This window comes from Bombyx mandarina, chromosome 13, assembly GCF_030267445.1.
Source record: "Bombyx mandarina strain Sakado chromosome 13, ASM3026744v2".
NCBI classification, from domain to species: Eukaryota; Metazoa; Arthropoda; class Insecta; order Lepidoptera; family Bombycidae; genus Bombyx; species Bombyx mandarina.
In genome coordinates, this window is record NC_143220.1 from 13,504,914 (window position 1) to 13,755,311 (window position 250,398).

General features: G+C 36.1%; 9 protein-coding genes across 23 annotated transcripts; 1 reads left to right on the plus strand and 8 right to left on the minus strand.

The window, feature by feature from the left end:
* Nucleotides 1–9,370: 9,370 nt before the first annotated feature.
* LOC149501664 (uncharacterized) lies at nucleotides 9,371–10,522 on the minus strand. The gene has a single exon (XM_089732543.1). It carries the CDS (start codon nucleotides 10,016–10,018, stop codon nucleotides 9,371–9,373), a length of 648 nt encoding a protein of 215 aa, XP_089588669.1. The 5' UTR covers nucleotides 10,019–10,522.
* Nucleotides 10,523–10,640: 118 nt separating this feature from the next.
* On the minus strand, nucleotides 10,641–50,705 carry LOC114241745 (proton channel OtopLc). Of its 10 annotated transcripts, none has more exons than XM_089732215.1 (16): nucleotides 50,410–50,705; nucleotides 28,246–28,416; nucleotides 27,512–27,675; nucleotides 18,424–18,608; nucleotides 18,017–18,249; nucleotides 17,627–17,710; nucleotides 17,130–17,247; nucleotides 16,895–17,055; nucleotides 16,657–16,822; nucleotides 16,390–16,560; nucleotides 15,925–16,281; nucleotides 15,423–15,639; nucleotides 14,542–14,772; nucleotides 14,038–14,275; nucleotides 13,081–13,248; nucleotides 10,641–12,852 (listed from the first exon to the last, which is right to left on the minus strand). In XM_089732215.1, the coding sequence occupies exons 1-16, from the start codon at nucleotides 50,632–50,634 to the stop codon at nucleotides 12,712–12,714; spliced, it is 3,030 nt and encodes a 1,009-aa protein (XP_089588341.1). In that variant the 5' UTR covers nucleotides 50,635–50,705; the 3' UTR covers nucleotides 10,641–12,711. The 10 variants fall into 10 exon arrangements, with proteins under 10 accessions (XP_089588341.1, XP_089588340.1, XP_089588339.1 ...); XM_089732214.1 differs by having other exon boundaries at nucleotides 14,542–14,826; nucleotides 28,264–28,416; nucleotides 50,410–50,697; XM_089732213.1 differs by having other exon boundaries at nucleotides 14,542–14,826; nucleotides 50,410–50,694.
* A 42,690-nt stretch (nucleotides 50,706–93,395) lies between these two features.
* Nucleotides 93,396–158,416, minus strand: LOC114241782 (proton channel OtopLc). Of its 2 annotated transcripts, XM_089732411.1 has the most exons (10): nucleotides 158,296–158,416; nucleotides 156,727–157,053; nucleotides 125,970–126,224; nucleotides 122,489–122,647; nucleotides 107,395–107,512; nucleotides 104,745–104,853; nucleotides 103,035–103,211; nucleotides 100,678–100,838; nucleotides 100,334–100,496; nucleotides 93,396–98,151 (listed from the first exon to the last, which is right to left on the minus strand). In XM_089732411.1, the coding sequence occupies exons 2-10, from the start codon at nucleotides 156,948–156,950 to the stop codon at nucleotides 97,145–97,147; spliced, it is 2,373 nt and encodes a 790-aa protein (XP_089588537.1). In that variant the 5' UTR covers nucleotides 156,951–157,053; nucleotides 158,296–158,416; the 3' UTR covers nucleotides 93,396–97,144. The 2 variants fall into 2 exon arrangements, with proteins under 2 accessions (XP_089588537.1, XP_028028547.2); XM_028172746.2 differs by lacking the exons at nucleotides 156,727–157,053; nucleotides 158,296–158,416 and adding an exon at nucleotides 136,179–136,516.
* A 404-nt stretch (nucleotides 158,417–158,820) lies between these two features.
* Vamp7 (Vesicle-associated membrane protein 7) lies at nucleotides 158,821–164,257 on the minus strand. The gene is made up of 4 exons (XM_089732412.1): nucleotides 163,759–164,257; nucleotides 163,459–163,687; nucleotides 162,207–162,274; nucleotides 158,821–161,108 (listed from the first exon to the last, which is right to left on the minus strand). The coding sequence occupies exons 1-4, from the start codon at nucleotides 163,960–163,962 to the stop codon at nucleotides 160,950–160,952; spliced, it is 660 nt and encodes a 219-aa protein (XP_089588538.1). The 5' UTR covers nucleotides 163,963–164,257; the 3' UTR covers nucleotides 158,821–160,949.
* A 1,754-nt stretch (nucleotides 164,258–166,011) lies between these two features.
* Pyroxd1 (pyridine nucleotide-disulfide oxidoreductase domain 1) lies at nucleotides 166,012–168,188 on the minus strand. The gene has a single exon (XM_028172788.2). The coding sequence runs from the start codon at nucleotides 168,039–168,041 to the stop codon at nucleotides 166,623–166,625; it is 1,419 nt and encodes a 472-aa protein (XP_028028589.2). The 5' UTR covers nucleotides 168,042–168,188; the 3' UTR covers nucleotides 166,012–166,622.
* Nucleotides 168,189–169,146: 958 nt separating this feature from the next.
* snz (sorting nexin snazarus) lies at nucleotides 169,147–197,849 on the plus strand. The gene is made up of 17 exons (XM_028172751.2): nucleotides 169,147–169,565; nucleotides 169,824–170,131; nucleotides 170,293–170,465; nucleotides 170,779–170,965; nucleotides 171,169–171,415; nucleotides 171,565–171,774; nucleotides 172,607–172,781; nucleotides 173,763–173,923; nucleotides 175,321–175,494; nucleotides 176,615–176,749; nucleotides 177,929–178,069; nucleotides 178,147–178,277; nucleotides 178,468–178,610; nucleotides 183,407–183,557; nucleotides 184,135–184,268; nucleotides 185,470–185,618; nucleotides 193,873–197,849. Exons 1-17 carry the CDS (start codon nucleotides 169,338–169,340, stop codon nucleotides 193,930–193,932), a joined length of 2,907 nt encoding a protein of 968 aa, XP_028028552.2. The 5' UTR covers nucleotides 169,147–169,337; the 3' UTR covers nucleotides 193,933–197,849.
* LOC114241786 (vesicle-associated membrane protein 7) lies at nucleotides 188,264–191,560 on the minus strand. The gene is made up of 4 exons (XM_028172752.2): nucleotides 190,929–191,560; nucleotides 189,888–190,071; nucleotides 189,268–189,326; nucleotides 188,264–188,573 (listed from the first exon to the last, which is right to left on the minus strand). The coding sequence occupies exons 1-4, from the start codon at nucleotides 191,130–191,132 to the stop codon at nucleotides 188,358–188,360; spliced, it is 663 nt and encodes a 220-aa protein (XP_028028553.2). The 5' UTR covers nucleotides 191,133–191,560; the 3' UTR covers nucleotides 188,264–188,357.
* A 71-nt stretch (nucleotides 197,850–197,920) lies between the features above and the next one.
* Nucleotides 197,921–224,483, minus strand: LOC114241788 (low-density lipoprotein receptor-related protein 4). 4 transcript variants are annotated; one of them, XM_028172754.2, is made up of 35 exons: nucleotides 224,202–224,483; nucleotides 220,374–220,549; nucleotides 220,097–220,294; nucleotides 219,902–220,029; nucleotides 219,633–219,837; nucleotides 219,340–219,469; nucleotides 215,046–215,152; nucleotides 213,723–213,882; nucleotides 213,489–213,639; nucleotides 213,097–213,416; nucleotides 212,840–213,026; nucleotides 212,614–212,767; nucleotides 212,328–212,537; nucleotides 212,067–212,248; nucleotides 211,499–211,662; nucleotides 211,281–211,418; nucleotides 211,067–211,172; nucleotides 210,813–210,963; nucleotides 210,573–210,734; nucleotides 210,279–210,494; nucleotides 210,004–210,190; nucleotides 209,837–209,927; nucleotides 209,371–209,533; nucleotides 209,170–209,303; nucleotides 209,006–209,093; nucleotides 208,820–208,925; nucleotides 208,445–208,748; nucleotides 207,703–208,034; nucleotides 207,489–207,612; nucleotides 207,292–207,386; nucleotides 206,970–207,213; nucleotides 206,522–206,780; nucleotides 205,769–205,960; nucleotides 205,494–205,681; nucleotides 197,921–205,408 (listed from the first exon to the last, which is right to left on the minus strand). In XM_028172754.2, the coding sequence occupies exons 2-35, from the start codon at nucleotides 220,474–220,476 to the stop codon at nucleotides 205,259–205,261; spliced, it is 5,829 nt and encodes a 1,942-aa protein (XP_028028555.2). In that variant the 5' UTR covers nucleotides 220,477–220,549; nucleotides 224,202–224,483; the 3' UTR covers nucleotides 197,921–205,258. The 4 variants fall into 4 exon arrangements, with proteins under 4 accessions (XP_028028555.2, XP_028028557.2, XP_028028558.2 ...); XM_028172756.2 differs by lacking the exon at nucleotides 224,202–224,483 and adding an exon at nucleotides 223,510–223,669; XM_028172757.2 differs by lacking the exon at nucleotides 224,202–224,483 and adding an exon at nucleotides 221,639–221,748.
* Nucleotides 224,484–230,504: 6,021 nt separating this feature from the next.
* Nucleotides 230,505–244,015, minus strand: Lcch3 (Ligand-gated chloride channel homolog 3). 2 transcript variants are annotated; one of them, XM_089732224.1, is made up of 10 exons: nucleotides 243,534–244,015; nucleotides 238,423–238,520; nucleotides 237,199–237,266; nucleotides 235,700–235,845; nucleotides 235,024–235,178; nucleotides 234,457–234,572; nucleotides 233,986–234,154; nucleotides 232,833–233,081; nucleotides 232,043–232,228; nucleotides 230,505–230,971 (listed from the first exon to the last, which is right to left on the minus strand). In XM_089732224.1, the coding sequence occupies exons 1-10, from the start codon at nucleotides 243,626–243,628 to the stop codon at nucleotides 230,793–230,795; spliced, it is 1,461 nt and encodes a 486-aa protein (XP_089588350.1). In that variant the 5' UTR covers nucleotides 243,629–244,015; the 3' UTR covers nucleotides 230,505–230,792. The 2 variants fall into 2 exon arrangements, with proteins under 2 accessions (XP_089588350.1, XP_028028566.2); XM_028172765.2 differs by having other exon boundaries at nucleotides 230,507–230,971; nucleotides 235,021–235,178; nucleotides 243,534–244,012.
* Between the last annotated feature and the right edge of the window lie 6,383 nt (nucleotides 244,016–250,398).

The window sequence follows — 250,398 nt, forward strand, 5'->3', positions numbered from 1 at the left end:
TTGTTTTGGAAGCCCAAACATGAGTCATCGTCGAGAACTTAATGACCGTGACGTCAGCAATGGTGACGTCACACTTTTTAAAAACATTCCTTCGGCGTTTCTCCTCCGACATCAGAAGCGGGATCACACGCCGCCTCCGCTCAGCAACAACCTGGTGACCAGATAACCGTATCGGCGGAAGAAGACTACCCCCCAGCAACAGCCGATGAGCCTATACATCTACTTCACAAATCAGCATGGTCGAGCAACAAAATCAACACTCAAAGATAAGTTTTTATTTTTGATTACTAAAGTTCCACCACATAAGTACCACAGTGTACGCCTCGGCAAAAGTACCACAGTGTACGCCCACTACATAAGTACCACAGTGTACGCCCACTACATAAGTACCACAGTGTACGCCCACTACATAAGTACCACAGTGTACGCCCACTACATAAGTACCACAGTGTACGCCCACTACATAAGTACCACAGTGTACGCCACAACATCACACTACACAACATCACACTACACAACATCCTTATCCGAACACCTTAAATAAATCTACGAGAACCGCCGAGAACTCTACGAGAACCGCCGCACAGTGGGTCGATTCTATGATTTTAGTGACTTAGGGACCAACTTTGTTTTTTTATAATTTTTTTATGTAGATAGATAGAGCTCGTTAATCTCAATAATAATTGTTTTGGGCAAAAATTACAAAAACTTTATAGTTTGATCAGAAAAATGTGTTTTGTGATTTTTTTGTATGGAGCGGGTCACATTAAATTAAATTTCTGCTAAGTACCGCGAGGTCCCGCTTTGAAACTTTATTTTCCTTATACCTTGTCTAGTCTACTATCATTTGATGCTATGAACATATGCATAAAGTTGCAACTCTGCCAAATAAATGGATCGAAAAAATTTAATAAATACATAGAATAAAAACCTTTATATTTTTTTTCGTAAGTGCTTTTAAGTTAAAGGACAAACCCGAAATCCATACAAACTTGGGCCTGGCGTTACAGTGCTAGAATTTGGGCATAAGTTACAATACCTAAGAAGGTTTCATGAGCCCAATTTTCAGGTCTCCCAGCAATGGCCAAATTGGTAAAATCAGACAATGTTTACATTTTAGGTTATGTTTATTGTTCGAGATATTTTAATAAAAACGATATTTTTGAGGCTATTTCCTACTAAAGATGAGTAATTTTTTACGAAACCTGTTGCAGCAACAGGTTGCTTTAAAATAAAAATGGAACCTGTTACGAGAAATCGCGCGTTAGGTTGTTTACGAAAACGAACGAAAGCCAAAAATTAAAAACAACGTAATGCGAAACGCGCTGCGCACGAAATGATTTTTTTAAGGGATTTTATGACCTGGTAACTAAGACCTTTAGGTCAGTCTTATTTTAATTTTAATGAAAACTTTTTTAAATGAAAAACTATATTTATATGATAGCTTTTTTATATAAAATATAAATCATTACGTGCTCCCATATTATCTCATCACATTTCATTTCATTTTAGTTCATGCCTTTTTTATTTTTATTTTTTATTGCTTAGATACCCATCGACGAGCTCACAGCCCACCTGATGTTAAGTGGTTAGTGGAGCTCATAGACATCTACGACGTAAATGCGCCACCCACCTTGAGATATAAGTTCTAAGGTCTCAGTATAGTTACAACGGCTGCCCCGCCCTTCAAACTGAAACGCATTACTGCTTTACGGCAAAATCCAAAATATCTTCAGTTGGCAACATTAAAGATAACTTAACACGATTTGATACATTTGTGTTTTTCTATGGCATAGTCACATTAATATAAAAATGCAAAACTACCTTTTCATGCTATATTTAATGTTGTCAGTTGTAGATATTTTGAATTGCCGCCATTGTAAGTAGTTGTGTCACGATTCGATGGCCATACTCTATTTACATTGATTAAAATACCTATAAAAACAGTCATTTATCCTAAAGCAAAAGAGTATTAATTATTTTTTACACTTGATTTCCACTAAATCGATCCTATTTTATGGATGTTCTAATTCTAATCCGCACGTTTGTGGAGCTAGTTACGTATAATGAAATAAGTGTTGCGGATGTTTACAAAGATTGTTTAAAACAAAAAATTGAATTCAACTTATTTTCTACACTTGGCCATTGTCAATGAAGCTAAGATTTTAATAGGTTAATCAAGCAAAATAGACGAATTTTTTGGTACGTATCCCATTCGTGTAACGCTTAGGCCCAAAATGGGGTTTCTCCTTTGATATGGATTAGTAAGTAAAAGCACGTAATGATACCCATAATTAAATAATACGTACCAACAATACATTTAGTAGGTCTCTAATTATGCAATCTCTCTAAATATTATATATTTTGTTTCACCTTTCGATCTTTGGGTCAGAAGACGAAAGAAGATTGTGTAAAATATCCTCATTAGTCGACGTTCTACTTCTCATTCTTGAATAACATCTCTCTGTATATTTCCGAAAATCTTTATTGCGAGCTTCCGCTGCCTCTTCCGAGAGTTTACCTATACGAATGGCACCAAAGTTCTTCATTATTATATATCACTGCCATGTGCCAACAATTTATGGATACTGGAAGGCATATATAATACCAGGGATATAAATTAACATACAATTCTGCAGTATATCTAAAAAATTCCGAAAAATTGGAAACGCGCTCTCCAGATGCAACAGAGTGAAGAATCACGTGAAACCTTTACGTATTCCTGTTATGCGGGCTGTTTCTTTTGCATCCCTGAAAAATCTTCTGGCAGTATTGCCATCATTGGTTGTTCCTACTCCTTGCTTGACAACATCTATAAGTAAACCGCATTCCTTTTTAAACGCTTGCTGTATAGCACTTTTTCTGGTTGTTATTTTTTCTTTGTCATCGCCCCTTGCAACTCCATTTCTTGAAGTCCAAACGATAAGACGTAAACAAAAAAAGTGTCATTTAAAAATTTTTCTCACAGGAAACTACATACGATGAAAAAATTGTGAAGTAATAAAATTATATTTACCGATATGAAGTAAGCACTCCATGCATTTTATCCAGGCATGTAAAGATGGCATTCCATACTGGAATATTTCTTCATTATTTTCTCTTTGATAAGCAAGTCACTCCAAAAAACTCTGACGGTTTTGCTTTGCAAATATCACAGACAGCAGAAAATGTTTCTGAAAAATATGAGGTTATTTTGCCGTCTATCATCATCATGTGCAATTGATGCTTAACTTCAACTTGTTTGATTTTTGATGGCTGAAGTCTTTCTATTTCTTCTGTTATGCTAGCTTTTATAATTGTCACTGTTGGCTGCGATTCTTTTGTAAATTTAAACATTATTGGACGGCAATAAAAAGTTGATGAGGGTAGGTCGTTTTCCCAAACAATTGTTCCATCAAATTTCTGAAGCCTTATAGGAACTAGACTTTGACCTGGGGCTCTATCAAAGCCTATTTGCTTATAAGCAGTAGCTCTCTTGCAGAGTCCAAATCCGAAGTAATCACATCTAAAAGCCTATATAGCGCCAAGTTTAGTAATGCTTGCATTTTAATAGCAGCTCCTTCTTCAGTAATAATTGCCTCGTCTTACCCTGGATAACATTTGGTCTTTTCTTGCTTAATTTTATATTAAGAAGGGTATAAATCAGACCCATTTTCACTTGCTGCTTCTCTTAGGTTTATATACTGCCACTTAATTTAAGTGAAACTAATATTGCCTTATCGGGAGAATATGTACTACTTTTCACTTTACTTGTAATTAAATACTTATTAACTTTTTCTAGATCTTCGGGGTGATTTTGACAAGTGGTTCATTATTTCTCCTACATCTTCATTTCTAGTGTTTCTCAAACTAGCAATTGTAGTAGCTTTCATTTCATCCGGGGATAACGAAAGCGATTGGTAAATTTGTTCAATGCGTCTTCGTTTTTGCCTGGATCCCAATTCTTAAAAAGGTTTTCGAGGTGCAAAAATAGATGTCGAGGCTTCTGTAGTACATTTGAGGGTGGTACATTTTCAAAATCTTGAGTATTAGAAATCTCGAGCCTTTCATGTGCAGTGTTGATAGCTTCAGGTATCATTCCTTCGGGCCAGTTTATTGCACATTCTAACCAATCACATTTTTTTCTTATAAACTGTGCTAACATGCGACTACTTCGTTTCCATATTGCACTTATATTTGAACAAAATTGCGTACAGAATTTTTGGAGCTCAACATTTTTCTCTTCGGTCACGTTTATTTGATTTTGTAGGAATTGAAAGAGTTTTTTATTATCAGACAGCGACTGTAGTTGCTCTTTTAAAATCATAAATAATCCTAAATTGTTAACAAAATTACCAATTATAACGGAAACAGCAAGATCACAACGACAATCACGAGATGTTAGTAGTAGTACGAATAAGCGAACACTAGTTAGTATATAATAAACATGGTCACTTTATACTTCCAGAGACAAACAAATGTTTACTATATTTTCTACTACCCAGTAATGGCTACTTAACTAATTATCCTCATTAAATAATGTTAACTATCTTAATAATTAGAGAGATTGCTTAATTAGAGACCAACTAAATGTATTGTTGTTAGGTATTATTTAATTATGGGTATCATTACGTGCTTTTACTTACTAATCCATATCAAATTTAACTTAAAAGCACTTACGAAAAAAAATATAAAGGTTTTTATTCTATGTATTTATTAATTTTTTTCGATCCATTTATTTGGCAGAGTTGCAACTTTATGCACATGTTCATAGCATCAAATGATAGTAGACTAGACAAGGTGTAAGGAAAATAAAGTTTCAAAGCGGGACCTCGCGGTACATAGCAGGAATTTAATTTAATGTGACCCGCTCCATACAAAAAAATCACAAAACACATTTTTCTGACCAAACTATAAAGTTTTTGTAATTTTTGCCCAAAACAATTATTATTGAGATTAACGAGCTCTATCTATCTACATAAAAAAATTTATAAAAAAACAAAGTTGGTCCCTAAGTCACTAAAATCACAGTATCGACCCACTGTGCGCCGAGAACTCTACGAGAACCCTCCTATACCCTCCGAGAACCCTACGATACCCTCCGAGAACCCTACGATACCCTCCGAGAACCCTACGATACCCTCCGAGAACCCTACGATACCCTCCGAGAACCCTACGATACCCTCCGAGAACCCTACGATACCCTCCGAGAACCCTACGATACCCTCCGAGAACCCTACAATCAAATCTCATTAATAAGTCTCAAACCTACATAGTTACAAGTAACGCAAGTATAACAGATGCGCTACTCAGAGAAACTTTTTATTCCTGCAGGTCAATGAGAATCAAAGAAAAAACCTACGAGAATCAACGAGGCCGGTGCAGAGCGCGCACCGCCTGTCAGTATGGCCGTGTCGGCGCAAATATGACTATTTACCTACTGATCATCAACTAATTACTCTGTGATAAGAAATTGATGTTAAACAGTCCCTTTTATTGTAATTTCAATACTTTAAAATCTTGTAAACACGCTCACGTGTTTAATACTTGTCAACACGCTGACGTGTAAAGTCCTATAAATACGGCCGTGCTGTCTAGCGTTGATTCATTCGTGTCCGAGCCGTAGTACAGTACGGATCTCTCTGAACGTTGTCACGCTTCTCGTGAAATATACGCAGTTATTGTGAAGTTCTGGTGAAGTTTTGTTTTGGAAGCCCAAACATGAGTCATCGTCGAGAACTTAATGACCGTGACGTCAGCAATGGTGACGTCACACTTTTTAAAAACATTCCTTCGGCGTTTCTCCGCCGTCATATATATAATGGTAATTACGGTGTTTAAATAAGAAAAGACGAAATTGCGTTTCTTCTAAACAACAAGAAACAACATTTAATGCCCTTTCTTCAATAATTCTTTAACACACATTTCACAACGTCCATTAACCGAAAAATTATTTAAACAACTATCAATTGTCATATGACAGATTGACATTCAATCATTCATTACATCTCCCCCGCTGAAAAGACAATTGTAAGAGGCAGTGAATGGTTTTACAATTGTTCAACACATCGGATAGACACTGGAGACAACTTTGTTATATGGTAGAGGTTTGATTCTGCTTTTTTGTGTCCGGTGTCAACTTCATAGATCGATTCTGAAATCTTCTTTAGTATTTTGTATGGCCCTGTTCTCAATTCATCCATTTTCTTCCTGTTTAGTTTATTTCCATTCTCCACATAAACACTATCTTCTTCTTCCAATTTATACCCTTCTCTGTACTGGTCAAATATATTTTTATTATAATTGTGAGATTTTATTGTGTTTTCTAAGGCTAATTTTCGATCTCTTCTCAAATCTTCTGTTGTACAACTTGTTTTCAAATGTAGTGGTAGAATACTCACATTTTCACCCTCTAGAAGGTACCTGGGAGCAAACTTTGTAACTGTGTGTTCTGTTTCATTATATTTTTCTACGCATTCTTGTGCAATTGTTGTCCAAGATGTCTTCTTATCGCTTTCGTTTATTTTACATCTTATCTTATTTGTTAGTGTTTGATTTAATCTTTCGTTAAGCCCATTCGAAAAAGGCGCATCAAAAGCTGTGAAAACTATTTTGATATTATTATTCTTTAGAAATTCTTTAAATTCTTTTGAATTTATGCCAGGGTATTGGTCTGATAATACCATATTAACGTCATAATTTTTTGTTACCTTTTGCATTAGCTTAATGAAATCATTGGAGCCTTGAGTTTTTGATGTACAAATATAGGCATACCGTGTGAAATGATCCACTAGAAGATGCAAATACCTTTTGGTTGATCGGGATCCTCCAAAGCCCCCAATAGTATCGATGGATACAATTTCAAACGGGTGTGTGGCTGGTCCCAAATGTGACATTAAACCATATTTCGACTTCCTCCTGGACTTGTTTTTAATGCAGGTTTCACACGCATCACACATTTTATTAATGTTTGCTGTAATATTTTTGGCTGAAAAGAATGGTGTTATTTTATTTGTCATCTGGGTTCTTCCAATGTGGCAGTATGTGTCATGGACTTTTTTTATTAGAGCTTTGCTAAGTTTTTCTGACAGTATAATCTTATTTCTTCTTTTATTTTTCTTGTAATAAACTTCATTCTCTAATATGTGCTTATTCTTTTCTTTTTGTACGTCTGGATTTGTTAGCTGGTCATTCTTTATTTCTTGTAGGTCGATTAAATTTACGACCTTTAAAAAATCGTCGTTATTATCATTTGCTTCTAAGACTGGATTTCGGCTTAAGCAGTCCGCTTCTTGATTTGATTTTCCTGGGTTGTATTTAATTTCAAAATTATATTGTGATAGATAATATGTTAAATCACCTAGTTCCTCATCAGTTCGAGCTTTAATGTTCATATTTTCCAGGGGTTTATGATCTGTGTATACCATAAATTCTTTTCCCATAAGCCAATGTTGCCAGTATTTGACTGCTTCTTTTATCGCCAGACATTCTAAGTATATTGCCTTCTTCTTTTTCTGTGCTTCTGTTAATTTCTTCGAAAAATAAGCAACCGGTTTACTCACGCCGTTTTCATCGTCTTGTTTCAACACTGCTCCAACTCCTTTGATACTAGCATCTGTGTAAATTCTTATCGGTGAATCTGGGTCAAATATTTTTAGGATTGGTTCTGAGCAAAGCAATGCTCTAATTTTATCAAATGCTTCCTGGCATTCTGCCGTCCATACAAATTTCACATCTTTCCTTAATAAGTTATGTAATGGATCGAGGATAATTGCACTATGTGGTACAAACTTATGATGAAAATTTACTTTTCCCAAAAACTGCCGTATATTTTTCCTTGTTTCTGGAATTGGGAAGCTTTTGACAGCAGTTAAATAATCTTTCAGAGGTCTAACTGAATTGTCTTCTATTATATGACCCAAGTATTTAGCATGGTGACTTGCAAATGTACATTTTGAAAACTTCAGTCTAAACCCTTCCTTTTGTATTGCTTCCAGTAGTCTCGATATGTGTTGTATATGTTCCTCAAAAGTTTTAGAAAAAATTAAGATGTCGTCAATAAAGTTTACTGCAAAGTTAGATAGTCTGTGTTTTCTTATAATATTGCTCAATATTCTTTGGAAAATCGCTGGTGCAGTCTTTAACCCAAATGGGAGACAAGTCCATTGAAAATGTCCTTCTTGTGTCACAAAAGCAGTCTTATGTCTATCTTGAATTTTCAATGGGATCGACCAAAATGCTGAGTTTATGTCTAATGTAGAATAATACTTACAGTTTACTGTTTTGGTCATTAAGTCCTCTATAAGTGGGAAAGGTTGTGATTGTGGAACTACTATTTTGTTTAAATCTCTGAAATCTATGCATAATCTTGTTTTTTTATCATCTTCTTTCTTATATGCTAGAGTTACAGGAGCAGCAAACGGGCTGTAAGATTCCTCTATCAAATTTTTCTGTAGTAGCTTCGATATTTGACTTTCAATTTCTGTTCTGTCTTCAATTGTGCATCTGTACGGACGCTTATAGCAGTATTTATCTACCATCAAGTCTATATGGGCTTCATAATCCTGCACAGAGCCAACATCATATTTGTCCTTAGCAAAAACAGATTTGTATTTATCTACTAACTTCTCAATTTTTGATTGCTGATATAAATCTAGATGATTTACAGACATTTGAAATTCATCAATGTTTACATGTTCATTGAAATTAATTTCACACGATTTGTTGGTATTTATAGTAGTACCCTTTTTTACTATCTCAGAGTATAGTTCCATCTCTATCTTCTCTTTCTCTTCTATTCTCTCTTTAAATGTTTGTTCTTTATTTTTGTCACCTAGTACATCAGGAATCCCGACATTTGTAACATTATTCTCATTAGAACAATGTTCATTTGAGATTATTCTTTTCTTTTCGGGATATTGTATGATGTTAAGTTCTTCATTTTGTATTAATTTGAATTTTTTTATACAATCCAAACCAATTAAGAAGTCATAGTTAAAATTTTCATTATCCACCACAAAAATATCCATATTTCTTTCAATATTGTAGATTTTTATTTTTAGCGTTACCATACCTTTCGTTTTTTTCTCACCATTAATAGTTTTTAAGTTTACAACTTGCATATCATTTGTCTTCTGTTTCTCTTGTATTTTCAATAATCTTGCATTAATTAAAGAAACATTAGATCCAGAGTCATAGATTCCAGAAACCTTCAAAGTGTCATTTATTTGTAAACTTATTTTTATTAATGGTGGTATTTCTAGTTTTTTGGGTTTTTCTCATTCAGTTCTATTTCCAATTCTGAATTGTTTACTGTTTTTACCACAGCTTTTTTTTTTTTTTTTGAACCAACATCTGTCCTCTGGGTGGAACCGTTACCCTTTTTTCTCATTTAAACAGATTGGGCATGGTTTCTTTTCGTCAATATTTTGCCTTTATTATCTAAATTATATGAGCTGTTCCTTTTTTCATATTTATTTTTCATCACCAGATGTTCCAATTTTCTTATCTCATTGTAAAGTTCTTCCGTTCTTTGTAATGTTTCTTTGTCAATCTTGTCCGCCACATAATTGGGTAAACCAAATGCTATGAGATCAATAATTGTTCCGGTATCCACTGTCTTCCTGACTTCCAACAATAATTTCTCCTTCTTTAAAGCATACTCAAGTAAGGATCCCGATTGATATTTAAAGGCAAGAGCATATCTAGTGGAGGACCATCCTTTGTTCGCAAATGTCTCACAAAAATTTTTCTCCCATTTGCTCCATTCTGATTGTACTGTAAGCTTCATCAGCATACAACTGTACCAATCTACACTAGCATTTTCTAAGAAGTTCTTCAAAATTTCAATTTTTTGTTTATCCTCGTTTATTTGAAAACGTTCACATTCTTTATTAAAATCTTTGATCCACTGTAATGCATTTGAATTACGGCCGTTGAATTTTTCTATAATAAAATCCTTTGCAATTTTCCCTAAATTTTGTTTTTCTGGTTTCTGCTGTTTTTGTTCTTGTAGTTTTTCTAACAGTTTTTCAAGCATGTGATTAGAATCATTAGATGTCGATTCATAACTAACAGGTTGTTCTGAAATCTCTTCCAAATAACAATCATTGAATTGCAAATTTTGTTCTTCATCCAAATATGTTTTTGAAATTTCCTCCGTCACAGTTATCCATATTTTCCTCGTTTGATGCCTTTTTACTAAAGAGTTTTTTACTCTGGTGTAGTTAGGAGTAGTTGTGATCACCTTATGAAGATTTACGGGTTGATATTCGACTGGAATTCCAAAAACTTATCCACTTGGTGTAGCAATGGAAGTTATGCATATGACGTTTGTTTTTCCATCCGCCATTGATTTCATTGTAAAATCAAATCTTAATTTCTCCATTTTCTCAATATATTAGCAAAAATGTTGTTTTATAATGGTAATTACGGTGTTTAAATAAGAAAAGACGAAATTGCGTTTCTTCTAAACAACAAGAAACAACATTTAATGCCCTTTCTTCAATAATTCTTTAACACACATTTCACAACGTCCATTAACCGAAAAATTATTTAAACAACTATCAATTGTCATATGACAGATTGACATTCAATCATTCATTACATATATATATATATATAACGAAAGACATGTATCTGAATTTTAATAAAACCACCGATTACGTACATAGATATTTATTTTATTCAAATAGATACTTAAATACTTAATTAGTATTTTAATTAATGTTTAATCTATGTATAATGTAGAATTCCCAAGTTTTTGGTATCTCTATGTTGCAACATCGGTTTGAATATCCACACAGACTTACCTACTACTACTAAACAGACATCCATATATTTTCTCTAAACATCAAGATAGGTACATAATACACTATTACCTTCTACAAAATTGAACATTTAAAAAATTGGGTATAATAGATTATTTTATCAAAGTCCCTACTAAATTTCGCTGTTGTAAAATATCGGCAGTGATTATTCAGCTTGGCGTCCAACTGACATAGTACACTATATTATATCTGTTTGAACGACAGATAAACTGATGTCCCTAATCATTTGAAATCAGCTAGTAGGTAGCACTCAAACGCATCAGTATAGTTCTGTATTACATCAATGGATTTTTTTTTCTTTGTGTATATTTAATTAAACGTCTCGATCTTTCCTTTATGCATAAATCACCCCCTAACACCTAGAAAAGTTAAAATTGAAAGAAAACCACGTTCACTCGAATCTCAGATATTAAGAAAACTCTTTGTTAAGTAATACCCTAGATATCTAGAACAATAAGTTAATTTAATCTCTTATATTAAATTTACAAAATTAATAAATATATATAAATAATTGATTGATTATCAGCTATTTTATACAAAATCCATAAAGTAGGTAGTAAATGATATCACGTGTCCAAGACGCATCTAAGTTGACACATTAGTTCATTTTTTTATTTTTTTTATAAAGTAAGTAAATTTATAAAAATAGATTGCACCTAAATCAATACGAAAATACTCATCAAATAGATAATGTAACCGAATTTCAAAAAGATTCTAAATTTTCAAATGTTGTTTTCTCAAAACACGCGAGTAAATTTACAGCGTAATCTTTATTTCTATAAATATCGAAATCTACATTCTAATTTATCAATGCTATAGTTAGTGCTTTTTAATAATCAAAACTTCATTTATTTATGGCCCCTTGCAATGAAACATTGTAAACTGAATCACCCGTTCATTTTGTATCAAGCATTTATGTAGCCGAAGCAATACTAGTTCCACTAAAGTTAAGTACATCGATTAAAACGAATTCTCAATACAACAACTACCCTCTTACGAATAGATTTAATTTTCATAATATGTTACTTTCATAATCCTACATGTCTATACCAAATGTTGGCTAATAAATATTTTTAAAATTTCAATATAGCAATTTTAACGCTAACTTCGAAACAAAGTTTATTTAGTTTAAGATAAAATTATATTTGAACGTTTTCAACAATTTAAATTAAAGGCATACGTTAATAATAATTGAATTAATGTTTCCTTTTTGCACACATTAGGTATATTTTTAATTTGAAAATACCAAATTGTTCAGATTAAGTTATTTTAGAAAAAAATATTGTCAAATTTCAATCAAGCCTTAATTCTAAAATCATGGCACACAAATTACTTCTAACAAAGGAGGGAGTGGTTCACAAATTTACTCGGACTTTGTTATTACAAATATTTTTAAACGAATCTCAAAGAGGTACCTCGCAAGTATAGATATCCGAAAAATGAGCAAAGATCTTTACGTATCAAAAAAATGAGCTGAAAATATGTTTGATTGGTCACATTTAAGTCTCCTTAGTCAGTCTTACAAGAAAACTAATTTGTAATGAATCCGATCAAGTATGGAATGTGTTTGAAATATGCGATAAATTTACGAAATTAATAACCAACATAACGCAACAGTAGGATTACATGTAAACGCTGCTTAAGCTACGATAAAATATCCGGGATAAAAGTTATTCAATCTACATTATAAGATGTAGTAATTACATATCTAAATTCGTCACACGTTCTTACTTTAACACCGAAAATTTTAAGATGAATTTTTCAAACTAGCCGAAATATTATAAGTTGAAAAACTGATGTCCCGCAATAGGACGTCACTGGTAGTTTAATAGCCTTATTTTATTCTAAGACTCTTCAAAATGCGTGGAACAGGACATTCTACATCCCTTCTGTCCAGGGATGCTCACTCAAGACGAGCTTTGTAGCTTGTCTTCCAGATTTCAGCGAGGGTAACGGCTGAGTGGAAACGGTGGAAGATACAAAGCGGTAGAGTGAAACGTTGGACCAGAGACCAGGCCACAAATCCGTAGAAATCAAGCTGGACCTGAAAACAATAATCTATTTAGTATTACAATCTCTATATAATAAGATAAAAATGAATTGCTGTTCGTTTGTCTCGCTAAAACTCGAGAACGGCTGGATCGATTTGGCAAATTTTGGTCTTGAATTATTTGTGGAAGTCCAGAGCAGGTTTAAAAGGTAGATAAATACTGATAATAATACTGATTTCTTACATTCTGCTTACATTTCTAATACAAAATAGATAACTCACCGGATTAGCAAGCACTTTCTGTGCTTCGAAAGTATAGATTAACCACATTGTGACGTTACAAATGAGCAAGAAAGTGACCGCCTGTCGTGCAGGCTTACTGCGCTCTTGTTCTGGGAGGTGTACACGGCGCCGAGAAACGTCAGCAATGAAGAGCAATTGGAGAACCACCTAGAAGTTGAATAGTTAATAATATAAATATCTTTTTGATCAATGCAATTGTGCATTAATAATCGCATTGAATTAAAAGTTCCAGTTTCAGTAATCTTCAGCGATAATTCGTGGAGTATACCATCTGGTACCAAAATACCTTTTACTGGCGGTAGAACCTCTTGTGAGTCCGCGCGGGTGGGTACCACCGCCCTGCCTATTTCTGCCGTGAAGCAGTAATGCGTTTCGGCTTGAAGGGTGGTACAGCCGTTGTAACTATACTGAGATCTTAGAACTTATATCTCAAGGTGGGTGGCGCATTTACGCTGTAGATGTCCATGGGCTCCAGTAACCACTTAACACCAGGTGGGCTGTGAGCTCGTCCACCCATATATGCAATGAAAAAAAAATTTTTTTTTTTCGCTTATCGGGTACATGAACTTAGGACCGACCTCATCTTGAGTGGTTCCCGCACAGCACCGTGACTTTAATACCGCCACCACCTTATGACTTGAAGGCTAAGTCTGAATTCTAGTATATAAATGCTGCATAGCGGCCGAAATGGACATACTACCTGGCTAAACAATACGCGAGACAACAATGAGGTATGTAGAATTCCATTTCGGGTTTTATACCCATTAGACGATATTCGTTTCTACACCGGCAAAGTCGTTCGTCGATTTGAGCTCCGGCATAGTCTCATCTTTCGATTTACGTACACCGGTCGTTTAATATTATAGGTTAAGGCGATGCCTTAAAATGAAATAAGTTAATATTAAAATGATTAATTCAAAGTTAAAATATACTCACCTGAAGTACGCTTAAGCATCCCGTTATCATAACCAAAAGGTTAGGTTCGTCTGTGAAAGCCCCCATTCCACCGGCTATGATACTAAACACGGCGTACACGAAGAGACCAAAAGCCGAGACGCGGAGTAAGATGTCATTCAGATCAGACTGTTCTTCGGAGCGGAACTTCAAAGATTGAACCCTGCGAAGAGGCTCTGTATAGGGGGAAGGACTATAGCTCCATTGCATTACACGGCCACTAATAGGATCGAACCAAAAAAGGTAAACAAATATAGGAAATAAAACCGGGTCATTGTTTTTACAAGAAAAGAGAGCACAATAAACGTGCAAAAATAATTAGGAAAGGATAATACGGGAAACAAGATAAAGGAGAAAGGAAAAAAAAAACAAAACGAATAAATAAAAATAAACCAGAAATAAACGGGGAAAGCTACGAAGCCATTGTTTCTTTATCATTACAAATATTTTATAGCTCAAGCTGTACCAAAACGCTTAATCACTTACCGAATAAATCCAATTAAAATTGCCAGAATAGATAAGACCATCAGAGCACAATGAGATACATCAGCCAGATAAATCGAAACGCGCTTTAAGTCGTGATGGCGGATGAGGACGAAGAATAGAATCAAACAGATCAATGACGCGACGAGTAGCAGTAGTCCACAGAAAAGTCCTTTAGATGCTCCAGCGCAATCGACTCTGTTTCCTCGCTGCGCAGCCGCCAACGCCGCCGCCCTGCGGGAGAGAACAGCCTCCAGACGTCTTTCCAGATCTTCATCGTTGGCCACGCTGGAACCAAACGCGTGTGCTCAATTCAATCACGCGTCAAATTCAAACAGCCCGTTGGCATCTTTGTTAATTGTTCGAAGATAATCCAAACTGTATTCTTCTTTAATAATTACGTAAAATGTAAAATAAATTTTAGCTCTCCATCAGGGAATATGAGTATGCGAACTCCTATCACTTCTAGCTACAGCTGTTAACTATATTCCTTTAACTAATTCATAGTAGCAACAATTCATTATTTAGCTTCTACCTCTCAAATACTTCCTGAACCTCACCACTTGTTCTTGTTTTACTGGTGATGGAGATACCTACAGGCTGTTATCACCGTCCTATTTGTATTCTGAATATTTCAGTAGCCGTATTGCAACACTACTGAGAATACAAGCTCATGTCTTATGGCAAGCGTCGGTATACATTTGGTGATGTCTTTGAGCTAGGATAACCACTCGCCACGAGGAAGACCGTGAGCTCATCTAATGCATTTTAAAAGTATTTATCCAAGTATAATTATTATATAATATGTTTAAAAAATTAACATAACTATGTCAGTATAATTATTGAAGACTGGCTTGAGTTTATAACTTTCGAATATAACTTACCTAGGATAGCGACCAATATGCTTCCACATGACGTATATGACAGCAGCTCCAATCAAGGAATATTCGATGATAAACGGATACAGATAAGGAGCCGAGTCAGACACAATTGTTCCCATAATTGGATTTCTTCCGCAAACAGTTGTATTGTCGATATTTGCGATCAAAGCTGCAGGATTTAAGTTATCGAATGATTCAAAAATTACAGTGGTCTTGTTATCTGAAAATTACATTATTTGTTTTTATAAACTTTTATTTGGTGTTTACTTAGGAAACAAAATAAAGAATCATTAAAATTAACAATTAACAAACCAAAGGGGGCATGCTTGAATGGAGATGTAAATAAAAGAAAAGTGAATGTGGTCAACCCGTTCAGCAAACAAATAAATTCTACGTGAAACTGAAGTGATCCCTACTGGAAACGAAAACACAACCCACAATCAACGTTAGGCAACATAAAACAACAGCGGCATAGAAACATACGAACGGCACATCTGCGACAAACCTGGGTAATGAGGTGGATCGTCTACACGATATGTCTCAACGTTATCGGCCCACACGTCTTTATCAGTAACAAACGATTTCGGTGTTGAGCTCGGCATTAACGTAGTCACAGCATTAACGATTGATTTGACAGTAGAAGTAAACGGAAAATGGAAAATTTCCAACATAGCTGTCTGAGTTTGAGTAACTTTATCGGCTTCCGTTGCTACTGATGTGAAAGGATTATCGTTAGGCCACTCTTTATATTCACGACCATATCCCATCCCGTTGCCATAGCCTATTGTACTCTTTATAGTATCGATTAGTTTAGATTTAGGAAGAATACTACCCATGTTATAATATGGCAAAGGGGTTGTTGCTGAAAATTAGTACAACATACTGTTTAATTCACGAACATGCAAAATTAAAAAGACACACATAACTGAAACACTTAGTAGATTTATAGTTGAAGATTATGATTACTAACTTGTAGTGGATGTGGTTGTGGGTGCTGTGGCAGTAGTCGTGATTACGTTTAGTAATTGCTCGCCAGTGGCTTTAGCAGTAGTCATAGCTGTGGAAGCAATACCGGTAACGGCAGTTGTTGCAGCACCGAACACTTTACCGGAATGCCTTAGGGTGTGCTTACGGATGACTTCTGAATGTGAGGAGTTTTAACATTTTAGTAAAGATGGAAAACATACAGCCATTTAAATTTATCGAAGCTGAATGGGATTTAAGGAAAATCACTTACTTCCAAGAATACCCTCGCCGGGAACTCCCAAAGGATTCTTCACGTGGTAATCGGTAATCTCTTTTAGAGACTCTAACACCAATGTTCTTATCCAAACGCATATATTGGTAGCCACTACGTGCATTAAACCAAACCGAGCGATAACTTTAAAACGATGAATGTTCAGCTAAAAAAACATTTAAGGTAATTACTTTTAAGTATTTATCGGATATTATTTAATGAAGGAAGTTAAAATTACCCGAGAATTCATGAAGATGAAATACATCTGCATAAAAGTGAAAACCATTTGAAGCACCGGATTAACTCCTTTCAAAATGAGATAGCAAGGAGATTCTAAAGGTAGCTCGAAGAAAGTTCCGAATTCTAAACCGTTGTAAATCATTGTACCGAGACCAAATGCTGTAAAGCAAAAAAAATATCAATTATTTGCAAATTTAGGTATAAAAGCTTTTTCAAAATTGCCGATTACTTACCAATTGCTCCAATTCTTAGAAAGAAGCTGCCGTGGCTGTGATCGTTCTGAGAAGTTTTGCGTCTGCGCATTGGTCTAGACACTGGTCCAGCTTCCAACTCAACGATGTCTTGCTGTTGCTATACGTATTAAAAATATATATGAAAAATACTATTTTATTTTGAAAATTGGTATCATGTAAAACTTAAATTATTTGTTGAATGCATTTCCGATCATTGTTCAACTGTGAATCGTGAATATTTATTTGTCACCCATATGCAAAGTTCAATGCAAATTAGTATTACATAAATGTTATGAATTTCGTGAGGAAAAATCTCATGTACACATGTTCCACATTCAAAGCTTTATTACGAAAAAAAATATTCTAAAAACAAGCTAAATACAACAGCGGTCCAAACAAGCACTATGACGATCAAGTTACTACAACAGCACATCCAAAGCTATCTGAAATGATGTACAAAATATTTTCAAGCAGGGTGTGTCAAATATACACCTCACCTGTTCGGACGCATACAACTGTGCCATTTGCAATTGTAATTGCTGTTGACGAACTTTATCGCGCATCTTACGTGGATACACCTCCTGCCCAAATAATATGTAAAAAAAAACAGAAAAGTAGGCAGCTTAAATAAAAAGGGTTTCATGCTGGTTGTTGCATTCTTAATAAAGCTTAAATTATACAAATGTGTTTGGATGATAGGCAGAGCAAAAATTGTGGGAGTGCGCGATTCATTCACATAATCACATAAAAATTATATAACAATAATTAAACTTGGTTAACTAACACGGGACGACACGCGTAAGCAAAAATAATAATTGATTGAATAAAATGTTAGGGACAAAAGTAATGTGGATGTGCTGTGTATTTTTATTGAAATTTTCACTGACCTGAAATTGGCTTTGCTTCTTTAATTCCTTTCCACTTTTGTCCTTTCCCTCTTTGTCTTTGTCCTTATCTTTTTTATCTTTCTTCCCGTCTTTCTTTCCATCTTTTCCGTCTTTAACCTCTTTGTCCTCTTTAGGTTCTTTATCTTTGGTTTTCTTTGCCTTTTCCTTCTTCGGCTTCTTTTCTTTTGGTGGAGGTTTCTGTTTAGGTGGACTTCCACTGCAGCATGCACTCTCTATGGAATAAATCCCTTATAAATATATATTATGAGTATTATTGTTTTGTTATCGATCCGACACTATCAATTCCAAACTCCAATGTTAATTAAAATGAAACACTCTATTGATATATCTAATTTCGTTACTAATTTCTTTAGAAAATACTTAAATTCAATTATAATAATACAAACCTTGAAGTAGGAAGCAGAACACGTAGAGCAAGAACAGAATACTCATGCCATAAAGGTAGGTGAAGAATCCTTCATAGTAGTAGAGGGGCAGGTTGTGTGTGATGACATCGCTGATGACGTAAGCGACGCAAACTACCACCAGCAGCTTGGCGTAGATGAAACTAGAAATGATGAACAGGGATGTCCTGAAATGAGAGCAAATAAGAGATAATATAATATTATACAAACAATCAACCATAAATTAAATATCAAATACAATGATCATAAAATACAATTTAGAAGATACTATTTTATTCAAAAACTTAACATTACCTTAATTCTATCCACAGACTAGTCTTTTATTTTTTTTTGGTCAGGGGAAAATCGCCGGACTTCCGCCCTTCTCTGGGGATGGCGGGGGGGGTCTGTCAGAGTCGAACTGACTAAAACCTCCTGTCGCTCAACAACCAACATCCAAACCTTGCATGAGATAGAAACTCATGAAAAGGCAAAGGGGGAAGTGAAGCGCTTAGTGCGGAGCACATCTCTCCCATCACCCTCCCCCTCGGGACAACGGACTGGCGGTCATTGGCACCACGACCACCAGCCCTCTCGGTCGGCAGACTGTCCGAAGCCCGCCTAGATGGCGCTGGTTAGAGTGGGTTACCCTACGGAATACCCCGCTGGACCAGAACCAGCGTCGGTCGAAGATAGCCGGCCTTCCATCACCCGGATGCTCTTGCGTAAAACACGTGCAGAGCAGCTTGCACGTCGTCTTCTTAGGCCCCATTCGCCAGTCCCCAGACCGACATGTGAGGGGGGCCCGAAACACTTAAGAGGGCCAGGGCTTGGGCGAGATCCGCCTCCCTGGCCCCCGCTCGACTGTGGCGGGATTGTGCGTCTCTCACGCGCCCCGCCGCCTCCTTCTGCGAGATGGTGCACTCGCAGAAGTTGAGCATCGCCTTCCACGACTCGTCGTCGCCGAGCATCGATGCCACAACACTTGGCAACGATAAGTCGGTTCCTATTTTTGCGACGAGGACACGGCGCCACCCCTCCCATGCGAGGCAGGCGACGAGCGTATACTCTGCCGTGTCCAAGTCGCAACCACAATGGTGGCACTTTGCCGTCGGCTTGGCTGTGATCCGGTGCAGGAACTCACCGAAACAATCATGCCCAGTGAGCACCTGCGTGAGCCGGAAAGTGAGGCGTCCTCTGTCACGATTCACCCAATCCACAAGGACCGGGGGAATCGCCTCGAAGGTCCTACGACCAGCCGAAGGATCAGCCAGCCGTCTGGACCATGATTCCAGCACGGACCGCCGAGATTGGGCCCTCCGCGCTCTGACCACACTGGGGCTGGGACGCGCCACGCCCCAGGCACAAAGGTCAGCCCGCCTCTTATAGTCAGCGGCGAGCGCCTTCGCTTCCAGAATCCAAGGTGGCGTCCCAGCCAGCACACACGCCGCCTCAAAGGAGATGGTGCGATAACCGCGGATGACCCTGACCCCGATGGTACGTTGCGGCCGATGCAGCGACCTCGCCACCCCCACGACAAGGGACTGGCCCCACACAGGCGCCCCGTATAGGGCCCTTGATCGCACCACCCCCATATAGAGACGGCGCGTCACCTGGTCCATAGACTAGTCTAGGTACATTTACATGTAATTGGATTTAAGTTAGTTTTCAGTGCATATTGTAATGCTTCTAATATTATTAGACCTACCTATTAAAAGATAATTTTAAAACCGTTTTATTACAATAATCTGGTTTCATTATCACGATCATCATTAACGGCTTATTTTAGTCCACTGTTGGCCTCTCCAAAAATCTGGTTGAAGCAGCCAAAATTTCACAGGTTCCTCCATGGCTATTCAGGTAAAAAGACCGGAACGCTAATATCATTTTTTATTATTTATATTGCTTTTATGGTTGGACGAGCTCAGAGCCCACCTGGTGTTAAGTAGTTACTGGAGCCCATAGACATCCACAACGTAAATGCGCCACCCACCTTGAGATATAAGTTCTAAGGTCTCTGTATAGTTACAACGGCTGCCCTACCCTTCAAACCGAAACGCATTACTGCTTTACGGCAGAAATAGGCAGGGTGGTGGTACCCACCCGCGCGGACTCACAAGAGGTCCTACCACCAGTAATTACACAAATTATAATTTTGCGGGTTTGATCTTTATTACACAATGTTATTCCTTCACCGTGGAAGTCAATCGTGAACATTTGTTGAGTACGTATTTCATTAGAAAAATTGGTACCCGCCTGAGATTTGACAACCGGTGCATCGCTCAATACGAATGCACCGGGCGTCTTATCCTCTAGGCCACGACGACTTCAAATATTAAATAACGCGACTATGTCGGGATTGAAATGCTTTTGTGGACTGCTTCTGAATAAAAAATATGTAAGTCCCAGTTGATAAATTACAGAGCTTGTCTTCATGAACATATTCCATGATGAAAAACCCATTTAATCAAAAACTCATAAAATTTACGAATTTCGCAAAATTTCTGGTCCCTTACTCTGATCTGATGATCTTATGTATATGAATTTTTAGACCTCATTCTTCTCGCTCTAAAACTACTACTTTCACTTATTCTATTAGGAGTAGTAGTAACAAACTGATATTATTTGATGCTATTGTGATTTTAATATCTTCTAATTCTAGCTGATGGAAAATAGTCACCATAGTTCAATGTTAAAGCCGCTTCGTACCGCTGAGATCTCCACAAAACTCGTTTTAACAAATACACGTCGCAGTACACCTTAGTTTTTAATATTATACTATATGTTTAGATCAAAGTAAACTTCAATAATTATTTCTATCGCACTATTTTGGTTAACGAGTACCAAGTCAAATATTGGTGTTTTTTTTAATTGCTTAGATAATTGGGTGGAATAACCACAGTCCTCATAGTATTAACTGTTATATGGTTATCAGAGCCCATGACATCAACAACGTAAACCCTTGAACCATGAAGTCTAAGTCAGTTTTATAGTACAACGGCTGCCCCACCCTTCAAAGTGAAACGTTTTATAACTTTACGAAAAAATAGATAGGGTGGTGGTACATACTCATACGGGTTCACAAAACGCCCTACTACCAGTAATTATAAATTTAGTAGTAATTATAAACGCGAATTATAATTTTTGAGGTTTCCGTTGATAGAAAATTGTATTGTTTTGGTTTCGGTAGCCGTTCTCATAAGACGCTTTCTTTATGAATACGGTGTAGCACCGTGCTTTGTCTCATAGGCATAGTGATGTGTAACAATTATTTGGTTGTAGCATGTTTTTTAATAAAGCGGTTTGAAGAACATACACACAAAATATTGTGTCTTAAACGGACAGATTGAAAAAATTAGTCTTCAGAAATAGCCAGTAATATTATTTTAAATTACATTGATAGACATAAGATGACAGTTTCGGTAATGTAGGTTTCTTGGTTTTTTTAGAAACCATACACGTTTAATCGACTACAACGATACAGAAATCTCATGGGATCCAGTGGATCAATGTAGACGACGAACAAAGTTAAACACATTGTGTTATCTAAGAAATCCAGTAAGCGTTTGACTTAGCCACTGTAACAAAAATGTAAGTAAAACAATTGAAAATTATTCATTAGCAAAAAAACTGTTGTGTTTCAATAACAAAAAAATAAATTCTGAACAGTTCAATGCTACTTAAATGTTACCGCGCAAATTGACCGGCCCCACCCTTTGAAGTATGACTACAAAACGTACTTTTTGGATGGCTTCGGTTGCACGCATTTGAGTTCCATTTCTTTGTTCGCAGTGTTATGTTTCTCCGCGATAGCAATGTCACTACCCTGCTGCCGATGCTGGCCGACCGGCAGAGTCGCCATGTTGTCCACAGCTTCGAGCTCGACCGTCGCCACTTTTACTTCAGCCTCGGGAAGCGGGTGCCTTTCCTTCCCCATTTTTCCACTTCAATCAAGGACGCGGGGACGAAGAGTTTTTCAGTTACAAGTCGCCCATATCGGAGGGTTAAGGACAGGTACGGGCCTTGGTAAGGAGCTCTTTGAAGGCAAAAGGCTCCGGAAGTGAGGCGGTGCGGCGTCGGGACTGTGCCTTCGACTCGAGTGTGCCCGGACTTGCGCAGTAACGGATGCTGCGCGCACTCGCGATCTCGTTTAAGGACGCCACCCTCCTGATAGCTCCCTATTTCGAATAAATTGTAATTTTCTACGAATCAGACTCATTACATGAGGGGGAATGATACTTGAATAAGAATCCACTGCCTTTGTTTTATATTACAATGGTTCGCCATTAAAAATATTGACCTATGTGCAGTGTTAATTGGTAAGGTTTTATTCAGTTTTCCATTATATAACAGCTATTGATTTTTTATCGTCTAAGCTAAGTAACTTATTGCAATTATTATTCTACAACAAACTCCAAAGCTGAAGGTAGTACAAATATTACGAACGTCTTTAATATAAACAAATTTATATAAACAAAAATCTAACACACAAAAGTAAATGTCTTTCGATGTATTAAAAAGTTGTGACAGCCCTACAAAATCTGGCGGCACGCGGTCGATAGAGGCGCGTTTCTCCCGGAACGCTTTGGGAGGGTGCGCGAGCGACCCACTGACCCGGCCCTTGTCCCCACGACACACCCCGGCTCTACCGAAACTACGCACTTACCACGAGACAACCCTAATATTGCACATGCACGTCCCTCTCAACGACATAAAGACGCAATATGAAAAGAAATCTTGGCAATGAATGCCTGGAAGTATGAAAGGGACGGATCCTTTGGTTCAACTTAGGTTCGATGACCTGGCCTTATTGTACTGCGAGAGTGCTGTTTAGTATTTGTTTATAAACGAATTTAGTTTAGGCTGAAGGTTAAAATTAATTTTTAAAACTAATTCGGACTATTTTACTGTTGGTAGGACCTCTTGTAAGTCCGCACGGGTAGGTACCACCACCCTGCCTATTTCTGCCGTGAAGCAGTAATGCGTTTCGGCTTGAAGGATGGGCCGTTGTAACTATACTTGAGACCTTAGAACTTATATCTCAAGGTGGGTGACCCATTTACGTCGTAGGTGTCTATGGGTATATGTCTCCAGTAACCATTTAACACCAGGTGGGCAGTGAGCTCGTTAACCCATCTAAGCAATAAACAAACAAAAAAAAAATGTTTTATTGGGTTTTACTACAGTTTATCAATATATTGTGAATTGACTATTGGAAATTCGAGTTTAGACTTTAGACAGTCACAGAGTCTATAGGTTCAGCTAAGACGTCACAGCAGAAATCCCATCATGAGATTAGAGATTTTCTTGTTTTTTTTTCCTTTCTAAAGTAAATGGGCGATAATTTAATCCGGACATAGAACAAAAGGTAGCACTCCCTACTAATTACTGGGCCTTACACAATCAGAGAACTCACTTAAGACGAGCGTGACGAATCTGACGAGTCTTTTTGCGCCATCTGTCTAATTATCTCAGCTCTAACTTTCAGAGGGTCAGCAATACGCGACGGCGCAACAATTAGAATCATTCACGAGAATTTTGCAACGATACCTTAAATTATACAATAGTTACTAATGTATTTGTATGCAGTGTCTTTAGTTGCTGACCAGCACTTGGAATGGGCTGTGAGACCATTTTCTCGATGGTAATAATTAAATATAACAACACCCATTTCAGTGAATGCATGCAGTCTATTTCACAATTTTACTCTGTTGCTGGCTTGACAGCTGATTAGCTGAATTATTGTGACTTTTTATTAAAATTATTTTTGCTAACGCTACATTACGCTTCGATACGATGGAATTTAGTCATTAAAAATGTTAGGTGTTAGTGAAGTCACGCCGTTGCCAAATCGTATGCGAAACTAAATCGAACACGTATCCAAAAAAAGAATAGAAATGGTATTCCTGAAGCTTGTTTTTATTGTATAGGTGGGTAGGTGGTTACCGGAGCCCATTACCTAATATAATTACGTGAATGCTATCACCCACCTTTAGACATGAGGTTGAAGTCAAACCGCAATATATCTTTGCTTTCTGGTAGAAATAGGCAGGGCGATGATATAGACTCGGGCAGGCTCATATTACACCTTGTTACAAGTATTATACTCGTAATGACGCAAACTTGTAAATTTTTCTAGTTCGTGTAGATAGATTATAGGATGGTATTTCCTTATAACGGAAGTCGTTCGTGAGCATACTTTAGGAACGTATTTTATTGGAAAAGTTTGTATTCGTGTGTGGAATTTAAACCCAAGCATATTAGCATTGCTTAGTAAGAGAACATTGGGCATCTTATCCTTTAGGCCCCGACGATTTGTCCAATGAAAATGTTCGCGACAATAATAAATACAAAAGACCTCAACTCTCGTTGACACTGCGTAATTAATTAAAATTGTAATAAGATCCAGTTGTACAATTCATCGTCTCAATAAACACTTCATTAATTAATCCTACAACAACGCCAGTGCGTGTATAATATTATTTATATCGTCAATGACATAAGACGCCTCGGAAAGACCTTGCATTCTACATACAATACGCAATTAACTAATGTTGTGGCGGTCTTACACGTATCCATTATTTGACGGAAAATACAGTCCGTAATTTCCATCACGTCCAAGATTTTTGGCACTTGAGGTCCGTATGTATTTTGTGATGTATTGTGCATTCCCGTGCTGATCACTTACCGCATCGTTATTCTTTTAATTATGTATACGGGTGAGTTATATCATACCACCGTGATTTTAGGTGATTATCGAAGCCCATTACGACATAAATACATCCACCCGCCTTGAGAACTGCGGTCAAAGTCGCAATTGTGCAACGGATGTCCCACCATTCAAAACGGAACGCATGACTTAGCGGTAGAAATGGGAGAATGCTAATGCCTACGCATGCGGGCTTATGATACGGCCTATCGCTAGTTAATTCGGTGATTACAATACGCTGAACGAAACAGATATACGGCTTAAGCACGATTTAAAAAAAACGTTCCGGTCTTAAGCAAAAGTTTTCTGCGTTGTGTATGCTGGCCAGGGGTATACATAAGTATGCATACAAGACAAGACAAAAACAAGTACAGACTCTGAGTAATTAATCGGCTGTGTTGTGGCCTACAATAGTGTAGAAATTAAGAGACGTGGGTGTCGCCGAACTCCGTGCAAGTCGTAAAGTATCACCGTAGAACATGAGCAGTTGTGTTATTATATTATTGGTTATTTTTTCACAATAAAATCATGAGTCCCTGTTTAGGTAATACAATGAAATTCGGGACTTCATGTCTGGGTATGGCTTAAGGGTTGGATAGCTGTCATCCAAAACAATTGACGTCGATTTCAAATCTCAAAGTGGGTGACGCGGAATTACGTCTATCGGCTCCGGTAACCTTGTTACGTCAAGTGTCAATTTAACCATCTAACCAAAAAAAACTAATTGTTTACTTTTTTACTGGTGGTAGGACCTCTTGTGAGTCCGTACGAGTAAGTACCACCACCCCGCCTATTTCTTCCGTGAAGCAGTAATGCGTTTCGGTTTGAAGGGTGGGGCAGCCGTTATAACTATACTTGAGACCTTAGAACTTGTATCTCAAGGTGGGTGGCGCATTTTACGTCGTAGATGTCTATGGGCTCCAGTAACCACCTAACACCAGGTGGGCTGTGAGCTCGTCCATCGATCTAAGCAATAAAAAAAAACTTTATTTAGTACGTATAAAAGTTTACTTTATTCCCAAAAGTGAGCGTTTCCGATGCCTTTATTTAGGGTCTTAGGTATGTCCCCTATTTAATGGATTGTCCATCGCGCCCCATGGAAGTGCTTTTATTAAAGCTTCCTCCCATTATATGTATTTATTTTTAAATTGTTCGTTGATTCTGCTTTGTTCGGACAAGTGTCCTTTATTGGTTAAATAGAACGTAATGTGATTATGTCTGTTATGTACTGTACTATTTTTTGAATTAAATCTAAAGGTATAAGTTCATTTAAATTTAAAGCACTCAAAATAATATTGTACGAAAAACAAATGCTAGAGTTTGTATAGTTAAGATCAGCGTTTTTTCCAGGAATCATTTCAACAACAAGCAATATGCGAAATATTTCGAATTCTTATGTCTTATTAATGCAATCAATATTTCGAGGAAATCGCTTTAACATTTTCTTTAAGTTTTTTTTTTAGTAGAGCAATTTTATCAACGTGGTCACAATGGGATCTTCGCCATCTTTCTGATTTCCCCATGTCACAACTCTAGCGATACGTCCCTATTTCTAGATACTAGTTACTACTACTAGTAGTTACTAGATAGTGTGCCCTCAAGGGTAGGTAGGTACCACCGACCTACCTATTTTTGCCCTGATGCAGAAATGCGTTTTGGTTTGAAGGATGGAGCAGCCGTTGTACTGTAAAAACGAGGACTTAGAACTCGTGTCTCAAGGTGGATAGCGTCATTTACGCGATTAATGTCTAAGGGCTCCGGTAATTACTTAACACAACGTGAGCCGTGAATTCGTCCAACTATGTAAGACATAAAAAAACTTAAAATTTTTTTTAGATAGTCCAGCCAGTTCATCAGCTTCGAGCTCTTTTTACTTTTTGTTATTCCGATGCACAATAAAGTATAATATATATTCTATCTAATATATCCATTCATATTCTTAAAAATATACAAAGCTATCTATGGGTGAAACTATGGATATGCCGGTTTTGCATCAAAATTTATTATATTTTAAATAAATTACAATATACGTTTAATATAAGCTTCAATATAAAAAATTGTGGGTTAGGCCACTTTTGCGGTGAAGGCCTCATTTATAAATATATATATATGTATAGTATTTGTATATGTACGTGTATGTGTATATATATATATTTCAATTGATTGGTACACCGCGTGTAATTCTTTTCCAAATGATTCTTGTCCACCTGATGGTTGTCTGTAAGAGATCGCTCTTAGCGATAATACCACCAAATGTACTTTTTTGTATTTAATGTTTCATATTGTTTATTTTTTGGTGTACAATAAATAATACTCTCTCCCTCTCTCTCTCTTAATATTTTTATACATAACAAAACTTGAACACAAGAGCCTATAACATACTTGGCATTTTTAGGGGTAGTGTCAGGTTGACAGCAAGCTCGGTACTGGAGTACTGCATCTGTCGGTGTCAGGGCTTCGGTCTCCTCCGCCGGCGCCTCGCACTCGTCAGTGACGAGGGGAGCGCGAGCCGGCGAGGTATGGGATCCGTACCCGTCTGAATTCAGCTGAAAATGACGTCATTACTAAATTATTTATACCAAATATCTCAAAATAATTATCTAAAAAATAAATCAATTCAAGCAAACTGAATATTAAAAATTAAGGTTTGCTAATTTTATCTAAAACGCGTGTAAACCGCTAAGAGAGTAAAGATACTTTATAATTAATAAACTGATTATTTCAAGATTGGATTCTACGTTCTACACTATTAGATACTATTTACCGAAATTCTAAAATGTTATGAAAACTACCTTGAACTCCATTTTGCGATGCTAACTATACACACAATGAAGGTTTTTTTATTAATGTTGTTATTAATTTATTTATCTATACTAGTAAACATTATCAACATAAAAAACTTATAATGGTATGTTGTGCAGTAAGATAAAAAATATTATTTTTGTATTTTTTTTTAATTCAATTGATCTTTGATTCTCTTATTAAATATTGAATATATTTGAAACTCGATGAAAAAAAAAACTATGCACTTCTAAAAGGTATTATTCAAAGATTGAACAACATATATTGTCACAGTTCAAGGCAGTCACGGTGATAAGATGGTAGATGAGGCTCACTTTGACGATGGTGCCGACCTGGGTGTCCTGATGGTCGGTGGCGCGGTCCCTGGGAACCTCACGTATTTCTTTCTGATCGGGGACTTCGACTGGTGCGCCTAGCAGTCGCTCCTTCATCTCGTGGATGTAAGGACAACGCTGCATCGCGATGTAAAACTCGCGGACGCGCACCTGTGTGAAGAGAAAAAGTTTATTAAAAAGGCGGTAAAAAAAAACTACGTTTTTTAATATACTAGTGGTCACCCGGTAGTCGAAATTCGACTATAATTAATTGAAATTATATGTTTGTAAACTATTAAGACTCTATTTTCAAAGACTATTATACTTCTATAATCACAAATTTCGCCAAGACTACACTATAGACAAATATTAATAAAGACAAACAATATTTGATCTATTCTCAATTTGACAGCAGACGTCAAGAACAAAAGTTTGACAATAAATAAATAGTATGCATGCGTGTGTGCGTCAAATACATGGTAGTGTGTGTAATGTTTTCTTTATTAATTTATTGTATCTTTTATGCATTATTTAAAAAAATATTAGCATTGTGCACTTCTTCTCTATATTCTCTATAAGTGTGGAAATTTTCATACTCCTCCGTCCGCGCAATTTTCGTAAAAAGGATACAAAGTTTTTGCTTCACGTATTAATATATAGATTATCCATTTATATCGGCGTACTCATGTAGTGCCGTATTGTAGTGGCAATAACTCCTCCGTTACCTTCTCCTTATCAAATTCGCCTCCAACTTTCTTCCTTCCTTCCAATATCTAACTCTTAATTTTATTGGTGGGTAGATCAGTTCGCAAATTATGGAAAACAGATGTCAAGGCTATAATAAACCAAGATTCCTCATGACCACGACTACTTTGCCAACAGTAATTGACTATGATGATGATGATGAGATCTTAAACCACCATCCTACAAACATCCACAAAGTAAATGATCCGCTAAGTGTTCGTACCGAAGAATAGGACAGTTGTAATAAATTACAATACTCTTAAGACTTCACCTTAGTTTTATAGATGGGCAAAGGCTATTTCGTGAAGGTAACTTTATGATATCTACAGCATTAACCATTAAACATTATTGTTGCCCTATTTTAGAAAAGGTCCACAGGGCAGGGTAGCTGTACTCTCCTGGATTGAAATTATTTTTAGTGACAGTGTGCTTAGTCCGAGTTTTGTAACGTTCTCGATAGCGTAAAAGTTAACCCAATTTTGTATGCAGTTGGAACAGCGTCCCTAGCGGCAAACGTAGGCAAACGATCCCGTACCATACAAATATGGGCTAACTTTTACGTTAACTTAACTGTCGTTTCGGTTTTTACTGTTTTTTATTCATTCTGAGGTCAATGTGCTTACTGCCAATTTTTTAACGTTCTCGATAGCGTAAAAGTTAACTCAACTTTGGATAGAGTTGGAACGTTTGCCTACGATTGCCGCTAGAGATGCTGTTCCAACTGCAGTTAACTATTACGCTATCGAAAACATAAAAAAATCGTACTAAAGACACAGAGGAAAAAGCATTCGCCTCAAGTCGACCTTCTTCGTTGTCTTACTGTAGTCGCCACTGCGGATCGCCCAATACACAAGAGTCATTACAGAGTGAGAGTGGTGGGCAAAAATCCGTAAAAAACTGCTGAACCAGACGGACTGCTGAAAAACGCACTGACTATTGAAATACTCTGACTTTCTAATTGGTCCTTGTAATCCAAAGCCGAATATAAAATATTGTTTGTTTAATTAACTTCAGAACAGATAAAATGTTTCACGTGGGAACATGAACTGCCAAACAAAAACCGTGAGAGAATCCAATAATTAAAACTGCCACGCGTACATTTTTTTTGTAATATAATAGCATTGCAAAATTCATCAATCGAATTTCAAAACAAAAGTACTGTTACAAATGTTTGGCAATGTTTTCGTTTGAATGAGATTATATGAAACTTTAAAAATATTACCTTTTCGGCATTTGACTACTGATTCCTAAATAAGCGATGTGAAAATCATTAAATCATCGCATTAATGTTCAATAGATGGTGCTGTATCTCAATTTGCCTTTGTCAGTATCAGTTACACGAAAATGTGTTGCAATCATTTTGAATACACAAAACAAATTCTCCGCTAATATCTACTTTTTGCTTTTGGTAAATTTAAGGTGCAAAAGAGCTCGCAACCATTATGAAATAATGTTATATTATAAGCTTTAGACATAATATAACGTAATATAATAGGCAATAATATAATAGTATTTCGAGCTATTTTTTTAGAATAATCTAAAAAACTGTTTGAAATAATTTACAGTGATGAAGTTTGGTTGAATTTTTGCATGAAGTAACGCTGAGGCCACAGCTTGTCCCTACGGCGCTTATGTTTTTCTATCCATATTAAAGTGCAAATACCGACGTCAAATGAATAACTGCAATATTTATAAGGCGTTAGAAACGCGTCAAGACTATTAAGCACCACTATGAATGACCGTGCAACGGAAATTTTCGGTCGAAGCGTTTTAGAATTTGTAATTTCATACCGTTGATTCAAAATGAATCAATGTTGTTGTTTTATTAGATACTAGATGATGACCGAGCTTTGCTCGGTATTTTCTTTTTGAGAAATTGTGTTTCTTAGAAATTATAATAAATACGAATTATATTGATAAAATGATGAAATAGGCATTTTTAAGTGAACACCTGAGTTAAAAAGACATAAATAATATAAATAAACAATTTATTTTTTTGGTCTAACCTTAAACCAAACACTCATTGGCTTCGGGTTGCTTAACAAAGCCATCTGCTGAAGTAGCTTTAGTGTTATTGTGTCTTTAAAACAGTTAGTTGCTCTCAATTAAGAAAAATAGTATTATTATTCGCCAATAGATGTCGGGAAGAGTCATAAGTTGATTATCGATAAAGATAATTATTGAAAACGCGAATAAAACAACAAACATAAAAAAAATCGTAGCTAGATGTATGCTAAATTTTATGAAAATCGTTGGCACCGTTTCCGAGATATATATACGAGAAGTGCTCGTTTAAAGATATAAGATAAGTATAACGATATAAATGATATATAATTCAACAAAAATTGTGTTTATTGGTATCGGAGGCAAGCGAGCGTACAATCCATCTGACCGTATCCGTTGTTATGAGAACACCAGTAATCCAAGCATAGCCAAGCCCTGCCGAAGCTCATCGATTAAATTAACTGAGATAATGGATTTTTTTTTAATCACCACAATGACAGAACTTAATAAAGATAAAAAGTGGTCATTGCGGCCCAAGGACATCGGCTATTCACAACCATGTCGACCATGTTTCCCTGGGAAAGGAACCGTTCTTGAAAACGAAAACCTGTAATAAAATAATGTGACGCCGGTGTGTTTTGTTTGACATAGAAATATTATGTTATGATTATATATTTTGTTTCATATTTTCTTAATTATCATATTTTATTCTCTGCCATGTTGAAATATATTTTATTACCCGAACTAAGTTGTTACTTTGTAAACTGACATAATATATTTTATAAGAAATCAACACGATACCTTCTATTATTTTAATGTTTTTCTTTTTATTTCATTTAAACTCACAAAAACACAAAACACTAAATTTCTTCTAAGATTCTAGAATATTCTAAACGCAGGTAATCTACCTAAAACTGAATCAAGAAATGCACGGAAAATGTTACAGATATAATTAAAAAACTGTTGCAGTCGACCTGACCCAGTTCGAGCATGTATCGTATACATAAATTCATTTATTTACACAAAGCACTATGCAAATGAGTTCGTTTCGAGAACAAAGCCGCGCCCAGCCACATAAAGCTTCGTTAAATGTAATATTGTTGTAGTCACCAATAATATTACAGATGTCAATGCAACTTGTACGTCAGCTTGTATTAGCATGAAATTGGATAATTTTTATTGGCGTATTTATGTGAAGACAAACTTTTAAGGTGGGCGGCGAAGGTAACCACCTAATACCATTTGCCTATTTCTGCCGTGAAGCAGTAATGCGTTTCGGTTTGAAGGGCGGGGCAGCCGTTCTAACTATACTTGAGACCTTAGAACTTATATCTCAAGGTGGGTGGCGCATTTACGTTGTAGATGTCTATGGGCTCCAGTAACCACTTAACACCAGGTGGGCTGTGAGCTCGTCCACCCATCTAAGCAATAAAAAAAATACCAGCTCACCAGCTGTCGATCTTGCGTCTGCTTACATTACCTAAGAATAATGTAAAAGTATAAATTTCAGACATCAATGGACTATGGCTTCCCACTCAATCTACTCACTACGGCAAGACCACCAGCATAATGAAGCGGTTGTTCCGGTATTTCCACGTACATAAGTACAAGTAAAACTATGAAGTTCAACACCTCGTACTTTGGTTGACGAATAGTACATGGTGGAAAAGATTTTTGTTTAAGCTAGTTGTCCCGCAGTAGTCGAAATTCGACTTTAATTAATTGAAATTATAAGTTTGTAGACTACTATGATTCTATTGTCAAACAGTCGAAGGCTATTTATTATACTCGTATTTCTATAATCACAGATTAATACACTTAAACAAATATTACATAATAAAGACAAACATTATTTAATCTATTCTCAATTTGACCACAGACTATAAGCAATAAGAAAAGTTTGATACTATACAAATAGTATGCATGCGTGTGTGTGTCAAATACATGATACTGTGTGTAATGTTTTCTTTAATTGATTTAATTGATTTTTTATGCCTAATTTAAAAAAAAAAATAACAATCTGCACACCATCTCTACATTCTCTATAAGTGTGGGAAATGTCATACTCCTCCGTCCGCGTAATTTTCGTAAAAAGAATTACAAAGTTTTTGCTTCACGTATTAATATATAGATAAAACTTACTTGTGGGGGGTAAGTCATCATACAATACAAGATATTTGACAGATGCCTGAATCTCGCTTACGACATTATCTAGATAATCTTGCATATATACAAGTTCCGAACGATCACATTTGGACCGTCGGTCTACCGAGCAATATCATCCGCTCGGTGGAAGATCTTTTTCATTCGTCGTCTAAGCCTTCACATACTGTTTCTCATTGTTCAGTAGTACCGACTCGCTACGCTCTAACATTTGAATGCGAATGTTAAAATTAATTTAGAATTTATAACGCGAGTATTATAGTAATTAAGATGTACATCCAATATAAAAGAAATTTCTTCTAAGGACAAGATCTATTAAGTCTAATCAAGTTATCAAGTCTGCAGGACAAAAACATTTTCGTGTTAAAAAAGTTCCAATTGAACTTCGATATAACACTCTTTATAACAAAAACTCTTTTTGAACTAAGCCTATAATAGATACCTTTTAAAATTGTATTTAATCATACCATTAAACAACATAATTCTTTGTAACGAATTCACGAAGGACATCCGTGCAATCGATCGAGTCTAATCAGGCCAACAGGTCAGTGGACCGAAGCATGAAACCACGCACGTGCGGGACTCGCGTTATGATCCATACAACTCAAAGGACCATAATTTGATCTAATAACTTTTTTTAAGGTGTCAATGTCAAATTCTACGTCCGCGGATCTTCGCATGAAATTGGATAACTTTTATTGGCGTATTTATGCGAAGACGAACTTTTTAGGTGGGTGTCAACATTTACGTTGTAGATGTCTATGGGATCCGGTAACCACTTAACACCAGGTGTGCCGTGAGCTCGTCCAACCTCTAAGTAATAAAAAAAGAACTCACGAGGACCTTGTATGGAGTTGCAGAACCGACCTTTGATTGTGAAATAAAAATCTCTATTGCATTATAATAATGTTTAAATTTAAATACCCTTGAATTGAAACGGCTGAGTACTTCACGAGAGAAATAAGGTTTCTTTTAATTTCACAACTTAGTTCCAGGCCACGACCTCTACGCATGATTACAATAATATATTTCAATAGAAATGCGCTTTTCAATGAGCTCGTAAAGAGATTTCGCTTATCGTCCAATGATTCCACACGTGCCCTCAATGCCACAGGCGAAACATGGTCATAAGTGAACACGGAAATTTGTCTACGATCGAATGAGCGAATAAAATAATATAAAAAAAAACGTGTCTACTAGTTTATTAACCGCCCTAAAGTAGAGCATACTCCAATTACGTGCCGTGCCTTTCTAATGACAAGGTTTGAAGCTGACACACTGGCTCACACTAGAACTGTTTCTTTTTACGATGATGATTGCTACATAGTAACACAAAACTGATCAGGCAATTTCCGAGCCCGCGCGGATACGTACTACCACCCTGCCAATTTCTGCTGCGTTTGGGCTTTGGGACAGCCGTTAAGCTATAGAATTCAGACTTAGCCCTCGTGGCTGGAGGTGAGTGGTTGTGATGTCTATAGGCGTCAGTCACAAACTTAATACCAGGTGGGCTCACTCCGCCGTATAGTTAATAAATAAAAATATAAACCCAGTTACTTTATAATGCGCTAAAGATTTCATTTAAAATCAACAAATTTAAAGAAGCTTAGTACAAAAAAGAAGAAATTTAGTACAAAAAAATTCCTCGACTACGTCAAAGGAAAACATAACTTGAACAACAATTTCGTTTATTTTCCTTTTTGAGCGTTCGAAAAAGATTCCGAAAAACAAACCCAAAGTAACGATCTTTATTCCGCTTATATATAAAAATGGGATAATGGAGTGCTAAATACAATAAAAACATATTCGCGTCTAAGCTGTGTTTTAAATAAAATAAGTCTTGTGACGCTTGCAACAAAAATACTAATTTTTTTTCTTTATTAATGAGCAAATTACTTCGCTGCCCAAACTTTTTTTTCAGTGGTCCTCAAAGACACTAACAGCTGTATACATCAGCAACAGCAAAAACGCAACCAAGTCGCTTTACCGTTAACGACGTCTCATCGCGCTTGGGAAACACCGTGGCGGCAAATTCTTAAAGAGCTTGACAGTAAAATGATGCTTCGCAACTGATTGTGACCACACGCAGCGGATATGGCAGTCCGTTAATATCACAAAGTGAAAAACGCCGTCCTCCTTGCGAAATAAGGTTAATGTTCAATTGCTTTGAACTTTTAGTTCATCGGCTATCCTACCTCTTAGTACGCATGAATGCTTCTTGGACCAAATATGCAGGACCGCTGTAACTTTGAGAACCATAAAAATATGTGATTAAGAATTTAACTACCCATTGTCACATGTTATATATTTGTATATACTATTTCTGTACCGTGTAATTAAAGCATGCACCTACTTAGTACCTGATCCATGATCGAATCGAGATATGGCTTTCGATCGGCAGATAACGACGCAACTTGAGTAAAGAAGTTTGCGGGGCCCATGGAAATCACAACGTGAATACCGGTGCACACTTCAAGGCCTGTGTGCTTAGTGCGAGTTTTTTAACGTTCTCGATGGCGTAAAAGTTAACTCAAAATTGTATGCAGTTCGGGTAGTGGCACCGACACGTGCAGGTATACATATAGTAAAACCCTTCAATCAATAAAACTTTTTCATGTTTCCAAATTGAACTTATAAATTAGATTTTTTTCCGCCTACCTACGCTGGTAGCTTCTCGTGGCTTCTCGCGGCTAGGAGCTCATGGGCTCAACCTGAGAGATTTTGATAACATTAGCCATAACAAGAACAGTGCTTCGCAGAATCTACCACCGGATCAGAATCGCGACCCACTGAGAAGATTCGCCGAGAAATTAGGTTAGTTAGTTGCGTTGATCGAAAAAAACAAATTCAATGCACATTATTTAATATATAAATGCATCACATAAGAAGACTAAAATTGTTACTGGTCTGAATTGATTGTATAGGGGCACACACTATCTTGATAATTTATTAAACTTAATAATCTTTTTTTTTATTGCTTAGATGGGTGGACGATCTCACAGCCCACCTGTTGTTAAGTGGTTACTGGAGCCCATGGACATCTACAACGTAAATGCGCTACCCACCTTGAGATATAAGTTCTAAGATCTCAGTATGGTTACAACGGCTGCTCCACCCTTCAAACCGAAACGCATTACTGCTTCACGGCAGAAATAGACAGGGCGGTGGTACCTACCCGCGCGGACTCACCAGAGGTCCTACCACCAGTAAAAAAACGTATAACTAGTTTTTCAAATACTAACAATACCTGGTAGATAGAAGTAATGGTAGATAACCAATTAATGTACATATTTACTTTTACGAAATCTTTTAAAAGTGAACAAACAATGGATTCCGGGTATACTTATTGAAATTAGTGTTTATCCAATAATCTAAATCCGACCTTAATCTCTGACACCTCAAGCTTTAGATTAATTTCATATTTAACATGTTCTCTTTTATAAAATCTTAATAAGATTTTAAAATTAAAAAATATCTCTTAAAAAAATCTTTTAAATGTATAGTACAAAAGACTATCAAATAGTTGTTGAACAAAAAATTGGCTGATAGACAAAGCAGAAAACGTTACTCAGCCGTTTTGTCTGGCTAATTATAAATATCTTTCTTATAATATTCTTATCTTCTTATATTCTTCTTATATTATTCTTATAATAATCTTTCAATTTACGACTTTTCTCGAGTACTCATTAAAACTGATACTGTTAAATCCGTATATAAAAAAGAAACTAGGACGGCCGTGTGGTATATTGTTTAAGCAGTCTATTGGAACTGACTGCACCGTTAACATAAACATGGCTGTCGATGAAACAGCCAAATATGATTGAAATATCGAAAGTAATGGGACGTAAAATTTTTTAACAGCTATACCCAGAATGCGTCATTGTTTAGTTTGGAGAATTATTACACTTCACGGAACATTGGACTGTATAGCACATTAATGATACAAAAGCTTAACAAAAAATTAAAGCCACTTCAACAAAATAACATGAGAATACCATGAATTTAGACGAAGTCAATGAAATATTACACATTATTAAGAATACATGTACTGGTCCGATCTTGATAAAATTTAAATGCATCTACATGAACATTTTCAAATAAAAAAAACATCTAAATCCGTTCACGTAGAAAAAATTCTTAGGTACATACATACAATACAGTCGAATATAGAGTATCCTCTTTTATTGAAGTCGTTTAAAATAAATAAAAATGCTTGCCGCACAATCTTTGTTTTTGAATTGATACTCGATATTATTCGCAATATGGGCTATTTTAGAGGTAGATTTCAATGATTAACTTGTATAAGCCTTGAGCAATGCTATTTTTTAATAATCATTAAAATCCGTGTTCATCTGGATTAATCATCTATAATCGTTATCGATACATCTGGAACGCATATGTCGAATCAAATGTCAAGTTGAATTTAATATTAATACGCTTTTATTGGCTTCAGACGTATGTATGTTTGTAAAGGAATCTGAACGTGATTTTGACCCCCTTCAAAACATCGGATTAACTCGAAATTTGGTAGGTATACTTATTAAGGACCGATGACAATTCAATATTAAAAACAAAAAAATTGAAAAAATAATTGAATAAATTGAAATTGAACTAAAAAATGAAAATAAATAATAGTTTAAAAAACTAACAAAATAAGCTTTTGTAGAAAATCGAACTAAAAAATATAATTCAAATTTATTAAAATTTATTTTCTATTATTTATTTCATTGCTAGTTCGAACAGCTGTCAAAAGCCGGACATGGATGCAATTCTTTTCCTCGTGCACCAAAGTTACTTGAGCTTTTAAATCCCAAAGCCAGCAGAGAATAAATTTCGTTCCGCAGCTCCAAGTTCGGATTCCCGGTAATAAATGGATGACTTTATAATCATCGTTCCTAATGGACGTTTGGGCAGTGCTCTTCCCCGGTCTTTTTTTTTTTGGCCAGGCAGCCTGTGTCATTGAAAAACCATGTCACCCTGTTGCGGATTCTGTAGGAAATCCAACTTTTTCCATCAATTGACCTCCATGAGGAGCCCCAATACAGAATGATACTGTAAAAATAGTCGGGAACGCTTAAATAGCTCGACCAACTGTTGCTTGTGACACAATTAATCTTCAGTGCTAAATCTAATTATAATGAAATCTTTTAATAGCATCGCGGTTCGTAGTCAGCTGCTTTTATTGACATAGTTCTTCGAGAGATACTACGAATTTAAATTCTGCGAAATGGTTTTGCGAACATTTCTGTACGTAGGTAATTTAGTAATGAGAAATCGTTTGCATTTAGCATCGCACTTAACATGTTCTGGCTTTGTGTTTAGAAATCAAGTTAACCCATTTTCTGAGCCGTAATTTCCTTATTGCGTTTTTTCTCCCAGTTTCAACACAAATAGACCAGGCACTGAAACGGAAACTGAACTAGGTTGGATTGGAAGTGTTGCAAGACTAGCAACGACCGCGTTTCCTTTTTAGACGCAAATTACATATGTTCTGATGACGTCATCTACTACAAAATTACAATAATCGTGAGATATATATTATTATATTCAAATTACGATGACACACGATTTCGGGCATTTAAGTAATGCCGTACCTATCTCCTATTCATAATCGAGCTGGTCGTTCACATACTTATTTCGAGGATAATAGGTCCAGACTTCAGAATTATGATATGTGTTGGACGGTTAAATTTGAGGGGATTGGGTTCTGTAGATATTGAGGGGCTATTTAAAAACACACTTCTTCATTATAATTATATTGCAGATAGTTTGAACACTGTTACACCATTAAAAAATTATTATCTTTATATTTTTATAAAACTCTAACATGTTTCTTTGACCGTGTCTAGATGAGAAGTCCTTTCTTTCTCTTACGAGAAGACAATCGTCTGTTTTTTTAAACATTTAAAATAATTCTAATATTCGAATTCTGTAATCATGTGTCAAGTGTTGCCTGCCATTACATTTATATTCAAACTCCAACAATATGTACTCAATTGAAATGAAACAAAATTGATTTTGGGCTTTTTTGATCAGGCTTAGGTCCGAGAGACATTGACGCGGTAGCAGCAGCTTTCAACCGGCGTTTTGATAGAAAAGTTTAAGGTGGCATAGATGAGTAGGGAGTTCGAACACTAAACAACACGTTCTAAATTGAAAAGTACATTAAAAACAAATGCAACACACTTTCCCGTTCTATGACACAATAAAATCTTATTGTTTAAATTAAAAATTCGATTCACATAATTACATTTTGATAAAATGTACTTATATAAAAACGAAAATTCAAAATTCAACCTCACCTGCAAATTAAAATTTAAATATCATCGAATCACTATGCATAAAAATCGAAGAAGAATGTATTATCACCTTGAGCGCAGCATAAGGCAGGTGTACAAAAGACATTGCGCAAGTTACATTTGGCGAAACAACAACTGATCCGTTCAACGGCCAGTGTGCTTAGTGCGAGCTTTTAACGTTCTCGATAACGTAAAAGTTAACTCAAATTCGTATGGAGTTGGAACGTTTGCCTACATTTACCGCTAGGGGCGCTGTTCCAACAGCATACAATTTTGAGTTAACTTTTACGCTATCGTTAAAAAACTAACACTAAGCACACAGGTTAATAACGATCTCAGGAAATGTAGAAAAGCCTTATGCTAATCATTATATACTACTGATAATATTTTTAACGGGGAGTCGTTTTTTCAAAAACCTGTCTGGGATTTATATAACAATACATATTCGGTTTACTATTTTGCGATCACATTATCGTGCTACTTAAGCTTGATTGATTTAAAAACTGTGTGTCATAAGCTTTACGTCGATTTAATGTTTTTGTGGCAAAGTTTTTATTTTTTCTGTTCTTTTTCGACAAACGCGTTTAATACTCAAGAAGTTTAACTTAAGTTATCGGTATTGTTACTTGTCTCCAGAAACTCCGTATCTTAGAAAACTTTAATAAAGATACGATGATATTCTATATATCATACGATTATACGATAGCATATACGTTGACTATTTCTATTAAAGAAAGGGAATTGAACGCGCATGATTTTTTTATGAAGTATTACTGGTGGCCCGGAGGCCTTTCCAGTTTCACCAGGACAGGAGACCGCCGACATCATTAACCACATTAACCACTCAGCCAGCATAGCTATCCGAAAGATAATCTCTGATACGGCCCTGTCACTTAACGAAACAAGAAATTTCAAGAATTTTATGAGTATAAAATAACTGGCAAATATCCTCACCCATTTACACACAACAACACATAACTCTAGTACTGAAAAAGATAGTGTATTTACACTTGGTTAGTAAAATTGCAATGTTACTGGGAAGATATCGTTTTAACGATTAAGACAATCGATCTTAACACTATTCATCGTGGTAAAGCTTTCCTTTTTGGAAGTGACGTCCAATAAATAATTTTCCAAATTTCAATTCTAAAATTACAAACAATCATAAATTAAGTAATTTCGCTTGGACACTCAACTAACTATATAACTTCCCAAGAAAATGTAATAAAATATTTACATGCAAATTTTATCTCACACTTTATTTAACGCGTCTACTACGTCTACTAACTAATTTTATGAATTGCTACAAACTGCATATAAATACAAAAACATTTCTTATACCATCCAAAACAAAGCCACTTTTTAAATGACCGTATTTCTGATTCTTGAAAGAGATCAAGGTATTAATATTGAGCTCAATTCAATTCCGAAGCAATACAGACAAAACGGAAAGCAACAAATGCGAAATCCATTGCCCTCGACAACGAAATTACAGACCCGCATTCGTTCGAAATGAATCAATAATGTAATCTACATAGAGTCCTATTTAGTTATGCTTATGAAAATGTTTGCGATGAATATTATTTGTTCAATAACGTCACGGGCATAGTCAAGTCACCTCTAAGGGCTTCGTTACGTAAGATATGATGTCATAATACTCGACCTTCGAAGCACGACGGAGGGGAGCTTGTGGGGAGATAGACGACAAAGGGAAGATCTTCCACCAAGCGGGTGATATTACTCGGTAGACCGATGGTCCGAATGTTGTTGTTCAGAACTTGTATATATGCACGCTTGTGTTGAAAATGTCGTAAGTGAGATTCAGGAATCTGTCAATTATCTTGTATTGTATATGACGACTACCCGCCACAAGCCCATACCAAAAACTGCAAAAGCAGAAATGGTATTTAAAATTTTCCAGAAAATCATACATAGCGTGAGGTGTCTACACGAGTGCTCACGGCGAATTAAGCTGTTGGCAATTCCAATTGATGACGGCTGTTTTACAGCTATTTGATCATCATTTTGAGCAGCTTATGATGAAAGTAATAGTATTTTATGTATACTATGTTTACATATCTATACATATAAATAAAATTGGAGTGTCTGTAATTTTGAAATAACCGCTTTTTACTACATGCATATGAATATATATACGGTACATACACCAAAATAGCATTTTTTACACTTTTTGTCTGTCTGTCTGTTTGTTCCGGCTAATCTCTGGAACGGCTGGACCGATTTTGACGAGACTCACTGATAGATAGCTGATGATATAAGGAGTAACTTAGGCTACTTTTTTTAGACTAGCTTCGCCCCGCGGCATCACCCGCGGTACGACTATAATCGCGGGTAACGTCGCGAGACTCAGCTACCTATCTATATCTATACTAATATTATAAAGAGGAAAGATTTGTTTGTTTGTTTGTTTCGAATAGGCTCCGAAACTACTGGACCGATTTGAAAAATTCTTTTTCCATTAGAAGCCGACATTGTCCCTGATGAACATAGGCCATTTTTTTTTAATTTTTTTTTTTTTTTGTGTCATGTTTGTTTTAATGTTTCCGAAGCGAAGCGAGGGCGGGTCGCTATTAATAATTAAATTTAATGTTTGCGAAGCGAAGCGAGGGCAGATCGCTAGTAAACTTCGGCTATTACACAATGAACCTAAAAATAGCATACGTTTTATTTGATAAATTATTATACTTCATCAAACATATTTACTTACATAGACGAAGAAAAATAAAGTATCTAATAAAAAATTCAAAATAAATATGAAATAAAAGATACCAAAGAGTTCCTTTGTTTTGAAAATAGTTAAAATTTGGATCTATAAATCATATATACTGGGATTCAAATATTAAAATTCCAATAAATTATTCAACTGTAACACCGTTCCAGTAGTACCCCGGTACGGACTATTCTGTATGCACTTTGGCTTTATGAGTTTTTATTTATTTATTGCTTAGATGTGTGGACGAGCTCACAGCCCACCCGGTGTTAAGTGGTTAATGGAGCCCATAAACATCTATAACGTAAATGCGCCAATAGTTCTAAGGTCTCAGTATAGTCACACCGGCTGCCCCACCCTTCAAACCGAAACGCATTACTGCTTCACGGCAGAAATAGGCGGGGCGGTGGTACCTACCCATGCGGACTCACAAGAGGTCCTACCACCAGTAATTACGCAAATTATAAATTTTTTATTGCACGATGTTATTCCTTCACCGTGGAAGTCAATCGTTTGTTGAGTACGTATTTCATTAGGAAAATCGGTACCCGCCAGCGAGATTCGAACACCGGTGCATCGCTCGATATGAATGCACCGGACGTCTTATCCTTTAGGCCACGACGACTTCAATAGAATCAAGTCTAGAATAACACCATCCCACCTCTTTGTGTAAGTGTCGTAAAAGAAGAATAAAGTATACACAAAAATGAGAGCCCTTCGTCGCAAGCGACGTGTTCGACGAGAACGATGGCAGGTGCTTGAGGTACCTAAAAGCACCGTTAGTGGATCGGGAGGAGCTTACCATTAATAAATGTTCATTTTATCACAATCTAATAAACGGCTTATCAACGCATAAAGGACAAAAATGCATAAAAATGTAGATAAACTGTACAGTATATGCAATCGTCAGCGATCTACATTTAAAATGTAATGTTTTATTTGTAATCATAGTACAGCTGTGCTTTGCATCCATCAGATGAGGTTTGTTTATGATCAAAACGGTTCCCGCCTTCATGACTATAAATAGTGTTAGAAACACCGCTTTAGTCGACTCTATTATTTTTTCCCAAGTTATTTGTGATGTGTAACGATGGAAAACTTTTAGAATTATCGTAGTGCTTTCACAATAGTTAGCTTTGTAACCTATTTCTACGTCAAAGAGACCGATGGTACAACAACAAATATTATGTGCATAATTATCTTGCATAATATTATTAGTTGTTGTCTTTCTTCTTCTCTTCAAATGTATCTTTGTCAAAGCTTCAAACTATTTTTCTGATAATGTTCAGATATGAAAACTTCAAAATAAATGTGTGGCGGGTAGCCATCATACAACGCAAGATAATTGACAGATGCCTGAATCTCGCTTACGACATTTTCAAGATAAAGCGCATATATACAAGTTCCGAACAACAACGTTCGGACCGTCGGTCTACCGAGCAATATCACCCGCTCGGTGGAAGATCTTCCCTTTGTCGTTTAAGCCCCGCAAACTGGTGACCCTGACGTCACTTTCCTGTGCCTGATGCCTTTCACTTTAAAAAAGGCGTGCCGTTTGAAAACATTGTTTTAATTAAACAATGACTTTTTATTGATGGTAGCACGTCTTGTGAGTCTGCGCGGGTAAATACCATTACTCTGCCTATTTCTGCCATAAAGCGGACTGTTGTACTGTAAAACTGTAAACTACTCTCTTAGTTAGTCTTAGTCTTAGTTACTCTCTAAGTTACTCTCGTAAAAACTGAGATCTTAAAACTCATATCTCAAGATAGGTGGCGGCAGTTACGTTGTAGATGTCTCTGGGCCCCGGTAATCACTTAACCGTGAGCTCATTCACCCATATAAGCAACAAATAAATAAAAAGACGATGTCTTTAAGGAAGGTTTTCAAAATTAGAAATTAGGATTTTTATCTCACTCTAAAACAGATTAAAGAAATTCAGTTTAATTACAGCTTTATTTAGCTTGTCTGCAACATAAACGAAAGACATCAAAGGATTTTCATTCGAGGCTGTGCACAGAGGCCTGGACGCTGTCCACTTTTGAACCCTTTGTGCATATAAATAGACCACATAATAATTTACAGTGACTACCAATAATACAGGTTATTTACTGGGTTATTTTGAAATACCTACATATTATTTATATCCAAAGAAAAAGTTACAAAAGCATACTTTATTTCGCAACTATAAAATTTACGTTGTGGAAATCAATCACTCACAACTTACTGTAATATAATTTCTTGTTAAACTTTATTTATCACATATTCATATTTTGTGTTAGAAAATTTATAGTATTTTCGTCATTTTTTGCATTGAATTCTAATTTCAAATTCATTTTCTTAAGTTTATCATATACTAGCGACCCGCCCTCGCTTCGCTTCGGAAACATTAAAACACACATGAAACCAAAAAAATATTATTTTTTTTTTTTTTTAAAAGTAGCCTATGTTCATCAGGGACAATGTCGGCTTCTAATGGAAAAATAATTTTTCAAATCGGTCCAGTAGTTTCGGAGCCTATTCGAAACAAACAAACAAACAAACAAATCTTTCCTCTTTATAATATTAGTATAGATTGACGTTTCGAGTAGGCACTTTACAGTTTTCGTGGAGAAAAACGTCTAAAGCGTTCTCTTCGACGATTTTTATAGAAAATTAAAGAGTAGTTACGGCTATACTTTTGGGGAAGCTTAACGACAGAGGGAAGATCTTCCACCGAGTGGGTGATATTGCTCGGTAGACCGACGGTCCGAATGTTTTTGTTCGGAACTTGTATATATGCGCTTTATCTTGAAAATGTCGTAAGCGAGATTCAGGCATCTGTCAATTATCTTGCGTTGTATGATGGCTACCCGCCACATACTGTTTATGATATACGAAACCATTTAAGGCCTTGCAAGTAATTTTAATTATTTGATATTTTTTATTATTATTTTTTATTGCTTAGATGGGTGGACGAGTTCGCGGCCCACCTAGTGTTAAGCGGTTACCGTAGCCCATAGACATCTACAACGTAAATGCGCCACCAACCTTGAAAAATGAGTCCTAAGGTCTCAGTATAGTTACAAGGGCTGCCCCACGCTTCAAACCGAAACGCATTACTGCTTTACGGCAGAAATAGACAGGATGGTGGTACCTACCCGGGTGGACTGACAAGAGGTCCTACCAGCAGTTCGCATTCATCATCTCCACGTTTCTTACCTCACACAAATACAATGTTATAAACGAATAAGACCGATTGAACCAACACCATGTAATCGTGTTTGAACGAAGCCCAAAAAAAAAAATACGTCAGAAATCAAACCTTAATGGAGCGAAGGTTTACAAATATTAGATTCGCTGTTTTATTCAAGGTATTCTACGTGGGATGTTCTATTTAAATACCCATTGATATTGCAACACAAAACCATTCCTTACTATAACGTTGGCGTTGATGAAGGTACAACAGATAATATTAATAGAACATGCTTCGTAATGGGCGGTCGTAATATTCACTACATGAAACGAAATCAATGTATAAAAATGTATTCGCAAAACTTACATTTATTTGCAGTTTTTGTGTTTAATTTCCGAGAGGTCAATTATTAATTAATGGTACGTTTTGAAGCTTACGAAGTACAAAATGACAAATCACACTCGTTTATGGTTAGTTCACAAGATAGGTTGTTGTCCATGTATTACTTATGCGAACCAAAACGCAGTAATGCGTTTCGGTTTGAAGGGTGGGGCAGCCGTTCTAACTACATATAGTGAGATCTTAGAACTTATATCTCTAGGTGGATGGCGCATTTACGTTGTAGATGTCTATGGGTTTCCAGTAACCACTTAACAACCAGGCGGGATGCGAGCTCGTCCACCCATCTAAGCAATAAAAATAAATACTATTTCGACTTTATACAGTCTCTGTACACCTTACAAAGGTCTTACCATTAACATGTAGTGCGCCAGATTTTTACTCTTTAATTTTTATCGCATAGGTGGGTGATTGAGTGAGAAGCCAGCCAGTGTTAAGAGGTTACGGATTCTATAGACTTCACAATGCAAATGCCATCCCGGTCAGCGTATTTATGTGATGATCAAACGGACAATTTACAAACAGATTCAACAAAGAAATGGGTCAAGGATGTGAAAACTCTTGAACAATGTGTTTTATTTAAAACAAACAATATTATACAATGTATTATTACAATAACCGGGAAAAGCAATTTATTCGAAATACACATAAATTGATTATATTTACTATTAAATTTCATACAACATTTGAAACCGGTTTTGCCATTATGAATAAACCTTTTCTTCCATTCCATAACAGACTATTGCTCATTTTAAGATCATTCTATATAAACCCTAAAATGAATCAAATAAGATTCAATGTCGTATTTTCTGTTCACCCCTATCGGTATCTAAGCTTCACATTTATGAATAATAAAGTGAGAAGTCCCCTCTTTAGGATAAGGTACCTTAGAGAACGTTTTTTTTTATCTAAAACATTTTCCTCCTGGAGTCTATTTATATGCACGTGTCGGAATTCATTATTTTTTTAAGGATTTCTCGGCTCTAGCACATTCTTCTGAATGCACGGTAATGAGATATGAGAGATTGTGATATTCAGGGCGGATAGGCGAGCTCGAAACTCAAATTCCCTCAGGGTAAAGTGTGAAAAAATCTACAGATCCCACAACGTGAATGTAGCCACTATACTTAAAATGTAAATTACCGACGTCTCAGCTACCAAATTAAATAATGGTTTAAAAAAAGTCCCAGCTACCAAAATAAATAATAGTTTAAAAAAATACGGTTTTATAGAAAATCCAACTAAAAATAGAAAATAAATTTTAATATATTTGAATTAAAAATAGTGTAAGAAAAAATTATTTTATTGTAAAAAAGCGTGGGGCGCTTTTCAGGATATTATCAAAATAACCTTTCTACTCTATATATCTGTTTATAAAATATTTGTAACTACTGATACCATGCACCCTACGCTTTTTTTTACAACAAAATCATTTTTTGTTACACTATTTTTAATTCAAATTTAGTTCCTATATTTTAGTTGGATTTTCTATAAAAGCGTAGTTTGTTAGTTTTTTTAAACTATTATTTATTTTTCGATTTTTAGTTGAATTTCAATATATTTTTTTAATAACGAATTGTCATCGGTCCATAATAAGTATACAAAATTTCGAGTTAATCCGACGTTTTGAAGGGGGTCAAAATCATGTTCAAAGATTCCGTTACATGCTAACATACATACGTCTGAAGCTAATAAAAGCGTATTAAAAATGGACATTACTCGGAATACACGATTGTTTCAGAGATTCATAAGAATTCCAATGACAATGGTCTATAAAGCATTTTTTTTCCTACCTATTCTAGTGACCTCGAGGGGTCATACTAGATTCACCGAACAGGTAGGTGAGCTCACGGGGCTTTAGCCTGGTGACGTTGGTAACACTAGCCCTAGCAAGCCCAGCGCTTCGCAGAATCTACCACCGGATCGGAAACGCGACCCACTGAGAAAATCCGGCGAGAAACTCAGTGGACTGTGTCTGAGGGTTAAAATTTGGTCGCCGAACCCTACGTCGCAAGCGACGGGTTCTATCAGAACGGTGACCGGTGCTTGAGGTACCTAAAACCATCGTTAGTGGATTGGGGATAAAGTATAAGGTTCGCGTCAAAAACACAGTCATTTTAATCTATCCCATTACAGGCACAGAAACGGGTTTCGAGGTGAAACTATAATAAACAAATCCTTATTAGAGTCAGATCAGACATTAGCTTGGAGACCTTTAGCATTGAAGAACCTTGTCAAAATGAACTTGGATGATGACGCAATCTCCGTACTATAAAATATAGAAGTAGAAATTATGCATCATATACTTTGTAAGTGCAATGGATTAGCCAGGAAAAGAATGTATCGATCCGTATGGTTCAATTCAATAAACACATTCTCAATGACCATAAAAAATTGACCTGATTGCGGTGCGCTTGCTTCTGCTCATTATAGCTTCATAATCGGTTTACCTCGAAGCGCTAATTTTCCGCCAGCTAATAGCATTCTGCACAGGCGACGATGGAAACTACTTAATAACGTTTTCAATGGAGAACGCTCCGCTGAATTTCGCAATTTAACACTTTTGGAAACTTGCACGGTATATTTTTAATAATGAGGCAAAGCTTACGGTTTTTATTTCTGTTTTTTTTTTGCATTTTTGCGTAGGTCATTATGATCGTGGACCGTATTATGAGCCCAATTGAGTTTGTACCACTGCATATTTCAACCGCGAAGAAGTCACGCGTTCCGATTTGAAAGGTCGGACATCAGTCATCCAAATAAATCATAATTAGGCTCCGGTAACTACCTGATGTTGGGTGGCCAGTTACTTTGCTCACCCATTTAGCGCCTTATAAAATTATTTTGATCCTCAATAATCATCACTCACACAAAATACACGGTCTATTGTAGATGAGTGAAATTGTGAAAAGCGCGTTTAATTATTTACCTATTATTGACTTTTAATATTACAACCTATACCTAGACATCATACTGAAATTATTAAGACCCGTGTCACTAAGAAGACCGGCAACGAATTTAATGATCTTAATGAAAAAAAAAAAGTTGAGCAAGCTAAAAATTTCACAAAACAAACAAAAGATTGAGCAGTACCTTAACTAATGATAACAAATGTACAAGAAACGTTCATGATCTCATCGACTCCTAGACTTGTCCGTGGCATTATTATTTTCGGGAGATGACATATCCCTGGGCATATTTTGGTTGTAGCTCTGTTTATATTTCAACGGTACATTATTACAGTCTAACCGTGCTATCTGGGTCACAATCTCTCGTTCGATTTAAATGAAAATTTCAGTATTATGCATTTAGAATTATAGGTAACGTTTGATGCCAATATCGATCGTCATTCGCATTCATTGTGGTCGATCATTTTAATAAAATATACTATCGAAAAGGGCGCACTTTCCGAATTTTCATTTAATGACCTTCATAAAAAAAAAAAACTTAAATTTTTATACAATGTTTTATTATTTGACTTCGAAACGTGTCAAAATTCTAGATGACAATTTTTGAGACGATAACCATTTTCATACTATTATTCATTGGCTTATTTAGTCAATTAAAGACGTAACAAGCAAAATACTAACGGTAACTAGAATAACCAGGTAACTTTACTGATGGTAGGACCTCGTGTGCACGGGTAGGTACCACCGCCCTGCCTATTTCTGCCGTGAAGCAGTAATGCCTTTCGGTTTGTAGGGTGGAGCAGCCGTTGTAACTATATTGAGATCTTAGAACTTATATCTCAAGGTGGGTGGCGCATTTATGTTGTAGATGTCTATAGCCTCCAGTAACCACTTAACACCAGATGGGCTGTGAGCTCGTCCACCCATCTAAGCAATAAAATTAAAAAAACCAACGATTAAAGAAAAAAATCTAAACAATCTCTCTAATTAGACTGTCATAGCTTAAAGTTCTGTTTAATACGCTCATAATAATGAAAAGTTTTGTATAAAGTACTTAAAAACATAAGCGCTACACGCCACAATATCAGTGATTATTAACAGACCAATCATTAATTATTATTTTTATTATTTATAGATTTTTTTATTATTAGATTATTAATAGTCAATTTTGTGTACTCCTGAACACACTTCTTAACGCGTGCATATACAACATCGAAATAACGGAAAATATAATGCTACACGCAAATTGTCGGATCTGCAACGTCTTGAATAAGATGTATTAGATTTTTCAAAAAAAAAAACATTATCTTTTAAATATTTCACAATCCAAGGCACGTCATAGTGGTCTTAGCAGAACTTAATACCTAATGCAAAATTACCTTAACTATTATGGAACAACAAGTATGTGACATAAAAAAAATTGTATTGGATTTTCAAATATCCATTGTATATCGTAAATGAAAAACTGAATGCGAGTAAAACAGTATGAACGAAATGTTTATCAAACACACATCCGACTTAGTAATTAAAATTAACGTTTCTACAGACGACTATTTCCAAACCCGGAATTGTCAATAAATCATCGAAATTGTATCGAACATTTGACATTTGGAGCGCACGAGAAACACTACTGTTGCACACGATATTATTACAAACATCAGTTTAACGGGATAAAGCAAACGGTGCTTTAATGCTTTCATTTAAGGTGCACATTGAAATAGCTTAAGTGGGTTCACCAACCTTTTGACACTGAAATTCAGTCACGGTGGCAGAGTCGCCTTCCGCGGTCGATTCGGAAAACGTAACGCCGCGGCGGACGCGGCGCTCGTCGAGCGCCAGGGCGCAAGCGTCGCTTGGCGTGCTTCGGCGCGCGGCCGGTCGCGGTCGCGGCCCAAGACTGCCAACCAAACGGTTCGCGCGTTTTCCCTCCGCGCTTTCCCGGCACCGATAGCGGCGTGCGCACATCAAGCCTGCATTGTTCTGCAAATAGCTAGGGCTGGGCCGCTATTCAAGTGAGATGAGCGCGCCTTTAGCGTACACCGGACTGTTGCCGTTGTCTATACGGGGCCACACTACACATGAGTGCAGACAACTTCGCTTCACTCGCTCTCAAAAACGTTTTACCTCTTTCCTTCCACAACAGCGAGCGCTGGTCACTTTTCAGATTCCGCAATATATAGTAGCGGTTTTTTCTATTGACATTGACAATTTAAATTCCATTCAAATATTCAGTCAAAATACATCGAAATGGTTAAACAAAAAAAAAAAAACAATTACTATTTGCACGAGTTACACTTTATTTGCTGCTTATACTAATACCGTTGAAACAATACAACTCCTGCCAAACGAATTACTTAAGGAATCCGCGTTTCAATAGAGGTTATTGTTTGCAAAATAAATAATATGCTTACAGAAACAAGAATTCGCGGCTCAACAAATAACGAAATTCACTGTTCTTAAACCGGAAATTTTAAATAAACATACTCAACAAATGCTCTCAGAACACTGGTATGTTAGGTATTTGTAGTATACGTGAAAGGGACGCGGTCACACTAACAACGAGTTAACAATAAGACGCATCTCAGGTGACGTCACAAGCAATCAATCGACAAACAGCCGGTTTCCCAGTATAATGTGTGGTGTGCTCATTACACGCTAATGCGTTTTCGCGACACAGCGAGAACAACGCTTAAGTAGCAGAATAGGCTAATTCAAACGACACTTAGCTTCACAGCAGCTCACAAAACTTTAAGCTCCAGAATGGATCGGTGGCGATGAATAGAAAAGGTTTTTTTTGCATTGTTGTGGATCTTTATATTATTAAATCAATAAGCATAAATACCATTTGTTTTTCTGTGCATTTGTGGCCGCCATTTTAAATAACGCATTAGATAGGTTATGCGATAGATTCAGGGTTGGCGTATATAATTCTTTGTTTTTTTTATTATTTCTAAAAAGTATAGCTTTTTTTAATTGCATCACAAGCAGAAAAGTCTGAGAGCCGTTTCGCTGTAATTGATCAGTTCTAGGTCATTAATGAGCAATACTGTACAGTCAATCAGTTACCTAATGCTAAGAATTCATTTAAAACTTAGTTGGAACAGCGACACAGGGAAATATAAATTTTGACCCGTATGAGGTCGCAGCCATGTCTATATACATATAAAAATGAATTGCTGTTCGTTAGTCTCGCTAAAACTCGAGAACGGCTGGACCGATTTGACTAATTTTGGCCTTGAATTATTTGTGGAAGTCCAGAGAAAGTTTATAAGGTAGACAACTATGATAATCCTCTGAATTAAATAAAAATAACATTTTTTCCTTTGATGTGTCGCACGGATTCCTTTTGTGTGTTTTAAGTTTATTTTGTACAAAAGCTTAGATCTTTTATGTATCGATTGAGGCACTACGAAGTCGGGCGGGTCAGCTAGTGCTAAATATAAATTATAGGGAGTTAATAATGGTATATTCTCGATTTCAAACTGACCACTCCGTACTCACGATGATACCGCTAAAATGCATATTTTATGATAACAGGATATTATTTTATTCACATACACAGATATACGATATATGAAGCATTAAGAGGTACTCAGAGTCCCCAGACATAATAGCGTGAATCGCGCGCCCGTTTAGACATTATGAAAAAATTCGATAGCGTTGACACAATATGAATAATTATATAACTGGGAACAAATCACGCAGTGTCATCCGGTCCCAAACTAGGATTCCCTGTGTTGTGGGTACCAGAGACTGACATACATACTTATATACGTTTAAATATATAGATAATAAATACCCAGATAAAGAGCAAACAAACCTGATATGGGAATCGAATCCACGACTCTCGGCACTAACCACTGGACTGCTTAGTCTGTCAATACATTTAAAGAAACTAAGTTGCCTGATCCAATCGAGTTTCAAGCGACTACCAAAGTCTACTAAATAGACATCACAACGTGATCACTACTATTGTCCACCCTGAAGCATAAATTAGTGCAGCTGAAAAAATAGGCTACTTAGTTATAGCAACCTAGGCTCACATATGACCTCCAAATTTACTTCAGCATTGAATCACGCGTCCTAGCCTAAACAGCGACATAGTTGCCCAACACAGTTAAATTTTTTACCTACAACCCCGACTTCGAATGGGTAGTGGACGTTTTGACAACAAATAACCAAAACTACCTTTTTTTTTTATTGCTAAAATGGGTAGACCTGGTGTTAAGTGGTTACTGGAGCCCATAGACATCTACAACGTAAATGCGCCACCCACCTTGAGATATAAGTTCTAAGATCTCGGTATAGTTACAACGGCTGCCCCACCCTTCAAACCGAAACGCATTACTGCTTCACGGCAGAAACAGGCAGGGCGGTGGTACCCACCCGCGCGGACTCATAAGAGGTCCTACCACCAGTAAAAAATTTTACATTTTTATTAGTTACATTTACTCATTCTCTTCCAACACCACACAAACTCACGTCACTAGTACCGTTTAAATACAGTACTAGTGCAGTTACAACTCTAACGTGGAACAGTTCGTGACTTCACCATCTAATTGCCTGTTACCACGAGATCCGTAATCATTATCACACGAACTTTCTTTCGGATTCGACTTAACAAAATAAAAAGTATTTGAACTCTATATAAAAGCAGTTCATGCCGTGCAAAATGAGAATAACTAGAACTTTGTGATGGTTTAATTATATAGAACAATTACTAAATTAGTCAATTGTTATCTTTAACCTAGATCAATATTATAAAGATGTTCATTTATATCATTGGCTTAATTTATGGAGCTACTGGACTGATTTTAAATACTGTTCCAAAGTATCATGTCTTTTATTTAATAAAGAATTGTTTTAGTTACTAATAATGAAAATGTATAAAAAAAAAAAATTCAATTCACAAGTAACGATATCCAATTAAAGCCAGGTGGGTAGTAGTCAATAATAGCCGCCACGGAAATTGAAACGTAAAGGCGAAACGTGATTGGAATGGCCACGCTGAGATTTTAAAGCATAACAGCACTATGGAACTTGGAACCTATCTTTAGTACCGCAACTAAAGATAGATTCCGAGTTCCATTCGCAGCTCACTGCTAAAATTACTATCAAATACTCATTGAAACAATGGATACCTCGTCCTTTAAATCAAGCCATCGATCGCTTATCAATAAAAATGGGAAGCCCGGCTGTACCATTACAGAACCGACACACTTCCCCAATTTTCGACTCCGATGAAGAGTTTACAGTGGCTATTTCTGATGTGGCAAATGAGGATATTTAAACAATAGATCAATATCAATTAAGTGGCTGAGTCACCTTTTTGTGAAAATTTTGAAACAGGAAACAAAAATACGAGCAAAATACGACACATCCTCTGGGAAGACCATCTCGGGCATACAAAACAGATTAATATTTTTAATTATTTAAGCGTCGAATTTTATATCAATTATTATATAGGTGTTGTACAACTGGCGTGCATTCAGACTCTTTCTGGAAACATCACTAATCATTAAAATTGTCATAATTGAAAAAAATACAACTCATTAATCGGGTCTCATTCTATGTTTATAAATATCCCTACTGTAGTTCCTGACTGTCCATGAATTACAGACGTGAATGAATACCTTGAAAGGGTCGTATCACCAATCCTAATTTCCATTACAATTACCTACTATAATGCTCTCAATGCTTCGAAATGTTTCTTGGCCTCCGACTTGCATTCTTAAAATCATTTATTACTTTAAGAATCTAAACAGTCTTCTTTCCAAAGATAATAATTCAAGTTACAGTAACTAGTACAGATTAAACGAATTTACATAGAAAACGTATACAGTCATTATGTGATTTGAATTCTTGCCAAATAGTCCTTATACAGTTGGCTGATGGCAAAATTACGCTAGTTACGAGTCTAGGGAAAACGCTTGATATTTGTACGGGATATACAGAGATTATGGAAATGACACTCTTATATTTGTATTTCATTACCATGGTTAGGTAAATTAACAAACATAAACCATATACTAATAAACCATATTTTATACCATAAACTAATTGGGCTTCGAATTAGGGAGGACACTGACCGATTTTTACTTTAATTCAGTGTTTAGCTGATCGAAAATTTTATCTATACTAATATTATAAAGAGGAAAGATTTGTTTGTTTGTTTGTTTGTTTCGAATAGGCTCCGAAACTACTGGACCGATTTGAAAAAATCTTTTTCCATTAGAAGCCGTCATTGTCCCTGATGAACATAGGCTACTTTTATTAAAAAAAATTTTTTTTTTTTTTTTTGGTTTCATGTGTGTTTTAATGTTTCCGAAGCGAAGCGAGGGCGGGTCGCTAGTTCGAAAATAAAGACGGTTTTGTTAGCGATACCGGCTGTGGATATTTGTAACTGAAGTCACGTTTCACTTGATTAAGCTCTGAACCGAAAAGCATAGTCCCTTAGTTATGAAGACCTTTTCAATTGCATTGTACAGCCCGTTTGGAGAACGATTCCACTACACCCCATTGCACCTTCATAATGAATAGGAAATAATAAATCTTATTCAATCAAATTATATCATGATTTCTAAAGGTTTTGTGAGACGTGATTTCAAACACTTCTAACCAATTGGTCTAATTAATTGTCGTATACCTTTCGAATATTTAACAATTACGGGCATGGATAATGTTATTTGCATTCAAAATGGCGAAATTAAGCCACTATTGCTGTATTGTAGCTTGCATTGTTGTAATCAAACTTAGTATAATTATTATTGTTTGAATTCCAGAGAAGATATCTGTTTTAATACCATCACCATACAATAGGTGGTGCGGGCGTAATTTAAATAAATCGATATTTTTCATACATTTGTAAGAGTTTGTAGCGCGTGATCGATTTCATCAGTTTTAAATAGAATGCAAAGTTAATTTACCAAGTATCAAGATGTATGAAGTGAGCTATAGTGCAACTGTCGCGCCATTCAACCATTTGGTTCCGCATCATCTAAAACCTAATTCTATTATGTTAGCTTTGTATGTTCAGAATACAGGACGTATACGCTTCAATCGATGATTAAATTTTAAGTAAATACATCATTACAAATAACAATAGCTTATGAAATATTCATACTGTTTTTCGCTAACCGCAATTTCAAACATCTAACATTAAATCTATGAAATTATGCCATTTTGTTTGCAGCATTATGCAGTTTTGTTATTTTTTACCTGCTTATACATATTAATTATTTAATAAACATCTTCATCTTCTATTCTTATTCGATGTTTCGTTTAAGAAAAATTTAACTAGCACATAACCATTTAAATAAATGAAAAATATAGAATTTAATTATTTCCCCCTAACAATAAGAGTGATAAATTTTGTATAGCAATATTAAAATACTTAATACCCAAAACGATATGTATAACAAACAACATTTATTATCTTAACACTTAATGTTATTATCTATTCTTTAACATACTCTCTGAAAACTTTTAATTTTAATACAACTTAAGAAAACTTAATAAAAATCCATTAGACGAGTGATGTTTTGACATTTTTTTTAAAATACGGATATGACACTATCGCATGTCAGACGTTAAATAAATTATTAGTCTAACTGCGTAAACAGTGGAAAAAAGAGAGTATATCGGTTCGTAATTTTCTACTAAGACTGAATGATGAAAGCGCTCACTAAATATCAAATCAGTACAAAAACATTCAAATGCAATAACTATAAAAAATAAATAATCGACTCCCAAATATCCATATTACTGTTATGAAAAACATCCCATTATTTATTTTGAGAAGCGTTAACATGTACTCACATCTTGTTCAACGCACAACTGGCTTATTTCACGACACGAAAATAACAAAACAATAATTTGTGTAACACCTACTTACTTCATCGTTCAAACAGTAATGCAACACAACTACTTTTCAGAACAAAATCTATTGTAGATATTACGCGTTCCGATACTCGCTACTTGCAAGCGTTGTTTGAATCAGCTTTTGATGGCTTGTTTTTGTTTAAACGCAAGAGCGGGACAGTAGAAAAAAACGACACGAACTTTCGGCTGGCGTCGGCCGGTTCCGTGTAGTTTACTCGACGTCAGTCCAAATGTGGATAGCCTTTTTATATTTACTATTTTATAAATAAATGACTCGATAGATTGTGACTTACGTAATTGAACAGTTAACAGCTAAGTCTAATAAAAGATCGAACCAAATCCTCGACTACACATAAATCCAAATGAAAAAAGTCAATAAGGTGCTTTATTTTTATATTTAAATCTTATTTCATTATATTGCATTGTACACGTGAATTATAAATAAATGAAACGTTATTGCTGCAATGAAATAATAGTTGAATATTTTATTACACAAATCGTTATCATTCCAGGAACCATTGTTGCCGGCAAACCTGTGCATTTTCAACACAATCGAATAAACGACGCGTGGAAGCATTTAACAGCAACAAACGTACAAACAAAACCGCGAATTGTTAGATTATTTGTTATTCTAATTCCGTGGTATTCAGAGTAATTAGTGCGATTATCACAGACTACTCGATCATAATTGCACACTGTAAATTGGGACTGTCGTCACTTGGTTTTTTGTCAACGCAGCACTTCTGAATACTCAAGAAATCAAAAAATCGTCGCGTAGCAACTTGATTACACAGCCCTCGTCACCTAATAGCCCCTTGTGTGCGCAGGATCAAGATAATAACGGGACCACAAGAGGTGCAATTCTCTCCAAATATCATTGAAAATGTACTTAAATTTTAAAGCTTCACTTAGAAAACAGATATTCTAAAGAGATAATTTTCGGGTAAGAGTATCTCGAATTGGCTCGGTATGATAGCGGTAAATATCGATGATGCGTTACGTTCATAAATTTGTGAATAAGCTCTACATACACACAGATACTATTTACACACAAATTGTATACATAAATGCGTGTTAGAATTCATGCCGGTCACAAGAGATCAAATGTATACTGATAGTGCTAATGTGTAATAAATAAATAAAATGGTTGCGAAGGAAAGTTTTAATGTACTAATGGACAGCACGTAATGTAGTTTACTTGAAATCAACTGGTGCGCGGTGTCAATAGTCTTTAACAACACAGTCCCAATCACCTAACTTTGCTTTAGATTGCGGATAAATAAGTATTATGTATTGGGGATAGTAATGAACAATGGCATTCTGTACAACACATTATTGTAGATTATTGCCATTTTCAGTTCTGGAATACGTTTTAAAAGCTGTACTTGAGAACGGCCTAACCTTTCTGATGGGTTTACTTAAATAAAACAACACTTATATATTTTTATTATTTAAATTCAATTTTTTTTTTCAATACGAAACTAGAAATTTATCAATTGAATTTTATTACTATCTGCAAACAATCTCGTTAATCAATCGTCATCACATACTATAAACTAATTAAAGTTTATTGTATGTCGATATATCCACGCTGTTCTCACGGTGCGTTGAATGGCCCCATAGAAATATGGGGGTGGAGCATGTGGGATCCGAATTGTCCCTTATAACAGTTTTATTTCACACCAACCAGTATCTATAGTGGTTTTATTTATTTCCGGAGTCAAAGACACACCATAAACTAGTTCAATTGTGAGTCATATTCAACAGATGTGATGTTAAACATAACATGAGTCCTCGGGATGAATAGTATTTAGATAGAAATGCAATCTCATATTAAAGGGAAGCTGACAATCACAGGAGCACAGTCAAATCCACAGACACGAAGAGGAACTTCTTTTAAGCCTCTTTTAAAGAAGGGCATACAATAGCGCTCAGGAAAACAGTTGTATGGAACCGATTCCTTCCCTCTACTTCGCATCTTTTTCTATCTATTCTATCAACTTAGCATCGCAACGAAATTTACGCTAAACATTCTTACGTTCTAAAACTTAGTACTTAAAGCAATCCATTTAATATACTTGACTGAGCACCAAACAAGTTCAAATTCAAATTCAAATTCAAATTCAAATTCAAATTCAAAATCATTTATTTCAACTTAGATGTCAGTATGACACACTTGTTGAATGTCAAAATACAAATAACAATGTTAACTCTACCACCGGTTCCAAAAAAAGCCACAGTCCTGAGAAGAACCGGCGAAACAAACTCAGCGGGCTTTTTTTTCTTTTTGTTTTTTCTCAAATATATTCTTTTTTTTAAATAAATAGAAATATTCACAATAAAAGAAAAAACAAGTCTAAAAAAATAATAATAATAATGAAAAATGAAAAGGCCAGGAGCGAGCGCCTCATTCCCACGTAGTGCCATCTAGTAAATAATCCTTAACTTTATAATATGCCTTGTTGCACAAACGTTCCTTAACAGTTTTCTTAAATCTATGAACAGGTAGTAGTTGAACGTTTAGTGGGATCTTGTTGAAAAGCTGTACACCCAGCCCCCTAAAAGAATTGCTTATTTTCTTAATTCGAGCCGCCGGCAACGCAAGCCTATGTTTGTTCCTAGTGTTCACATTGTGCAAATCGCAGACTCTGGGGAATTCTTCAATGTTTTTACGCACGTACAATAAATTTTCAAAAATGTATTGGGACGCTAAAGTTAGAATTTTGATTTCCTTAAACTTGTCCCTCAAGGATTCCCTCGGGTGCATATTATAAATAGCACGAATAGCCCTCTTCTGCAGGATGAAAATCGTTTCGACATCGGCAGCATTGCCCCATAGCAAAATGCCATAGGACATAACACTATGAAAATAACTAAAATAAACCAAGCGTGCCGTATCTTCATTAATATACATTCGTATTTTTTTTACCGCAAACGCTGCAGAACTAAGCCTACTCGCTAACTTGCATAAGTGAGGACCCCACTGTAGCTTAGAATCAACTGTTATACCAAGAAAAACTGTCGAATCCACAAGCTCCAGTGTCTCTCCACTTACAGTATAGGTAGGTATATACAAGGTATCTTTTTATGCTTTTAGAATACAAACTTTACCACTGTCGTGACTTTTACCATCCAGACCACCCAACCTCGACGATCCGTGAGCGGTATTAAAATCTTCTCGGTAATGTACGTTGACGGTAATTTAAATAAAAATCGTGCCCTTTCGGATATATATATTTTTTTAAATTATTCAGTATATATTTTTTATTGGATTAAGTGAAAGAGGTTAGTCCGCTTGGGTTACGACGTAACTGGATCCGCAGACATCAGACATCAAAATGAATTTGAGGAGAAGGTAGCACCTTCTCCTCAAATTCATTTTTCACTTTCTTTTCGTAGTAGTAGTAGTAGTAGAGTTCATCCATACTACCTGGAGCCACTGCGGTCATCCACAGTGCGTTTCCAAAGGTATTTTTGCCATGTACCATCCGGCTATAGAATGAGCTCCCCTCCACGGTGTTTCCCAAGCGCTATGACATGTCCTTCTTCAAACGAGGCTTGTGGAGAGTATTAAGCGGTAGGCAGCGGCTTGGCTCTGCCCCTGGCATTGTTAAAGTCCATGGGCGACGGTAACCACTCACCATCAGGTGGGCCGTATGCTCGTCTGCCTACAAGGGCAATAAAAAAAAGAAGGTAATCGAGGGAATGATTCTGTTGCTACTATCATTAACGGATATTAGTAGTGATCGTTAGAGTTCGCCGGAAATTCTTAATCATACAAACCGGGGGGATTGACTTTCGGTAGGAAGAAAAACATACACATGTTCGTACGATTAATCTCTAAACTTCGGTGCTTAATGCTTATTATTTTAACAAGTTGGTGTAGCGTGTGCACGTATGCTTACACGCCCGGTAGCTTTCATAACACATCAAATGGCCACTTGCGTGACGGGAACGCCAAACATTCCTTAACTTCATTGCGAGATGGAGTCGAAAGATATGTTTCGGGTAAAGTGTTTTTGTAAATTAAAGACAGCGAACGTTGCTTCTAAACTCAAACTAAAACTCAGTTAAGAACGTATCCAGAAAATCGGGTAGTTGATAGTGAAAGTTCATCATGATGTATGAGTGAGTGATTCACTCAGCATGGTGATGAACAGATCAGACCATTCCAAAGACATAGATAACTTATGTTATTAAAGAGGCATGTAAAATAGACTGTCAAAATGGTGGACCCATTTTTTTAATCAATTGTCGTTTTATGCACACGAGGCTACAGCCCTCCTAATGGTAAGTAGTCACCGTCGCTCATAAATCAGCAATGCCAAAGTCACAGCCCAGCCTTTGCCCACCGCTGAAGACTTTCCTCAAGCCTCGTTTGAAGAAGGCTCGTTTGAATTTACCATAGTATTGGGAAATACCGTAAATAGGTTCATTCCAAAACTTTTTATTTTTTATTGCTTAGATGGGTGGGTGAGCTCACAGCCCACCTGGTGTTAAGTGGTTACGTAAATGCGCCACCCACCTTGAGATATAAGTTCTAAGATCTCAAGTATAGTTACAACGGCTGCCCCACCCTTCAAACCGAAATGCGTTACTGCTTCAGGGCAGAAATAGGCAGGGTAGTGGTACCTACCCGCGCGGACTCACAAGAGGTCCTACCACCAGTAAAACTGGATCCTAGGTAGCAAAAGATATATCTGAAACGCACTACCAATGAATTATGGACGAAATATGGATGAAGTCTGCTCCGGTGTTTACTGTCACTGACGTTTGGTTAGTTTAGTATGACCCTCAACCATCGCATGTAATAGAAAAATTTAAATGTTAGAACATAATATTTTTTGGTTGAGATTTTTGTATTTAAATGAGAACTAATAAATATTTTGAAGTGCGAAAAACCAAATAGCAAAAATTTTTAAAATATATTATGCATATATTAAACTGTATGTATTCTATTTATAGATTTTTCAAACCATTGTATAAAATGGGTACCGGAAAAGAGGTCGACGGTCGAGTAATGTAATCATGACGCATCACAGATAATTGATTACATTTCTTTTATCATACAAATTAAAGTTATTATTCTTCTTAATTAACTCATCTGGCTGTCCACAATCAAAAAATTTAAGTAAAATCATATTTTTTAGAACGAAGCGCCATTGATGATAGTTAAAAGTAATTGGTTTTTGCTTAATATCTTTTCATGGAAAAGGAATTGAAGATTTTTTTTTAATTTATGATGTAATTTTGATTAGAAACTAGATTAGAGAGTAGAGTAATAAATATCCACGAAATAATGATAATATCATTATTAAACGTGCATGAAAAATCAATAAACAATGAATAGGTGTTAATGCCTACTTTAATGAATAATGCATAAATCTGAGATATCATTTCAATGGGTGAAAAGCTATTAACGCTTAAACGACATTTTTGCCACTTTAGAAGAAATAATTTAGAAAAAATGTCATAACAAAAAAAAACGGATTTCAGCTATTTGAATGGAGTAAACTTAATTTAGCGGTCCATGAGCGACGGTAACCGCTTGCCATCGGGTGGGCCGTATACTCGTCTGCCTGATCGGGCAATAAAAAAAAAATTTAGGTTCAATTAAAAACATCGAACGCAAAAGGCACCTTTAATTGCAAAGATAAATGTCATGTATTAAGTGAAAAGTCGCTTAAACAAAATCAAAGCCTTTCAGCCCTCGATTTAGGAACAGGGCAAGCAAGTTATTTTAACTTAGTTTTATTTCGGTAGGCAGCGGCTTGGCTCTGCCCCTGGCATTGCTGAAGTCCATGGGCGACGGTAACCACTCACCATCAGGTGGGCCGTATGCTCGTCTGCCTACAAGGGCAATAAAAAAAAAAAAAATTACATCTAAACTGTTCATAACTGACACGGGCTATGAATTGTCCAACCATTGGGTCTACGATGTCAAATACGCCCACTTACCAAAGAGAGGTCGAATTATTATAGTCACAACTAAAACAGTTCTACAGACAAGACAAACGAAAAAAAAAACTATTTAACATTCACAAGCCACTATACGCAACACTGATGTACTTGGAAATAAATTGACAGCGGCAAGAGCTTGCAGCATGTTAAAAATTATTTATAACATAATATTGTTATTATTATTACATTGTAAGATTTAAATTTTAATAATTAATTGTATGTTGAACGGACAAACGATCCGAATTTTTATATAGTGACTGCGAGTGAACAAAGTTGTTTTCAATGTAGAAATATAAAATAAATGCACATCTAGACACTCTTTGTATCGGTCCTCGCCAAGTCAGTCAGCTGGTCGATTGAATGCGAGACACTTGCGCTTTCCTAATAACTTTGGCTTACGATAGTAATTATAAAATCTATATATTAATACGTGAAGCAAAAACTTTGTATCCCTTTTTACGAAAATTGCGCGGACGGAGGAGTATGAAATTTTCCAAACTTATAGAGAATATAGAGAAGAAGTGCACGATGCTAATATTTTTTTTAAATAATGCATAAAAGATACATCAAATCAATAAAGAAAACATTACACACACTACATACCATGTATTTGACGCACACACGCATGCATACTATTTATTGTCAAACTTTTGTTCTTGACGTCTGTTGTCAAATTGAGAATAGATTAAATATTGTTTGTCTTTGTTAATATTTTTTATAGTTTAGTCTTGGCGAAATTTGTTAGAAGTATAAAATACAATCATAATAGAGTACAAACTTACAATTCCAATTAATTATAGTCGAATTTCGACTACTGCGGGACCTATAGTAGTTTGTAATTGTATGTTCTGTCGCTTTATGTTATTGTTTTACATATCTCCACTCTCTTCTCCTTCTTTGTGTTTGTGCTTTCCGTTCTTTGAAAATAAACTGATAGTAAATAAATAATAAATAATAAATAAATATTTACTAACAATCACGCCACGTTAACTGGTCCCGTGATAAGTTCGTAAAGAACTTGTGTTACAGGTACCAGATAACGGAAATAAATGTAAGATTTTTATTATACACATACATATACTTAATATACATCCATAACCCTGGAAAAGACATTTATATTTATCATACAAATATCTTCCCTTGGCGGGATTCGAACCCGCGACCCCCTTGTGTAGTGACCATGTCACTTACCACTACACCAGACGGCCGTTTTTAAACTGTGCGGGCGGTTTACAACACTTCAAGCTTACCTAACTGATGATAGTATTAACCATGATGTACTAATGCAATATCCATCTGCGTAACTCAGTGCAACATGGTATTTTATTGAGCAACGAGAATAACTCGGTGGCTCGAAGCCGGATGTAACAGTAAAACGGCATCTTATCAATGATCTTGTTTGTAGTCAAAGAGCTCAACTCAATTATACTATAAAATAAGGTATAAACTTGTGAGATAATCAAACTATTTGATATTTATTGGGCAAGACGCTGTCTACCGAAGAGGTTTTAAACATTTTTTAAAACTCGTTTTAAACCTAATTTGAATTCATCGAAGAAGAACGTGCTATAGGCGACCAGGGTTGACGTGGGAGTGTGAAAGCAGCGGTTCTTGGTAGTGGGAACAAATTGTAATGCGATGGCGGGTGGTGGTCATCTTGGACAATTACGAAGCAAAACCGCAAAGCTGTCGTACATGCCATATTGAAACGCATTTCTGCTTCGAGTCAAAAGTAGGCAGAGCGGTGGTACCTACCGATGTGGGCTCATAAGACGCCCTGCCACCAACAAATCTGGGTTTAAGGCATTCTATAACCGATTAGCATCAAGTAAGCCGTGAGCTCTTTCCAAATAATCCTAAGAAACAAAAAATCGAGACTTATATCAAAGCGACTATTTTGTGTAAATTTCGATTAAAAAGATACAAGAGATACTGATAGTCATATTATTATATCCTATATTGAGTATTATATAATAATTACTACGATCCAATTGAATCTAGACAATTTAAAAATCTAGTTTAGTTACATATTATCTGCACTTAAGTAACCTTAGCTACAAACAAAAGTTACATTGCAAGTGCTCAAAGCATACTTTATCGAATTGCAAACCCTATCTCCTTCTGACAAGAACTATTTTTGTATAGCACGTTATCGGATCTGTTTCTAGCAATGGAAGTGAACGTAGTTGTAGGGTTAAGGCCACGTCCCTGGCAATAGTCTAAAATAAAATAAAAATTCATGCAAAGTTCACGTTGTGCAACTGCTTATTTTATTTGTGTGTCAGTGAAACTGGCTCTCTCTGACAATAGTTATGAATTGAAGTTAATAAGAATATTGTTAATAATAAGAATTGAATAAATACGTTTGAAGAATAAGTATTGTTATCGTTAGTTGACGGTACGTACTAAGCCAGAACGCTCAACTGCCAACAACAATTATTTAAAGTTTGGAATTAGATAAACGTCACACGAATCAATATTATAACTCAAACAAAAAAGGAAAAAGCTCCCTCTCTCTCTCTAGTTTTCTTATTTATAAACAGGGTGGATTTTTAATGGTATTTAACTTGAAATATTTTTGAAGTCTATATAATATGACGAAAAATTACTTAAACTTGATATATTTTGTTTCACTATTTTTTTACCTTCCTGAAAGGCGATTGCATGCAGCAGAGATGCGAATGTTGCGATGGATATGTGGAGTAACGAGAATGGATAGAATACGGAGTGAATATGTTAGATGAAGTCTGAAAGTGGCACCTGTGACAGAGAAGCTGAGGAGTGCGCGTTTGGAATGGTATGGACATGTCATGAGACGAAATGAAAATAAAGTTGGTAAGAGAGTGTTAACTATGAATGTGCAAGGATATAGAGCAAGAGGTAGACCTAAGAAGAAATGGATAGATTGTGTGAAAGACGATATGGGTAAGAAGGGAGTGAGCGAAGAAATGGAATATGATAGAAGAGTATGGAAGCAGAAAACATGTTGCGCCGACCCCAGGTGACTGGGAGAAGGGCAGGATAATGATGATATTTTTTTACCTTCCTATTTACTGGTTAGCCTCGAGGGGCTATTTTAGCTAGACGCGGTTTGATAGGCGAGCTCACGGGACTTAGCATAAAAGAAATTGCTCACACTAGCAAGAGCAAAGCCTTGGTTGAATCTATCACCGGATCGCAATCGCAACCCACTGAGAAGATTCAGCGAGAAACTATTGGGAAACTGAGTGGGTTTTGTCTGTGGGTGTTACATATTGATAATGCACTTACGAAAACATTGCAGTCAAGTCGAGCTTAAGTAAGGAGACCATGGTTGGTCACAACTAGAACCCAACATTATTTTCTTGCATTAGTAATTATGTAGCTTATTAACTCTCATTAGTACTAGTGTTCATAGTTATCTTATAACTGAACTTTATTTGAAAACGAGGTTTCGACTCACTGCTAAAACTTCACTCTGTAAATAATAAAATGTATATATAACTCACAGATTTGGTTTCCTCTTTATCCCCTGAAAAATACTAGATTTTAATAAAAAAAGATTCGGCTTACTACTTTAAGTTCGTTTTTTGACGCATTAATATAACAAGAGACGACCTAATATAACTCATTTGAATATATGTATTTGAAGGAATACAAAAATATTGATATATTTAATAACAAAAACACATGTCGAATCATATAGAATTTGATCGTGACGTCATCAGTAGTGTTGGTATACCGATGGACCCTTTGCTTTGGGTTCGTTGACCTCGGCCACCCTTGAGGGGCGACAGGCCGTCTAACACCCCCTCACAAATGCTTAAGTGCATACGGGCATGCGCCAAAAACGCATCAACATTTTATAATAGGCTTTCTTAAACAAAACCCTCCGTTTGAAGATAAAATTTTAATTTTGAATATAGTTATAGTTGCCTTCTCGAGGAATACTTAGATATAATTAATACCGATTTTGAATTTGACAAAAAATATCACAGAAATTATAAACGCCGTAAAGTAACAATTGTTTTTTTTTAATTTCTATTCATAACACCAATCAAAATGACCGAAAATCCTCGTCAATGCCATGAAAAAAACGATGCGTGCGATGCTTAGGGTATTCTAAGGTTACTTGTAAGTTGTAAGTAACAAGAGATTTGCCCGCCAACCTTCCTTAAAAGATGGCAATCGAAGACAAAGAAGATTGCAGTAGGGAAATACTTCTGTATAAATATATTACGTAATTACGTAATAATTAAAACCTAAACTTTTTTTTTTTATTGTTATAAAACTTTATTAAACAGGTTATAAAAGCTATCCGCTATATATTAACATTCGAATTCGAAATTATAACTTTCAATTAAGATTAAGAACAGAAAGGTAAAATTTAAAAACAACTCCAAACACGCTACAAGCATGTAGAAAATTAATTCACGCGCGAGCATACCAAAATAAACGTGTGCAATGTTCTCTTGAGATTAAAGACATGACGCAACCCCTTCTCAATACAAGCCCGCCTAATTAGGTGTCTCCCGCTACTCATGCATTGGTAGTGCAAGGGGAGAATTCTCTAGATTGATTATGTAATATTAAGTATATAAATAATTTAAATACTAATGCTCAATTTGCAAAGAAAAATATTTTTGACTTGAACGAACTTTTAAAGTTATACTTATTTTAATTTTACTGTAGACATTGCACACTATTTGTCAATAACGTTAAAATCTTTGAAATATATTCAACATATTCTTAAAATAAGAATTTTGATAATAAACACAACTCTAGCACGGGAACCAGCAGTCAAATAATTTAGAAAAGTTATCTTACGGAATATAATTTAGAAGAAAAATACTAATATGCGTATTCCATTGTACATAAGTTATTACGAAATGTTTATTTACATTTTGTTTGACCTCGTAGATAGACACGAATTGAATGAAGATAGATCATATCTAAATGAACAAGAGTGCAAAGTTATCGGAAACTGTTCTTGGCATTAATTATGTCATTTACAATAACTATCATAATTATTTTATATTCTGTAAGTTTTATTTTAATATAAATCTTGAGTTCACGGCTCAAATGGTGTTAATTGGTTAACAGTGCCAAGAGACATCACAACATAAGTGTCGCCACCCATCTTGGGACATGAGTTTCAATTGAAATCTTTCCGTAGAAAAATTGGTACCTATCTTCGAGATTAGAATATTAGCTTATTTTATCTTTTAGACAACGACGATCACATATGTTCACGTACGTTAATAAATATAAAAAAAATTATCGATATCGATTTTTTTTTTATTGCTTAGACGTGCTCACAGCCCACCTGGTGTTAAGTGGTTACTGGAGCCCATAGACATCCACGGCGTAAATGCGCCACCCACCTTGAGATATAAGTTCTAAGATCTCCGTATAGTTACAACGGCTGCCCCACCCTTCAAACCGAAACGCATTACTGCTTCACGGCAGAAATAGGCAGGGCGGTGGTACCCACCCGCGCGGACTCACAAGAGGTCCTACCACCAATAAAATTCTCGAAATATTGATCGTAATTTCACACATTGATTCCTTTTAAACGTTTTTTCTAGATATTTTTTTGTAAGCAGGTTGACTCGTACCGTTATTTGATAAAAGACGTGTCGTAAAAGAGAATAAGATAGTAAGATAGTAATCAATTATTGATTATATTAATACGTGAAGCAAAAACTTTGTATCCCTTTTTACGAAAATTGCGCGGACGGAGGTGTATGAAATTTTCCACGCTTATAGAGAATATAGAGAAGAAGTGCACAATGCTAATTTTTTTTTTTAAATAATTTATAAAAGATACATTAAATCAATAAAGAAAACATTACACACACTACCATGTATTTGACACAGACGAATGCATACTATTTATTTATTGTCAAACCTTTGTTCTTGACGTCTGCGGTCAAATTGAGAATAGATTAAATATTGTTTGTCTTTATTAATATTTTTTTATAGTGTAGCCTTGGTGAAATTTGTGATTATAGAAGTATAAAATACAATCATAGTAGTGTACAAACTTATTATACCATTACAATTAATTATAGTCGAATTTCGACTACTGCGGGACCTCTAGTTGATTATATTAATACGTGAAGCAAAAACTTTGTATCTCTTTTTACGAAAATCGCGCGGACGGAGGAGTATGAAATTTTCCACATTTATAGAGAATATAGAGAAGAAGTGCACAATGCTAATGTTTTTTTAAAATACTGCATAAAAGATACATTAAATCAATAAAGAAAACATTACACACACTACCATGTATTTGACACACACGAATGCATACTATTTATTTATTGTTAAACTTTTGTTCTTGACGTCTGCGGTCAAATTGAGAATAGATTAAATATTGTTTGTCTTTATTAATATTTTTCTATAGTGTAGTCTTGGCGTTGAAAATACAATCATAATAGTGTACAAATTTACGATTCCAATTAAGTATAGTCGAATTTCGACTACTGCGGGACCTCTAGTTGATTAGAATTATTAAATACTATGCTAGTGATTATCAGGTCCGACGGGTCATAATATTATAATTCCAGTTTGTGCAGCACAAAATCAAACTCCTCACTTAGGGATGTTAAATCGGACAAATTTGGTAACTAAACAAAACGACCATGTGCCTTGAACTCTGACCATTAGACGAAGAACCTTTATAATTAACACAAAAAACTGCCAAACGATCATTAGCGCTTTGATGCAAAAAAAAAAGGTTATATCTTGAACTGGTTTCATTAAAATATGTGACCGATTGAAGTTTTGAACGTCCATGTTTTTTTACTTACTTTATTTATTTCTAATCCATTCACATGCTGTTCACCCGAGATAGAATTACGAATAGATTATTTATACATGAAATCGTCGTGGCCTACAGAATAAGACATCCAGTGCACGGTGTGCTCGTATCGATCGATGCGACTATGTTGGCGTTTGAATTGAAACTCATGTTTACAAAATATATTTCTTACATATTATTATCGCGATAGGTAGTTTTTCCCCATCTATTGCTAGTAAGCTTGAGGGGTATGGCTTCACCGATGCTCACGGGGCTCAGCCTGAAAGATTTTGCTAACATCTGTTCTAGCACTACTGCGCTGAATCTACCAACAATGTGTATGCAATAAATGTACACAACCTGCAAATTTCGGGCGTGAAATAATCACCTCAAATCATGTTCGGATTTCACGAACCTGAAATCATCTGGTTTTGATGATATTTTATCATAAATACTTTAAATTACATAAGAACAATAGACATAATTTTATTAAAGCAATCTCAACACCAAAACTGAACGAGAGAGTTACGGACAGCCCTCGTTTGAGGTCAAATAAACTAGACAACAACAAGTTGAGTTGAAGTGTGTCAATAACTGTTACGCATCACGTAAGATAAAACAAGTAACTATGTTTTTGCTTTTTTTTTTTTTCTTTGATGGGTGGATGACGTGACCCCACCTGGTGTTAGGTGGTTACCGGAGCCCATAGACATCTACAACGTAAATGCCGCCAGCCACGTGGAGACATCAGTTGTAAGGTCTCACTTTTTAAACAGTACAACGACTGCCCCGCCTGTCAAACCGATTTACTGAATTACTGCTTCACGTCAGAAATAGGCAGGGTGGTGGTACCTACACATGCGCACTCACAAGAAGTCCTACCACAGCTTAATTAAAAAAATCAACAGATACATCAAAACAACTGAATGCTTCTAAAATATGACTATGAGTTGTACATTTAGCTATAATATAAATATAACCTTAACAAATTTCAAAATTTTCCTTCAAGTCTACTATTGTTTCCGAAAAAGTCCACACCATTGGCCGTCTATGTAAATAGCTTGCATGTTGAAATAAAAATGAAGACGGCTCTAAATCTTGACATCTACCGTTATGTATTAACAAGATTTACGAATCGTAAAAGCCTCCAAAGATAATAAGCCGAATAAATTCACGTGACGTCACAAACGTTACATAAATTCTGCATGTATCGTATCGGAGCGCGGGAAATACAATTAACGGTATCACAGACTGTGGGAACGGAGGTGACACGCCAAAGTCTCAGAATTGTATGGAGGCCTATGTGATTTACTGTCTTGGAAAAGAGACTGCACTCAACAATGTAAGCGGTTCGCATAAAAACCGTTGGAACGTGCTATGGTCAATATAAATCACTGTCTCTTTAGGAAAAACACTATGCTAAGCTACAACTATAGTTAAGGTTGGTAAAATGTTATAGTCAGACAAAATATAATCAAATTTTTACTTTGTTTCACAACTATCTAAAAGCATAAAAACAAATTAATTGTCACATAATGCTAAAAGTACAAATACCAAAGGTTTCATAAAAAAGTATCGAACTGGAGATAATAAATTTTCTTCTCTCCGGGAATACCAGCAAGAGAGCGTGGGCAGTCTGTCGCGCCAAACCACGCGAACCAATAATCGTTTTTGTCGACGATTCCGTTGGTTGTTCGTTCTTCAGGTGGTCATTTCGCCTCTTCTACCTCTGCCGGTTCGATCCCAGGTGGGGTTCGACCTTCAGACGAGAGGGCACGGTAGTGTATCGCCGCATTCAACTGCCCGACGTACAAAGCGCGTTTCCAGGGCGCGGGAATCTCGTAAAAGGTTAGGGCCCGGCCACAGATAACCCCGGCCCAAAACCAAATTCCAAAATTGAAAAAAAAATTAAGATTTAAAAACAAAAAAAATACGCTTTTATAGAAAATCCCACTAAAAAATTGAAAATAAATTCTAGTAAATCTGAATTAAAAATAGTGTAAGAAAATATGATTTTATTGTAAAAAAATGTTTTTTTTTTGTTTTTTTAAGCTATTATTTATTTTTTAGTTGAATTTCAATTTTTTAATTTTTTTTTTTAATATTTAGCTGTAATCGGTCACTAATAAGTATCTATACCAAATTTCGAGTGAATCCGACGTTTTGAAGGGAGTCAAAATCATGTTCAAAAATTCCGTTACAAACATACATACATACTTCTGAAGCTAATAAAAGCGTATTAAAAATACACAATCAATCTAAATCATTATACAATTGATTCACACACACAATAACACAATAATAACATCTATCTCGTGGGACTTCGTAATTGAAATAGAGTATAAAGGCAATTTTTCCTTTCATAAAGTGCAAGGAATGTTATATTTTTTTTATTTTTTATTTATTGCTTAGATGGATGGACGAGCTCACAGCCCACCTGGTGTTAAGTGGTTACTGGAGCCCATAGACATCTACAACGTAAATGCGCCACCCACCTCGAGATATAAGTTCTAAGATCTCAGTATAGTTACAACGGCTACCCCACCCTTCGAACCGAAACGCATTACTGCTTCACGGCGGAAATAGGCGGGGTGGTGGTACCTACCCGTGCGGACTCCCAAGAGGTCCTACCACCAGTGATTACGCAAATTATAATTTGAGACAAGAGGTAGAATTTTAAAATATCATTTACATTTCAACTGAATTTTACTCCATAATGCCTATTCTACTTTTCAAACTTGACGCATGAAGGTTTCGCGGTATAAGTAATCAAGATGGTCGATCCTACCCGCGAATTCTCACAATATGCACAAACCATCATCAACATCAACCTTTATTATTAATTACTTACATTTGGAAACTGTGTGTCAGTAACTATTAATGAACTTGCCTGCTTCCGCCGTGAAGCAGTAATGCGTTTCGGTTCGAAGGGTGGGGTAGCCGTTGTAACTATACTGAGACCTTAGAACTTAGATCTCGAGGTGGGTGGCGCATTTACGTTGTAGATGTCTATGGGCTCCAGTAACCACTTAACATCAAGTGGGCTGTGAGCTCGTCCATCCATCTAAGCAATAATAAAAAAAACTTGATGCTTAAAATTATTTTATTAATGGGAAGAACGAAATACATACTATACAAAGTATTCTGAAAATTTTAGAGCATCCTTTTATTGTTAGCTTTTATTTTAATATACGAGTAAAATGCAAAAACGGAACAATTGTATTTTCAAAACAAATCTTCGATTTAACTAAGTAATTCTACAAAACAAGCACGAAACTTTAAATTTTTCTCATAATAGTCCAAAACTAACAAAACTAGTTTATGGTAGGCAGCGGCTTGTCTCTGCCCCTGGTATTGCTGAAGTCCATAGGCGACAGTAACCACTCACCATCAGGTGTACCGTATGCTCGTCGACCTACAAGGTCAATAAAAAAACGTTATTCAAAGCGAAACTAATTTGAATTGATTTACATACATTGCTGCTTTATCACTACTAATGATGATCGGCGATTCAGAGCCCATTCTGATATTTCTGGCATCGTTTCACCGCTGCAAACTAGTTCATGCATGCACAAATATACCTAGTTATCATAACAAGATTACTCGTATTGCTTCGGTATTAACTAGAACAAACTTCACAAGAAAAACCGCGAAACACGAGCCTTGAACGGCTCCATTCAACATTCAAACAGACAAACAAAACAATTTGACGGCGTACTAATTAATGCTTTGCATGCGAGTATTGTCTTATGATAAATGGACAGTTGGATATAATGAGATTGCTCCTTAAGTCTTAAATATAAGGTACAATAGTCCGATGACACAGAAATGGTTAAATAGTATCACTGCCAAAAAAAGGTGGAACCATTTTTCGTAATTCATTTCTTAAAACAACATTTTGTTGTTACCCTGCTCAATTATCAAATAATTGGGCGTAATTAATACAATATACATACGTGGAAAATTTTATTGATATCAAAACAAACGTACTCACTATGTTAAATTATCGAATTAAAGAATCCCCGAAAAACTTTACGACAGCAAAAACTTTTCGTAATTTCTCGGATTTGTATAATGTAATAAACGTGGGATTAAGCCGTGAAAACGACTCATGCATAACATTATTTAATAATATGATTTCAAGCGTAACATTCTCACAACGCTCAGCATATAATAAAAGTTTAGTTAAAAATCTACTATTTTTGATCAAACCACATTTATGACCGTAATTACGTACATATTATTATGTAGTTGCGCCGACACATTGCAAACTGGTCTTCGGCAAACGATTAAAGGCTAGTTCGTATAATAAAATACACGGATCATTACGTGAATTTAAACAGAACAAACTCGTGAATATCAACTTGTGACTGTGAACAATAACAACTAAATACATAATGCTTACGCTTTCATTTTCTCGACGAAAATTACTAGCAGACAACTTCCATTGTGTCCATATTCGTTCACTTATATTATGCTTTCGTGGAGTCGAGCACTCTATTCACTTAACTAAACGTCAAAAACCTCTTTTAAAACCTGACACGACACGAACACGCTTTTAATCTGTCATAAAATAGTCGAAAGTCAAATGAATCTAGTTTATTTTTTTATTCTTTAATGGAATAAAAACAAACTACGCGCGCTCGAAATTTTAATGATGCAAACGCGCGATCGACTCCGACGCTCGACGCTAACTCGCGGTCGGCGTGCGCTCAGAAACAGCCATACCTATTAAGATTCACGGGGTCTGTTCAAGTCTATTGTGCATCGGTACCACGGCCAGACACGCAAACCCTCTTGCACCGTAGATGAAAACATAGGCGACGCTATATAGTTCGCCACCCCCGTTTTGGTCGACTCGCCGACATGTCTCAAAATGAAATCGATTCGAAGCGCACGCCAAGCTTTGACTTTGACGTTTTATTATAACACCATTATTTATATACACTAATGCGTTGGACTACTTTTGTTCGTTAGATAATGCATTCATAAATCAAAAATCGGTTGTAGGCGTGACGTGGGAAGCGATGTTTTTTATGCAACTTGACTGAATGTATAAGACAGATAAGAAGTAACAAATTCCAATAATTTTTAATTAATAAACACACATCGTAAGAATGAAATGCTGCAAAACAATAATAACACATTTATCTCAGCGTATAATCTGAAATAAACCGTTATGAATTAGGTACGTTACTATCCAATAGTTCTACTTTCATTGTAAGTATACGAGTTAAAAATATTCTGGCAGCGCGCCTTACTGCAGCGAACGCGTCAGATGTCAATGACTGAGAATTATTGATAGAACCATCTACATCACCTCGTAATTATAAATTTAATGGCTCTTCACGAAATTTTTTTGATAACCGACAATGGACTTTAATAATTTTAATTGTGTTTAAAAGCATTATGGCTATAGATACTGCGAAAAGAAACTTTCTCAAGTAGCAGCGAGTGAAATATAATACGATCATTTAATGTATGTGACATGTTGCTCAAAAATCGCATCAACCTGGGGGTAAACGTTGGAAATTATACAAAACTTACCTTTCTATTGAGAAAACGTTGAACACACCTTTGTTAAAAATAGGCAATACCTATAGCAGTAAAGTAGTGATAGTTATAGTTCTTTCAGGAACAATCTTGACAATGACTCGATTTCGTCTTTGAATATTTTACAAATAATATTAAGTGATGACTTGTCAACAGATTTGCTGCTCCGCGTTATTTAAGGCAAACTTTCGTAATATTTGCAAAAAAAAATTCCTACCTATGCTGATAGCCTTGAGAAGCTATTTCAGCTTCTCCTTGACGTGTAGGTGAGCTCACGGGGCTCTAACCGGGAGTGTGGCTAACACTTGCCCTAGCAAAAACTGTGCTTCGCAGAATATACCACCAGATCGGAAACGCGACCAACTAAGAAGATCCGGCGAGAAACTCAGTGTGCTGTGTCTATAGGTTAACTCACTCGTCGAGCCCTTCGTCGCAAGTGACGGGTTCGATGAGGTCGGTGACCGGTGCTTGTGGTACCTAAAAGCACCGATAATGGATCGGGAAGATCCGTAATTACGTGCTTAGGGCGACGTCGACTGTTTACCATTCGGTCCGCAGGATCGATTATGTAATTTCCGGCGGCCATGACAAGAGGGTTTTCATGTCGTGCGCCTTCTCAAAGTGGCGCAATGATGCCGACTGTGTAGATACTTACTGACTGAGTCAAACCCCAGGTCATCATGGAGATAAATTTGCAATGCAGAGAGTAGCTATACTACATTTATCGATCGCTCCTTCAACTCCACATACGAAAGATATTAACAACATGTTTGCTACATTTTATACACGACTTCAATTATAGTTTTATTTTTACATGTGCAAATGGATGGTAGGACTAATTCATAATTCGCCTGTTAAATAAAACAAAAAATACATTTATATACGAATTCATACAAGGAACTGAATACAGAAAGCAGATTTTCTATAAAACAAAATGTCACACACTATATGCGTAATCTATAATCAATAGAACTCAATAGAAGCATTTAATTAAAACTTTTGTTAAAGTTAAATCTCGATTTCATTCGCGTGTAATCAATGTGAGAATAAAGAACAAAAGTAATTACATCTAGTAATTATGTCTATGTCCCGCAAAAACCTCAGAATATACAATAGAAGCCTGGTAATTTTGCTAATGATGAGACATGTCCAGACAAATCCAGACAAATCTATTATCCGTTTCTGCGGCTAAGTAGTAAAAAGCGTTCCGGTTTGATAGTAGGGCCGCTCATACTAGGCTGCACTAAAAGTATCGGGAATGGAATATTTCCACTGTTCCTGTCATATTAAAATCTTTTTAATTGAAAACTTCTTGGTTTTAAAAATCGAATACCATTTATTTATTTAAAAAAAGATTCTCGGTCTTGTCACGAGGTTTTGTCAAACTTGTTTAGTCGTTGAGAAAATGGAATTGACTCGAGAAAATTCAAGAGCGATGCTTTATTATGACTTTCGAAGTGGTTTAACACAAAAACAGTGTGTTGACCGGATGATTTTTGCATTTGGTGATGAAGCCCCATCCAAAACCACAATTTATCGCTGGTTTGCTGAGTTTCAACGTGGACGTGTCAAGCTCAGTGATGATCCCCGTCAAGGTCGTCCAAAAACTGTAGTCACCCAAGAAAACGTTGATGCTGTGCGTAAGCTGATTGAGGAAGATCGACATGTTACATACCGCGAAATTCAGGAAACTTTAGACATTGGCATGAGTCAAATACAAATAATCTTGCATGAACAATTAGGTGTAAAAAAGTTGTTTTCCCGATGGATACCGCATTCGCTCTGTGAAGAGCAAAAAGCAGCTCGCGTTACTTGGTGCGTCAAAACTCTCGAAAGATTCCACGCAGGATCCTCAAATGCTGTATACAACATTGTATCAGGTGACGAATCCTGGATATACGCGTACGACCCCGAAACAAAAAACCAGTCACGAGTTTGGGTGTTCGAAAATGAGTTAAAGCCAACAAAAATTGTTCGTTCACAGAGTGTTGCAAAAAAAATGGTAGCCACGTTTGTCTCCAAAACCGGCCATGTTACGACTATTCCTCTTGAGGGACAAAGAACGGTTAATGCAGAATGGTATGCTAGCATTTGTTTGCTACAGGTCGTTTCTGAACTCCGTAAAGAGAACTGCAACCGCCGCATCATCCTCCATCACGACAATGCGAGTTCTCACACCACGCACAGAACAAAAGAGTTTTTAGAGCAAGAAAACATAGAATTATTAGACCATCCGCCGTACAGCCCCGACCTAAGCCCTAATGATTTCTATACTTTCCCTAAAATAAAGAATAAATTGCGTGGACAGAGATTTTCATCACCTGAAGAAGCTGTGGACGCCTACAAAACGGCCATTTTGGAGACCCCAACTTCCGAATGGAATGGTTGCTTCAATGATTGATTCCATCGTATGGAAAAATGTGTCAAATTTCGCGGAGAATACTTCGAAAAGCAATAAATACATTTTTAAATAGTAATGTTGTGTCACTTCGTTAATTCCCGAAATTTTCAGTGCCGCCCTCGTATTGCATCAAAAGTGAAACATTTACCTCATATCTTAAGGTCGGTTTTGACGTAGTGTGTTTAGCTTTTAGTATGTACCTACGTAACTCCCAGAAGCACATGGGCGGAGGAGTTTCGAGTTCTTTGGACATATCGCCAGAAAGAGAGGTGACAATCTGGAAAAGCTGCTGGTAACAGGCAAGGTATGCGGAAGAAGGCCCAGAGGCAGAAGTCCAATGCGCTGGTCGGACCAGATACGCTCCACTCTCAATACTTCAGTCCACGTTGCTATCCACAAAGCCGAGGACAGGCAGGAATGACGCAAGATAATGCAGGAGAAAGTTGTTAGAGGAGGCCACGACCCTCAGCATTGAGGATTATCGGCGCAAGGAGGAGGAGGAACTCTCAGAAGGCCGTGAGTAAGCCCATCTATATATATAAAAATGAATTGCTGTTCGTTAGTCTCGCTAAAACTCGAGAACGGCTGACCCGATTTGGCTAATTTTGGTCTTGAATTATTTGTGGAAGTCCAGAGAAGGTTTAAAAGGTACATAAATATGAAAATGCTCGGAATTAAATAAAAATAACAATTTTGTTTTTCCTTTGATGTGTCCCCCGTCGGTCTTTTATTTATCGATTGAGGCACTACGAAGTCTGCCGGGTCAGCTAGTTACTTATCATTTACACTCGTTTAGTGATATTACATCACATGATAAAAATGATTGTTGCTGCTTTCATACTTCAATTTTGGTTTTCCCTTTGACGTGTCCCCCGTCGGATGGATTCCTTTTGTTTGTTTTAAGTTTATTCTAGAAAAAAGTTTAGGTCTTTTATTTATCGATTGAGGCACTACGAAGTCTGCCGGGTCAGCTAGTATAAAAATAAATAGATAAATTTGAATGACATTGAGTTTTTCTCGAGCCTATTCACCATGTTTCGCCATGGTTTGGTCACGGCCACGCTGCACTTACAATAAATATTAAGTAGATCAGAGCTGTCAATTGGAGCTTCGCCCCGTGCTCAAAGCAAGTGTCGTTTATTTTATCGAAAATGTAACGTAATTTTTCTAAAACTAATAAAACATAGTTTCCAGTGTGAACGAGATGTTTTTTCGGGATAAAACGTCTATGTCACTTTCATTCATGATCTATAACTATAAATTTGAAAAAGTTAATGTGAATCCGTTGCTTCGTGTCGAAGAGAAACAAGGAGAAGCAAGCTTACAAACAAACACACCTTTACATATATGTATAATATTATAATAGTATGGATTAAATATCGCGCTTAAAGCTTTTTTTTAATATTCTGTATTTTTTGTTCTTGATGGCCAAGTATAAACTCCCGTCCGACCTGGTGTTTAGTGGATACCGAAACCAGAGACATAACAGCATAAAGGTCTGTAAAGGTACGACCTACCGTCAATAAAATTAACTATAACACTATTAAATAAGATTGAACGGTCGGTTCGTTCGTTTTTCGTCTATTTCGTGTGTCTTTTAAGAAGGCATTGAAAAGAATGACCACTGCCAGTCGGTAGGCAGCGGCTTGGCTCTGCCCCTGGCATTGCTGAAGTCCATGGGCGACGGTAACCACTCACCATCAGGTGGGCCGTATGCCCGTCTGCCTACAAAGGCAATAAAAAAAAAAGTCACGTTCATCCTCGTTCCATTTCTTCTTTTGTTTTCGAATCACCTGTCAAGTTGGTCTTAATTTATGTCTAGTCGTTGTAGGCTGTATGTCCTATCAAAGGTTGCACGCCACGATAAATATTTTTTTGACGTGATAACGTCTTATAAATCGATGAACACCGGCTGCACGCACGAAAAAGTGTCACGTTCCGCTTAAGCCTGTGCATGCAAGCGACAGCGCGGAACAAGCCAAGCCTCTCTATAGGCACTATCGGCCCAAGCGTTAATTTATCGAAAAAATTGTAATGTTCGATTAATATTAACTCCTTCTTTGTATTATAACAAAATAATGATAAATCAGTAATAATAATTCAATTAAATTCATAAAAGTGTGCAATTTTTTATCAATGTTTCTCTAATCACGTAAAACTATCGTTCGTAAATCGACTTTACAGACAACCTTTTTTTTTGTTTGTTTCTTATTTAAATTTACTCGAACGTAAGACACTCTCGAGCACTGCCGAATCTATTGTATATTAAAATTAGTTTGGCAGCAAGTTTTAAAACGATCTTCTTCACATACAATAATTAATCGTTCATATAAATTTATATTATGTGTATGTAGGAGCGATTGACAATGCAAGAATCCGGTCGAGAAAGTAATACTCTTGGTATATAGAGTATTACGATTGATCGCGACTCACAACAGATTTCTTAGGTCAAGTACAGTTAGCTCAATAATAAACACAGATACCGAAATGTCTAGTTCAAAAATTATCGTTAAGAACTAAAATGGTAATAAAAAATATCAATGCTAAAACCCGAATGTCACAGCAATACTTTACAGAAATATCTCGTACGTATTTATTCAACAAATATCCTTTCTATTAAAAGTGGAGCAATGCAACAACAAGACTGTCTCTGTAAAAAGCTTGTGCGTTCTATGTGATGAGATAAAGAACATCGGAATGGTGAGAGTTACCCATTTCGTATATGGACAAATGGCACTTATCTGGATCATATATGGTGAAACAACATATTATACCTCAAACGGTTTTCACTCAACATAATGTATGCTGCAGCCTGAATATTTTCGAAAATCCTGCACATTGTTTGGAAGTGTTTTGATATGAAGTTTTAAGCACGTTGGTTTTTTTTTTTGATACTACCTATTGCTGATCGATTATAAAAGCGTTGCAGAGTTAACATGAACGTAGTTAGTAAGCGGATCTACTGGAAGCAAAGCAGCGAACGGATCACATGAAACGAGACGGGAGAAGAGAATTGAGGCCTATAAAATCAAAGGCAGCTAAACGCCTTAATGTCGTAAAATTGATTAACAATGGCGCTATCTTGTTTAGTTAGTTGGACACGCTTTAGTGTTTTTATGTTATAACAAATGCAGCTAAATCTCTAACAAATTCAGTTCAAAAAATTTATATTTACTCCGTTCTAAGTACTAATAAACGAAGATTTATCATTTAAAATTCAGATTATTAGTAATATTCTCATTCTTTATACATCTGCTTTAACAAAGTTATTTCAGCTTCTCAATCCAGGAGTGTTTCTAAAACTTGTCCTAGCAAGAGCAGTACTTCGATGGATCGGGAGGATCCGTAATGACGTGTTTAGGGTCGATTTTTTTTATTTACCTGAATATTTGACAGACTCGGATTTAGCTGCCCTTGATTTTATAGGCCTCAATTGTGAATTGCATAATGTGTCTTAAATGCTCTAATTGTTAAATAAAGTTTTAATTTGTACTTCGGCCAAGTTCCTGCGCATAACAGTTGAAAACCATTAGAAGATTGCACAAAATAGGAATGAGTTGCTCGCTCCGGGCATTTCAATATTGCAATAATTGTTACGTTATAATACTCATTGTAAAAATTAATATTTAAAAAAAATCTACAATTAAAAAAAAGAAATCTAATATTAAAAAAAAAGACATGCTCGCTGAGTTTCTTGCCAATTCTTCTCAGGACGGAGGCTAGTTTTTGTGAATTGGCGGTAGTTCTTTTGACGTTCAACAAGTATGTACTTTCATTTATGTTGAACAAAATTTTTTTGATTAGATTTGATTTGATTCATACCAATTAGAAGTTTTTAGTTTTTATAACATTTATATCTGTATCAGGCAATTTGGATTTCACTTTTTTTTGTTCTTCCTACCTAAGCTGATAGCCTTGAAAGGCTATTTCAGCGGAACCTTAACTACAGGTGAGCTCACGGGGCTCAAACCTGACGACGTTGCTAACACGAACCCTAGCAAAAGCCGTGCTTCGCACAATCTACCACCGGATCGGAAACGCGGCCCACTGAGAAGATCCAGCGAGAAACTCAGTGACCGGTGCTTGAGGTACCTACCTAAAAGCACCGTTAGTGGATCGGGAGGATCCGAAATGACGTGTTTGGGGCGACGTCGACTGCTTTCCATTCTTTCCGCAGGATCGGGAATGTGGATTTCATCAAAAGATGACATGGAACGACCAAATAAAAACGAAGCGTAACGAAATTAACCTTAGATTTAGAACCTGCTCTGGCTTCTCGATAGACAGGCTGCCTTATCCAACAAACTAAGGGTACATTACTCAATAATGAAACTGATCTGGACATATGGAATACAGTTGTGGTCGACAGCCAGCAAATTGAACATTATGTACATCCAGAGAGCTCAAAACAGTATCCTGAGGGTACTCTCGTCGGCGCCTTGGTATACTCGAAATTCGGAAATCCACGAGTACCTACACAAATGATCACTTTTTCGATAGACGTCAAAGCTTAAAGCCGTCGCCCTTATTTGAAAGTTGTCACAATAAAAATCGAAGGAAAGGACAATGCCCATTTTCTTAGGGCGTTTGGGCCCCTAAAAAAAGTTGTTGGGTCATGATGTTCTTCTTCTTCTTCCAGTGCCTCTTCAATCCTGAAGGTTGGCCGTTAGCTTTCTGTATTCCTTTCTGTCAGCAGCCAGCCGGAACAGCTGTTCGACGGAGGCAATACCGGTCCACTCCCGGATATTCCGGAGCCATGACTTTTTTCTTCGCCCAGCACGTCTCTTTCCGTCCACTTCGCCCATTATTATCAGCTGCAGCAGCATGTATCGATCGTTCCTGAGCACGCGGCCGAGATACTCTATCTTGCGCTTTTTTATAGCAGGCAACATTTTCCGGGACATATGAACGCGCTGAAGCACGGTTTCGTTCCTGACCCTCGGCGTCCAACTAATGCGTAACATGCGACGGTAGCACCACATCTCGAATGCCTGTAGGCGTCTTGTAGTGTCCTCTTTCAGGGTCCACGTTTCGCAACCATACATGACGATAGGCCAGATATAGCACATGAGTAGCCTGACTCGGAGCTGTATATTCAGTTGACGACAGCAAAGAACTTTCCTCATTTTATTAAAAGAGGCTCGAGCAGTTTCTATCCGGGTTTTGATTTCTTGATCAGATTCCCATGCTTCATTTACCCAAGCTCCTAAATACTTGTACTGCCGTACCCGCTCTAGTTGTTTCCCAGCTACAGATACGCTTGAACTCAAATCCGGGTTTCTTGAGACTACCATGAACTTGGTCTTGCTTATGTTTATCGACAACCCAACTTCCTCGCTGTACTCATTAACCTTATTCACAATTGCTTGCAAATCGGCTTCCGATGCTGCAATAAGGATAGTGTCGTCCGCATAACGCAAGTTGTTAACGACCCTGCCGTTGATTCCTATTCCCACTTCAAGGTTTTCAAGAGCTTTTGACATCACAGCCTCTGAGTAGACATTAAAAAGCAACGGGGATAAGACACACCCCTGCCGGCCCCACGACAGATCTCAACGTGGTCGGTTTCCTCATTTTCTACTTTTATCCACCTGCTTCTCGTACAGGTTGCGGATGATTCTGACGTCCTTACCATCCAGTCCAATGTCACATAGATCATGACGGTTCATCACATAGGGTCATGATGGTTTGAACTTAATTTGATAGACAAAGAAATATCGTTTCATATTCAGAAAATTATTTTTATATTCTCACCCAGATTTAAGAGAAATCTGTTTTTTTTCTGCAGCTAAAATTAAGTTGTTAATTGTTTTCTTCGAAATCAATAATCGTTGTCATCATTATTTACAGTATTAAATAAGTTAATTGTGGTTAATGTAGCTAGAAATAAGCCCTTACGTACATTTTATTATTATTATATCCTCATAATAATAATAAAATTAAATGAAAATCCGGAAGCCGGCAACGATATTGTTGTTGTTGTTTTTAAATTCGCCAATAAGCAGGCAAAGAGCGTAGCCTATACAGCCTAGTCTGTCGTAGTTATATATATATATTTTTCAATAATAAGCTGGTGTATCTCTTTTTATTGCTTTTTGGGAGTTTTGACGTCAACTCGATGAATAGCACATTGAGTGAGCGTGAATTTCCGCAGACATTATATCTTGAAAAAAAAAAAAACAGTCACTGCTATGTTAGCCACAGTTTTATTCCAATGCCTCAATAATCGTGAACAACGATTATTAACGTTTAATACACAAAATAACGCCCATTTTATATATTATACATCATAATAAACTATTAAAAAAACATTAAAATAAAACTTAACGTGACGCTTCACTCGGGTTGCTGCCAAAACTCTCTGATCATACATAATATGAATAGAGTAATGGTAGGCCATTGAGATTTTTACTAATGGAATCCATAATATCTAAAAATATTAAATAATTTATGGTTTTAAGTAATGATTATTATTACAATATATAAATATTGAATTGAACAAAAATAAACAAAAAGTCTGCGAATTATAACCATTATCTTTTTTTTTTTATTTGTTTTTCAAGTCACAGACGACTCTCGTTTGGCAGCCTAAAGGTTTACTATAAGGCTGTATGGGCTAAGCCCTTTGCCTATTGGCGAATTTAAAAACTATGGCACTCAGTTTTGGGATGTTATCAAATAAGTAATTTATTTGTTTGTAAAACAATGCCAGGTTGAAAGAAATGTTGATACATAAACTAAACAACGTGAAAAAATAAGGCATAGTTTTTCAAGAACAAAGAGTTTTGACATAAAGTTGGCCCACTTTTGGGCATTGTCCTTTATAGAAATGGTAAGACGTCAAAGCTATTTGGAGTCGTCAAAGCTATAACCAAAGCGTCAACCTATTTGGGAGTTGTCAAAATAAAAATCGTAGTAAATTTTTGAAATCGCAAGAAGTAGAGTTGTCAAAAAAAACCAAAGAAATTTTACGTAAGCCTCAAATGTCAAAATCATAGCTAGGTAGGAAGAGGCACCAAGGCTGCGTGAAAAATGAGTCTGTGACGTCACATGTGTCGTCATATGACGTCAAAATGTATTGAACCGGCAGATCAAATAGCCGATGTCCGGCCCTGAAAAACTCTGATCACTGCCCGCTGGGCCCTCTGGCGGGTTCAAAGGTTGATCACGTGGGTGGAGAGACCCAAAAAAGGTTTTTTTTCGACATAAACTACCAATATTTCGGCAAACGTCAGAGCTTAACGCCAAACGTCACCCTAATTTGACAGTTGTCAAAGTAAAAATCAAAGGAAATTTATAGAAATGGTAAGACGTCAAAGCTATATCGAAGACGTCAAAGTTATAACCAAAACGTCAACATTATTTGACAGATGTCAAAGTTATAACCAAAACGTCAACCTTATTTTGAAGACGTCAAAGTTATAAAGAAAACGTCTACCTTATTTTAGAGTTGTCAAAAAGAACCAAAGAAATTTTACGTAAGCCTCAAATGTCAAAATCATAGCTAGGTAGGAAGAGGCACCAAGGCTGCGTGAAAAATGAGTCTGTGACGTCACATGTGTCGTCATATGACGTCAAAATGTATTGAACCGGCAGATCAAATAGCCGTTGTCCGGCCCTGAAAAACTCTGATCACTGCCCGCTGGGCTTTCTGGCGGGTTCAAAGGTTGATCACGTGGGTGGAGAGACCCAAAAAAGGTTTTTTTTCGACATAAACTACCAATATTTCGGCAAACGTCAGAGCTTAACGCCAAACGTCACCCTAATTTGACAGTTGTCAAAGTAAAAATCGAAGGAAATTTATAGAAATGGTAAGACGTCAAAGCTATATCGAAGACGTCAAAGTTATAACCAAAACGTCAACATTATTTGACAGATGTCAAAGTTATAACCAAAACGTCAACCTTATTTTGAAGACGTCAAAGTTATAAAGAAAACGTCTACCTTATTTTAGAGTTGTCAAAAAGAACCAAAGAAATTTTACGTAAGCCTCAAATGTCAAAATCATAGCTAGGTAGGAAGAGGCACCAAGGCTGCGTGAAAAATGAGTCTGTGACGTCACATGTGTCGTCATATGACGTCAAAATGTATTGAACCGGCAGATCAAATAGCCGATGTCCGGCCCTGAAAAACTCTGATCACTGCCCGCTGGGCCCTCTGGCGGGTTCAAAGGTTGATCACGTGGGTGGAGAGACCCAAAAAAGGTTTTTTTTCGACATAAACTACCAATATTTCGGCAAACGTCAGAGCTTAACGCCAAACGTCACCCTAATTTGACAGTTGTCAAAGTAAAAATCAAAGGAAATTTATAGAAATGGTAAGACGTCAAAGCTATATCGAAGACGTCAAAGTTATAACCAAAACGTCAACATTATTTGACAGATGTCAAAGTTATAACCAAAACGTCAACCTTATTTTGAAGACGTCAAAGTTATAAAGAAAACGTCTACCTTATTTTAGAGTTGTCAAAAAGAACCAAAGAAATTTTACGTAAGCCTCAAATGTCAAAATCATAGCTAGGTAGGAAGAGGCACCAAGGCTGCGTGAAAAATGAGTCTGGGACGTCACATGTGTCGTCATATGACGTCAAAATGTATTGAACCGGCAGATCAAATAGCCGATGTCCGGCCCTGAAAAGCTCTGATCACTGCCCGCTGGGCCCTCTGGCGGGTTCAAAGGTTGATCACGTGGGTGGAGAGACCCAAAAAAGGTTTTTTTTCGACATAAACTACCAATATTTCGGCAAACGTCAGAGCTTAACGCCAAACGTCACCCTAATTTGACAGTCGTCAAAGTAAAAATCGAAGGAAATTTATAGAAATGGTAAGACGTCAAAGCTATATCGAAGACGTCAAAGCTATAATCAAAACGTCAGCCTTATTTGACAGATGTCAAAGTTATAATCAAAACGTCAACCTTATTTTGAAGACGTCAAAGTTATAAAGAAAACGTCAACCTTATTTTAGAGTTGTCAAAAAGAACCAAAGGAATTTTACGTAAGCCTCAAATGTCAAAATCATAGCTAGGTAGGAAGAGGCACCAAGGCTGCGTGAAAAATGAGTCTGTGACGTCACATGTGTCGTCATATGACGTCAAAATGTATTGAACCGGCAGATCAAATAGCCGATGTCCGGCCCTGAAAAACTGTGATCACTGCCCGCTGGGCCCTCTGGCGGGTTCAAAGGTTGATCACGTGGGTGGAGAGACCCAAAAAAGGTTTTTTTTCGACATAAACTACCAATATTTCGGCAAACGTCAGAGCTTAACGCCAAACGTCACCCTAATTTGACAGTTGTCAAAGTAAAAATCGAAGGAAATTTATAGAAATGGTCAGACGTCAAAGCTATATCGAAGACGTCAAAGCTATAATCAAAACGTCAGCCTTATTTGACAGATGTCAAAGTTATAACCAAAACGTCAACCTTATTTTGAAGACGTCAAAGTTATAAAGAAAACGTCAACCTTATTTTAGAGTTGTCAAAAAGAACCAAAGGAATTTTACGTAAGCCTCAAATGTCAAAATCATAGCTAGGTAGGAAGAGGCACCAAGGCTGCGTGAAAAATGAGTCTGTGACGTCACATGTGTCGTCATTAGACGTCAAAATGTATTGAACCGGCAGATCAAATAGCCGATGTCCGGCCCTGAAAAACTGTGATCACTGCCCGCTGGGCCCTCTGGCGGGTTCAAAGGTTGATCACGTGGGTGGAGAGCCCCAAAAAAGGTTTTTTTTCGACATAAACTACCAATATTTCGGCAAACGTCAGAGCTTAACGCCAAACGTCACCCTAATTTGACAGTTGTCAAAGTAAAAATCGAAGGAAATTTATAGAAATGGTAAGACGTCAAAGCTATATCGAAGACGTCAAAGTTATAACCAAAACGTCAACATTATTTGACAGATGTCAAAGTTATAACCAAAACGTCAATCTTATTTTGAAGACGTCAAAGTTATAAAGAAAACGTCAACCTTATTTTAGAGTTGTCAAAAAGAACCAAAGAAATTTTACGTAAGCCTCAAATGTCAAAATCATAGCTAGGTAGGAAGAGGCACCAAGGCTGCGTGAAAAATGAGTCTGTGACGTCACATGTGTCGTCATATGACGTCAAAATGTATTGAACCGGCAGATCAAATAGCCGATGTCCGGCCCTGAAAAACTCTGATCACTGCCCGCTGGGCTTTCTGGCGGGTTCAAAGGTTGATCACGTGGGTGGAGAGACCCAAAAAAGGTTTTTTTTCGACATAAACTACCAATATTTCGGCAAACGTCAGAGCTTAACGCCAAACGTCACCCTAATTTGACAGTTGTCAAAGTAAAAATCGAAGGAAATTTATAGAAATGGTAAGACGTCAAAGCTATATCGAAGACGTCAAAGTTATAACCAAAACGTCAACATTATTTGACAGATGTCAAAGTTATAACCAAAACGTCAACCTTATTTTGAAGACGTCAAAGTTATAAAGAAAACGTCTACCTTATTTTAGAGTTGTCAAAAAGAACCAAAGAAATTTTACGTAAGCCTCAAATGTCAAAATCATAGCTAGGTAGGAAGAGGCACCAAGGCTGCGTGAAAAATGAGTCTGTGACGTCACATGTGTCGTCATATGACGTCAAAATGTATTGAACCGGCAGATCAAATAGCCGATGTCCGGCCCTGAAAAACTCTGATCACTGCCCGCTGGGCCCTCTGGCGGGTTCAAAGGTTGATCACGTGGGTGGAGAGACCCAAAAAAGGTTTTTTTTCGACATAAACTACCAATATTTCGGCAAACGTCAGAGCTTAACGCCAAACGTCACCCTAATTTGACAGTTGTCAAAGTAAAAATCGAAGGAAATTTATAGAAATGGTAAGACGTCAAAGCTATATCGAAGACGTCAAAGCACTGAAGTAGGAAACCTATGGAAATGAAACGTCAACAAAAAATTCGTGCCACTGTGACGTCATCTGGCCACAAAACATGGCGGTTTTAGTGCTGCCCAGAAGATTTTAATGTTAGTAGGTTTTATCGATAAACGTTCTTGGCTCATTTTATTTTAAATATTGTTGAGTATGAATGTATTTGTAGAATTTATACTTTAATAGGAAGTAAGTATATTGTTATGTGATTTAGATATTATGTGAAATCTAAGACGAGTTGGTGCTTCAAATATTCCAAGTAAACGATATGACGATTTTTAAAATTTGCTACACTGATTTTATAAAGTTGTCGTTTGCCGCAAAACATAAAGATATGGCGTAGTACAGTGCCATCTGCCCATTTCTAGCATGCTGAATGTTATCGTATTTTGAGTACGTGTTTTTCTTAGACTATTACAATCTATTTTAATTGTTTTGCTGACTCTAAAGTCCGTAATACACTACCGCAGCGCACCTCAAGGAAGGTACGCCGCACCATTTGAATCACTCTCACTTGAGAGTGATTCAAATTTTAAACTTATCAAGGGACCGCCTGATAAAAAAAAACACCTACAGAACATTTTATTCGTTAATAAAATTACAAACGTCATTCTTTGTGACTTCCTCTCTAAAATCACTTAACTATTAAATATTTAACGAGTTGACAATAGAGTTATAAAACTATTTTATTTAAATAGTTCCGACGACTTTCTTGAGATCCTATAAAATATGTTTTAATTATTATTTTTGTATGTTTTAAGCATGATAAAATAAGAAATTTTATATAAGCAATCATATTAAATCGATATCAAAGTCAATAAATAATGTACAACCCAAAACAGACGGCCGAACTGACGTGACAATGACATTTGGCGCGCTAAACATGGCGGATTTTCGGCCTCATTAGACGGAAACGGAGACATTTACGTATATTCATGTTTCATTTTATGTACGCACTGAAATACTGTTATATTGTTTTCCTGCGAGTTAAAGTGCTGAGTAAGAACGAGATAGATATATGTTTATGTATGTGCCTTCAAAATGGGTGCTATTTATTTAAGCAATTGTACGTATAGAACAATATGTCGTGTCCCCACTATATAGGTCTATGCGTCAAAGTCATAAAGACAACGTCAACCTTATTTTAGAGTTGTCAAAAAGAATCAAAGGAATTTTACGTAAGCCTCAAATGTCAAAATAATTGCTAGGTAGGAAGAGGCACCAAGGCTGCGTGAAAAATGAGTCTGTGACGTCACATGTGTCGTCATATGACGTCAAAATGTATTGAATCGGCAGATCAAATAGCTGATGTCCGGCCCTGAAAAACTCTGATCACTGCCCGCTGGGCCCTCTGGCGGGTTCAAAGGTTGATCACGTGGGTGGAGAGACCCAAAAAAGGTTTTTTTTCGACATAAACTACCAATATTTCGGCAAACGTCAGAGCTTAACGCCAAACGTCACCCTAATTTGACAGTTGTCAAAGTAAAAATCGAAGGAAATTTATAGAAATGGTAAGACGTCAAAGCTATATCGAAGACGTCAAAGCTATATCGAAGACGTCAAAGCTATAACCAAAACGTCAGCCTTATTTGACAGATGTCAAAGTTATAACCAAAACGTCAACCTTATTTTGAAGACGTCAAAGTTATAAAGAAAACGTCAACCTTATTTTAGAGTTGTCAAAAAGAACCAAAGGAATTTTACGTAAGCCTCAAATGTCAAAATCATAGCTAGGTAGGAAGAGGCACCAAGGCTGCGTGAAAAATGAGTCTGTGACGTCACACGTGTCGTCATATGACGTCAAAATGTATTGAACCGGCAGATCAAATAGCCGATGTCCGGCCCTGAAAAACTCTGATCACTGCCCGCTGGGCTCTCTGGCGGGTCCCGCCGGGCCCTCTACTATTAAAATACAAAAAATTAAAGATTTTGCAACTAATAAAAAACTAATATTGAGCGTCGAAAGATTTCCTGGTTTGTCCCTATTCACCTCTCAATCCCTAATCACCCGTTTTACGGTACTTGGTTATATCAAATAGGTGTGTGAATAAAACAAAAATATAATTCAGAGTAAAATACAAGAAAATTTTATTTGTTCGGAAACATCAAACATTTAAGGACAGTCTTAGAGCTATACTATTCTATAGGTATTAAATATACATAATTTTAGTTTAATAAATATAGTTACGACACAAATAGAATTTAAAACGTTAATGCTAGTATCACTATTAACTTTATAAAAAGCAATAAAATTACATAAAAGTGTAAAAGTTAACATCATAAGAATTAACGAATATTTGGTGTGGATGGAGAAGGGACAAGCTAATTAAACTCTTTAATAACACTGTTACTACAATTTAGTAAATTAATAGTGTATGCCCATATTCTATAATTACTATTATTTTTAACTATAGTAAAAGCTCCTTAATCGCGCTTCCTTCTATCGCGGATAAAAAAAATGGGACCCAATTCCTATGTTGGCGGCTAAAGATTTCTCTATTCGCGGATATAATCGGTACATCGGTACATTCATTGATAAAAAGGATTCCAATATGAGGGGTATCCAACCGAATACCTTTTATAAACGCGTTTTTCCATATTGTCGGTTTTTATATTCGCGGCATATTCACGGAACGTATAGCCCCGCGAATAATTAATTACCTTTTATCGTACTTACGAACATATCTGCTAAAGCAATGAAGTCCTAAACTTCAAAATTTAGGCAATTTAAGAGAACAGACGAGGAACTCATTACAATATTTGTTACTTTAATAGTTGGAATAAGCTTTTTTATTTTTTATTGCTTAGATGTGTGGACGAGCTCACAGCTCACCTGGTGTTAAGTGGTTACTGGAGCCCATAGACATCCACAACGCAAATGCGCCACACACCTTGAGATATAGTTCTAAGGTCTCAGTATAGTCACAACGGCTGCCCCACCCTTCAAACCGAAACGCATTACTGCTTCACGGCAGAAATAGGCGGGGCGGTGGTACCTACCCGTGCGGACTCACAAGAGGTCCTACCACCAGTAATTACGCAAATTATAATTTTGCGGGTTTTTGATTTTTATTGCACGATGTTATTCCTTCACCGTGGAAGTCAATCGTGAACATTTGTTAAGTACGTATTTCATTACAAAAATTGGTACCCCCCTGCGGGATTCGAACATAATTGAGACTCAGCCGGATGTCTCAGAGTGGGTGATGTCTATGAGCTGAGATCACTTAACGCTAAGTGAGACTCGTTCACTTGAATAGCAGTTATCCTGAACCTATGATAAAAGACAGTAATGTAATTATGTAATACTCAGGCAACACAATAGGTTAAGTAGTCAGTTAGATTAACTTTTTTCTTTCAAAGCCACAATTCTTGGCAACGTCTATATTTAAAGCACTGTTTTCTATTAACGCACCCGCTCAATTTTGATCTTCAATTCCAAATAATCATTTCATTTATTAATTACATTACATGTTTAGCTCTTTAACACTTTTAATGTGTGTGTAAATATAAGACAAAGTGAATATCTTCCACCGAGCGGGTGATATTGCTCGGTAGACCGATGGTCCGAATGTTGTTGTTCGGAATACTTATACTTAAACTGGTGGTAGGACCTCTTGTGAGTCCGCGCGGATAGGTACCACCGCTCTGCCTATTTCTGCCGTGAAGCAGTAATGCGTTTCGGTTTGAAGGGTGGGGCAGCCGTTGTAACTATACTTTTTTTTTCCTTCCTATACTGGGATACTAACTATATATAGCTATACTGAGATCTTAGAACTTATATCTCAAGGTGGGTTGCGCATTTACGTTGTAGATGTCCATGGGCTCCAGTAACCACTTAACACCAGGGCTGTGAGCTCGTCCACTCATCTAAGCAATAAAAAATAAATAAATAAACTTGTATTTAATTTTATGCAAGCTTATCTTGAAAATGTCGTAAGTGAGATTCAGGCATTTGTCAAATACATATCTTGTGTTGTATGATGGCTACCGCCACATCTGTTTATTATTCTATAACATACGAGAGCAATCGTCACGTGAGACAAATTTTGAGCACGTGTTTAGAAAATTCAAAAAAGATCTCTCTCTAATATCTAATACACACAACATACTAAAATCCCATGCTTAAAAAATCATGGGTTCGCAGAAACGATTGATAAGTGTCCGTAATGTAAAGTTTCGCCCAACCTCTATAGTTTGGCCAAAAAGTGGCCAAAATAGTTTATATTATAACTTGTGACATCTATGAATAATATTTTAAAAGAATATAAACTAACATGTGACATCGCTGGAGTCATGGTCCAGACGGCTGGCCGATCCTTCGGCTGGTCGTAGGACCGTCGAGGCGATTCGCCCGATTCTTGTGAATTGGGTGAATCGTGACAGAGGACGCCTCACTTTCCGGCTCACGCAGGTGCTCACTGGGCATGGTTGCTTCGGTGAGTTCCTGCACCGGATCGGAGCCGAGCTGACGGCAGAGTGCCACCATTGTGGTTGCGACTTGGACACGGCGGAGCACACGCTCGTCGCCTGCCCTGCATGGGAGGGGTGGCGCCGTGTCCTTGTCGCAAAAATAGGAAACGACTTGTCGTTGCCGGGTGTTGTGGCATCAATGCTCGGTGACGACGAGTCGTGGAAGGCGATGCTCGACTTCTGCGAGTGCCCCATCTCGCAGAAGGAGGCGGCGGGGCGCGTGCGAGACGCGCAGGCCCGCCGCCGTCGAGCGGGGGCCAGGGAGGCGGATTTCGCCCAAGCCCTGGCCCTCTAAGTGTTTCGGGTCTCTCTCACATGTCGGCCTGGGGACCGGCGAAGGGGACCTAAGAAGATGACGTGCAAGCTGCTCTGCACGCGTTTTATGCAAGAGCGTCCGGGTGATGGAAGGCCGGCTATCCTCAACCAACGCTGGTTCTGACCCAGCGGGGTATTCCGAGGGTAGACCATTCTAACCGGCGCCATCTAGGCGGGCTTCGGATAGCCTGCCGACCGAGAGGACTGGTGGTCGTGGCGCCGACGACCGCCAGTCCGGCGTCCCGAGGGGGAGGGTGATGGGAGAGATGTGCTCCGCACTAAACGCTTCACTTTCCCCCCTTTGCCTTTTCATGAGTTCTGTCTCATGCGAGGTTTGGATGCTGGTTGTTGAGCGACAGGAGGTTTTAGTCGGTTCAGCTCCGACATGCCCCGCCCTCCATCCCCAGTGGAGGGCGGAAGTCCGGTGATTTCCTCCTGACAAAAAAAAAAAACATGTGACATCAAGAATAATATTTTTTTTATTAAATAGAGAATCAACATTGAGACAGAATTATATAAAAACATTCGAATGCTTTAGAAAATCTGTCAATTGAATCTACGAGTATATACCATTAAAATTTAGTGTTATTTGGATGATTGAAAACTAATTTGAGCACAATGAATGTTCCTCGTCCCATTTATAATACTAGTAAGCCATTTTTTAATATTTCCTTAAAGTATATTAAAGGTTTATGTTTGGATGAAGTAAGTAATTATCAATTACATATCTACAGTAATCTACACCGCTGTACCTAAAAGGGTTAGCACAATAAAGATTAAATGGCGACTCCATCGCCGGTCTAGCAATTATTTGAAATACGTCAGTACCTCTGATCTTTTATGTCTAGGCAATTCTGAATTCGTAGTAGCTAAGCAGTTTTGGTAATAATCATATAATTCAAGCTACTCTAATTAACATCAATTAAAAAAATCGATAGAAACTATTTAAATCCAAAATGTATGTACAAATATACGGTGGTCAATAAGATCATTTGTATTCAGTAAAAGTATGCAATTCCTTTATACAGAACCCTCAATGCTACATCTGCATCGCTGGCTCGTGTACTAGGAAGCATAGAAAGTTTGATTGTACGTCAAGATAATGAAAAACAAATGCAAAACGTTCTACACAAAAGGACAATGGGCGGTTCTATTACTTAGAGCAATCTCTTCGAGAGATCGAAAGATATTAAAATATGCAGTTAACGATGCACACTTACAACAATAACATAATAAAATAATAACACATTAAAATAGCAACAAATCATATTAATTTGTATACGTGGATGTAACTGTTTATCATGTATTGTATTATTTGTATGAAGTTACATATTCCATGATATTATTATATAATTGTTTTTCCAACGCATGAATACATCGCATTTATATATTATATATACATATAAACATAAGTTGAAAGTATCAATGAACCGGTACTAGGATTAGCAAATGTAAGCTCTATCGCTTTTACTGTTAATTTCATTCTGCCAAAGTAGTTACTTTTTTTTTCGGGCACGGCATCAAGCCTCATGTTGAGGCGCGCTGGGTACATAAGCACTAACGGTCCACAAATGTTCGGAGCTGACCGCGGGCCAAAGGATGTTTTTAGGTATCTACCCACCTAATGACTCCAGACGTTCGATTTCCGCCCGAGGTCAGAATCCGGGTATCGGGTTCTGACCTCGGGTTTCCGCGGTCAACAATACAACCAGACCCGGGGCGACACCCCGAGGATGCCCGATCGACCGTTGACGCGATCGTCGACGACTAACAACAAAATTAACTACACCTTAAATACAAAATATCTTTCACAAATATACTAATTGTAGTTGAGAATTCATGTGGACTATCATCGGGTCGTTTCAAAACAACACTTATACTATATATTATTATATATTTTATAATACATATTATTATGTGTATTTCAATTTGTTTTCATGGCATACAGGATTTAAATAATCATCAATCTCTCATTATCTCAATTATAATTTTACCAGCTGCAAACCTCCTATTTGATGAGTTCATATTCTAGTTTGAATAAAACCAATCAAATTGTTGACTAATGTTTTGAGCTGTTACTTAAAAAGATCTTATGAAATATTAGTCATGCGGACACCACTGAGCGTTATTATAGAACTCTATCAAAATTTTTATTACTGTTTATTCAACACGAAACAATAATAATATAAAAATAACAAGCACTATTTTCTGCGTACTACATTAACTTGTAGGACGACAGAAAATTGTTCAACATAAAACTCAAATAGTCATTTTTATGAAAATGCAAAAACAATTAGATGCATACGATTTAACATATCGATTGATTAAACACAATAAAACAGCAATTACATAAAATTTGAGGTATTTGAACGCATATTATACACATCTACACAGTAAAAACTCGAAATACAGAGATTAATTAAATTTAACAAATCGATACATCTGGGATCGATAAGAGCAGAGTCACTAAATAACTATTTATTTTTTAGTATTGGAATGGTACATTATTTAGTGACCCTGCCGTCATCATGATGAACATTATTCAGAACTCACGCGGCTGTAAAATATTACTAACAATATCTTTAGTTATTAATAATAATGGAAACAGAGGTAAGACTCAACCGATACATCTTATACTCCGATTATACTGCCCTAATAATAATTATCCGTGAATAACTTAGAAATACTTTAGTTAAAGTAAGATTTGATTGAGCCTACAGAATCAGCTATTATTCGATGCCTCCAATGAACACTGTAATGTAACTGTAATGTACTTACTGTTGGCGAAATCTTAATATTTGAATATGACCTACAAAATTGCTTATTTGTTACAGTTTCAAATATTAGAAACGATTGATTATACCTTATTTTACGACATCAAACTATGAGAAGGTATATAAAGTTTTCTAAATCTAGTTACATGCAATTCTAGACGAAATGTAAATTACATTTGAACTATGCAAAGCCAAATGAACCTCGTAAAATTTCTTTAAATACTTTTATCTCTGTCAATGAATGAATGCTTAATGCTTCGTAAAACCTAATGCAATGGACGTAATGTTTATTAGCTAATTCTATTGTAACATTGTGTATTGTGGTACCGACCGAGTCATGATCTGATATCTATAATAGTAAGCTCCAAATTTCCTACCCTTTATAAAACTTTGGTGTTCATATTTCATCTACTTACTGGATACGCAGCACGTTAATCTCTACTAATAAAAGTTTATCCAAAATACTGACACTACATTTCCATCCGAATAAATACACCTACAAATCTCAAATATAAATTCAGACTATAAGATTACACTCGTTACATTAATAAAACGTATTATTATCTCTTCGTACATGTATCTGTAACTGCAAGTTTTTACTCTTTTTTTTTCTTTCGATAAAACATCAAAAATTCCCAAAAAAATATTAGGTCGATAATTCATTGCTCCCATTTTAACTATGGAAAATGTATTATTTAGGTATTTATATTATCATTTAACTCTACAGTCTACAGGTTTGCGTTCTAACAGAAATGTGTATAAAACAATATAATCTAATGGAAGACATTGTCATTTAAATCTGAGTACGTGAGGATGTTAATAAAATAGTAAAGAAAACTATTAAAAAACTGGAATGTTTATGCGGGCCACATCTTGGAACAACTTACACCTAGCTACATCTAATTAATGAACATGACGAAAGACGAACACATAATCTACTTATAATATATCCAATATTTTAACTATACATTTATTAACGCTATAATCATGAGAAAAAAATAACTTCTACGTTTAAAGCATTAAAACCAAACGTATAAACCCGTTTATTCGCAAAATACTGATATCAACAACGCACGCACCTTCGCTAATAACATTAAAGCGTCTCATAAAGCTACAAATAAATAACACGTTAAAATATTTTAAATACAATAACTTAACATATAGCAGTCAACTTCGAAACTAATATCAAGATAAGTGTACACCGGATTATAATAAGATTAAGCATGTTCAAAACTACACGTTTATAAATATTCATAATAATAAAATGATAGGATTAATAAAATTAGTTCCGGTATTCACTATCCATCCGACTTAGATGTAATTATGGCACTTTCATCCAGATAAACCAACACCGACTAACTTCGAAAAAACTACGAATGCGTTACACAAAAGTCAATTATATTTTATCGGTGGCTTTAATACCTTCGGATTCGTCGCTACATGTAAGCAGGTTTCATTTTGTAAGCGCGCTTCCAAATCTCACACAAGCAAACGGTCGAGTGGAATCTGTAGAAAATCGCTAGCGGCATTGAGACATGCGTTATGATCGTCCAAGCCCAGAGTCCGTAAAAGTGCAACTGGACTGGATGAGATTCGGCGCGCGATTTCTCCAGTGTGTTGATCGCCCACATGGCTAAGTTGGTTACCAATAAGAACGTCACTATTTCCCTGCCCGGCTTTTTTCTCAATTGTTCAGGAGTCTTAGCTGACCGACGACTCGCATCCAATATGAACATCGTCTGGCATGTTGTTTGGATTAATGAAGATAAAGCAGTGATCAAGATCAGAATCGTGTTCTTTTCTATAGTGAAGTGCCCTCCGATGATGGTAAACGTGCCATAAATGAACATGCCAGTTTGAGCTCCGACAAGAAGTATGTTATCGAGTTCGAGATTTCGGTTTCCGTCATACTTTAAATTTCTTACACAAAACATTCCGGCCAAACTAGCTAAAGTCGTCATAGCGTAAAGAGCCAATTCACACATGTTCACTTCGACAACCGCCAACGATGCGTATTCCTTTTTGGATACCAAAACGAAGAACAAGATTAGAGATATAATCGTTAGAACTAATACGAGAATTCCAAAAAACAGTCCCTTGTGAGCTCTAGCGCAGTCAACGCTGTACAAATGTGGGGACTTTTTGTAAGCTAGGCCTTCGAGTATGCGAGCTTTGGCGATTGCTGCCGCTACGTCTTTAGATGGATATTTCGAGATATTTTTCCACATGACGTAAAGTATAGCCGCACAGATAAGTGAATACTCAATTGTACAAGGAAACAGAAAAGGCGATGCATCTTGAACGAGAGTACCCATAATGTTAGTACGTCTACATTCGAAAATGTGATGCGGTCCTTTCAGCCCTCTCGGAACGCGGAGATGTGCCGCTGCCGGATGTGATGGAGGCACCTCAGTAGCTAAAGAAGCGAAGGCCTTTTGGAATGCTGAAACAAAAAATAAATAGTGAAAACAAAATATCACGGAGCCAAGTTATTCGTCGTATACATTCTATCCTCGATCGCTATCTAGAAACCTCGTAAATATTTGGGTCAAATAACTTCCGGGTTTGCTCGCGGCATAGGAATGCCATCCGAGTAATTTATTGACGGCTATCATTAGTTCACCTTAATCAACTTCGCGTTATCTCTTCCATATTATTTACCGACACAAAAACGTGAGGCAGTTAGTAAAATATCACCAAACAGATTTTTAACACGTTTTTTTTATTAGCTTGACCTAACATTTTATTCAGGTACCGGAATTTTTCAACGTAACCCGTTGCTTAATGAGTTAGATGAGTGAGCGAACTCACGGCTCCCCTGGTGTTAAGCAGTTACCGAAGTCTATAGATATTAATTTGACCTACCAGGGGGTGGTGTCTAAATATACAGATCATATGTTACAACATTTACATAACAAAATAAGCGTAAAACAAATTTACATTTTACACAATAGCGTCTCGAACGTGACAATGTTGCGATCCAACGAATTTAAAATATAAAACTCGGATTTAGTTAATCTGTTTCAATAAAATTATAAGACTGATACCGGTAATGGATTTCAACTCTGACGGTTGAAGCAATCTTTAAATGATAGCAACTGTCAATATTTCACCGTTTATTTAATTAATATACCAGTTTCATTTTACACCATACCCTTACTAAATGTAAGAATTACCTTTGACTTTCTTAGTAATTAAATTTCATTGTGATTTCATGTATACACGTGGAAAGATCTGTATATTATATTGTTAGTTAGTGCACATTGACACACTAGATTTGTTTTAAAAGAAGATGAATGTCAATGTCACTCATTGATTGAGGTTACGAGATTACCAGTCATTTTTTTATTTATTTTAATAATCAAGATTTTATTGTATACATGTTTTTATTTTTCTTAAATTTTTAATAAAATGCATGCATAGATGTTTGGTCTATGTTGATAGATAGATATCTCTGAATATTTTTAAAAATAGTATACAGCGAGTTAACTTTATCTCTTTCAGAATTTATCTACATTAAAACAATTGTCTAGAAGATATTGCTTTTGTACAATTATACTTGCTTGTTGACTGATTTTCAATGATAATTGTTTTGCCTAACCAAAAAAATCTCCTCTATCTTTCTTACTCTCTAGACACCAATTGCTTTCAGAAATACAGTAAGTAATCATTTATTCCTACGTAGTCAGTTTCATTTAGTTTATATTATAAAATAAGTTTTTAGTACTTTCTACAAGGGCGATTCGATTACCACTATTTTATTCATGTAAACACAAAGAAACAAAAATATCGATTGATGAAGTCGCGCTGTGCGTAGTTCGATAGCACGGAACAATAGCAACGGTTTTTCGCTTTATATTATTATACTAGCCGACCCAGCAGACTTCGTATTGCCTCAATCGATAAATAAAAGACCGACGGGGGACACATCAAAGGAAAAACAAAATTGTTATTTTTATATAATTCCGAGCATTTTCATATTTATCTACCTTTTAAACCTTCTATGGACTTCCACAAATAATTCAAGACCAAAAATTAGCCAAATCGGTTCAGCCGTTCTCGACTTTTAGCGAGACTAACGAACAGCAATTCATTTTTAGATATAGAAATTTTGAAAGGGTCTTTGCCAAATTTGACGAAAAACTATATCTTTCCGATCAGTGCAACCCTTTCTATTTCATTCTCTTTCTATACGTTCGGATCGATTTTATTTTCGTTTACTTCGTAGGTGAATTGAGGCCGTAAGCGCAAAAGTGGCCTAAGCTTACTACAGTTATTATGGAGCAATGAGGTTTATGTTTTTCATGAATTTGAATTATATTGGGCAAAAAAACAATACAAAGCTTACAAAGCCATCTGTTATCTATGGGTGAAACTATGGACAGGCCGGTTTTGCATCAAAATTTATTATATTTTAAATAAATTACAATATACATATGATTATGAAAAATTGTGGGTTAGGCCACTTTTGCGCTGATGGCCTCAATTGTCCTTGCATTTAAAATGAACAGAATATGTTATTAAAAGGAATATCATCAAGTTTTGTTGATCATATATCAGGTCATATATTTGTTGGTCATAAACTTGCTGAAGTTCAAAAATGATTAATAAATTTCAATGCTCACCTAGTCTATGCGAAAGTCCAATGGTCTTGTTCTCCGGGTCGTAGAAGGTCAATATCTCGTGTTTCGTTTCCTGAACCAATACATTCAACCACACGCTGAGGTTAGTTCCGACCATGTGCATTAAACCGAACCTGGCCACAATCTTGTGTTTGTATACTTTCATCTGGAATAGTTATTAATTTGGTAAGATTTTTATGTAACAGCAAATTTTTTCGATATTTAAAAACATACATTCCTTTTTTTAATTTGTTTGGCCACAGTAGCTTATAGTGCTTGATTTAAAATATTTCCAAAAACTTGCCATAAGTATTGTGTGAATTTTCAAAAATAAAGTTTCTACTAACCTCGTTGTTGAGAAAGATAAAGTACATCTGTATGAAGATGAAGGCCATTCTGGTGGCGGGTGTCAGCGCTAGCAGGACGTTGTGACAATTAGTGTTCCTCTCCAGTTCCCAGTACTGACCAAATTCCAGCCCGGAGTATATCATTGATCCGATACCAAAAGCTAAGAACAAAAAGCAGAGCTTCAATTGTTAAATTTTAATGCTAAAATTTACCTAATAACAATTGGCAAAATTAATATAAACATATGTAGACGTTATACTTTTATTTAGTATTGGTAATGCATAATGAAGTGTTCATAAAATAAATAAATTCTATCAATGTTGTCTTGTTCTATAAACTTGTGACTGCAAATGTCAGAAAACGGGGAATGAACTGACTCCAATCTTTTACACAATTGCATGCTATTTTAATATATTTTTGTATGTACTTTTTATTCTGTGGTTTAACGTCACGTAGTTTCTATCAGCAAGTATTTTTCATAGAATGAGCAATACTTGTAAGATAACCGATCCACGAGCTATTTTATAAACCTTTTCATTATTGAAAAGTATTATAATTATTTCTTAACGATTTATATCTTATGGAAATTGTGGCCTAAAGAATAAGATGCCTAGTATATGAGGCCGTTAGTGCAATAGTGGCCTAAGCTTACCATAGTTAGTATGGAGATAATGAGGTTTGAATTTACTTTTACACTGCTTCGTACGCAAAAACAATACGCACAAAAACAATGTTTACAAGGCCATCTATTATTTATAGGTGAAACTAGGGATTGGCCGGTTTTCATCAAAATTTATTATATTTTAAATAAATTGCAATACACATATAAAGCACGAATATGAAAAATTATGGGTTAGGCCACTTTTGCGCTGACGACCTCATATGAATGTAACTGATGTTCATGAATGACTGCCACGATAAATTCCATAAAAACATTTGCATAATTTGTATACTATTCAGATAAGACCTCAAGTCTGCATTCACCCTATACATACATCTATATAGCCTCAGATAAACACTTAAATTCATGTGGGCCGTGAGCAAATGCACCTGTCTATACAATAAATACATCGATCATTTAACAAGAAAAAAAAATAGCCAACTAAATTCACTAAAATCGAAGAAACACTTCGAAAAACAATACAACCGAAACACAGCAAAAACATTATCCAAACACGATGCGACTGGATTAACGCGAGTCTCGTTAGAAGTTGAACGGAATTAGTGGAACTTTCGCCATCAATAAGAAAGTTCATTCGGAACTAATCCATGACTCGGCTGCGATCCGAACAAAGGATGTGGAGAGATTTAGTTAGATATCTCGACAAATTGTTTGTACTCTGCAAATACGGGCTGAACTAGGGCAAGCGCTCGGTTAGTCTCTACCCGGCGTAGATAATCAGTTTGCTATTTCTTGTATTGTAAGATCGAGTTAAGTTTATTTCGTTAAATAGGTAAATTGATTAAACACTGAGACGTATTTGACCCGTTTTCATGTATTTAATGTAATACTATTTTAAATGTAGTGGTCTTCTCTGTATGATTCTGTTTGTTCGTGCTCTATGCGTTTGAGCCTCGTATATTTGATTGAGTTGAAAGTTTGTAATGTTATTGGAGACAGTTCAGAAAAAGTCTTGTATATATTATTTATTGTATAGATGATTTAACGAAGTCACAGCCCATCTGTTGTTGTGTGGTTAGCGGGGCCCCTAGATATCGCAACGTAAATATCGCCACCACATTGAGGAATGAAGCCGAAGTCTCAATTGAAATTTTGAATGGCCCTCCTACCCTTAAAATCATTAATCATCATCCTACCATCAAAAAATAAATAAATTACATTTACTACTATTTATGGGTAAAAATACTTTTTTTTTATTGCCCTTGTAGGCAGACGAGCATACGGCCCACGTGATGGTGAGTGGTTACCGTCGCGCATGGACTTCAGCAATGCCAAGGGCATAGCCAAACCGCTGCCTACCGCTAGAAAAGTAATCGCCGATAACTTTTGTATTTTTTTTTTTATTGCTTAGTGGGATGGACAAGCTCACAGGCCACCTGGAGAGTTAAGGGGTTACTGGAGCCCATAGACATCTACTACGTAGACGCGCCACCCACCTTGGGATACAAGTTCTAAAGTCTCAGTATGGTTACAGCGGCTGCCCCACCCTTTAAACCGAAACGCATTACTGCTTCACGGCAGAAATAGGCAAGGCGGTGGTACCTGTCCGCGCGGACTGACAAGTGGTCCTACCACCAGTAATAAATTATATACCCAAATATAACAAATTTATATATCCAATCTAAAGTGTAGAAAGAATTAAATAATATAGCTTTATATTATTCGGGCACTTACCAACAGCTCCCATTCGCAAATAAAAACTTCCGTAGTGATGCGTCCGGGTGGCCAATGCAAATCCGAGGGATAATCTCTTGGCAGGTAACTGTGGGATCGCGTGTGTCGTTGTCGTAGTACTTTGTTCGTGCGATGAACACGAATCCGATTCGGATGGCGTCGAACTAGATTCTGACTCTATTTAAAATAAAATTATATTTATAAAAATAAATAACAACATACTGTATTTTTATTCAGTGATTGAGTTTAGTACGTGTAGAATGTGGACTTTGGAAACTATAATACTGAGACTATACAAAAGCCAATATCCAGCATTAACAGATATTGGTTTAAAAGCATATGGAATGTCACCTGGTTTTCCATTTAAGCAGCGGAAAGCCTAATCCTTAATAAAAAGACAAACCATATTTTAGCATTTCTAACAAAATAAATTGTTTCAGAATTCGAGATGATAAAGCGGGAAGAAAATAAATAGAAGAGATTTTCCTCACTAATTAGTTAATAGATAGTAGATACAGACATAATAATATTGTTTTTAATTTGAATTTTCAAAATATATAAGTATATAAAAATTAAATAAACTCATTCTTGACTGTGGCAATTGTTATTATATTTATATCAATAACTTATAAATTGAAAAACTAATTTGAACATTCATTTACATGAAATAGTTACTATGATATCAAGCAACAAAAAGTACCCGAAACTCTTTTCCCCTTTCACTATTTAGCGACCCTTTTCAGCCGGCACTTTTCAAGCATCATTTAAATAACAAATTCAGATTTACGGAACCGAAACAGAAAATGTACCCAGTTTTTATCAACTGGAATGTTGGAAAAAACAAAAGGTTTAGGGTACGAAATTGGTTGTGTAGCCCCCACTATCCCCCATCTCTTCCCATGAGTGTCGTAAAAAACGGCTACACCGGAGAATGGGCAGCAACATTCTCCGAGGATTATTCCAGCATTCTTTGACCGTTAACCGGTGTTTCCTGGTGGTAGGTCGTATTGCGAACCCGCATGTAGGTAGTGAAGTAATAAGGTAGGTATCGCCACTCTGATTATTACCGCGAAGATATTATGCGTTACCATTCGAATGGTGAGACAAGATGATGATAAACTACCCGTCTGCGGCAAAGAACAACAAAACACGATCAATTTATCGTCCCATTTCATTTATATTGTACTTACATATGTATCGAGAATTAATCAATAAAAAACTGGTGCGTTTTACTTATCAACTGTATACTGTAAATTTTCCCATAAAAATCAGTTAAATCAATATACGAAATAGAAAAATGAAAACTAGCTATTCGATAATTGTTTTCTGACTTAAGCTCACGTTGTAATTAATATCTGCGGGCTCCGGTTCCACTTAACACCGTACCGTGAACATGGTCATGGACTAACGCAGTTAATAAATGAAAAGAAAATATACAACATAAATGTACACATATAAAGGTATCGCACGAGTGAACATGATCTTTAAATAGTTAGCAAAACTTCAGCAATATAAAAAGAGGATCATTTCAAAAAAAGTTAAAATATTATTACGACTTTTTTAAACAAACTCTTGATCTGACAAAAAGTAGCAAAACATTCTGCATTTAGTATTGGTATTACATCCGGTGCTTGTGCTCCGAGTAGCTGGAATAGTCTTTTAGGCTAACAGCGATTAGGTAAGTGAAAAAAAAAAGTATTACATACTAACTTGCAACAATAGCGGTTTCCTTTCCAGATCGCGTTCTGTCTCTAACGAGAGCAGCGTACATATACAAAAGGAACACCATGCTGCCGATGTACAGGTACAAATAGAAACCCTGCAGAAACAATCAGAAGGTGAAGAAGCAGAAATGTGTTTTCTTACAAAAAACAATAATGCGATCCTACTTTAAGAAAATGTATTCTAATGCAACAGACTTTGACCTCACGTTAAACCTTCATAAAGCGCTTTTGAACCCATGCATAACGGTTAAACAAATCAATATAGGTTAAAAACTAAAACACAAAAAAAAAAAACAAAAAAAACACGACCATAAGAATTTTTTTCCTGGTGATCTTAGTCGATCTGGGTTAAAATAATTAAATTATTGTATTATCAACGGTCCTTGATATGTGTGCGAATGCTAACCAAATCGGATTTCTTGAAGTTGACAAGAAACAAGTTCAGAACAAACAAGTAAAGCCGTCTTAGGAATCTTGAAATTATTGACCTTGAACCATGGCATCTAGTATTCGTCGAACCTACACCCTATCCCCCTATCCCCAAGAAGGGTGACCGGTCGGACCCATCGAGCTACAGGCCTATCGCGATAACTTCCTTGCTTTCCAAGGTGATGGAGCGAATTATAAATACACAACTCCTGAAGTATCTTGAAGATCGCCAGCTGATCAGTGACCGACAGTACGGTTTCCGTCACGGTCGCTCAGCTGGCGATCTTCTTGTATACCTTACTCACAGGTGGGCTGAAGCCTTGGAGAGCAAGGGCGAGGCTCTTGCTGTGAGCCTTGATATCGCGAAGGCCTTCGACAGGGTCTGGCATAGGGCACTTCTATCGAAGTTACCATCTTACGGAATCCCCGAGGGTCTCTGCAAGTGGATCGCTAGCTTTTTGGATGGGCGGAGCATCACGGTCGTTGTAGACGGTGACTGTTCTGATACCATGACCATTAACGCTGGCGTTCCACAAGGTTCGGTGCTCTCCCCCACGCTTTTCATCCTGTATATCAATGACATGCTGTCTATTGATGGCATGCATTGCTATGCAGATGATAGCACGGGGGATGCGCGATATATCGGCCATCAGAGTCTCTCTCGGAGCGTGGTGCAAGAGAGACGATCAAAACTTGTGTCTGAAGTAGAGAACTCTCTGGGGCGAGTCTCCAAATGGGGTGAATCGAACTTAGTTCAATTCAACCCGTTGAAGACACAGGTTTGCGCGTTCACTGCGAAGAAGGACCCCTTTGTCATGGCGCCGCAATTCCAAGGAGTATCCCTGCAACCTTCCGAGAGTATCGGGATACTTGGGGTCGACATTTCGAGCGATGTCCAGTTTCGGAGTCATTTGGAAGGCAAAGCCAAGTTGGCGTCCAAAATGCTGGGAGTCCTCAACAGAGCGAAGCGGTACTTCACGCCTGGACAAAGACTGTTGCTTTATAAAGCACAAGTCCGGCCTCGCGTGGAGTACTGCTCCCATCTCTGGGCCGGGGCTCCCAAATACCAGCTTCTTCCATTTGACTCCATACAGAGGAGGGCCGTTCGGATTGTCGATAATCCCATTCTCTCGGATCGTTTGGAGCCTCTGGGTCTGCGGAGGGACTTCGGTTCCCTCTGTATTTTGTACCGTATGTTCCATGGGGAGTGCTCTGAGGAATTGTTCGAGATGATACCAGCATCTCGTTTTTACCATCGCACCGCCCGCCACCGGAGTAGAGTTCATCCATACTACCTGGAGCCACTGCGGTCATCCACAGTGCGTTTCCAGAGATCTTTTTTGCCACGTACCATCCGGCTATGGAATGAGCTCCCCTCCACGGTGTTTCCCGAGCGCTATGACATGTCCTTCTTCAAACGAGGCTTATGGAGAGTATTAAGCGGTAGGCAGCGGCTTGGCTCTGCCCCTGGCATTGCTGAAGTCCATGGGCGACGGTAACCACTCACCATCAGGTGGGCCGTATGCCCGTCTGCCTACAAAGGCAATAAAAAAAAAAAAAAAAAAAACTAATGATCGATAGTGACCAATAGCTCTATGCTAGCTTCTATGGCCAAAAAAATTTTTTTTTTCAAAACAATCGTAAAGTAGCATTAAATTCAAAAAACCTTCGTAAATACATTTCCATAAGCGACAACAATAATTAAAATTCATAATTTAATACATATTGCTCATTAAAATTTGATAAATTAATAATTGGATTTGACAAGATTATACTAAGATTTTGATGAACATTACAAGATCTATCTACCGTATCAAACGATTCTATGGCTAAATACACAAAGAAAATAATTAATGTCACTCGCTCCAGGTGTACATAAATACCCTTAATTTAATGCGTACTTTATATTCCAAAACGTGGAGGATTGTCTGCGTGCACGTTTTACAAAAAGCACCATGTGAACGAACGCCTTGAATTTAGGAGTACATACGCGACACCCTGAATGTTTTGTGAAAATAATTAAACGTAAATATATTTATTCGTTGCTAATTCGAGAAGTTTCTGATATATTGAACTAATTAGTCTAGAACACAGCACGATCTGAACAATCGTTTATCGATCAAATCACCCTGAATCAAAAGAAAGAAAAATATCGCATCGAAAATACTGCCAACGAAAAGAGAAGCAATATATCAAACTGAGCTTACCTCATAAAACGAGGGTGGAATGTACGTTGATATGACTTCGGCCATGGGAAAGGCGACACCCATGACCACCAACAGCTTCCCGTAGAGAGCGGACAACGTGGTCGCTAATGCATCGCTTCTGTTCAAACAATCGTTATATTTCATTATTGGTTTGTTCGGACTTGTTTCTGTGCGGTTTCTTCGGAAAAATGAAGTGAGTCGAGAAAATACTTAGTTTGTTAAAATCTTGTAAGTCTTAAAGTCTAAATAATTGTACATATTGTTTTCTCATGGGAGTAAATTGAAACAAAACTCCTTAGTTACTTGATCATTCGTAAGGTTTTGCAAAAACCCTGTTTTCTTTCGCGTAGTTTATAAATAACATCGGGTTGAATTCGAACTGCCAGTAAAACAGTTTCGACCGGAATCATTGCCCATTTGTTTTACGAGACGGCCAACCGCCCTGCGAGGGAGAGCCTTGGGAAATAAATACTTCCAGCTTATCGTATATTTCTACGGATTCCCGTATATTCCTGCGGGATACTAAGCTTGATAAATTAACTGTAAAGCATAAGATTCATAATTAACGGATTAGGAACGTTTTTGTTTTTGTCTTAGAAAAAATCAAGACACACGAAACCATGAAAACTAACCCTTAATTTCTTATTTTGAAAATAGATACATTTAAACTGTTTATACCTACTAACAATTCTAGTTTGAGTTAAAAGATTCGAGCTTAAGGTAAAGAAAGCGTGCGACATTACAAGGACGCCTATCGTCAGATTTAATTAGCACGATACATTAATTTGGTATTCACAATATACTAACGAGTAGTCGAAATAGATCCGAAATAAGCCGCTTAAACAGAATGCGACACGTAAATATGGATGGAATCCTCGGGTAGTCCGGGTGACAGTGTCACTGGGATCTCGTTAATCTGTGAAAATGATTCTACGCCCCACTGACTCGGCCTTTTGTTTGTATTGATAGGTACGCAGTCAGGATATATTGTCGGAGGGAACTGAATTGATGGTTGAAAACTCTTGAAATTATTCCTACTTACCTGACTAACTTAGTTGGGTACAATACTTTATACGCAACAGAAAAGTGATATAAAGGAACTGTTTTGTTTGCAACGACAATAGCAATTGTAAAATTACTAAATAATAATTTAATAGCCCTATTAGAAAAATTTACGTCTTTAGAATGAACATTTCGCCATTTCTCATAAAGACCCGAACCTCAATGCTAGTGACGTCATGGAATATCCCTAAAATGTCAAGTCGAAGCCTCCTGATCCACTCTTGGTGCTTTCAGGTATTCCAAATAATGGTCACCGTTCTCGACAGTTTGATGTGCATGCAGCCTAACCTACAGACAACCTACTGAGTTGCTCTCTTTTCAGCTGCTCTTTCATCCAGTGGTATAATCAGCAAAGCACTGCTCTTTAAGAACAACTTGGCGTCGCTCGGTGGAGCAGGAGGTAGGTGTCTTGGGCATGACGTGGGAGGAGCTAAAACAGACTGCCCAAGACCGATGTAAATGGAAGGATTTGATTCGAGCCCTACACCCCAGCAGAGGGTAATAGGAAAAAATGATGATGACTGCACTTGCTAAGGCTAGTCTTAGCAAGTTCTCCCAGGTTGAGTCCTGTGTAAGGTCCTACAAACATCCTTAGGCCCGCGGTCCGGTTAGAACCCCGTAAGCTCACCTACCAAACCGTGCGTAGCTACAATAGCCCCTCGGAAAAAAGTTATGAAACCTTTGTCTGCATCTTGTTTCTAACCTAATGATTTCTGAAGAAATTTATAATTACATATCATTTTATTTGACAAAACATCTATTTGACGAATTTGAAATGAAAAAAGATTGAGTCAAAGCCCATATTGCGGAATTTTTACGTGCATTATAGCCAGTTTGATACGGAATAGTTGACTTCTATGCTAGTTTTGTTGATTTACGTAACTGTATTAAATGTTTATTATACTGCAAAATTATTGAGCTACTCGCATTAAGAGTGAATAAATACATGACAAAATTAACAAAATATATACATCAATAATAAATTTACTGCTAACTAGAACAAACAACGATCTTCTCTAAGCAACAACTTCCGTAATGCCCTTCATGAAGCTAACAATCGCAGCAGATGGATGGAAATCGTACAGGAGAAATTAATGCAGCGGGGGAGTCACGACCCTCAGTAATGAAGAAAACGATGCGAAGAGGAGAACGAACAAGCACACAGTTAAAAAAAAGGGATTTATCAATAAAAAGTGAACTACATTAATAGTAACAATAACACTCGTTAGATGAATAACACGACACAAGAGCACAGCCGAAAATCGAAAAACATAAAAAGGCTAAAACATTCTCTTTCGAGTGCTCAACAAATACAAAAACTCTGAGTACGTCCTACAAGGGACTCATATCTTTCTTATTGATCTTCCGTAGAGGTTTGTACCTCACTGGACATTTCCTAATACTGTAAGATCCTTTATTTTCATTTCCTCGTAACTGACGAAGCCGTTGACTGTGAAACATTGTCTTTGAACGAGTTATTACTTATATAAATAAAAATGAATTGCTGTTCGTTAGTCTCGCTAAAACTCGAGAACGGCTGACCCGATTTGGCTAATTTTGGTCTTGAATTATTTGTGGAAGTCCAGAGAAGGTTTAAAAGGTAGATAAATATGAAAATGCTCGGAATTAGATAAAAATAACAATTTTGTTTTTCCTTTGATGTGTCCCCCGTCGGTCTTTTATTTATCGATTGAGGCACTACGAAGTCTGCCGGGTCAGCTAGTTACTTATAATTTACACTCGTTTAGTGATGTAATAAAAATGATTGTTGCTGCTTTCATATTAAAGTAACACGTGTTGGTGTTTATTGTGTTTCTAACAAGCAATAAAGTTCGTTCTTATTATTTCTGTGATATATTAAATAGTTCCTATTGAACGTACAATGCACCCATTAAATTTCGTATTTCTACCATACTACTATTTCTTAAGTATAATTTCATTTGAGAAAGTAAATTTGTTGGTTTTTGTCCTTTGTTGGAAAACGATGCGACGAGAAACACTATGAATATAAAAACTGTTTTCATACAGTTAACATTTAGCTCCACAGAAAAACCACAAGTGGTGGGTGAACCCACCGGATGTGTCTAGTCTACTGATGGTAGGACCTCTCGTGAGTCCGCATGGGTAGGTACCACCACCCCGCCTACTTCTGCCGTGAAGCAGTAATGCGTTTCGGTTTGAAGGGTGGGGCAGCCGTTGTAACTATACTGAGACCTCTAGAACTCTTATCTCAAAGTGGGTGGCGGCATTTACGTTGTAGATGTCCAGCGTCTCCAGTAACCACTTAACATCAGGTGGGCTGTGAGCTCGTCCACCCATCTAAGCAATAAAAAAAAGTATTCTTAATTTAGAGATCTTTATATATTTCAATATCACTATTGCGGATTTTTCAATGTCACAGATTGCCGCCCAATATTAAATGGTCACTGAAATCCATGTAATCACAAAATGCTCGGGATCTTATCGTGTGGCATCAGGTCTTATCTCCGTATGATTTGTAACTGGACGGACGATTACCATGTCAAATCCACTGCTTACTAAAGTTTAATGGACATCGTTTATCATAAACTCCGAAAACGTGCTGAAATTCCGCTGGAAGCTCAGTAATAAACTGTTGGCGTGGCGTTAATTACGTCAGGCCCACCGCTTAATTTATCGTTATATTAAATTTTCAACTTTATTCAAAGGCAGAGATAATTCATCGTACTCAATTTTAATCTGCGCGATCATGGAGATTGCCGATCCCAAAAAACGGCACTCAAAATGTTACCGGTCAAACAAAAATTGGATCTCTTTTAAATCTGATAGCAATTTAAATGCTAAATCGTATTACATTTCACACGTAGTTTTCTGGGGAGGATTTTTATTACTGCGTTACCAATTCTGTAAGCAAACGTATTTAGTCTCATAGATAGATTAAAACCGATGGGACCACGTACAGATTGGTCCTCTGTTTATTTTATACAGTCTATTCTACAAGGATTAGTCTGTGGAAGATCTACTGGTGGTAGGACCTCTTACTGGTGGTAGGACCTCTTGTGAGTCCGCGCGGGTGGGTACCACCACCCTGCCTATTTCTGCCGTGAAGCAGTAATGCGTTTCGGTTTGAAGGGTGGGGCAGCCGTTCTAACTATACTTGAGACCTTAGAACTTATATCTCAAGGTGGGTGGCGCATTTACGTTGTGGATGTCTATGGGCTCCAGTAAGCACTTAAAACCAGGTGGGCTGTGAACCCGTCCACCCATCTAAGCAATAAAAAAAAAAAGATGTTTCACGGCAAAAATATTAATTATTCGAGATGACTCCGTCATTTCCTTTTTTATTTTGCCACAATTTTTTTGTCACCTACCACCTCGCTCTGTGACATGAACTTATTTTTACAATATTTCTGCGCTAGTGCAAGAACAAGAAATAAAAAGAAGATCGACATAGTTTTCGATTTCCTTCTTCAAAAATGATTGTAGAAACTTCTCAGCGGCTGACAGCGGCTTAGCTGTGTCCCTACAATTTCTGGCGTCGCTTCTGGGTGAGTTATATGTCTACCTAGAGAGGCAGTTAAAAGTCCCCATAATTACTATTAAGCATTTTGTTGGATGTAAGTTACCAATTTACCCTATAACTTTTTCTCACTACGGGTATTGAGGCCTTTAAGATGATTGGTATCATGATGATCGGCGGATTGTAATAATTACGACCTAAAAGCGTAACAAAGAAACAAGCTTATTTTAACTTTTATATCTATACTAATATTATAAAGAGGAAAGATTTGTTTGTTTGTTTGTTTCGAATAGGCTCCGAAACTACTGGACCGATTTGAATTTTTTTTTTTGTTTCATGTGTGTTTTAATGTTTCCGAAGCGAAGCGAGGGCGGGTCGCTAGTACTATAATATAATACAAGCATACAATATAATACTAGCAATTTTTCGGCTGCGGTTTCGCTCGGACTACCACATATTTTGGATTTGGACTCGCTCTCGGCTGTGGGATGTAATAATGTAAACTGTATAATTTTTAAAATTTTGAAACAATTTTCACATCAAATTCTGTCAAAATCGGTTCTATGGTTTGATCGTGATTATCTAACAGACAGACAAAATTACTTTCGTATTTTAAATATGGATAGATTTATTTTAATTCGACCCTTATCTCGCCGACTTGATTGAATACGTATAAAAGACTTAATACGCGTATCTACAGTATGTACTCTCGGCACTATATGAGTATCACGTGAATATTGATGAGTGATGAATAATAAGCCAATATTAATATATGTACATATTTGAACAACCTTTGACCCTTCGTTTCTGTGGACGCAATACAAAAACAGAATATTGAATAACGTTCCTAAAGTTAATGCTTACTTTATTCTTTGTTTTATTCCTTTTGTTACCTTTGTTATTTTTCAACATGAAAATCGAATGAAAGTTTTATTATATTCGGCAATGGATCTTGTGAGTTTATAAAATAACCCAGTAAGTTTATGAAAATCCGAACACCATAGATCCGTTTCAAGCTCTGTGAGATTTGATTCGAGTCATGCAAAATTTTATGTTTGACTTGTATATACTCATATATTGACAAAGGAATTATTTGGCGGGTTTTCCTTAGTAACCACGAATTCTAAAAGTGAATACCAAAATACATGGTTAATGGCGGCGGCTGGTTTAATGACATGAACAAACAAATTTTTTTTATCGCAACCTACAATATATGTATACTTAACGGAGATATATATTAAATGTGGCTCACACTCTCTTACTGGTCTCTGGCCCACCCACCAGCTGTCGTTTAGGGCGATAGTTCATTTAAATCCGTCACGAAATATGCATTCATTAAAACTACAAAAACTTATTCTCAAATAAATGACCTAAGTTCAAATTCTGGGCGAGGATACGCGATACGCGGTACGCGATATTGCAATACCATTACCATTGAGTCAAATTGCATCAAAAACGAACGTTACTGCAATTAAATTTATCCACACGGGCTTTTAGGCACGCCTGTACTTTTATTGTATCTGAAATTTGTATCTCAATAAGACGACAAGATGCCTTCATTAATAATTCAATACTTGGCGCATTCCCTTTTCACATATGGCACCTCTTAAGTGGATTTTTACGGTAAAGCTCACCATGTTCAAAGCTCCGAACGCGAATTTTAGCTCGCGTGCGTTTTTTTTTCTTTTCTTAATCCTTATTTAATGGCGACGCAAAAGGTCGTTTCTATCAAACAGCATAAACAAAGCATACTACTCACCGTGTTTCAAATTAAGCTATTAAACTCGCAGTAGCAATTACGGTTACGGCTTTTTCAGACGACATAAAAATAGTCTCGAATATTTTAACATTAAAAAAGTGGGTTATTACCAAAATGATAATCAATAAATGATGTATTTATTTTACAATTGGAAAAACAATTGTAAGGAGACCGGTTGAGAATAATATAACATTTGATGAGTTCAGACAGAGCTTTTCTGAAATACTCATTTCGATATTCGACGAGTACGATTACCAGGATCCTTAAGCCTGCTCCTAGTGCCAGAGAGCTGCAGGCGTCTAATAATAGTGTTAGTGAATAGGTTGGATCAGTAGTGAATTATCTAGCTAGGGCTATTTACACTTTTCGTGGTCACGGACTATTCATATCTCTATTTTAACTACACGCGACACCAGGCACTAATAAAAATGATTCAGATTACATTTCTACGTTTCACAAACCCAAAACAATTATTTCACACAGAGATATTTTTCAAATTTGCTAAGGTGCTTATATATAGGTAATACGTATTGAAAGAAAAAAGCAAGTGAAACCTATACAAAACGCAATGCCGAAATGAAGCAGAGTAAATAAGAATACAAATTGAATTTCCGATTCGGCGATCCTTTTATCCGTTTGTAATCTATTCACAAACAGACTGAATGATTGAACTAACAACAGTCCCTTCTTTCAATTAAACCATTAAACTTAAAAATGAGATAAATACTTCATTTAGATTAAGAAGATTAAAAACTAAAATAAAAGCTAATACAGATAGATGCTTGCAACTTTTTTGCCCAAATTCGTATGAACTCTAAAAATATTTCGTGCTACGCATTTAGAATGAACTTTAAAATCAAAGATGTCACACGAACCTGGTCGTCGAGAGTGCTCAGCGTTCGCCCTGAGGGAAGGATCCCCTCTTCTAATACTCGGTTGTCATGGCAACTGCGTTACGAGCTCCCCACTGACTCAAAATATACGCGTACGAAGGTACCGTCCACCGTACAATATGCGCGTTTATAGACTAACTTAAATTATGACGTCACATTTCAAATGATAACCTTTGGACTCAGGAATTAGTTGAGTTTAGAAGACTTCGTTTGAAAATTCTTAACTTAGTCATCACTTTCCTTTAGGTTTGGTTAAAAATTGAAAATTACAATTAATTTATTTATTTTTTACCTTGGGCTTACGCGAGCCGTAGACTTAATTAAAACTAAAGTAAATAAAAATAAAATAAAATACGAGATTATACCGTAAAAGCGGTTTCGTAATCTCGTGACTTTATAACAACTAGTGGTCCCCCGGTAGTAAAAATTCGACTATAATCAATTGAAATTATAAGTTTGTACACTATTATGGTTCTATTGTCAAAGTCTATTATACTTCTATATAAGAATTCGCCAAGGCTACACTTTAGAAAAATATTATTAAGGACAAATAATATTTATTCTACTCTTAATTTGACCACAGACTATACGCAAAAAGAAAAGTTTGACACTTTTCTTATTGCTCTTCTTATATTCTTATTGAAAACGCATATAAGTAAAAAAAAAGCTGCACAAGTAGTATGCATGCGTGTGTGTGTCAAAGACATGGTAGTGTTTGTAATGTTTTCTTTAATTGATTTAATTGATTTTTTATGCCTAATTAAAAAAAATTAACAATCTGCACTTCTCTATATTCTCTATAAGTGTGGGAAATTTCATAGCCCTACGTCCGCGCAATTATCGTAAAAAGGGGTACAAAGTTTTTGCTTCGCGTATTAATTATATAGATAAAAATTAAAAGTGCGAAATTAAACTGTAAAAATAGAGTTAATTAAGAAATTAAAAGTCGATAATGTTTTATCTTAAAATAACCCGTTAATATGTTTGAACAAAAAAAAACATTATCCTTTCCCACCCCGGCGAAGGGGGCCTAAGAAGATGACGTGAAAGCTGCTCTGCACGCGTTTTACGCAAGAGCATCCGGGTGATGGAAGGCCGGCTATCCTCGACCCACGCTGGTTCTGACCCAGCGGGGTATTTTGTAGGATAACCTATTCAAACCGGCGCCATCTAGGCGGGCTTCGAACAGCCTGCCGACCGAGAGGGCTGGTGGTCGTGGCGCCGACGATCGCTGTCCCGGCGTCCTGAGGGGGAGGGTGATGGGAGAGATGTGCTCCGCACTAAACCCTTCACTCTCCTCCCCTTGCCTTTTCATGAGCTCTGTCTCATGCGAGGGTTGGACGTTGGTTGTTGAGCGACAGGAGGCTTTAGTCGGTTCGACTCCGACATGCCCCACCCTCCATCCCCAGTGGAGGGTGGGAGTCCGGCGACTTTCTCCTGACAAAAAAAAAAAAATCCTTTCCCACAATTTGCAACATTTCAATTAACACATTTACAATAAGGATTTTATGACTACATTAATAATTTATATCATGTATCAAAATATAAAAATAAAGTGATCTTGTTAGCCAAAAAGCTAGCTGCATAGACAATGTTAGTACATATTAGTCGTCGTGGCCTAAAGGATAAGACGTCCGGTGCATTCGTTGTTGCGATGCACCGGTGTTCGAATCTCGCAGGCGGGTACCAATTTTTCGAATGAAATACGTACTTAACAAATGTTCACGATTGACTTCCACGGTGAAGGAATAACATCGTGTAATAAAAATCAAACCCGCAAAATTATAATTTGCGTAATCACTGGTGGTAGGACCTATTGTGAGTCCGCACGGGTAGGTACCACCGCCCTGCCTATTTCTGCCGTGAAGCAGTAATGCGTTTCGGTTTGAAGGGTGGGGTAGCCGTTGTAACTATACTGAGACCTTAGAACTTATATCTCAAGGTGGGTGGCGCATTTACTTTGTAGATGTCTATGGGCTCCAGTAACCACTTAACACCAGGTGGGCTGTGAGCTCGTCCACCCATCTAAGCAATAAAAAAAAAAAAAAAAAAAAAAAAAAAAAAAAAAAAAAAAAAAAAAAAAAAAAAAAAAAAAAAAAAAAAAATTCAACTCTATACTTAATTTCCTACTCTTGTCACAAAACCTTGACGAGGCTATGATATAAGCTGTGCTGTTACGCTGAAGCTGAAAGTTCTAAAACCAAAAACGAATTATTCGAATGAACTTCACCCACATGTAATTTATACTTAGAATCCGTATCACTGAAGAAGTTGTTTCGTTTATTTTGCGCCAAGTAATTATCAAAGTTATCCTCACCTTTGAAGTTCCAGTCAAAGTACTTGTGGTTTCGAACCGCCGGTAAAGGCTATGCTAATTGTTGTGGTTCTCCGAAATATACAAACTCATATACATATTATATGTATATTTTGGTTCTACGATATTCCTCTGACTTGAATGAACTTATAATGGTATGACTACACAATAAACATTCTAATTGCGTGGGTGTCGGAATTATACAAATATGTACCTAGCCTTTGAAGATTTTTGGTTGTTAAAAAGATGACTAATTTGCAAATGATGTATGACGAACTCAAGAGCTTGATTCCGCCTTAGTAAGAAACTAAGAGTTCTCTATAATTGGAAACAAGTATAAATGTTTCGAGATATGATGTAGCTTAAATTACTCTCTGACCTAATTTTTTTTACGCAATTCATATGTCTCTGTCGCTGCCTGGTTAAGTGTAATAAAAAGAAATGAATAACCGATATTATAACTTGGAAGATTATCTATTATCCGAATAAAAATATAGTCGTAGGACTGTCTATATTTCTTACCTGTGTAATTTATAATAAGTATAATGTTTCAATTATTCCCTTAAACTCGGACACTTCTTAAAGTCTTAATTCTTTTGATACTAACACTATTCACTGCCATTGACAAAACGTTCACTTCAAAAACTGTGCGATACTGCCGCGTTACAAACAGACGCCTATCCTAAAAATAATGGAACGTTGGCATGAATTCCCTTATCCGTATTCCAAGTTCCTCATCAAGCTTCACAGTACAATATCGTCACAATACTATAAAGTATACATACAGTAGTACTTTGCAGTTTTGCAATCTCAAAAAATTTACTGAAACAAAAACAACCCCGTGGCTAATTTAAAATATAACACACCGCTTTATCCAATTCAAATACAAAAGCCATTTAAAGAGTCAGTAAAATTCTGTCGGTTGTGTAGCATTCGACGACATTGTTTTGTTTTCGAATAAAGAAACTCTGCGAGACGGTGGCTCTGTGTATATAGTTGTTAATTTCCAAGCACTAGAACACGCGGTGTCACCGCAGCGAGTGCTTTTCATCAGAGTGCACATTCAGCGAGGAAAATGCAATTTCCCTTGCGAGTGCGAATCGTGAGAGCAGGGACGAAATGCGTTTAATGTATCGATAAAATATGTAGGTAGTATTGTTATTGCATTCAATACCTCTGATTACATTAATCGTCACAATAAGCTTCACTATTTTCATACAGAGCGGCTAGCTAACCCCAAAACACACTCAAATCAACAATAGTCTAAAAATAAAGCGCACATTTTCACCTATTTACTAATCAATTAAACTAAACTGTACATGGTACATGCCCAGTCTAAAATATTGTATCTATTATAATATGTGTAAAGTATACTTGTTTAGAGTTTTTTAATAAACTAGCGACCCGTCCTCGCTTCGCTTCGGAAACTGTAATATATTATTATTAATTTCTCAACTGTTTAATGGATGTTATTGTACATATAAACTTTCCTCTTCAATCACTATTATCTATTAAAAAAAAGATTTAAGCATACATATGGACAGACAGATATAGGGACAGAGAAAGCGACTTTGTTTTATACTATGTAGTGATAACAAATCAAATTAATTTAACATAAATCAATTCATACAGTAGAACAAATCTTCCAATGCGCTTGAAGGATGCACAGTTCCCAAGATACTGGCTGCGTTACCACGTTGGACAGCCAGACTCACTCTCTGTGTAAAATACCAGCCAGCTTTAGCATCACGTGTAGCCTCCTTCAAGTGTTTGGAGATTTCTGACAAAAAATTCTTTGCTTCAGGGCCCAAGGGCCCATCGTCTCGTGTAAAGTTTTAATTTTATCTTATAATCAAAATGCGTCCGGACATCTCGATTTCACAATTGACCGAAGAGTGGAACGTATAAAATTTTTATTGCGGAAACCTTTATTTCTGGCAATAGATATATTTGAAGTGAATTTAATACGTCCGTTCTGGAACCCTAATAAAAGTGATGTCGATTACATTATATCCACGTGCTGGTCGCCGCACTTGCGAGGGGCGAGACCACTCCACCTCAAGACTTACGTATTCTTGTAATTTATTACACGACAGAGAAACGAGGACATTTTTCACTGTGCCAATTTTACCATTCGGCCAATGATTGCAGAGGGGAGTTTTTTAACCGTTTTTTTTTTGCTGACATGGACAATGGAGCCTCGTCTATTGCTAAGCTGTTACCGGAGCCCATAGACAGAACGCGATTTCTACTTATCGATATGAGGTAATTTTTTATTTATTTATTGCGTAGATGGATGGAGGGCTCACATCCCACCTGGTATTAAGTGGTTACCGGAGCCCATAGACATATACAAGGTAAATAATAATAATAATAATAATAATAACGGCTGCCCCACCTTTCAAACCGAAACGCATTACTGCTTCATGACAGAAATAGGCAGGGTGGTGTTACCAACCCGTGCGGACTCACAAGAGGTCCTACCACCAGTCAGTAAGTCTCAATAGTATAGTTCGAGGACTATCTCTATTTTATTCTTCCCTATTTTATCCCTATCCTTCATACCTCAATACATGATAGCTTCGCGGCATAAGCAAGAGAATAGTACCTACCCATAAACTCTTAGAATATGCATTACCAACTGTAAAAGTTTTCACGTAATACTCGCCTATTCCTAATCTTTCCTTTATGTTAGTCAAGCTGTTTTGTGTTAAGTAAATTCCTACTGTATTTAAATAAACTTCCTTAATATAAAAGGAAAACAATTTCCATTTGGTAAAACTTGTCGTTTTAGGAAGCTCACTTCGATCTAGTCTCAAATCGAAAACAAATGGTAGATGCGTGGCGCTTTTGAATTCTGCTATATTATAACATACGTAAATACATATATAAAAAAATGGCTAATTTATAAATATGAATCGTAACCTTTCTAATGTTGCCCTAATAGGGATATCCGACAATAAAAAAATGTAGATATCGACGCTTGAAAGGCAAACGTGACTAAGCAACAATAACTGCTTTATACATAAATGATAGGCAATAACCATATTCGATGCGCAAAAAATAATAATTTCTAGGTCTATTAAAATTATTTCAATCCTACAGCAAGATTTGTTAAAATATTTTTTTTTCAGGTATTTCAACTTTAAATTAGTCTACTGTAAAGTTCACGCATTGTCGCTTAGTCACGTTTGCCTTTCAAGCGTCGATATGTAATCAGAAACAAATCCCGCACGGTCACCTGACCCCAAACTAGGATTCCCTGTACTATGGAAACCAGAGATTGATATTCATACGTCTTAATATCGAAAATACAAATATCATTAGATATCCGTGATTCAGGAAACGAATATGGAATTACCTATCAAAGGAAAAACTCATTATTTTTTTTTATTGCCCTTGTAGTCGTGCGAGCATACGGCCCACCTGATGGTGAGTGGTCACCGTCGCCCATGGACTTCAGCAATGCCAGGGGCAGAACCAAGCCGCTGCCTACCGCTTAATACTCTTTACAAGCTTCGTTTGAAGAAGGACATGTCATAGCGCTCGGGAAACACCGTGGAGGGGAGCTCATTCCATAGCCGGATGGTACGTGGCAATTTAAAATATATACAACCTATGGAGCTATCCGCGTGTTTGTTACATTCTAGTACCGCGTTAAATAAGTACAGGAGCCGTATATTCACATTTACGAGTGGGCCACAAGACCGTAGAAAGATTATTGCCTCCACGCGCTTACATACGACCCTGCCTGTTCAAAATGAGAGTGTTCTTCAAAATTTTTCTCGCATAAAATGGGCTTTATTGCTGTCTGACGTCACATTTGCGACGGAAGCGAAGGATCGTGAAATAAACGAAGTCCACGTACAAGGGAATGCCGATTTATTGGATCCGGATCTAGTTAGATACAATTCACAAGGCATTCACGGAAGTTTCGTATCTTCTGATTTGTTCTTGTCACTGTTTAGTTATGTTTGAAAATACAGTTTTTTTTGGGATTTATAATTAGAATTAATAGAGCGGCAAAAATTTTTTAAACTTGTTTCTTGTTATTTTTGTTCCAATCCAACAAAGCATTGGACAGCCGCAGGGAAACCCGTTGTCATTTAACAGAATACCCCAAACAAATTAAAATAATATATGGATTTAAATAGGTTTCATATTTTGTATATATTAAAAAACAAAAATGAAAAATATGAGCATTAAAACTATTATTACTCTTACACCAAACAAAGTGCATTTAAATTTCGAAATCACGTTTGAGCGACGGAAAACAAAACACGGGAATCGCTTTTACAATTCAATAACAAAACTATCTTTACTCTTAACCATAAACATTATAAGTAGAAGAGTTAAACATAACAATTATTATTAAACATTAAACAAAGCATCGTATAAATAACATATTTTCTAATTTGATGCTTTCCACAAACAAATTTCACAGCACTTCGAAACGCATTAGAGGCTTAGGAAGGGCTTCCGAATATAGCCAACAATAGGATAATTATAGTGTTGCATTCGATATCTTAGAAGGGCTTACTGGAATTAATGTCCGTAATTAAAATTCTTGTCGTAATTTATTATAATTACAGGATAAAAAGAATGCGGTTCATATGTTGGTTAAAAGTATTTATTTCAGTCTCGCATGGTGGAAAAAAATCACTAGTATCTTAGGCAATCGCTGATACTGTACTACTGTATCATAAAATTAGATTTTTTTATAACATTTAAATGAAAATTTAAATATCTTCCTTTAAATTTTAATTATATTCCATAGACCATACAATATTTCTTCATTAAATAAATATACTTATATACCTTTAACGATAAGTATAAACTATTATAATAATTTATAAAATTCTTAACACTAACAGGGTACTTGAGTATTACTTTTCGAAAAATTTACTCATTCTGCTCTAATTTTTTTTATTGCCCTTGTAAGCAGACGAGCATACGGTGTATTTGAAGGTAAGCGGTTACCGTCGCTATTGGACTTTAGCAATGCCAGGGGTATATCCAAGTCGATGCCTACCTGCTTATTTGACCACTTGCATAAATATAATGTTTTATTTTCACGAAAGCTATCGATAAGAACAGAGATATAAATGAAGCATACATTGTAATGTACAGAGACCATTCCTAAGTGAATCAAATATAAGGATCAATAAGTCCTGACAATACCAAAGAGGTGGGTTTTTTTTTATTGCCCTTGTAGGCAGACGAGCATATGGCCCATCTGATGGTGAGTGGTTACCGTCGCCCATGGACCTCAGCAATGCCAGGGGCAGAGCCAAGCCGCTGCCTACCGCTTAATACTCCCCACAAGCCTGTTTTAAAGAAGGACATGTCATAGCGCTCGGGAAACACCGTGGAGGGGAGCTCATTCCATAGCCGGATGGCAAAAAAACCTCGGAAACCCACTGTCGATGAACGCAGCGGTTCCAGATAATATGGATGAACTCTGCTCCGATGCTGGGAGGTGCTATGATAAAAAGGAGATGAGGGGATCATCTCAAAGAATTCCTCAGAGCACTCCCCATGGAAAAAGTTGGTTAAAGCATACTCACGCGCTTATAACGTGCATCTGCTGTATAGTGTTGGAAGGCCGTGGTGAGCGTCTCGTTGGAGGCAGAGGAACGTGAGCCGAACCAGCACTCGCAGCTCCGTACAGCATGGGTTGTAGCGACAATGAACCACCCAAGTTCATTGATGGAGCACTGGACATCCTGTCAGAAAAATAACAAGCATAAAGCTATCAAAACTGTGATCGATTTTTTTAAACGTTAAAAGCACAACGAAACATATTTAAATGAGCACTGGTGGTAGAACCTCTTATGAGTCCGCCCGGGTAGGTACCACCACCCTGCCTATTTCTGCTGTGAAGCAATAATGCGTTTCGGTTTGAAGGGTGGGGCAGCCGTTGTAACTATACTGAGACCTTAGAACTGATATCTCAAGGTGGGTGACGCATTGACGGTGGGTCGTAGATGTCTATGAGCTCCAGTAACCAGTTAACACCAGGTGGGCTGTGAGCTCGTCCACCCACATAAGCAAAAAAAATAAATTAAAAAAAACCTTTTTTTCAGGCAGCATTATTAAAACATTTGTGTAGAATTTTGTAATGCACAAAATGAAATATTCTATAGAAATTTCGTTGTTAGAAATAGAACTTATGAACAAAGAAACGTCAGGATGTGGTATACATACAAATTTAGATTAAGTAAATTTGATAAAGGCGACATCCCTGGTCGTATTAGTTGACGAGGGTTCTAAGTTAGTTAACTGCCCGAATCTCATTAGTGCACTGGCTGGGGTTATACGTAACTTATTTTAAGGTCATCTAACGATAACAGTTTCAATTAAAAACTTCTTGTCCAATACCTTTTTTAAAATAAGACTTTTTGTACAACTGATAAACTAGTCTTCAAAAAACGATATTGATAATTGTATTGATCATTGCGTTCACGCGTTGTTGATTAAGTGGTGCGTTGAAAGGTTAACAGTATTTTAACGTTTTAGACGAGAAGCACTAACACTACCCATCTGTCTTCGTTCCCAATTCCCTTACATCAAATACTCTTATAACAAAACTCTTATATAGCAATTAGGCTTGAAATACTCAAATAAACTCGTGTTCACAAACGACTACCACGAAAATAAAAATGGAATCCGGCACAATGTCACGGGTGCTACCATTTAATCTATTTTGCCTGTTTCTGTCGCGTATCAATCATGCGTTGCAATTAGAATGAAATCAAATCTAATGAAGACAAATTCCGCAGGCAGGTTCAAATTTTGTAATGTGAAACAAATCATATTTGAAACCGTTGTAGGTTTAGAATAAATTTAACCTAATATCGCGAGAAACGATGATGAGAATCATAATTGCCAAGGCTCTCAACATGTAAGGGATTCAAATTAATCCGATTACTTAATGCGACAGTGCGGGATAAAATAAATTCATAGCAATTTAAAATTTATTTCTGTTTTCCAACTTGTTTAATTATTTAGTTATGAGTTAATCTCGGATAAACTGCGCCTGAACAAGTAACGCCATCTATCGTTTAATAGCAGAAATGTTTATCGAAAAAACTAGGATATCTCTTGAATGTTCTGGGACATTTCTTGAATGTTAAGTCGGTACGATTAATCCCATCTGTTGTCAAAAAGCAAAAAAAATTAAAGGTATAGATGGAATGAGGAAAGTTCCATTCCATGAGAAGCGACGAACGCATTACCTCAAGAAAGCGAAGAAGTAAATTGTAATACCTAGTGAACGCTCAAATCTATGTGATTGATTTATGTATCTTTATAGTATCAAAATTATACAGCCCTAAGCTAGGAATTTTGTCCTGTATTACAGGTCATGGAAACATACATATGAGATCAAAACATTTACACATTTACATACAGACTCCGAATCTTAAATATATTTAGGTAATAAAGGTAGTAATCATGCGCATAACGGTAAGCCCCTCTATTCAAATCACGTAGATAAATCGAAAGGCCAAGTGGCTCAACATCAAATCAATCTTTACGATCAACATTTTACAACACAAAAAAAACGATGATAGCTGCTCGCTGTTGTCAAATTTCAAATGTGTATCCCTCTACTCATTTCCTATATAAATCAGCATCTTCAGTGTCGTTCTGCAGCCGAAGTTCATTAGAGGCGTATTTGCACGTCTGTCTACAATATTGTCACATTAAATTCAAGAAGGCGTTCATTTGACTATGTAACGAGTCTGTGGAAGAACAAAGGCTTTCTTTGTCTTACGTGCATCTTGTCTGAACACAAAGGTGTTGTAAATTGGACAGAAAACGAATGATGAGCGTTTGATTTATAAAAGAAACATATTACATAACGGAACGAATATTTCTTTTATTGGTGTAAACAATCATTTGGTTCAAACTGATAACACACAATCATATTTTTTTTTTATTATTAGAGGGAACAGATTTTTAAGAATTAGGACTAGGACTACGAGTAATATACAGTATGAGAGATATGGTGATATATGATTTTTACTGGTGGTAGGACGTCTTGTGAGTCCGCACGGGTAGGTACCACCACCCTGCCTATTTCTGCCGAGAAGCAGTAATGCGTTTCGGTTTGGAGGTTGAAGCAGCCGTTGTACCTATACAGAGACCTTAGAACTCATATCTCAAGGTGGGTTTACATTGTAGAATGTCTATGGGCTCCGGTAAGCAGAACACTTTGTAAGATTGTTTATTTCAATTGTTCAGTCGAACGACAAACAAGATTTAATTAAAATAGGTAATGGTAAGTAGTAAAAGCTTTCCTGATGATGTGCTTTCTCGCTTGGTTCTATTCAATTTTCTATTTTTGTCTAAACCTGACATTAGACTGATTTGAACAGGCTTTTTATACCCACCCTGAGACATGATGTTCGAAGTCTCAATTTTATCACCATAAATCATCATAACATAGCATCATAGAATTTTGTCCTCATAACCAAAACGGCTATCGCTACCCTTATAGAGAGACTAGCGACCCGCCCTCGCTTCGCTTTGGAAACATTAAAACACACATGAAACCAAAAAAAAAAATAAAAAAAATATAGCCTATGTTCATCAGGGACAATGTCGGCTTCTAATGGAAAAAGAATTTTTCAAATCGGTCCAGTAGTTTCGGAGCCTATTCGAAACAAACAAACAAACAAATCTTTCCTCTTTATAATATTAGTATAGATATTTATTCGGAGCTGCAGATTACTGCGTGTTGACAGCAAAACCTAACAACACAAGTAAATTGACAATTTTATGATTTATTAAATCTTCATTAAATAATGCCGCACACACATTATAGATACTTTTTTTTACTAGTGGCTGAGTTTATTGTAAAACGTCTACCTCATGTTTCAAAGAAGGTGGCTGCATTCACGTTGATGTCTATGGGCCAGTTAGTGCAATTTACGCATAAAAAACCCATCCACGTCTGTGATTATATTTAGTGCAGCTTAGTTTATCATTAAAAAAAAACAAAAAAAAAGTTCGCTCATTTTCTTTCAAACGGAAGAAACATACCGTAAGGGCGACTCCATATGCACTCGATGAGAGGAACAAGATGGCGCCGGATGCTGGTGCGACGGATGAGGAGGTAGCGGGGGCGGACTGCTGTGTCTGCTTAAAGTTTCTGGCGAAACTAGTGCTGCTCCAGCCGATGCTGGACTGGGAAGCGGTGGAGCACTACCACTGGACATCTCGGAGTCGGCTCCACCGAATGTAGTTCGCGACACATGAGAACCACCAGACATGTTGTTCGCTGGTATGGAGTAACAGCTGCAACATTAGAAAAAAAAATCATTGAACCTAATATACCACAATGATTATATGGCGTTCTATTCTTTCTGAGAACATTGAAAAATTAAAAAAAATAAAAATAATTAATAACATAATCGAACGTAAATCACAACACACAATTACCGTAACCCAAACCAGGATTTCCTGAACCATGGGAAGCAGAAACTGATATAGAGTAGTTTGATATACATTTAAACATGTACATTTTACTGGTGGTAGGACCTCGTGTGAGTCCGTACGGGTAGGTACCACCACCCCGCCTATCTCTGCCGTGAAACAGTAATGCGTTTCGGCTTGAAGTGTGGGGCAGCCCTTGTAACTATACTGAGACCTTAGAGCTTATATCTCTAGGTGGGTGGCGAGTTTGCGTTGTAAATGTCTATGGGCTCCAGTAACCACTTAACAGCAGGTGGGCTGTGAGCTCGTCCACCCATCTAAGCAATAAAAAAAAACATATAATATTATGAAGATATTTAAACCCAGATAAACAGTAAACAGACCTGTTCGTCACTTGAATGTAAAGAACAGAACCCACGAAATAGATTGCAAATATATCATAAGCTCCGTTATAGCAACATAGATTGTTATTTTTGATTCTGCGGACGTTGCAACTTCAGTCAAGACCGCAGACGCTTGTCATAAAAAAAAAACGAAGCCTTATGAGGGAAAAAAACAAGAAAACCGGTCTGGTTTCCTCGTAATACTCGGCTCGTATGATATAGAGGTAATAATATCACGGAGCTTTCTCCGAAGCTCGCTTAGCTCCCGTTTTAATTAAGATCCGCCTGTCTCTTTTAATTAAAAAACCAAATGTCTGCACACCCCTTAAGCCACTTCCAGGAATGACAACGAGAAACTGTATACGATTTTAAATCTTGAACTCACAAGTATCTACACATAAGATTGTCTATACTAATATCTATATCTATACTAATATTATAAAGAGGAAAGATTTGTTTGTTTGTTTGTTTCGAATAGGCTCCGAAACTACTGGACCGATTTGAAAAATTCTTTTTCCATTAGAAGCCGACATTGTCCCTGATGAACATAGGCTACTTTTAAAAAAAAAAAAAATATTTAATTTTTTTGGTTTCATGTGTGTTTTAATGTTTCCGAAGCGAAGCGAGGGCGGGTCGCTAGTAATAATATTATAAAGAGGAAAGATTTGTTTGTTTGTTTGTTTCGAAAAGGCTCCGAAACTACTGGACCGATTTGAAAAATTCTTTTTCCATTAGAAGCCGACATTGTCCCTGATGAACATAGGCTACTTTTTTTTAATTTTTTTTTATTTTATTTATTTTGGTTTCATGTGTGTTTTAATGTTTCCGAAGCGAAGCGAGGGCGGGTCGCTAGTATCTGATAAATATGAATAAATTAACAAGTTTTTCTACACTAGCAAAGTAGATCACATCTAATCACATCACATTTAAGAACTCTCCGACCAATTTTCGTATACTGTTAAGCCATTATGCAAATTTTTAAGGCTTCGAGAATTAAATGTATTTTATATTTTGTAACACGCGATTTCTATAATCACGAATAACGTTTGTGAAGTATATATGAGCTATTTTTGAGGTTATGAAACAAAACCTTAACTTTTCAATTTATTTTTTAAATTGTTTGAAGTAAAATTGGCCTCAAATTGGGTTCTATCGTGGCTGATTTAAGTTATTTCGATCGAAAACGTTAATAAAAACCTGTCAAAGCTGAAATTCATCTCTGATTCCACTAATTGATCTGATAAAAGAAAATCAATTTTGATAGTACAAGATAATTTTAACGGCCTTCTGGTGGTAGGTTGTGATCATGAATAGGTTAGGGAAGAAATGACTCAACTCGCCCCTTTTCTGCTATAGAACACCGAAGCATTCAAGGTTATTCGTTAAGCAGTACAATTGAGACTTTAATCTCACGGATCCTGGCGACATATGTATATTTCAGTATACATGTCTACTCCCATAACTATATGAAGCGAACCCTGTTCGGCCTATGTAGATAAACAAAGGAAAAACATAAATAATATTGAATTTTCAAAATTCCGTAATTCTCACAGGCCACAATAATTCAATAAACGTTGTTAAATTTGTGCCAATGTGATTTTTTTCATTTATTATGGTATGTAACTGCCGTATTCGCGAATTCTCAGACCTGCCGACCTGCCTATTTCTGGCCGTAATACGTTTCGGTTTGAAGGGTGGGGCTGCCATTATAACTATACTGAGACCTTAGAACCTATATCTAAAGGTGGGTGACGCATTTACGTTGCAGTTGTCTATGGGCTCCAGTAACCACTTAACACCAAATAAAACCTATTATTTTGTTACAAAATTGTGTTGTAATTTGAAAAAAAATCGCATAATGTCACCGAATGAATGCTTAAAAAAAACAAAACAAAAACAGCATCGTTTTTAAACTCTATATCCGAAAATGTAATTCACAACACGGATTTAATTGCGATCAAAATTGCATTTGCTGATGTAGTCTGGGCCTTCGTGATTTATATCTGCGCTCAGTTCAGATATGCCGGGTGCAATGTTCGTATAAATTGTCGTTATTGCTGTTTACATATATACTTTCATATGATATACGAGTCGTTCAATTGAATTATACATATCAGACTCAGAAGCGTACAATTAAGTAAATACATTCGTAAAAACAGTTTGATATCAATATTCATAATCTTCTTCTTCTCTATACATATACAGGGTTACAGGTTAAGTCGACCTATTCCCGTTAAGAGCGTGTAGCTTACATCGTTTCTGACTGATTTGACTATGAAACACCCTACCCTAAATCTAACCGATCTGGAGATATTTCAATTTAATTGTTTTTTATAAAAAATACCCGATTTTCGGCTATCAGCTTAGATATTTTTAAATGTGTAAGTCTTATTATTATTATTACATGATTTTTACTTGTAAAATAAGATGCTATATGACCCCAATAACCAATATTGTACGTAAAATGAATAAACAAGTCGTTTTAGACGACTAAAACTTATAAAAACTAATAAAAAATTAGAAAGATTATTTTTCTTTCTGAATTAAAAAAAGTCTGAATTAAAAAAAGATTTATTTTTTTGTATTGAATAGGCTCCGAAACTACTGAACCGATTTGAAAAATTCTTTCATTGTTTGGAAGCTACACTATTCCCGAGTGTCATAGACTTTAATATTTTTGAAAAAAGTTAGGGATCCTTACTAAAACTCTAATAATATAACCCAAGGTATAAAAAAAATACCTAAAATATTCTTTACATCGCGTGCCCTACGAAATCTATTGATGATAGAATAAAATAATGTACTACGACTTTGTAGAAGACATTCTTATTTAGAAAAAGTGTCTCGACAGCATATGTCTAACTATTTTAGATATACCGCAATAACTGTTCTTTTATTTAAATAAATAAAACAACGTCACATATCGTTAAAATTTTTATTAAAGACCCGAGCGGGGCCGGAGCGTTCCGCTAGTAATTTATAATTAAGTTCGAAGAGAACAAACTAAATATTTAATTGATTTCTTTGACAGCTACTGTTTTAACAGTCAAAACAATTTCTTGTTTTTCTCCTGGTAACTAGTACATATCTACTAACAGGTACTAACATACATATCAAGGTGGTATAGAAATTACTTTGCAACCTTTAATTCCTTCCTTCCTTTGATTCCATTATTTCAATCAATCCATGGCGGTTGTGGGGTGGTTGTCGACGACGACGCAAATCAAATAATACCGGCAAATACCGAGCATGTCTGGCCTTTCCCGACGAACGCCATTTCCGCATCCAATACTGACTTCTATTTCCGCTCTCGTCTATGCCGTAAACCGTTTATGTCGAATAAAATGCATCGTTTATTTTGGTCTGTAGGAAATAAGAGACATGTGTTCAAACAGTTGACTGTATCTAAGCAAACCGTGTTCAGGTTTTATTACACTAATTATTTTTAACAAAATTTTCTCTTCGGACTGAAAAACTGTTAGTGATTTCCGGAATATATTTTGGACGCCTTTGATAGATTCACTTGTAAATGTTAACAAATCTTGGAAGCTATATACAGTTGATTATCGTAAGAAATTGACAAAAGTACTTAAGATAATACAATATAGTATTTGATCTGATTATGAAACAATATAGTACTTGATGTGATTATCAGGGGGCGTAACGAAATCCTTGGATAGCTCAGTAGCTCATCGAGGCTTGTCGAAGGTCATTAAATTGTTATTTTGCATTGCATACCTAATAAGTAGCTTCTCATTTACCTATATAAATAAAAAAATCTGATTTACATAATACGTACATATATGTATTTTGAAATAAAGAAAAAAAAACTATTATACCTACGTAAAAAATACATAAAGATTATTTAGGTTTACTATTGAATTCAATCATATTTGTATTGTGTTGTAACAATTATAAAAAATATAAAATGTCACTGATATTTAACTCTTCTTTCTACACAGTAAATCTATACTATTTATAATTTCAGTTTTAGTTTGCTTGGATGAAATTTTGCACAAAGATAATTTTTTATTTGTATTAACACATGGGTGCTTTTGCTATGGTAAATGACCCAAACAAGGTCCAGTTTATACGCTATAATACATACGCAAGTGTATTTGCTGTTTTTTTATTTTACCAATTAACAGATCTAGAAATGCAGGGGAAGTTTATAGAGAATAAAGTTATATAACCAACTCTTTACCCCAAGAAAATGTAACGTGTTCAAAATTTTCTGAACTACAAATTTAATGCGAATACAAACGCCGGTCAAATGAAGAACAATATGTGCCTCTCTTAAAACTTACTTTGCTTGCTAATTATACCTAACTATTTACTAATAATATTCGTAGTAATTAGTCTTAACGTAAACGCAAAAATCTAAGTTTAAATTTGTGTAAAAATTAATTTCACCAACTCATTCGCTTCTTCCTGTACCTAACTTATGTCCAGACGTTAAATTTAGTTCTTTTATTTCTATGATATATCATTTAGCGTCCTCATGCAATACTCGCAGACTACCTGGCAAAATACTTCGGCAACCTTAAGTCGTCGATAAGATCAGTGGAGTAATTTCACTTACTGTCGAAGCCGGAATAGGAGTGGAATGAAAGATTTCATATTATTTTCCGTACAGTTTAGTTATCTCAGAGATAATTGAAATTAATAGATTGACTAAATTTAGTAAAGTCGAATACATCGCTTCTTAATCCAAATCTACTAAAATCAGAATTATATAAAAAAAACATATTCGTAAGTATTAAAGACAAATAATAAAAGCCTGTAAATATTTATTTGCAAACATTAACCTTACAAGAAAAACGTCCTATAAATAAACAAAAGAAAATGACTGGCCTCAAATATTAAGAACCGGTAAAGCCGGACGATTCCACTATACGCCAAATCTGTGCTTTGTATACAAATACTATCACTACGCCGTAGTACTATCTACTGAGTACTCACTACTGCATTACCCGTAGCAAAAAGGGCATATCGAACCCCAATTTTCAAATAACATCGCTAAACAATAGAGCACAAGATCTATTTTCTGCGAGAACTACCAAGTTTTCCCTCCTATATTAAAAGTGAACAAATCCGAAACCATCCTGTCTGAAAATGGTGCTAATTGCTAGTACGATAAAGTTCAATTTGGCGTTTATTCTAAAACCTGTTGATGTTTTCATTTTCACGATAGGTCATAGTAAATTCGCTTTCGTTGGCGTCCTGCCCACCGCCGGCCGGATCAATGAGTCTGTGATACAAGACTTTCACGATGCGATGATATTTTTGGATTTTTCGTTTATTTTACTTACCATCATTTATGTATCCTAATTATTATTGATTATCGATTTATTACAGAGCTCTAAAGTATTTATCGTTTGTACTGAAACATTACAATTTTCCAACATGTACTGTAATGACATATACTAGTGTTCGATGATTGAATTTCGACCATAATCACTGGCACTTAGACCTTAGAACTTATATCTCAAGGTGTGTGGCGCATTTACGTTACTGGATAACCGCTTAACACCAGGTGGACTGTGAGCTCGTCCACCCATCTAAGCAATAAATAAAAAAAACTTCAATATTTAGATTCATAATTTCATTCGTTTGCTATTGAAATTTCAACAATTACATTGATTATTTTCAATTTGTTTGATGGTAACATAAAAAATTCTCAAGAAACTAAACAAATAGATTCTTAATTTTAATTGTTTGCTTCGTGAACGAGCAAATATACCTCACAACGCGAATGCCGCCACCAACCTTGAGACATGAGGTTCTATTCTCTACTATATTATTAAACGGATGTTCCAGTCTACAACCCAAAAACCATCACTGGTGATAACAAAAATTGGCAGGGTCATATTTAAAGCATCTCCTTGTATTTTGTATCTTTTATTTTATTTTTATTGCTTATATGGATGGACGAGCTCACAACCTACCTGGTGTAAAGTGGTTACTGGAGCCCATAGAGGTAAGGTGAGGTAAGGTAAATGCGCCACCCACCTTGAGATATAAGTTCTAAGGTCTCAGTATAGTTACAAAGTACAAGTACAAGTTACAATAGTATCTTAATTATTACAAAAAATACATCCTTTATTCATAGAGAAACAAAGTTTTTTTTTTTTAAACACAAACAGTCTGGCCTGTTACGCGCACATTCTCGACAAGAAAAGCGACCGACGCCACAACATCTCTCTGAATATTTTCACAGTTCACACTTTGTAGTTCCAAGACATTTTCCGACGATGGAAATAAGTTCCTCTTCGTCGTTGAAAACGCACACAAAGAAACACCAGCTTCTCTAAAGGAAACCCTGAGAGAATATTACCTCCCCTTTTATTGTTTCGAGTTTTTAACGAAATTTTCACGAACGTCTTTTAAGAATAACGGATATTTGAATACTTACGTAACCAAAAAAAATGGAGTGAATTGTTAACGGACTATGAATATTAATATTTGAGATAGCTTTCACTTTAAGCGGTGAATGTTTGAAAACAATTTACTTATAAAACGTATTTAAATTTTTAGTGGGATATTGAAGAAGTGTAATCACTACATAGTATAAAACAAAGTCGCTTTCTCTGTCCCTATATCTGTCTGTCCCTATGTATGCTTAAATCTTTAAAACTACGCAACGGATTTTGATGCGTTTTTTTTTAATAGATAGAGTGATTGAAGAGGAAGGTTTATATGTATAATAACATCCATTAAAAAGTGGAGAAATCATTAATAAATTACAGTTTCCGAAGCGACGCGAGGGTGGGTCGCTAGTGAGAGATATACCTTGACTGATGCAGCTACTGAAAACGAACGGCTTATCGGATTTCTACAATAAGTTCATAGACTTTATCGTATTGTTTTGTATAGGGAACGTTGTGTACAAATTCAGCACTTTGTGTGCGCACATAGCTTATGTTGCAAGGCAGATTCTGAATATTTTTAGCTTGTGATTTTTATTGTGTACCTAATAAATAAATAAAGAAGGCTTTTGTAATTCCAACCATTTTGCAAGGTCGATTAAGTAATGAATGTCTTCTTCTTCCAGTGCCTCTTCAATCCTGAAGGTTGGCGGTTAGCTTCCTGTATTAATCTCTATCAACAGCCAGCCGGAACAGCTGTTCGACGGAGGCAATACCGGTCCACTGCCGGATATTCCAAAGCCATGACTTCTTTCTTCGCCCAGCACGTCTCTTTCCGTCCACTTTGCCCATCATTATCAAATGCAGCAGCATGTATCTATCGTTCCTGAGCACGTGGCCGAGATATTCTATCTTGCGCTTTTGTACATGAATCATTTACAAATGATGACTGTACATGAATCAATATAAGAAAAACATTCTGATTTTCTGGGTCAAAGTTTAAAATTTAAGATATGGAATAACTTACCCCATAGAATTTAATTTACGGCACGCCACCGATCGAAACTGTTCGAATTCTAATTCTAAGTAACTTTCACTATGAAATATTTTTTGCGTTCGAGTAACCTCGAGTGAGTCTACGCAACGAAGGGCTCTTTCATCCATACTTTCATCTACCTATGCGTGCGGATCAATATTTTCAGAGAAATTTTAAAAACACGCTTATAAGTAAAATTTTACAACCCTAATACATATAGCATTTTATTTTGCATCTTATATATATTTTTTTATTAGCTATTGAAACATTTATTGCTATTTGTAAACATAAAGTACAAAATGTATATTTTTGAATTAAATGAAGAGTTTTACGTTGATAGCTGTATTTAGATTGATTATTTTCTCAAATCCCTAAGTCAACATAATTTAACGCCACGTCTATGGTTCCAGCAAAAATTGACATGTTGATCCGCAAAGGTTCGTCCATCCCTAACATAGAGTGACGTTATTCCAATACCTTTTTCACTTGCTCCCAGCATAGACACAAAATATCTCTATACAAAAATTAACCAATACATACATACACTATGTATGTATTATCACGGCTCTTTAGGTGCCTCGAAGTTACTGATTTTTATAAAGAATAGCTTTACAGACCTAAAGAAAGAATGCATTTCCCTATAAACGAACATAACTGTAATAAATAAAAATTATATATTAGTTCTAAACTTATAAAAAACTACACAGATGCACACTTATATAGCAAAACGAACTAACAATTTATTTCATTTTAAATTTTAATATGTGTTGATTACGTTCAGAGCTTAAGTAGTAAAATGAATTGTATTATCATCGGTCCTTGATGTACAATAGACTTTCAGTTTATCGGACGTATTTAAGTCGTTGAAACTAACATTCATATCAAAATAGTAAAAGCGTGCTCAAAAATATATTATTTAACATTACGAATACGAATCTACAATTTGAACTGACCATCGAGACGACTAACCGAAGCGGCCGATTTCGTAAATTATAATTAACAAGTACTGAGTTGAGGTCGCGTGTTGTATCCACATTTTGTAACATTTTATAATTAATCGAATACCACCCCTGTCAGTGGCACACCGGAGTGCCGTAACCGGTCATCGACCCCCCGGTATTTAGGACGATTCAATGTTTATAACATTAAAAGAGAACACAACAGGAAGTGGAGCGAGGGGCAGCGCCCACCGCGCGAACCGTTTCACACCTATCCATCACGTTTTTTTTTTTTTTTTTTTCGAATGATCACTGTACTCTTAAGCCGTTCGTAAGTGGTCATGTCAATTCGATGCTTACGAGTTCAACAAGTGACGTGAGTGAAGTGAGTTTACACGTGAATGTGAAACGATTTCGTGTGGCCGAACTTATGTATACATCTCAATTTGAAACATCATTTCTTTAGGGACAGACAAACCAGAACAAACATTACAGATATAATCTTTAAACAATATTAAAGTATGCTATTATTATATTATATATAGAAAAAAAGAGATGTGTGGTGTCGTGGGACACCGGATAGGAACGAAGTTCCTTATTATAAAAATATTAATTTTAAGTTCTATTCTATTCGGGTATAAATTTTTATTATGTTTTTTTTATTGATAAAAAAAAACTACTTTACAAAGTTATCAACTTTATTTTATTCACTATATATAATATATATAAAAAATATATAATAAAATTATGTTATTTTTTGTACGTTATTACAAAGTTAAGTCGTACACTTTGTACATTACTAGTAAAAATCTTACGTTACGGACGTTTTTTCCCGGTTAGGGTACCCCTCCCCATCGTCCCATAAGGAACTTCGTGCCAAAATATAGTATTTATAAATGAAATTATATGTTTAACAGTGCTTATCATAGCTCACGACAAAGCTACGAATGAAAATCAAAAATCCTTTAATATGTTCACACTACGAGTATCCGTATCTGTTTTGATTTTGATTGAATATGCATATCTAATAATCATAACCAACGATGTGTCATGTTCGTCCGTCACGAACAGAATACGTAATGAAAGCTTACCTTTCATGAACCGCCGCCTCATTTCCATTCGCGAGCGATTCAGTGATTTTCATTCTAATACTAAGCAGCAAAATAATTCAGATTTAAATTATGACATCACTATCGGGACATTCGAAAAACAAAATGTCAACGTTAAACTTCTAAATTAAACTTTTTTCAAAAACCGATAACTGGCTAATAAAAAAGAGGGTTGCAATTTTAAAACCTTTCGATTCTGAAGAACTTTGAATTAGAAACGTAACTGCATTGAATGAATTTGCAAAACGAGTCGCAAGCGCAGTGCGGCTACCGAGTTAACCAGCACGCCACTGTCCCAGGGGATTAACTGATCTAACTCGACAACACTTGGCTGGATTGCAGCAATTTAATACCAACCATGATTGCACGAGGGCGGGACGCAGGAGACCGGCTCTCGAGCGAAATTGGTAAATAGACGCATAATGAAACTAAATGGATGTTCGCAGTTCAATGACAAGTGTGTTGTTAAGGCTAAAACGTCGCCGTGCCGTCTACGGAAGCGGTAAATGTTATACGCGTGAGACCTTTCAAAGGCTAATAGAATTTCCCGAGCAAATGGATCCTGAAACTCGCGATTCGATAACAATTAACTCCCGCTGTACATTTACTTAAATGAGCGGACGACTAAAAGAATATACATATATCTTCCGGCATTTTCCTGTTCATTAATGTTAATATCAAATTATGATATCAAAGTAGGTAATTTCCGGACTTTTTCCGAGTAATAGCACTGAAACAAATTGTAATAATTAGCGTCACGTCATCTTTATTACGTAACTATTTTTGTGGCAGTAAATTATGAATCAAAAGAACCTATGACGATCGAAAACAAAGGAAAGGTCGTTAGACATGAAAGAGAAATTGATACTACTGAAAGGTATCAATCTTATTCATGTACTATAATAATGTAATCATATGTCCCCAACAAAACATTCTGTTTTTTTTTTCTTTATTTTTTTTTTCATTTGTCTCATTAAAATAAACTATAAACAGATAACTCGTGTTATAATTTTGTTTGTCAAAAAATCGGTCAATAAACAAGTATCCACAATACGTACATTATTTTTATTTATAATTCATTATGTACGTTCTGTTCGTAATCCTTACACAAATAAACAATGATTCGTATTACGAAGCACTATTGCATTGCGTCTGCAGGAACTAGATATCCTACAACACCCATAATTATTCAAATGAGAGTCACGTTTAGAGACTATACACTAATATGTTTATAACGACAGTCACGTTTATTAAAACAAACTTTCGTGTTTAGAGCGATCGCGATCACGCGTCAACTCACACAGTAACATAAAATACTCCCTAAAATTACTGAGCCTTTCTCCCCAATATATTATAAGAGATAAAAACTGCGGCCAATAATGCATCGGAGTAATAATCCTTGAAACGAGTCACGTCTATGGAAAGTTTCGTGTCGGAGAAGTCACGAGTCAGCTTAGAGGACGGAGGGGTCCTGTCTTGCAGAGGATGTGACCAATTTTACAACTCCGGACAACAATCTGCGGTCTGATTGACAATCTAAACAACAGCGGATTAATATTCTGCGGGTTTCAATAGAGTTATGTCGGTAATATAGCATACAATTGTATTAATGTTGATCCTACCATTATTCGCCATTGAAAATTGAAAACAGAGGGTTTATGCCCTGAAATGAATGACAACTTTATCTAAATTTAACCTAGAAGTAAAGTAAGTTTTGTTAAAAATCGTGAAAATATAATAACACGTATTTTTGGCTTTAAATAGAATATCTAAATGATACAAGATGCCCATTTGGTTTTAGCTATTTATTGAAGCCAAGTATCATAAATGTAAATCGTCAACTACCTAAGACGTGAGTTAAAATCTCAATTGTGTTGCTTAACCGCTTTTTTCGGGCTATCCCACAAACTGGAATGCATTATTGCATCGTGACGGAAAAAGGCAGCATGGCGGTGTTAATTCAATGGACACAATACGCCCTATCAATAAATGCGATATGAAAATGCATAAGGTACCATTACTAGGTATATAACTGTTTATTTAGTTTTAACCCTTTCACAATATATAATGTAAAGTTCAACTTATTAACTAAACATATGTACATAGTGAAAGGTATATTAATTCAATATCATATACTACTCGTACAGCTACATAAAGTATGCGTTGAGTGAATAGCGTTTTCTTTTAAGAATTAGAGCAGTCGGATATTCACATTATGAAGACATTGTATCAGTTTTGCTAAATTATAGAATACAGATTGTTTGTAAAATAATTAAGCAATCAAATTTTTTTTTATTGCTTAGATGGGTGGACGATCTCACAGCCCACCTGGTGTTAAGTGGTTACTGGAGCCCATAGACATCCACAACGTAAATGCGCCACCCACCTTGAGATATAAGTTCTAAGGTCTCAAGTATAGTTACAATGGCTGCCCCACCCTTCAAACCGAAACGCATTACTGCTTCACGGCAGAAATAGGCTGGGTGGTGGTACCCACCCGCGCGGACTCACAAGAGGTCCTACCACCAGTAATTACACAAATTATTATTTTTGTGGGTTTCATTTTTATTACACGATGTTATTCCTTCACCGTGGAAATCAATAGTGAACATTTGTTGAGTACGTATTTCATTAGAAACATTGATACCCGCCTGAGATTCGAACACCGGTGCATCGCTCAACACGAATGCACCGGACGTTTTATCAGTTAGGCCACGACGACTTCTATAATTATAGAGAGAGAGAGAGAGAGGGAAATAAAGAGAGAGAGAGAGAGAGAGAGAGAGAGAGAAAGTAATTTATTACACATCAAAACATAGTTATTGAAAATTTAAAATTAGATAGTCCTATCACTAAAACCGATCTTTTCTACACAACCGTTTTCGCATCGGAAAAGTCTGAAAGAGATTCTTATTTGTAAAATTTTTACTCTTTATTCATTCAAGAAAATATTTCGTTATTATCTCACGCGTCTAAATTATATTTTCATTAATGGAACCGTACACAGAGTAACAAAGCCTTATCGAATTCCAAGCAGGGCTCTGAAGTATATTAATTAAAATTAAGTAAGTAGAAGCAAGCGACGCGCTTTTAGGTCATGCGGAAAAACGAGCACGCGTTTCTGATTATGGAGCTGCAATATAATTGTAAAATCACTTCGAGACATGTTTTATTTACAACACGTCGGCTTGCAGATTTTCTAAAGTAACTAAAACGTTGAAAAACGAACAACTAGGTATTATATGTAGGTATGTATGTATTTGTGTAGGTATGTATGTATTTGTGTATGTATGTATGTATGTATGTATGTATATGTGATTGTGTATATATGTATGTATATACTTTTTTTTGTGTGCATGTATTTGTAAATTAATATAAATTTCATTGCACCTACCACTATTCACTCTGCACTACCTTTGGTTGACTGGTAGAGAATGCCTTAGGCATTAAGTCCGCCAATGTCAATTTTACATGAAGTGTAATAAATAAATCGGTATACTCTCGATATAGTACACAAGTCGAACTTAATAAAATGCTAAAGATTTTGAGCGTTAGTGAGAAACCCTATGAAACGTTTTTACTTACGCTCAAATAATGACGGATCAATAACCGAGCTTGCTAGTACAAGTTTCCTTGTTTATTGTACGTGCAACGAACAAGGAATTCTATTTCGATGTTTTTCAGCTCATAATCGGATGACAAAGGTTTCCCAATTTCGCGAATGCATAAGTCATATCGTTTACTAGATATGCTGCAACATACGACGCCATCCGCCACGCACGTTAAAGGCTATTTACATAATCAACTACGTTTGGCAGTTTCCTTTCATATCCCGATGCCTGTGTTTTATGTATGAAAACGGGGCGATGTGGAGTAAACACAAATCCTAGAAATGAGCATGAATGAATCTATATCTATACTAATATTATAAAGAGGAAAGATTTGTTTGTTTGTTTGTTTCGAATAGGCTCCGAAACTACTGGACCGATTTGAAAAAAAAAATTTTTTTCCATTAGAAGCCGACGTTGTCCCTGATGAACATAGGCTACTTTATTTATTTATTTTTTTATTTTTATTTTTTTGGTTTCATGTGTGTTTTAATGTTTCCGAAGCGAAGCGAGGGCGGGTCGCTAGTGTGTTATAAAATGTCTGTGTCTAAATGAAGTCGTCGTGGCCCAAAGGGTAAGTAAGACATCCGGTGCATTCGTATCTAACGATGCAACGGTGTTGGAATCCTGCAGGCGGGTACCAATCTTTCTAACGAATACCTTCCACTATGAAGGAATAACATCGTGTTATAAAAATGAGTCCCGCAAAATTATAATTTGCGTAATTGCTGGTGGTAGGACCTCTTATGAGTCCCCCATATTTCTACCCCTACTACCCCGCCTATTTCTGCCGTGAAGCAGTAATGCGTTTCGGTTTGAAGGGTGGGGGGGTAGCCGTTGTAACTATACTGAGACATTAGAACTTATATTTCAAGGTGGGTGGCGCATTTACGTTGTAGATGTCTATGGGCGCAAGTAACCACTTAACACCAGTTGGGCTGTGAGCTCGTCCACCCATCTAAGCGATAAAAAAATAAAAAATAATAATATCACAGTTAGAAAGTCAATAAATTCTCCCAGTGCTGATTGATTCGAGTGGCGATTGTGAAACATAGCGGTTGAAAACAAAAAAAAAACTGTATGCAACTATGCCATTTTAGATTTAAACACTTGTTTGTACTCGTACATTTTGTAATGTTTTCTCCAATACAAAACTTCACTATCACAAAAGAAAAAGGTTAAATGAATAATAATCGTAGTCGAGTAATTAATTACCTGCCCAAGTAGCGTTTAGTATTAGATATATTTTATCTGTACATAGAGTATGACATTTTCGTGCACTACGAACCGTACCGTACTAAAATTTCATCTGAAAACTGTTGAGATCGACTACAAAAGTTTTTAACAATAGTAGCGCATGCTTCGACGAGTCTTCATTCGGAATCGTCCAAAGGCCTCCGAGGGAGACCTAACAACTCAAGGGCAGCTGAGAAGTTTCGGCGAGTAATTCAACGGGCTGACGCATGGGTTAGGTTACACGTCGAAATCTTTACCCAGTACCACGACTACAGTTACCAGAATCTCCAAGCCTACTTCTACTGTTACAGCTGAATGCGTTTAATGCAAGAGTTATTGGATCTGATGGATTCGTACGGACGTGGAATATATTTTATGTAGGTACATGTGATGCGTGCAAATATACGTCAATCTGTCGTGAATTTAATTTTTGTTAAGATAAAATAGTTTAATCTAAATACTAACTCAGAAATTTAATAAAAAATTCCGTCGTGTAATGTTCTCTTAACAAACATTACTACATGCTTACAATCGGTCTGTTTCACACCCCATAAACAGGATCTCTCACAGCTACATCTCCTTATGTTCACACGTGAACACGCGACAGGCCGAGACGCTCAACACATATGTTTACGATTTATCAAGGGCACTGAAGAAGGAATTTAAGCCCCGGGGTTAGACTGAGCCTTTGTCCAGATGTCAATTCATCTTACTCGAATGATTTATGTTGATGATTTATTTCTGTTCTAAAATTATGGTAAGTTTTTTGAGCCAGCAATAAACATGATAATAAAGTTCTATAAAATGATCGAACTAAAAAATGAGATGATTTTACGATACGGTAATGAAGTACCATTACTAATTTAGAACATAAAGTACTATTATTGATCGAAGCATAAAGGAAAAACAAATTTCTCCAAATTTTTTTTTTAAAACAACAGATCATAGTCCTCGGTCCTGATAGTGAGTGGTCAGCGTCGCTGATGGACAACGGCAATACCAGGTACACAACCAAGCTCATAGTGGATGATGAAATACTAAAATGCAAAAGAGGACGTAGGTATGATATCTCGAAACTTATTTGAAAACCAACCCTTCATTTTGGCCACGGCTTCAATACAGCAATTGACTTTTAGAAAATCTTATTCTAATACTAAACGTTCATGAAAAAGGAAAAGAAAAATTAATGGCGCTTTTAAATCACATAGCAATTAACTAATCAACACTGGAGCGGTTATACATATCTCAAGAAGCATTTAACATAACGCTTCCCACACTTCTCGAATATTCCCAACAAACTGTCGACGCTCTATTTTTTATCGTCACTAAATTGTTTGTCTATACGTTAAAAGTCGATTGCGAACAAAATAAACAAACCAAAAGTTTAACGTATAAAACAAAATTGATCACTCACGGACACTTGAATCCTGCGCTAACATTTAAGGTTATGAGAAATTTAGGTATAGAGAAACAATTATTGCTATTTAAATATTACTTAATAAATTTTTATTTTACAATGCTTTTCGTTTTTTTTTTTATTATTTCTACCTTTGCTGATAGCCTTCAGAGGCTATTTCAGCTTCACCCTAACATGTAGGTGAGCTTACGGGGCTTAAACCGGAAGTGTTGCTAACACTGGCCCTAGAAAGAGCAGTGCTTCGCAGAATCTACCACCGGCTCGGAAACGCGACCTACTGAGAAAATTCGGCGAGAAACTCAGTGGGCTGTCTATTGGTTAATTCGCTCGTCGAGCTCTTCGTCGCAAGCCACGGGTTCGACGAGGACGGTGACCGGTGCTTGTGGTACCGAAAAGCACCGTTAATGGATCGGGACGCTTTTCGTATTACACGTATTTTGTATGTAGTTATTTTCTAAATCTTATATAATCTTACCCTAGATCATATAAGATATATGTACTGTGTATAGGAATAGCAAAACCCGAATCCTGAAACGACAATCGATATTTCTGGCGTTTTTATATTATACAAATGTACATACATCAATATTTTATCATTTCTTAATCTTGCGAAATACATTTTCTATTTTTTTTATTAGCGCTTAACGTTTCCAATATTATTTATTAATAGCACTAGAGCCAGCCACAAAACAATGGATGAATAATAGATTAAAAACACATTTCTATTTACCATAAATCTGGTTAGTTTATTTCCGCTCCGACGCCGACGAACAGTATAGGACACACGAAGAACAACTTTTAATTTTTTACAGCAGAATTTCCGCTTGGTTCTTGGAACAAATTAATTTTCAATAGTCGTAAACATTTCGGAGCCGTAATTTCATTAAGCCAAGGGACCCGATGCCGACATTAATGAAATCTCAACATACTTTTGAGGGCTATCCTCTTAATTACATTCTTATGATTCAAGCAGATGTCGAGTTTTCGCTGTGACGCCGATAAATTTATAAAAGTCTCATAAAAATGTTTGTGGTTTCGCGCAAGTCCAATAGATATAGCTATAAACACGCTGTTACTGTTTTAAAGATTAATTTTGTATTTATCTCTTTTCGATATTGATTTGAAATAAGAATCATTTTTTTTATTGCTTAGATGGGTGGACGAGCTCACAGCCCACCTGGTGTTAAGGAGTTACTAGAGCCCATAGACATCTACAACGTAAATGCGCCACCCACCTTGAGATATAAGTTCTAAGATCTCAGTATAGTTACAACGGCTGCCCTACCCTTCAAACCGAAACGCATTATACTGCTACCCGCGTGGACTCGCAAGAGGTCCTACCACCAGTAAAGTAAAAATAATAATATGGATAATAGACTCTACCAGTAGTTTCAAATACATTTACATAATTATAAGAGTAGATTAAGTGTAATCACTAAAACATATTACAACACACGTACCAATAAAACACACCTCTGCTCTAGAAAATCATTTAAAAATATGGTACTCGTATCGTCTCGGAGATCGTAAATTGAAATGGTTTGATAAAAACCATTATAAGTAAGCGATGCTGAGTCAATCGGGCGTAATCAGGTGAAAGAAATATAAGTTATAGTGATAATATTTTCTCGATCATTCTGAACAAATGAGTGTACGGCATCGTAAAATATTGACGGTCGTTTTGATAGGGACCGTGATATATGAGTTAGCAATTTACCGATACCTGTTCAAAGTAGAAATTGCGAAACATTGGACTCTATAAACGAGCGAGTTTTATATGTAATCCTGTTAATCTTCACACAGATATAATGACTTTAGTACATTGCCAGAAACATGCAATCTTGAGCCTAATTTTTGCGAGTTATAAACGTCTTTTTTCTCCTACCTATGCCGAAAGTTCGGTTTTCCTCCCGCCGTACAGGGAAGAAAGTGTAACTTTTCCTCCCTGACAAGCGCGCATGCGCGTTAGTGTCTACGTCTGCTCTCACGCACCGAAAATTCTCCGCCATTGTTGTACTCGGGTAATTTGCAATATTGTGTTTAGTGTAAAAATGAAATAAACAAAAGGTACTAAAATTTAATAGTGAAGTATTAAGCAAAGATGAGTTCATCAGACAGTTCTTATTCAATTAGTAGTAGATTATTTAAAAATTAAAAAACAGATGAATTGTTTTTTTTATGAGTATCTCAGGCTATACTTTTTATGAGTATGAGGCTCTGGTGGCAATTTTACACGCGGGAGGAAATGTCCTAATTTTCTCCCTTGATGCACAATGTACTATATTTTTTATGTGGACTAACGTGCTCACGACTGACCTGCTGTAGAGTGGTTACCATAAATCATAGACAACATTACGGTAATCCCGCCATCCATTTTAAAACATAAGGTTGAAGTGTCAATTGTATTGTAAAATGGCTATCCCATCCATCAAACCAGAACTCGTGTCTGCTGCGCGGCAAAAATAGGCAGTTTTCAAACTTGTATTATAGTATAAAGTAGTTTTGAAGACTATTGTGTATTATAAATACTGGATTATTAACGTATACCACCTTTTTTCATAATTTTAAATACCCATTGTATTTGTTTAATCGATTATAAAGCGTCTTTATCGATTTATGCCCTGTGTAAGAACGATTGTCGACATATAGTTTTGGACTGAAAACAATATACCGGCAGAACCGAGGGGTGCCTGGTTTCCGGTACATAAAATACGCGAGAGGGCGTCCTCGTCGATCGATGAATGTAGTTCGTTCCGCTTCACCGTACCAGTAATACGTAAACAAAAAATGCAGTAATGAAGAAAAACAAATTATTGTTTTTTTTTTCGCGTTGCCTATTCGAATAATTAATTGCCTTAGAAGACAGAGGAATTTATGACGCTCTTTGATGAAATTGTCCATTTCAATGGCCTAGTGAAGTTGTTGTAAATTAATTATGCACAGTGTATTGAACTTAGAACATTTTAAAGCAATCCGATTATTTTCACAAATATCAAATGAATCTATGGAAATATTAAAAGAAAAGAAAAAGAAAGAAACAATATAAAGAAGGAAAAGAATTTTATTGTACTATAAGTGAGTTCAGAATGAATGACACCTAATTCGTTTAATCAAAATATTGTCCTATATTTGAACTTATTGAAAAGGCTTTTTGTGATCAGAGACTTGAGTACATGCTTACCTTTATGACTTTTCGTTTTTATTGAAATCTATTGGCTTATTGCCGGCGAGGAACTTGAGTACACCCTGTTAGAATTAATTCAGCAACTAATGTGAACTACAACTCACTAATGTACACTAATTGACACACCACAACGTGAATGCTGCCTTACAACTTTTGGTATAAGGTTGAATTTTCAAATATATTTGACAACAGGTGCTCTACGCTTCAAATCGGGTTGCATGACTGTTTCGCGGCAGAAATGGGTGGGATGGTGGTTCTATATGTCTGTGCGAGCTTACAATGCATCCTATTAACCGCATTATATAGACGTTCATTCATATGAATGAACATCATAGACCACTTAGCAACAGGCGGCTCGCGAGCTCATTCTTCCATCAATGGAATAAAAACTAAGCTACTCGTCATGACCTATGCAAGTGTAGTGTTCGCTCACGCGGCCCGCACCAACTTGAAACCCCTTCAAGTTATTCAATCCCGTTATCGCAGGATAGCCGTCGGAGCAGCATGGTTCCTAAGGAACGTGGATCTCCATGATGACCTGGAGCTTGACTCAGTCAGTATCTACAGTCGGTATCATTGCGCCACTTTGAGAAAGCGGCACGACATGAAAACCCTCTTGTCGAATTACATACCCGATCCTGTAGACCCAATGGTAAACAGTCGACGTCGCCCTAAACACTTCAATACGGATCCTCCGGATCCATTAACGGTGCTTTTAGGTACCACAAGCACCGGTCACCGTCCTCGTCGAACCCGTCGCTTGCGATGAAGGGCTCGACGAGTGAATTAACCCATAGACACAGCCCACTGAGTTTCTCGCCGGATCTTCTCAGTGGGTTGCGTTTCCGATACGGTGGTAGATTCTGCGAAGCACTGCTCTTGCTAGGGCCAGTGTTAGCAACACTCCGGCTTGAGCCCCGTGAGCTCACCTACACGTTTTTGTCTTAGTATCGGGAATTTAGACAGACGACGCCCAAGCTATTTCGGTAATAGATGATTCAGATATTTAGTGACAGCCATGCGTTCTCCGGTTCACTAGTTCGCAATAAAGTTTATTCTTATTGCTTATAGACAACATTATCATGTTCACAGTTGTAAGCGAAAATTCAAATTGAGTACCACATACAACCTAACCTCACAATTTGAACGCCTTAAAGATACAATCGTAATCTGTATAATCATCTCTCTTTGGAATGGCGACGTCGAATATTAATTTTGTCTGGTCACCGTATATAAATAGTTAGCTTCAGAACCCCACTTTAATACGAAGTTCGACGTTACAATCTTTGATTTATGACGCGTTCTAGCCTGTTGAGTAACATATTACTGAGGCGGCCCTACAGAGGGGTTCGAATGCAATGGGTAAATTTAAATGCGTAGGAATAACGAAATTTGCATTCACGCTCGTCATGTAACACGATAAATTACTCATCTAGATCCTTGAGCTGCGGTGTTGTCAACTCGCGTCGATTAATGGCAGCCCCCTGCTTATTTCTGTCACAAAGCAATCATGCCCTCCGATTGAAAATGTAGGTGTCACTTTCCCTTGAAACTGACTTTCTCTAGTAGCAATCACATTAGGAAGCATTAGTAGCTATCACACTAGGACATACTAGTAGCAACCACACTAGGATATATATCTTTTAGAAAATAAAAAATTAAGCGCATTGTTGATTTGAATACAGCTTACGAATTTTTTTGTAAATGCTTTTAATAACTTGACCTACACAGATATCTATCTACGTAACGGATTCAATTTTCACCCACTTGAAGGCATCTGATTAACAAGGAAACTTGCACACGTAAGGTTCGTTAACAATACAGTAATTTTACGATACTTAGATTGAATACCCCGATCAAGAGCACCGAAAAAACTTAGTTCGACTCGTACGACTCATGTTTTATTCAAAACTTAAACTATTGCGACACATGGAATATTTTCCTACTTTATGACCTTGAAACTGACTTCTTAAAAAAAACATTAAAGATCTTATTTTTACTGGTTATTACTGACAAATATTAAATATAGATTACATTTGAAATAGTAATTATATATCATAATAGTATTTCCTTCGGTTTTCGTGAGTCGTAGGCGTAATTAAAACTATTTTACTATCACTTTGTCAACATGCCCTAGAGAGTGGTGTCAGCTATCTCTCAATCGTCGTGCTTTAGCTGTCGTGACCTAAAGGATAAGACTTCCGGTGCATTCGTATCTTGCGATGCACCGGTGTTCGAAGCCCGCTGGCAAGTACCAATTTTTGTAATGAAATACATACCTACTTAACAAATACATCATGTAATAAAAATCAAACCCGCGAAATTATAATTTGCGGAATTACTGGTAGGACATCAAGATGTCAAGTAAGACCGCTCGGGTAGATACCACCACCCTGCCTATTTCTGCCGTGAAGCACTAATGCGTTTTGGAAGGAAGGGTAGGGCAGGCGTTCTACACTAAAAACTGAGACCTTAGAACTCATATCTCAAGTTAAGTGGCGGCATTTTACGATATAGATGTCGATGGACTCCGGTGACCACTTAACATATTACCCACCAAAGCTATAAAAAAAATATTTTTTAAGTTTTGATAAAATTAAGCTCCTCGCTAAAGCAAACAAAATTAATTCCATGTATAGTGAGCGAGCTTGCGCTATACGTGGTCTAGGCCATTTAATTTAATAAATACGCCATAACTTTAATAAAGAAGATGGTTGACGCTAATTTAACACCTAGGTTAATTTTTATTGTGAAAATGAAAATATAAGTCAAACAAATCGCCACACCTCAAGATAGTATTAGTTTGCTCATTGTGAAATGAAATGTACAAATATATTTTTTACAAAAATAGACGGTAGTAGCCTAATATTCAAATGTGGATGAAAACACCATAGTCGTCCGTGACCACAAAACTTTAAAATATACGTAACGTCAGATACGTTGTATTATATAATGGCAATAAACAACGCGAGATTAAAAGGTAAAACTAGGTTTAATTATAAGAATATAATGATCGGCATAACCTTACTTTTCTGTGAAGCAGGTACGTGGAAAATATTTTCCAGTGAGACCTATTTGTTGTTCGGGTATCTAGACTATACACATGTGTAGCTAGCAGAAAGCAGCTAACTCTAGTCTAGACGTTGAAACCACTGACAAACACCTCGAGACGTGCAAAGGTGCACTTCGGCTTCGGAGTTTCCTAAGTAGTTCTTATGTGTAGACCGTACTTGTTTTTCGGGACACATGTAACGATTCTTGGCCTTATTTGTAGGCCATCAGCACAAAAGTGGCCTAAGCTTACCATAGTTATTATGGAGCAATGAGGTTTAAGTTTTCATGGATTTGAATTTGAGTAAGCAAAAAAACTTTACTTGACTTGCAAATGTATATAAAATTCAACTAGAATATAGTTCGATTTGAGCATATCCTGAACTTCTTGGGAATTCTTCGCATTGATAACCTTTTTTTTTATTGCTTAGATGGGTGGACGAACTCACAGCCCACCTGGTGTTAAGTGGTTACTGGAGCCCATAGACATCCACAACGTAAATGCGCCACCCACCTTGAGATATGAGTTCTAAGATCTCAGTATAGTTACAACGGCTGCCCTACCCTTCAAACCGAAAAGCATTACTACTTCACGGCAGAAATAGGCAAGGCGGTGGTTCCTACCCGCGCGGACTCACAAGAGGTCCTACCACCAGTAATTACGCAAATTATAATTTTTGCGGGTTTGATTTTTATTACACGATGTTATTCCTTCACCGTGGAAATCAATAGTGAACATTTGTTGAGTACGTATTTCATTAGAAAAATTGGTACCCGCCTGAGATTCGAACATCGCTCAACACGAATGCACTGTATTACAAATCGGTGATAAAGTATTTTGACTTGCAAATGTCTATAAAATTCAACTAAAATACAGTTCGATATTCATAAAAAAACCGGACCTAACAAGAAACAGAAGTACTGAACTAGAAAACTAACCCAAACGTAGAATCTCAACAAGGCTGTACTTTACAACGACAGCGGCAAAGTCTCATTTTATGCTAATACTGCGGCAACAGGAGCTGTTTATGCTCCCTGCTTGCCTATTACGTACAGATTTATGTTAATTCTTCAACTCAACTTTAATAAACGGGCAAAACTGTACAAATCTAGTTAGAATGTGATCGTGATAAAGGTATTCTCCATTTGGAACTATAATAAGGCGTTCGCTCCTGGCCTATTCATTTTTCATTATTATTATTATTATTATTTTTAATTGTATTTTTTGACTTGTTTTTTCCTTTATTGTAAATATTTTTATTTATTTTAAAAAAAAGTAAATATTTGAGAAAAAACAAAAAAAAGCCCGCTGAGTTTGTTTCGCCGGTTCTTCTCAGGACTGTGGCTTTTTTTGGAACCGGTGGTAGAGTTAACATTGTTATTTATATTTTGACATTCAACAAGTGTGTCATACTGACATCTAAGTTGAAATAAATGATTTTGAATTTGAATTTGAATTTGCTTTGTCGTTTTTTTTCTTGAATTTACTTAATACAAATTTTACTTAACATTTGATTTTGCTAATATAAGCTGATATGATCTGATTGTATACTTATATGATGGTATTTATTAATCTGACAGTGAAAGAAATCATCAACAAACTAAGGGATTGCCCTTTTCTGAATTATATGTCATATATTAAAATCTACCAACTATATTATATATTTACTTTTAACGAAGGAAAGAAAAAAACCATGGTTATTCTTTGCATATTGCTACTTAGACCACACTCCAGGTATGTGAATTCGATGAAATGTGAACAATAAAAAATACGAGAACAATTCATATCAATAATAGTTGAATATGCTTCAAGGTTATTTCAAGAATTCCAATTGGTACTTTATTAAAAGTTGCTTGTCTCTTGACGTAACATAAACATGGAAAAATAACATACTCAGCTTAAAAAATAGAATTTTCAAACTTGATTAACCATAAAAGCAATTTCTCGCGAAATCCAAAGGAAACCTTATTCGCTAACTTTCTTGTTGCCGTTTAAAAATAAATAACATTTCCTGTTGTTGTCCAAAAAACCGAGGCTCCAAAACACACAATTTCAGAAAACTTTTTTCTTAAACGTCACACTGGAAATTTCAACGAACAAATTCAGTTTTTTTTTAACGAAACTCAATTTAAGTGCACAATAAAACAGGCTCAATTAGTCTAATTAAAATCTCAATCGTCAAGATGAAAAAGCAATCGTTGTGAACCCTCTAATTAAACATGTTTCATGTATGTACGCTTCGCACTCGTCGAGCACCGTACAAGTGCTTGTTCCTGTATCAAACATGCATGATATGTAGTGATTTAGGGGAGCCTTATAGATGCGAACTGCCGTGAAATTACCGTCGCATTCAGCCTCTGCAATGAAGGTAGCTTATGGAAAGACATTTATAAATAGGTACCGATTTTTTAATGTATATAAAAAAAGTGTAAAAAGTCGTACTTAAAATAGTATTGGCAAAGGATTTATTAGTAACAGCACAAGATATATTGGGTACAGCTTAAGGTTAGTAAGTGATCTGATTTAATTCAGCTTAATAAAATTACTTAATTCAAATTTTTGTTGATAAGAAAACGGCTTAAATGCCTCAATGACACAAAATATTCCGAAGATTGAAAAAGTCTTGCTCTTTTAAGGTTTGTTTTCACAGCCCACTTGATGTTAAACCGCAGCTCAATATTTTAATATTGCGCTAACATCGTAAAAAAAAAACCAGAGATGAATTGGTAAAGATGTTTTAATTGTTACTAATGATAAAAAAAGAAATATATCTACTGTAGGAATATAATTATGAAATGTTCAAAAATATTATGTACTCTGAACATAAATCATTGCTTATATCGTTAAGCTCATACATATATATGGCAGCCCCCCAAATACAGATGGGTGTTTTATGAAAATCGTTGAATCACACGAATTCTCTGTAATGGAAGCAGCGGAGATGCTTTTACGGAATACTAATTTATCACGTTTGCTTTTGGGTACATTATTTGCACAACGGTAATCAATTTTCCGGGCAATTCAGTAGTCATTGTGGTTTGATAATCTTCTAGTTAATTTCGACTTCAGTTTAACTTTCCATAAATATTAGAGCACAGTCAGCTGATGGTACTAAGCCATAAACATTCCCAGAAACGTGAATAGCGTCAGTGCAAAGGTCCGGTATAATCGAACAAGGCATGTGAACAAATTTTCAAACGATTTTATGCTTGCAATATAAGAAATAAATAATCCATTTGATTTTATATGAACGCTTTTCCTCAAAAATAAAATTCCTTTTCTAGTGTGTCATAGTCTATACTAATATTATAACGAGGAAAGATTTGTTTGTTTGTTTGTATTGAATAGGCTCCGAAACTACTGAACCAATTTGAAAAATTCTTTCACTGTTTGGAAGCTACATTATCCCCGAATGACATAGGCTATATTTTTTTTTTTTTTAAATTTACATCGCGTGCGCTGCGAAATCTATTGATGATAGAATAAAATAATATGTTCTACAAAGTCATACATTTTGTAGAACACATTATTATTTACAAAAAGAGTCGCGACAGCATATGTCTGAGTATTATAGTTATAGCACAATTAGTGGTAATTTTATTTAAAAAAATAAAACAACGTCAAATATCGTTTACAGGGTAGCTCTAACTCAATAAACTCAATGGCTTTCGTTTTGTATGTGTGACTTTTTTACGAAAATTAGAAAAATAATAATATAAAAATAATAGATAAAAACAAATATTATTGAAATGAAAATAAAAGTTCATTAAAATAATAATATTCAAATTATCTTTATAATTTTCTATTTTTAGAAACCTGACGCAAATATAAGCGTTAACGTGTATGTATTATATTTTTTTATTTTGAAATTTTTGTTAAAGACCCGAGCGAAGCCGGACCTGGCCGCTTGTTATTAAATAAATTGGTTGTGGTAAAATAATTGTAGTTTTCTTCAGTTTTCATCCTTAAATCAAATTTCTCTTGTAATAAAATGCTGTGTACAAGAGAAACTACCTAGCTCCTTTCCCCCTCTCCACGGTCGAGTGGTTCGCGAGACGCTCTACTATTTTCTCACTCTCGCTCTTTTTAAATTGTATCTTTCCTCTCTAGGCGTAACGAATCTGTCGCGAGTAAAATTTACTCTCAACTCACCTAAAGAAGTTTCACTTCAAACCTTTAAACCTTCTGTCACCATTGAACATTTATACACTTCCTCAAGACATAATAAACCATCAGTATTTATGACGATAAATACATAATAATTTTTTTGGATTTATAAAAAAATGTTGTATAGGCGTCTGTTACAGAAACTATAAGTTAACTTGAAATAAGTTACGTTAAATTCAAATATGAAATAGAATTGTTAAGCAATAAAATCTCTAATGACGGAACGAAACGACGCCATTAATTTAAGCCGGTGTGACGTTTGTAGTCATCAAAATACAGGGTTGGTTTGAATTTGATGAAATAACATTTTTCGGATTGGATTTATGAATTTCATAGAAAATGATTGAGGGGCAAAAGTAACATTTTGATTATTTATGAGCTGTAACAGCACATCTCCTAATCTACTCTGGTAAAAAGATTAAAACTTAGTAATTTAATTGTTTTTAAACCATAATTCTATAATAATAAATTACGTCTAGATAACGGGTGTACCTAAAGCTACTATGAATGTTCTGTTTTTTTTTTTGTATAATATAATAGGTACAAAGGGATGTTATAGGCGACTGTTTTGAGAAATTGTTGTAGGTAAAACTGTTTTTCTTTTCAAATAAAAAACTACTAAACGTATGTATGTAACTTTTTGATGAAATACAACTATTTTCATTTAAAGATGAATGCTAAGAATGGGTTTTGGCAACCCTGTAATTTAAACACACTTCACATCCAAGCGTTTAATTTCGGCAAAAGTAGGATTCAAATTATCCTTTCGCCTGCATAAAATTTTAGAGAACGCAATTTTAATGCCATTAGCGTAAGCCTACATGAGTTCATCTGAAAACTCTTTGGCGATCTACCTTCATTTAAATGGTACCTATGGTTTTTTTTTCCGTATACATATAATATTTATACTGTTTATAAATATGTAGTTACTGGATACTTAGACCAAAATGAAGGTTATGTAAATATTAAGATTCGTAAGTTAGTTTCCTTATTTTCTTTGATTTTCACTACTTCATATTATTAAACAACAAATTGAGGGTTTCAGGATGGAACAAAGGAGGTTTACAACCCGCAATTACGAAAACCGAAACATGGAATGATAAATTTTATCAAACATGCACAAGATTATATTCTTCCACTATGTTTAATTCAAATTTATTAAAATTTATTTTCTATTTAAAGTTGGATTTTCTATAAACGCGTATTTTGTTAGTTTTTTTAAACTATTATTTATTTTTCATTTTTCAGTTGAATTTCAACTTTTTCAATTTATTTATTTTTAATATTGAATTGTTATCGGTCCATATTACCAAATTTCGAGTTAATCCGACGTTTTAAAGAGGGTCAAAATCATGTTCAAAGATTCCGTTACATACTAACATGCATACTGAAGCTAATAAAAGCGTATTAATGATTATAATCATGATTTTTTTGGTGGTAGAGCGTCTAGCAAGCCCGCACCGTAGGTACCAACTTCCGTATTTTGTCGTGAAGTAGTAATGCGTTCCGTTTCAAAAGGGGGGAACTATTGTACTTAACTAAGACTGAGAAGGCATGTTTCGATATGAATGACGGTATTAACATTGTTGATGTCTATGAGCTCCGGGAACCACTCAACACCAAATTACGAATAACAGTTATATTGTGTTTTCATTTCTATTCTCTAAAAGTAAATAGCAGTTATTAATGAAAAGGGCGCCAAAAAATCAAACACGAAACTGTCTAATTAACATTATCTTTGATACAGTAAATACAGCAGCAAATGAAACTATAATACAATCAAAATTTATTAAATAATTCAAAATAAAGTGAATTTAGAAATAGTCATTAGAATAATAATCTTATTACAGCTGTAATCAATATTTTAATGACATGTTCATTCATTTTTGAATTTGATTTTATTGATTGGTTTTGTTTGCTGGACAATCTTTCAGAATATCTGTACTTATAGGCAGTATAGAGTTTTCCTCATAAAGAAACAGATCATTGTTTTACAGCATAATACCTTCGAACTTTTTTTGCTACTGTTTGTAAATCATAAATGTATGCAGGTGAGGTAGCTTATCTCGACACTGAGTAACATTGTATTATATAAATTTGAACAAACAAATCTGCTTGCTAAACTATTTAGAGTGCTTGAGACTCTCCGTCAAATCAAATTCGTGACAAATGACTCGAGATTACAGGTGACCGTACGACATGCGGTATCAATGATCTGACCCGGGCGTCGGGGTGCTCACGATGGAGTGAAAGCCACTGGATACCGGATACCCGTCAGACGGGTACCACTGACACACATTTGTCGCCCTCCACGGACTATCTCGTGCATTATGAGGCTGCTATTTTGCTAGCCATATTAAGTACTTACAACGTTTTTAGCGTTCTGTAACAAACGCGGGATTAAACAATAAATATAGGTTTTTATGTCTACCGCTCGTGAAAAGAATACAATATTAGACTTCAGTTTACAGTGCTATCGATAAAAGTACAAATGGATAGTGGGAGAATGTATTTTGCGATAAATACTCCTTTGAAGCCCATACCTTTGATCGGTCCCTTTCAATAAAATTTGAATAGCGTTAGAATTTTGATCATAGCCGTGTGTGTATAAGGAAAATATGAAATATTGAGTAAAGTTTGTTTTTAAAAATCTAAAAGTATTCTTATTTATGTAATCGTTGTGTCCTAAAGGATAATACGTCCGGTGACGGTGCATTATATAGTATGTATCGATGCACCGGTGTTCGGATCCCGCTGATAAGTAGGTACAAATTTTCTAACGAAATACGTACTTCATAAATGTTCACGATTGACTTCCAAGGTGAAGGAATAAGTTACATCGTGTAATAAACATCAAACCCGCAAAATTATAATTTGCGTAATTACTGGTGATAGAACATCTTGTGAGTCCACGCGGATAGTACCACCACCCTACCTATTTCTGCCGTGAAGCAGTAATGCGTTTCGGTTTGAAGGGATTATTTCCTGTTAGACATCTATAGTATTACACCTTGTAGATTTTTTTAGGAATACAGTGATAGCAAGCTTAATTAAAGTATTTAGTGTATTAATACGGTAGTTATGATATTATTTTAATCAGCTGGACAATGGGCCATTGGAAAAACCCCCAACCTACATTTAACACGCAGCAAAATAATAAAGAAGACAAAAAAACGCTTTAGTGGCCCAACGGTAAGTATTTCTATTCAACGTCATATTATTGTATACGTGCTCGCTTAATATGAATTATGGGTTCGGGATACCATATACTTCGGGATACTTTTTTTATAAAAAACCTTTAAAGACTCTCGTACCTACTGTTATTAGACTACTGGTATTGTTTAGTGGTTAAATTAACACTATCATGATAATGATCACATGGCTAACTAGAAAACATTAAAATCAATTACAATTTAGAAAAGTTTAAATCGATAGATCGAAAATAATACATACATCGATATTTTGTACTTCTAGGTATATTTTTTAATGGGGAAAAACGGGTTCAAAAACACGGTCCACCTCGTGCATTCGCGCTGAGACATAAAATGAGAATAATAGAATATCCTTGAAAAACATATATCTCAGTTTTTTTTCTGAAAGTCGCGACGTGAAGTGAATTCACGAAAGCACACCACCAATGTGGTTACACTCAAAATGTCATGGAAGCCATTTTAAATTACTTGTTCATGTGCGCATTTTTTTATCACCCTTATAGGCAGACGACCATGTGGCCCACCTGTAGGTGAATGGTTACCGTCGCCCATGGATATCAGCAATGCCAGGGGCAGAGCCAAGTCACTTTCGTGCGTAATCTGCTTATGCTTAATAAATAGGTAAGGTACATAGATAAGGTGTGAGATACTTGCCATTGTGCCAATTCCTTGTTTTCATCCAAGCAAGACGGTGTTGCTAGCGTGTCCGCATCGCCTTCAGTTCTCCCTCCCGGATGTTCGGGGATGACCCTTTCAATGGTCGTCACTTCTTCAATATCTGAATCTATGCCTTGAGCGAAGTCCATATAAAACGACTCTCGAGAGTCGCTGGACCCGCGTCGCAGTTTTAGCGACAAATCCGGTGAACTATCATCCATGTTCGAGGACCAATTCCCTAAATCCGTATGTATTCAGTAACGAATATCATATCGAAGTCGTGTTCCAGTTCGCTAACCCATTTTTTTTTTGTTCATTTAATATCTGTAAAATTTTAAATTTCCTTTATGAAATGCTATTAGCCGGAAGTAAAGTGGCTATCTAGTTTTGTTTTATTAATCTGGTAAAAAATACAAAGAATTTCAGAATGTAACAGAATTTTATCAATTTGTATTGGAATCGTTTTTTTAAACCGGCGAATTATCTAACTAGAAAATTGAATGCGATCAGCTATAACTTCAGAAGAATTTCCGATCGACTTAATTATAAAACCCGAGCAGGGACTAAAACTATTTTGAACTATTACGAATCATAAAACAATTCATCAGTCACTCGGTTCCGGGTAATTTGAACCAGTTCTGTGTTCATGCCATATGTGTTATACATTACATTATTTGTGTTACAAAAAGTCGCTCTCACACCAACAACAGTAATCTATCTTGTCACCGAACAAAAAGACCGCCATCGGCGTTAAAAGAACAATGACCCGTGAACAGTTTTAACGTAGCTTTCCCAAAATCGACAACGCTTCCTGTCGGTCGTGGCGATTCCGATAAACGCCGGAACGCACACCTATAAAATACTGCTATAGATACACCTATATATGCCATCTTGTCAGTCTATTTTAAATTAATTGTAATTTGGTTAAAGTTCAAAATACAAATGCTACTAAAATCGATCTATTATGACATCTGCCAGTTCTAAAACGGTCTAAAACAATCAATCACCTATTCGGTATGGAACTTAAGTAATGAATAATGTAACGCGGGTAACCTATCTTGACCCTAAATTTGGTCACGGGGAACTATTAGCTGTGAGACTGGACGTAATATAATGCTCAAAGCCATTGTACCGTTGATGAACGCTTCCAAAAATATTTACCCCGCATACACGTTAAAAATTCCGCTACGCCTATTTAGTCGCAAAATATCTATCGCACTTATAATCCTACATAAATAAGCGGGCTGGTAAATCTTAACTTAAACAAGTAAACTACAATTAATAAAAAAAAACCTTTTCGTTTAATTAATTAAAGTTTAACTACTTAGTTTATAAAATTCGTGTTTTATAAAGAAACAAAGAAATAGTAAATGCATAGATCGAAAACAAATATCATCGAAATTATATTCGAATTCCAGCGCCAGTGGTATCCAATGCTTCAAACAACAACAATAATACCATAAACAAACATATTCATTTGCACACGACAGACGAGCTGTCGATTCTTACGCTAAACACGCATCGTACGGGAAGGAGTATTGACACGGAATAATCAACGACACTCACACACGCACGTATACGAGGTTTGTAGTAGTGAGCACGTGAGGAGGGAACGCGACGACCAACGACAGCGCCCTCCCGCGACAGAGGATGGCGCGCGATTGCCGCGTCGACCGAGCGTGGCCTGACCGAGCGCGGGAAGGGCGGGGGATGCACCCTCGGACCGCCGAATTTATCTCACACGTACCCGGAACACGATATTTGGAATTCAATGGCATTCACATTAAAATGACCCTTCCTAAACGGCTCGCTAAACCAGTAGCATTCATCCTATATAATTATGACGAAGCAATCACCGGTTTGAAGAATAGTTTGACCGTTGTTTTAAGACTAACTGCGAATTCAATGTAAAGTCTGAGCATTCAAATTCGAGATTCCGGTAACCGCTTTAGTTTAAATAGACTGAAGTATTCTGACATACTGCCCTGAGAAAACGTAGGTACCCTATTAAAATCACACTCCCTGAATAAATATATTAAACAAGTCGTTCTTTAATTTCTTAATAGGTTTAACGGTGAAATAAAACAAAACTTAATAACCTATACCATTATACTTTATTAAACACTTGAAAAACAATATGATTTATACTTAAAACGTAGTTACATATACAATATCACAATACTTATAGTCTTCAATACAAACCGATCACAATAACATGGAAATTTTGTGAAGGGATACTCTAACACAACGTTATACAATTTAAAACAATAAACTATTTCCATGAATTACAAATAAAAGGCAGATGATATTTTAAAGTACATTTTGCAAAAGGCATAATATATATTTTGGTCAGACAAACATGTAGACTAATTAAAATACTTTTAAAATACATACTTACAAAATAATGAAAGGCTGATCATTATAATCATTAAAAAGCTTGTTAAGTATTCTCGCCAATAACGTTCGTTGCTTCTATCATATTATTATCACGTCCGTACAGAATATTTTTTTGATGAGAGATTTATGTGCGATTTCATAGAGATCAATCCTGCGCGACGGCTGACATCTAACAAAAAAACCATTGTTGAAAAATAATTTAAAACCCCTTACCTACTTTTCGGTAAAATCCAATACACCTTGTAACAATGATTTTATATAGAAATACCAAATTATGATTTTATATAGAAATACCAAATTCATATTTACTTTTTTTTTTGTAACTGAATGTATCTTTAAGCACGTTTAGTTTCTTTTCTTTCTAATTATTTACTAACCTTTTTAAATTGATTATAATTGAACTTTTTTTCAGGGGAGATCTATTATTATGGTCATATTCCCTGGAACTAAGTAATATGGAGATAGAAGAACATTTTGGACACGCACCAAACAACGATAGAAATAATATTGGCCGACTAAACATACCTTATTTTTTTTTCTTCTTTTAAATTAGTATTATATTCTTCAAATTAGTTGAAGAAGGAGATGCAATATACATGATCACTGTTTCCCAAACAATGAGTCTGTCTGACCTCATTCCGAAACTATACAAAATTACAATACATGCATGGCTGTGTGCAAAAAAATAAGAAAAAATATGTACACAAATTATATTTATACAAGTGTTAAATCATGGATACTTTGACAATACAAAAAAAATAAACTCAATAATATAATTAAAATTTGATATTTCGGATAAAATATTTACTTTATTACTATCGTCTTCCTGGGTGTCAATGGTGATTAAAATCGTTTCTTGTATAGTCAAATATGGTGACGACATTTTGTAAAACTACTACTAATCTGATTAATATACGTTACATGACATTTTTCACTACGGAAAGCAGTTAAGGCGTTCTTTAATCAAAACAAAACTTACTATTAGAGACTGTAGAAATACGTGAGGTAATTAAAAAACTAAGGGCAATAATACTGTAAGCAAGGAAGAAAGTTAATAAAAATCTTCATTTAATAGATTTTCAAAAGAGTTCTGCTCTTGATATACCTAAATCAAGAGCAGAACTATTAAATAATATAAATAATACATAAGAATACATATATAAGAATATATTACAACATTAGCAGTTATTGTATATACAATTTAAATGTTATAATTTTGTGTAACTGCGACAAGACGGTATTTAGAGTGAAATATTTTTTTAAATAATTAGTATTTTAGTTTTATAAACAATGATTGGGACCATATCAACCACGGACATTTAGCTCCACATTAGTATTCATTAGTGTTATGGTTACCAGAGACTGACAAACATACTTATATCCGTTTAAATATATACATACACAGATAATAAACGACCAAAGAGCAAACAAACCTGTTCATCACACGAATGTTGGCCCAATGTGGGAATCGAACCCACGACCCTCGGCGCAAAGGTCAGGGGCGCTAATAACTACACCACCGAGTCAGTCTAGTTTTAAACTACGATTTATTTAAAAGAAAAACTAAATTAATACAGCATTCGAAAATAGCTTTGAACGGATGTAAAAAACTCATCTCTAATAGCGATTAAATAACGCCTTAATATTACTAGTTTTTTTTATTATAATTATTTTATCCTCAAAGTGTTCGAAAAAACGTTAATTTATTCCATTCGAAATAACGATATTTAATCAGGTTGCAATAATATATTTGTCTTTTTCACGGTACCAGTTTCGTGAGACAATAATGTTAATAATATTAGTACATTCTTTTTTTTATTTGATTAACCGACGCAAGATTTCCATGCGAGGCCACCACACGCCATCGCTCCTATTAAGTAAACCGCCAATGCTGCTATGGACACCAATATGACATACATTTTGATATTCTTCCAGAATAGAGAGCGTTGAAGTGTGCGAGAAGTAGCGCGATACGACACTGACTGTAAAATAATTAAATATGAGGAATTAGAAAAATTAAATCGAATTGCGAGACTATGGCGTTCAATTTTGCTGGTACCGATTTAACAATCAACCACGTTGACAGAATAACATCGTGTTCTAGAATGAAGCCCGCTAAAGGTTTTATTTTTCGTAAGTACTGATAATGGGGACGTATTAGTACACGTGTGTCGGCGTGCTCTAAAATAAATATACAGCATAATTTTGATACTTGAACATTGTGTCGCAAGTTGGATGGCGAGATATACGTTGCGATGTCTACGGGCTCGATGAGCAACTGTGAGCTTTTGAACTGCGAGTTCATCGACCTAACAAGAGCAATAAAAATCAGATCAAATATGCATATTATCGACAAAAGAAGCTGAAATATTCGTTTAATAATGTAATGCAAAAGTCAGTCGCGTCAATACATTTACGGCCATTAGCACTTTAGAATTCACATTAAAAAAAAAAGTTGAATTCGTGATGGTCACGAAAAAATTAATAAAAAATAGATTAAAACAAAGCTACCATCATCAAAACGTACGAAAATGCTGATCTAATTTAATTATCGATAGGCTAACTAATTTAAATTCTCTTAAAATAATGTTACGTTTATTTTAAACGAGTATAAACCTGTTTTTATGTGGCCATCCTATTTCTGTAGATGCTAATGTTTTACAAGTCTAAATACGTACTAAGTCATAAACGCTCCCGTACCGAAACACGCTAAATGGAACACGTATTACGTGAAGAAATATAAGTAAGAAAATCTTATCACACCATCGTTTGAAACCGTTTAAATAATTATTTAGACTGTATAAAAGGTGCCTTGTCTCAATTGTCAGAGGGTAGTTTGATCAAACTGAATGTAATATTTTTCCACATAAAAATATATGGACACAATCAAATTATTGGATAATTCCTGCTTGACGCAGACGTGTTTTAATTGTGCTCATTCATAACTTTGCAAATTATTATTTTTCTATTTATTAATCCTTCTAAAAAACCTATATTTGGGATGCTTCAAATCAAATGATAAAGAATCTATATAAATAAAATACATTTCATATCTTCGAGATGAAGAATTTTATACTTACACTAGTGGCTAAGTTATCAGCTTTGTTCACAAGCAGTTCTAGCTTTTCTCCACGCATTGCCATGTTATCTGCACAAGTAATGAGATATTAATTAAGTAGATAACCAAAACTCATAACTCAAGATGTGTGATGGCATTCACATTGTGATATGTAAGGGCTGCAATACACACTTAATACAATGTGGGCCGTGAACTCATTCACAGCTCTGGAGAAATAAAAAGGTAACAGTGAATTATAGTTTATTCCAATTCTTGAGGATGTAGAAATGTCTCGTTTTTTTTCACTAAGTCATGATTTTTTATCAATTTAATGTAAATTTATTCATTTACCAAGTTGTTAAAATAATCTGATCAGGTATTCAAATGATTTAAAATGTAATTTGTATTCTTACAACACAAGTGTATAGCTACACATATGGACATTAAGTCCTATTAAGGGTTTTTCATTAATTCTTTTTGTAGGACCGATTAGTATTGACAGATAAAATTAACCATGCCATACAATAGTGATCACACATACAAAGAAAGATGTCAATTTTACCTAGAATATTTGTTTGATACTATTAATGATTGGTGACTACTGCTTATTTTATTGATATCGATATTGATATATATCAGCACTGTCCCACCCTCCAAACCAGGAGGTATGATTGTGTGGCAGATATGGGCAGGATAATGGTACCTGCCTGTGCAGCCTTACAATATGCCATACTACTACCAATACATTCCAGCTGGCGACAACAATGTGCTTATTTATGGTACTCAGATAATGCTATTAGCCAATTTCTAATGATTCAGTTAATCACCTTCTATAACAACCATAGTATAAAATGGAGCTATTATATTATATTCCAACATCACACTACCAACCTAAATTCAGGCAATTCAGTTACATTCTAAATCAATAATTATATGAAATTTTATCCTGAAAAGTCAATAAAAACATATTCAGAGGTAGCAGTTTAAAGTATTGATAAGAGTTGATAAGCCTTGTTGACTCATTTGAATCTGTTATCAATACTAGAAAAACAATGTTTTATTTATAATTAATGGTTTGCAATGATTATAGATCTAATATTTACACAGATAATGATCATTTTTAATGAGCACTCCTTGCAAACACTATAATTTTAGGTTAGGAACCATATTTGATTTGACAAAGAGAGCAAATAGTTTTTTTTAAAACATACAATGCATAATGTTATTGTATTAATTATAAATCAATTTCAATAAGCAGAAAGACAAATACTTACCAATATTTTTAACCATTATATTTTTTAATTCATCTAATTCTCCATGAACTCTCGAAATGTTGTCCAAGTCTCGAGATTCACTGTAATGTTTCATCTCAGTGGCAAGAACCCGACCAAATTCACTGTTCATGGCGTAAGGTATTGCTGTCTGTGCGGTGTCAGCAAATGCTGTAGTGAATCTTCTTTTTATCTCATTAAGAAATAAGAACGCTCTCGAACGTTGGAATTTCTGAAGGAAAGAGAAGTTATAATTTATGCCCATACCAATTATTTTACTGTTATTACTCGTAAGATACTTACATCGTCAGTGATGCAGAAATAAACCAATTTGTTCTCTGCTATGTAATGGAATAGATAATTTCCGTGAGAATATGTCAACTTATCGTCGTGGGGCGGAATCTTCGATAAAATCTGCTCTGCGACTTCAGTGAAATTACCCTGACAAGTTGCATATTTAGCGAGGACTACAGTGCCTCTAGCCACAATACTGAATAATATAGGCATTGTGAATAATCGCGTAAACGACACAAAGAACACAATGTTACCAAATCACTATTTACAACGCACACCTTCTTTAGGTAATGGAATAAAATGTTGGATAAATATTTATTCAAACTAGAAAATAATTATCGGGCAATGACCGTGACAGAAAATATTAGGTATAAATTGATTTTCTTGAAATGAATTCGGTATGTTTATGGTATACCTATTTACTGAAAATATGAAATTTTAATCACTCACTAAAACAGAGAACAACACAAAACACACTACATTAGTGTATAATCTATGCACCCATCATGACACTTTTTCTCCTATTTTTAACTATGGCAATTAGCGCCTTGGACTGCATTGCTGCCAGTGTCGAGCTTATAAAATCCGATTCGAGATATGTATCGAGATATCGAGTTAATGCTATTCTTGCGGATCGCTTGGAACCTCTAGATCTGCGGAGGAACTTCGCTTCCCTCCGAATTCTGTACCGTGTGTTCCATGGGGAGTGCTCTGAGGAATTGTTTGAGATCATTCCATCATCTCGTTTTTACCATCGCGCCGCCCGCCACCGGAGTAGAGTTCATCCATGCTACCTGGAGTCACTGCGTTCATCCCCAGTGCGGTTCCAGAGATCTTTTTTGCCAAGTGCCATCCTGCTTTGGAATGAGCTCCCCCCTCCACGGTGTTTCCCGAGCGCTATGACTTGTCCCTCTTCAAACGAGGCTTGTGGAGAGTATTTAACCACTCACCATCAGATGGGCTGTATGCTCGCCCGCCAACAAGGACAATAAAAAATAAAAAACTTATTAATAAACACAATCTATAATATATATATCATACAAATATCTGCTATATGAAAAATGAAATGAAGCGAAATGAGATGAAGTTGATCAATTAGAGACTTTACTTAATTGGGATAAATAAAATTAAATGAAACGACATGAAATAAAGACCAGAACCAGCCTACCGGGTTACAACAACACAGCGGTGCGCTAGTACTGGTAAGCCACTGCACGACCTCGGACTCGTCACGTCACTCTCTCATCCAACTATTTTTTTCTACTACTAATATTTTTATAAACATAACTTATGTTAAAAAACAATATACATACGAAAAAGTAAATGATGTGCAATATAATTGATCGAAGTACTTGATTTCCTCCCGGATTAGGAGGGGAATCTCACACCCTCATACCCTGGGCCAGGAAGGTCAAGTACCTGGGCATCACGATGCATCCATGACATTCCACCCACATATAAAATCAGTCCGTGACCATGCCGCATTTATTCTCGAAACGCATTACTGCTTCACGGCTCAAATAGGCGGGGTGGTGTTGCCTACCCGTGCGGACTCAGAAGAGGTCCTACCACCAGTAATTACGCAAATTATAATTTTGCGGTTTGATTTTTATTACACGATGTTATTCCTTCACCGTGGAAGTCAATCGTGAACATTTGTTAAGTACATATTTCATTAGAAAAATTGGTACCCGCCTGCGAGATTCGAACACCGTTGCATCGCTAAATACGATTGCACCGGACGTCTTATCCTTTAGGCCACGACTTCAGCTCTTAACACTAGGAGCAGGCTTAGGGACCCCGGTAACCGTACTAGTTGAACTCGACAAAGAGTTCGAAATGCACCCTAATCCATGCATCTCGCCGGATCTTCTCAGCGGGTCGCGTATTCCGATTCGGTAGTAGATTCATACGCAAAGCAGCTGCTCTTGAGTTGCTAGGTCTCCTTCGGAGGCGCCCGGGTAGCTGTTAGCAAATCGTACCCCTCCTGGTTTAGCCTTTGCTCGCCCACCTGCCCTGGTGAAACCGAAAAGGCCTCCGGGCCACCAGTAATCCATCAATCATAAAAAAATATCAAAGTACAGAAGTAAAGTAAGAGAGGAGTCTGGACCAGGGATGTACAATTTTTTTTGGCCCAACCACGAGTGCTACGCTGCAAAGCCGAAATGAACGTTTGGGACTCATCAGAGGATATGGATGAATAATATTTTTCTAAGATAAATTTGTAAAATGGGTAATACAGTTAAATATAATAAACACATATTATAAAAAAAAAGTATACTTTCAATAACCTCTATTATGTTATAAAATCTTGTATAAACTAATCAACAATTATTACTACATAACATGTTTACCAATAGCAATAAATTACACCTTAATATTATATTATTATAATATTAAATTTTATTACACAATTCATCATAGAATGTAATCATGTGTATGTATGTTAGTACATATTCCCTGCGAATTAATCTCCCTCAACTGATTGCATCAACTAATACAAGCACACCATGCATCTAATTTTTTAGCCCCAACTATTTTAATTAAAAGGTCAGATAAACATTGTTATAATAGTGCATTGAAACTAAGTCTTCTACTCCTTTATAAGTTTCTTGATGTGCATAAGCGCTTGACATGTAATAATATTGTGATCAAAATACCATCATACAAAATTACTTACATATTCTGTATTAAACAAAATAAATGTTATGTAACATTTTTATAATAAATAATTAACCTAGATCACATATTAATACTACTATTTTGAATAACACAAGATATGTCTTTGACATAAAAGTATTGATTCAATAATAATATTAACCATATATTTTTACATTATTGCCCTGCTTATTTCATAATTTATAACAATTTTATTAATCAAAATAATCATCAATGTCTATATCTGGATTCAAGATATCATCACCAAATGGTGATAAATCAATTTGGTCTAGAATCAGGTTCTCACACATTTCTTCAAGATCAGTTTCGCCTATTAAAATTGCTCCTTGTAGCTTTCCATCTTTTAATACAAACTTAATGTATTCAACATTAGGAGTAGTTCGAAGAAGAATTTCATAATCAGTGCCTAGGCCTTGTCCATTGTATTTTCCTAATAAAATAACTCTATAACCAAACAGTTTTGTGCAATGGGTAAACAATTCAAAACAGAAATCTTGTAAAACTTCTTGATTTGTTATTCTACCATGCATTGCTTTGGCAGCCATTCCAGCCATTTGTCTGGCTTGAGTCCAGAGACGTAATTGAAACCAGTGTGGGGCATGTTCCCATGCAGCTGATGCAACATCGCCTGCAGCAAATACATTTTTTATACTAGTCTCTTGAAATTCATTAACTGCCAATCCTCCATCCTGACCTTTCTCTGGAACTTTATCCCATGTAAAGTTGACAGATGGTTCCACCCCAGTTGCAGATATTAAAAAATCACACTCAACAAGCTGAGAATTTGTTAGTTGTACACGTAATGGATATTCATTCTTATTATCCTCTAATACTGATTCTACTTCAGCTTTATATACTATTTCGAGTTCTTGGACCCCTCTGTCAGACTTAATGTTTTCAAGTTTCCTATACCAATCTGGACCAAGTGCAGCAGATTTTAAATTTTTATTTAAAGATACCAGAGTGTCTTCTTCAGAGTAAATATGCCTCCTTAAAATTGTATTTTGATTTTTTCTTTCATTCTCATTTTTAAAGGTTTCTTGAAAAAACTCAGCAGCACCTGGATCAATAAATGTCGCTGAAATATAGTCATCTCTAATCACCCACACCTTTTCTATACCCGAAGTAGCATGAACTATTTCTGATGCAATACCTCCATTTCCAACTATAACCATTCTACGGCCTGTCTTCAATTTTTGTTGAAAGTCTTTCACAGATTCTGTATCTCTGATGCCCAGTACTCTTTTGCTATTTTTGGAATCTGAAATTAGTCTTGGTATCCCTCCAGTACAAATACAAATTACGTCATATTGTATATGAACACCTTTGTCTGTCAAAGCTTTCTGCTTTTCAGTATCAAGATGTTTTAGTGAATCATATATAATTTTTAAATTCGGATGGATCTTTTGCAAGGAGGTGGCCTCTGTTTCATTCACGTCAAAGTTCACTATAGTCTTAGCAAAAAAGGTAACGTTACTAACATTTTTCACAAGTGTTGATGCTGTTACTAGTACCAAGGTTTTTTCAGGATGCAAGATCGCAAGAGTTTCTACGCAAGTAACTCCAGCAATACCACCGCCAACTATTAAATATGTAGTATTAATCTCCGACATTGTACCGTTTTTGTCTATTTTTTGTAAGTGACATGAATGGAATTAATAGCTTATCGAAATCGAGCTAACTTAATACTATCTCGTATTATCTAATAATTATTTTAATTTGTGTGTGTATATCTAAATTAACTTTATTTATGACATATGTTTATGACAGTTTTACCGGTACTTGTTCCATTTTTTCAACTGGAAAGGCGAAGGTGTGATACCATACATCGTAAATTTTTTTAAGGGATTTAAGATCTGGTAATTAAGACTTTTAAGTCAATACACCCTAGTCTTTTATTTAATCCATAGATTATACACTTAATATAATTATTTAATCTATTCTCTTTCATGAAAAACGGAGCGAAATGAAATGAGGTTAATTAATTTATAACATTAAGCAAATGAAGTGAAATTAAATGAAACGACACGATATGAGATGAAATATAGTCTGAGTAAAATGGTGGTTATTTACTGAGACTTTTTCCAATGAAATAGGAAAATCTTGAGAAGCGTAACAGGGTAAGCGTAACACAGTCACATCCAGTAACTGTGTTACACTTACCCCCATTTGGCACTTTGACATATACTATATAGATAATAAGCCACCGTTATTCCACACTTAAACCTGAAGAAATAATAAATTAACAAAATAAAACAATTCACACAATTTTACTCCTCGCGTTCCCGCCAAGTCCTTTAAGTACGGTACATATTCAACATTTTTTTTATTTGTCTGCTCCATTGCGCTGGCAAAAAGAAGAAGGCGTACAAATTTAAAATAATAAATCAAAGTCAAAGCCATATCTACGTGAAAGGATGTTCTGAGATAAAATGAAATAGAATGAATAAAAGAGATAAGACAACACCATAGACATTAAATAACCTCTACTGGAAGTTACACTTAACCAGATTAGATATTTAATTAATCAAACGAACTTTACAGCAACCTTCGTGGATTAATTAGGTTAAAATTAGTAAATATTCCAAATATATGTATCCTAAAAGATATTAAGATTTTCCAAAAAAAAAAATACACCAAAGCTACACTATTTGGTCTGACTTTTGAATTCTTTATAAGATATATGAGCTACGTCTCCTTTGCCTATTCTATTAAATGACCCATAACATTCTCTTTGGAAAGAATACGAAATCAATGTAAAACAAAGTCAACTACCTACTTACATAGGTACCTACCTACAAACAATATGTAGAAAAACAAGCAAAAAATAAATAATAAAAAAGGAAAAAACTATGAAGTAGATACTTTATTTGTGCAAGTAAAATGCTAATGAAAAACCTGTTAACAAAATGTTGTGGATGTTAATATGTGGTGTTCCACTAGTTTACGTTTTGATTTGGTATTTTCCAATATTATGGAGCCTAATTTATTTGTTATTGTTAGCTATCTTAATAATATTAAGTGTATTCACTCTTAGTTTATGGGGGCATATTGCATTGTCATCACCTTATCATATACCACCGTTTTTGATAGAAAGAATTGAAAAGGAAGTTCGACAATTTGAAGAAGCACTGAAGGTAAAAATATATGTATATAATTTTTTTTAAATGCTACTTTCTTATTTAAGATTAAAATCTTCTAAATAAATAAAAATTCTTAAAAAGTAAGTAATGGCGTGATTAAAATTAACAAAATAATTTTATTTGACAATTTTAAAACATTGTGAAGTATATCCTAACTAACTGTGAATTATATCCACTATTATTTTTTTAATAATATATACAAGCTCTAAATGGTATTTCTTGTAAATTTACACACCATATCTAAAATTACAGGAAGATCAGGCAAATTGGCCTCAATCCATGAAAAAATCTCATCTGCCAGTCATATTCGGAAGAACTGTAGACAGTCAATTGCAGCTTCTCATTGATTACATATTGAGAGATTTTGTAACTCGATGGCTGAAAGAATTGGCACATAAACCTGAACCAGTCATAGACAAGTTCAAGGAGCATATTTGGGGAGGTATACAAAATTTATATGAAAGGCTATCAAGGGTTGATGCTGAAAAATTACTGGCTAATGATATGGTGATGAAGATAACTCAACATTTTGAAAGGATAAGAATTGCAAGAAGTTGTGCGTAAGTATTGATTTTGCGTTCATTTTCTGCTAAAACTTTTAGAAAACATACTTGCAGTACTTTCTTTTACTTAGAATACAATTTGAATTAAATAAGTATAAACATATAAGATTCACAACATTTTCTATTACAAATTAATATCAGTGTTCATATATTTTCAGACTAGAATTGAATCAAGCACCTGTTTTTGCTCTAGCACCCCATCTGACATCTTTCGAAACAGAACAACATTATTTGAGGCAGATCAGTGAACTTATTATCATGTTTTTGTTGCCGAGATGCTATTCTTTGGCACCAGGATGCCATCTCATGAGGGAAATACTTGCCTGCAAGAGTATGTGAATATTTGAATTAAATCTTGTACTTTTACTTTGTTGATTACTATAAAAATTCAATTATATTCTTACATAATCTAAATACTAATTATAATTAAGCTAGATGAATTAAGATTTAAGCAGAAAAGGTGAATATTCCTAAAATAGGATGGCCTACTATAAAAAAACTTTAAAATGTATGTAATTATTATTATTTTATGTAAATAATAATATTTAAAATCACAAAATAATATCTATATTCAAAAACAATTTGTCAACCAATTAATTTTTTTTTTTCACATAGCTGAGTATGGACCTTTGTGTCTTTTTCAGTTTTACAACCAGCTATAGATCTTGTAACAGAACCAGATTATATAAATCAGAAAATTATTCAATATTTGGAAGCACAAAAAGAAGTTAACGCCATGCATATAAGGACTCATGAATATGCAAAAACGTTTGAGGACTACATACGTCTCATTAATAGTTGCAATAATGTTGACACGCTGAAACGGTTACGGTAGGTTGATTAAATTGCATTTACTAATCACACCACCAATCGAAGTGATGACCACAACCACTCTGCCAAGAGTGCATACCACTGAGAAGAAGAAAGAATCACACCTTCTAAAACGGTTTCTATTACTCTAAAATTGCCAACTATTCAACAATTATTCTAATTTTGGTCATTCACAACTTCATCAATTGCATTTTGATTTTAAGGTATGATATAGTAACACAAATAATGCAAGCAACAACGCTCCAAAACGTGAAACGAGCAAAAGGAATTGACCTAGATGCAATAGAAAAAAGTAATACACAACACAACATAAGTCGGCAACAAATAACCGATGCTAAGAAACTTCAGAGGTACATAAATCAACTTACAATAGCGAAAGCGGAGTGTGAAACTGCACTTAGGAAAATGGGCTGGGATGGTGCATTTCCTACATTTGAGACAGATAGCAAGGTAATGGGAAGTTTTATCATAATTTAGTATTTTCGAAAGTTTTCAAAGCAGTTTATTTGGATTCATTTATAAATGTTATAGGACTTATTTTGAATAATTTGTCTTGAACAATTGATAAGTTTATTGAATGATGCAACATTTGATTGCAGACGCTACCTTTGCACAAAGTCATGGACAGCGTGACGGGGCGCCGGTATTTGTCGATGTTCTTAGAAAAAATGTGTTCTCAAGGCCTAGTTGGCTTTTGGACGTCAGTGGAAGACCTGCGGCACAGCCCCAGGAGCAGCTGGCATCAGCTCGGTGCCGAGATATTTTATACTTACATAAGATCGCCTAGTGCGGAAATTAAAGTCGATAAGGTAAACTAGATTGAATATTCTGAAAAACAGAATTTATTTACAATTTTACTGTATGGAAGTTATGTACTTAATTGTTACCAAATAATATCCCTTTTTTTTCAAGAAATCAATCAAGTTATGTCCAGTAGAATTTCATGATGCTTTTTTACATTATTTTTTTCATTCAATTTATATTGTAGCTTAAAAAGAGAAACCGATTGTTGTTTCTATCTTATATCTTTATATTTATAGTGAATAAACTTAGTATAATAAATAGTGTAGTGTACATATAGTATAGGAGGATAATCTTTGTAATGTGTGTGTGTGTGTGTGCGATATGTAAGATGAATAGACAACAACTGCTTATAAGTTAACAGTATGTTTGTTTAGATTTGGGAAAAACTTTTTGTCAAATCATAATTGTGTAATCTATTAATGCAGGTAGGGAGTTTTGTGAACTTGTACGATTAACTGCTGCATGAGGTCAACGGCTGTAAAATATATATATATTTTTTTATTTTATTGCTTAGATGGGTGAACGAGCTCACAGCCCACCTGGTGTTAAGTGGTTACTGGAGCCCATAGACATCTACAACCTAAATGCGCCACCCACCTTGAGACATAAGTTCTAAGGTCTCAGGTATAGTTACAACGGCTGCCCCACCATTCAAACCGAAACGCATTACTGCTTCACGGCAGAAATAAGTAGGGTGGTGGTATCTACCCGCGCGGACTCTCAAGAGGTCCTACCACCAGTATAAATGAAGATTTGGTCCTCATGTCTCAAGGCAACCACTTCGTTAGGGCTTAGGATCATCGTAACTGATATATCCAGTGGACTTGTCTATTTTAGGACACTAGAAAGCGAATGGAATCTTTTCTGCTGGGCGACAAGGGACCAGATGTATTTTATGAAGTGCAAGAGACCGTTCTTGATACGATACAAGACAAATATTATCATTCGTTCTTAATGAGTGAGGAATATAAAGCATTGATCGCTGAACTTGCAACAGAAGAAAATAGCAAAGGTAACGTGTTTTTAACCATAATTGATGGTTCAAATAGTTAAATGAAGATATCTCAACCAAATTCAAGTTTGATGGCAGTCATAGCAAATGAGAGAGATTTAAGTATAGTATTTACAAAAAAAAAAAATACATTACGTAAATATGCCGCTAAGAAGCATTTTCCGGAAACCTACATCAAAATTAGTCATAGTATAAAGCAGTTGTTAACATTAAAAAAGATGTATAAAAGTTAAGGCAAAGTGTGTAAGTAGAAAGAAAAAAATCGTTTATCATTGCAGATTACGTAATGTAGGTATATCGTCATCATATTTTTTTATTATTGAATAACTACCTCCTACCCCCAATAAAAAAATAAACGAATACACTTGTCATCATCGTCACGAATGGATCTATAATTTTCTGTTGTATAATTTCAACCAGATTAAAATATTATTCCATCCTTCAGCAATTTAGACCATCTGTGGTATAATGTATATGGTTCCTTACCACAATTTCGTCCTACTGTTGCCGCGAATATTGCGGTTTGAAAAGGACACCATAATTTTAGGCAATATGGATACCGGTGACTTTCGAAATACCGATTAGCCTGCCCGCTTTATCAACAACAAAAAAAACTCCAAGTACCTTATTGCCGATCTGAATCTACTGCTCTGTAACTGTCCTGAATCACATCCGTGGTCTTCACATTTTTCACATCTTTAGGAATTTAAAAATCCTTTTTAAAAAAAAATATATTTATTAAACCTTAAATTGACGCGAGATTTTATTAAGAGAAGGCAACCGCTCTCGACTGAGATCGGAAACAGACTAACTTGTTTAGATTGGAATCAAGTACATCAATCTGCAAGTTTGCTGAGTTCTCTGGGCAGTCCTGCAGAGAAGCAATATCCCTTTGCTGTGAGGGGGTATAACCTCAAATATTAAGTTTATAATCTATGGGTATAACAGTTCGTTTTTTGAATTAGCAAATTTGATTGGCAGATACGAACGTGGATAGATCGCCAATAGAAGAGCGGCAATTGTCGAATGAGTCGGTTTCTTCGGCGGAGAGCGTCGCGGGAGCGTTGCACCTAACGGAGCACTCGACGTACGCACGAAGAAAACTCGATCAGCTACAGGAACGACACAACAATAAGATACAGGTGATTTCAACTTTATATCATAGGAAGTATCTAGGTTGGGCGATAATATGCTTGTATCATATTAAAGGAATATGACAAAATTTTGAAAGTAGGAAACCGGTGAAGATTTTTTTTATAGCTTAGTTGGGTGGGTGAACTCACGGCCCACCTGGTGTTAAATTGTTACTGGAGCCCATAGACATCTACAGCGTAAATGCCACCCACTTTGAAATATGAGTTTTAAGGTCTTAGTAACGGCTGCCCCGTCCTTAAACCGAAACGCATTACTGCTTCACGACAGAAATAGGCAGGGCGGTTGTACCTACCTGTGCGGACTCACAAGAGGTCCTACCACCAGTAATTACGCTAATTATAATTTTGCGGGTTTGGTTTTTACTACACATTGTTAATCCTTCACCATGGAAGTAAATCGTGAACATTTGTTGAATTTTCAATGAACCGCCTGCGGGATTTGAACATCGCTAGATATGAATGCACCAGGCGTCTTATCCTTTAGGCCACGACGACGTCTTGAATATTTTTATTCCAAATACCGTATTTTGTTAGGACGAAAGTCGTATATATTCCGTATTATACCGTATATATTCGTACACTTCTTCGCTTGCATGATGCGTTTGCAGCTGAAAGTCTGAAAAGAAGTTGAAAAGATATGAAAAATGACGATTTCTTTTTTTTCTCGTTCTCCGCTGCCTCGAAACAGTTTAGTAACTCTGCAGATGTATACAATGACAATGCCACTATATTGGGAATATCTCGGGCAAACTTCTCGCGTAGAATTCTGGTTGGTAGTTGGTACTCTAGATCCGAAATTCAAGTCTGATGACACAGACAAGAAAAAACAAATGCATTAACTACGAAATTATTTTTCTTATTAATCAACTAGCTGATCCGGCAGACTTCGTAGTACCTCAATCGATAAATAAAAGACCTAAACTTTTGTATAAAATAAACTTTAAAAAAAACAAAAGGAATCCGTCCGACGGGGTACACATCAAAGGAAAAACAAAATTGTTTGTTTTTATATAATTCCGAGCATTTTCATATTTGTCTACCTTTTCAACCTTCTCTGGACCTCCACAAATAGTTCAAGACCAAAATTAGCCAAATCGGTCCAGCCGTTCTGGAGTTTTAGCGAGACTAACGAACAGAAATTCATTTTTATATATATAAATAGATAAGAACGGTCGGTTCGTTTTTTCGTCTTTGTGTCCGTCTTTTCAGAAGTCAAAAAATGTACCGCCTGTCGCGAGTCACGTACACCCTCGTTCCATTTCTTTTCGAATTCTTGTCAAGTCTCTGTCTTAGTCTGTCTATGTCTAGTCGCTGTAGGTCTTATGTCTTCTCAAAGAGGTTGCACGCCACGACACCTCTGATGCGTGTTTCTTGTTGTCTTTCAGGCTCTAGCTGCTCTGCGAGCGTCGCTGAAGCCGGAGTCCCCTGCCTTGTCCATGCTGGCCAACGAGGTGGAGAAGCTGGCCGGTGAACAGATGAGGCTCGAGGCACATCTGGCCAGGACGGACACGTGGGCCGAACACTTGGGGCGCTGGCGGGCCTCCGTCCACAGTGCTGACGTATTCACATTGAACATTATTTATACCTACATAAACTTTATTGCTAATAATTTTTTAAATACATAAAATGGAATAAGAACAATTGAAAAGCGCTTTAAAAAATATGTCAACTGGAATTGTTATACCACTTCATTCTACGATATGACTTTGTATGAATACAAGCCGTACTCGCCCGCTTCGCTGGGCATTTAAAATTAACATTATTATTTATTGTCATTAGGGAGTCCAACGCTCATATAAATATTAGTCTATCCATTAAGTACATGTATTTTCTACATGGATATCAAGTTTCAAGTCAATCGGATGCATGGTTCAGTAGTTATAACTGAACATCCATAAGAACCACTGTAGATTTACATATTAGTATAGAGCATAGATTATAGAATTTCATTATCAAAAAAAAATAAAGTTGTAATACACCACTACCACATTTTGATTATCATTTCAATGGACAATATAGAAGACAGATTTAAAGCGTTCAGTGAAAGTTCATAAACACTCAATAAAATAAACAACAAAGAAAGCTATAAAACTAAACATGAAGTGGCAGTGGGCTGGCCATATATGCCGTAGGACTGACGATCGCTGGAGCAGACGGGTTCTCGAGTGGAGACCGCGCAGCGGAAGACGTAACGTGGGACGCCCCCTGGCTAGGTGGTGCGATGACCTCCGCACGGTGGCCGGCAAAAAGTGGATGAGGAGAGCCGCAAACCGGGCTCAGTGGTGTGGATTGGGAGAGGCCTATGTCCAGCAGTGGACGACTGTGGGCTGTTGATAATGATGATGATGAAACATCAGAAGCTCAACTGTAAAACTACATTTTGCAAAGATCGCTATAAGAAATTGGCAAATTGAAAAAATGCATATCCCATCTTTATGTGACTGATATTTGGAAATATTATAGTTATTTATTGCCCTTGTAGGCAGACGAGCATACGGCCCACCTGATGGTAAGTGGTCACCGTCGCTCATGGACGTCAGCAATGCCAGGGGCAGAGCCAAGCCACTGCCTGCCGTTAAGTACTCTCCGCAAGTTTCGTTTGAAGAAGGACACGTCTTAGCGCTCGGAAAACACCGTGGAGGGGAGTTCATTCCAAAATGAAAGTTATTTTAATTTTAGGTAATAGACGAGTCTAAACCACCGCAGTTTGTGATAGTCGTGCACATGGCGGAAAAGGAAGATTCGAACAGCGGGGACCGACCCGAGCAGATCACCACCGGCTGGGTCCTGTTGAGGACGCTCAATGAATTCCAGGTAATGTATATCTTGGCCGTATCACTCTTGTCAGAGCGGTCGTGGCCGTCATTCAGCACCGTTGCTGTGGGCAGATGTTATGCGCCTCACGAGCAATCGCCACTCCTCCCGGTTTGTGGTGAGCCTGGCACACTCATGCAAACAGCCGCCAACTGCCGACTTTTTACTGGTGGTAGGACCTCTTGTGAGTCTGCACGGGTAGGCAACGCCTATCTCTGCCGTGAAGCAGTAATGCGTTTAGGTTTGAAGGGCGGGGCAGCCGTTGTAACTATAGTGAGACTTTAGAACTTATATCTCAAGGTGGGTGGCGCATTTACGCTGTGGATATCTATGGGCTCCAGTAACCACTTAACACCAGGTGGGCTGTGAGCTCGCCCACCCATCTAATCAATAAAAAAAATAAAAAAACTTGACCTGGTCGGTCCATCGCATGGGCAACCTTCCACCCGGTCTGGTGCTTCTAGTTTGCCCTGAAGGACAAGGCGCTCTATGGAGTCATTTCCTCGCCGGGAGACATGTCCAAAAATCGATAGTACGCGCCCACGCACGAGCGCCGAAAGACACTGCTTAATGCAGAGTTCTTGAAAAATGGAGATATATTAGTGCGAAGTTCGGTCCATGAAATATCAAGCATTCGTCTTCAACACCACATCTCCAGTGCATAATAATGTACACGAAGCAATTTTGATAATTATATTGAACTGAAAAGTGTTTTACAAAAAAAAAAACTTTCTTTCAATATTAGATTTCGAAAACAAAGTCAGATTCTAATACCAATAAAACGTAATATAAAAATTATAATTTGTTGTAATTACCGGTTTGGGACGTCTTGTGAGCTCTCACGGGTAGGTAGCGCCACCCTGCCTATTTCTGCCGTGGAGAGCAGTAATGCATTTCGGTTCGAAAGGTTTGGGGTAACTGTTCTAGTGTAAAACTGAGACTTTTCGGTTTGAAGGGTGGGGCAGCCGTTGTAACTATGTATACTGTGACCTTAGTGCTCATGTCTCAAGATGGTTGGCAGCATTTAAGTTGTTTATGTCCATGGGCTCCGGTAACCACTCGTCCACCCTTTTAAACAATACAAAATAAAAACAATTTTTTTCGAAATATATATTAATTATATTATTATGTGCTAATTATTTTTCTTTGTTTATTTCTGATGATCCTTTAATTTTTCAGGACTTACATCGAAAGTTAAGGCCTTTGTGTTCAGAATTGAAAAATTTAGAGCTACCCTCAAACTCTTTTAAATTTTTATTCGGAAAAAACGATAAAAATTCTTTGGACAAAGCAAAAACATTGATACAAAAGTATTTAGAGGTGCGTAAAGACATTTTATTGTATTACGTCTAAACAATTTTGAGTTTTTACTTATTAATTTTCCTTTGTGTTTCCAGTTCGTATTAGAAGACGACAGACTAAACCAAAGTGAAGCTTTATATACATTCCTAAACCCTAGCTCGGAGTATTTAAAACAAGAGGACATGCCAAAGAAAAATAAATTCTCATTATCTACATTATTCAAAAGGTTAATGCTTAATTTGCTATGATTTTATGTACTAGCTAAAACAGTGTCAGTAAAATTAGTAATAAGTTGCAAGTTGCCATGGATTATAAGTTTTTTTTTTTTTTTTCAAATAACATTATCTCTCTATTAAGCGAATTAATACTAGTGAACGAATTGGTGGAATTTCATAGCTTAAAATACTACTTTTTAGCGCAAGCAGCGAAGCAACGAATAGATCGTCGCAGGAGAAGGAGGCCTTTAACCACATGTCGGCGGACGAAGACGAAATATCGATGTACCTGGATGGCAACGGAGCCGAGGCGGGAAACAAAACGATGACTAATTCCTTGCGAGGTAACAGTAGCTATCATAGCTGTGGGAACACAATAAAAATTCTAGAAGTATATTTCGACGCTTGAAAGGCAAACTCGACTAAGCGACAATGCGTGAACTTTACAGTAGACTAACTTAAAGGTTGAAATACCTGAAAAAAAATTTTTTAACGAATCTAGTTGTAGGGTTGAAATGATTTTAATAAACCTAGAAATATTTTTTTGTTTTTGCGCATCGAATATGGTTATTGCCTATCATTTATGTACAAAGCAGCTATTGTCGCTTAGTCACGTTTGCCTTTCAAGCGTCGATTTGAATTACATGGACATTCGTATTGAATGTGAGTGAGCGCTGGTAGCCGCCTGTACTGCGAGGACCGTGAGCCGTGAGAGTGTCTGCTCGGCTATTAATAAAAATTGTTAGTGCGTCACCGCCGACACGCACTATACAGGGTGTGTCAAAATCGATTCCGAAAATAGAAATCGATAATACTAGTCGTAAAAAAAAACTTATGTTTGGCTTGTTAACGGAATTAAATATACATAGGTTCACGATCTTTAGAGAAGCTGTGAGACGACCGTTAAGTGTTTTCGTTAAATTTGCTAAAAATTTCTAAAAACACAGTCATGTAACTTATGCTTGACTTAGGAAATTATTAGAGTATTTATGTTTTTTAAGTGAAACTTCTTTAGGCGGGTCGAGAGTAAAACTTAACTTGCGACAGATTCGTTACGGCTTGAGAGAAAAAATACAATTTAGGAAGAGAGATAATGAGAATATAGACAGCGTCTCTCTCTCCTTTTTATCATCGCACCTCCCGCCATCGGAGCAGAGTTCATCCATATTATCTGGAACCGCTGCGTTCATCGACAGTGCGTTTCCAAAGATCTTTTTTGCCACGTACCATCCGGCTTTGGAATGAACTCCCCTCCACGGTGTTTTCCGAGCGCTATGACATGTCCTTCTTCAAACGAGGCTTGCGGAGAGTTCTTTATGGTAGGCAGCGGCTTGGCTCTGCCCCTGGCATTGCTGACGTCCATGAGCGACGGTGACCACTTACCATCAGGTGGGCCCTATGCTCGTCTGCCTACAAAGGCAATAAAAAAAAATAAAAAAAATAACCACCCGACTGGAGAGAGGGAAAGGATAAAGCGAGCTAGATCGTGTCTTTTATACACAGCATTCCCTATTACAAGATACATTTGATTTAAGCGAAAGCACCGCAAAAGAAGTTTCATTTCTTTCACGTGCACCAAGCTGCATGCGCACCTTTTTTTACCTCCTATATCGTTTTGGGTTCTCGAAACACTTTCCACAACCTGTATGCAACGAGGCAAAGCAAATGCAACGATGCAGCCTTGTGTGTTTAGTGCGAGTTTTTTAACTTTCTCGATAGCGTAAAAGTTAACTCAAATTTGTATGCAGCTGGAACAGCGCCCCTAGCGGCAATTGTAGGCAAACGTTCCAACACCATATAAATTTGAATTAACTTTTACGCTATCGAGAACATTAAAAAACTCGGCCTAAGCGCCCAGGCTGCGCTGTGAGCCGGATCAGTGCGGTGTTATTAATTACCTCATCCACAGTTTTTTCCGAGTACGATAAAATTACCTTATTAAAATTAGATTTGAAAAGACTCCTCAGTTGGTAGTGGCGGTTAATTTTTACGATATCGAGAACGTTAAAAAACTCACACTAAGCCCACTGTATAGCACTGGTTGGATGTAGCGGTTACTCTCAGACACAGCCCACTGAGTTTCTCGCCGGATCTTCTTAGTGGGCAACCCACCGGTCCGATCCGGTGGTAGATTCTGCAAAGCACGGCTCTTGCTAGGGTTCGTGTTAGCAACGTCATCAGGTTTGAGCCCCGTGAGCTCACCTACTAGTTAAGGCTACGCTGATATAGCCTCTCAAGGCTATAAGATCAGGTAGGAAAAAAAAATGTTGCGGTTAACTTTTACGCTATCGAGAACGTTAAAAAGCTCGCACTAAGCCCACTGTATAGCTCTGGTTCGATGTAGCGGTTAACTTTTACGCTATCGAGAACGTTAAAAAGCTCGCACTAAGCCCACTGTATAGCTCTGGTTCGATGTAGCGGTTAACTTTTACGCTATCGAGAACGTTAAAAAGCTCGCACTAAGCCCACTGTATAGCTCTGGTTCGATGTAGCGGTTAACTTTTACGCTATCGAGAACGTTAAAAAGCTCGCACTAAGCCCACTGTATAGCTCTGGTTCGATGTAGCGGTTAATTTTTACGATATCGAGAACGTTAAAAAACTCACACTAAGCCCACTGTATAGCACTGGTTGGATGTAGCGGTTACTCTCAGACACAGCCCACTGAGTTTCTCGCCGGATCTTCTTAGTGGGCAACCCACCGGTCCGATCCGGTGGTAGATTCTGCAAAGCACGGCTCTTGCTAGGGTTCGTGTTAGCAACGTCATCAGGTTTGAGCCCCGTGAGCTCACCTACTAGTTAAGGCTACGCTGATATAGCCTCTCAAGGCTATAAGATCAGGTAGGAAAAAAAAATGTTGCGGTTAACTTTTACGCTATCGAGAACGTTAAAAAGCTCGCACTAAGCCCACTGTATAGCTCTGGTTCGATGTAGCGGTTAACTTTTACGCTATAGAGAACGTTAAAAAACTCGCACTAAGCCCACTGTATAGCTCTGGTTCGATGTAGCGGTTAACTTTTACGCTATCGAGAACGTTAAAAAGCTCGCACTAAGCCCACTGTATAGCTCTGGTTCGATGTAGCGGTTAACTTTTACGCTATAGAGAACGTTAAAAAACTCGCACTAAGCCCACTGTATAGCTCTGGTTCGATGTAGCGGTTAACTTTTACGCTATCGAGAACGTTAAAAAGCTCGCACTAAGCCCACTGTATAGCTCTGGTTCGATGTAGCGGTTAACTTTTACGCTATCGAGAACGTTAAAAAGCTCGCACTAAGCCCACTGTATAGCTCTGGTTCGATGTAGCGGTTAACTTTTACGCTATAGAGAACGTTAAAAAACTCGCACTAAGCCCACTGTATAGCTCTGGTTCGATGTAGCGGTTAACTTTTACGCTATCGAGAACGTTAAAAAGCTCGCACTAAGCCCACTGTATAGCTCTGGTTCGATGTAGCGGTTAACTTTTACGCTATCGAGAACGTTAAAAAGCTCGCACTAAGCCCACTGTATAGCTCTGGTTCGATGTAGCGGTTAACTTTTACGCTATCGAGAACGTTAAAAAGCTCGCACTAAGCCCACTGTATAGCTCTGGTTCGATGTAGCGGTTAACTTTTACGCTATAGAGAACGTTAAAAAACTCGCACTAAGCCCACTGTATAGCTCTGGTTCGATGTAGCGGTTAACTTTTACGCTATCGAGAACGTTAAAAAGCTCGCACTAAGCCCACTGTATAGCTCTGGTTCGATGTAGCGGTTAACTTTTACGCTATCGAGAACGTTAAAAAGCTCGCACTAAGCCCACTGTATAGCTCTGGTTCGATGTAGCGGTTAACTTTTACGCTATAGAGAACGTTAAAAAGCTCGCACTAAGCCCACTGTATAGCTCTGGTTCGATGTAGCGGTTAACTTTTACGCTATCGAGAACGTTAAAAAGCTCGCACTAAGCCCACTGTATAGCTCTGGTTCGATGTAGCGGTTAACTTTTACGCTATCGAGAACGTTAAAAAGCTCGCACTAAGCCCACTGTATAGCTCTGGTTCGATGTAGCGGTTAACTTTTACGCTATCGAGAACGTTAAAAAGCTCGCACTAAGCCCACTGTATAGCTCTGGTTCGATGTAGCGGTTAACTTTTACGCTATCGAGAACGTTAAAAAGCTCGCACTAAGCCCACTGTATAGCTCTGGTTCGATGTAGCGGTTAACTTTTACGCTATCGAGAACGTTAAAAAGCTCGCACTAAGCCCACTGTATAGCTCTGGTTCGATGTAGCGGTTAACTTTTACGCTATAGAGAACGTTAAAAAGCTCGCACTAAGCCCACTGTATAGCTCTGGTTCGATGTAGCGGTTAACTTTTACGCTATCGAGAACGTTAAAAAGCTCGCACTAAGCCCACTGTATAGCTCTGGTTCGATGTAGCGGTTAACTTTTACGCTATAGAGAACGTTAAAAAACTCGCACTAAGCCCACTGTATAGCTCTGGTTCGATGTAGCGGTTAACTTTTACGCTATCGAGAACGTTAAAAAGCTCGCACTAAGCCCACTGTATAGCTCTGGTTCGATGTAGCGGTTAACTTTTACGCTATCGAGAACGTTAAAAAGCTCGCACTAAGCCCACTGTATAGCTCTGGTTCGATGTAGCGGTTAACTTTTACGCTATCGAGAACGTTAAAAAGCTCGCACTAAGCCCACTGTATAGCTCTGGTTCGATGTAGCGGTTAACTTTTACGCTATCGAGAACGTTAAAAAGCTCGCACTAAGCCCACTGTATAGCTCTGGTTCGATGTAGCGGTTAACTTTTACGATATCGAGAACGTTAAAAAACTCACACTAAGCCCACTGTATAGCACTGGTTGGATGTAGCGGTTACTCTCAGACACAGCCCACTGAGTTTCTCGCCGGATCTTCTTAGTGGGCAACCCACCGGTCCGATCCGGTGGTAGATTCTGCAAAGCACGGCTCTTGCTAGGGTTCGTGTTAGCAACGTCATCAGGTTTGAGCCCCGTGAGCTCACCTACTAGTTAAGGCTACGCTGATATAGCCTCTCAAGGCTATTAGATCAGGTAGGAAAAAAAAATGTTGCGGTTAACTTTTACGCTATCGAGAACGTTAAAAAACTCGCACTAAGCCCACTGTATACGAATAGGGGCCAGCGCGATAGCCGAAGAACGGGACAGCACCGCGGAGCCGCTGTACGCGCTGCTCAGCGAGGTGTTCGACATGCGCGGCGTGTTCCGCTGGCTCAGGAAGACCCTCGTCACCTTTGTGCAGATCACGTACGGACGCACTATCAATAGGTACGTTGCCTCACTGCACAGCGACTCATTCAGTGCAACATTATTTTTTACTACACACATATTCTCGCATTAAAACTGTATAAAATCTCAAAACTTACTAATTTTACAGGAGAGTGTTTTAAAGGTTTAACATGTAATATTTTTAATATTAATCATCTTTGTACCATTTATTTTTTATTTTTTACCAGTTACATTATCTGTCTTTTGAAGTAAGATAAAATTATGTATTAATTTTGTTAATAGTAGTCAAAATTAGATAACTAAAAAAAATTCTCTGTCCCTATATGTGTCTGTCCCTATGTATGCTTAAATCTTTAAAACTGCGCAACGGATTTTGATGTGATTTTTTTTAATAGATAGAGTGGTAAAGAGGAAGGTTTATATGTATATTTATTATTATATATATTAATATTTATAAATAAGCATTTTAAATTATTTCGCTGTGAACTTATCAGTGATTTTCGTATAGTTTTTAAGTTGTAAGTTATTTATAAAATGCTTTTTTTTTTAAAAATCTCTAGCAAGATATGTGAAATAAACTCAGCACTACAAGGGTTAAATAAACCTTATTTTCCAGACAAATAAAAGATACAATATCTTGGCTGTTTTCGGAGCAGATGTTGCATTATTACATAAGCGTAGTTATTAAGTCTTGGTGGCCGGGCGGAGTCCTCTCGGAGCACGGCTCGAACAGGAATTTTCAAGATAAAGGTATTATATTTTTTTGTTGTATCTAATCAACTAACATTATTTATTTGTATGTAGATGATATTTATTTATATTTTATACGTAAAAGTCTATTAGAAAAAAAAATGTGTTTCCAAACATACTTATTTTTTTAAGTTCTTATTTTACAACTCTATAAGGTTATCATATATGATCTGATCCAAAATGTTTACCAACGATCACGGACAGCTGCAATCATAGATGCAGAATCAATATCTTATTGACTATCACAAAAAAGGCACGTCTTAGCGCCCAGGATGGTACATATCAAAAATAATTTCGTATCGTATCGTAACAGACCAAGAAGGTATCAGTGGCTGTGATTTACCAACGTACTGCTAACGTGAATGACTGGGTAGGTGTAGCGGGCGTAACCGTCACGCCCTTTATTGACTCGCAGCCAATAAACTCTCGGAAAGTTGGATAGTCGATATGCTATATTAGCTATATCATTGTTTTTTTTAAGGGACTTTATGACCTGGTAACTAAGACCTTTAGGTCATATCTTATTTTAATTTTAATGATAACTTTTTTAATTGTAAAATGATATGAAATGAAATGAAATTGATAATTATGAAACATGGCATGGAAAATGAGATGAGATGATATAGGATGAAGTATAATGGTGGTCATTTACTGAGATTTTTTCAGTTGACTTTTTGGAGGATCCCGAGAAGCTACGTCTAGCGGCTTTGTTTCATTTTCCCACATTTGTGTACTTTCAGAGATATTAAACAGTTAATTAACCAACGTTATTACACATTTCAACCTGAAGAAACACTAAATAAACTAAATAAAACAAATCACGCAACTTCATTTTAATTTTTTTTATTGCTTAGATGGGTGGACGAGCTCACAGCCCACCTGGTGTTAACTGGTTACTGGAGCCCATAGACATCCACAGCGCAAATGCACCACCCACCCTGAGATATAAGTTCCAAGGTCTCCAGTACAGCTACAGCTATAGCTACAACGGCTGCCCCACCCCTCAAACCGAAACGCATTACTGTTTCACGGCAGAAATAGGCAGGGTGGTGGTACCTACCCGCGCGGACTCACAAGAGGTCCTACCACCAGTAAATTCATTCCTCGCGTTCCCGTCAAAAAGTCCTATATCATTGAGACTAGGATCCAAGTGGTGGGGATGAGCTCCCCTCAATTTATTGTTGTTGTGCGGTGCGGACAGAGCACACGAGGACCCTCGCGCTGCAGCAGCTGAGCGAGAGCGTGATGGACGCGCTGTCGTCGCTGGTGGGCGCGCAGACGGCGGCCCGCGGCGCCCACAAGCTGTTCCACACGCTGCAGCACACCACGCACAACAAACAACTCTTCTACGTAAGTCTGCCTCGTTCGACTAATACATATTTGGGGATTATAATAGACTCGCTGCATCCGTCCCGCTTCGCTGGACATTTAAAATTAACATTATCATTTCTCACCCCCACAAAGATTCTCATCATTAACGCCCTGGTGTAGGGGGTCCAACACTCATATAAATATTAGCCTATCCATTAAGCAAATGTATTTTCTACATGGATACCAAGTTTCAAGTCAATCAGATGCACGGTTCAGTAGTTATAACGGAACATCCGTAAAAACCACTGTAGATTTATATATTAGTATAGATGATAACATCAACAGTCAATAATAAGAATGAATCACAAATATAATCTAAACCTGTTGACACTTGCAACACTACTCAGAAACGACGTTTTGGAGAGCGCGAGCCGTGGCAGCGGCACATACTGTTTTTTATTTCAGTTAAGCCGCTTTCAGACTATGCTACAATATAATAGCAATGCATATAGCTCATAGCACACCAATATTACACACCATACATTGTTCACACTGTACTGTACTATATATTATTGGCTAAGTATAGGCTGCTGTACTAGATGGCAGTATAGTATAGCGTAGTGTGAAAGCAGCTTTACTCGCTCTGTACACTACCACAAACGAAATGACGTCAACAAAGTAATTCATGTGTTCATCCAATAACCTAAATTCCATAATCACTGACATCTCAAAATATAGATCACTTTATGTATTACATATTCTCTTTTTATTATTATTGACATTTGAAGTCGTCGTGGCCTAATGGATAAGACGTCCGGTACATTGGTATCTAGCGATAATACATCGGTGTTCGAATCCCGCTGGCAAGTTTTTTTTTTTTTATTGCTTAGATGAATGGACGAGCTCACAGCCCACCTGGTGTTAAGTGGTTACTGGAGCCCATAGAAATCTACAACGTAAATGCGCCACCCACCTCGAGATATAAGTTCTAAGATCTCAGTATAGTTACAACGGCTACCCCACCCTTCGAACCGAAACGCATTACTGCTTCACGGCGGAAATAGGCGTACCAAAGTACCAATTTTTCTAATGAAATACGTACTTAACAAACTTTCACGGTGAAGGAATAACATCGTGTAGTAAAAACCAAACCCGCAAAATTATAATTTGCGTAATTACTGGTGGTAGGACCTCTTGTGAGTCCGCACGGGTAGGTACCACCACTACCTTGGCTATTTCTGCCGTGAAGCGTTTCGGTTTGATGGGAAGGGTAGCTGTAGTACAGAAAAAAAAAACACTTTCCGAAGAAAAATAGAATCTCTTGACAAACGAAACTAGAAAATGGTATTTAAATGCTTTATCTTTATCTATACATTTAATACAGATTAAAAATCATATAAACCGAAAGAATTGGACATATAATTGTACGATTGGTAAGAACGGAACGTATGAAAAGAGTGAGGAACGGAGCGTTAAGATGTGAAAGATTTGAAGAGAGAAAACGGAGAGAAAGGGAGAAGAGAATGACAGAGAATTGGAAGATGGTGAATACGGTTGAAAAATGAGCAAGATTTAATAAAAGTATTAATTATTAATTATTGTTATAACAGAAGATTTTGGAACAGTGGAAATTTTATTTTATGCGCTGCGATCCCTATTCTACATAATTGTACTATAATCAAATGAGAAAAAAATGTTATGTGTATCGAAATCCAAATACTATTTTTTTTATTTAAAATTTCGCCTCAACGATACATTTAATTGCGATGAATTTGTGCATTCGTCCGTAGTGCGTTTCCAGCATTTCCATTATTTCTGCCACGTATCATCTATCTCTTTCCTGAGCGCTACGATATGACTTTCTTCAAACGAACTTTGCGCAGAGTACTGAATGGTAGTTAGCGCTTTGGGTGTATCTCTGGCATTGCTGACATTCATTAGTGACGATGTCCACTCACCATCAGATGGGCGGTATGCTCGTCTAACCAACAAAGACAATTAATTTACTGGTGGTAGGACCACTTGTGAGTCCGCACGGGTAGGTACCACCCCCCTGCCTATTTCTGCCGTGAAGCAGTAATGCGTTTCGGTTTGAAGGGTGGGGCAGCCGTTGCAACTATACGGAGACTTTAGAACTTGTATCTCAAGGTGGGTGGCGCGTCTACGTTGTAGATGTCTATGGGCTCCAGTAACCATTTAACACCAGGTGAGCTGTGAGCTCGTCCACCCATCTAAGCAATAAAAAAAAAAAAAAACATTAGAGAGAGAGAGAGAGAGAGAGAGAACATACTTTATTGCACACCAAAACACAATTAACATCAGAAAACAGTCAACAAGCAGATACGTTTGTACAATAGGCGGTCTTATCGCTAAAAGCGATCTCCTCCAGACAACCGTTTAATTACCCGAAATTCTGGACAGCAGGTATGTTGCGGTGTACTATTAGCAACACATTATTAAAGAAAACATCCATAGAATAAATATATATGTATACCGTGTAACCGTTACAGAATATGAAATCATTAAACATGACACAAAACGTATGACATATTTTATTTACAAAAACAACTTTAAAAATACACCCTGCCGCTTATTCACGTATAAATATTTATTTGTAAAAAGGAATCAAAACAAAATTACATTCGAAGTTCATAATTGAATGTTATATAGAAGAATATTTATTTAATTTTACTAAATAAATTCAAGCATACGTTTCGGAACGAAAACAACTCAATGAGAACCGCGAAAGTAAATTATCTTAATGTCGTCAATTTCTACTTAATTCGAATGAGTTTTATTTTTGGATACGTATAGAGATCTAATGAATGTAAATACTATAATTACTGTGGCCGTGACACAATATATCGGCCCGAAAACGTAAACAGAAGATCCCACAATAATCATAAATATTCCTATGAAAATAAAATTGAAACGTTGTTTATCTTGTACAGATATAGATATTTGTTCTGGGGCTCTACCCACGTACGAAATCGTCTGTAACAAAATAGTATGTGTTATATATACAATATTATAATAAACTTGTGTACTGTCACATAAATTAACTCGCATGCCATAGTTGATCGATTCACTTTACTGGTGGTGGGACCTCTTGAGAGTCCGCACGGGTAGGTACCACCACACTGCCTAGTTCTGCCGTGAAGCAGTAATGCGTTTCGGTATGAAGGGTGGGGCAGCCGTTGTAACTATACTGAGACCTTAGAACTTAAATCTCAAGGTGGGTGGCGCATTTACGTTGTAGATGTCTATGGGCTCTAGTAACCACTTAACACCAGGTGGGCTGTGAGCTCGTCCACCCATCTAAGCAATAAAAAAATGAAAAACTTGATTTGGTAATAGATTTTCTTTATACATACTATTTAATAGTTATTCTGTGAATTTATATTCCATTTAAAATTTTGAAACTGACAGTCTTTTTTCCCGCCGCATTCATACATCTGGCAGAGACATTTGTAACGAGTGAGAAGCTAAATAAAATCAAAATTAAAGGCAAACCCCTATTTCTCCCGCGGAGCAGTAAGGATCCCCGTTTGAAGGGTGGTCCTTGTTATACTGTAGAACTGAGAGTTAGAGCTCGTGTCTCAAGACATTGGCATTTCCTTTATTGATGTTTATGAGAGGAATAGCTAATGACTATATTTTGTAGGCTTAAGGTCTTATGTAAACTTACACTGTACGATAAACTATCGATGTTGTCAACTAAAAGCATTTTCTCGCCGAGAATATTTTCTGAAAAGAAAAATAATAATAATTTAAAACTAGACTATTCAATATTTTTTTAGTATATTATTATTATACTATCTAACGATAACGTAAAGCTTAGATTAAAATAGTATTAAATGTAGTTTAAGAACTTAAAAAACACACTTAAATAACAAACCGTACTAACTACTAATTTTATCTTTTCTGGATACCGGTCAGGATTTCAGAGCGATGAAAGCAATTAAAAATATTTTGTTATCGGTCCTTCATTCGTGTACAAATTTCCTGATTAATCGTACGTCTTAAAATCGATGTAAATCACATTATAAAGAGGACATACAAAGATGCATACCTACGTATAATTGGGATTTTATTGTTATTATAAAAAATAATAGACACCTTTATTACACGTCGCTCACTTCATCGTCATCGCCGTCTTACTTTTTATTATTATTATTTCTCAGTTTCTCACAAATTTCTCTCACTCACACCTTAACACTCCGTTCCACGCTCTTTCCATACGTTCCGTTCTCAACCATCCTACATATTTACCAAGCTGTTTAATAAAAAATGTATAAAAAAACTCACCACTGCTTTCAACGCTGATCCTGTTCAATTCATCCAGTTCGCCGTTTCTTATAACTATAGTACTGTAATCTTCATTGTATCGGTACATTTCCTCTGCCAGTATATGTTCGAAATTTTTTACGTATTCAGCACATCGTCTCTGTATTTGATTTAAGAATAAAAATGCCCTTGATCTCTGACAGCTCTGTTAAGAAAATACATTTGTTTTGAAGACTATAAAAAAATATTTACATAATTCTGACTTAAGCTAACATAAGGGAACTTTAAGCGAAAACCGACGTGGGCTTCTCTCATATTTAACAGAAAATCTTTACACAATCTTGCACAGACAGAAATATGTAAATAAAGTTTCTTCAATTTTCAACTGACGTATATGTTTAGTTTCAATATTCAACCTATTTAATAAGTGGCAATCGTTCGTCCAAATTTTCTCTGTGCTATGTGTTCAGAAGATTATATGAGACAACAATAAGTGCACCAGATCGAATAACTAATATCTTTAAGAAATTTATTCACGAGAACGAAATAAAAATACACAAGTTTTAGACACCGGTCACATAAAAAATGAGATATTTTTGTTTTATACTTTTATTAAAAAAAGAATAATCTTTTTTTTCTACCTATTATAGTAATCTCTACGAGTTAATCTAGATTCATTAAGTGAGCTCACGGGGCTCAACCGGGAGTGTTGCTAACACTGGCCCAAGCAAGAGCAGTGCTTCGCAGAATCTACCACCGGATCGGAAACGCGACCCACTGAGAAGATCCGGCGAGAAACTCAGTGGGCTGTGTCTGTGGGTTAATTTACTCGTCGAGCCTTTCGTCGCAAGCGACGGGTTCGGCGAGAACGGTGACCGGTGCTTGAGGTACCTAAAAGCACCGTTAATGGATCGGGAGGATCCGTAATGACGTGTTTTGGGCAATTCGAATGTATTGGACGACATAATCAATGAACTTTCAGAACAATATTTATGTTCTATTTTTTTAAATGTATTTTTGTTAACTTGTATGAAGACCTATTCAAACGAAATCGTAACTTACCTTTTCTGTAATACAAAGAAATATATTTTTCTTGTGAACAACATAGTGAATCAAATATTTTCCGTGAAAGTACGTCATCTTGTGATCATGTACCGGTATTTTTGAGACCATTCGGTCGGATATCTCCACGAAGTTACCATCGCAGGTTGCGAATTTCGAAACGACTCGTTTATCACACGCTATCACACTGAATAATATAGGCATTATAAATAGACTTTAAATTAATATGACTGTCCACACCATTTGAGGCTTTCACTGTTTATATTAGTTTCAATAAAATTTTTGAAGAATATTGTTTAACTGCAGCATTACAAGAGTACAAACCGCAACTATACGATGTGGCGTCCTCTCGACCCGCCCACGTTTCAAAGATTTTGAATGTCCAAACGCAATGCGTTAAGGATGTCATTCGTTTTTTGACACAAATAAAACTGATCTAGTCACATTAGCCAGTGTTCTCTGTATTTTGTTTAACTGATGCGATATTAAGACGGGTGGTAGGACCTCTTGTGAGTCCGCACGGGTAGGTACCACCGCCCTGCCTATTTCTGCCGTGAAGCAGTAATGCGTTTCGGTTTGAAGGGTGGGGTAGCCGTTGTAACTATGCTGAGACCTTAGAACTTATATCTCAGGATGGGTGGCGCACTTACGTTGTGGATGTCTATGGGCTCCGGTAACCACTTAACACCAGGTGGGCTGTGAGCTCGTCCACCCATCTAAGCAATAAAAAAAAAGACTCAGGTAACCTTTTGATTCCAAATGGATCGACGTGTGCGCAAAAATGTCCATTATAAAACAGTTTTGTTTAATCTGTGCATGCATATTGAGATTATTATTTAAACAAATTTCTGCCTTACCTTAATTCAACAAAATATTAATTGGTTTTGTTTAAAGAAAAAACCCAGTAATACTAGACTTGTATTTGTTTGTGTCTAAAAATATAAGAGGAATCATCTTAAAAACTGAAAATGTTGTCTCGTTGCTATGACAAGAGTCCGTGATATATTAATAATAAAATCACTTGCTTACAGTAAGTAGGTTAAGTGTAGTATATTCTATGCTAATAAGGCAATAACTGGCCAACATTTAGTATGCTGCTGCCAGATGTTAATAGAATTGGGGGACGCGATACTAAATCTACTTTTGAAGGAAAAATGTTTCCTTTTTTTAAAATATTGTAATTAAATCTTTCTCGAAGCAACGTATACAACAACGCGAAAAATAAATCACACATTAATAATTTATTAAGCTTATCTACACTCGCGAATTTTTTAATTTATAACATTCTTTCGTGACATTCGTATACAAAAAACAACTGAAAAAAAATCAAAATAATCATGTTATTATGAATCACCAGTATCACTTTTGTTTTTCATTTTCAAGAACAAACAAACATCTCCTTTTTACCATAAGGATACGGATTGTTACTGATATTTTTACATACCTACTTGATGCTTGCTTGGGTTACAGAAAAAAAACCGTGAAAATCGAACGTTTGACAACCCTGCATTGAAAAATTCAGTATCGCACAAATATCACACGATCGTTCTAAAATAAATTTCCGTGTCGGCCGAAGCTAAAATCGTTTCGTGCTCGCTAAAACTGTCACCGTACATAAATTGATCAGTTTTAAGAGACATGTGCAGACAAGCGTGCCACGCATGTGCTCAACTTGCTTCTTAGAAATAATTGAATATTATTTGCCTACGTTCCCATACACTCCGTATCTTGAGCCAGGACGGAAATTTATCACCGTCCTGCCCAGTTTCGCCGTGAAGTAAACCGTTCGTGTTTGAAGAATGAGATGGCCGTTTTACAAAACAACTCGTCCGGCAGTAAAGTGTAATAAAAACCATGAATTGCGACGAGCAAATTTGGTATTAATTTTAGTGATACGATAATTCAAAGGAATTGAGTGGATTGAAAAAAAATATTGTTTAAACTACCATTGTCACAGTATAGGTATATTATAACAATACCTACATTTCTTTTTCTACAGATTCGCTCGCTGCGTATTTTGTCTCAAACATTTATCGCATACCGTATCCTCTACAAGGTAAACGCCTTCCGTCTTGAGACATAGATTGAATACGTTTGCAATCTAACATATACTACCACAAACTATTTTTTGCCGATTTACTTATCATCACTTTTTTTTCCTACCTATGCTGATAGCCTTAAGAGGCTATTTCAGCTTCGCCCTAACATGTAGGTGAGCTAACGGGGCTCAAACCGGAAGTGTTGCTAATACTGGCCCTAGCAAGAGCAGTGCTTCTTGGAATATACCACCGGATCGGAAACGCGACCCACTGAGAAGATCCGGCGAGAAGCTCAGTGGGCTGTGTCTATGGGTTAATTCGCTCGTCGAGTCCTTATCGTCACCAGTTTCATATTGCGCATAGATAATTTTGGTGCGAGATTATGTCAAAACCTGTTTCGGGATTAACTTCAAATGTGTTCGCTGCTTGTTAGCAAAATGAAGAAAATAAAGAAACAGATATTTCCTAGATCTTTATAATGTACCAAAATACTAAAATATTGTTGTGTTGAAACAGCCCGACTCATGAATCGATCTTCAACCATTATTGCTCCATGATAACGCGAGACCTCATACAGCACGAGAAACCCTTTTAATTCTACAGGAACTGCATTCCCTGCATAGAAACCCATTCGTCACCCTCCGTATTCGCCAGACCTTGCTCCAACGGACTACAATTTTTTTCGTAATTTGGACAATTTTCTACGTGATAAAAAGTTATTCTAATATATATAAATAAATAAAGTTATTCCTATTAGATGGCAGCATTGTGTAGATAATAATGGTAGATATTTTGATTAAATACTTTAACCCCTAATATCAACAGACCGACACACTGAACCCCAGTTTTGTATGTATTGTTTAAATTGTAACCAAAAATGTTATTTTTTTGTGTTTATTTTGCAGGAATTGTTCGAACTGGTATTGATAGAAGTATTTCCTGAGCTCAAGCGTTACTATAACTAATACCATACTATTTATAGGTAAGAAACCATGACAATAGATTTATGAAACACGTATGTACCTAAAAGTCTGTTATAAAAGTGGCAAATGTGTCTAATAAAAAAATGGAGCATATTCTTAACTGTGATGGACGTTTGAAAAAAGTGTATGTTTTAATTTGATTCCCCGTGCTATCATACTAGTGCTAAAATGTGGTATACGTAACGTAATTTTTAATTAAGTATGGCTATTATTTTGATATATATTATTTTGATATCCGAAATCACTTGCACTGTGACCGTTTTAGAAAAAGAAAAATCCTTGTGACCGATATATCAAAACTATAGATATTCTAATTTACTTTTCACGTTGCGTAGGTACTTTAGTATGATAATTAAATAATATTAATGAAGTTTTATTGAAAATCGTATTTTTAACAATTTCGTTCCTAGTGATTACTACTTATTATAAAAATTTGTATGAGAACTGGATTTTAATATTAACTTATATTCCCTTTAACATGTACGGTGACTATAATTTTTTAATATTTTCGTATGGTACGTTTTTTTTATTCGTCTTCCATACGTTCTAAGGTAAATTAGCTTGTTTGTAGCAATCCTATATATATATATATGTTAGTAGTTAAACTTTCAAGTCACAAACTTACACCGCAAAATATCTCTTTTAAAACTAAGACTAGAACTCTTGTCTTAGGATGATCGATAGATGCCTGTGGGCTCCGATAACCACTAAACAACAAGTGGACCGTGAACTCGTTCATCTAACTAAGCAATAAAATATATATACATACATATATATATATATATATAATTTATTACTTGGTGTTTACATAATATATAAATTACGATGAACATTTGTCACTTTTGTATTAATCGAATTTGTGTAAGTTTGACTTGCAGTGATATAACAACTGAATCTCTAGAAGAGAGGCATTCCATTTTAATATATTTATACACTTCCTTCGAGAACGTCTTTAGAATGTTTACACGAATCATAAGCTTTAAACGTATTTATCACGCGCATAAAGAAAATGTCTCGATTATGTAAAGCTACGTATTGGTATATTTAATATAAAATATAATTATTTAACTGCATCTTCGCAAGTTGTTGATCTCGTTTTTGTAGTGTATTAAATGTAAAGCTATCGGCTCGTAGAATTAAGGGACTTATATTATTATCGTACTTAGCTTGCGTGCCAAAGACGGTTTGTAAGAAAGATATGTGTAACCGGGTTTAATTCGCGATTGAATTTACATTACTTTACTGCCAGGGTAAAATTAAACCAAAAATGGCATTAGCAGCCAACTTCGTACTATCAAAATTTGCGTATTAGCGGCTAACTTCGTAACATTCGTTCATTCATACTGTACGTCTGCGTCTAGTGCACGCCAATCCTGTTTTAATAAAAGCGGTAATACTATAGACCAGTGATTCTCAACCACTGTTCCGCGGCAATTTTGTGTGCCGCGAAATTTCAAAAGTGAGCCGCCAAATTTTGCGAATATATAATAATGTTAATATTATTAAATTATATCATTTTAAAAGAAAAATATTTTAAACATGAAAATATACTTAAATCCACAAAAAAAAAATATAGTATATTTTAGTTTATTTCGTACATTAAAAATTTTTGATAGACTATTTATGCAGTGTGCTGTAGTAAGTAAATAATTTTTATCTTCTTTTTTTGTGTGCCGCCAAATTTTGAAATCGTTAAATATGTGCCGCAACAAAAAAAAAAGGTTGAGAATCACTGCTATAGACTATAGTGATAATGCTAGTACTATAGTCCTAGTATTATGTACTATAGTAGTAATCTATGTTTACAAAAAAATACTGAAGGCAGTAAAAAAATTGCTAGGAATAACAACAACGTTTTAATTTTAAAAAATAGAATAAAAGTAGTATATCAAAGTATGAAGAGGGATAATTAATTTCGCTGCTCGTGTAGGTGTTCGTTATTATAGCCATTTCATTACCCTACCGAATATTTTTAAATTATTCTAGTAATCTCACAGAAGTGATAAAGCTTAATGTAATTCTAAAATTTAATCAACCATTAATTTGTATTGATAGACTTTATTGCACGAATCTTATTAATAATTCATTTCTTCTTCGTGATTCAATGAAAATCGAACGCACCTTTACACTAAACAAAAATATTTAGTTATTAGTATCCTGACTCATAAAAACATTTGAAATTTTATAAAAATAGTTTTTACTGAGTATACACACGTACGTACGATACGTGTATAATATAATATATATTATTTTTATATATTATTAATATATAACGATACTACATTGAAAATATGTTCTAGTGAAATTTTGTATAAAATTCTAATAGGCGATAAGTTAATTCTTAAAATTGTTTAATTTATTTTTATTGTTGCTAAGATTTATTAAGGTATATGTGCCGTACGGCCCGATTCTGAGAACGCCTTATCGATTTGCAGTAAAGGAGAAATTTGCCTACAGTTTTACAGCGTGTTGAGTAGCCTTCACAAAAACAATTGACACATCGCCCTCATTCGAAGGGGACAAGGTCACGTTTACGAATAAAAAAACTCATTAAAATTACTTAAGTATTAAAAGTGAAATTCTCTAAGACCAAAACTATTAGTTTTTACCATAACAGATTATTCAATTCATTAATTTGTTTTCTTACTATATATTTTATTGAATTACCTTCATTTTTGCATTGTAAATTTTAATAAGTATGGATCGTAGGACATGTCTGTGTAGTAAAAAGTCAAACACGAGGTCAGCTCTTGGCTTCGATACGAATTTCAAACATTTTTCTACTGTTTTTTACGGACCGTTTTCATGGGTCACGGATCAAAATATCTTACCTCAAATATTAGAGACGTCTGTAATGTTTATATGAGATAGTTTTATAGATGTTAGGCGTTGATGTATAGGCTAGGCTGTATGCTTGTTGATAATAGACGATATATTTGTTGGGAAAGCTGCGGTGCGGTTTTCCTTAGTTGGAATAAAATTCTTTTTCGATAAATCTACATTATTAAAAGCCTCTGCATAATGTGTACAAAAGCACATCCGCCTAATCCTATCTAATGTATATACAATGTTCAATTAAAACCACTTTTGGGGCTTTATCCCGCCTATTTTGCTATCATTACTTTATTTCCGGCCACGTGGTCGACTTTGACCACGGTAACCGTATAATATTCGAAAAATCGGAACTAACATGATGACAATTAAAGAAACTCGAGATCAAAACTGTAAAGCCAGTCTTAATTCGTATTCTCGCATTAAAACTGTATAATCTCAAAACTTACTAATTTTTACAGGAGAGTGTTTTAAAGGTTTAACAAATTATATTTTTAATAATATTAATCATCTTTGCAACATTTATTTTTTTGTTTTTTTACCAGTTACATTATCTGTCTTTTTTGTTTTTTAATTTTGTTAATAGTAAAACTTTTTAATTTTGTTAATAGTAATCAAAATATAGGTAAACTAAAAAAAAAAAGAAAAACTATAACTAAACTACGCTCTTTTGACAGTATTCATGAGAAAAATACTGGTGATACCAAATGATTCCGCATGTTAACTCAATTTCGAATTTTTTTGGAAATTATAAACTTTTAATGCGAAAAGACGAATTATATTTACGGTTCGAGAAAACCGAAGAACGTACTGTACTCGATATTTATTAATATGAATACTCACTGCAAATAGCCCTTAAATAACCATTTCTTCGAAGCCTTTTCTAAACCTGTATAACGTATAAAAAGATGACGAACTATTACGTAACTAACTTATATCGTGGACCTGTGTATTATGTAATAAGAATTAAGTGTTAAATATTTGTACTTCAAATATGTACGATGGTTAAAAATGAAATTCCTAATATGTATTTCGAAAGAAAATAAAGATTATATGTTATATTGTAATGTGTTCTCTTTTTCATATCGAACGCCTTTTTTTTTTTGAACGAATTTGTACCTAGTAAATGAAACACCAATTGGGTATTATTGTTTTTTTTTATTATTTTCGTTTCAATTGAGTTTTCAACAGATTCCACACCTCTTACGTTGGAGGCATTCCAAGAGGTGTAAAAACTGTACACTAACGTAAAAAATACAAGAAAAAAATAGTGAAAAGTACATAATAATACTTGAGAATTTTGGCACACACCCACTCTATAAAAGTAAATGATTATAAAAACTAAAATGCGCATTGTGCGTTCTCATTGTCGCGTTTAAGGTGTATGTTTTATTAGATCTTAACAAATTATTATGTAATTACAAATGAATAGAACCCAAGAATAAGAAAATACTCGACGAGACTGATCTTCTTAAAGTACTTCGCGGACTCAATCGCGTTAATCGACAGAAAGAACCGACCATGAAAACTGGCCTGCGAACCCCTGCATTAATCTCCGCAACTAAGTCCCCGATATACAATCAAAGCAAGTTTATTTAAACATTTGCTATCTCTGAAACTATGTTTAAAATTATAATGTTATTACAAACGAATAAAACCCAAGAATAACAAAACACAGGGTCAGATTGATCTTCATAAAGTACTTCGGGGACTCAATAGCGTCAATCAACAGAAAGAACCGACCATGAAAACTGGCCTGCGAACCCCTGCTTTAATCTCCGCAACTAAGTCCCCGATATACAAGCAAAGCAAGTTTATTTAAACATTTGCTATCTCTGAAAGTATCTTTAAAATTATAATGTAATTACAAACGAATAGAACCCAAGAATAACAAAACACAGGGTCAGATTGATCTTCATAAAGTACTTCGGGGACTCAATAGCGTCAATCAACAGAAAGAACCGACCATGAAAACTGGCCTGCGAACCCCTGCTTTGATCTCCGCAACTAAGTCCCCGATATACAAGCAAAGCAAGTTTATTTAAAAATTTGCTATCTCTGGAACTATGTTTAAAATTATAATGTAATTACAAACGAATAGAACCCAAGAACAATAAATTCTAGATGAGATTGATCTTCATAAAGTACTTCGCGGACTCGATCGCCTCAATCAACAGAAAGAACCGACCATGAAAACTGGCCTGCGAACCCCTGCTTTGATCTCCGCAACTAAGTCCCCGATATACTAGCAAAGCAAGTTTATTTAAACATTTGCTATCTCTGAAACTATGTTTAAAATTATAATGTAATTACAAACGAATAGAACCCAAGAACGATAAATACTAGATGAGACTGATCTTCATAAAGTACTTCGCGGACTCAATCGCCTCAATCAACAGAAAGAACCGACCATGAAAACTGGCCTGCGAACCCCTGCGTTGATCTCCGCAACTAAGTCTCCGATGTACAAGCAAATCAAGCTTATACAAGCATTTACTATGCTTAAAAAACACAACACCGAAATAAACTAAAACATATTTAAAATTGAGACAAAAATATAAGATTTTTTATTCCGAATAATTTTTTAAGGTATTTTTCATCATAAGAGCTGTGGAATCCGCACACCGAACATGATTCAAATTTAATTTAAATCATGTTTAATATAAATGTTATTGTAATACTAAAATCTTAAACTTACAGGCCGCTAATATAAATCCACCTGCTTTCGTCATTGCAAAAGCAAGTGGATAGCCCGAGAAGAGGATAGGAACGATATCGCGTAAGTAGTAATGCGTTTTCGGAGCAGCGGGAGAGGTGAACCCGTGCACTTACTGCGACAGCGTCCGAGCTATGCGCGTCACGCCTAAGCACGGATTGAACCGTGCTTGTTCGAACTCGCATAACCGGCTCCAAATCAAGGAAATGATACACTTCCTTTAAATGAAGCTGTTTATTTACAAGAAAATTCTGAAACACAAAAGCGCCAGGTAATTAAATAAATATAGAAAGTGTGGCACGTGTAGATGGTCGGCACGTTGTAGTCTCTCTGGGCTATTGAGTTTAGGCTATAGACATCTGCCAATGGGCTATTTTGGCAGACGGTGACTCGCTATATCACCTCTCATTGAATTCCCCTCCTAGTCATAGTCAAAATAGACTAGAAGGGGATGTCAACGTGGATAGCTAAAGGTGTGGTAGTATAGTGACGCTGTTTTGTTCGAAACTACTGCATTCACTATTCTACTTCACCTCCGAGCAGTTAAGCTCTAGCGACTCAAACAGAACTTTTCGTTTCAAAAAAGTTCTGAAGAGCATTCAGGTCCGTGGTGTCGCCACTCACCAACAGCTCGCCACAAGCTGCCCTGCGGGCAATCCATGAGGTTTGTAGTACTTATAAAAGTATTTAAACCCGTGAATTGCACTAGTTAGTTGATAAGCCCACGACCCACCTGGAAAATGGTTACCGAAACCTACATATATACATAACAGCGGTACTGTTTGGGACATGAGGTTGAAATATCAGTTTCATGGTGAAACTGCCTTCCTTTAAACCGAACCTGACTGTTTGTGGTAGAAATGGGTAGGACGGTGGCATTTGCCCTTGTGGGCTTCCATTGCGATCTACCACCAGTAATATAAACATTTACAATTAAATTTGGTTTCGCGGTCTGTAGAGTTCATAGCTTTTCTTTCGTTGGTTAAGCTATTCGTTTCATTAAAACTTACTATAAATTCATAAATGAACATATAATTTGTATAATAATACAATGTAACCACAATTTCAGCGATAGCAAATGATTTTTTTGTGAGTTCTGAAGTATAAAAATACAGGCCGTAGCCGAAATCATAGAACAATAACTGTATTCTTTCCTAAACTACCTTAGACTTAAATCACCCTGTCACACTATTCGTAAGGTTGAAATATCTTGTCTCTATTCCGTCGAAATCCAAAAAGAAGACTTACGGTTTTAACTCGCTTAAAATATTCTGATTTAAATAGCCCTTTGCACTCGGGTGTCCTTTTTGAGGGGACATCGAAAATCTAGCGTGTCACTTGAATGTCCAGGATGTCTCTTGGAGGAACCCAAACATTATTTTCTGAGAATCACTTTTTTATTTAATATTTCTTTTGATATTTTCGAAATGGTAATAGGCATTAATCGATATTGATGTGATAAAGAAATGAACAGCTAGAAGGCGTTAAACTGCTAAATCCATATAAAAGCGTAACGTTCTAAAATCACTCCAGAAATAGTATCAAAACTTTTGAATATAAAATTTCCAAAAAAAAATTTTAATCCTTTTTATTTCTCTACAAGCTATTACAAGTATTAGACCAAATTATCGTAGAGAGAGGTTCACGAAAACGAAGGCAAATTCTACAGAAAGAAGTGATCGAAATTATTGATGAAGGTTTGGCATTGTTCACTACACAATAATTAAAACATATGTAGCGAACACGTTTGAAAACAAAACTATTAAAAAAATGACAGCACTAATGCTCAACAACAGTTACTAAAGAAAAAGGAAAATAAAATCCGTTAGCAGACAGAATAGAAAATGGTACATTGCTGTTTTGTCTCTACGTTTAATTAAATGTATGTAGTAAAATACCTTTCTCAACTTTTCCCACGCCTATTATACTGTTTTTATTTTTTAAGATCATGTTTGCGCAAGAAATTAGCAGGTAATTAAGTAATGCCCAGAATACGTTCTTATTTTAATAATCGTCCACATTCAATGGCCCAAGGCTAGGATTAGGACGTCTCAATGATTTTACAGAGTGCTAAATTTTACAAATATGTGATAAACTAATGATTATATTATTGATGTTAGGTTCTGTCACTTCTAAGACCTTTTTTTGGAATGTCATGTTTATTTTTGTATTAAATATTCATATAATTAAATATAAATATGAGTGCATCAGTCTCTGGTTCTCTAAGTTCAGAAAGATTCTAGATAACCGTGCGTGATTTGTCCTCAGTTATTTATTTGTATTCATTGAATTATTTATTTTCAAAAGCTAATTGTACTTATTATTTAATTCTAGGGATTTTTCTTTTTCTTTCTTCTTCTTCTTCTTCTTCTAAACTGTTTACTGATAATAGGGAGTTTTATAAGCACACCCGTGTTAGTATTACCATCATGCCTGTTTCTACCACGAAGCAGTAATTTGTTCCCGTGTGTAACGGTAGCTATTATTCCAGTGCGACTTCGATTTAATGTCATACAGTGACATCCATGACGTGGAGAAACAATGTGCACTCTTTCAACAGCTTCGCAGCATATGGGCCGTGATCTCACCTCGCTATAGTAAACTTAAAAACTACAGAATCTCCCCAACATACGTGATAAAACCGTAAATCAATTCCTTAATATATACGTGATTCGTGAAAACTTAGTAATGTTTGGTTTAACTTGTTTTTAAGACGACAACATCAAAATTGTTCACCGCACTGTCGTAACTCGTTTTGGTAAAATCTTGTAAAGCATAGGAAATTTTGTTATTTTTACAAAATAACTAAGTTGTCATTCACCGAATTTGATTATTATAAATAATATTCTAAATTGGACATTGTATCTATTTGTATGAACCGACCAGAGTGTAAAATTATAATTAATAATTGTATTAAAGTTTTACATTCATTTCTTTATAATTTTTGTGATAAGATAAAATAGTTACTGGTTCATAAATAAAATCACTATCCATTTAGATGAAAATAAAATAATACCTCCAAACACGGAAAATTATCGAAACTTAAAACTAAAAGAAAAACTAGGTAAAACACGATTCATTCGTCGTAGGCACAGAAATATGAAATGGAATTGAATTGTATTGATAAAATTTAGACCAAATTATTCGGACGTCTCAGCACCTTTTCCGTGAGCCGCGGAAAAGGTCGCGAGTTTATATTTTCAACACAAAACTTATCAGCAGTACATATATATTGTTGCATCCACACAGTACATCATATATCATTCTAAAATTATACGAAATAACATTAATACAATTATAGGGTACTAATATATTTGGTGAAACGGTGAGCGTCTTGTGTACTACGATTTTATTGTGGGATTCTATTTGCATTCCTTTCTTACAGACATAACGAATACAATTTCAATTAATTTAGTCCAGAGAAGATATCGATTTCAAAGAGAGTTGAGAGTTTGTCCTAGTGTAGTTTTAATTTTATTTTATTGCTTTAACGGCGAACGAGCTGATGGTCCACTCGATGTTAACTGGTTACCGGAGCCCATATAACTCAGAACGTGAATACAGCCACCAACCTTGAATCAATAGTAATTACGTAAATGAATATTTTTTTCGGAAATTATGTTTATTACACGTTAATGTTTCTTCATCGTGGAAGTTATTCGTGGAAATGTGATAAGTACGTATTTCATTACTAAAACAATCTGCCTGCGCGATATGAACGATGGCATCGATATAATTGAGGCCGTCAGTGCAAAAATGGCCTAAGCTTACCTGAGCGTACTATAGTAAGCATGGAGACAATGTGGTCTGAATTTACTTTTACACTGCCTCATAGACAAAAACAAAACGCGCCAAATAATGTTGACAGAGCCATCTGTTATCTAAGGGCGAAACTAGGAATAGGCCGGTTTTGCATCAAAATTTATTATGTTTTAAATAAATTGCAATATAATAGAACCACGAATATGAAAAAATGTAGGACAGGCCACTTTTGTGCAGACGGCCTCAATCATCTTTTCCCTGAGGCCACAACGGCTTACTGTAGCTAAGTGTCGAGCTTAGTCTGCATTTGTAACACAGCCAATTCAGGTCCTACAATAGTAGGATCTGAACTAGCTTGAACTGAATTGAGCTGAATTGAAAGAAATGACAATTGAATTTATTTATCTTATATATTTATCTTTTCGCTGAGGCCATAACGGCTTACTGTAGCTAACTGTCGAGCTTAGTCTGTATTTGTAACACAGCCAATTCAGGTACTACAATAGTAGGATCTGAACTAGATTGAATTGAACTGAATTGAAATAAATTACAATTGAATTGGTAAATTTTAGTCGATTTAATCGGTATTTTTAGCACGTACGTATTCATCAAAGAGATTCTAATGTATTTCGATCGACAGTCAATAAGCATTGATACCAGCCAGTTTCTTGATGTTTACCAATAAAGTGTAACATACCGTACACAAATATATTAGCACCCTTCGAATGATGAATGAATTCCTACATTATTAATGTGAATTTTATTACGCTCGGTATGCCTTCAACAGATTAACTATTTTATTTCAAATAAAAGTGTGCTATTGTACATCAGAGAAGTGTTTGTATATTTTGGATCAAAATAAACTTCGTTTATATTAGTTTATTTTATTGATCAATTTCTGACTTAACCTTGTTTTTTTTATGGTTTTAATTTTTTTTATAATATTCATTGTATCCATGCCGAAATCATGGTCCATCTGGTATTTAGCCATTAGCAGAATACAACACATAAATAGTCAGACTAAAATTTATGTTAAGTATGATATAATGTATCTTCACTAAATTTTATTCATTAAATTTTTTAATCATAAAAAATATTGTAATGAAGTTCACATAATAATTTAGGATTTAGAGTTTTTAGTTCTAGAAACTAATCCAACAAATTAAGGTTCACAGGTACGCATCGCAATTTAGCCTGGCAGGGAACTGTGTTTCCCGCCAAACCACAGCCATAACAACTATCCAAACTATGTTTTACGAAAATATTAGTTGAAGTGAAATTCCATTCACAATTTATTTAATACAAGTAGATACATATATTTACAAATAACACTGATCATCATCCTATGACTAGATGAGACGTCTATAGACTATAACATTTTTTTTATTTATCTTTAGGGAAACATTATAATCTATATTAATTACATTGTTTATGTACGGAGGTACTTTTTTTTAACTGACGGATTATTATTTAATTTTCATAATAAAAACAATTTACAGAAAATATTTACAATATATATAAATATTAGTATGGATGTATTGAGGCCACAGCCCATAACAGAACTACGCCTTGATGTTACAATAAATAAAAAATTACTTAGGAAAATATTAAAGCAAACGCGTATTAGATAGATACTTTACAAAATTTTCAATCCAACATCCAAAATTGACGATTTTATTTGAGTCTGCAATGATTTTTTATTTAATTATTAATATATTAAAATCTAATTATGGTCAACGACCGTACATTATTGTTGAAATAACAACGTTAAATTCACATTCCGGGTTCAATTACAAGCATGCACTGCACGAACACGGGTAAATTATTCGACTATCAACTGTCCGATATGCATTTCAACACAATAAATTTTTATGTATGTTATTATAGCTCTGTTAACAATAAACTTATTTTACTTAGTTCGATAATGCGCATAAATATTTACGTTATGCACACGTTCTTGTAACGAAAACACTTTTGAAATGTTCGTCGTTCGTTCCTTCAAGCGTAGGAGTGCAGTGTCACCGGTTCGAAGTCATCATGCGTGGGCGGTCGCTTTGTCGTCGTGAGGGCTTGTCTTTGGGGTGGAGGAGGCGTAGGTGTGGGCAGCAAACTGGTTCCCTCAGGGTAGTACACATTCGTTACCCGCTCCTTAATAATGTTCATAATGAAACAAATTAATATCGTCAATGACATGATACATAGGAACGTTCTAAAAATAATGATACACAATTACCTGCTGTTTGTCGTACTTGAAGATTCCTTGAAATCGATTTTGTCGACGCTCAATGTGATCAGGGCCGTTACCCCCAGGACCTCCCGTTGCGCAGCTATAATTTGGATTGTGAAAAGATATGTGACCGGTAGAATTGCTGAACTCTTCATCTTTCAGTTCAGTGTCTCGATAATTTCGGAGCATTTTCACTGCGAACAGAATTAACTTTAAAATTCAAGTATTCAAAACGTATGTTTATACTTTTTTTGTTTTGTTAAAAAATCTTTGTTACTTACCGCAATAAATCGTGACGAAGAGAAATGCTAAAATAGAAATTAATATTATCCCTCCAGCCATCATGCATCTGCCAAAATAGTCCGGACTAGGGGTCGGTGGGGGCCTTACTGTTTTCTTAAACTCTATATCAGAATAGTCGTAGTAAGGCGGGTAATGCGCCGGAAGGATATTTTCGATCAGGAATTTTGGTACTGTAAAATTAATTAATTGTGTTAGCGCGATATTATATTATTATACTATATATATTATTTACTATACTACTTTATTACTGGTGGTAAGACTTCTTGTGAGTCCGCGCGGGTAGGAACCACCATCCTGCCTATTTCTGCCGTGAAGCAGCAATACGTTTCGGTTTGAAGGGTGGGGCAGCCGTTGTAACTATACTTGAGACCTTAGAACTTATATCTTAAGGTGGGTGGCGCATTTACGTCGTAGATATCTATGGGCTCCAGTAACCACTTAAAACCAGGTGGGCTGTGATCTCGTCTACCCAACTAAGCATTAAAAAAATATATTATTAATGTCAAAGTATGTTTGTTTGTTTGTTACGCTTTCAAACCACTCAACCGATAAATATGAAATTGTGCATACACATTGTCAGGGAACATAGCGTATCCCTCCTCCAGAAAAAGTTACCATTCCTAGGGAATGTATGCGATGATTTCTACATTTACGTATGTAAGAGCTCTTTATATTCACAATACAAATATTTAAATGTAAGCTTAGAGAATGTTACTAAAAATATTTTTTACCAGTTGAGCATTCTACATGATCCGGTTCATCTGGGCAGGCGCAAATATACTCATGGCCTCTGAAAAGGCATAAATGTGAACATCCACCGTTAGATTCCTTGCACGGGTTCCATCCATGCTGGCGGTCCGCTGAAACAGCCTTGATCTCCATCGCCATCTCCAGATTGGTTCTGATCAACGTTATGTTTTTCCCTGTTCTTTTATCTGCTCTGATAATAGATTTTTTGTACCAATCCGTCCAGTAAATATAATCTTTAAACTGCGAAGAGACAAAAACTATTTAAAAATCTTAGTACAATAAGATTATCTGGTTTTAGAATTTTGTTATAGCTGTAAAAAAATAAAAAGTACATGCTCTTTAATGTTTTAGATATCTACCACAGTACTGATACCAAAAACATAATTCCATGTTAATTTAATCGTACTTCTAAATAATAATTGCGCAAACCTGCGTCATTCCAAAAGGGTTCTTTGCATCTGGAACAAGTTGGACTCGATGCTGTCCATTTAAATCAGACGTATCAATTCTATCCTTAAGCGCGTCAGTCCAATAAAGTCTTCTTTCTTTGTAATCTATTGTTAGACCATTAGGGAAACCCAAGTCAACTTGCACGATAATCTGCCTTTGGCTACCATCTAAGTAAGACCTCTCTATATATGGATGTTCACCCCAATCACTCCAATATAAATACCTACGAGAAACAGAATGAATTATTAGCCGACAATCAATAAAAGAATGCATTTAAAATATTAATGTAACTATCATGTACCCTTTTGCTGGAAACAATGCTAAAGCTCTTGGTTCGGTTAGACCAGTTATGAGTACTTTTCTTGATGATCCGTCCAACCTTGCAACCTCAATAACCTGTAAACATTTAGAAAGTGTAATCGTAGAAATATTGTGTAAAATAATTTAAATATTATTAATGAAAATATGGATTACTTTTGGTGTACCATGATACCATACCTTATGTTCATTATCCGTCCAATAGATATTATTTGCAATCCAATCAACACCCAAACCGTTTGGAGTTTCCAATTTCTGAGAGATAATTGTTTTGCTTTCACTCATGTTCGTCATATTTATAGACCTGGTAATAAAATTGCACGATACATTTGATAGATATATTCTTAATGAATTCCAATTAATTGATCAAAGATGAGAAGTATATGTTACTGACCTTATTACATTCAGATCAAGATCTGTATAAAAGATCATTTTTAAGTCCCAATGATAATCCACAGCGATGGTATTTTTCACTTCTTTGACTGGAAGAGTAACATCCCACTGCTCGGGACTTTCAAGAGAAATGTAAGTAATACTTCCTCTAGTGGCAAATATTAAAAATTCTTCAGGATGTGACTTGCATTTCTTTGGCGTTTGGTCTGTTGTGCTTTTTTCGAATGGCATACCCGTTGGACACGCACATGTGTAACCGAGTGGTGACCGAAGGCAAAGGTGAGAACACCCGCCATTGTCAGTACCACATGCATTTTCCAAAACACGTTCACTCTATAAAAGTTGAGAAATGAAGTTTATTTCTAATAATTTCCTAAAAGGTTCAATCACAGGGGGATAACAATACCCTGTCTGTTCCAGCCACGAAGCTATTGGTCTAATGCAATTCAAGCACTTGTTGGAATGGCTCTATTGCCAATCTTATGCCTCAAAATTGGCGGCGTTATTAATTTAGTGTCTTTTTTTATTGCCCTTGTAGGCAGACGAGCATACAGCCCACCTGATGGTGAGTGGTTACTGTCGCCCATGGACTTCAACAATGTCAGGGGCAGAGCCAAGCCCACTCGTCATTGTTGGTGGAATATAAACTCACTAAATTTATTAATATTTTACACAATATTAACAGCTTACACGAATGCGTATGTTTCTATGATATTGCTTCAAAATATGCCTTGAAATATTACCTGAATCGCTCTGATATCCATTAAGCCTTCTAGATTTTTTCTTATAACTATTGGATCCGAAGCGTTAGTCTTGTCAGCCCTGTGTAATGCTTTGGTCTTCCAATCGGTCCAATAAATATGCTGACCAACGATAACGATTCCGTAAGGGTACGGAACGTTACTTAAAACAGTGCGCCGATCGTGGCCGTCAAAGTCGGAACTTTCTATTGTTAAAATTTTAGCATCGTTCCAATAAAGACGTCCCTCTATTCTATCTATGGCCAGACCGTTAGGCCATTTGATTTTGTTGTCCACAATAACGCGCCTGGATCAACAAGAAACATTATAAATATCACTTATGTAGAAAATGTTGAAAAGGAGATAAAAATAGTATACCGATTATTGCCATCCATATCTGCTCTTTCGATTTTAGCTGACGTTCCCCAGTCTGACCAAAACATATAACCGTATTCATAATGTAATGCTATGGCTCGAGGTGAATCTAAAAAGAAATACATAGTTTTATATAACCTAGAAATGGGCATTAACTATTACAATTATTACATTTATTAACAGCAATACCTAGGCCAGTCCATACGAGTACTTTCCTATTCCTACCATCTAGTTCTGCCACTTCGATACTGTTGCGACCGCCATCAGTCCAATATATCTATGGAAATATAATATCATTTTAATATTATTATTTTGTTAATTCACTACCTCTCCCAATATATGAGTCATATTACCTTGCGTCCGGTTGAATCGATGACAATACCGTCAGCAGTGTGTAGGCCATTACCGATTACAGTTTCAACATGTGTTCCTAGTCTAGTTGCGCGTTGTATTTTCCTTTGTCCCGTATCAGTCCAGTAAATTAGACCTAAACACCAAGAATCTTTGTAACATTGTCTTTTTTAACTTATATTAATGTAGTGAGTATTACTAACCTGTGCTGTGATCGACATCCACGCCCAGGGCATTCTTCAGTGGTGGCAACGGTAATACGACGTCAATAAGATACGGTACGTCTAATGATATGACCCTAATATCCACACGGTGTGCAAAAATCAAATAGTTGATAGGACCATCGGCACAAGTTTTACCATCTTTCTGTAAATTGACAGCCAGTTTAGATCTACTTGAGATCTTCTTAGAAAATAATTCCAAATTATCTATACTAATATTATAAAGAGGAAAGATTTGTTTGTTTGTTTGTTTCGAATAGGCTCCGAAACTACTGGACCGATTTGAAAAACTCTTTTTCCATTAGAAGCCGACATTGTCCCTGATGAACATAGGCTACTTTTTTTTATTTTATTTTTTATTTATTTTTTTTGGTTTCATGTGTGTTTTAGTGTTTCCGAAGCGAAGCGAGGGCGGGTCGCTAGTAATTTAATATGTGTAGTAACTTACATTAAGCTTTATGCCGATAGGACAGGCACAAGATCGTCCTCCTGGTTTCAAGAGGCATAAATGTGAACATCCTCCATTATTCTTGCCGCATCTAAAAAGTAAAATAGCATTGAAATTAATTATTATAATTCTCATTACAATAAATAATCTATAGTCATGAAACATGCCTGTTAAAGCCGCTTGTTCTTTCCTTGTGGAAAACTCTAACGTCCATAAGTCCAGCTACACCAGACCCTAGTGTTCGCCGTTTAGCTCCAGTATCTTTGTTGGCAGCTTGAATTGACTGTGTGTCCCAATCAGTCCAAAATACTTCGTCACCGTACAAATCCAAACCAAAAGGATGAGGCAAATTTTCTGTTTAAATTAACATAAAATAATTAGGCGAATGATGTTTATTTTCCAAAGGGTACACTCAGTTTAGGGATGCATTAAGTTGTCTTACCAATTAACTTTGTTCTCCCAGTGCCGTCTAAATTTGCGTACTCAATGGTTTTATTTCCACCATCGGTCCAGTAAATACGATTGTGTATAAGGTCTAAAGCTAATCCGTTAGGCCAAGTCATTTGTCCGAAGATGAGTTTTTTGCGATTACCACCATCCATATCGGCTCTTTCAATGCACGGACTCGCTCCCCAATCAGACCAGTACATAACACCACCTAAAATACAATGGAACAGGTATTTTAAATTAAACCCCTACGAGATGTAATTATGAATTTATCGTAATACGAACTCACCTTCTGGATTAACAACAATATCTCTTGGTTTATCAATGTGATCCCAAGCTAACAAAGTTCTCATACTACCATCAGATTTCGAAACTTCAATTCTGTTTGTTCCACCGTCGGTCCAGTAGATTTTATCAGTAATCCAATCAAATGCTAAACCCGCTGGCCAAACTGCAAATTTAAGCAGTAACATTTAAAAATAAAAACAATCAACTCATGCTGTATTTTGTATATATAAAATAATCTTACTGAGGTTAGAATCCACAATAGTAGTTTGGTGGGATCCATTAAGGTATGCGCGGTTGATTGTGTCTTTTTCCACATCCGTCCAAAAGATAGAATTACTTTTCTGATCCCAGTCTAAAGCCACTGCCGATTTAATAGTTTCAACAGGAATAACCTAAATGTGTTGACGATAATTTATAACAATATTTTTATTTCTTGCTTAATTATATTAGAAACAGACAAAGTAAATAATTCGCATCTTTATAATTACCACCTACCATGTCTAAAGAATCTATTGGCTTCTTAGATTCTAGTTGTTTCAATCTTAAATCTTTCCTCCGAGCATACAATAATAGTTTTTCGGGAGTTTCTTCGCAAGATCGACTGAAAATTTTCAGGCATAAAATTTTACTTGAATATCGGCCATGTTTTAAATTAAATATCTCAGTGGATTAATATGATTTCAAAGTATAAAATTTCACTATAATTTACCCGTCAGAATTTAAATTGAAGCCAACTGGACATCGACAGGAAAATCCGTATGCATTAGGAAGACAAAGATGACTACAGCCTCCGTTGCTTTTGCCACATTTATTTTTGTATGTTCTTAATTGCCTGAGGGGATGGTAACTGGAAAACACAATTTCTAAAATAGCTTTCTGAATAAGTGAACAGTTAATATTATGTATAATTTTTAATACCCAACTCACCTATGAATATCCATAGGGACATTAAGTCCAGCATGCACAGTTTGAATACCCATTCCTGTATTCTTATTAACGGTAGAAATACTTTTCGTATGCCAATCTGTCCAGTAAATGGCATCATCGAACAGTGTTAACGCGAACGGATGGGGAAGACCTTTCGTTGTAACCTATTACATATGTAAAACGTTTAAATCCGCATGAAAACTCTATTGGCGTGCGGTGTTCTATGAGTAGAATAGCATCACTCTATCTCTTTCCGCGGCTGTCGAATTCATCAGAAAATCTGCAGTAGCGATCTCTGAGTATTATACAAGAGTACTGCGATCGCCAACCGCTTACTGGTGGTACTGTTTTGTAAGCCTGCACCAATAGGTATCATTACACTGTCTATTTCTGCCACAAAACATCTATGCGTTCCAATTTAAGGGGTAAGATAGCCATTAAGCAATACAATCGAGACATCTTGTTATATCTGAGAGCTCCAATAATTACTTAACACCAGATGGTCCGTGAAGTCGTTCATCCATCTTAGCAAAAAAATAAAACAAAATATGTTTCCGAAATATCATACCTTGCGCCGATCTCGCCCGTCAAAGGCAGCTCTTTCGATAACATGATGCTTTGCATCAGCCCAGTATATTTTCGATTCCGTATAGTCAATAGTTAGTCCGTTAGGCCAAAAAATTTCGTCATATATAACAGTTTTGCGTTTATCGCCATCCATATCAGCACGTTCAATTTTCGGGTTAGGACCTAAAAGGTGTTTATTAGATATGTATCGTCTAAAAAAATTCTCGCCATACATTTTAATTATATTTCTTTTAAAAAATACCCCAGTCAGTCCAAAATACTAATGCGTCTCCGGGATGTACAGCAATTGCCCGTGGTTTGTCTAAATCGTTGGCAACTAAAACCGCTCTTTTGGAACCATCAAGGGTTGCCACTTCAACTCTTCTTGTTCCTGAATCGGTCCAGAAGAGAAGATCGTGTATCCAATCTACTGCCACTCCTGCCGGTGTCTCTAATCCCCACCTAATGACATCTAAAACAATTTTGATTGATAATCTACGGAGTCAGTACGAAATAAAAACGCAATATTTAATATATATTTTTATTACCTGACATATTTTTTGTATTCATTTGCGCAACACGGATAACCCGTAAGTTATTTTCAGACCAAAATACAAGTTTCTTTTCGTAATGATAATCTAAAGCTACCGCATTATGTAAACCTTTGACCACGGACATGTAATTATCACCAGTTAACCACACCTAGAAAAATAATGTGAATGAATTTTGAAGCAACTTATATAACCAACCTATCCTTAAGTGGTATAAACCTACCTGTCGTATCCCAATCCTATTCGAGAACAGAAGTGTTGGTGATTCGCCTGTTGGCTTACAAGACCTTTCATCAGGTCTTAAGATGTAGCCAGTCATGCAACCACAACGGAAACTTCCGACTGTATTGGAACATGTTTGAGAACATACTGGATCTTGTTCGTACATACACTCATCGATGTCTCGGCAACTAAAAATGACTTTGTTAAAAGTTAAGCTCTACAGAAAACTAATTCTAAAACTAGCTATTATTAACTTACCTGTATTTATCTTCAGCTAATAAAAATCCCATAGGACAAGCGCATGCTGCATGACCGTCGTACGTAGTAATGCATAACTTCTCGCATTTTTCCTCGGCAGAACATTTTCTCTTCAACGGACATCGTTCTTCATCATCGCCACGAGGACAGTCCTTCATACCATCACAAACGTGCTTCCTGTTTACGCAATTCCTAAAAGCGTTACTCATTAAATGTTCTTGAGGCCTACAAGTGTATTGATCTTCTTCGCAGCTAACTTCGCAGTTCATTTCATCTTCACCATTAGTGCAATCCCGAACTCCATCACAGAGCCAGGTTTTCTGAAATAATTACATGTTGCTCCAAATGTGTTTTCATAAGAAAGACGATGTGTTTTGATTGCTGAAACTCACCAATACACATCTTCGATCAGCGCAAGTATATTCATCTAATGAACAATTTCGTATGCTATTCGGTTTGCAGTTTAGTTCATCTCCACCGTCTGCACAGTCCCTTTCGTTGTCACATCGCCATCTTTCCGGTATACATTTGCCGTCATTGCATCTAATAAAACATTGAACAGGGCTTAATACATATTATTATCAAAAAGATTTAGTATTTTTGTTCAGCCATCATAACGTTCATACTTGAATTCGCCAGCGTTGCAACTTCCAGGCACCATTGGGCACGAGTCTTCGTCTGTCCAGTCGCCACAGTCGTTGTCGCCGTCGCACTGGAAATCCTTGGGAACGCATTTCGTGTTTTTGCATTCAAAATCGATTTCTGCGCAACGCATGAGCTCCACCGCTAGAAAAATATAGAATTATCTGTTACGGCCAATTCTAAAAGAAATTACGTTAAAACTCGACCTACCGCTTAGGTATCGCTTAGGCATACAGCGGCCTGCATACCCTGTTGATAATTTTTTACTCACTTGATAAATCTATTTTTATAATATTAACATAACATGTTATATACAATATTAACATAAGCAGAACCTCTTGTTGAATACATCTTATCTTCGTCACGACGGTTAGTACGCATGTACTCATGTACTTATTTACTTGGATACTCGTCTTATGTTTATTCGTAAAAAAATTTTTTTTTTTTAATTAAGCTTCAGCTACCATTCAAAGTTCCACAACTACTGATGAACAATTTTACGTTCCCCAATAATAGAGGCGAGTGGACGTTTTGGCGGGAACGCGAGGAGTGAAGTTGTGTGACTTGTTTTATTTTGTCTATTTAGTGTTCCTTCTGCTTTAAATGTGCAATAACGTTTACTACCATTTTACTGAGATTATATTCATCCCATATCATCTCATCTCATTTCATTTCATTTCATCCCAGTAGATCAATGTCTCAAGTTAATCATCTTCATTTCATTTCATTTCACTCCATACTATTATTTTTCATAAAAATAAGGATATAAATTTAAATAAGACATGACCTAAAGGTCTTAGTTACTAAGTCATAATCTCCCTTAAAAAAAAATTGAGGCGGATAGTAGATTTGAGCATTTCTGTAAAAAACTATGCTCTACCGAAACCAATTCAGACGTGTGTCGACAAAATTAAAGATATGCAAAGATTTGACAAGCCGGATTGGAGCGTGGTGCGTTATAAAGATGTTCAGAAAAAGTGTGCAGCGTTTCCAGCTTTTACTGAATTAAGGGTCAAGGAGCTTTGACTTCTGGAGGACCTTACTCTTACGTTGGTTCCATGTCAAACGTAGATTTACCGCATTATCTAATGCTTTTTTGGCACAGAACGACTCATATCTAATCACCTTTAATGTCAATCGAAGTTCAGAGTTTAATTCAATTGAGAGTTTTAAAACCCGTTCCGCCTCCTGACGCCGTCTTTCATATCGTTTTTCATAATTCCCAAGACTTCGGACGTCTTAGGAGACAGAATACAATTGTTATTGGAGGGTATTTTTTTATATTATCATTATAAGTAGATACTCACGACAGTCGGCTTCGTCAGAGCTATCAGGACAGTCGGGTTCGTGATCACATCTCCAATGTTGAGAGATGCATTCGCCGACGGCACAAGTAAACTGGTTTTCACGACATCTAATTCGAACATCGATAATATTTAAATATAATATATAAATGTTTTTTTTTTATTGCTTTGATAGGTGGACGAACTCACGGTCCACCTGGTTTTAAGTGGTTACCGGAGCCCATAGACATCTACAACGTAAATGCCGCCACCCGCCTTGAGACATTGAGTTCTTACTTAGGTCTCACACACTTTTAACAGTACAACGGCTGCCTCGCCCTACAAACCGAAACGCATTACTGCTTCACGGCAGAAACAGGCAGGGTGGTTGGTCCTACCCGTACGGATACACAAGATTAACAGTAATTACGCAAATTATAATTTTGCGGGTTTGATTTTTATAACACGACTAGCTGACCCGGCAGACTTCGTAGCGCCTCAATCGATAAAGAAAAGACCTAAATTTTTGTATAAAATATACTTAAAACAAATAAAAGGAATCCGTCCGACGGGGGACACATCAAAGGAAAAACAAAATTGTTATTTTCTATTTAATTCCGAGCATTTTCATATTTATCTACCTTTTAAACTTTCTCTGGACTTCCACAAATAATTCAAGACCAAAATTAGCCAAATCGGTCCAGCCGTTCTCGAGTTTTAGCGAGATTAACGAACAGCAATTCGATTTTATATGTATAGATGTTATTCTTTCACCGTGGAAGTCAATCGTGCACATTTGTTAAAAACGTATTTTATTTGAACAATTGGTACCTGCCGGTGGGATTCGAACACCGATGCATCACTACATACAAATGCACCGGACGTCTTATAATTTAGGCTACAACCATTTTATTTCAGAAATTACACGCAACTTTTAAATAAATAAATAAATCAGAAACGGGAGTTGTTATTTTGGAATGGAATGGAATGGAATATGACGTATTACACGCAAGGTAAAATTGATAAATTAAATGGCATTTCATATAATGCTCTACATTACATTCAGTCTAGGCATATACCGAATGTGGATAGACGAATGTGGCTTAAAGTCATTTGGTCCAATCGAGAACGGTTAGTCATAAGACTGGAAACATTAATTGGAAAAAATGCCAACTCGCATCCACAGGCAAAATGACCATCTACAAAACCGTTTTGAAGTCATTCAGACAAATGGCTTGCACTTTGGAGAACTGCCAAGAATAATAACATCGAGATCATTGAACGGATTCAAAACAAAACAATAAGAAGATTTAAAAAATACCGCATTATATGTATAGTAAATGTATCTGAAACGGATCTGATCTGCATAATGCATGAAAAAAAAAATGGTTTCATAAACTTTAAATCTGTCAAAAGGTGAAGAGAGAGTTCATTTCATGACGTAGGTTGTAAAGGATGAAAAGGTGAAAGGATTAAAAAATGCTCGGCGTATATGAAAAAATAGGCTATTCATCATAAAAATAATTTATTATTTATTAGTTATAAAAAAACTTTTTTTTTATCCTTGAACATGAATGTGTTTGGATAATAATAGCGCAGGGGCGAAAGGGCGTAAGTTATCAGTTAAACGTATTTAAAGTTTTATGTACTTCTATTGCCGTTTATTAAAATATCATAGCAAAAAGTAGAAACAAAAAACTGTTTAAAAAATTAAGCTTAGAATAATAAGTGCGCCCACGGAAGCTGCTTGAATCAGCGGATCGCTCTCAGGGCGCAGGCTGCGCGTAGACGGAATGCCGCCCCCGCCCTGGAATATTGATCCAACCGCTACGAATGTGCTACCAATCTGTACCGATCTCGATTTTATCCGTTTTGTCGCACTGTTCTAGCCCTATTCAATATACTACGATAGTTGTATATTTGAAATTGAATTATTTTATAGAAGCTTTCACTGGAGGTAGGTAGGACCTCTTGTGAGTCCGCACGGGTAGATACCACTACTCTGCCTATTTCTGCCGTGAAGCAGTAATGCGTTTCTGTTTGAAGGGTGGGGCAGCCGTTGTAACTATACTTGAAACCTTAGAACTTATATCTTAAGGTATGTGGCGCACTTACATCGTAGATTTCTATGGGTTCCAGTAAACATTTAACACCAGGTGAGCTGTGAGCTCGTCCACCCATCTAAACAATAAAAAAAAAAGCTGTGAAATTCGGTACTATAAAACTAATACTGAATGTTCGTACAAAACCTAAATACTTGTTTTATAAATACTTTTTGAGTCTATTGTTAGGCAGTCTATTTGATATCTCCTGGTTTCATTGACACGTACGTACGTACGTTCAAGATTCTTTGAAAAGCTCCCTATTTTGTAGTCGTCGTGGCCTAACGGATAAGACGTCCGGTGCATTCGTGTTGAGCGATGCACCGGTGTTCGAATCCCGCAGGCGGGTACCAATTTTTCAAATGAAATACGTACTCAACAAATGTTCACGATTGACTTCCACGGTGAAGGAATAACATCGTGTAATAAAAATGAAACCCGCAAAATTATAATTTGCGTAATTACTGGTGGTAGGACCTCTTGTGAGTCCGCGCGGGTGGGTACCACCACCCTGCCTATTTCTGCCGTGAAGCAGTAATGCGTTTCGGTTTGAAGGGTGGGGCAGCCGTCGTTACTATACTTGAGACCTTAGAACTTGTATCTCAAGGTGGGTGGCGCATTTACGTTGTGGATGTCTATGGGCTCCAGTAACCACTTAACATCAGGTGGGCTGTGAGCTCGTCCACCCATCTAAGCAATAAAAAAAAAAAAAAAAAAAAATGCGTTGGAATAGAATAGCTTTTCAAACGATACTCGTAATGAATTACGCAAATGAAAGATTCGCCCACAGCCCGTGTGAGTCATTAGCAGAATGACGTAATACCTATTCACCCTAGATAACAATGACATCATGGGGCAGGTTATGGTAAGGGGTGACACGTGCGTAATCCCACTCAACTGAGATTGCCTTAATGCATTTTGAAAACGAACCAACGAAGATGTCGAGTTGACTATGATATTTACTTTCGAGTAGGCGTTCTTGTTCTCTATATAGCTTTCACGTTGATTCTACCCACGAATTATAATTAAAAGATTTATCTTTAACTCATTAAAATCATGTACAATCAGTTTATTTTATACTAGCGACCCGCCCTCGCTTCGCTTCGGAAACATTAAAACACACATGAAACCAAAAAAAAAAAATAAAAAAAAAAATAAAAAAAAGTAGCCTATGTTCATCAGGGACAATGTCGGCTTCTAATGGAAAAAGAATTTTTCAAATCGGTCCAGTAGTTTCGGAGCCTATTCGAAACAAACAAACAAACAAATCTTTCCTCTTTATAATATTAGTATAGATTAAGAAGAAACAGGTCTATTTTCGTCAATAAAATAAAAACAACTGTCACAATTATCTGTAATGGAAAAGTGAAACTGTTTTCATTTTTCATTAAAACATTAAGTATGGAGGTAACAGTTTAACCAATAAACAAATGATCCTATTTATTTAGTGATAGGAAACTAGAATTGAAACAAAATAATTTAAAAAGTAAAAGCTCCAATACATTTTGTTGAAGAAATGATATTTTGAAAACAAATCAATTTCCAAAAGATGTGGACGATACCGCAATAGAAAGAACCCGTGCAAATACAAATACCTATGACCGAAAATGTATTTTATAATAGCTGCTATGATTTATCTACATTATATTTCTGTAGTGACAATGGCTCTGTATATAATTAACTATTATAAAAAAAGCAAGATACTCCTTTGTATGCCTCCTTCCACCTTAAGTTTTTTTTTTTATTGCTTAGATGGGTGGGCGAGCTCTCAGCCCACCTGGTTTTAAGTGGTTACTGGAGCCCATAGACATCCACAACGTAAATGCGCCACCCGCTTTGAGATTTAAGGTCTCAAGTATAGTTATAATTATATAAGTTCCAATAAATTCTTCCTTAAGTAATCTTATAGCGAAGAAGAAATCTCTTCCAGTACTAAGACTGCCCTTTATACTTTTATTTCTCATTGCATATTTTTTTATAAACTATTTTGATGCACAATAAACATATTCTAGTACTTATCCATATAAATTTAAGCTGTAGAAGAGACAAATTATCATGAGTTTAAAATCGTTTATCCTTTTTTCTAAACCTATTTATGATTACCAATTATGTCGGTTAAAAAAAACGTTATTCAGGAAAACAAATACATATAAAAACTCTGCTATGAACTGCTATGTGTATGTGTGAATGCCCAAATTGAAATTTTAATAACTCACCTTCCTTTAGTGCAATTAGTTTCGTCTGAGTTGTCACGACAATCGTTGTCACCATCACACACCCATCCTTTATGAATGCATAGGCCATTGGAGCATTGGAATTGATCGGCTGTACAATTTGTAGGTGCACCTGTACACAAGTATCTATATCAACCCAGATCTCATTTACAATTTTAGAACAACCAGAGCATATGACTATGAGCTCTTGCACGCACTTAACCACAGGCGGATAATGTACTAGTCTACCGATCTAGTTGAACAAAAAGCAAGGTTTAAAATAGAATAGAAATTACCGCAATTGGTCTCATCCGAGAAATCCCCGCAGTCATTGTCTCCATCGCAGAGCCATTCTAAAGCGATGCACACATTTGTGCTGTGACAAATAGTACGGTTTTCATGTTCGTCACAGGATCTCGCGCAGCCGGCCTCATCTTCGGCTTCGGCACAATCAGCAATTCCATCGCAACGTTTTTCCATAGGAATGCACGTGCAGGATATCTATAAACAAATCTGTTTGTAGGACCTTAAAAAGGATTTTTTTTATGTAAAGGTAGATTTTTACCTGACACGAGAAATTGATTTTGAGGCAAGGTGTAATACAGCCTGCGTCGTCTTCTGTCCCTTCGTTGAGGGGTCCATCATCCGGGTCGGTGTGAATCACATCAATCGCCTTTTGAAGGCTTGGCCGATCTATAATGAGCTTTAGTCAATCACCTTTGATAATGATATGAAATAAAATTAATTGTAGCATACGTACGATGCCAGCCTTCAACGCGAGTATAGATGCTGTGTTGCCAAAATCCCGGAGAATTCATTGGATTGGGACCTACTCCCATTCCTGCCGGCGGTGGTTGATATGGTGGTACTCTGCCCAAAGGAGAGCGAGGGTCCGGTGCATCGACCGAATTGTTTGTTGCTCGAGGTCCATTTTGGCCGATCGGTTCATCCGCAAGCACTAAAACATATTTAATCACATTCAAAATACGATTAATTAAAATATTTTCTAAATATATTCTGTCAATTACCGTACTCACCGTACAGCCAAAAGAAGAAGAATGAAATGATATAAACGACGATCGGTGCTGGCATGGCGGCGAATGCACCGTGATGCAGCTTCGAAGTGAATCTAATTGACATGCGCGGAGAGCACGGAGGCGCTCCTCACTCGCGCCCGATGCACCATGGCTCAAATTTCCGGGACACGCCTCACCTGATTAAAGTAACATTTTTTTTTAATTTAACTGATGGCAAGATTTACGCAGCGCCGGGACGAGTGGCGGCGTTTATTGTCGGAAGCTAAGACCGACTTCGGGGTTATAGCGAAAGCGCAGTAATAGTAGTGGTCGATGAGGGTTGAAATATATAAAAATCAGGTCAGGTAGCGTAGTATTAAGTAGTGAGAGTGAACAGGTCCCTGAAACTGCGATACTTTAAGACAAATATTTTTTCTGTACGGAAACTAGCGACATCTTGTAGCGGCTGCCCCTAAACCTGTGTTTTCTGAAGATTTACAAAATTCTTCATTAAAAATGAAATATAAGTAATATATTACTGTCATCTACAGGCCGATGCCCGTAAACATTTTTGTGGAATGCTTGAGTTATCTATAACGAATTTATGTGTATTATCTATGAGGGTGAATACACTTAAAAAATAATAATATTGTTATGCTGGTATGAGTAACGCCATCTGTCATCAAATAGCAGAAACGGATATGAAAACATCGGGAACGCTCACGATAATTGAAAGCATATCATGTCGACTATGAAAGTGTTGCAGAGATGACATAAAGGTAGTTAGTAATTAGTTTTATTTGAAGCGAAACAGCGAACGGATAACCTGAAGCGAAGCGGAAGAAGTGAATTGCGAATTGTGAAGTATACCTTAAATGTTGCAAGTATTGAATAATGTTTTCATTTGTACTTCGGGGAAAGCTTTTATTTAATCCGAGCCCTAGGGAGTATGTAATAATATAAAATATACTCACATACGAAAATAAATAATACAGCCCGTGCAGTTTGATAAAGCAGTTTAATAAAAATGAATATGATCACTCTTAAAACTAAGATGTTTGGAACATGCCGCTAACAAGATTTGTAGAGAACGAATTATGTAGTCTAAATGTTGAAACTGCTAATCGAAAATCAATTGTACAAAAAATAATCTGTATATGCAAGAAATTAAATGAAAATTACTAACTAAACAATCCCACCACACCCAATCCAACACCCACACAATCCCTTCAAGTGCCCCATAGCATTTAATTAATTTCAATCAATAAATTTCCGGAATATATTACCATTGGATGCACTTGCACAACCAATCCATCCTAAGTCTGTGTATGCACTAAATGCAGCTCAAACGCCTAGTTAAAATTAGGTCGAAGCTCATAAAATGGCGGCTTCGAACAAACTACCATATTGGAAAAAATGGACGAGCTGAAGGCGCATGCGCGGGCGAACTCGCCCTTACGAGCTACTTGTTGATATATTTTTCATTCACGACGCAGCCGACCGCGCATTCTACGCAGCGGACCCTAGGTACTCTTAATTCCCGGCCTCGGCTCGCTACAAGGATACTTATTAATAGACATCAATAATATTTGCTGCGAGAAAAATAATCTTAAACGATACCGACCTTAACAAGTTCAGATTTTTGTTTTTCTGTTCTTAAAGTCTAAGCAATATTATATTTGTTTAAAATGATATACTAGAGCGATTTTAAGTAATAGAGCTGAGACGATAGTGTGATTAGAGGATTTTTTATTTCCAACAAATGTCTGTGGTTTGTAACTGCGAAAACTGAAGAGATACTTCTGTGTTCGAAATCATAACAGTACGATATATCCACGAAATTAGACAATTATTGCGGTATTCTAGCTCAATAAAACGTTTACAGAGTATTACAGAATTTATGCGTCAGTTACAAATGTAAAAATTACTAAAATAGAAGCTGGAATTAAAAAAAAAAGTTTAAATATAATGAATGCTATTTAATGTGCATTTCATAATTTAATTATCAAATTTTCTAAATTGGTCTTACGTAATCAATAAATTTTGTTTTTTAATTTATTTGGGTTGTTTATTTATTTATACTGTGTGTTCACGTGTCGCCGTTTGAACGAAAGCTTTGAAGAGCTTTTTCTTAGTACTTCAGATTAAATTATAGATTTTATAGAGGATTCAATAGATCTGATGAAGTAAGCCGATTAAAACTTATCAGAACAATCTGTTATATATCGTCATTTAAGAATTGATTCAGAAGTAAAATATGATTCATTTAATTCTCTGGATAAGATATTTATATAGGCTTTCGAAAGTATTATAAAACATATGACATATGATATGGACTTATTATTTATCTCTGATAAAATATAATAAGTTTGAGATCACAGGAATTGTCAACGCAATTTATTTTCATTGTAAGTTAGCGGAATTGTGGCTCAAGATGACAACACACAAAAGATATGAGTAAGTAGTAAGTCGAAAGACGTAAAAAATGAAGGCTATTCAAATACTATACTATATTTTGGAATAATTCGTGAGCAAACATAGACTGGGTTCAAAGCTCAGAATATCAAATTGACTTTCCCTATGGGATCTGAAATAACTAGTGTATTCTTAGGCCCTGATCTAAATGGGCAAAGAGGATCTTTATGTACAAAATGATTGTCTTGGAACATTTAGTACTATTTTCGAGAAGATAGTCAAACCAGCTTACAGTTCGTCTGATGTTGAGCGCCTAGGGGTCCACTTGACATCACAATGTGAATACCACCACAATGTGTACCACAAGACCTAAATAGAATGAAGAAGACAGGTCGAATGTAAAAAAAAAACAAAAGAATCGCCACCACGAACTTCAATTTAAGAGGCGGTACAGCCGATAATTTTAACTGATACCAAAAAACGAGGAGTTTCTAGATTCAATCGTATTTTTTTTGTGTGTGCGTTACCTCAAATATTTTTTCTAGGTGAAGCGATTTTGAGTGTTCTTTGAACCAGATCTGACCAATTGCTTTCGAGTTATCCTTAATAATGCATATTCAATTGAATTCGACTACATTAATGATAATCTCGTTTAATTTTATGAAGTCGGTTTTCTTTTTGTTAAAAATGATTAATGAGATCGTATTAATTTAAAACACAGCGTTTCGTCATACATACATACATTCATTTCATTACACGCTGTCCGCTCAGTGGAGACATTTTGCTGAGAAACGTTTAGACCACTTATATCGTGTATCTACTTCAATTAAGAAATAATTTGTTCGTCACACAGTCTCGAACGTAAAGACAAACAGGATACCTATTTCATAGTTAAGTTGTTTAACTAATACGTATGAAAACTGGGCGATCAATACGGGGTAGATTGCGCGACCCACGCCCGCCCCTGCGCGTCTCCCGTCACCCCCTAGCCACCACCGGAGTCTGAAATTCGGCACCTCCACCCGCCCACGCTCCACGGATCGCTCGATGAAACCTAAAATCTTACGACGTCACAAGAATACTGAGAAAATGTATAGATTTAGAGAGCTTATAATGGTAGAGATGAAAATGACGAGATCACATGTTCACCTCTACATATTATATATAAACTCTATATAATCTGATTGTAGGATGCGAAATGTAGACTCTATCCGATTCCCTATTTACACATACAAACGGTGTAATAAATGATATAAAATTGGGATAAATAGTTAATTGAGATAAAAAGTTAGAGAGCGATGGCGGCGACAAAATGAGACAAGTCATATCTGCCCTCCAACACTGCATGAGGATCACAACCACTCTGTCAAGAGTGAAATGATTGAAAAGAAGAAGATATAAACAGTAAAAAAAATATTTTTTTCAACGACTTACCGGATTATTTATCAAAGATGCACCATAGTTTGAAACCCGGAACAACAGAAAAGTTCTCAAAATGTTGGTGTCTAATAAGAGTTGTCAAACTAAGAATCACTGAATCGAAAAAACACTAACTCTTTAATACACAGCATTTGAAAAGTTAATAATGTAGTAATGAGACTAGAATATTTTTATTTCTCAATATGGATCTCCGAGAGCGTATTGACGCAACGGTGCCCGGAGAGGTACTAGGTGATCTGAAGCTTTCTCTCACCCCCCTTCACAGCTCACGCAGTCCGCGCAGCCTCTGCCTCGTCAATGAATGAACCGCCTAACGCCTCCATATAAAAATCACTCTGAACGCTCTCCTACACTTGTATTGTATCGCCCGCTGTGAATAACGTTTGATGAAAATAGATCAAGTCCACAAGCATGGATGTCACATGTATGTTGCCCCTTAGCAACGCGTTTAAGCCTTGATAGCATTTTAGCTATGTAGACCAGGGTAGAAGCCTTTAAAAATAATGAAAAGTGAAAGAAAATAATAGTAGGATGAAACCCATTAGAAAAGGAGGACAATATTATAAAAATGGAAGGAAAAATAATTTACTGGCGATCTGAGGTCGGGAAGGGGATGGGGAGGGGGATTAAGGGTAAAAAACGGTTTTTCTCGATTTCCGGCAAAACTAAAAGTCCTATGGAAAAAAGTCAAATGGCAAAGTTGTAGGTAATAAAAAGATCTAAAACTTTTGTGTTTACACTTTTTTCACATAACCTCAAAATTTATGTAAAAAATAAAAAAAACCAAGTTTTTGGTTTGTTATTTTTATCTTTTTCAAAAAAAAATCTTTTTTCACGAAATTTGCTGAAAACTTACCTTTTTATGTCCCAAATACGGTGTAATTTATTTGATTAGAAATATTTATTTTTTCACCTTATTTTGAATTAATATCAAAAAAGGACCCTAATTTTCAATCGAAAATTCACCCGTCAAAATATCAGCTTTTTTCAAAAAGTTGGTATGTTTTCTACTCGTTGAAATCTCTACTTTCCGATGGTGAAAAGAAAAATATATGTTACTATAGTAAATCTTCTCAGAAAATGCAAAGTATCGAAAAAAACTCGAATTCAAATATATTTTTTTAATTATTATATACAATTTTTTATTTTAAAATTTACCATTTAATTACTCGAAAAACATAAGATTATAAGTTACATTGATAAAAAAAATTGCAAATCAAAATATACTACTATAATTAACAAACAAATAAGTTAATAAAATTCATATTTAATAAGACATCTACAATATTTGGAGAAAGTTGTCGAATCTTCTTTAAATTATATGCGTAGATGCCTATTTATAACTATTTTTAGATAACTTATATACCTGAGTGACCTACGAAAAATTTTAGCACATCAAAAGATATTTGAAACATATGAAATATACATGAAAATCAGCCAAAAGTTAGTTATTAAAAAATAGCAATGCCAAACCGCTGCCTGCCTCTGAATACTCTCTAACCTCGTTTGAAGACAGAAATGTTATAAATAGCGTTCAATGACGATACTTTAAATATTTTAATAGAAATCTAACGTGATTAAATTTTGTTCTTGCCCTAAATAGCTCAGTAACACACATATTTTCATCATCAGGCAGCTAAGTATAAACAGCAATCCAAATTAAATACCACCAGTTAATAAAAAATATTTTTAAAATAAACCCGCAAAAAAAAAGAAAAAAAGCTTAGGTAGGTAGTTAAAGTATGTATATCGATCAATTCTCATCTATTCATTCGTAGTAGTCTAAGACTGTCGGCTTCAGCATTACACTCTTTAGGGTTTTCCGATTTTCAAATATGGAATGTTTTAACCCGATGTCTCGACGCAATTTACTAATATCGATTTTTTAAAGGTAATTGGACCTTAAGTATAAGTTGTATTGTAAATCCAGCACGTATAAGTCATCACCATCAGGTGGGCCGTATGCTCGTCTGCCTATACGGAAATAAAAAAAAGTATAAGTACTACTATCCAACCATGGGTGACCGAGCTCACGATTCACCTGCGTGCTTAATGCGAGCTTTTTGACGCTCTCGATAACGTAAAATTTAACTCAAATTTGTATGCAGTTGGAACAGCGCCCCTAGCGGCAAACGTAGGCAAACGTTCCAACTCTATGCAATTTTAAGTTACCTTATAAGCTATCCGGAACGTTGAAAAACTCGCACTAAGCACACTGGTGTTGAATATTTCCCGTATCTCATAGACATACATGACAATGTGAATGATGGCTTGAGAAATAAGATAGAAATTTCGGTTATATTGTATAATGTGTGTGTAGCAACTTTCAAACCGAAACGCATCATGTTGTGTCTGAAATAGTCAGAATTGACGTTGAAACATGAGATCGAAATAGGTAGATTAAAATAAAAATAATTCCGTTCAAACAAACAAAATATTACTTATATTAACATTCCATTAAGGATTATTTTATTTTCACACAGATTTTTAATCTAATAATTTTCACCACTGACATCTTACGTACCAATGGAAATATAGCTGTATTTAAATGTTCCTTTTCGCTTTATTTTCGCAGAGGTTTGATACTTTGTCCAGATAGTTCGTGCCGTTACCATAGATGTCAGTTTACAAAACAACGTCTTTCCCCCAAAACTCACGATGATGTCGCTAGCGTTAAAGAAACCATTTAATTCAATAGCTTGGAATGTGACCCGAGAACGCACCGAGTCATCTTTGTTTAATTTCAATAAAAGTAAAATAGATATCAGCTATCAAGGAAACTGAATATTATAGATTTGTATCAAATTAAATATATATAATATTTATTTTAAAATTAGGAAAAAGCCCTCCAGATGTACATACAATCTTATAAGCATTAAAATTAAAAATCAGAATTTAATGTAATTTGCCAGAAGTTTATCGCGATTATTGGATGTCATGAGCGGCGTCCAATGCTGCCATACTTTGGGAGATATTTATGCGTTGAAGGGCGTATTGTGAGCCCTACAAATCGCATTTTATTTGGGACTAAGCAATAGTAATAACCGATACTTTGACCATACAAAAACTTTTGTGTGAGGCCCTATATTTCATTCAATTCCTTAAACATCGCTAGAGCTTCTGAACATAAGATCCTATAGACTTTGGTCCGGGCATCTGTCATCCAAGATGTCCATTCTGCTACTGAATAGACTGCCACTTTCACAGAGTATATATTTGATGTATAATTTCTAATTCTTCCATTTAGTATATGAACTTAGAGCTAGAATCTATACTAATATATAAATCTAGAGTTTTTACCGATGTTCGGTTATAACTACTGAACCATACATCTGATTGACTTGAAACTTGGTATCCATGTAGAAAATACATGTACTTAATGGATAGGCTAATACGTATATGAGTGTTGGACTCCCTACACCAGTTGCGGGGGCGATTATCTTTATATACCAAGGTAGTGCCATGCTCAGATTGATACTATTGCACTACGTTGTAAAGCAAGAAATTCCCCGCATGAATGCAATCATTATTTCTGCCGTAAAGAAATCATGCTTACTGGTTCCGAGTGTGGAATAGCCTTTATGAACACAATTGGATTTTAACTCATCTTTCAAAGTAGGTTACGCCATAGACGTTGTGACATTTACAATCTCTTGTGACTTTGGTCATCAGCTCGTCTGCAGTGATAAAGAGTGGCAAAAAAGAAATATTGCACTAGCATTTAGTGAGTACCCTATGACTGCTAAACGAACCTCAGCAGAATTGGTCGAAGAGAATCGTGCAATTCTAAACAAAAACTTGATGATCTCGCTCAATTAATGGCTTAAGTGGGTATCTTTAAATTTTACCCAGGTTAGGTGTTATTTATAACGTTACCTAAAATACAACACAAAATTAAACTATTTAAAGATCAAGTAACTGCTCTATTATTGCGTAGTTTTTTGTTTGTTTGGAATAAGCGTATATTGGTGAACGGACTCACATTTATACTATGCCATTATACTGATATGGGCAATGTCATTAACTATATGGTTCCTATGAGCTCCTATTTCATTAGGACTGATTGCGAGTTCAACTCTCCTTTGAACGAAAAAAAACAAATTTTATAAATACACCTATCAAACAACAGGGAAAATAAAACACAACGTGCATTTTCGTATTAAACATTAATTTATATGATATTCTTAAGCTAAATCTAATGTTAACATCAATGAATCTATATGAAGTTTACAAGGTAAACAGTTTAAAAACGTTATTTATTTACACAGAAAATGTAACTATACATTCAAAGTGCTAACATATACTTAGTGCTACATAATGGATTCTTTTAAAGTTTTTGTGAACAACTCCGAATAGATCACATAATCTTTGAAATATTTTCGTTTATAATCTCTTAAATTCCTCTATTTAATCAGCTAAGTTTTATAGATCAATATTATGACAAAGAATGTAGATTTAGAACACATAATTATTAGAAGTGCTCATTAATATTGTTGAGTAGGTACATTTCAAGCCTGACGTCAGCCTAACCTAAGATTCCAAATCAAAAGTTAAAAAAGATTTAAGATTTTAAGTAAACTTTCAGTTTTTGGTTTTGGAAACAGTAATACAATATCAAGCATTATAATAAAACTCATACATGCTAACTGAGGCCGAATAGTGAAAATTCAAAAATCCTATTGTAAATAAACTTTCATGAAATGCCCGTATAATTGATAAATGTTGGAACCAATTTGTTAAACAAGTTACGGTGAGTATATATCTAAACTACTCTTCGTGGTTTGAACACACACGTCATAAATGTCAAGGAAAGGGTGTTATTTAGATCATTTTTTATTTATATCCTAAACATAACTAAAACTATGTTTACGTTCGTACTTTTTTATAGTCACGAAAACTGCATTCTCCAAAGCGTTGGAAATAATATAATATCAATTAAACCAGGAGGTTAAACCGTAAAAGTAGTTTTAACTAGGACTCTTGTAGAAAAGGTTTATGCTATAAATCCTAAAAGTTATTGTTTTACTGGCGACTTTTAAAAAAAATGGCATGGTCACTGTTTCGGGCTATTACAAAACACAAGAAGCTTGAAAGTATTTTAAAATTGACATCTGTTATGGCTTCGTTCTTTATAAGGTTAATTTCGACCGCAATACATCGGGAATGAATTTATTTTTTTATTTTTTATTTACTTTAGTGCAACATTACTCTTCGTTGAATGGTCACTCATTATCGATCAATAACCCATTAATAATACTCACAATTATTGCAATATTTACGAGATCGCAAAATTTGGATGCGAACGGTTAAAAAATGTACCACATAACAGTTTCTGTCAGTGTTCGGTGAGACAGGTATAGAATGCGCAATAGGCAATTACAATACAGGAGGGTAACGAAAATGAATATCATCGGTGCGTTCTTAATCAACTGCAAAGATTTTAAAATTTATCAATATGATGGCGTAAACATCTAAATTCTTATTTGTTTCAATATTGGCAGTTTCATTACAACATGCAGCATTCTAATCCCTACTCACATTGAAAACTATTTTATTACATATAATAGTGTTACTTATTAAAATTTTACAAACGCTTTTGTCATACAAACGTTCATCTAAAAAATTCGAAAATATTTATGATTATCGATAATATTTTAATTTTTATTTTGTCGAAGAAGCCTTGCACAGCTTACAGTACTTTGGGTAGTTATGGACTAGTCTAGTCAGAGTCTAGTAGACGCTAGTCATATTCAATATTCATTCATAACTGATGGAAATTTAACATAAAAGACATTAACCGTTACCCAATTTTAGATAGCGGTGTTGTGGTGCCCCTGGCATTACCGAGGTTTTGGAGCGTCGGTGATCGCTCACTATCAAGTGGGCCGTATACTTGGCTGTCTACATTAGTAAAATTTAACACTGTTGACCATGGTGCCAAGCTGACTTAACTAATTTTCAATCATGATTGTCACTAAATGTTGTTTGGCCTTTCAGCCTATTGGATATGTACTTTGCATAATGTATTCTATCCGTTGTGGTAAAAAACAATAAGTATACGATTTGTTCTCGAAATACGAAAGATAAGAGAACTCGAACCCATTCAGGAGTTAGGTACACCAGCATATTCATCAGACCCTAGTCGGAGGTAGATCAATTCTCCAAACTAATTAATTCATGAAGTAAATTCTGTGATCGACCAACATATCACAGAACTAGCGACCCGCCCTCGCTTCGCTTCGGAAACATTAAAACAGACATGAAATAAAAAAAAAAAAATTAAAATAAAATAAAAAAAAGTAGCCTATGTTCATCAGGGACAATGTCGGCTTCTAATGGAAAAAGAATTTTTCAAATCGGTCCAGTAGTTTCGGAGCCTATTCGAAACAAACAAACAAACAAATCTTTCCTCTTTATAATATTAGTATAGATTGAGCCTGATCGGCAGTCATTTACTGATCTGTAATAATCCTTTAACATATAAAGTAATATTGTTTGTCTAGTTTTATAAATTATACGGCTATATAAAATGTTTTGCATAAAATATATAACGATTTGTATGGAATTGATGATGCAGGGAACAAATCAATCGAAAATATAGAAGACCCAATAGACAGCGTTAAAGATGAGGAAGCACACGGGAAAGACGACCCGGGAATAAGTATCTATGACATTTACGTCCCTTATCTTCGGCATCGAGGCTTTGATGACAGTAGCGCCGCGACGTAGCGCGTGCATCATCTTAGGCTTGCTATTAGCCGCATCTGAAATAAAAAAATTATAATCTATACTTACTAATATATTAATCTACAGTGGTTTTTACGGATGTTCCGTTATAACTACTGAACCATTCATCCGATTAACTTGAAACTTGGTATCCATGTAGAAAATACATGTGCTTAATGGATAGGCTAATATTTATATGAGTGTTGGACTCTCTACACCAGTTGCGGTGGAGTTAATGATGAGAATCTTTGTGGGGGTGAGAAATAATAATGTTAATTTTAAATGCCCAGCGAAGCGGACGGGTATACAGCTAGTAGTTTATAAACTTAGAGATAGCAACAGTCAGAGGTCGGAGATGCTAAGTTAATTACTCGTATTATTCAATTAATTGTTACCTAAATTTTTTTTAATTATACTAACTGCACAAACATAGATGTCAGTTAAGGCTAAGTGAAAGCAAATCTGTATGCACGCGTTCTTGCGTACACGGATCGATTGAAGCAAATCGAGATCTTTATCACTTGTATATAATAAAGTGTAAATAATGCTGTATAACCCATCATTATATCTCTCATCATAATAACAGTAACGGCCGAGCAGTAGATATTATCGGTTGGTGTTTGTGAAAACATTCGCATTGATTAGATAACGTGCGAACGCTGATATAAATTTAAAATTGCAGAGTACAGGTGAACCTACGAAACATGGGATGTGTTCGCTAAAGTTAACACTTATCAATTTTACAACCTTCATATATAGATAGAAAAACGACTATCATTTCTATTAAGTAGTAAACACTACTCGGAAAACAATAAGACTGATGGTAGGAAGTATTGTGATAGTAGCAGTGATGGTACCATCATTATTTCTGCCGGAAAGTTGTCATTTTATACGAAAGGTGTAACTGGCTTTTCAGAGTACTTCATGTACATAAGTCGAGGTTGCATTCTGACATTCCGATGTTGCTTGACTCTGGAAACTACCAGATGTTCTTTCAGCTCCTCTTTGCAACCAGTGAAAAAGTAAAAGAAAAACAGTAATCTAATAGGATATGTACTACTATTGCTAATATTAATGACTTAAATTATTTGGCAAAAGAAATTCATTACTTCTCGAATTCCTAGAATTTGGTCTGGTTCTGTAACGTAGTGTGTTGTCGCGTTGTAGTCTCAGTGAGGGCGGACCCCCGCTAGTCGACGGCAATGGCTTCGTCCGTAATCCTAACAGTGGAGAAACCCGTCCCATACTCGTGGTGCACTCACGAATCGCTATAATCTCGTCTGGAGAACGCGGCCCTGAGAAAAGTACCGGCTAACTATAACACATGTACACTTATGGCGACCAAATTAATACTTTGACAACTCACTTCGATTTTTGAAATGACTCAGATTGGTGAATGATTTCACGGCTCATCACGCAGAGTATGATTGCTTTGTAGCAGAAATAGACAGGACCATCGAACCAACCCATACTTGCCGAAACGTCTTCGTTTATTTGATATATTTCTAGTATTTAAGACAGGAGCTAGAGAAAGTAGGGAACGAAAATAAAGTAAGGATCCTATTATTTTGTTGATAACAAGTAAAATATGCTTTTAAATACAGTTTTAGGCCAACCAGATCTAGCTTAGAACGTCAATTGTTATAACTTTTTTTTAAAAGCAGCCAATTGGGTAGCCAGTCGGGTAGGTACCACCACCCCGCCTATTTCTGCCGTGAAGCAGTAATGCGTTTCGATTTGAAGGGTGGGTCAGCCGTTGTAACTATACTGAGACCTTAGAACTTATATCTCAAGGTGTGTGGCGCATTTACGTTGTGGATGTCTATGGGCTCCAGTAACCACTTAACACCAGGTGAGCTGTGAGCTCGTCCACCCATATAAGCAAAAAAAAAAGATTACTTCCAGAACTCTTCAAGTCCTTCTCGAAGCTACTCGTCGACATCTGATCGCGGTTCTTTAACTTGGCCCTCTTCCGTGCTCGGGCGCCCCAGTATGTGTAGTTGACGGCAGCGTACTCCAACAGGGCAGCGAACACGAAAACGAAGCACATCACCAGATAGATGTCGATGGCTTTAACATAAGAGATCCGCGGGAGGCTACTGCGGACCCCGGTGCTAATCGTTGTCATCGTGAGCACGGTTGTTATACCTAACAATAATTCATCACATAAACGAATATAAAAATACATAAAAACGAATCAAAACGGGAAACATTTTAACCTTTTGGTATTTTTGAAATTTGAAATTTTAGTGTAAATGGAGATGTATGGAAATTGTAGTGCAAGGTAGAGGGGGAAGAGGTCGACCGAAGAAGACATGGATGGAGTGTGTGAATGACGATATGAGAGAGAGAGAAGTGAGTGTTAAGATGACGGCTGATAGAAGAGAATGGAAGAGAAAAATTAGCTGTGCCGAACCCACCTAGTGGGATAAGGTGGAGAAAAAGAAGAAGTGTAAATGTGAATATAATAAAAAGGGGATGAAGAAATACCAAAAGAAGAAAAAGTTACTTCATATGAAACGTTGCATTGAATATACTACTGGAGATATAAATCAAAACTAAAGCTCATGTCAAATCCCTAGGGAGTATGGTAGAAGGAGATGCTGCCCCGACCCTACATAATTTTGGATAAGGCAAAACGAATAAGATAAAATTAAGAAAAATAATTAAGAAAGGCATTCCAAATTATCTTGAACAAAAGAATGTTAATAATTATAAAGAAGATAGAGATGTAAAATTAATTTAAAAAAATCTAAATCAGCATACCTTTGTTATTACAGTTTAAAAGGAATTAAATAAAGGAGGACTATGCGATGTATAAACGCACGAAGACTCTATTTTATAGTAGTCTTAAAAACTTTCACACGCATTGATATTAAAGATCAGCAATAAACCTAAACTAACCAACTAATAATATTGGTGTTTAAGTTTTTTTCGCATATTTTATTTTAGTAGAACGCGAAATAGAAACATTAATGTAATTATTTTAGGAACAAAAAGAAAATACATATAAAAGCTTACGAATAATTAATTTCATGTGCAATTCACATACCTAATGCAACTCTAGCTGAAGTTGCTTCGTGGTTTATCCAGAACGACACCCAAGATAGCATCACTATCAAAATACTCGGCAAATATGTTTGAAATACGAAATATCCTATATTCCTTCGTAATTTGAAACTAAGAGATAAACGCTGGTACACTCCTGTCGCCAGCTTTTCCTGGAATAAGTAAATGTTCATTTTGAAAACATAGCTTCATAACTTGCTTGAGTCAGAGACAGATTTGAAATTCCTGTAATGAAACGCATTACTGCTTCACGACAGAAATAGGCGGTGTGGTGGTACCTACCTGTGAGGACTCACAAGAGGTCCTGCCACTAGTTGCCAATTTTGATGACACACACACACACACACACACACACATCCACACAAATCCACACACACACACACACACACACACACACGTAATAGTAGATAATAAATTTAAAAATAAATTGTGGAAAGTAATTTAAAAAAAATACCTTTCTATCATTCGTTTCGTGGCCTAAAATGGTGAACTGGGGTAGTTCAGCGTCTTCGACGCCGCGTACCGGCGTGTTCTTCCAGTACATGACCACGTCAGATACCGTGTAGCCATCTGCAACCGTACGTGTATTCGTTAGAATAACTAAATTCTATTCACCATGTTATTCTTGTATCGATGTTTTCAATTCGAGAATACAATATGACTGTAAATTCTATTATACAACTGAAAATAGCTGTTTCTCGTAAAATTAAATATCATAACGTTTAAAGTTTACGAAACTAGGTTGAATTGAAAGCAATGAAACGAAGCGTAATTCTAATACAACTACTCATTGCCAATATTACGAATTTATGGACTAAAATCCGACTTGATTGATCGTCTAAAAACAAAGTCTGTGGCTCGAGAAATGCTTTATGAAAAACTGAACACACTCATGTGCCACGATTTTTAGATTGTAAATCTATAATAGAGTGTTTTTACAATCAGGCGCTAGGATTGAGCTTGCAAAACAATCGTATAAGCTCTGCCTGACGGCATGTTACAAGTGTAGGAGTCACACAGCTTTCAATCTCGACGGTGCAGTTCTGGCTGTCGAGTGGATAGTAGTGTAGGTCCATCATGCAAGCCAACGTCGCTGTGAAACGCATCCCGTATGTGATGCTGCCGTCACCTCCCAGGCGAACCAGCTTATTCCTCTCTGTCACGTCGTGAAGAAAACTGAAAATACAAAAAGTAACTTACTTATCAAAACTTATGAAAAGGTAAATTTCTGGTGGTAGGAGCTCTTGTGAGTCCGCGCGGGTAGGTACCACCACCCTGCCCATTTCTACCGTGAAGGAGTAATACGTTTCGGTTTGAAGGGTGGGGCAGCCGTTGTAACTACATATCTACTTGAGACCTTAGAACTTATATTTTTTTTTTTTTATTGCCTTTGTAGGCAGACGGGCATACGGCCCACCTGATGGTGAGTGGTTACCGTCGCCCATGGACTTCAGCAATGCCAGGGGCAAAGCCAAGCCGCTACCTACGGTGGGTTGCGCATTTACGTTGTAGATGTCTATGAGCTCCAGTAACCACTTAACACCAGGTGGGCTGTGTGCTCGTTCACCCATCTAAGCAATAAAAAAAAACATATCGTTAATATAACTCGTATTATCCGACGAATAATTTTCAAATAATCTAAAATTAATTGAAATAATACTATCCAAAAATCAAGCGCTTCAAAAATGTGAACGTACCTATTTTTGTCATTTGCGAAGAAGGTGTCCGGAACCCAGATCTTATCCGCGAAATCTCCGGACAACGTCAAAACCTCCTCCGGCAATCCGAAGGCTAGTCTTTCATCTTTCCAATATTGATTTAAGTAGAGTGTAATGGTATAATCCTGAAATGCAGGACAAGCTATCTATCTTACGTAACAAAGGGATATAATAAGGGAATTCTTCAAGCTTTGTATGTAATATAATGCGAAGTACATTTTAACGAAATTGTTTACTTAAGTTAATGATTATGTGTCCTTATATACAAAAGCTATGTACTGATAAGTGGGCGGTGACCTCTGCGACGACAAGCGGTGAGTGGCGATAGAGGGTAAAGACGGCCATCGATTGGCTGACGCAGCACGCCGCCCCTCGACCGACGTCGACCCTCGATGTATGTCAAGTGATGGCCTTGCTCTCTTTCCGTGGCTATTAAAAGCTTAATGAATTACGATGAACCAACTGCTTAATAGTGACAAGTCCTTGATGTATGCCGAAACCTCTCAGGGAACATCAAGACCGGCAAGGTCGTCTTACAGTATCTCGGCCTTCTTAATGATGTTTACATCCTGGTTCGGTTTTATCACAAATATTTTTACCTTGATGGCTTTTAAATGGCTTGACGTAATAAAATTAGAACATCTAAAATGTGGTCTTATTTTAAACTAGTCGTCACGTGTTCAATATACGTGTTCACAGTGCCTTTGTATTGAGGGTAACCTAAACCCAAAAGCACTATTATGGAACAATATTAATGGAAGTATTATTATCATTTGATACCCCTTTTGTATTGCTAATAGCCGTACGTACTTAAGTACATGGTTATATGAAGATCAAGCTTTAAATGAAGTCGTCGTGGCCTAAAGGATAAGATGACCGGTGCATTCGTATCTAGCGGTGCACCGATGTTCGAATCCCGCAGGCGGGTACCAATTTTTGTAATGAAATATGTACTTAACAAATGTTTACGATTGACCTCCACGGTGAAGGAAACATTAAAATCAATCATCGTGTAATAAAAATCAAACCCGCAAAATTATAATTTGCGTAATAACTGGTGGTAGGACCTCTTGAGTCCGCACGGGTAGGTACCACCGCCTCGCCCATTTCTGCCGTGAAGCAGTAATGCGTTTCGGTTTGAAGGATAGGTTACCCGTTGTAACTATACCGAGACCTTAGAACTTATATCTCAAGGTGGGTGGCGCATTTACGTTGTATGTCTATGAGCTCCAGTAACCAGTTAACACCATGTGCGCTGTGAACTCATCCACCAATCTAAGCAATAAAAAACAAAAAAAAGAATAACTTTTTTTTTAAGACATTTTATGACCTCGTAACTAAGACCTTTAGGTCATATCTTATTTTAATTTATATTCTTATTTTTGTGAAAAATGATAACATGGAGTGAAATGAAGATGATTAAAAAAGAATTACTAAGAATTTATAGTATACAGATAATTAATACTAATAATAAATACCATATTGACTTCAGAGATTGCATCGAAACTAGCAATAGTCAAGTCCATTCCAACGTACAGCGGATCTCCTGGAAATAATAACGTTTTGTGCAACGAAGCAACAATGTGGTCGGCCATATGCGGAGCACGGGAACCGCTGACGAAACTAGTTGCGGTTTGCTGAAGTAAATTCTCAATAATACGAGATCTTTATGGTTCGCGAAACACACATTAATTTTAGTTTTCGGAGACGCGGAGAGTGGAGCGTAATGTTTCTCGTGTACACAGAATTTTGAATGCATTGCATAACGTACTGATATGAACCCAAGTCACACGTAATACATACAGACTATGTTTTTGAATATTAAATTCCATGTTTGAATAGTCTGTTAGTTTTAGGATAGCTTACATTTAGAATAAAAACTAAATTTATTTGAAATATGGAGAGGTAGAAGGGAACTTTGCCTTTAAGGAGGACATCGCACACAATTCAGTATTTTTTCATTATATGAACAGTTCTATGAATGAACTATAGATTGAAAATTTACCAAACAAAATTAAGACACGCACTTTGTACTTATAATTAAACTACAATATATTATGTAATTATTATTTTTCACATGTTTATCTATGTAAGTTTCGTCTTATTTGGCATAAACAGAATCAACCTTGTCTCTTATTTGTACAAATAACAAGCATACAAATTAATGTCTGATTCCATATCTGAAGGCACGCTGCGGTGACAGTGGCGCATACCCAGGATTGCACACGACAAGCGACATTACTGGTTTGTATTAATGAATGTAATTCGGAACGCGTCGACATTTGTCTACAGCTGTTCATAGTATTTTATGGTAAAATAGCGACCCGCCCTCGCTTCGCTTCGGAAACTGTAATTTATTATTGATTTCTCCACTATTTAATGGATGTTATTATACATATAAACCTTCTTCTTCAATCACTCTATCTATTAAAAAAAACCGCATCAAAATCCGTTGCGCAGTTTTAAAGATTTAAGCATACATAGGGATATAGGACAGAGAAAGCGACTTTGTTTTATACTATGTAGTGACAAGCGCCGCTTGCGATCTGCAGCCGAATTTTGTATACCATTTACAAACATCAATGGTAATTTGTGGTTTTGTAAATCAATGTGCAATGATTGTTACTAACACGGATGAGTGATAGAAAAAACTTATTGTTAGTTATTAGCCAGATTGTCGGTTTATATAAAAGATTGATTACCGCCAAAGTTAGGTCGTAGACGTATATCATATCCGTCGAGTATCCGTGACACGGTATGCGTCACGTTCTCTAGTCGAGCGACCACGGCACGCTCGTTTCTGAAACAAAATCACACTGAATTATCAAACTGAACATTCACAACCATTACAACTATAGATTAAAGGGTGGCATGTGCCTACGATCGTGTCTAATCGGTCTGTTTCTGCCGCGAATTTGTCATCATCATCGTAATTGCCTCTCATCATTTCAGATATTTCCACATTCGTTCTGGAATGAACTACCCACCACGATATTTCTGGAGCGCCACGACGACATGTCCTCCAAATGTGGCTTAAGGAGATTATTTTATAATAAGCAGCAACCTCCAGTATTGTAATTATTCATGGACGGTAGTGCATATATGATATGAGATTGACGTACGCTTGTCTGATTGCTAAGATAATAAAAAGGCATGTCTGAAGAAAGGCAGGATTATCTGCAGGCTCCATTGATTGTTCGGTTGTCTGATTGCTAAGATAATAAAAAGGCATGTCTGAAGAAAGGCAGGATTATCTGCAGGCTCCATTGATTGTTCGGCTATAGAGATACCATGAACTCGCCTGCCTATCTACGCTAAGAAAGTACACACATCTTTTCATATCACTTTTTATAAGGACAATTTTCAAAGTCGATATGGAAATGAATTTCTGTTCTCCTAAGCGGAAAATTACATTCAATTTTACAATTTACTGGTGATAGGACCTCTTGTGAGTCCGCGCGGGTGGGTACCACCACCCTGCCTATTTCTGCCGTGAAGCAGTAATTCGTTTCGGTTTGAAGAGTGGGGCAGCCGTTGTAACTATACTTGAGACCTTAGAACTTATATCTCAAAGGTGGGTGGTGCATTTACGTTGTGGATGTCTATGGGCTCCAGTAACCACTTAACACCAGGTGGGCTGTGAGCTCGTCCACCCATCTAAGCAATAAAAAAAAAATTCAAATGCTCGTCCAAGAAAAGTATTTTATAATACTTAAGTGATTTTGTTTCTTATACTACTTAGTATAATACTTACTTACATAAAACTTAGTATTAATAACTAGCTCGGAATTTAATGTGAAAGTAACTAATTGATGACCCTCGCGCAAGATCAATGACTCAACGCGTAAGTTTTAATTTAATTTGTTTTACATTGCGGACGGTATTGAAAGCAATCCTGAAAAAAAATTTATCGCGATCTTTTGCAGGCACTAGGTTGTTTCCTTGGGCGTTTATAAATTAATGCATCTAAGCAAGGACACAAGCGAAAAGTTTTTTGCTCGTTTGTGATTCTCTCACGCATCAATGAAAAAATCGATCGCATGTCGATCTTGTAGGAGAGCTCCGTGAGAGACATAGGTAATTGAATGAAAAACAAAATCACATGTTTTTTTATTATTATTACAGATGTAACGCGGAAACCGCCCGGCGTACCGGGTTATATATTAATACAAAAGATTTATATTGTAATAATAAGAAGTCCGCGAATAACCGAGCCCCACATATGGTACACTCAGAATTATTACCGTGTCACTTCAAACACTAATGCAAATTCAAGTAAGGCTTTTCGAAATCCCATATTAAATGACTTCCCGACAAAAACAATTTGAGACGCCGTTTAACACGAGGTACGAAAACATTTTTCTTTTTAAAGGTAACAAAGATTCTTATTTCTACCTGAAATCCAGTTGATTATAGGTACATACTGCTGTTGATTTTAATAATTCCTGACATATCAATAAGTGCAAATACTCTAAAACAATCTGCTGGTTTAAAACGTATTCTAAGCTCGAATCAGAAAGTACCTTCCCAACTATTTCTGTTGCAAAGTGAGTTCCGGCTTGAAGCGTGAAACTGCCCTTACAATACACAATAGTGCAGTAAAAAAACTCATTCAAATGCATTGAAAAATGAAACAACAACTTTCTTCAACTTTTCTCTGCGAGGTGTTATCGTGTAATGTCAGGATATTAATCATAAACCAACTAACTATAAATGTAACTAAACATAAAGATTTTATTGATAGCTAAGCTGCAGTTTTTCAAATACATAATGTAAATTAACACACATGAGGTATTCTCGAGAGAAATTAAACATTTAAAAATCCAACTGTTTTTAAAAAGGCTGCTTAAAACATTGCAAAGCCTTCGTAAGCGACTTGCATATCTGAAGATACCTGTAACTCAATTTTATTTTAAACTCTTGAAACCGGGATATAAATTACATCGTAGTGAAATTGAATTTGAAGAAAACCCCTAAAGGTGAAGAGAAAATCTGCTCATTTTTTTCATTTATGTATGAGAAAAATTGCGAAATAATATAAATAAGAAATTAAACTGGTAGACTAGAAAATAATCACAAATTTTCGTAAGACTTGTCGGATCGATCTTTAAAAGAAGAAGCACATAGGAAACCAAATGCATAAATTTATTAAATTTAAATAGTCAAGGATCTAAAATACTGCGAATACGGCTGGTGGGGCGCATTATGAGCTCGCACGGGTAGGTGAGAGTTTCCTGACCATGGTTTCCACGAATAAACCATGGGTTCCAGTCCTAAATGTGGACCCGCCCTTCATACAATAAATTATACAACAAATTATATAAATTATACAACAAATTATAATTTGCGTAATTACTGGTGGTAGGACCTCTTGTGAGTCCGCACGGGTAGGTACCACCGCCCCGCCTATTTCTGCCGTGAAGCAGTAATGCGTTTCGGTTTGAAGGGTGGGGCAGCCGTTGTGACTATACTGAGACCTTAGAACTATATCTCAAGGTGTGTGGCGCATTTACGTTGTAGATGTCTATGGGCTCCAGTAACCACTTAACATCAGGTGGGCTGTGAGCTCGTCCACACAGCTAAGCAATAAAAAAAAAAAAAAAAAAATTCACATTATCATGTCTTTGAGCTTCAACAGCTTAATACCAGCGTGCTTAGTGCGAGTTTTTTAACGTTCTCGATAGCGTAAATAAATCGAACTACTATTTGTAATAAACGCTTCATATAAAACAAGATATTATGAACTTAAATTAAACGAGTAGGTATACACGTCTAGCGCTGCTTGTGGTTTTGGTAAGTATTCGGAATATTCTAATGATTCGTTACAATTTGTAATGTATTCGTAAAAAAAAAAAAAAAAAGTAAGTACCGAGACAATACTTTTGTCATGTTTTTAGTGCTGATATATCGTCTTTTCGCATTAAAAGTGTACAGCTTAAGCGTCCGTAGGTAAAGTGCCGGAGAGGGATGGGACAGGATTTGCAAAACCAAATTAAAATGTTGCTAATTTTCGAAACCTAAAACTAACAGTTTTAAACCAGCGCAACCAATTTCCAAAAATATCCAAAATTAAGTTAATATGCGGAATCATTTGGTATCTATCACCAGTATTTTTCTCATAAATACTGTCAAAAGAGCGTAGTTTAGTTATAGTTTTTCTTTTTTTTTTTAGTTTACCTATATTTTGACTACTATTAACAAAATTAATACATAATTTTATCTTACTTTAAAAGACAGATAATGTAACTGGTAAAAAAAAAAATTTTGCTAAGATGATTAATATTAAAAACATCACATGTTAAACCTTTAAAACACTCTCCTGTAAAATTTGTAAGTTTTGAGATTATACACTCTCAATACGAGAAGACGATGTGAACGAGCTATTATGAGTTCTTACCGAAGTCCATATATATAGCACAACGTAAGTACCGCCTTAAGATATAAGGTCGAAGTCTTGTGTTCTTTTAACGATCTTCTCGCTCTTCAAGCCTAAACGCACGATTGTGTGGCAGTGGTAATAGGCAGAATGGTGCTACCAATCCGTGCGGCTCTACAACATGCCCTACTGCCAGTTACATATTATGCTTAAATGCCATTGAAGTTTATACATACACATGTTTAAAAAATCGATTTTGAGGAAATTCCTAAATTTTATTCTATGTTCGCTAATGTAAAACTTGCTTCATTTTCAAGGACGACGTAGTTACGATTTTTTTTCGTTTAACTTAAATAAGCAGTCTCGATAATTGATTATTTTTAAATTTGTAGTAGTAGTTTAATTATAGTTTAATTTAAGTCTCGGTTGAGTTACAGCCTCGGTTAAAGTCAATTTAAACTCATGAAGTTCGAAGTAGTAAAAGGAATTAACTAAGCGGTTCGGTTGCCGACGGCGGGCGAGCACCACTTAAAATGTCTTTGCGAGGCACAAAAAAGTGTTAAACTGATATATATGTCCTTAATGTGTTTATTTTTACTAAGGATTGGGTATTTCAATCACTTCCAGTTCAATGAAACTGCAGTAAAACTAGATACATAAGGAGTGAGACAGAAAAATCAACAAAAGATATCACTATGTGGTATCCTCGTGAAGAAGAAAGAAAGAACGCAACTTGACTACTTTAGAGAAGAAAAGTTACGAACAGAAAGTATTGCAAGTTGTGGGGGAAGCTTTGCCAAAGGGCAATCGAATAATCAGGAAGGGTTTTGAATTTGAATTAAATTTCACTCCCTAATGAAACAAACACCCTGGCCCTTAGTACATTCTTAGTAATCTTTAACTTTATTCTTTTTTATAAAGCAGTATAGTTGCCAAGTGTGCAATCGGCCAGGATTGCTACCTAATGTATATATGTTTATAATGTTTCTGTATTTTGTTTTAACAAACATTCAGTTTCAGCTGGTTTTGTGTAAAATGGGTTGTTTTTATATGTACTTGTACATATTGTATATTTGAGTAAACTTTACATTCCTGAAAGTTTTTTTATCACTAATGTCATGTTTTACTCCATAAGTTTATTTCCATTACTAATGCAAAATTTATTTTTCTGAAAATCTCAACCAGTTTCATACAGTTTGATACGTTTATATTAATAACATTAAAAGTACATTAGTACTTCCTGTGGATATTATAAAACAAAAAGAAATTAACAGATTTTGAATAAAGAAAGTTCGGTAATGTAGCCGTGGAGGAAACCTAGGCAACGGCAGCCAAGTGTGGTAAGTGAAATAAGTTTCAATAATTGATTCCGTGTTTAAAATTTCAATGGTTCATTACAAAAAAAAAGTATTTTTTTTACATAGTTCTAATACTTACTGTGATTTGGCGATAGTTAAAACGATTGGCATAAAGATAACCCACGCGAGTTTAAGCGCGTGCAAACGACAGCGCGGCGTGCGACGCGCGATCATCGCACGACGATGGCGCGTCCGCGCGACTCGCGGCACATCGCGCGATCACCGCAACCTCACCATCGCCGCCTCGACCCCTTCACTTGCATCCGACATTAACGTGCTTTACTAAACCCTAACAAACTTTTCATCACGAAATTGGCAAGTTATCGCGTCGGTCGGGAAGTACTGAAAGTTATCGCGATCGCGATCAGCAGTGGGGTCTCGTGAAGTGTGGCGGGCGGCCGCGGCAACAGCGGCATACGGAGTGCCGTCGCGCGTGCGCTATTCGCCGTAAATCTCGCACGATTTCCTTTTTATTTCTCCATAATCACAAGTTTAACTACATCTTAAACTATGTTAAATTAGTATACACATATAATGTATCATCTTATACTCCCACTAAAAAACAACAAGAGGATAAACTATATAATGTAACGATGAGCCGATTAATAAGATTATCCACATTAAACTATACGTGAAATCTAATAAGTCAACGCTAACTCTAAGTTGTTACTTCGACTAAAAAACAATAAAACTGAATCTGAATTATAAACACGAAACTTTATGTATTTAACAAACAGTTCGAATTTCAAACTGTTAGCCCCGACATGTAGCCGCAAATGTAACCACAACGTTGAGGAAACGCGTTTGTACTTGTAAACGGAACATGAGCACGTAAAGTGCAAACTGGAGCACGAGACGAGGTACGCTCGACGACGGAAGTTATTTGCTCAGGTTGACCTACCATCGCCACCGCACGGCTTCCGCACTTCGCACTCAAACAGAAATCACTAGATATGAGCATGTCTATACAAGCCACAAAAATAATATGCGTACACGTAGTACGTATAGTATTACGGTTTTCTTCAGTCCATAGAGTTAGGCGGTTAGGATCGCATTCAACGAGAAATCATTAGATATGAACATAAAATAATGTACACACATACATACAGTACTTTTTCCGAGTGCTATAGTTAGGCGATTAGAATAGACCACGAAAACCGTAAAGTATTCGCGAAACATCGAAAGTATTTTGTAAAATGTAATTAAAAAATGCGAGGTTAAACCATAAGATTACTTTAAGTAGGAAGATAAAGTAATTTCAGACGTTTTCTGACGTTAATTTTAGCATGTTATTAATCTTTTGGTTATTTTCATTATGAAATAATATCAGTTTATATTAATACATTTTAAACATTTCAATAATTGTTAATCATTTGAATTAATTAATTTTTTGTAATGTAATAATACTGGTGGGACGTCTTGTGAGACCGCACGTGTAGGTACCACCACTCTGCGTATTTCTACCGTGAACAGTGGTGAGTTTCGGTTTGAAGGGTAGAGCAGTCGTTGTACTGTAATAACTGAGACCTTAGAACACATTCCTTAATATGTGTTGTAGATGTCCATGGGTTGCGGTAACCACTTAACGCCAGGCGTGCCTTGAGTTCATCGACCCATCTTAGCAATAAAAAAATATAACAATCTGTAATCAAATACATCGTGAAATAAACTCAAACGGCACATAAATACGGCACACAGAAAATCTCATAATATTGACGCATCGAGTATTTTTCATATTTCTTCGTATCAATCGAGGACGGTCTCATCTTTTTTCAACTCAATAAATACTGGATTGGGATTATCATTCAAGAAAGATAAGACCGATATTACTGCTTCCGATAAATCGCGAGCTTTGTTGTGCTTCGTTTATTTCGCAAATAACATTTTTAAATTTGTAATAATACGTTTGCTTAACTTTATCAAGAAAACTTTTAAAATGCCTTATTTGAATGAAATTAAATTTACTTTTTGTAGAGATAAGTACATTAAGTATATTTCTCGAGTGTCTCTGTTGGCTTTGTGTAGTGTTTAGTGTTCTCTATTTCGGTATGTTTGATAGAGAATGTAGAGCGGTGGGGTTTGAGACTTCCGTGTATCCAGATGATGGTGGGACCTCTTCTGAGTCCGCACAAGTAGGTACCAGCACCCCGCCTATTTCTGCCGTGAAGCAGGAATGCGTTTCAGTTTGAAGGGTGGGGCAGCCGTTGTAACTATACTGAGACCATACAACTTATATTTCAAGGTGGGTGGCGCATTTACGTTGCAGATGTCTATGGGTACCAGTAACCACTTAACACTAGGTGGGCTGTGAGCTCGTCCACCTAAGCAACAAAAAAAATTAAATGAGACGTGTGCTAAGTATTTCTAATTATTACACCGGCAGTGGTTTTGGATGCGAAAACAGTTATTATGTACCGTCAAGGAATAAATAGCATAATAAAAAATAGATTTATTGCCAATAATAATCAATTTTACCTTAAAAATTATCCCCGTTGTATCCTTTGACAATTTCTCGCGTGAAATAAAACTGCACACAATTAAATGACATCCCAGCTTAGTGGTCACCGGTGCTCAATAAACCAGTTACGCGAGGACCACAGCCAAGCTACTGCCTACAACTCAGGCCTCTGAATATCTCGTTTGAAGAATAAAATGTCATAGCGTTCAGAAAACACACTGAAGGGGAATTCAATTAAGAGTCAGCTGATGATGCATGGCAAAAAGATCTTTGAAAAATTACTGTGAAAAGGGAAGTTGTTCTAAATAGTATAGAAGATATAGAGTACCCTGACAGCGGACGATGTGATAGTAAAAAGAAGATAACGTGATGGTTTTAAACAATTCAGAGCACTCCCTATAGTTTAAAAGTAGTAGAATATGTTTTCTCTCTACTCTTGCTAGCCCGTAGCGTAATACTTACATTATAAAAACGATTATGTAGAAGTTAAATATAATTTCAGACGCCACTCACATAACTTCGAAAATTACAAAATGGTCATTCTCACGCTCTAAATATTTACGTGTGATTCCAAAGATGAGTTTTGTCTTTGTGGCGGCCTTTCTGGGTGACAATAATGAGAAGTGGCAGCTTCAAACCCTGCATCTGCATGCGACTGGCACAGTGCAATTACATCGAGTGCTACGAGAACGCTACGAGATTGATTGAGCGCTACGAATGACCGTTTTTGAAAGTTCAATTCTACGAATTCTGGCAGCTTCGTTCAGTCATTGAAATAAAAAATGTTTATTTCGCAATTCTAATGCTGACGAAATTAAAAAGTACTTATAACTATATATAACACTTTTTCTATTTAATTTACTAGGAATTATAAATAGGAATTGTAAATTTAAATAAACATGGCGTTGCTCTGAAAACAAAGGTTTTATTATTTTACTAATTTAAAACGTACACAACATTAACAAACAGTACAATCACATTGCAAACCTATAATAGGTATCTCACCTGAAAACAAAGAAACGACATTCAAAGTCCACCACTCTCAATTCTTTATAATAATTATCCAATTTAATTTAGTAACAATATGCCCGAACATGGCAGATGTCAACCCTTCAATATCAATGCATGTCACCATTATCGACAACGCCATTTTTATGATTACATAGGAGCTATAGAGCGCTGTACAAATGTACTATAAAGAAATATAGTTTCTTTACAACTATATAAATTAGTAGCTAAGTGATTGCGTGAAATTTTTTTTCTATTGATTTTTTTTTAAATTACTTTCCCATACCTCTCCTAGTAACCTCGAGGGGTTATACTACGATCATCTAATGTGTAGGCGAGCTCGCGGGGCTCAACCAGGCGAATTTACTAACATTAGCCCTAGCAAGAGCAGTAGGTACTTCGCTGAATCTACCACCGGAACGGAATCGCGACCCACTCAGAAGATCCGGCGAGAAACTCAGTGCGTTGTGTCTGTGAGTTAATAGCACCCTTTTATTAGCTTGCCCACTTACTTCTGTCTATGTAAGTATCGTATCTTGAATCTGTTTATGTAACGAAATTTTTGCCAACATCAAGACATCCGATTAAGTGGACAATTTGCACACGTATCAAGGGCCGATGACAATACAATAACTTGTATTATTTTGGCATAATATCCTGATCAACTACACAGTGAAGCGTATTTTTAAAAAAAATATTTTTAAACTTTTTAAATACTTTACAAATAGCAAAATTGATGTCTGTATTTTGAATTTAGATTTTCGTTTATCAAGGTCGTAGAACGGGTTCAGACGTATGTACATACATAATATTATTTGTGTCTACGAATAATTCTATTCCGAACATTCATATTTTCGACACATTTACACCGAAAAACAAATATGGATCGTCATCCATAACGATGAGACGACGTGACACCCAAAGGTAGATATCGTGAGCATCTTCCATTTGTGAGGATTGAAAAATGTTTGTTGAATAAACATAGCGGTGGTTTGTTGAGCCGCGAGATGGGCCCGGCAATGATGGTGATTTAAAGGAGACATGCCGAATCTACTCACTAGGCGATTCCCCTACTATGGAAATGAAATAATCTGCTAAATGTATATTTATCAAGGAAACATATGTATTTAACTCTGATCTTAAAGCCTAAATGCTGATTTTACTCAATCTTAATTTACTTAAGCTTACTTAATCTGATTACTTAAGCTTACTTAATCTGATTACTTAAGCTGAATTTACTTAAACTTACTTAATCCATTTTACTAGTGTTTGTTCGTATTATAAACTCAGACTAACTGCATCTGCGGTATGTGCCGACAGGAACAACAGAATGGTTTAAATTTCTGCCGTGATCGGTTATACATACCAGTTTATAGCAGTTCTAATGTAATTAGAACTTACCCACGTCATTTAGAATCCTCCTGATCCACTAACAGTGCTTTTAGGTACCCCAAGCACCGGTAAATTAACCCACGATAATCAGAGACAAACTCACAACTCAGTAGGAGTTTCTCGCCGGATCTTCTCAGTGGGTCGCGTTTCCGATCCGGTGGTAGATTCTGCGAAGCACTGCTCTTGCTTAGGTTAGTGTTACCCACGACGTCAGGTTTGGACCTATATTAGATATAGTGTAAATAAGTTTAGATTTATTTTAAATTAATTGTCGCATAGATCGATCGATGTCTAGCATTATAAGAATTAATAAAGTAAAAAATGTGTTTTCTTATGTTCCAAATGATTATATAAATAGCCCTACGTCTAAGTTCTTTAAAGGACGAAATTTTTTACAAAAAAATTTATCTCGATTAAATCTGAAACGCACGAAACTATACTTTCGGATCGAGTGTCCGTAGTACTGTCACCGTTCAGTGAAGGTCTCTCGCCGCACATCACACTTGGAAATGTTAGGATTGTATTTTGTATCGCTTTTAGTTGGCGATATCTCGTATTTTAGGTCACACTCGCTACAATAATCTCAGATAGGCAGACGACCCCCACAGACATGGCAGTAAGAGTCATGAAAACCTTTCTATTAGCTTCAGATCATGAAAACCTTTCTATTAGCTCAAAATAGGGAATATGGAGGGAAAGAGACCGCGAGGGCGCAGTCCGACAAGGTGGTTCGAACAAGTCCGCACCACACTAGAGATCCCATTCCACGACGCCCTTCATGCGGCCAATGATCGGAGGCGCTGGCGGGACATCACAAGGAGTAAAATCATGTCGAATTATAATGGTCACGACCCTCAGCAGTGAGGAAACGACGCGAGGAGGAGGAGAGCTTCAAATCCCAATTATATCACTCTTGAAACTAGAGCGTATGATTGCCTTGCTCCAGAAACTTGTAAGATGCCGATGCATTGCGGTTTCTGACTCTGCAAAATATGCACGAAGTACGTTGCAGTTTGAAGCCGTTTCATTATACTTACTTACCCCTCGTGTCTCAAAGTGAGTAACGGAATTCAGGATGTGATGTCTATCTGCTCCGGTAGCCTCTTTAGCACCAAGTAGGGTATCTCACTCATTTGTGTATACAATAAAAAAGTAAGAAAGAGACAGATAATTGAAGAGATTACCTATATTCCATTATGGATATAGTGAGAAATATAACAGCAGTCGCCGGTGACCCATATGCTAATGATTTGATGCCATCAGATTTTACTTCGTTATGTATTCCGAAGATGGTCTTCAAAATTATGTATTGCATATAGAGACACAAAGATAATAGAGTCATACATAATGATGTTTAAAGGTATTGCAAGTCGTGGGTATGATTGAAATCATATGCGCACGTAAACATTGTCTGTACAATATTCGATTTGAATCAACGGTAATTTTAATATGATGACGGAAAAAAAAGAGATTAAACGTAATGTAATATTTTATCCTGAATTAGCTTAACGTGCTGGTATTTATAAAGTTTCATAAAGAGCTTACTTAGAAAATACTCCATATTGTTACACGAACGTTATTCCCTAGGGAATATTTGATACTCGTACCTTTACTGTTTTAAGTTTTGAAGTTAAATAATAAGCTTATCGATTTACTTCTTATACAATGTAATTAATTAAATAATTTATTAAAATACAAATAATAGATATTATAACGCACACATCACACATCCCTATTTACTCTACTAGTCGGTCTTGAAGGGGAATGCATGCGGGCGGAGCAGCAGAGACGTCGCCGGGCAACCACATAGTTTTTCAGAAAGCTGTCAGTCGATATAGCACCAATGAAATATATTTTTACATCGTTATACTTAATTATAAAATACACCTTAAACTGGTATTATTTTAATAATTCGTTATAATATTAAATTCGAAAACCAAAATGGACTTCATAAACCACGTTGTACCGTGACTATATTACGATACATTTCTAAAAGTTCGTCTAGGTATCTATGTAGATACAATTGGAGTCCGAATGGGAATGGCATTGCGTGTAAATGAAAAGGATTTCCTTAATCGACCGACAT

Coding starts and splice junctions, on each gene's coding strand:
- LOC149501664 (XM_089732543.1), bottom strand. CDS start 10,018: ATGCTTGAAAAACTGTTAGAAAAACTACAAGAACAAAAACAGCAGAAA.
- LOC114241745 (XM_089732213.1), bottom strand. CDS start 50,634: ATGTGCGCACGCCGCTATCGGTGCCGGGAAAGCGCGGAGGGAAAACGC. Junction 13,249..14,037: donor GATGCTTAAGCGTACTTCAG/GTGAGTATATTT, acceptor TTCAACTTCTAG/GTGGTTCTCCAATTGCTCTT. Junction 12,853..13,080: donor AGAAAGTGCTTGCTAATCCG/GTGAGTTATCTA, acceptor TATTGTTTTCAG/GTCCAGCTTGATTTCTACGG.
- LOC114241782 (XM_089732411.1), bottom strand. CDS start 156,950: ATGGATGATAGTTCACCGGATTTGTCGCTAAAACTGCGACGCGGGTCC. Junction 100,839..103,034: donor TTTGCGAATGGGAGCTGTTG/GTAAGTGCCCGA, acceptor TTTTGTTCTTAG/CTTTTGGTATCGGATCAATG. Junction 100,497..100,677: donor TTATCTTTCTCAACAACGAG/GTTAGTAGAAAC, acceptor TAACTATTCCAG/ATGAAAGTATACAAACACAA.
- Vamp7 (XM_089732412.1), bottom strand. CDS start 163,962: ATGCCTATATTATTCAGTATTGTGGCTAGAGGCACTGTAGTCCTCGCT. Junction 162,275..163,458: donor TATAATGGTTAAAAATATTG/GTAAGTATTTGT, acceptor TTACTTGTGCAG/ATAACATGGCAATGCGTGGA. Junction 161,109..162,206: donor CTGATAACTTAGCCACTAGT/GTAAGTATAAAA, acceptor ATTATTTTACAG/TCAGTGTCGTATCGCGCTAC.
- Pyroxd1 (XM_028172788.2), bottom strand. CDS start 168,041: ATGTCGGAGATTAATACTACATATTTAATAGTTGGCGGTGGTATTGCT.
- snz (XM_028172751.2), top strand. CDS start 169,338: ATGTTGTGGATGTTAATATGTGGTGTTCCACTAGTTTACGTTTTGATT. Junction 173,924..175,320: donor GACACAACAATAAGATACAG/GTGATTTCAACT, acceptor GTTGTCTTTCAG/GCTCTAGCTGCTCTGCGAGC. Junction 176,750..177,928: donor GGACGCTCAATGAATTCCAG/GTAATGTATATC, acceptor TTAATTTTTCAG/GACTTACATCGAAAGTTAAG.
- LOC114241786 (XM_028172752.2), bottom strand. CDS start 191,132: ATGCCTATATTATTCAGTGTGATAGCGTGTGATAAACGAGTCGTTTCG. Junction 190,072..190,928: donor TTCTTTGTATTACAGAAAAG/GTAAGTTACGAT, acceptor TTTTCTTAACAG/AGCTGTCAGAGATCAAGGGC. Junction 189,327..189,887: donor GATCAGCGTTGAAAGCAGTG/GTGAGTTTTTTT, acceptor TTTTCTTTTCAG/AAAATATTCTCGGCGAGAAA.
- LOC114241788 (XM_028172754.2), bottom strand. CDS start 220,476: ATGTCAATTAGATTCACTTCGAAGCTGCATCACGGTGCATTCGCCGCC. Junction 208,926..209,005: donor ACTCGTATGGACTGGCCTAG/GTATTGCTGTTA, acceptor ATTTCTTTTTAG/ATTCACCTCGAGCCATAGCA. Junction 206,781..206,969: donor ACCCTTTTGGAATGACGCAG/GTTTGCGCAATT, acceptor GTCTCTTCGCAG/TTTAAAGATTATATTTACTG.
- Lcch3 (XM_028172765.2), bottom strand. CDS start 243,628: ATGATCGCGCGTCGCACGCCGCGCTGTCGTTTGCACGCGCTTAAACTC. Junction 232,229..232,832: donor GGACTTGAAGAGTTCTGGAA/GTAATCTTTTTT, acceptor TACTTTTCTCAG/GGCCGCGTTCTCCAGACGAG. Junction 230,972..232,042: donor AAATTCTAGGAATTCGAGAA/GTAATGAATTTC, acceptor TTTTTATTTCAG/ATGCGGCTAATAGCAAGCCT.